The 235,648-nt window shown below is 47.4% G+C and overlaps 4 protein-coding genes, 1 long non-coding RNA gene and 1 pseudogene across 10 annotated transcripts; 1 reads left to right on the forward strand and 5 right to left on the reverse strand.

Annotated features, from left to right (window-relative positions):
* Positions 1 to 7,953: 7,953 nt before the first annotated feature.
* On the reverse strand, positions 7,954 to 65,914 carry MLXIP (MLX interacting protein). 2 transcript variants are annotated; one of them, XM_055404413.2, is made up of 17 exons: positions 65,391 to 65,914; positions 24,248 to 24,354; positions 23,635 to 23,720; positions 22,171 to 22,260; positions 21,605 to 21,646; positions 21,128 to 21,299; positions 20,378 to 20,467; positions 19,732 to 19,823; positions 18,068 to 18,734; positions 17,509 to 17,630; positions 17,191 to 17,407; positions 15,581 to 15,708; positions 15,013 to 15,114; positions 14,776 to 14,903; positions 14,480 to 14,603; positions 13,310 to 13,439; positions 7,954 to 12,733 (listed from the first exon to the last, which is right to left on the reverse strand). In XM_055404413.2, the coding sequence occupies exons 1-17, from the start codon at positions 65,801 to 65,803 to the stop codon at positions 12,612 to 12,614; spliced, it is 2,832 nt and encodes a 943-aa protein (XP_055260388.1). In that variant the 5' UTR covers positions 65,804 to 65,914; the 3' UTR covers positions 7,954 to 12,611. The 2 variants fall into 2 exon arrangements, with proteins under 2 accessions (XP_055260388.1, XP_055260387.1); XM_055404412.2 differs by having other exon boundaries at positions 15,013 to 15,117.
* A 16,466-nt stretch (positions 65,915 to 82,380) lies between these two features.
* On the reverse strand, positions 82,381 to 112,720 carry BCL7A (BAF chromatin remodeling complex subunit BCL7A). Of its 4 annotated transcripts, none has more exons than XM_055404821.2 (6): positions 112,440 to 112,720; positions 104,816 to 104,897; positions 100,578 to 100,749; positions 94,329 to 94,496; positions 87,585 to 87,769; positions 82,381 to 84,514 (listed from the first exon to the last, which is right to left on the reverse strand). In XM_055404821.2, exons 1-6 carry the CDS (start codon positions 112,529 to 112,531, stop codon positions 84,443 to 84,445), a joined length of 771 nt encoding a protein of 256 aa, XP_055260796.1. In that variant the 5' UTR covers positions 112,532 to 112,720; the 3' UTR covers positions 82,381 to 84,442. The 4 variants fall into 4 exon arrangements, with proteins under 4 accessions (XP_055260796.1, XP_055260797.1, XP_055260798.1 ...); XM_055404822.2 differs by having other exon boundaries at positions 87,648 to 87,769; positions 112,440 to 112,719; XM_055404823.2 differs by having other exon boundaries at positions 100,653 to 100,749; positions 112,440 to 112,715.
* LOC129542919 (U2 spliceosomal RNA) lies at positions 96,041 to 96,221 on the reverse strand (annotated as a pseudogene).
* Positions 112,721 to 122,777: 10,057 nt separating the features above from the next.
* On the forward strand, positions 122,778 to 164,839 carry LOC148774876 (uncharacterized). Its single transcript, XR_016035340.1, has 3 exons — positions 122,778 to 122,904; positions 164,277 to 164,417; positions 164,505 to 164,839. It is a non-coding gene; the product is annotated as an uncharacterized LOC148774876 (long non-coding RNA).
* On the reverse strand, positions 127,650 to 204,950 carry CFAP251 (cilia and flagella associated protein 251). Of its 2 annotated transcripts, XM_055404820.2 has the most exons (22): positions 204,865 to 204,950; positions 203,409 to 203,992; positions 201,965 to 202,363; positions 194,156 to 194,293; positions 191,618 to 191,727; positions 185,036 to 185,147; positions 184,711 to 184,791; positions 178,599 to 178,676; positions 177,170 to 177,220; positions 173,595 to 173,809; positions 170,820 to 171,014; positions 169,444 to 169,694; positions 168,746 to 168,897; positions 167,479 to 167,652; positions 165,880 to 166,064; positions 156,479 to 156,593; positions 155,295 to 155,458; positions 149,972 to 150,062; positions 149,615 to 149,758; positions 130,251 to 130,479; positions 129,114 to 129,215; positions 127,650 to 127,908 (listed from the first exon to the last, which is right to left on the reverse strand). In XM_055404820.2, exons 2-22 carry the CDS (start codon positions 203,970 to 203,972, stop codon positions 127,772 to 127,774), a joined length of 3,687 nt encoding a protein of 1,228 aa, XP_055260795.2. In that variant the 5' UTR covers positions 203,973 to 203,992; positions 204,865 to 204,950; the 3' UTR covers positions 127,650 to 127,771. The 2 variants fall into 2 exon arrangements, 1 of the variants encoding a protein (XP_055260795.2); XR_016035339.1 differs by lacking the exons at positions 127,650 to 127,908; positions 129,114 to 129,215 and adding an exon at positions 135,280 to 135,543 and having other exon boundaries at positions 130,355 to 130,479.
* A 963-nt stretch (positions 204,951 to 205,913) lies between these two features.
* PSMD9 (proteasome 26S subunit, non-ATPase 9) lies at positions 205,914 to 225,592 on the reverse strand. Its single transcript, XM_055405232.2, has 6 exons — positions 225,369 to 225,592; positions 217,870 to 217,972; positions 214,743 to 214,948; positions 212,647 to 212,748; positions 207,590 to 207,678; positions 205,914 to 207,263 (listed from the first exon to the last, which is right to left on the reverse strand). The coding sequence occupies exons 1-6, from the start codon at positions 225,507 to 225,509 to the stop codon at positions 207,236 to 207,238; spliced, it is 669 nt and encodes a 222-aa protein (XP_055261207.2). The 5' UTR covers positions 225,510 to 225,592; the 3' UTR covers positions 205,914 to 207,235.
* Between the last annotated feature and the right edge of the window lie 10,056 nt (positions 225,593 to 235,648).

Here is a 235,648-nt window from a genome sequence, read left to right on the forward strand (position 1 = left end):
TGAGCTTCAAGCCAACCTTTTCACTCTCCTCTTTCACTTTCATCAAGAGGCTTTTGAGTTCCTCTTCACTTTCTGCCATAAGGGTAGTGTCATCTGCATATCTGAGATTATTGATATTTCTCCCAGCAATCTTGATTCCAGCTTGTGCTTCTTCCAGCCCAGCGTTCCTCATGATGTACTCTGCATATAAGTTAAATAAGCAAGGTGACAATATACAGCCTTGACACACTCCTTTTCCTATTTGGAACCAGTCTGTTGTTCCATGTACAGTTCTGACTGTTGCTTCCTGACCTGCATACAGGTTTCTCAAGAGGCAGGTCAGGTGGTCTCGTATTCCCATCTCTTTCAGAATGTTCCACAGTTTATTGTGATCCACACAGTCAAAGGCTTTGGCATAGTCAATGAAGCAGAAATAGATGGTTTTCTGGAACTCTCTTGCTTTCTCCATGATCCAGCGGATGTTGGAAATTTGATCTCTGGTGCCTCTGCCTTTTCTAAAACCTGCTTGAACATCTGGGAGTTCATGGTTCACATATTGCTGAAGCCTGGCTTGGAGAATTTTGAGCATGACTTTACTAGCGTGTGAGATGAGTGCAATTGTGCAGTAGTTTGAGCATTCTTTGGCATTCCCTTTCTTTGGGATTGGAATGAAGACTGACCTTTTCCAGTCTTGTGGCCACTGCTGAGTTTTCCAAATTTGCTGGCATATTGAGTGCAGCACTTTCACAGCATCATCTTTCGAGATTTGAAATAGTTCAACTGGAATTCCATCACCTCCACTAGCTTTGTTCGTAGTGATGCTAAGGCCCTCTTGACTTCACATTCCAAGATGTCTGGCTCTAGGTCAGTGATCACGTTATCGTGACTATCTTGGTCGTGAAGATCTTTTTTGTACAGTTCTTCTGTGTATTCTTGCCACCTCTTCTTAATATGATTTGCAAATATTGTTTTCCCCATTTTGTGGGTTGTCTTATCACTCTCTTGATAGCATCCTTTACCCACACCATTTTTATTTTTGATAAAGTGGACTCTGTTTTTCCTTTGGTTGCTTGTGCTTTTGATATCAGTCTAAGAAACCGTTGCCCTGTCCACAGTGATGAAGATTTACATCTATCTTTTTCTGTCACTAAGTCCCAACACCATCTGCTGAACAGATTATTCTTTCCCCACAAGAGTCTTGGCATCCCTATCAAAAACCAATTGACAGTGGATTTATAGGTTTATTTCTGGACTCTCAGCAGAATAAAATTCCATTGATCTACATATCTGTTTTTGTAAATTTATCCTTTTAAAGATTTTTTTTTGATGTGGACAATTTTTAAAAAGTCTTTATTGAATTGGTAACAATACTATTTCTGTTTTATGTTTTGGTTTATTGGCCTTGAAGCATGTGGGATTTTAGCTTCCTGCCCAGGTACTGAACTATTCCCCACCCCCCGCCCCCGCCCACTGCATTGGAAGGCAAAGTCTTAACCACCAGACCACCAGGAAGTCCCTCCATGTCTGTTTTAATGCTGGTACCACACTGTCTTGACGACTGTAGCTTTGCAGTAAGTTTTTGAATTGAGAAGTGTGAGTACTCCCACTTTGTATTTCTTTTCCAAGATCATTTTGACTGTTCTGGGCCCCTTGCATTTCCATATGAATTTCAGGATCAACTTGTTCATTTCTGCAAAAACATAGTTGTGATTCTGATAGGGATTGCACTGAATCCATAGGTCACTTTAGGGAGTGTTATCATCTTGGTAATATTGTCTTCTAATCCATGAACACAGGATGTCTTTTCATTTATTTAAGTCTTCTCTACATTTTTTTCAACATTAAAAAAATTGAGGTGAAATTTACATGAGATGAACCATCTAGACATGTAAATTCAGTGGCATTTAATATAGTCACAATGTCATGTAACCACCATGTATATTAAGTCCCCAAACAGTGTCATTACCCAAAAAAAATACCCCGTACCCATTAAGTACACTCCTATTCTTCTCCCCCTGCCAACACCAATCTACTTTCTGTCTCTAAGGATTTGCCTATTCTGGATAATCCGTTGCTATGGGCTCATACAATATGTGGCCTTTTGTGTCTAGTTCCCTTCACACAGCATCATATTTTTGAGGTTCATCTACATTGTAGCCTCTGTCACTACTTCACTCCTTTTAACGGCTGAATAATATTCTTCAACAATGCTTTACAATTTTCAGTGTCAGAGTCTTGCTCTTCTCTGATGAAATTTATTCCTAGGTATTTTATTCTCTTTGACATTATCCTACAGGGATTTGTTTCCTTCATTTCATTTTTGGAGTGTTCATTGTTAGTGTCCAGAAATACAGCTGATTTTTGTGCATTAATTTTGTGTCCTGGGACCTTGCTAAACTCATTGACTAGCTCTTAGAGGTACGTGTGTGTGTCCCTCAGGGTTTTCTATACAAAGCATCTTGTTATCTGCACAAAGGGAGTGTTTTCTCCTCCTTCCTCATAAGAACGCCTTGGGTTTCTATGTCTTGCTGCTCTGCTCTGACTGCAGCCTTCAGGACAGTTTTACCCAGTCCTGGAGGCAGCGGACATCTCTGTCTTCCTAGATGGAAAGTGTTCAGGCTTTCATCATCCCATATGTTCACTGGGGGCTTTTCGCAGATGCCTTTATCAGGTGGAGGAACTCCCCTTCCACTGCCAGTTCCTGGATGCTCTCATCACGGCAGGGAAGCCTTTGTTCTCTCCAGTGTAGGATGAGGATCATGATCCCCACCTTATGGGGTCTTTTGAGGACAACAGTGGGCACCATAATGATGTCGAGCACGGGGCCTGGCACCCGTTGGCTGTTGTCACTGGCAGGAAGCCCCAGAGTCAGACTCACTTGGGGCTGCAGCCCCACTTTGCAGGCATCAATCAGTGATGCTGTGGGCAAGTTCTGTGACTCTCTAAGCCTCAATTTCCTTATCTCTACAGCAGGGATAATCGGAGGACCGGTTTGGTGGGGTTGTTGCATTGTCTCTGGCAGGTCGTGGTAGATGTAAATTAGATCATAAGCTCAGGACACTAAATCTCTGTGCTCGGGGAGATGAGTGATAAAACGAGATGCAGCTCCTGTCCTTAGGAAGAGGTGATGTTGTGAATGCGGTCTTGACATTCACAGTACCAGGTGGAAGGGGGCATGTGATGCCAGCGACAGAAATGGAGCACTGGTGGTAGTTCAGGGTCCCAAGTGGGGTGGCCCAGGCCAGGGCAGGCTACAGACATGGGGAAGCACTGGGCCTTCCGGGGTGGGGGTGAGGGGAGGAAGACACAGAGCAAAGAAGCTGCAACCACAGCGGGTGCAGTGTGCCTGGGACCTGTCGTGGGAGGCGGTGACAACGCTGAGCAGAAGGCCAGGCTAAGCGTGGGGCTTTGTTCTTGAAGAATACGTTCTCGAGGGCCGGGAGGGGCCCTCAAGATTTTTGAAAAAGGGATGGTGGTGGAAATCTCCCTGCTATTTTGAGGTCAGGGCTGGGGAGTTTGGTTGGGAAGTAGTGAAACTCTGACCCATACCAGCTGTGCCTGCAGTGTGGCCTGGGGCCACAGTCAGCAACTTTGTGGAGAAAGAATTCACAGCACGAGGACGTGACAGATGAAAAGCAGGCAGGCAGGATGATGTGGGGAAAGAAGGACCAGAAGGATTCCAGGGCATTAAAAAGGAGGATGGTCTCAGTGATGCGTTGATAAAAACAGGGAATGTGGGAAGAGGGGCTGGGGGAGAAGGCAAGACAGAAGGAAGGAGAGAAGAGTAAAAAGAGCTGACATTGGAGGTGCTGCCTATAAACTGGCACGTTGAACCCTTACAACGATCCGGTGTCCACATTTTATAGTTGAAGTGTCCACATTTTATAGTTGTAATTAGTGTCCACCTTTTATAGTCGAAATTTTGGGGGGCCCCGAGGGGCTGTCACTTGCCCAAGGCAAGTGGGGAGCCAGAGGGTGAAGAGTCTGGATTTTTCTCTAAATGCGACAGGAAGCCACTGGATGGTTGAGCACGGGAAGACCAGTGTTGGTCTTAAAAGGATCCTGTGAGCCGTGTGGGGAACTGCGGCAGGGGCAGCGAGGAGGGCCTGGGGAACGTCACACTGTCGGGGTGGGGGCTGAGGGTGGGGAGAGGTCGTTGGATTCTTGATCGTTTGGGGGAACCCACTGACAGGACTCCCTGGTAGATCGGAGGTGGGAAGCGAGGCAAAAGCACAGAATGAGGGGGCCGTGTGAATTTCCAGCGTGAGCGACTGGGCAGGCGGTGGCATCAAGTGAGGAGGTGCTGAGTGTCTGGGGGTGCACGTGTTCAGGCTGGGGACGGTGGGAGGTAAAAGGCAGGCTGGTTACAAGGGGAGAGGCTTGAGATGCTCATGGGGAAAGAGGAAGGAGTCAGCTGGACAAAGAGAAAACTGCTCCAGACAGAAGAGGCAAGAGCTGAGTAAAAGCCCCAGGGGAGAGGGAGGGCAGGGGTGGCCCGACGGGAGGTGTCACATCTGGTCAGTGTCTCTTCCCAGCAAACATGCTCTTCCCTGTGGGTCTTGCCCCCTCTGCTTGGCTGACTCTTGTCCTGCTGGGTCCTGGTTCGCGGGGCGGGGGGCAGCCACTCCCTGACCCCCTCCTTCAACCCTGGGGGTGGTTCCTGCTGCTCCTCTGGGGCACCCTGTGCTTCTCCCCATCCCTACATATCAAGACGGGTTTTGTTGTGTCTCCAGTAAACTCACTGTGTGACCTCTGAGCTGAGTCCAAATTCAGCCTTCAGCACATGTGTCTTGATCAAAGTCTGGAGGAAAGAGAGCAACTTGGGTGAGCCTCTGGCAACTTTGGGGGTGGGAGGAGGTGCAACATCGATGCTTTGTCTATCCCAGGGTGTGTGTGTGGGGTGCTCAATTAGGCTGGGGACTCAGAAGACACCAACGGGTTGGAATCCAGGCTGTGAGACAGGTGACAGGTGAGGGGGCAGGTGGAAATGGCCCCATCTCCTCCACCAACCTGTTGGTACCAACCTGCCCTGCTTAGTCACACCAGCCAGAGAGACAATCAGACAGGCTAGATCAAGAGATTAGACTGTTTGCTGTACAAACCCATTAAGGCAGGAAAGTAGACAAAGCTTCCCTCGCTCCTCCAGACTCCCTAAACACCAAGAGTTTTCTAGCTAATGATTCAGTGAAACAGAAAATCAGATCAATCAGGTCTCCCCATTCCCCAGGGTTCTCATTAACTCTGACTGCAGTCTTACACAAAGCCTTTGGGAGTTTTCAAACGATGGACACTGCAGGCGTACGTAGATGCAGTTCTAGGAAATGGTACTCAAAAGCACATTTACTATTAACAGATGAAATCCATATGGTGTCTGGGATGTGCTTCAAAATAACGGGGGCGGGCTGAGGTAGATACCAAAGAAAACCGGCCCTGAATCGGTCATCTTTTAAAGTGAATGGTTGGGTATATGGGGGTTCATTGTACTATTCTACTTCTGTGTTTGCTGGAGATTTTCCAAAATGAAAAGGTAAAACCACATTGAGTGTAACCGCACCAGCCTACACAAGGCTAAATTCAGAATCCAACATTCAGAAAAGAGCGACCAAGAAGGCAAACTGTGTTCTATAGAATCGAGTCCAAATCCAAGATGAAGTGCTCTCAAATGCCACTTGGAAACTATTCTTATCACATTTACAATCCAAATGACTAAAGTTGATGCTTCATATTAAGTACGGACTTGTAGTAGCCAACCTCTAAACCCTGCCAGACACCTACACGTCTGCACCTGCTGGTTGCACCCACCCCCACCCCCAGCTCATCGGGCTCCCCACACCCTCCGCCTGTCTGACACAGAGCTGGGGAAGGGGTAGCTGGGTTGGTGGAAGGGCAAGGGGCTGAGGGTCTCTGGGCAGGTTCCCTGGGTACCTGCTGTGCTGGTTCTGAGCTGGGCACAGTGGCAGCTGTGGGCCCCTTGTCCTGATGGGTCTCAAAACCTGGCGGGGAACATGCACGGTAATGACCAGCATCCTGAGGAAATGCAGTTGTCTGAGGACTGGCTTGGCGTGTGCACGTGTGTGTGTACATGTGTGTGAGAGCCCACGTGTGTTCACATGTATGAGAGCGCACATGCACCTATGTGTTGGGGGTGGGGCTGGGACATTAGGGCTGGTTTCTGAGGAACTGACATTTAAGGATTATACTGGGAAGGAAGAGGGACTTCCCTGGTGGTCCAGGGGTTAAGGCTCTGAGCTCCCAATGCAGGAAGCCTGGGTTTGAGCCCTGGTCGGGGAACTAAGATCCCACATGCCCCAACCAAGCCGGCATGCTACAACTAGAAAAGGCTGTATGCCACAGCGAAGACTTAGCACAGCCAAAATAAAATAAATAAGCAAACCGGAAGAAAGAACAGGAGCTATTCAAGAAGAGGGGTGGAGATAGGGAGTCTTGGGCAGAGGGAGGAGGCTTTGGGAAAACCTCCCCAAAAGAGAGAAACCAAACCAAACCAAACCAAGCAGGCCTGCTCAAGGCACGGAAAAGAGCAAAAACGAGACTGGAAAGGCAAGTACAGGAAGGACGGGCGCCACGGAGAGGGGTGGACTGACCTTTCCCTGGAGGCCCTTGGAGGAGTCAGTGCCGTGACTGGACTTGGACCGCCTCAAGCTCCCATAAGGTCGAGACAGAGAAGGGAGAGAGGACATCATCGTGTGAACTTGAGGCACCATGGCAACGTGGCCTTGGGTGGTGATGACAGTGGGGCTGGAGAGAAGTAGCTGGTGTGTTTGGAAGACTTCCAGAGGACACGTGAGACAGAACTCAGTGTGGGAGAGGGGAAGGCACAGACAAGCCTCTGGATTCGGGGGATGGAGGATAAAATACAGACATTTTGAGAGGATGAAAAATGAAAACCCACGTGGCCTCGTCATGTCAGAAACGACTGACGTCTTCCTCTATGAAATGAGGAAAACCACGCCACTGACTCGAGAACTGTCCAGAGGTGGCGCAGTACCCGACGCCGAGGCAAGCAGGCTCCAGCACCCTGCCTCTTCCCTCGAGAGACTCTATTCCCCCTTTCCCCACACCCAAACCCTCCCTTCTTCCCCTCATTAATGCCCCGAGTATCTTTTCATATTCCAGACCTAACATGCGGCTAGACTCAAAAAGCTAGAAGAACCCACTGATTATCTCAGTAGAAACCAAGTTCCTTCTCGCCCCAAGGAGTCCATGAACCACTCACTGATTTGTCAGGGGCCCCTGATTCTGAAGGCCCCAGATCTTGCTTTGTGTCATGAAGATGTTTTTCCTCGGGGAAGGCGTGGGGGTTTGATCAGACAAGAGCCTGCGTATCAACCCACTGCATTTTAGTCAAGAGATACGGATCTGAACAGTTGTTCAGTGAAACAAGACAGCGGCTCTGGAGAGGGGCCGGCAGCCCGAGAGGCCAGCACGGCTCATCTTAAAAGTCATGCTGCCCAGGCACAAGGAACTGGGGGGTGGGCGTGGGCAGAGGAAGATGGGAGGACAAAAAGAAGGGCTTTCAGATTAAGCAGAAATCATCAAAGTTCTCAGCACAACAAAGGGACGTCTCTGCTGGTCAACTTTCCAGCATCTTCCGTGTATGGTACTGGGTTGACAGTCAGCAGGGAGGCCCCTGCCCCCTGGGGCATCATCATGGTGTAGACCCCACTGGGTGCTGGCCTAGGGCTGGCCATGCTGGTGGCAATCTGTGCTTTCTGGGAGCTAGACATTCACCATTTCACATGACCCTGATGACCACCCTGTAACGACTCCAGGGTGGCTGCTGTTTGCCCAAGCGCCATGTGAGGAAATGGGCACTTTGTTCAAGTACCTCTGGACTCTGTCCACCTGGGAAAGCCAGCCCGAGCGAGCCAGGCGCGGGTTCCCCTCTGCCCCCATCTCATTTTATCGCCTCCTCCACTGCCCCAACCGGGTTAGCAAAGACCACATGCCACAGGCTTTTCCAAAAATACGGCTTTTTATTGTCTTGGATGCAAATATAGTTTTGGAACTGCATTGTAGTGTTGGATACAGCTGGTGGAACCGTGCTTCTCAACAGTGGAGCATGAAGGACTGAGCTCAGGGTGGCACAGGCCTGAGGGAGCCTGCGATGAACAACACTCTTCTTGGGTTTCCTTTTTCTGCCCACGAGGGGTGACTTATCTCCTGGGTGGGGAGCCCTGACACAGTCACCAGAGAGCACAACAGGGAGAAAAAAAAAAATGAACCATTTACACCGTGAACTGAAACCTGAGAAAGGAAAAGAACATGCTGTTTCAGCCGTGGCGTTAAAACAACCAGCGAAACAAGTAGTGTGAACAGATTCAGATAAAGCAGCCCCAGGCGCCGCGGTCCGCCTCCCTCGCAAGAAACACAGCCTGGGCTTCGCAGGTCCCTGGTGGAGCTCTTCCTACTTGTAGCTTCAGGATGTCGACTCAATGGAGACACCATCAGACTTCAGTTTCTCCCAACCCTTTCCCCCACCTCGGCCCTTGAGAGAGGCCCATCTCTATCTTAGAAACCCAGGAGAGAATTCTTCAAAAGAGCGATGCCCAGGGTTGATACTGGAATCACAAGTTTGACTGGGGGGTAGAGGTGAATTTTGCTACATAATCGTAAAGAAATTTCACAAAAATAGAATCCCATTGAGTACACACACACACACACACACAGGCTTGTGCAAGCACACATGCATACACACACACACACACAAAGCCAACAATCAACAGGAAAAAGTTCCCTTTTCTTTCTCAAAGGCTGGTTTTTCATAAGCCTCAACAGAAAATAGCACACCCCACCCACCCACCACGTGGTGAGCAGGTAGGGCCAAGTCCCTTAGAAGGAAAAGAAAATCAGGCAGGTGATCTGTGTGGAGGCACCTGGGGGGTCGTAAGGCTTCTCTCTGTTCCTGGAGCCCCTCCTATCCCCAAACCTGTCTGTTAGGTGGGTTAAGGCCTTGGCAACCACTGACATGTATGACATGTTGAAGGTTCAAGCTCCTCCACACTCCACCCTTGCGCTCCTCTCCTGTCGCTTCATGTTCAGACGAGGCGAAAATCCTCTTTTAAGAAACGAGGCTTTGGAGCACAGAGCCCAAACCCACAGCCCACTGCTGCTCCTGCACCCACATCGGGGTTCCTCGGCTCCTTCTCAGCAAGCTTACCACCTGGGAGGCACTCTGCAAAGCTGCTCCAGCGAGCAGTGTTCCAAGCCTGCCCACCGGACAAGGTCAAAGAACCCAAGTGGGGCAGGTTAGCCAGTGCTTGGCCAGGTCCACACTGCACAAGCGTGCAGGAGGCCCCGTGCAGACGGGGTCCCCCTGGAACCCCCCATCACCCCAGCTCCACCCTGACAAGCCCTCGTTTAGCTGCACCGTGAAAACCGGTGACCACCTTGACAGTAACAGCGAGCCTGCCACTCGGGATTCTTCCAGGCGTGCAAAGAAGGGAGGCCCAGGCTGAGAGGATGCAGGGGCGCTGTCTGGGACCTCACCCTCCTGGTGGTGGTGGGGGTGTCCTGTAAGATCACCACACTCCTTCACCTGGGGAGAGACAAGGGGGTTGGCCCCAGCCTGCGATGCCACATCCCCCTGGAATCAAAGTTTCTCTTTCTACTAGACGGAGCACAAGAACCTAGAGAGCGGACCTCTATCTGGTCGGGAAGGCAGGGTCGGGTCACCAGAACAGACTAGAGGGAGCTGAGTGTATGGGGTCACCCATGGCACCCTGCCACTCCCTCCCAACGAGACCCGGTGCTCACATCAGCACCGACTCCAAATGACAGGACTACTTCCCTTGTGCCCTGAAGACCCCGGAAAGAGCCCGCCTGCCAGTTCGGGGACCTCCTGGATGTGTGGGGGGTGACCGGTTGATGTGTAACCTGCCTGAGACGGAGGCAGGGACAGGCCGGCCGACCTCAGAAAGCCCCGCTCTTTCCCTGCATTTCCCACTTGTCAAAGGGCAACCAGCGGTAGGAAGGGAGCTGATGGCACAGAAAGATTTCACAGAAACACTTCAGAGACTATGTGCCAGGCAGGCTTTTTTTTTTCTTTCAGACTGATTTTTGTATCCTCCAAAATCAGCGTTTTTAAGTCTCTTTTACAGGAGAAGAGATAGGAGGTGGGGTGAAAGGGAGTGTAAACAAACCAGAGCATTCACTGAAGGCAGCTGGCAGAGCAGCCCTGGGGTCCCCGCACCCCGGCTGGGGACCCCAGGACAAGGGTCAAAGCTAGGGCCACCCCCCTGTCCGGCCAGACTCAGTGGGCAAGACTCCGAAACAAGAAAACTTCCAGGGCAAGAAACAATTGTGTCTGTGTTAAGAGATACAGCTTTGTGGCCCTATAGCCGTGATACTGGTGAGCACCAAGAAAAATGGATTTAAGTAAATATCTCCAAACAAAACATGCATCGAGTTAACCGTCCGCTGGGACACACCGCATACACACACCCGCATGTGCGCGCCCACACAGACACACAGACACACACGCGCACACCCTTCAATGCCTCATACAACCTAACAGCTTTAAATATTTAAAAAAACAGAATCGTGAACATTAAATCAGCCAAAGGGCAGGAGAGGTAGGCCAAAGAAGCAAGAGGCCAATTTTATATCCCATGGAGCTAAAAAAAAATTTTTTAAAAAGACTCCCAACATGGGGTGGGGAGAAAGCTATTGATCTCAGAGAGGTCGTGGCTGCGCCGAGCTCCACGGCCGCCCACGCGGTTGACGAAGGCACAGGAACAGGGGCGAGGCTGAGCGCAGGTCCCTCTGCAAACCCTCGTGGATGGGAACGTCTCTGATTTTCCTTTTTTTTCCTTTCGAGCCTCGCGGTGCTCTTCCCCCTTGGAGGGAGACCTCGTGTCCACCAGGGGGGAGGCTGCGCTCTCATCCCGCCTCCCAGTGGACACGCAGGGCTGGCCCAGCCTGTCCTGTGCCCGCCCCTCAGGAGAGCCATCCAAAGGCCTGTAAACACGTGTTCTGGGGAGGCAGAGGGGGCCACCGGCGCGCTCCTGACGGGGCTGGCACACAGATGAGGGAGCGGGTGACCGGTCATGACCTGGGGCGGAGGCAGTGGCACGGCCAGCTACCCGGGGAGGATCCCCCTCTGTCCTCCATCAGCGGAGGCTGAGGTGGGGCTGCCCCCAGGGCACCTTCCACAGGCCTCCAGGAGCCAGTGGGAGCCTCTGAAAGGATCCAACTTCAGCGGGCAGCCCAAAGCAGCCCCCACCACAGCTCTGCCGAGCCCAGCAAGACTCCTGGCCTGCCCCTTGCTCGGGCAGGTCTCCATCTCGGGCAGGGAGGACAGAGGTTGAAGGGGAAGCCTGCCCGCCTCTGAACTTCACAGCAGGACGTGAAAAGCACATTCTTTCAATGAGGAGGTAGCCCTGGCTGGGCTTCCTGAGTGTTAAGAGAGCATCCTTCTGCCTGGAACTGCTCCTGCAGACGCGGCGAGAAGAGGACTGGCCTGGGCCCCCTCCTCCAAACCCTTCCAGGTGTAACTCCCATCTTCGGAAACAGCCTACCGCCCCCAGTCCTCCGCCTGGACCAAGGCTGAGTTCAACTCCTGACTGTCTGATCCAGAGCCGCCTGGAGACATCTCCGAGGCAGACACCTCGGAGCTCTGTGTCGACCAGTCAATTTCTGCCTCCAAACGCAATCAGGGCAGATGCCGGGCGTGCTGGCGTCTTTGGTCCAGGAACTGGGATGGATGGGCTGGGGCTGCTGGCCGGACAATCCAGGTGAGGGAACCTGGTCGATGGCAGCACCGCGGAGCCTGGCGTTTCACATGCCGCACCCACAGGGCTAGCGGTGTCCATCAGCACGGCTGTTCCTGGCTTGGAAGCAGGCGGGGCACGAGAGGGCAGGGCCTGACCGAGCCCCTGCCACGTGATTCCCGGGTTGGTGCCATCGTGGCTGCCGCAACACCACGTGGAACCAAATCCACATGTGAAACAGACCATAGCACTGCCCGGGGACCTCCAGGACTGAGACAGCTCCGCGACACTGGTGCTTCCATTACCCTCTGGGGCACACATACCCACTGCTTTGCACACATGTGCTGTAGGGTTTCCCGGCCCTGCAAAGCTTGAGTCGACATCTGCTCTATTAGGTCAGAGTTGGGGGAGGAAGGAGGAGGCCTTCCAACAGCCCAGGGGTGCCCAAGACGTGACAGGAGGGCACGTCCCAGACAGCAGCTGGGAAGGACCCTCACACATCCTAATTTGGGGGAGTGGGCGAGGCCGCCTCCTGCCCCGTCGGCTCCCTGCACTGGTGCCACGCCCCCTCTCCCCACCCCCCAACACCCCATCAGCAAGACAGGACAGGGAGGGGCGGCGTGCCCTCGTTTCCTTCATCCAGGCTTCTCTGAGGTGAGGGGAGGTTGGTGACTGAGGTTGCTGAGTCAGAGTGCACAGCAAGGGGTTCCCAGAACTGGGGTATTGCTGTTGGCAGGACCCAAACCTGCTTCAGACCTGAGCGCGGCATTCGGAGCGGCCAGGGCCAGTTGCTGGGAGGCTAGGAGGCCCTGAAGCAGAAGAGGTGAGGGGCACGGCCTCCTCTCTACGGGCAGGGAAGGGTCTCCTCGGCATCCCACGCAGCCATGTGCTCGCTAAGCGCTGCTAGGACTCCCCGGCTCTCTGGCTGATTCTGGTCACGGCCTCTGCTGCCTGCTCGGGCAGCTGGGACGGGTCTGTCAGGATGGATGTGGTGGTGCTCAGGTGCCGGAGGGTGTTCAGCACAGCTACAAGATAGAAGGGGGAGCCTGCAGATGTGGCCCGGGGGAGCCAGCTCTGAGCCCCTGAGAGACAGAACACGTGGCTACATGTGTACACCCCGACGGGCGATCCTCAAGGCCCCCCCAAAGCAGGAGAGGCACAAACCCCAGGGGAGCCTCTCTGCTGAGGTCTGGACACTCACACTCCTGCCTTTAAGATGACACCCCAATCCTATCTGCCACCCTGCAGGAGAGTGGGGAACAGCCTGAGCTGTTCCTGCTTGTCCCTGTGACCTGAATACACACAGCTTTGATCCTTATTAGAAGAACTGCACATTAAAGTGTATCTGAAAACACCTGATACGAGGCCAGGTGAAGAGTAGGTGCTCAACAAACACAAGCCAGATCCGATCATCAGAGAGACACAAGGAGACGGCAGAAAGCCGAGGCGAGGCGCTGGGAGGCACCCCCACCCTGCAGGGCCTCACCGTCCTGCCCCAGGTGTGTGCAGACCAACTGTGGCAGAGCCTGGGCTTTCTGCAGCCTCTTCCATGGCTAAGCCCCCCACAGCTCCACGACTGCCCCCATGCAGCCCCTACTCACTTGGCCTGAGGATGGGCAGGGAGCAGTGCTCGTCCAACCAGGACAGCGCCGTCCGGTGCAGCTCGTCCAGGCTGCTGGTGGACACCACGCCCTTGAAGGACTCGAACAGCGGCTTGATGATGACACTGAACTGCACGGCGCTCGGGTTAAAGAAACCGTAAGCAAGCACAGAGCGCGCAGAGTCCAGTCCCAGGCATGCCCATGGCTGCCACCGCTCGGCACCGGCCGGGTGCTGTGCACAGCTGGGGAGGGGGATGCAGGGGTGGGGAGAGAGGGCCCTAACCAATCCTGCGCGCAGGCTGTGACCTCGGTCCCCACTCTCAGCCTGATGCCGAGGAATCTGCCACTGACGAGAGGTTCCGACTTGCCCCAGCTCCACTCAGGAACCAGAGCAAAGCGGGGACTGGAGTGCTGTCTGTTGTTTCTTCCTGTAGAACCTGTCCAGGAGCGCACACATGGACACCCCCCGCCCTCACAACCCTCCTCCCCTGTGAACCCCTCCTCAGGCTGTCAGACCCATGGCCGGGGGTGCGGCGGCCAGCCCCGCATGTGTGCCCACTGTGCACTCAGGGGCACAGCGGAGGCTGGGTGGAGACTGACAGGGCCAGAGCCGTCCCCCGTAAGGGCCCTGCTGCCATCTGGAAGGCCAAGTGCTGGGAGGCCTGGGGCCCAGGGACAGAGCCCAGCACTCCGGCATCCGTGCCTCATTACCAGCTGTCAAGGGCATGCGGTACAAACCCAGAGAACAGCCTGGAGGGAACCAGCTTCAAATCCAGGCTCTGCCACACAGTCGTTCTGTGAGCCCTGGTTTTAGGTGGCAGGACAGAGCTGATGCCGGGACGTGTCAGAGCAGATCCCACCTCCTGGCTCCCACCAGTGGCTCCAGCCTCCTCTTCCCTTCTCAAGGACTCGGCAGTGCAAAGCAGGCCTGTTCTGTGTCCCCGGGAAGCCCTCAGCCAGTACACTCACCGAGGACAGCCCCCTCCAACACTGCAGGCCTGGCTGGGCCCCTGTCTCTCTTGAAACAGAAACTAGCATTACCTCTTTTGACAAACTCAATGACAACCATTTAGAGAGCCTCTTTCTAAAGGAACTGAAGGGTCAGTGTTTGCTGTTTCAGGTCATGGGTTGCGGGGATGAGGGGAATGAGCAAAGAAAACTCAAAGATACAATCCAGAACTTCCAATTCTGCAGGGTCCGATTTTTCACATATTCGTCAAACATGTCTCGCATGTGATCAAACTGGCGTCGGGTGACGGGGACGCCTGTGGCAGGGAGCAGCTGCTGGCAGGAGCTGAAATGACAGGAAGAGTCAGGGGAGCTCGGGGGTGCTGGTGGTCCAGCGGGCAGGTCCAAGAGAGTGAGGGGAAGAGATGAGGTGGAGGAGGACACAAGCTGCAGCGCTGAGTAATGGGGCCTCTACCAGTCCCCCCACCCCCCACCCCCGACCCCAGGCCCAGCCTCACAGGATGGTGGCGTTGAGCTCCTCGATCTCCTCTCGCAGCCGCCGGGCCTCCTCCTGCATCTGACTGCGCTCCTGCTGCAGCTTGGTGATGTACTCCACGGTCTTCTGCAGTGTGATGGCGTGGCTGGTCTGCGAGGGGGCCGGGTCAGGGTGCGCGGCACACCAGGCGCCCCCACGTGCCCATCCTGTCAGTCCCCGCCCTGCCCCACCCTCTCCCCTGACCCCCGCAGCCACTCACCAACTTGGTGTTGTTGGAGATCAAGCTGTTCAGGGTGTCGAAGCCCATCTTGATGTTGAAGCGCCTCTTCTGCTCGGCTGAGATGTGCTTCATCTGCCGGTTCTGCTGGGGAATCGGCCCGTCACTGCACCACAGGGCCCCCCTCCCCATTCCCACCTGCTGCTCAGATTCTCTACAGAGAGCTATGTGGAAGGAGGGGGCAACAGGAAGCCAAGAGGCTCCAGGAGGAGCCAGGAGGGGACAAGATGGGGCTAGAGAACCATCCCTACAGAGCAGAGCAGAGCGAGGGCCCAGCACTGTAGACTCGGCCCTTCCTGGCCACCCCCACCCCCTGCTCCACAAAGTTCGGGGCCACTGTCACCACAGGGCTGAGGACAGGTGGGGAGGGGAGGAGCCAACATGCTCAAGGGCAAAGCGGTGAATGTCCCCATTTCAGGTGTGGGACACCTGTCAAGCCCATGGGTCTTCCCAGTATGTCTCCAGTAGGGATGTAGCTGTCCCCATGGCCCCTGGATACGCTTCTCCCTGCCTCCGTAGCCTTCCAAGGGAATCAAGACCCGAGAGGTACCTTTAAAACAGCCATGTTTTTGGGGTCTGCAGGCGATTTCCCTGAGCAGTTGTTCTGAGGGGACTGAGGACTAGGGCTCTGCTCAGACGCGCATGGAGACGCCTGCCCTGAGTTTGGGCAGTCTCGACCTGGGAAGAGCAGAGACTCCCCTTAGGAACCAGGCTATGCCAGCCGTGTGGGGACTCACCCACAAAGGGAAACCCACCCTCAACCTCTCATGGCAGCCCAGAGCAAAAACTAGGCGAACCCTTGCCAGCATCTCGGGGTGGGGGGCAGAGGGGCAGTCCTGGCTAGGCCTGCTGGATGCAGCGGTCACAGGTCTGGGAGAGGAGAGAGGCCCGCCTCCCAGGGCGAGGCTCTGGTAATTACCCTGTGTGGCAAGTACTTAAGCTATCTGCTCTTCGAACTCTACATGTGTGTTTTCTTATAGTTCTTTCAGTTTTACCCACCCCAGAAATCTTTTAATTAGGAAAACAAATGCGCTCTTTTACCCACAAATAACTCGGTGGAGGAAACCTGTGGCCCCAGCTCAGGAGCTTCGCCCAAGAAGCCCCTCCCAGCCCCACATCCCAGCACTGACGGGCGGATGCCTGAGGCTCTGTCCCCGTGACACTGCTCTCCTCCCTACCCTGCTCTCAAGCCTCCCAGCACGGCTCTAACTTCCTCTGGGGATCCGCCTCAGTGGACAAGGCGACGTTTTCCTGAGCCCCGACATGGCATTTCAGGGCCCAACCCATAGCCAGTCCGTGTCTGTATTTTCCCAGAGAGGGTACTTATTCTTCAAAATCTGTCCTCGGACAAGTCCCTGTCTGACTCCTGTAAGCAGAGAGCTAGCTCCCTACTCATCATGTTCTCCTCTCCACTTCAGAAAGATATTTCTGCAGACGGCTCTGGAAGCAGCCACCCTGGTTTCATCTAAGACAGGAAGACACTCTGGTCTCCCTCCCCAAGGTGGCATCTGGCTCCACCCCTCCCCAATGCCCCCTGCCCACCCCCACCAGCAGCAGAGTCTTGGGAACATCATTTCCCATACCTCTCAGACCTCACTGGGCAACATCAGTCTACCCTGGCCGTCTCACCAACTGAAGTCCAAGCCGGGGAGGAAGGAAGGGGGCTCCTGAAGTATGCTGCCAGCACATGGGCCAGGGACGACCAGCCAAACCCAGACAGGCTGGGGGCTCCCGCGGCCACAGCAACCGCAGGCTTGCGGTTTCTGAAAACCGTCAATGAGGACTGCTCAGTCCCTTTTGTGGATCAGGACTGGCAGCTCACAGCCAGGTCTTTCTTATATTTAAAAATCTTTTTTGGCATGGCATGTGGGATCTTAGTTCCCCGACCAGGGATCGAACCTGCACTCTGCAGTGGCAGCACAGAGTCTCAACCCCTGGACCAACAGACCAGGCCCTTCTGGAGGAGGCTGAGCAGTGTCCCCATGAGCATACGAGCTGCTGGCACCACGAGGTGCTGGCGGCTGTCCCTCGTTGATCCTGCGCTTAGCCTAGGCCACCGACAGCTTCAGATCCCTCACTGCCCAGCCTGGCAGCCCAGGCTCCACCCGCATACCCTCAGCAGCCTCCCTGGTCCAGCAGCTGGCCCCCTACTCCACTCACGTGGTCCCAAGCGGTCCAAGCGGAGAGTTGAGTCACTGGTGCCCGCGGCAGGGACCTGGGCAATGCCCCCGTGCAGCGGGCCCTGCTCGCCCTTCACCAGGCAGTCGGGTACCGTGCTGGAAGGGAAGAGCCGGGACACGGGGGCGTGCTGGCTGCCCGGGCCAGGGCCAAGGTCCGTCACCAGGATGCCGCTGGGGAACTCTGTGACTCCAGGAGCCTAAGGGGACACGGAGGAGGGAGGTCACCCCCGAGCACAGCTAGGCTGGGTGAGGGCCACCTGGGGTCATAAGACGTTGAAGGCCTGTCCTGGTCACTCACCCTGGTGAGGGCGGCAGGTGTGAGGACCACACTGGACTGGGACACGGTGGAAGCCAGCATCCCTTCTCTCTTCAGAGGGCCTGATGTCATGATCACTGCCTGCGGCTGGCCTGGGAAGGCAGCTGCCAGAACAAGGGGAGGTGAGGGCGGAGGCCCAGCTGTGTGCCTGCTCCTGACACGGGTACTGACCCTGGGCCAGCCAGGCTGCATGGGGGCTGGGCGGGGTGGGAGCCTTAGGAGCAGCACACGACCCCTCTGCTGCCACTGAGACATCGCCCCCTCTCTGTAGCGCATGGACAGACAATGCTAGATTTTTGCAACTTCTCCTTGGTGGGAACAGATTACAGACCCAGGCAAAAGATGACCAGGGCCATGTTTTTCTCCACAATAGGTTGAGACTGGAAGAACACCACAGAATAGAAAACAGACTCGATCGACACACATCGTCTTTCACAACCCTTCTGCTTCCAAGATCATGATGTGTGTGTGTCACGAGTTTGCCAGCCTCGGGGACAGGGGTTGGGGGGGGTCACACTTGCCTTCCCCCGACCTGACTCACCTGGGGTGAGGCAAGCGTTCTTCAATACCACGGACACCGGCTCTGGTTTGGGAGCAGGCACTATTTTGGGGGGCTGCTTGTGCCTCCCCCCAGGCAAGGAGATGGGCTTGGGATGCACAAAAGTCATACGGGGTTGGGGAGGCCCGACGGTCGGCGGCCGAGTGACGGGAGACAGCGCCAGGCCGTAGGGGGACCCGGAGGGGGGCGGATAGCGCGTGGTGATAATGAGGCCCTGGCTCTGGCTGAAGGTGGTGGCAGAGGCGTCGTGAGTGAGGGTGGCGGAGGCCGTGTGGGTGATGACAGAAGGTGACTTGCCGACTTCGGCAAACTTCTGGGGCTGCAGGAAGGCAGGGGGACTTGTGGGGTTCAGGGCAGTGGCGGGAGGGGGGCCTAATGGCAAGACAGGGGAAGGAGGCGGCGGGGCGGGGCTGGGCGAGAGCAAGGGCATGGTGAACACGGGCAGGAAGGGCTGGGGGACGCTCAGGGGTGGTGCCGAGGGGCCCAGGTCTGCTGGCTGGAGGAAGGGGTCCCCAGGCTGCGGCGGGTGTTCACAGCCCTGCCCACTCGTGGGGTCCAGGGCAGTGGCTGCGGGGGGCGTGATGAAGCTGTCAGGGAGGCTTGCAGTGGGGAGAGCGGTAGGGAGAGCAGTGGTTGGCAGGATGCTCTCCTGAGGAAGGAAGAGAAGAAGTGAGCAACGAATGCTAAAGTCACACAGCTCGCCACCACTCTCCAGCGCTACACGCCACGGAGCCCAGCACATACACCGTGTGTCTGGGACGCAGCCCTGGGCAGAAGGGACAGAGGCGACATCTCCCAGCCCTGGGACTCCTAATCTGGGGGAGGTGGAGCTGGGTGTCCCTAGGTGCCGGCAGGGGTCTTGTTTCCTTTGGGGACTCAGTGATAACACAGGGCTCAGACACAGTGACTGTCTGCACACACTTGGCTCACAGCCTGGCAGTATCCTGTTTCTGGAGTCCGGCGGGGTCCCCCCAAAGTCCCTGCCATCTTCTGTTACAGAGCAGGGGCAGCCTGGCTCGCAGCTGCTCAGGAGGCTCCCCCAGGACACTGTCTCATATCAACTTCTAGGGAGATCACCTCTTCCTAAAAGGGAAATGCTATAAGGAATCAATTGTTTGGGTCTCGGTCACTATGGAAGCAGCTCTTCCCCAAGCCAGATGGAAGAAGCAGGGGCCAGGGCACACTATGTGGACGCTAACTGAGAGTCTCTCAAGGGCACCAAGTCATGCCTCCCTCAGCTCAGCGGCCCCAGCACCTGGCAGCCAACTGTGCTGAGTACGCAGCAAAAAGGAAAAGAAATACAAGGAATTTCTGAGCAACCACATTTTTCTTTGTTATCTCACTGGTCCTTCCTTTTTTTAAAAAAAATTATTTTTAATTGAAAGATAATTTCACTGGTCCTTTCTTAACTGGTCAAGATGGAACTCGACACACACAGGTTATCTTGGGCCTTAGCGGGGAGCATACATTTACTGAGAGTCTCCCACCTCGTGGACACCTACGGATGCTCTCCAGAAGGGCTAGAATAACGTCTCTACACATTATATCTGAGTCCAGCACCGGATTGAGCAACCCTGAGCACTTTGCTGCAGAGGTCTGATGACTGGAAGCCCGGTGCCCTTTCCTTTTCCCCAAGTTCCCTCTACCTGAGCAGGTGGGCTGTTGGGATCTGGTGCAGGCGTTGAGGCGGGTGCAGGCAGCATGGAGCCAAAAATGGAGCGGCTGGAAGAGAAAAGGTCTGAAAGACAACATCGGGGGCCTGTGAGCTCTCTGCCTGTCATCTCACTGAATTAAGATCCAAACAAACTGGGCACTGAACCCCACCTTACCCAGAGGAATGCCATGGCCAGAGGGCACCCCTCCACCCCCACTGAGGTAACTCTGCTGAAACAGGCCAGCTGATTGTACATGCTGGCAACTAGTGTGGGCTCTCAAACACCTCCAGGCCTCGGTGGCACCTGCGTTTAACGATGGCGGGAGCTCAAGGATCATTTCTAACTGCAGGAAACTGCAAGGCGGCAGCTGTGTCGCCTGCGCCCTCTGCTGCCTAGAGGGAGAACTGCTTGCAGTCAAGGCCAAACCTGAGGCTCTGGGACGTGGAGGATGAGAAACACTGTCCAGGCCTTGTAGCTACTACCAAAAAAAAAAAAGAAATTAAGTTTTGGACGAATTCTAAGTCCTCTCCCAGACCATTCTAACAGCTCCCCTCTATGAAAGGGAAGCCCGGTCCCCTCTGTCCTGGGCAAAGGGAGACGCAGGTAGCCGAGCTCTCTCTCTGCCCCAACTCCTCACCCTGGAAGGGCTCAAAGGTGTCCATGAAGTCCAGGTTGGGCTGCAAAGGAATCAGCCCAGGTTGAATCATGTCTGCATTCCCCAGGTGCGCTGTTAGAATAAAACAGGAGACAGAGGGATTGTCTGGCCTTCTCAGTCCATGGTGTGAGAATGTATCAGGGGCCCAGACTGGATCTTCCTGGCCCTACTTGCATTCTCCTGAGAACAGGAGAAACGTAGGCCACTGGCTAGGATTTCTCGGGGGAGTTCATGGGCATTCTCCACCCTCAGAGGGTGGGAAAGAGTGAGTTTTCAGGGGAAAGGTAAACTGAGTATCTGGGAGCAGACACTCTGTTGTGAACAGCTCTGCAGAGACCCGTCAGTGCTGACTTTAGTCTGTGGGCTCCTCCCGGAGGGTTAACTGGATGGCTGCATGCTCCCAGGTGAGAGACCAAATGCTTGGCGTGCAAATGATTTTCTCGAGAGTGAGTCTCAAGACCTATCACTGGCCCAGGCCAATGTCCTCAGGTGAGGGGACAGGATCAGAAATGTGAAGCTTGTTCAGACCAAACCCCCAACTGTTCCCTGGCAGCGGCACCATAGATCCGATGGGGCCCCCACATAGCAAGGTCGGCCATGCCTTCTCCTCAGCGCTCCCCCCAAACAGGAGACAGAGGTTCAGGGATGGCCCCGAGGAGAAGCCTGCCCTGGGGACTCCTCCTGGGGTGGAGACAGCACCCTTTTCAGTCAAGGGTCTGGGGGCGGGGTTACCTATTTCACGTGGGTTGGGCCAGGCCACGGGCGGGTGGGAGGAGAGTGTGGAGAAGAGGGTGTCGCTGAACTCCGACATGAGCATGTCCGTGTCCAGCAGCGTGTCCTCCTCCATGGGGACTGGCGTCTTCCAGCCATCCCGGTGCTTGTGCCAGTAAAGCATGTCATCGTCCTACCACCAATGCGGGAAGGAAAAGCCAAACGGGCACCGGTGACTCGCGAGTTCTCAGTCAAGTCACGTTGGGGAGATACATGGCCCAGTTTCTCAGAGCAGCAAGGGCTGCCAGGTAAGAGACGAGGCCAGGGGACAGGGACCTGCAGAGAACTGGCTTCTTTCCTTTATGTCCCTCTTCTGGCCCCAGGGAGAGTCCATGTCCCCACCACCTTCTGCTGCGGTGCTGGGCCACCCACGTCACTGCTGTTTCTTGTGAAGGGGGAGGTCCCGTGAGGATCCTCACAACCCCCACACTCGCTCACCTGGGCCAGGCTGGAAAGGTCCTCATCCTTGTGCTGCTGGAGCTGTGGAGAAAGGAGAGCGGGACAAGGTGGTCCCCCAAGGCCCGGAGAGGGAACAAGGCCCTCAGCCTTTCCTCCCCGGAAGAGGAAGCATCTAGGCCTTCTCTCTCTCGGAGGAAGGTGGCTGGAAGGATGCTGCCCCTGCCATCCCCAGGCTGAAGCTGGGCTCAGAGATTCCTGACCAGCGTTTGTGGAATAAACAGCCCCAGCTCCAAGCTGGACAGACTGAGAACAAAGGTCACACAACCAAAGCAGGTCACCACTTGGGCTGGGTTACAACAAGGGGCTGCGGGGGCAATGGTGGGGGGCGGTGGGCAATGGGTTGACAGCTCTGAGCCAGAGCCTCAGGGGTCAGTGTACTGAGTAAATATGGGCTGGAAGTCCTTTTCAAATGTATTTGGCTGCACCGAGTCTCAGTTGTGGCATGTAGGATCTATATAGTTCCCTGACCAGGGATCGAACCCGGGTCCTCTGCCTGGGGAGCACTGCGTCCTAGCCACTGGACCACCAGGGAATTCTCCAGATACCCTTTTCTTGAAGTAGGTTCTCCACTTGTGATACTCCCGGATCACGATCTCTATGCGGCTTTTCCAGTACTTTCCTTCTGTGGTGATGGCCTGTGGGAGAGACGTGGGGCAAAGGGAAGAGGCGGTGTTGGGTTTTATTCACAGAGCTCACCCTACAAGCATCTGGCTCCAGACGTCAGGCCCGGGAAATCCAACTCTGAGTCGCCGGCTGCTTGCCTACAGCTTCATTCACAGAGTGTGTTGGCCTCTGCTGGGCCATGCCTGACCTCCAAGTGAAGGTGAGCTTTCACTAGATTATCTTACCCCCTCCAAGATAACCTAGGGGACTTTGGGAGCCAGGGGTCTGGAGGTTGGACTGGAGTAGGGCTCAGACAAAGTGCTTGGCAGGGGAGAAGAACAGAGATCCCAGAGCTGGAGGAATCGCCAGAGACTCAGGCTGGCTCTCAAATGCCCTGAAGCTCCGCCACATTTCCAAAGGGTGAAAACGAACAGCCAGTCACAGAAGGTTTGGGCAGAAAGTGACCTCCAAGGTCCAGCTCAACCTCCCCACCATACAGGGAGGGAGCCCCTCCCACAGTTATCTCTGAATTCTGGTGACCAGGAATCATGACAGCCTCAGAGGGACCACCTCACTTTCACATTCCTTTCTTTTGATGGCTGCAGAATATTAAAGCAAGTCCCAGACATCCTATCATAAATGTCATACAATTTCACCTAAAATACTTCACTATGTGTCTTAGACAGTGGAGAATCTCCACAGTGAATAATACAATACTGTTACCAGACCTAAAAAGTGATGAGATTCTTTACTACTGTCTGATACCGGATAGTGTCCCTTGGCTCCAAGCTGTCTTGTGTTAGGTAACTTTCAAGTTTTCCTTTTTCATCATAACAATAAGACAAGCTTGGATGGAACTAAAACAATACAGAAGAGTAGAAAGTGAAAGTGGAGTCTTCTCTCCTCCTCACACTAATCCCACAAGTAAGGGTTCTGTATATCCTTTGAGACATTTCCTATGCATGTATAATCACACAGATACACGCTTCAGAAAATTAACACTGTTGGGCAACTTGCTTCTTTTCATTTACTATGTCTTCACCATCTTTCCCTCTCAGTATATAAAGGTCATTCTTCAGTGGTTAAAGATGTCTGCCCTGCCCCCCCACCGCCTCCCCAGCTGACTTCCAGAGAAGCACCGACATTAAAGGAAAGCAGAGGGTAAGTCTTATTTGGAGGAAGCCCCAGGTCCTTGGATCAGCCTGGCCTGAGAAGGGGAGCCTCTGCGGAATATCAGGGCCCAGGTGCCCCCACATCGCCGTTGCATCTCACGGTATAACAGCCGCCAGGAGGGAGCACCCCGAGTGCTCTGCCCCACAGCCTTCCTCTGTGGGGATCCGGCCCTCGGCCCTGCCCTCGTGAGTCACCTCCTTCTCCCGAGTGAGGGCCCGTCACCTGCCAAGTACCTCTGGACGGCGGTGCTCGTCCACTTCCACAGAGCCGTCCAGTGGAGTGACAAAGTGGCACACGGGGTTCTTGCGCTTCTCCAAATCTGGCGGGGAGAGAGCGGGACACTGTCGCTGAGGAGCCCCGCCCCAGGGGGACCCTGAAGTGTTCTCCTTCTCTTGGAAAATGAGATTTGGGGAAATAAAGGGTCCAGGCCAAAGGAAAAGAATCTCTCGGTGATGTGGGGGCAAGAAAGGGAGTCTGCCGATCAAGAGGAAACACCAGCCTGAGCCTAGGGGACCCCCGGCACGCTGGTCTCCTGCAGGAATCACCAGACCCCCCAGCACCCATGCCAGCCGGACACAGGCCATGGCCCGGGCCTGCACCTTCTCAGAGCCGCTGAAAACAGGGACGAATGCACCCCTCAGCTGCACACCTGTCCCTCTCCCCTGCCTTCAACACTGAGCCTCCTGCGGACACTTGGGTTTGGCTTGGTCCTCCTCCCCCCGCATACTGCCTGAGGGAGACTTTTGTTTGACACAAGGGCGCCAAGACCCAGCTCTGGGCTCCAAGGTGCGCAGGCCTCCGGGGGCAGAACCCGCAGGGCCACGGCTCCAGTCGCGCAGCACTTACACTGCATGTACCAGGCCCGCCAGATGGCGTTGTTGAGCCGGATCTTGTCTCTCCACTGGAGCTTCAGGCCCTTGAAATTCTTCCACTTCGGAGACACCAACTTCCCACTGAAAGGTAAAATGAGAAGGGGGACACTCAGTGGTTTCTCTGACAATGAAACGTGCCACCCCATCATTCCAGGCCTCAAAATTCTGGATTAAGTCATACAAGCCACAGGCTAGGCTCAATAGGATATACAGTCACTTTCACTATGCCATTTTGTCGACTTCCACATATCTTCAAATTTTTCCATAATTAAAAGCTAAAAATCTGTGGATTTTGCCTTATACGTGTACCAAATCACCATGCTGTACACCTTAAACTTAATGTTACATGTCAATTTTATTTCAACGAAGTTGGGAGGAGGAAAAAAGAAATCTGCTGACCACTGAAGGAAAGCCAGGCTCCTTGAACCTGGTCTCGGCCACCAGTCCCCAGGAGGCACTGATGATTCAGGCACACAAATGTCCCACTGGCCCTAGAACCCGCAGGGCCCTCTCCTGCCTCTAGGGCCCTACACTGGCGGTCCCCATTCTTCATGGAGCTCCCTCTGCCCCTGGCCAGCTGCTCATCCTTCCAAATGATGCTCAAACACCATCTCCTCCGAGCCGGCACTGGCCTCTCCCAGCCTGCTGCCAGTCCCTTCAGGATCTCTGAGCACTGTTCACACCTCAAGGACACACTCATCCACCTCCCCATACGGCAATGTGTCTCCACACCTCCAGCCACCAGACTGCAGCTTCTCAGGGAAGGTCCCTACCAGTATTCCCACACTAACCACCCAGCACCGAACTTGGCATAGAGCAGGGGCTTGTGTAATAATTCTTCACTGAATGAGTTAAAGGGCCTTTGCCGACAAAGCTAATGGCAGGCAAGGAACACTCCCTGGTGGTACAGCCTGCTCAGATGGTTTAGTTTTCCACGGGCTGTGCCAGGAGCCACCTCTGAGCTGCTGGCATAGGGCTTCCCCTCTCCAGATGGCTGAGATGGGCAAGGCACTCTTTCTGGTCCATACTAAAGGGAGTTCTGTGAGTTCTACATCACTGCAGGCCACAGCCTTGCCCCTTTCTCCAAAGCCACTCAGAGAAGCCATTGTGCCAAGCAGAGAGGTGCCAGCAGTCACAACAGCTGGGGTCTTCAAAGAGAGCGCCTAAGTAATAAACGCTCCCCAAACCTCAACACCTGGTTTCTTCATCAGAAGCCCCTGGCGAATCTCATGCCCCATCCTCCAACCCAGCACCGGGCCAGGCTGTGGATTGTAGGAGAGAAGCCTGAGACCCCCACAGAGAAATCATCACAGCAAGTCCTCTGAGAACTGGAGGGACAGACAGACAGCAGCAGCCTCAGCTCAAAGGGTCAGGGGCTTCAAGCCAGTCACATGCTTTTCTGCCCCTGCTCCCCCAGTCCAAAGGCACTTCGACCTCAGCTGTCACCCACATTCAACAGCCAGCAGCCTGGTGTTTCTGAGTCTCTGTGGTGCAATTGCATACTAGAAGTGAACTATTATAGCCACGTAACTCCTCTGACATGCCAGTTTCCTGGGTAAAATCACAGTAATACCATTGCCTCCAGAGTGTTTTAAGAAGGATTAAATGTACACACATGCAGCCACATTCTTAAGACACACTGCAGAGGTAACCCCTAAAGCATATTTAAAAAAAAACCCACAAAACTAACCAGCAGGCTTAAATATAAACCCACTCTTACTCCTGCTTTGTTATGTAAGACGTAGTGGCTGATGCGAACATAAGAGTGTCTTAGAGAAGTCAGATGATACCAACATCTTCAATTACTTACCATGAAACAGGTGGGAAGATTCAGAGAGAGAGGTCAGACCCTGGAGGCCAGAAACCCGCTCTGATTAAGTAACTTTCGGGTTCTCATCTTCTCCCCCCCAAACTGCTGGAATATCTGCTCCTTCCTGCGTTAGGGATGTTCACTCCTTATGTCCAAACGCTATCACCCATCACCCCAGGCTTCTGTAATACCTCAACAGCCGACAGGCGGCGCTCAACTGACACGAACAAGCAAACCTGAAACCAAAACTAAAACCTAGACCTCCCAGAGAGGTGGAGAGGGTGAAAGCAGAGGCTATGGTTGATGGACACTCACCCACACATGGCAACTTGACTGCACACGCAAAGTGTTGGAAAAATGCGGGACACACATCTAGATGTTTCCTTACCGAAAGGGCTTCTCCTGCCTTTGATGTGATGTCACTGTTCACCTTCGATGAGGACAGGAGACATTCCCCACACAGACACCCACAGACAAGGATGGGGACCCTTTCTGTGGAGGCACCCCAAGTCTAGTTTCCCACGCAATGTACAAGAGAGGCTGCTCTAAGGAGTTCTAACAGGCAGCTCCTTGGCAGGGATCCCTAGAGCAGGAGTCCCACAAAGCACCCATGATCAGAGTTCTGCTCCCCACAACCCCACCCCAGCTTAACTCGGCTTCCAGACACGGTTGGGTGGGATGCTTCTTCGCCTAACTCAGGGTTCTGCCATATTCCTTCTTTAAAGTGTAACCAGGGACACATTATTAAAATTTCTGAGGTCTTCTCTGGTAGTCCTGTGGCTAAGACTTTGTTCTTCCAATACAGGGGGCCCAGGTTCGATCCCTGGTCAGGGAACTAGATCCCACATGCCCACAATGAAGATCAAAGATCCCACGTGCCACAACTAATACCTGGCGCAAACAAATAAAATTTTAAAATGTAAAAAAGAAAAAAAAAATTTCCGAGACTGCTGGCTTCGTCCTCAATAAACAAAAGACCTCCTCTGGCCTTACCTCCCAACCCTGCCTTCTTAAACATCACCCCCCCACACCAACACCAGGGGTTCCTGGTTAGAACAGGGACCCTGGATTCACCCCTTACTCTCCCAATCTGACTCTGGGAAGGCCAGGGTCTGAGTCTGACTCATCTGAGCACAGTGCCTGGCATGTGGGAGGTGTGATTAAATATGGAATGACTAAGTGAAAGCTAAACTTTTCCATAAAGAAAAGTCTTCAACACCCCCCACCACGGCGGTCCTTCCTAGAAGACAGGTTCATGACACGGGGCAGGAAGTCTACAGCACAACCAGCTCTCTCTCGAAACTGCTGCTGAGTGGAATGGCAAACTGAATTCTCTGGCAGTCTGGCAAGAGACTGCTTTGGAATGAAAATTAAAATGCAAGCCTTGCACAGATAGGAGCTGGCATTAAGAACGGGTAAGGATGAAACTGAGGTGGGTATTTGGGGTTCTGTAGGTTCCAGGGAAGATGAGCTCTGAACTCCTGGTCAGAGCATTCTCTGCAAAAAAAAAGCTGGCACGGCCTCCGAGGTCTACTGCTGTGGGGCCAGACAGTGGTAGAGTCCATTCATCTGGTCATGCAACCATATTTGCTTGTAAAGGTATTATTTCTTCGCCATTCCTCACGCTTCCTGGAATCCCAACGGCAAAACGTTCCCAGGCCTATACCACTCAAAGTAATCTACAGACTTAAAGCAATACTTATCAAAGTACCCATGACATTTTTCACAGAACTAGAATAATCTTAAAAATTTAAATGGAACCATAAAAGACCCAGTTCTGCCAAAGCAACCTTGAGGAATAAGAACAAAGCAGGAAGCATAACCCTCCCAGACTTCAGATAATACTTCAAAGCTACAGTAATCAAAACAGCATGGTATTGGCACAAAAAGAGACACATGGATCAATGGAACAGAACAGAGCCCAGAAATAAACCCACACACCCATGGGCAATTAATCATCAACAAAGGAGGCAAGAGTACACAAGGGGGAAAAGACAGCCTCTTCAGCAAGTGGTGCTGGGAAAGTCAGTCGCATATAAATCAATGAAAATATAACATTCCCTCACACCACACACAAAAATTAACTCAAAAATGGCTTAAAGACTTATAAGACATAATAAGATTCCTAAAAGAGCACATAGGCAGAACATTCTCTGACAAAAATCGTACCAATGTTTTCTGAGGTCAGTCTCTCAAGGCAATAGAAATAAAAGCAAAAACAAATAAATGGGACCTAATCAAACTTACAAGCTTTTGCACAGTAAAGGAAATCATAAACAAAACAAAAAGACAACTTAAGGACTGGGAGAAAATATCTGCAAATGATGTAACTGATAAGGGCTTAACTTCCAAAATATACAAACAGCTCCTGCAATAACAAAAAACCCCCAAACAACCTAGTCAAAAAAAGGGCAGAAGATCTAAATAGACATTGCTCAAAAAAAGACACAGATGGCCACTGGCACATGAAAAGATGTTCATCATCATTAATTATTAGAGAAATGCAAATCAAAACTACGATAAGGTATCACCCCACACCAGTCAGAATGGCCATCATTAAAAAGTCTGCAAATAATAAATGCTGGAGAGGATGTGGAGAAAAGGGAACCTGCGTACACTGTTGGTGGGAATGTAAATTGGCACAGTCACTGTGTAAAACAGTATGGAGGTTCCTCAAAAAACAAACTAAAAACAGAGTTGCCACATAATGTGGCAATCCCACTCCTGGGCACACACTGATAGAAAACTATCATTTGAAAAGATACATTCATGCCAATGTTCATAGCAGCACTATTTATAATAGCCAAGACATAGAAACAACCTAAATGTCCATCAACAGATAAACAGATAAAGGAGATGAGGTGTATACACACAATGGAATATTACTCAGCTATTAGTGTCATTTTCAGCAACATGGATGCAAACAGAGATCATACTAAGTGAAGTAAGTCAGAAAGACGAATACCGTATGATATCACTTATATGTGGAATCTAAAGTACAATACAAATGAACATATCCATGAAAGAAGAGCAGACTCACAGAGAACAGATGTGTGGTTGCCATGGGGGAAGCAGCGTGGAGGAGAGATGGACTGGGAGGCTGGGATCAACAGACGCAAACTAGTATCTACAGGATGGACAAACAAGGTCCTACTGTAGAGCACAGGGAACTATTCAATATCCCGTGAGAAACCATAATGGAAAAGAATATGAGAAAGAATACATATATGTGTGTATGTATAACTGAGTCGCTTTGCTATACAGCAGAAATTAAATGTAACATTGTAAGTCAACTGTACTTCAATAATTTTTTATTAAACACACACACACACATTCCTACATCTGTCTGCTTCTCAGGGAGGTTGAGTTGATGTGCTAAAGATTGTAGAAGGGACTGGCATGGGAGTTGCAGGCCCTTCTTTTCTCTTGGAGACAAGTTGTCTACTGAGGGCCCATGCCCCTCTTGTTCCATGCCCAGAGAGCGAGCCTGGGGTGGGGGAGGCCTCCCCTAGTTCTCGGCTGCCTGGGGCTGCTTAGAAAGACAGTCTGGGGTTCCCTTACAAGTCACATCCGCAGCTTGATCAACGATACAGGGAATAATTTGGCCGACATCTGCTGAACCTTTTTTTGTGGTGGTCATTGGAAGGACTGATGCTAAAGCTGAAACTCCAATACTTTGGCTACCTCATGCAACAAGTTGACTCACTGGAAAAGACCCTGATGCTGGGAGGGATTGGGGGCGGGAGGAGAAGGGGACAACAGAGGATGAGATGGCTGGATGGCATCACCGACTCGATGGACATGAGTTTGAGTGAACTCCGGGAGTCGGTGATGGACATGGAGGCCTGGTGTGCTGCGATTCATGGGATCACAAAGAGTCAGACAGGACTGAGCGACTGAACTGAACTGAAAATATATGTAACGTAAAAGTTACCACTTTGACCATTTAAAAATGCACAGTTCATGGGCAGGAAGTCTGTTCATGATGCCATGTAACCATCACTGCTGTTAAGTTTCAGGGCTGGCTTTTTTCATCACCCCTAAAGGAAGCCCTGCACCCAGCAGCAGTCACTCCCTGTTACTTCCTCCCCTGGCCTCTGGCAACTATAATCTACTTTCTGTTTCTATGGATTTGTTTCTTCTGGACACTTCACATAAACGAAATGATAAAATGTGTGGCCTTGTATATCTGGCTTCTTCACCCTGCACAATAGTCTCAAGGTTCACCCACACTGCAGCGTGTCAGTACTTCCTTCCTTCTCGTGGCTGAATCATATCCCATTGGATGGAGAGACCACATTTCGTTTACTCCTTCATCTGCTGAGGGACGTTTGGGTTGTTTCATGTTCTGGCCATTGTGAACAGTGCTGTTGTGAACTGACTCCACTTTGATTTCCCAGTCAGCTCAGAATTCTGGTAAGCGAGAGTGATCACTACACTGGCACCAGGGACGGGTGTGACCTTTGTTGAAGGGCAAGTGGGCAACTGTATTAGCATTTCAAATGCACATCCCCCAACTCCCAACCCCACTGTTAGGAGTAGACTCCACTCCAGACCCATTTGCACACGGGCACAAAGACATCAATAGAAGACATTCAACTACAGCCCTGTTGGTGGGAGGAAAAGGCTGGGAACAACATACATTTACATGTGCTGGTGGCTCAGACAGTAAAGAATCTGCCTGCACTGCAGGAGACCCAGGTTTGATCCCTGGGTCAGGAAGATCCCCTGGAGGAGGAAATGGGAACCCACTCCAGTCTTCTCAACTGGAGAATTCCATGGACAGAGGAGCCTGGCAGGCTGCAGACCGTGGGGTCGCAAAGAGTCAGACACGACTGAGTGACTAACACTAAGTACCTAGCTGACAGCAAGATCTGCAAGACGTATTAAGTGGGAAAGAAAACACCGGTGCGAGATACACAGCATGGCCACAGACAGACACACAGGAAAGGAGGGGAGAGAATGAGCAGTCAGTCTCAGGGAAGACGCACAAGAAAACAGGTAACAGGAAACAGTGGTTTCCCTTTGGAGAGCTGAATCGAGAATTAAGGAGCTTCAGTCAGTGAGTTAGTTTTCACTGTTTACTGTTGTTTTCTACTGCTCAAATATAACATAGAAATGTATTTTATATATTTATATACATATTTTTTTCCTTCAAAATAACCAAGGGAACAAGACCAGGTACAGTCCAGGGCTTCCAGTTAATTAGGGAAGGCAATTCATCACATGAGCAGATATGAAACTTACGCACAAGTCGGTTTCGTGCCGCAGATTCAAATATGAGGATAATGGTGAATAAGTGGTTTCTTACATGAGCGAATGAGTGAATAATTCTAGACTGGTCTCTCTTCCAGGACTTCAACTCTTTTTCTTCAAAAGAGCGGCCTCCATTGGCTTTTCCTGGGATCTGGGCCTGGTTCCATGCTGCCAGGAGCCAAAACTAACAGGCTCCAGACGGACAAAGGTTCATTGAGGAGCCGAGGCGTGGGGAGTGGCCCCGCGTGAGGCACGGCAGAGGGCGCCGTGTTCAGGGGAATCGCCCTTGAGCCATGGGCCCTCCGCCCTGGGCCACCTGCCCAAGCAGAGCCACCGCCCAGGGAGTGCCTGCGAGGTTTTCAGGGCCTGCTCCCAAGGCCAAGCGTGGGTCCTATCTCCTGCACCCCAAACTCATCCCCCTCCTGGGGCACTTGGCATCTTTTTTTAACACTCAAAGAAAGTCCTATTGGAGAAGCAGGCTCAGCAAGGCAGGTTTATGTGCTTCTGAAGGCTTCATTCCAGGTCTGTCCTACTGACAAAGTGAGTGTGTGTGTGTGTGTGTGTCTTTCTTGTGGTGTGTGGTGTGTGTGGTGTATGTGTGTGTGTGTGTGGTGTACACATGAGTGTGTGGGACGTGGGTCTGGGTGTGGTGTGCGTGTTGTGTATGGTATGTGTGAGTGTACCTGCGTGTGCGGGTGTGCCACTGTGGCCAGGTGTTGGGTCTGCTCACGTGTATGAGCATGTTTGTGAGGACTGTGGTTGTCCGTTTTGTGTACTCAGCCGGGAGTGATCATTTCCATGATGACTGAAACCTACAACATCTTGACGGAGCTCAAACGGGTTAAGATCAGGCTGGCTGCAGCACTGACTCCCCCGGCCCTAAAAGTGAAGGACAGTGGCTTGTGTCCTTGCTGAGCGCTCCCTCCGTGTCCCGGCCGCCCACCTGGGCAGACACCACCATGCTTACACCATTCCCAAGCAAATGAGGAAAGAGTGGTTTCCCTTTCTGGACTGCTGGCATGAGCTGTCAGAGTCCCGCCTTTGGTAAATGGATGCCGATGTCCCCTCCTCTTTGGGGGAGCCTGGGACCACAGGGGGCGTGAAAGGACCCGGCTGGCGTGAAGTAAGTGATGCCCAAGTCTGGGGCATGTTGCTGAACACTGAACTTCAGTCTTAGGTGCATTTCTGGGTGTCAAAGCCTTGTGTTTCCTGTCTGCCTCGAGCCACAATTGGCCTTGTAGGCAGGAGCAGTGATGCTAGGCAGGGCACCAGTTAAAGCCATAACCATATGTCTATTTGCCAGGGGTGTAAACTTGAACCCAGGGTACTCCTGATTCCTCTGGACTGAGGATGGGACTGGACTTAACAACAGGAAAAAGTGGTGTCTGACTTCAACTGTATCACCTGTTAGTAAAACACTTTTAAAAATCTGTGTACTAGCTATGCGTCTCTTTGACGAGCTATCTGTGCCTTTTAAAAAACTTATTATTTTGAAATAATTACATAGACTCACAGAAAGTTTAAAAAAAAAAAGCTATAAAGCATCCCATGTACTCTTTGCCCACCTTCCCCAGTGGTGGTATCTTCTGTAGCTGGAGCATGACCTCAAAACCAGGAAGCCAGCTTTGCGACACTGTTGTTACCTAGATGACAAATCTTAACTCACTTTTCAACATCTGTTGAAATGTTAGTTGTTTTTTTCTTGCTATTTTATATTGGTAATACTGTAATATTAATGATATTAACACTCTGTGATACTTCTCTGCAAATGTTTCCCCTAGGTTTTTTATAGCATGTCTGTGAATAAGTGGCGCAGCTGTAAAGAATCTGCCTGCCAATGCAGGAGAAACAGGTTCAGTCCCTGGGTCGGGAAGATCCCGTGGAGAAGCAAATGGCCACCCACTCCGGTATTCTTGCTGGGAAAATCCCATGGACAGAGAAGCCTGGTGAGCTACAGTCCATGGAGTCACAAAGAGTGGGACACGACTAAGCACACGTGCATGCCTGTCCACTCCCACCTTATCCAGAGACTTACTTTTCATTTTAATCTCTTTTTGAGCTTTTTTAGTCTTATTTAACTTTTAAATAAATTATATACTCATACTGAAAGAAAATTCAAACAATACAGAACAGTACCAAGAATGAAAGCCAAGTCAACTGCAATTCCACCACCTAGAAATCACCCTTGTTTAAATTTTGGTGATAACATTGTGTACTGAGAAATAACCTTATCCAAAGAGAAGTCTAGCCCTTGCCCTCAGCTCGTGGGGGTTGGGGGTGACCTCCAGGCCTGTTGTATCTGACTTTGCCTGGGGCTCAGGACAATCTCGCTATGTGATGAGGATGGGGGCCGGCCGTGGAGCAGGGAGCAGTGGTATCGGGTCCAATCTCCAGAGGAAGTGATGACTAAGAAGTATCGGCAGTCTCTGGGAGGGGCTGGAGACTAGAGGTCAGTCATACAGGCCAGCCCAGGAGAAACTCTGGAGACCAAAGACTCAGGTGAGAGTCCCTGGTGGGCAGTGTCACACACTGTGGTGGGAGGGAGGTAACGCAGTCCAGTGGGAGAGGATGAACAGAAGCACCACACTTGGACCCTCTTAGACCCTGCCCTATGCATGGCTTCCCTTGGCTGATTTAACCTGAGTCTTGTCCCTGTGATCTTTCTAGCAATTACAGGACCTGAGGATGGTTTTGGGAACTTGCAGTTGGTGTCAGAAGTGGGGGAAGTCTTGTGGACTGTTCTCTCTCACTTTGCAGTTGGCCTGAAATCCTTGTAATGTATATTTTTTTGATTATGTATATGTATGCATACATTCAGATAAAACCTATGAAAAATATTTAAATGTATGGGATTATCTTGTTTTATAGTCTATTTTTCACTTACAGGTCATGAACACCTTATTATAGTTGGATATAGCTTTCATTGGTTACAGAATATTCCATTGTGTACATTTATCAAAATCTACCTAACCACTTTTCCATAACTAGGCGTTCGTTTATATTAATGGACATACATTACTTCTGTTTTTCACTATTATAATAGTGCTGAGATTACCATATTGCTACTTACATTTCTGTGCAATGGCATGACTGTTTCTGTGAGATAAATTTCTAGAAAACCTGAAGGTATATGTACATTTATAACTTTGTTTTAGTCAAAGACTTTCAAGGCTTATACTAATTTACACTCTTAATAGCAGTGAACACTGCCTACTTCCCAAACCCTTGCTCATATTAGTTATTATTAATGTTTGCTAATCTTACAAACAAAAAAAATTCAGATCACTAATTTTTTAGTTCCCACTTTTCAGTATCTTTTCATGTTTATTGGTCTTTGGGTTTTTCATGTTAACTGTCTGCATGTCTTCTGTTCCTTTCCTGTTGTATGAGAGCTCTGAATTTGGTAGAAACGTCCGCAGCTTCCACGGCAGAGTTAGTATGTCTGTCTTGACTATCTTTGTCTTGACTATTTTCAGTGTGCTTTCTTTTGCTTTTTCATTCTACTTAACTTTTTCATACATGATGAGTTTTGGGTTGTTACGGTTTTCAGTTGAAATTGTTCATTAATACAATCAAAATTTTAAAGTACTGTCTTTTATGTCATAATGTTTCCATCTTTTGTGTCATAATTAAAAGGGCTTTTCTATCCCAAGACTGTGAAAACACTTATCTATCTATGTCTTCTTTCACAGCTTCACATTTTCTATCAGTTATTTCCTCCATCTGGAAGTTGTTTTGGTGTCATGAAGATACTGGGATCCTGCTTCAGTCCAATGGTTCCTACCTGTTCACTCAATTATCCACGTTTCCCCTTGGAGTAAAATACTGTCATCATCATATACCACGTTCTCATATATAATATACCTGGGACCACTTCTGAGCACCCCAGTTCTTTTGGTGTTTTGTGCCTATGTTCTAAATGGTTTCCATTTTTATATTTAACTCATTTCGCTCTTTACACAGCTCACCAAAATAAACTGACTGGTTATCTGATTATCTCATCTTCCCTCACTAGTTGATGATGACACTTCCATTAACATATATTAAATTATAATATACACTAAGGTCTGTTCTGGGACGGCCTCCTATCACTGATTCGTGTCCACCTGTCTTAGTACTACAATGATTTAATAATTAGAAGTTTGTGATACACTTTACTAAGTAGAGTTAGACCCCATCTTTTTTTTTTTTAATCCTTGCCTGTTTATTCCTCCATGCTCCAACTTTACAGTCGTGGTGTCAAATCTCAAAAGAAAACTATTCTGGCATTTTGATTGGAGTTGCCCTTAACAAAGACACTACTGTGGACAGCACTAACCGTTTCAGCTGGGTCATCTCCACCTTAGAATGGAGTATGTTTCTCTACTTATTCGAACAACTTAACCTATTTAAAAAAGAGAAATCTGAAGCTGCCTTCTTTAATTTTCTTCGCACATGTCCCTTTCATTTCTAACCATAACACTTAACGTCAAAAGGAAGTTTAGAAGGTGAAGCCAGCAAAACAAAACAAAGTCACATAGTTACACACCCAAACACAAGCGCTATTCACATTTTATTGTCTCCGGCACAGCCCCACCTTGCTGATACGGTAACTGCCACCCTCACCCTGATCAAAGCGGCCAACTCACAGGCATAAGTAAGGGGTTTCTATTACATTCAGTACCAGGAATAACTAACCACCCTCAAAGAACACGGTATTTCCCTAGCACTTTCATTCACCTACGGGAAAAGTTAATTAGCAGGTTCAAGTATTCACCAAGGTTAAGATTTTTGTGTAAAGAATGGAAAAACTCCACTGCACTGCAAACACCTGGCACACAGAGGACATAAATTAGCACAGGTCTCCAGCCAGAGTACACACCTGGAGTCAAGAAACTGGTTGGCAGAGATGGAATGGGAACAGGTCATACTTGCAAATGTTTCTGAGTTCCTATGAAGGCTGGCAAAAAACGAATTTGTTATTATCACCATCATTAGCCATCTTTGAGGTACCGCCAGCTACGTAACCTACTTAACAGGCACAGAAATCTGAAGCTGTCTGATGCATTTCAAAGGATAAGGTGACACGCTTCAGGTAGCCAAGACCTATAAATAGGCTTTAAAAAGCATTGGCTACGTTTTTAAAAGTCAACGTTGACTATTAAGAAAAAAAAGATGGACTCTGTTCTCTATTGCATTCAAAACTCCAAACCTTTGGCAATGTGACTAGGGTCACAGTGACACTACAGTAAGTTAACTAAAGTTGCTCTGGGTACATCTATCAAGTTCTAACCTTTCTGGGGCTCGAAGCTGGAGCCAGTAGTTAATTCTATGTTGCACCTATCACAGCATAACGCCCTGTGTAAAATGGTGCTTAACACCAGCAACGGGTTGATGGCAAGAGACGGAATCTCTTTGGGTTACATGTGGGCTATATACAGCGCTCCTACTGTGGGCAGATTAATCCAGCTGAAACATTACTTTCTTCAGGACGCAATCCTGATTCACTCACCCAGATCTGTTATTTAGGGCGGTTCTAGATGCAAGGACAGAGGAGCAGACAGACAGAACCAAGTCCCTAGCCTCGTGGAGCTGACAGAGGCCACATGTGTGCTGTGCAGGGGGCCCTCAGTGGTGCAGGGCAAAGGCTAGGGGAGGGGGAGCAGGGAGGCAGGGTTGACACAGGGCCCCCACCAAGGTCCCCCAGGCTTCCTCTCCAGGCTCCTCCCCACCTGCCTCCCTTCCACCCAGGAGGCCAGAACAACCTGGACCAGGACAACAGTATCTGTTCACATTTCTCCCCTGGTACGACTCCTTCAGGGGTTGCCCTGCTTGCTAGAGAGAATCCCTACATATTCACCCAGGTCCAGGTTCCTGCAGCTACACATCTGGGTTAAACAACAACCTTATTCACCTTCCTTGTCTCCCTCCTGGAGTAAACGACTTCTCAGTGTAAATGACTTCGTTGGCTACCCCTGTACTGACCATAACCTGCGACAGCCTGTGTGTCTGTGTGTGTGTGGACTGACAGTGTGTCTTCACAACCAACTGCATTTTCCACGAGGGGGCTAGTGGTCTGTTTTGCTTACTAGTACCTCCCCCACCAGAGGGAAAACGGCCTTCCCTCTAACCCCACCTCCCAGCTCAGTTCAGTTCAGTCACTCAGTCGAGTCCGACTCTTTGCGATCCCATGGACTGCGCCAGGCCTCCCTGTCCAGCACCAGCTCCCAGGGCTTATTCAAACTCATGTCCATTGAGTCGCTGATGCCATCCACCCATCTCATTCTCTGTCATCCCATTCTCCTCCCATCTTCAATCTTTTCCAGCATCAGGGTCCTTTCCAATGAGTCGGCTCTTTGCATCAGGTGGCCAAAGTATTAGAGTTTAAGCTTAAGCATAAGTCCTTCCAATGCTATTCAGGACTGATTTCCTTTAGGATGAACTGGTTGGATCTCCTTGCAGTCCAAAGGACTTTCAAGAGTTTTCCCCAATACTACAGTTCAAAAGCATCAATTCTTTGGCGCTCAGCTTTCTTTATGGTCCAACTCTTACATCCATACATGACTACTGGGAAGACCATAGCTTTGACCAGACAGACCTTTGTTGGCCAAGTAATGTCTCTGCCTTTTAATATGCTGTCTAGGTGGGTCATAACTTTTCTTCCATGGAGCAGGCGTCTTTTAATTTCATGGCTGCAGTCACCACCTGCAGTGATTTTGGAGCCTAAGAAAATAAAGTCTGTCACTGTTTCCATTGTTTCCCCATCTATTTGCCATGAAGAGATGGGACCGGATGCCATGATCTTTGTTTTCTGAATGTTGAGTTTTAAGCCAACTTTTTCACCCTCCTCTTTCACTTTCATCAAGAGGCTCTTTAGTTCCTCTTCGCTTTCTGCCATAAGGGTGGTGTCATCTGCATATCTGAGGTTATTGATATTTCTCCTAGCAATCTTGATTCCAGTTTGTGCTTCATCCAGCCTGGCATTTCGCATGATACACTCTGCGTATAAGTTAAATAAGCAGGGTGACAACATACAGCCTTGACATAATCCTTTTCCAATATGGAACCAGTCCATTGTCATGTTCAGTTCTAATTGTTGCTTCTTGACCTGGATACAGACTTCTCAGGAGGCAGGTCAGGTGGTCTGGTATTTCCATCTCTTTAAGAATTTTCCAGTTTGTTGTGACCCACACAGTCAAAGGCTTTAGCGTAGACAATGAAGCAGAAGTTTTCCTGGAACTCTCTTGTTTTTTCTATGATCCAACAGATGTTGGCAATTTGATCTCTAGTTCCTCTGCCTTTTCTGAATTAAGCCTGAACATCTGAAAGTTCTTGGCTCACATACTGTTGAAGCCTAGCCTGGAGAATTTTGAGCATTACTTTGCTAGCATGTGAGGTGGGTGCAATTGTGTGGTAGTCTGAACATTCTCTGGCATTGCCTCTCTTTGGGATTGCAATGAAAACTGACTTTTTCTAGTCCTGTGGCCACTGCTGAGTTTTCCAAATTTGCTGGCATGTTCAGTGCAGCACCTTAACAGCATCATCTTTTAGGATTTGGAATAGCTCAACTGGAATTCCATCACCTTCACTAGCTTTGTTCACAGTGATGCTTCCTAAGGCCCACTTGACTTCACATTCCAGGATGTCTGGCTCTAGGTAAGTGATCACATCATCATGGTTATCAGGGTCATCAAGATCTTTTTTGTATAGTTCTTCTGTGTATTCTTGCCACCTCTTCTTAATATTTTCTGCTTCTGTTAGGTCCATACCATTTTTGTCCTTTATTGTGCCCATCTTTGCATGAAATGTTCCTTTGGTATCTCTAATTTTCTCCAATTTCCCCCACCTCCCGCTGGCCCCATTGCTGCCTTCACCCAACCCACACCTCCCCACCCTTCCAGCAACGCTCCCCCTCTCAATACCTGCCCCCTCCCACACTGAAGTCCTCCTTGGCCTCAAGTCCAGGCTCTTACAGGATGTGTTACTGTCCGTTTGTTCTTGGTCTATGTCCCCCTCTCCCCAATCCACCTCCCATCTCCTCCCCTCACCATTTAAAGTCAGGCCACAGGGCTTTTTTCCAGGCTTGGAAAAAAGCTACTTTTTCCAGACTTGCTTCACTTTGGAGAAGACGCCTAGATGAAAGGGAAGGGTTTACTGCAAACTGCAGAAGACGAAACCAGGAGGCCCGCTCCAGCCTCCTGGTCCCAGTTCTGATGCTAAATGGCAAAGGGATACCATCTCTGCCCCATGAGTCGTTCCTTTACCCTGGCCTCAGTTTCCCTTTTCGAGATGAGGGAGAACTGAATTAGCTTCTCCCAACTTCCTTTCCAGTTCATAGGGTCTGAACTGTACCCCTCCCCAGAGGCTGGCCCTAAGAATACAACTGAGAGGCACCCACAGTAGGAGGTAATGGGGTAACACCAGCAACCATTAAGCAAAAGAGGGATGAGAAAGGTCTACAGCACCCCCACCACAGCCACAGACCTCTTGTCGAGGAGACGGACTATAAAAAGCATGAAAACTGAAAGTGTTGGTCGGTCAGTTGTGTCCGACTCTTTGACCCATGGACTGTAATCTGCCAGGCTCCTCTGTTCACGGGATTTCCCAGGCAAGAAAACTGGAGTGGGTAGCCATTCCCTTCTCCGGGGGATCTTCCCAACCCAGGGATTGAACCTGGGCCTCCTGCATTGCAGGCAGACTCTTTACTGTCTGAGCCACCGGGGATGGCCCCTTTAAAAAGCATCCAAACAGATGAAGAACTCTGCACAGCCCTCTTCCCATAAGAGACATTTCAAAATAAAATCTGTTTTACTTTTGCCTATACAGAGACTATCCCTTTTGTCTGCTGCTGAGAGTTGGTTGTCACTCTACGTCTCTCCCTCTTTTCATCCTCCTCCCAGGCATGCTTTTTAATCAACTCATTAACCTTCTAAGTGGCGGAGGCTTTGGGGATGAGCAGGAGAGGTGGAGACTAACACCCTAAATCGAAGGCAAGCTGGATAATCTCTGCTTGGTCTCTGCTTCAGAAACGCCGTCCGTCCCCACCCTGGCCAGCTGAGACGACACTGACACCTGCTGACGCTGTCTCCCGACATACTTTCTCGCCTTCAGAATACCTACATTTTCCCTTTCTCATATACTCATTTGCACCACGCCCTCTCGGTCAGAAGCAACAATTTGTTACTCATAAAACCAAACTTAAAAACAGGGGTCAAAGATGAAAAGAGGTTTTGATTTATTACCATATCCCAATTTTAACCTCCGATCTTTATGTGTTATAAACCCAGCTGCAGAGCTACTTGCCATCTTAACTGCTGTTGCAAATGCTTAAAAAGAAAAGTGTTTTTTTTATGGCTCCCTGAGAGGGTAAGCACACCTTTAGCTACTAAAGTGCTATAAAAATCAAGGTCAGGGTGACTTATCTCTTTCATTTCCCCCTGCTTCAAGGCCTCCTGGGAGAGCAGAGGAAAGTAAAATGGGAATATCTAAGGCACAAATAATCCAACAAACGGCAGGGCCGGGGGTAAAGTCCACCCAAAAAGTGATGAACATTTTATTTTCTCAAAATTGAAGTCCCCGTTATGCTGAGGACTATGCTCCACAATCACACACAAAAGCAACAAATGGGCCCAGCAGGAGTTTGTGGGGCAATGACAGACAACCAAATGGCAAGATTTTGTGCTATCTATCCCACAGATCTTTGGGGACCAGCGTGCATTTGCAGGGAAGAGGAGTTGGGGGAGAGGTACTTGTGAACAAAACCTGAAGCCAGCAATGCACAGGGATTTTAAAAATAATAATAATTTTATTTATTTTTGGCTGTGCTGGGTCTTCGTTGCTGCACACAGGGCGGGCTTTCTCTAGCTGCAGCGAGCGGGGGCTACTCTTCAATGCAGTGGCTTCTCCTGTTGCAGAGTGCAGGTTCTAGTCATGTGGGCTTCAGTAGTTGCGGCATGTAAGTTCAGTAGTTATGGCACCCGGGCTTAGCTGCTCTGCGGCACGTGGGATCTTCTCGTACCAGGGATTGAACCCATGTCCCCTCCATTGGCAGGCAGATGCTTTACCACTGAGCTGCCAAGAAAGCCCTATAGGGACTTTTTAACTGTTAAGTTTCGGAGTCTTTCTATTACTGCAAGGGCTGGCTACGCTTTCTTGGCATAAGAAAGAAGGATAACATCTGAATCCTTTCATGTTGAAATTCCAGGTTTTACTGAGGAAATCTGATCCTGTCCACTGTGCTGTCCCGAAGACAGAAAAATCCATCAACAGAATCTCAGGCCGGGCCACCTTCACTGATGGAAACACCACGTGCCTCCCAGCTAGGGCTGACTCTGAAGTACAGCAGAAGCTTTTACTCAGAAGGACGCTTTCCCAACCACCTGAGACTCGGCCATCTGTGTCCCCGCCTGCCGGCCATGCGGCCTCAGGCAGAAAGCTGGCTTTCCGTAATTTCGCTTTCTTTGGGGAAAAGACAGTCTGTTTCACAGAGCTGTGGCAAGAATGAAGTGAAGAAGGTATTCAGAATGGACTAACAGGGTGTGGAACACAGGAGGTTCTTGATAAAATGGATAAACGCATCCGGCTGACATTTCCCACGACGTTCGGAACAGTTCTGACCCTAGGCTGTGAGAAAGCACAGTTGAAGGACTCTTGGCCGCCTCAGCCAAGCCTCCCGGCGACGCGACTCAGGGGACAAGGAGAGAATAGCTGTTAGGGGTGGGTGACGAGCAAAGGTCCTTGAAAGCCAAAGAGAACTACCACTTAAGAGATTAGATACGCGGCTCTTCAGTGAGAAGGCAAACTGAATCCCACCAGTATCAGCGGCACAAACACAACTGTCTCTCTTTTTTTATTAGCACCATTTCACTCTCCCAGCCCAGACAAGTATCTACACAGGAGAAAAGCCTAAGAGCTCTTCAACAGGAACTGAAGCCTGCCATTCCCCGCGCTCCCAGCCTCCTGAGCAAGAAAATGCCACCAGGGACCCATCACTCACCCCTCACCTCAGCTCTCAGGCACCCTTCACAGCAAGGCCCTGTATCAAGCACCACTCAGGTAGGCCAGCGAGGGCAAACCTGGGAGACAGGGGGAGGGAGAGAGGGAAAACACAGGCAGGAAAGCTGAGGGTGCAGTTCTAAAGGCTGCAGGTACTCCAGGAGAAAGTGGACAGGCCAGCTGGGTTCATGTTTTAAGTTGTGTTGTTGCTGTTGTTTAGTCACTCAGTTGTGTCCAACTCTTTTGCGACCCCATGGACTGTAGCCTGCCAGGCTCCTCTGTCCATGGGGTTTTCCTGGCAAGAATACTGGAGTGGGTTGCCATTTCCCTCTCTGGGGAATCTTCCCGACCCAGAGATCGAACTCACATCTCTTGCATTGGCAGGTGGATTCTTTACCACTGAGTCACCTGGAAGCCCTTTAGGTTGTACAGCTGATGGCTAAGTCTCTTTCGGTTCAAAGCCCATAATTCTAAGAATCTAGAAGAATAAAGAATAATGAAAGGTACCAAGTGAGAAACGACTGCCCTAAAATGATGAGAAGCCAGCTGCTGGAACAAATAAAAAGGGAAAGGCCACAGTTTTTATTCCTCAGCTTTTTATAAGGCTCAGAGAAATACGTGTTTTGATAAAGAAGAGCCTGCGAGTCCACCGTGCTTTCACAACCAGGGAAGCAAACGAAGTCATAACTGTAGGGAGAAATCGTCTGCCGGCCAGGAAGTGAAGCCTCCCAGCAACACTTGCCAAGAGCCTGCGTGTGATGCATCAGACTCTGCATGGAGAACTGGGCGCAAAAGCCAGGCTCCGGCCCTCGGACTTCACAAGCTAATGGGAAAGTCAGAAATGTCTTGATTCAAGGGAGCGAGGGCATGTGTGCAGGGCATGGAAACAGCAGGGCGCCCAGTGGTGGTTTCAGAATGGCTTCCTCAAGCAGGATGCCTGAGCCGAGTCTCCAAGACGGGCAGAAGTTAACCCGGGAGAGGGAGTGTAGAAAAAAGGGTTTCCGGCAGGAGGAATAAAGAGGTCTTTCTCAAAATATCGGCAGTAATGGCTTCTGGTGCCCTGCCTCCTCCCTTCTTAGCTTTGATGATGGGAGTTAACAGCGTTGACTATTTGGAGCCTTAAGTTCTCCACCTCACTGCTGCCTCCCCTTTTCTGGTGGGCTGGCGTCCGCTACAGTGGTTGGTTATATTCTTGGGAAAAGAAGAGAGCCGTGAAAGTCAGCGCGTCTCTGTCTCACACTAAGGTTCAGTATAATTTTCTGAATCCATAGTCCAGAAAGACGACAGAGCAGGAGGAAGAGCTAGCTTCTCATACCAGTTATTTAAATAAAGCAGAATGACGGTACTTCCCTGGGGGTCCAAAGGTTAGGACTTTGCCTTCCAATGCAGGGGGCGTGGGTTCATCCCTGGTCGGGGAACTAGATCTCACATGCCTCGGAGCCAAAACACCAAAACGTAAAACAGAAGCAATGTTGTAACAAGTTCATTAAAGACTTTAAACATGGTCCACAGTCAAAAAAAAAAACTTAAAAAAAATTTTAAAAAGCAGAATGAGGAGGGGAAAGAGAGAGAGGAAAGAAAGAAGAGAGGGTAGGGTTTAGGAAAGGGAAGTTTTAGAAAGAAATCTCTTGTACTATTGGGGGTTTTGAAAGTAAGAGATACAGACACAGTAAGCAAGTATAGCAAAAGTTAACAAATGTGAATTGTATGGGAAGTGATTATAAACATGATGGCTGCACCATTATTTCAACTTTTCTGTTATCATTTTTTATAACAGAAAGTTGACAAAAAAAACTGGAGAGGGAAAGACCCACATCCCAACTAAAAAAAGAAAGAACAAATCCAAAGAATTAAAAGAAAACTCACAAATATAAAATAAATGGTCAAATTCAGGGAACAAATGATACACTACAGATCAAAGAGATGCAAATTAAAACACCAGAGATGCCATTTTTTGGCTATCAGATTAACAGAATTTTGAGTGCACAGTAATAATGGTACATGATACTTTTGTAAAGGTACAGCCATTTTTGGAAATTGACAGTTTTTTATGAAGTTAAACATACACTTTACACATCACCAAACATTTCCCCAAGAGAAATAAAAATATACATCCACACCAAGGCTTGTATATAAACATTTGTAGCAGTCTTATTCATGATAAAGCTGAAAATAATGAAAGGAAGACAAGCCACCAACAGGTGAGTGGATAAGACAGGTTGTGGTCTATCCAGCTGATAATACTGATGCATGGAGCAACACACATGACAGATGAGTTAAATATATGCTGAGCAAAAGAAGTCAGGCCGGAGAGCATATCTATCTGCATGATTCCATTTATACCAAACACTGGACAAACTTAAGCTATAGTGAGAGAGACAGGGATGGCCGCAGTGATAATATACGTGTACACGTGTGTGTGTGTTTGTCTAAATTACACAGTTGCACATCTAAAAGCATGTGTGTGTGTGTTTGTCTAAATTACACAGTTGCACATCTAAAAGCATGTATTTTATTGTTTACATACTAAACCTCAACAGAGCTGATTTAGAATTTAAAATTACAGTAATGAACAACCCAGAGCTGGGGAGGATATAGGCAAACGGGCTCAACACACTGCTAGTGGGAATACTAGTCAGGACAACCTTTTCTTTTTGGGGGGTAACAGCTTTACTGGGACATAATTCTCATACAATTCACTTATCTGAAGTATGTGATTCAATGGCTTTAGTGCGCTCACAGAGTTGTGCAACTATCACCACAATCGAATGTAGAACATCTCCACGACCTCAAAACAACACTCTGTACCCCTTAGTCATCACTTCCCAATCCTAAACAACTATGAATCCACTTTCTCCTTCTCTCCGTGTGCTCATCCTCAGGGTTCACATAACTGGAATCATACAGTGTGTGGGTTTTTGTGACTGGCTTCTTCCACTTAGCATATCTGCAAGGCTTACCCATGCTGGAGCAAGTATATCATTCCACTTCGTGGCTAATATTCCACTGAACGGATAGATAACATTTTATTTATTTATTCATTAGCTGATGGGCATTTGAACTGTTTCTACCTTTTGGCTACCAGGAACACTGCTGCTAAGAACGTCTGTGTGCAGTGCTTTCCCTTCTCTCAGCACAGACCTATGGTGCAATTGCTGGGGCAAATGTCACCTCTATGTTTAAGTTTTTTTAGGAACTACTACGCTGCTTCCTACAACAGCTACACTATTTTACATTTCCACCAGCACTATAGGAAGGTCCCAATCTGTCTACATGCTTGCCAACATTTATCACAATCTAGTGGGTGTAAAGCAGTATTGCAACGTGGGTTTGACTGTCATTTCTCTAATTAATGATTAGCAGTGTTGAACATCTTCTCACATGCTTATTGTGAAAGTGCTAGCTGCTCAGTTGTGTCTGACTCTTTGCAACCCCACGGACTACAGTCCACCAGGCTCCTCTGTCCATGGAATTTTCCAGGCAAGAATACTGGAGTGGATTGCTATTTTCTTCTCCAGGGGATCTTTCCAACCCAGGGATCAAACCTGGTTCTCCTGCATTGCAGGCAGATTTTTTTTACCGTCTACACCAGGGAAGCCCATATATCTGTAATACCTTTGGAAAAATAACTATTCAACTCCTTTGCCTGTTTTTAACTGGGCTCTTTGTCTTTTTATTTTTGAGTTGCAGAGTTCTTTATATACTCCAGATGCATATCCCTTATTGGATATATGATTTGCAAATGCTGTCTCCCATTATGGGCTTCCCTGGTGGCTCAGATGGTAAAGAATCTGCCTGCTGTGCAGGAGACCCAGGTTCGATTCCCAGGTCAGGATGATCCCCTGGAGAGGGGAATGGCTACCCACTCCAGTATTCTTACCTGGAGAATCACATGGACAGAGGAGCCTGGTGGGCTACATATAGTCCATGAGATTGCAAAGAGTCAGACACAACTGAGTGACTAACACTTTCTTTCTCCCATTATAGAGGCTGTCTGTTTTTTTTTTAATGTATTATTTTTAATTGGAGGATAACTGCTTTACAATACTGTGTTGGTTTCTGCCATACATCAACATGAATCAGCCATAGGTATACGGCTCCTCCCTCTTGACCCTCCCTCCCATCCCACCCACCCCTCTTGGTTGTCCCGGAGCACAGGTTTGAGCTCCCTGTGGGTTGTCTTTTCTAATTGATACAACTTCTGAAAACCAGTCTGGCAACATATATCAAAGACTTCAGTGTGAATCTTTGATCTTACAGTTTTACTTTTAGGAGTGTATATTACGAAAACAACTAAAGAAGCAGAATGAGAAGAGGTATAAATAAGAACACTCATCAAAGTACTTCTTAAACTGAATCTTAACCCTTACCTCACACCATATATAAAAACTGACTCAAAATGGAGCATAATCCTAAACCTAAGAGCCAAAACTACAAAACTTCCAGAAGAAAACTTAGGAAAAAGTCTTAAGAGGTCCTGGGTTTGGCAAGATTTATTAAACAGAACACAAAAAAGCATGAACCATTTAAAAACAACATGCATTGGCCTTTATCAAAAGTAAAAACTTTGGGTCTTCAATGATGGTACAGGTCTATTTTTACCTACGCAGGCATAGAGAAAAGTAAAAAGGGCACCGTGACAAAATAAATAAACCCAAGAAGAATGTTTCAGAGGATTCTGTTCTTCTAATTCTGTCTTCCTGAAATGCCTGAATACTCCATTTGACAATGAGTATGCATTTCTATATAACAAGGAGGAGAGTTGGAAAGGAAACTTCATAAAACTATTTCCTTCTCATAATCATTAGAAAGGAGTCATTTAGCCAGGGGACTTGGTTTATCATGTTGATTTGGAGTTGGTTTTTTTTTTTTTTGCCACATTTCAGAAATGAGAACACAGTGGCATTTTCTTAAGAGCTTAATATTCTTAAGATCTGCAGATAATTTCTTTCATACATACAAGTTAACCTATCCAACAAATTTCAGTGATGTAACTGGATAATAATGGCTTAAAATTACTCTGTAAAAGAAGTCTAGAAGTATAGCATTATCTCACAACTAGCTGGAGCTTAATGTAGTTACACTGAAGAAAGTGAAAATAATTCAAGACAGATAGTGAAGGTCTGTGCGCTTGACTCAGAGGAGAGTCTCTAAGCCCTCACTAAGTTAATTACTCTCATTTTACACTCAATTTAACGAGTTACGCAAACCAATGGAAAATGGGAGGCCCCGGACAAAAAGGGAGCGGAAATGGCAAACTCACTGCAGAACGGTGGCAGCCAACAGCCGGAGGAGACGGGTCATTGAAGATTTGAAAACTCGGCTCACAAGAGAGACTGAGATGGTTGAGTGGAGAAGTGAACATGCCGCCTCAGTGCAGCTTCATCAAGAAGCCACTGTGGTGCTAGGACCACACAGGAAAGAGCATTCAGAAATAGGGTTCTAAATAATCAAACAGTACATTAGACTCAGCACACTCAAGGAAGCAGTGAAGGGACCTCCGTGGTGGTCCAGTGGCTAAGACTCTATGCTCCCAATGCAGGGGGCGTGGGTTCGATCCCTGGTCTGGGAACCAGATCCCACATCACAATTAAGAGTTCGCATGTGGCAACTAAAAACCCCGCACACTGCAATGAAGATTGAAGATCCTGTGTGCCAAAACTAAGATCCAGTGCAGCCAAATAAATATATATTTTTTTAAGAAGAAAGCATTGAAGATTATTACCCATTTGAGAGGGATTTCCACTTCCCATTAAGAATGGCTGATTTTATAAAAGAGATGATTAATGATGATTAATGAAATAACGGTGATCTGGAAAACTGGCTTGTATCAAAGGAAGCTCTAATCCTTAAAAGAAGGGCAAACAAATGAGTCATTTTTGCAAACATATTTTAATAGCTACCCACCCAACTTTAATACCACAAAATTCAAAGGACTGAACTAAAGAAGCAATTCAGCTCCACTGATAGGTTCTTCTGTTCTCCCCAAGCCCCCCATGGAGGTGGTTCCCAAGACTGTATCTAAGGAAGAACTAACAATGTGGACAAGGGCATTTTACATAACCCTCTCCCGTCCACCCAGCTTTGTCCACCTCATAGAATCTCTGGCCTTTGCAGCTCCATCTTTGAGAAAACAAGCACTTGAACTTGTCGGTCTGGGGTCAGGGTCATTAAAAAAAAAAGTTTCTCATACTCCACGTTTCTCCTAAGCTCTTCAAACGTCATTTCGTGACCACACTGGACTTGGAGAGCTATCAATTCAGATGCAGGGAAATGAAATTCCTGGCCCTGGAAGCAAACGGAGGCTCAGGTTTTCCTGTGTGAGCTCCCTCACTCCCTCAGGAGTCCCTGGCGGCCTCACCCCAGCTGCTGGGATTTCCACAAAGACAGCCGGATTGGACTAATCCGACCACACAAACGTGGAAATGAATGAGGGGCAGAGGTACCAGGAAGGACCGAAACTCTGGGTGTCTGTCCCAGGCTCGAGGGACAGCTTCTGGGAGTCCAGCCAGCCAGAGCAAAGATTCGCTCTCCAGATTAACCCCGCAGCTTGAGGCATCACACACATTGGGGAGAGACGGTAAACTAAAAGGTCAGAGGGGAGGTCAGCTCGGCAACAAGGCTGCGGGTAGGGCACCTGGCCGGGACAGGCGAGTGCCACGGGAGGTTGAGGCCACGGGCAGCAGCCTGGCTCCTGACAGCTACCTTCCTCCAAAAGGCCAAGACTGCCAAATTCCAGCCAGGGTCCGGCAGCAGCCTGGGACGCCGGCTGACCAGGAGCAGACTGTCTGCACTGGATGCTTAACTGATCACCCGAGATGCTGCTGCGCAGACAGGGCAAGGGAGAGCAGTTTCTCCCCTCTGGATCAGGCAGTCCATCTTTCACCTCCCCCCAGGAACACTGCTGAGGTGGAAAAAAAACAGCCATTACTGAGCACTGGAGCGATGGAGCAATTCAAAGTGAACCAACTGGTGCTTTATCCCAGACAAGGATGGCTTTGTCGGAAGACTGCAACAGCCCAGCAAACCCTGCACGCCCCTCCTCATTTCTATCTCTGGTCCCCAGGACTTGGAGACACCAGGCTAAAAAGAGGGAAGAAAGTTACACTCAGAAACTAACAGCGTGTGACGCAACAGAGGCAGGCCAGCTGCCATTCAGCGATGACACATCACCCAGGCTGGCCGTTCTGCAGTCGTGAGGCTCCTACTGCTCCCGGGACATATCTGAGTCTCACATACTGATGTGCTTCCAGGGATCCTGGCCAACAGAGAACACAGGGCTGAAGCGTCAAGCTTGTTTACAGTGCTGCTGGGTCACTGTTCCAGTCCATCAGTGGGGCAGCTTGCTCGGGATAGCTCTTGCGTTCAGTCCGGACTACGCTGTTATTTCTCTCTTGGTTTGCCTTAGCCAAGGAAACTCACTTGCCCTTAGATGGACACTGCTGTAAGGACTCTGGCTTCCCAGGTGGCACTAGCGGTAAAGAACCCGCCTGCCAGTGCAGCAGATGTAAGAGACACAAGTTCGATCTCTGGGTGGGGAAGATCCCCTGGAGAAGGAGATGGCAACCCACTCCAGTATTCTTGCCTGGAGAACCCCATGGACAGAAGAGCCTGGCGGGCTACAGTCCATGGGGTCGCAGAGAGTCGGACACAACTGAAGTGACTTGGCACTCAGAGCATTAGCACACTCAAGACCTCAGCTACAGCCACCCAGCCGAAGTGGCTGCTCCCAGCTTTCCAGAAGCCTAAAAGCTGTCACCCTCTAGGGCGGGAACCAGAGAAAATTCTCTCTGCAGGTAAAAGCCAGGGAGTGAGAGAGACCAGAAGATGACAGTATTTCTCACACACCGCCGCACCCTGCTCACTTCATCCATACTTTACCAACCCGTGGCAATCACCTCAAACGACCACAAACACACCCATGGCTCCAGGGAGCCAGCAATTGGCAGGAAAAGAGAGATAAGCAAACAAACTTATCGGGCAAAAAAGCAGCTGGCTACATACAGGCTGTGCCACCTTGACTATAATCAGTAGGTCTCTGGTTGGCTGCTGTGGGAAGCCTCCGAAGGCTGTGCCCACCAGGTAAGTTTCCTCAGCACCACCTGCCTGCCGGCTCGCAGGTACTGTGCTGGGACATCGTCAAGGACAAGCCAGGGGCTGAGCTGATAGCTGGGTTCTCTGCTTTTCTGAGAGCTTTTTTCCCAGGGAACAAAGTCTTCTGCCAAGGTTTCTTGTGGCGGAAAAAAATCATGAAATTCAAAACTAAGAGGAATTGAAAACTGGTCCAGTCACTAGGGAGCCAGGCCGGGAGAGAGCCAGGAGGCTAGGGCAGGCTCTGCTGGGCTAGGAGACGGGGGTCACAGTGAGGAGCTCTGGGCTAGGATGCAGCCAGTGAACCTGGATGCCCCAAGGGCAGCCGAGCCTTGCCACTGGGTCTAGGGAGTTGCAACAACCTCATCCAGCATTTAAAACATCACTCAAGTCCTCTGCCTTATATCAGACCCCCCGCCACACACTCTTGCCATCAGTGTGGGTGGGCAGACAGACAGAACCACAGAAACCCCACAACGGATCAGGCTGACGAGTAAGGCTGCCAGAGAGCCAGAGATCAGCATCTCTGGACCTGATGGGATGGAAAGTACTTAAACTTTTCCAGAGAGTGAGTGAGCTCTTCTTTCCATGTACCAAGTCATACCGGCATCCCTTCTGTGACTCGCAGGGACATGCATCCACGTGGCTCCCGGTCTCAGGTGAGCGTGCCCCAGCTGGGCAGGCTCACAGCTGGAACCACCAGCTTTCCTGAAGCCCAGTGCTCTCTCGCTACCTCTGGAACAACAGAAGGCCGAGGGCCAGCATCCACCTGCTGGCAGGAGTGAGGAGCCCTGCCTCGGGGTGGGGACGTGCGAGCTCAGCCTGGGTCCAGGCACGCGGGCAGGCATGCTGCTGCGGGGTGTGTCAGACACCCTCCCCTGCGTCCCCTGCCCCTCTGCAGGCTGGCAGTGCAGCCAGCCTTCCTCTCTCCTCCTCGAGGCGCAGAGCAAAGGCTGCTCCTGGGCTGCAACCTGCTCACCTCCACCCTCCACGCACACACACACACCTCAGCCAAGCAGGCGGGGGTGGGGGACAGGCCGGGCCAGGGAACCCTGACCCTTTTCTTCAAGGGTCCTGTTGAAAGGTTCTCAGGGAGAGAGTTCTTCCTGTGAGGAAGGAGGAGGAGGCAGAAGGATGTTTTCAGAGAAAGTAGGGATAAGAGAAATGGAACAGGGGCTCAGGAACACAAAGATCACGTGAAATTGTCTCAAGGTCCACCAGAGAGGGATTCCATAAGTGATAGTATATCCACACAATGAAATACTACTCAGCCACTAAAAAATACTGCAGATGAGTATTTGGGAAAGCCATTCATGATCTAATAAATACAAAAACAAAACACACTCCGCCCGAAAAAATAAAAACCCCACAAGGTCTGAGAGAATAAACACCAGGGAAATGATGGTGGCTATCTGTGGGTATTGAGTTTTGGGGTTTTTTTTTCCTAGAAGGGGGCCCAGAAATATAGTCAAAATCCAAAAAATAAGGTCTTAAGCTTAGAAGAGTAAAACCCCCAACTTCTTAGTGAGCATGCTCGCTGTCGCTCTGAGAAGTACAAACTCTATTTCAATTTGGCTCAGGAGCAAAGTCTTGGCCTTTAAGAACCATAAAGCTACTTGCCAACACCTCTGTAGATCAGATCAAATATGGACAAAAACTTCCATCCCAAGAGGTGGAAAGCCTCAGATCGTGTGGAAGGTGGCTGTGCGAGAATGTGTGTGTGTGTGTGTGCGCTGGGGGAAGGGTTCAAAGCAAGTACGTCCCTTCCTTTCCACACACACACACACACACACACACGTAGTTAACTGCAAAGCAGAGTCAGAGGCCTGTAACACAATGTTCAATGTGCAGGTTAGAAACTTGAAACAAGAGCCAAGTGACAGGCCTCTTCTAACTTCAAGCTATAATTTTGTTTCAGCAACAACCAAATCAACTGTCTGGAGTTTAAGTCAAATGATTATCCCTTTCCTCCAACCTGGAATCATCCTATGAAAACAGTCCTGCCCCAGGCAGGTCTGGTGGTGAAGTTAAGGGATAACAGTTAGAAATGGAATGTAAAATGATGAATAACCCACTGTCCAAGAACTTCATGTGGAGAGGTGAAGTGAAGTCAACTCTCCACCCCCAAATCATGATCATTTAAAATAACTGCCCTGGTTCCTCATAACTCTACGAGTAACTGTCTACCAGGAGCACACACACCTCTGTGGTTTACCAGGAGGACAGTCTTGGATTTTGTTTTCAGAAGATGATGGTCCTGTGACTATATGAACACAAACATGACGTGAAGGTACCCCTAAGAGAGAGAACACCTCACACAATATCCCCTGTACCAGGGCTGCCCTTGTGGCAAAGAGCACCACACACTCCTTCATCTCTTAGGCCAAGACTCAGTTCTAAACGAGATGCAACCATGGGACTTCCCTGGCGGTCCAGTGGTTAAGACTCTGCACTTCCGATGCAAAGGGGGTGGGTTCGATCCCTGGTTGGAGAACTAAGATCCCACATACTGTGGGGCACAGCCAAAACAGATTTTGAAAATAAATTAAAAAATAAAAAGAAATGCCAATAGATAAACAGATGCAACCGAGATTAAACCCATTTTCCTAGAATTTCTAATACTTGAACTCAGACCCAAGGTAGAAATGGAAATGCAGAGTTCACATACAAATTCAGATTTCTTCCAATTTTCAAATATGCCAGACTTTGTAACACTGAGCTCACGTTCCCAAACAGCTAGAGTCACCTGGAGCTGGGTGATGGCTGCCCCTCGTAGAGTCGGCAGGTACCCACCAATTCACCAAAGACCCCCTCCCCCCGCCACTTCCTGCTGCCCTTCCATCAGGCAGTTTATAGTTGCAGGGTTTTCATAATAAGTAAGTGCTTGTCTGTAACCATGACTCCATCAGAAGCCAAAAAATAAAAGACAGCAAACGTCCTCTTTGCCTGACCAATGACCCACACTTTTACCTCCTGACCCTTGTGGGCATTTGACTTTGTGACACCGTGACCCAGACAACGTTAAAAGGAAAAAAGGCCTTAACAGGATAACCTCAGGGTGATTTGGGAGCTTTGAGGTAACCTGGAGAGCCGAATTCCTGAGTTGATTTTAATCTAGGCGTAATGCTCAGGGTAGGTCACCTTCCCAAGTCTCTCATTTACTGTACACAGAAGAGATGGAAGACAGAGGCTCTTGGAACTCCTAGACAGTGACATATTTAGCATTTAAGATCTCAAATAAGACTGCCTAAAGATAATGCTGAAAACCTAAATGGTTTGGGTTTTCTGTTGGCGTTGTTTTTTACTGGAGGATAACTGCTTTACAATATTGTGTTGGCCTCTGCCATACATCAACATGAGTCAGGCTCAAGTACACATAAGTCCCCTCCCTCCTGAACCCCCCCACCTCCCTCCCCATCCCACCCCTCTAGGTGGGCATGGAGCATGGGTTGAGCCCCCTGTGTCACACAGCCAATTCCCCCTTGCTGTAACGTGCGCGCTTCCATGCTAGTCTTGCAGTTCGTGCCACCCCCTCCTTCCCCGTGGCGCCCACAAGTCTGTGCTCTGTCTGCCTCTCCACTGCTGCCCCACAAACAGGTTCATCAGCGCCATCCTTCTAGGTTCCATATTCATGCGTTAACATCCGATATCTGTCCTTCTCTTTCTGACTTACTTCACTCTGTATAATAGGCTCTCAATGGAATACTATTCAGCTACCAAAAAAAAAAAAAGAAGACTGCATCCGGGTCAGTCCTAATGAGGTGGGTTTTTTTTTTTAATAACAGCTTTAATGAGACAAGATTTACACAAAAAATTCTTTTAAAAGTGTTCACTGGTTTCTAGTATAGTCACAATACTATAAAACATGACCATCATCCTAGAAGATTCCTGCTTTTCCCCAGTATTCCCCTCTTCAACCTCCCTCACAGGCAAGTACTGATCTGATTTTTTTCCACCGCAGATTAGCTCTGCCTTTTCTCGAACTTCACATAAATGGAATCGGTATCTAATCTCTTGAGTAAGACTTGCGTCACTCGACGTAATGTTTCTGACACATACCAGAAGCTTGTTCCTTTTTATTGCTCAACACAATTTACTCCTAAGGCTGTATCTCTCAAATACACAAGGTCCATGGAAGAAAAATAAGACTGGTAAATAAGAATAAGATTGGTCATCCCAGTCTAACCCCACGTCCCCTCACTTTTTTTCTTCCTTTACAATTAAAGACATCCCGACTTGCAGGGCTAAGCGACATGCCAGCGGCACCACTGTCCAGTGGTATCTGATCCATCATCTTTTCACCATATTCACTGTAGTCCCTAGTTTCACCTTGTAAGGAAGTCCCTAGTTTCACCTTCTAAGGAAGTCCCTAGCTGAATCTGTAAGAGAACTTTACTACAGAAAATGGAATATCAACATCCAAATAATGAAGCTACTAGGCTTAACCAAAAAACATGCCTGTCAATGAATGGATAAACAAAATGTGATACAATGACACAATGGAACACTGTCCAGGAATCCAAAGGAACAAAATATGAACGCACACTGTAAATACAGATGAACCTCGCCAACCTCATGCCAAGTGAAAAAAGCCAGACACAAAAGGCCACATACAGTATTCCATTTATATGAAACGTCCAGAAAAGGCACAGACAAGCAGATTACAGACACAGAAAGCAGATTAATGGTTGTCTGGGGCGAAGGCAGGATCTAGGATTAAACATAAAAGAGCATGAGGGATCTTAGTGGGGTGACGGAATGTTCTAAAACTGGATTCCGATTATGGCTACACAACAAAAAGGAAATCAATGACCGGCACACGTACAATGAGCGCATCTTAAGGTACATGAATCCCATCTTGATAAAGTTGTTAACACTAATGATAACATAAACTCGTCTGCACAAGGGGAAGAAAGTCCTGCTCCAAGGCAGAAAAAGATCCGTTTAATAATGTGAAGAACAACAACAACAAAATAATAATTATTTAAAGAACAGAGGAGCCTGGGTAAAAGGCCCCGCTACTCAGCTGGAAAATCGCGGTTTCAGACAGCAAGCTAATATAATCATGCTCTGTTTTAAGAACTCGTTGAAAGGGTTTCATTCTAATAAATAAGAGGGATTTATAAATTCACTTTCCCTAGAAAGCCTAGTGTCTAGCTCTCTGGGCTGGTCCCAGAAGATGAGGCCGTCTGTTTGCAAACGGGCCAGTGACCATCTGAGCACAAGAAGGGGTTCTTTAGGTTGTTTTTTAAAAAGTCAGAATATTGGGGCAATATCTGGGCTTCCCTGGTGGCTCAGAGGTTAAAGCGTCTGCCTCCAATGCAGGAGACCCGGGTTCGATCCCTGGGTCGGGAAGATCCCCTGGAGAAGGAAACGGTAACCCACTCCAGTATTCTTGCCTGGAGAATCCCATGGACGGAGAAGCCTGGTAGGCTACAGTCCACGGAGTCGCATAGAGTCGGACACGACTGAGCGACGGAACGGAACAAACGGATCTGCAAACTAGTTTAATTCTCCTGCTTTCTACCGAAGCAGCTGTTTTTGTTTGATGACTGTCTGCCCCATGGTGGCGGAGCACAAGAGGCCATGGTCTTCCCTGACGGCCTGTGCCCACAAGCCACCAAGGGAGGGAGTGCTAACCAGCTTCCAGAACAGACCCTCCCACGCACACAGAGTCCTCGACAGCACAGCAGTGGGAACCAAGTCCCCGCGGGTCCCCTCTCCAGTGCCGTCCCCACCAGCAGCCTGGCTCTCCCTGACATCCCTTTCTGAGCTCTTCACTTCCTGGCCTCACTCTTCACTGTTCTTCAACTGGATTCTTTTTTTTCTTTTCAATTTTTACACTATCACTTCTGAGACTCAAAAGCTATCGACAAAGAATTCTCTTTCTGGAATTATTCCTCCAGATCTTGGACGTCCTTCTGGAGCTACTAAATAACCCCTTCCACCCTGCCTCCTTCTAGAAGGCTTTTCTGATGGTGCAGTCCAACCCCAAACACACTAGGGATGCTCGATTTGGAGATGTTTCCTCGTAGGGCATTCAAGACCAGCTAGTACTCTTCCACCACAACCAAACCCAAGGGAGTAAAAATATTGTTTGGGATATGAGAGTATCTATTTCACAGAAAACAAAACCACTGCCATCCCAAATACACGCTCAAAACGCCAAAACCTCCCATGGCCAACTGGTCTCTTAGGAGGCACAAGGGAGGTTAGGGAGATGAGATGGAGCAGCCAGGACAGAAGAAAGAATCCCGGTACTCTGGTGACAGTGAGGACCTCCCTGGACTGCAGAGCCCCCAACACTGACAGCCCCTCGCAGTCCCATCTTAGGGAGCTACCCCACCCATAGCACATGCAGCCAAGTCAAGTGCACAGCGCGGGTCCTTGACACAGCTCACATTAGTCACAGAGCTGACGGGGCTCCCTGGCTTCCTCGTTTCAGTCACAGCCCCCACGGCTCAGACCAAAACCCTCAGGGTCACTGCTGATCCTTTGCTTACACCCTCGCATCCTTTCCACCGGCAAGCCCAGACCCGCCTGCATCCACGCATGTCTCACCACCTCCCCGGCCACCATTCTGGTTTCAGCACTTCCCCTGGCCCTCCTGTCCCCTGGTCCCCACTGTGCAGACTCAACAAGCCGGCTCCCCAAAGCAATGAACGGAATATCCTAACCTCCCACCTCCCAACCAAACCCATCTCCCCCTCTCCTTCCCTACACTCGCCCTGCCCTCAACCTGCTGGCCACCCTGGCCTTCTTCCCAGCCCCGGAATGTGCCTGATTCCTTCCACGTTGGGCCTCTGCCTTGGGCCCGTCCACCGCCTGGAATGACTGCCCTCGGCTGGCTCCCTCTCACCACTCAGGTTTCAGTTCAACCTGAAATGTCAGCCCCTCGAAGACTTCTCCGACCCGCCGAGATACAGTGTCTGCCTACCCTCCCCCACACGCTATCACTTTCCATCTTCTGGTGTGGCTGATGTTCTTTGCGGCAGGAACGATATAAATCTGATTTGCTTACTGAGTCCCTCAACTGACTATAGACTCCATGACTTTACAATACCTGTAAGTCAGGTCATTGTGCCGGACACCTTAAACACTCACACAGCTGTACGCCACCTACATCTCAATAAAACTCAAAGAACAAAAAGAATGCACATGCCATGTCTTATTTACTGCTGCATCCCCAAGGGCGAGAACAGGGCCTGGCACCCATCAGAGGCCTGATTAATACTTTTGAAAGGAAAGGGCATCCAGTGCAAGACACACTAGATGCTCTGGGGCTAAACGCATGCTCTGGGGTCCCTGAGATTCTGATCAGAGAAGGCGGGGCCTGCTGGTCTCCCTCTCCAACACTTAAGCTGGAGACTACGGGCTAATTCAATTAGACAACTGGCACAGAGCACTGATGGTAACAGGAAGCTCTGAGCAGGTCTGTGTGCGAAACTCAGGCCACCCGCGAGCTTCTGTCAGGCAGATGCAGAAACCCCCATAGGCAGGAGCTTTGAAGCAAAGGAGAGCAGAGCCAGGTGAGAGCGCCAGCTGGCAGCAGCAGAAGTAAGATCCCAAAGCAAAGCAGGGTCTGAGAGAGGACCTGAGTCACTTGATGGGGGTGAGCCTTAAGGAAAGGGCAAACTCCCCCTGCTGAGGACCCACCACAGCCGGGGACCCCTCTGCCAGTCCTGGGAATCCTGGAGGTTTATGAACACACTTCCTGATCCCGGCAGTAAACCCCCACTGCAAGGGCCAGCTTGAAAGGGGCCCTGATTCCCGCAGCCAAAAGGGCTCTGCCTAAAACTCAAGCCCTGTGGCCCAGAATTCTAATCACAGAGAGAGTTCCAACAAGATAGAAAATATCACCTAAGATATCTGCTGTCTGAACTGCACATATTAGATCCAAGAAGGAACTCAATTATGGGCAATAGGTGCTCACACTGTGAATTTTTCATCAGCCGTATATGAATCCTTAAAGATATGTGCTGTTAACTTCCTCCAATACCCTTATTCTAGGAACTGTGCTGGGGCAACAGGATAAGACCACTTTACAGACTTCCTTTTATAATGAGGGCCCTCCTATCATTAGATCGCCTGAAGCAGTCACTTTGCTAATACACTTTGCACAGTTTGACAACAACTGCAGAGTAAACTGCTCAGCTCTTCTGTGGGGGAAGCAGCCTGAAGAAAGACTTTTAGACCTGGATTTGGTGCTTAAAAACATCACCTGGAGAAACTGTTGAGGACGTCCCGGGGTGGCAGAGTGGTTAGGAACTCACTTGCCAGTGCAGGGGACATGGGTTCAATCCCTGCTCCGGGAAGATTCCACATGCTGCAGAGCAACGAAGTCTGTGGGCAACAACTACTGAAGCCCGCTCGCCTAGAGCCCGAGCCCCGCAACGAGAGAAGCCTCTGCAATGAGAAGCCCATGAAGACTAGAGAAGGCCCACGCAAAGTAATGAAGACCCAGTGCAGCCAAAATAAAATTAATTAAAAGCAAAAAATGATTGAAACCAGCCTGTATTAGTTTCCAACTGCTGCTGTAACAAATGGCCACAAAATTAGTGGCTTAGAACAATGCAAAGTTACTGTCTCACAGTTCTGGAAGAGGTCTCCAGAACTGGGACTAAAAGCAAGATGTCTGCAGCGCTGGCTTCCAGAACTCCAGGGAAGAATCTGGTTCCTTGCCTTTTCTCGCTCCTAGAGGCTGCCCGTGTTTCTTGGCTACCGGCCCCTTCCTCCATCTTCAAAGTCAGCGACTTCAGGCCAACTCCTTCTCCAGCTAGTTCTCTCTTCTGGTTTCCTCTTCTTCTTTTAAGGACCCTTGTGACTACACTGGTCCCACCCAGGCAATCCAAAATAATCTCCCCGTTTTAGAGGCAGCTGATTAGCAACCTGACTTCCTCTCTGCCATGTGACCTACCGTATTCGCAGGTCCCGGGAATGAGCACGTGGACATCCTGGGGCACCACTCACCTGCCTCTCATCTCAGGTTGCGTAGGCTCCCCCATACAAACACCACCCCGTCTTCCCACTCCACACCAGCACCCCCAGACAAGGGTTCCACAGAGGGGGTTTCCCTTCGCTCAGCTGAAGAGAAACAAGGTCCGCCAGAGGAGAGTTTATGATGTTGGCCACTAGGCCCCTGAGTTTCCCTGTTCAATTCCATATATTTATCTTAACCGTCTAGTATATTCCAGACACTGTGAGGCTCCATAGGAAAGTCAAAGGTGAAGAGAGCAGGAAAGTCATGTCTATGTAAATAAAGATACGAGGCACAATCAATAAGGTCGTGGATTTGCCGGGTATCGAGCAGTTCACTCCCTTTGAGAGGGACCACCAGGCTACGGGCACTTGAGCTGAGGCCTGAGGGAAGGACAGGATTTCACCAGTGGGGAAGGGCGGCACGAGGAAGGGCATGCGGTGGCCTAAAGGCACTTGCTTTCCCCATCCTGGTCCCCCTCTTCCAATCCCACAGGAACTAGCACTTCTACCCTCTCTCTTACAGAGCTGCATGCTTCTGTGAGCAGATGAGGAGGAGACTTTTCAGCTCCAGAGATACCACCTTGGATACGCTGCCTCACCTCCCAGCAACAAGGCAGATAAACTTTGTGCCTTTTTTTTTTTGGCTTTGAAAAATACAAATTCCCTCAGCACCTGCCTGAGAGGGCTCCTGCGACTTAGGATAATGTAGAGACTCTAGGACACAGCAGTTGCTCAGTTAGTGTGAATTTCCTTCCCTCTAGAGAGTGACTTCCCTCCACTCTCTCTTCCATCCCCTTTGCCCAGGCTCTTTCCAATCTGATCACCCTCTTTGCCCTTCCATCAGGATGGCAATCAGCCAGCTAGCCTCTACATAAACAGGAAATTTGTTCTGGACTACCAATGAGAAGAAGACAGGTAAAAGGAATTCTTGGACTTCCTGGGAAGGTGAACCATAACTTCTGACAGGTAACACAGGGAAGGGGAGATATGTATGCAGCCCCGATGACACGGGAAACTGTCCACATTGATCCCGACTATGCAAACACACACACAGACACACAGTCTTCTGGCTTCGGGACCGTCCTCACTGCTGCTGTTAGACCTTCTGGTCCATGCTGTTTATCACAGCCCTTGCTATCTGTTCTACAACTGCCTGTTTATCTGTCCCCCACTCCAAGTCCTAGAGGACAGAGACTATTCTTTCTCATCTCTGCAGCCCTCACTCCATCCCAGCACGGCCCTTTAATAGACACTATATAATGATTCAAGACCAAAGAAACCCAAGAGGAGAGAAACTGCTTCTCTTCTTCGGCATGGCTGCAGCAGAGTAAAACCAGTTTAGTCATCTGTGTGAATGGTCCTCATTTACAACTAGTTACCATGCCCAGGACTACAAAGTTCTTCCTTGGAAAACTTAACATTTAGAGGACACGTTGCTTTAAACCTTGAATCCTTGGCTGTCAGGAACAGCGGGTAACTATTCGTATGTATAGTAAATCCTAAAGGAAATTAGTACTGAATATTCATTGGAAGGACTGATGCTGAAGCTGAAGCTCCAACACTCTGGCCACCTGATGTGAAGAACTGACTCATTAGAAAAGACCCTGATGCTGGGAAAGACTGAAGGCACAAGGAGAAGGGGAAGACAGAGGATGAGATGGTTGGATGGACTGGTGAGTCACACCAACTCTATGGACATGAGTGTGAGCAAACTCCGGGAGTTGGTGATGGCCTGGTGTACTGCAGTCCATGGAGTCGCAAAGAGTTGGACACAACTGAGCGACTGACCTGAACTGATACATACATATACAGGGCTACAGTTTAGAAACTTGTATCTTACAGATCCAAATTTAAAGGTTTTCTCGATTATCCACTGGAGCAGAGATCCACTGTCCAGGGACTTCCCTGGGGATCCAGCGGCTAATACACCACACTCCCAATGCAGGGGGCCCAGGTTCAATCCCTGGTGAGGGAACTAGATCCCACATGATCTAGCAACTAGGAGTTCATATGCTGCAACTAAGAGCTGGTGTAGCCAAAATATATTTTAAAAAAGAAAGAAAGAAAAATAATTTAAAAAAAATCTACTGTCCAGAAAGCTACTGTTTATCTCTAAATACATAAAAGAATCGTCTCTCCTCTCACCTCACAGATACTCACACCAAAGGTCCCTAATAAAATCACATAAAAAGGTAGAAAAGCGAAACCAAAACCAAGCCCAGAAAGCTATCTACTAGACGTGTTTAGAATCTGTGTGCGTGATTTACACATGTGACATTCCTCACAATGCTAAGAGGGAAAGAACCGTGAACTGTGTTCTAGAGGACACAGCTCCACTGTGGGGCTTCAGAGAGTATGGACAAGCCATGAACGCATCCATTCAGCATCTGTCAAGCAGGCATTTAAAAGCCACGTTAAAGGCCTCAGGCAGATACATTATTTCCCTTAGTTCATGGATGAGAAACTTGTGTTCCTAAAAAATGTCAGCTCAATGATGATGCAGAAGGAATTCAGCCCATTAAACCTCCTGTTGCTTCTTATTTGCCAGGTACTAGACCCATTCGTGGGGTTTCCCCCTGGTTCAGCGGTAAGAATCAGCCTGCAATGCAGGCGACATAGGAGACGCGGGTTCAGTCCCTGGGCTAGGAAGATCCCATGGAGGAGGAAATGGCAACCCACTCCATTATTCTTGCCTGGAAAATCCCATAGGCAGAGGACCCTGGCAGGCTACAGTCCATGGGGCTGCAAAGAATTGGACACGACTGAGAAGGCAGGCAGACCCATTTATAGACATTATCTCAGTTAATCCTCACTTCCATCCTTCAGGGACACCGTACACTCCCCACATTCCCAGTGGTGGACAGGAAGCTTTAGAGAAGGCAAGCCATGAATTTCTAAGCTCTGCCTTGGGGAGAGGCAACTTCTTCCTCTTCCAAACATCCCAACAATTGACCTCACACTGTAGGACCAAATCAAGACGCTTCACTACAGGGGGCTTATCTTAGCATCATGGTGTGGGAAGGACCTGGATTTTAAAGCCAGCTACAGGAAGCTGGAAGCCATCCACACTGTTACCTGTCCAGGTGGACGACGGGGCACCCCACACTTTCTCCAGCTGAAGTCAGTCTTGCCAAAGACCCTTCAGCAGTTCACGACTTTGCAAGCTCAGGGACAGATCATATCAGAGTCCCTAGTCCACTTCACACGACTGGGGAAAAAACAACCACAACTTCCCCTGCCCTTAGTTCCTCCCCGCAAAGAGCTGCTGAATCTCATCTGGAAACAGCTGGGAGGCAGCAGTGAACAGGAAACCAAACCCAAAAAAAAAAGCACAGAGTGTACCAGGGAGAGTTAGGCGGCTAGAACGAAGAGGCCGGGGGACCGACAGGAAGCTTAAGTCAGAAAGAGCCCAGGCCAGAAACAGACAGAAGAGGAGGAGGCCCAGCTGGCCAGGAGAGGGAGAAAACCTGGAAAATGGGGGTGAAGGCTCAACATGGCCCTGAAAGGGAAGTGAGGCCACCTCTGGGGTTGTTCTCTTTCCTCCCTGCCCCCCATATTGCAACCCTCCCTCTCTGAAAGCCACTGAGCAGTCTTCATAGGATAGCTGAGGTCAGAAACATTTCTGTTCTCATACTGCTTTCTGGGCCAGAGGCTGCGGCCCAGATAACTGGTTTTGAGTCCTTCTCCTGTCAATCTGTACCCACGTTCCACGCTGCCAACTAAATTCTGGGGCCACCCAGATTAGCCTCACACAGAGAGGGACACGAAGAGCATCTTCATGAGAAATTACTAGGCGGATGCCCACTGGGGGACCCACAGTGGCAGGAGACTTGGCACGGGGAATGACAGCAAAGCCGGACGGAGAACCAGCAGGGCTGGAGGTCTCGAAGAACAAGGTAAGCCTCAAATCAAACTAAGGGTGCATTTTGCAACCAAGAAAGTTAAATGAGCAACGGCAACGGCTGGCTGCCAAAATATTTTTGAAAGAAGTGGAAAAAAAAATACCATTACTAAAATTCTTTGGTGTCATTTAATAATACGCCTTCAGGTTATCCAAACTGAGGGCAGAGGGCAGACTGGTTTATTTACCCTTTAGCAGAGCTTAGGTGAGCACTTCGGCCCATGCCTCCTGCCACTCCATCGCCCATTCTCTCTTTGTATGTGGAGAAGTTTATATTAAAATAAAGGCAAGGATTAAGTTCGCTTAATAGAACACATTCCTATCTTTCACCAGGTTTGTTTGAAAGCCCTCTCTCACTGCACCATATGCTACAGTCGAGTTGAGTTTGATTCCAACGAAGCGCTCAAAATTTGAGACCGAGTAAGCAGGGCTAACCCTGGAGGAGGAAATGGCAACCCACTCCCGTAATCTTGCCTGGAAAATCCCACGGACAGAGAGGATCCTGGAGGGTTACAGTCCATGGGGTCGGCAAGAGTCAGACACGAGCGAGCATGCACGCACGCACCAAGCAGGGCTAAAAGCGGGCAGAGGGCTGAGACCTCAATACCATTTGGGTTTAAAAAACAAAAAAACATCTTCACAGGCTCGGTGCCAGCTCAAACTGGCAAGACCAGAGAATCAGAGCGGAGCCTAACCAATGTGCCACGCAAAGGGGGTGGGAGGAGAACTCTGGGTAACGAACTGCAGCCATGTGGCAAACAAACCATCAGGGAAGCCTTCAAGAGAGGAAATGGGGGCGGGCAGAGTGGGGGTGCATTTCAGGAACATAACAAAGGAACAAGTTGACTAATCATTTATTCCAGAGGGGGAAAATGCCACCGGGAGCTATGTATATCTAGCGTTTCAGCTTCAGGTAAATGTATAACTTGGGTATATTCGGGGCTCACTGCTTTCCAAAAGAGTGGGGGAGGTGGAAGGAAACGTTCCTACTCCTCTTGATACTGTTTCTGGAATCTCCAAGGAAACTCTGTCTGCGCTGCCTGCAGCAGACACCTAAGACAGCCCCAGCCAGTCCAGTTACTAATGCAGTAATCTCCACTCTGCTGAGATCCTATCGTGAGCTCTGTGCGGGGCTGGGCTGCTCCGCACTGCAGCTCCTCCAAAGAAGTTCTGTTCCCGAGGCAGAAGTTATCTGAAGCAAATACCTGACAAACACCGAGAAAGGGAGAGTGGAAGGGCATTTTAAGCCATGAGGTTAAACCCAGGCATTTCTGTGACTTGGGGAAAAAAAGAGATCTCCGCCTAGAGCCAGAGCCATAAGTGAGGATGGTGTCTGGGATGTCCGCCCTAAACATCTCCAAATAATGTTTCAGGGCCAGCCCAAGGAGCCTCCAACTTGCCAGGGGGACAGCCTCCACCACAATGGGCTAGGGCTTCAAGTCTTCCTAGGAAGTACTCAGGGCCCCTCCCAAGTGTGGGTCGGGGGAGAGCTTCCCAATCAAGAGGTTGTGAGGGAACCCAGCCTCCGTCACGATAAGAAAACTAGCTCACACTTAGGGAGCAACTAAATATGTGCCAGGCACTGAAATAAGCACTTTACCTATCTCATTTCATCCCCACAGCAGCCAACGGAGGCAGGTAATACTGTCACCCTCTCTTTATGAAGGAGGAAACGGGCTCGCAGATTTTACACAATCAGTAAACCAGCGCTTAACCACCCTGGACAGGTGGTCCCAACCACTACTCCCTATTGTCGGAAACACACAAAGCTTTGGGGGGAAGGGTGGATAAAGTCGAGTAACACGAGGTACAGCCTGTATTTACACCTTTTTCCAGTCTGAAATCAGTGGCCTCGGGACATTGGGGTGGGGGGGGTGCCTAGCTGGGGAACGTGAAGCCGGAAGAACTTAAGCCCTTGCAGACAGGGAAGAGGCCAGGACCTCCACCCCTCTCGTTTCCACTCGGGACCCCAGACCCATAAACCCGCCAGATGGGGGAAGACCCAAAGGGAATGCATGAAGCTAAGAGGTTCCCCCGGCGGCAGCCCTCCACGCTTGTTTTGTCAAAGGAGCCCCGCTCGAGAGGTGGGGCCGGCCGGGTTCCTACCTGTAGGCCAGGGTCATGCACTCGAAGAGCTTGGTGAGCGAGGCGTCGATGGACAGGTGGCAGGAGCTGGTCTTGCCGAAGCTGTAGGTCTGGCACGTCTGTTTGTTGACCGTGTCGAAATCGTAGCCCTTCTTGGGCGGGTGCTCCCGGTGAGGCGACGACACCATGAAGTGGCCGCTGTGGATGATCTGCTGGCGGCGCGGAGGCTCATCGCGGCCCGACCCTGCCTTGGGCGGCGGTAGCGCGGCGCTAGCCTGGCCCCTGGCCGGGGCGGCTGCGCCGGAGGCGGGCGGCGGGGACGGTTCATCCGTGTCAGAGTCGTCGTCGTCCTCCGGCACCTGGGGCTTCAGCAGCACGGCGCGGCCCCGACTGCGGGGCCGGCTCTGAGAGCACATGAAGACGTCGGCGGCCATGGGGGGGACCCGGCCGGGGGCATCCCCCGGGGCGTGGGGGGACGGAGGGCAGCGAGCGAGACGGGGCGCCGGCCCGGGCCGGCCCGCGCGCCGACTGTCCGCGAGCGCGCGGCGGGGCGGGAGGGGGAGGGCGCGGGCCGACAGGGCCGCCTCGGCGCCGGCCCCGGCGTGACGTCACTGGCGCGTCTCGGCCAATCGGGCGCCCGCGTCGGCCTCTTAAAGGCGCAGGGGTCCTTTCCGTAGCTGGGCGGACAAAAAAAGTGGGGGAGGGGGAGCCGGAGGCCACGCCTCCCGGCCACGCCCCTCGCCATCCCTTTCCCTTCGGGGTGCTGCCGGACGTGGTGGCCAGGTGGTGTCACTCGCCAGTGTCTTGGCCTAGGAGAGGCGTTGGCCAAGCAGGTCGTGCAGATCCCGCCTCGCACTCCGGGGAATGGCTCTGCCGCCTCGCCGCGGCCGGACGGGCGCTCCACGTGGTGGGTTGGGGTGGCGCTCCTTCCCCTTCCCAGGCCCCGCTTTCTCCTGCAGAGCCCGGAACTGTGTCCTAAAGGCTCTTCTGAGATATTGCTGGGCCCTGAGGGTTTCGTCCCCATTTTATTGATGAGACGACAGAGTCGCTGAATACCAAAGGGATTTTCTAACGCGAAAGCAAGATAAGTAACACTTCTCACCTCCGCAGAGGTAAAAACTAGCTTTTTAGTTAAGGCACTTTCCCAGGACATCGCAATCTGTCAATGGCAGAGCCAGCCACCAGCTCCCTTAACTACAACTCAAAATACTGTCATTATTGTTAAGATCTTAAACTTGGAGGGCGAACCAGTCCCTAAACCCTTCCAAAAAGGGAAATTCTGAGCCATAATTTTCTCCTCTGTCAAATGGGGATTCCTATGCCTCAGAAAGTTGTGACAATTAAAAAAAAATGACTATAAAGTGCTTTGCACAGTGCCAAGCAAAGAATGAGCACTAAATAAACAGACTACAGACTGAACGGACTGAACTAGCCTGTCCAAAGGCATCTAGAAATTGCCAATACTCAACCACTTTTGACTATAGAAACAGTGATTTCATATGGCCCAACATAACAGTTGACATGTATAGAAAGCTGTCAATGGGCTCAAAGCCAGCTGGCAGCGGCATGTAGGGAGGGCAGGGCAACTAGAGGGCCAGTGGGGCCCCTGGGGTAGGCGCTCCCATCCTAGTCTCTGTAGGGCCTCCAGGGTCCTCTACAGCTGCTCCTGTGCCCTGTTTTGAAGCCAGTTTCAGTTCCAGATTTGGGTGGGATCTCAACTAGCTACCACACCTTCCCCCTGAGGGAGCATGTTGGGAGTGAAAGGGACAAATGGCTCTTATCAAAGCAACTGTGCAAACTCCATCCCTGGATGTCTTCAAGGAGGGAAAGGCCAGACGGAGAGGCAGCTGGTGTGAGTTTGAAGTCTCCTCCCTTGCCCAAACTACCACTCCCAACTCTGGTTGCAATCATCTGAAGGGCAACTCTTTGAGTTGCCTTCCTTTATCTGAAGACTTTTCTCCCTGATAAACACTTAAATGCCCAGCCTCTTTTGATATGGCTATTCCACTTCTATAATTTTATCCTAAATCTGTGTGTGCATCATTTGTAAGATTGGACGTTATAAACAACGTGATGACTAACAAGAGGGCATACATTGAATATACTATAGTCCCTAATATAATGAAAGACTACATTTTAAATGATGCAAATGTATATTTATTGACATTGGAAGATATCATATGTTGTTGGGTGGAAAGACAATTTTTAAAAAGTTATCAAGGTGTGGGAGGTGGGAGGGAAGTTCAAGAGGGAGGGGACATATACCTATGGATGATTCATGTTGATGTGTGGCAGAAACCAACACAATATTGTAAAGCAATTATCCTCCAATTAAAAATAAATAAATTTTTAAAAAGTTATTAGCAGAATTCTCTGGTGGTTCAGTGGTGGGGAGGACTCCAAACTTTCACTCCAAGGGGCAGGGGTTCAATCCCTGGTTGGGGAACTAGGATCCTACAAACCACATCGGCACAGCCAAAAAAAAAGTTATCAGTAGTTTGATGCCAATTTTAAAAAATTCATATATTTATGTGTGTATGTCAGAAGTGCTCCATAATGTTAATGCTGGTTATCTCTGGGTGGGGCAACTATTTTCCAATTCCCAAAAGAGAAAATTATTACTTTTATACTTTTTTCTTTGCAGTATACTCTTCATTTCTCTTTGGTTTCTTAACACAAAAGGTATCTATGTGAAAGGATATATATAGATTTTTTTTATATTGACCATTTTTTAAAAGTCTTGATCGAATGTGTTATAACATTGCTTCTGTTGTTTATGTTCTGATTTTTTGGCCATGAGGCATGTGAGATCTTAGCTCCCCAACCAGGGTTTAAACCCTACACCCCTGGCATTGGAAAGTGAAGTCTTAACCACTGGACTGCCAGGGAAGTCTCTACTTTAAAAAAAAAAAAAAAATGTTTTTTAAGGCCCTGCCATGTAGTGTGCAGGACCTTATTAATTGTTCCCTGACCAGGGACTGAACGGAAGTGCAGAGTCTTAACCACTGGATCGCCAGGGAGATCCCTAGGATATATACTTTAAAAAACAAAAGCAAACAAGCAAAAGCAAACCCCATCAATTTCCTAGGAGGAGATACACTCTTAAGGCTGAAGTTGAAAACTGGCAACTTATAGGCCTTACTCAGTACACAAACATGCTTTATTTAATCCTCCCCATAATTTCCTAAAGATCACATTAGAAAAGAAGCCAGCCTTGAGGAAAAGCAGTTTAAAATGCAGTTAAAAGCAGAGGAGCACCAAAGAGTGAGAGCTGCAGGTTGCTCCAAGCTCCCAAGCATTGGCTGGAAAAAAGTCTCAAGGGCAGTTTTTGGGAAAATGTGGAAATATTTGCCAAGGATCTAGGCTGACGACTGCCCCCTCCCTCCTACTGAGTAGTGGACAGCAACAGCAAGTGCACAGGGGGACAAGCAGGGCAGTGTCCCAGGGGAGCCAACAACTCCAGGAAGGACAAAGAGCTTCCACACCCAGCAAACCCCAAGAACACACAGTCTCATAGGATAACCATCTTCGACCAGAACCTCATAGGATAACCATCTTCAACCAAAAATAAGAAGCAGCATTCCATGGTAATCAAATCAGCAAACAGGCAGATAAGAATTCCCAAATACAGGGAATTCCCTGGCAGTCAGTGGTTAGGTCTCTACACTTTCACTGCCGAGGTCTCGGATTCAATCCCCAGTCAGGGAAACAAGATCCCACAAGCCTTGCAGCACAGTCAAAAAAAAAAAACAAAAAACAAATACAAAATGTTACAGACCAGCAAAGCTCAGCAAACAATTAAGGAAAGTCAGCAGTCTGGAAGAAGGCTACCTGAGAACTAAAAAGTGAAAGGGAAAAGTTAACAGAACAAACAGAAGACTTTAAAAAATGAATAGCCCTGGAAAGAATACAGAAGATTCTGAACACATTGAGCAACAACTGATATGCAAAAGAAGCAAACAGAGGTCCTGGGAAAAAAATATGAATATAAAATTATGATTTTGTAGAAAAGTCAAGTTGAATAGTAAAATGACTGTCTGGAAAACACAGTGGTAAACTGAAAGACTAATCTGAGAATTTATTCCCAAAGACTGCCAAAAGGACAAAGGAAAATTAAGTGACATGGAGGATTCTTCCAACAAAAGTTCCAGCACCAGCCTAATAGTTCCAGAAAGGAAGAAGAAAGTAAAAGAGGAAAAATTGGATAGAGGAAATAAATAAAGCAGCAGTAAAAGAAAATTTCCCAGTGTTAAAGAAGCAAACATTCCATATGGGTCAAACACAGGCTGATGGTGCTGTGATAAACCACACCCAAAATCGCAAAGGCTTAAAACCACAAAGGTGTGTTTCTACTGAAAGCTACCTGTCTATTGACTACACATCCATTATAGGCTGACAGTGTGCTCTGCTGGTCAGAGTTGCTCCCAGACTCAAGCCACAGAGCAGCCACTATGGCAAATGCTGCCCAGAAGGGATATGTACTTGCAACTCACCGGCCAGAACTAATCACATGGCCCCACTCAAGCACAAGGGAATTAGGAAGTACAACAGGATCATAAGACCAGAAACCAGCCAGCCAGAAATATTTGGTGAACAGCACTGGTGACCAAATGAGCACAAACACACACACACACACACACACACACACACCCCAACTGAAAACATATACACACACTGGTGACCACTGATGACTATAGCTCTGGATTTCAAAGGTTTCCAAAAATGCAATGCCATAGATGACTTTTAGAAGCATTATGCTGAGTCAGAGAAGTTGGACTTTAAAAGCCATATATGTTTGATTTGATTTATATGACATCTGGGAAAAGGCAAGATGATAGGAACAGAAACCAGATTAGAGCTTGCCAAGAGTTAGAGGGTCAGAGAGTTGGTGATGGACAGGGAGACCTGGCGTGCTGTGATTCATGGGGTCGCAGAGAGTCAGACACGACTGAGCGACTGAACTGAACTGAACTAACTACAAAGAGGAACAGGGGAACTATCTGGAGTGATGAAAATATCTCTTGATTATGGGTGGTGGTTACATGACTGTGTAAGTTTCTCAAAATCCATAGAAGGCTTCCCTGGTGGTCCAGTGGTAAGAATCTGCCTTTGCTGAGCAGGGGACACTGGTTTGATCCCTGGCTTGGGAAGATTCCATATGCCATGGGGCAATTAAGCCCGTGTATGGCAACCCACTCCAGTACTCTTGCCTGGAAAATCCCATGGACAGAAGAGCCTGGTAGGTTATGGTCCATGGGGTCACAAAGAGTCAGACACGACTGAGCGACTTCACTTTCACTTTCACCCCAAGTACAGATGACACCACCCTTATGGCAGAAAGCGAAGAACTAAAGAGCCTCTTGATGAAAGTGAAAGAGGAGTGAAAAAGCTGGCTTAAAACGCAACATTCAGAAAACTAAGATCATGGCATCCAGTCCCATCACTTCATGGCAAATAGAGAGGAAACAATGGAAACAGGGACAGATTTTATTTTGGGGGGCTCCAAAATCACCACTCATGGTGACTGCAGCCATGAAATTAAAAGATGCTTGCTCCTTGGAAGAAAAGCTATGACCAACCTAGACAGCATATTAAAAAGCAGAGACATTACTTTGCCAACAAAGGTCCATCTGGTCAAAGCTATGGTCTTTCTAGTAGTCATGTATGGATGTAAGAGTTGGACCATAAAGAAAGCTGAGTGCCGAAGAATTGATGCTTTTGAACTGTGGTGTTGGAGAAGACTCTTGAGAATCCCTTGGACTGCAAGAAGATCCAATCCGTCAATCCTAAAGGAAATCAGTCCTGAATATATTCATTGGAAGAACTGATGCTGAAGCTGAAACTCCAATACTTTGGCCACCTGATTCGAAGAACTGACTCACTGGAAAAGACCCTGATGCTGGGAAAGACTGAAGGTGGGAGGAGAAGGGGACAACAGAGGATGAGATGGTTGGATGGCATCACCAACTCAATGGACATGAGTTTGAGCAAGCTCCGGGAGTTGGTGATGGACAGGGAACCCTGGTATGCTGCAGTCCATGGGGTCGCAAAGAATTGGAAATGACTAAGCAACTCAACCAAACTGAACCACAACTACTGAAGTCCTCACGCCCGAGAGCCCATGCTCTGCAATAAGACAAGCCACTGCAATGAGAAGCCTGGGCACCAAAACTGGAGAAAGACCAAAAAGCAACCAAGACCCAGCACAGCCAAAAATAAATAAATATTTATTTTTAAAAAATCAATATAGATGTACAGAGTTGGACACGACTGAAGTGACTTAGCAGCAGCATAGATATACACCTAAAAAGGTTGAATTTCACTTTATGTAAATTATACCTCAAATCTTGGAGGGTACAGGTTAAATGTCCTTTTCCTGCATAGGCTATGTTTGAAAGAATTACTAGAGGTTATTCTCCAGCAAAAGAAAAATTAAATTCAAGTAAGAGAAAGATGGGCTTCCCAGGTGGTGCCAGTGGTAAAGAACCCACCTGCCAATGCAAGAGACATAAGAGATGCCGGTTCGATCCCTGGGTCAGGAAGTTCCCCTGGAGGAGGGTGTGGCAACCCACTCCAGTATTCATGCCTAGAGAATCCCATAGACAGAGGAGCCTGGTGGGTTGTACAGTCCATAGGGTCCCAAAGAGTCGGACATGACTGAAGCAACTTAGCACAGTGCAGAAAAGAAAGATATGAGACACAAGAAACAGCTTAAACAAACGAAATCAAACTTAAAATCGAATTTTTAAATTATGATTTTTAAAGATTTTTATAAACATAAAATATAAAGTTTTGAAAGTTAAACCATGTTAGATAGCTTATTAAAAACTCTCTGCCAGCCTCTCACTCCCTGCATGCCTCCATGCCAACTGCCTCTGATTCTGGAGCTTCTCTGGTCCAATTTCTGATTTAACTTCTCCAACTGCTAAATCTCCTGTCTGCAGAAGAAGGGAGAGAGGGGCAGTCAGCAGAGATTATGCAGGAAGGGGGTGTGTGCAGAATTCAGGGGTATAGAGGTCCGACTATCTCACATACAGACATTTTAAACCAAACCCCATTTTCTTTTCTTATTAAAATACCTACCTACGGGTCTGATCATACTTGATTCTTGTTTTTTTTTTAATTAAAAAAATGGATTTATTTTATTTTTGTTTGTACTGGGTCTTCAAAGCTGTGTGCAGACTTTCTCTAGTTGTGGGGCATGGACTTCTAGTTGCAGCGGCTTCTCTTGTGGTGCACCAGCTTAGTTGATCCATGGCATGTGGGATCTTCCTGGACCAGGGATCAAACCTGTGTCGCCTGCACTGGCAGGCGGATTCTTCCTGCCCGGCCCCTACCTCGGCGCCCCTCCCCCCTCAAGGAATTCTTAATCACTGGGCCACCAGGGAAGACCTCTCCTGTCTACTTTGTATATGGTGGTTTGAGGCTTCAGATGTTGCCTTATTTCACTAAATACAGCTTTTCTGCTTCTGTGTCTTGTACTTGGGGTGAAAAGAAAAGGATGAACATGCCTTTACCACAGTAAAAACTAATATCTAAACAAGTTTTTTTTAATTTGACTTACTTGTTAACATTGCAAAAATCATGACATTTCATATAAACGTGAGGGTGTTAGAATCTTCCTGAACTATCAGAAGATCTGGCAATACTGGGCTCTTACTAGTTCCATATGGTAGACGCTGGAGCTGAGGAGGGACAATGCCCTTTAGACCCAGCCTGGCTCTCCAGTTTTCCCCAGTCCCCACCACTCCCTATTGTTCCCAGTGTGCTTTGCTATTTCCATGACCTGCCTGGTTCCTATAGGCATTCAAGTCTGAAGTCTCTGCTCTGCTAAACCTTGTTAGTGGCTGTGTGTCTCTAAGTGGAACTGGTGAGGTGGAATCTTTCCTTTATAAATATGTGAGAAAGACAGCCACAGGATAAAGTGAAGGTTACAGAAGGAGGAAGGCCCTAGGGATCTGACTGAGAAAGGGGAGAAAATTAAGAAGGGGAGAGATCTGCAGCTACAAAACTTTCACAACCTGGGGATAACTAATACTTGTTTCTCTGGATTGTCGTGAGGACTGCCTGAGTTACTATATGGAAAGTGCTTTAAGAGTGTGTCGCACATAGTGTGTGATGCTTGGTTGGCTATTATTATTATTTTTGCTTTGTTGTGTTGGGGAATAACTTACCTAAAGTTCTCTCTTTTTAGTGTATTGCTTCATGACTGGACAAACATACTCCATCATGTAATCACCACCACAAGCAAATGTGGTGGGACTTCCCTGGCAGTCCAGGGGTTAAGATTCCATGCTTCCAATGCAGGGGGCACAAGTTCAATCCCTGGTTGGGGAACTAAGATCCCACATGCTGCTCGGCCAAATTAAAAAAAATAAAAGATGTGGAATAGTCCCAGCACTCTCTCACGACACAGATTCCTTCTCAACCCCTTGCAATCAATCCCTCTTTCTGCCCCAGCCCCTGGCAACCACTGATCTGCTTCATGTTCCTGTTGTTTTGCCCTTTTCAGAATGTCGCATATTAATAAATGGAATCATTCAGTGAACAGCCTTGGGTCTGGCTTCTTTCACTTAGCATGACGCATCTGAGAGGCTTCCTTATTGCCGAGGGTGTCTGTAGTTCAAGCCTCTTTTATTGCTGCATTCATCTTATGACGGTACCACAATTTAGGGCCAATTTAGTTGTTCCCAGCTTTTGGTGATTACAAATAAGGCCACTATAAACATTCACAATAGACTTTTGTACATTTTCTCTTAGGTAAGTACCTAGGAGTGGGATGACCAGATTGTAGGGTAAGTTCAGGCTTAACCATATAAAGATCTGACAAACTATTTTCCAAATGACTGTATTTGTTTTACCTTCCCACCCGCAGTGGAGGAGCACTCTTTTTGCTCTGCATCTTCACGAGCACTTGGTATTCTGGCCTTTTCATCTATTCTAGTGGGAGTGTCATGGTGTCTTACTGTGGTTTTAATTTGCATTTCCCTAGTAATTAACGATATGCAGCATCTTTCATTTGCTCATTTGCCCTCCATATATTTTCTTTGATGAAACGTCTATGCAAATATTTGGCTAGTTCTTTTTTGGCGGGGGTGGGGGTGGGATTGTTTTCTTATCACTGAGTTTTGAGAGTTCTTCATATATTCTAGATAGAAGTCCTTTATCAGGTATCCTTTTTTTCCCCATTCTTTTAACAGTGTCTTTAGCAGAGCCTGATTTTTAAATATTGATGAAATCTAATTTACCAATTCTTTTTTCTATAGTGCTGTGATGTCACGTTTAAAAAATCATTGCCTAACCCAAGGTCACAAAGATCTTCTCCTGTGTTTTCCTAGAATCTTTAGAGTGACATTTTGGTCTGTGAGCCATTTGGAGTGAATTTTGTGATAAGATGTGAGGTATGGGCTGAGGGTCATTCCTTTTTGCACACGGATGTCTAACTATTCCAATGTCCACTTTGAATATTTGCAGTGATTATTATTTTTGTTCTTTTCTTTCTTCTTCTTGAATATTTCCAATGATTATTATTTTTTTCTTTTCTTTCTTCGTTTTTTTTTTTTTAATGGCTGCATGGCATGCGGGATCTTAGTTCCTTGACCAGGGATCGAACCCATGCCCACTGCCGTGGAAATGCAGAGCTCTAATCCCTGGACTGCCAGAAAATCCCCTGAAATGATTATTAACACTCTCAGGATTCCTGTTCTTGGGGTGGTGGGGTAGCAAAGGGGCATCTCGGCCTCACACACATCCCTCAAACCTTACAGCTGGGGCCTGTTGCTGTTCTTTGCCAGCACAGTAACTGGTTTCAGGTCGTTTTACCTCCTCTTTCTTCCTGAAATCTCTTGCATAAAACAAACCATGAAAGGGCAGGGGTGGCCTAGCGGTCTGGCAACGTCCCTTTGAAAATAAACAAGTGCAGAAACTGAAAGGCAGCGACCATCTCTGGGGACTACTTGGAGAAACAGTTTGGGGCCGGTGCATCCGCTGCGCGTGGCTCTCTGGCCCCCGGCAGGCAGCAGGTCGGATATAGTAAAGCCAAACAGGATCATGATTGCTTCAGATGTCACCTCTGGCCAAGGAGACCCCTGTGTCTTTGCAGGGAGAGGCAGGCTGGTGGGGAGCTGCCAGAGTTCCATGGCTCAACAGCTCTGGGCAGTTTACACAGCCAGCTTCACACCTCTAAGGGAAATTCAGGCACAGGGGGAGGCGGAGTGGGGATGGGGGTGTGTGTGGGCAGAGGGTGGAGAAATAGACGCCTGTGGGTTTGGGTTTTTTTATTTTTAAGCTTTATTGAGGTGTAATCTACTTCCCATAAAATTCACCAATTTTAAGTTTACAATTCAATGAACTTCAGTAAGTTCACCGTTGTTCTTGTTTAGTTGCTCAGTCGTGTCCGTCTCTTTGCGACCCCATGGACTGCAGCCCACCAGGCTCCTCTGTCCATGCAATTTCCCAGGCAAGAATACTGGATGGATTGCCATTTCCTTCTCCAGGGGATCTTCCGGACCCAGGGATGGAACCCACATCTCCTGATTTGTAGGTGAATTCTTTACCACCGAGCCTCCAAGTGCCTGGGAAATCCCATGGACAGAGGAGCCTGGTGGGCTACAGTTCATAGGATTGCGAAAGAGTTGGACATGACTGAAGTGACTTTGCAACTTTAGCAACTAAACAACTAGTCAAATAAGTTCACACACAGTTGTATAATTATCCCCACAATCCAGTTGCCTCAAATCATTCCCTCCAACCTCCTTATGGCCAATCTTTTGCTCCCAGCCCTAGACAACCCAGTATCTACCTTGTCTCCATACTTTTGCTTTTTCTAGAAATTTCTTCGTATAAATGGGGCCTTAACAGTCGTTAGTCACAGTGGTATGTCAAGCCGGAAACTAATGAGGAAGTCAGAGAGCCAGGATGGCAGGGACACCTGCGCTCATGGCTCTTCCTACCTGCTGTGCCACCTCATGGGCACCACAGTATCTAACCTCAGTCTTTACATCTGTACAGCAGGGCTAATTGGTCCCCCTCTCACACTGAAGCTGGGGTGAGATGAGGTCCAATATCTTGCATATTCATAATACTCCATGGAGACTGGAAACAGACCAAACGCCCACCAGCAGAAGCGTGTTGTGACGCCAATGACATGCAGTATGGATGAATCTCACAAACATCTTACTGAGTGAAAGAAGCCAGACACAAAAGAGCACATTCTGTATGGCTCCATGAATAGAAAGTTCAGAAAATGTTACAAACATTTAGAAAACATCTGTGCAGAGAGATGTCAGGAGAGTAGTCACCCTTCAGAGGGTAGTGGCTGCAGGGGGTGGGCGGGGGCATCCAGAAAATAAATAACATTCTGTTTCTTGATTCAGGTGCTGGTTTTGCAGCTGTACTCAGTGCAAATTCACTGAGCAACACCCTTTCATAGCAATAAAAAATTCAGGGAAGTCTTGCATGGTATCTGGCACATTAAGCGTGTGTGCAAAGTCGCTTCAGTAATGTCTGACTCTTTGCGACCCTGAGGAATGTACCCCACCAGGCTCCTCTGTCCATGGGATTCTCCAGACAAGAATACTGGAGTGGGTTGCCGTGCCCTCCTGCAGGGGATCCCCCCATCTCTTACATCTACCTGCATTCCATAGTCAAGTTCTTTAAAACTAGTGCCACCTGGGAAGCCCCTGGCACATAGTAGGTAATTATTATTATTATTGTTATTACCATTAATGTCACTATTTTTTATCATATTCTTTCAGCCACACAGTTTCAGCAGGGAAGTGTGGTCAAGTGAAGCAGTTGGCCAGGTGGTAAATAGTTTCGACTTTGCAGGTCAGTCTCTATAGCAACTGCTCAATTCTGCTGTTGTATTGTGAAAGCGGCTGCTGCTGCTGCTGCTTAGTCGCTTCAGTCGTGTCTGACTCTGTGCGATCCCATAGACGGAAGCCCACCAGGCTCCCCCGTCCCTGGGATTCTTCAGGCAAGAGCACTGGAGTGGGTTGCCATTTCCTTCTCCAATGCATGAAAGTGAAAAGTGAAAGTGAAGTCGCTCAGTCGTGTCCAACTCTTCGTGACCCCATGGACTGCAGCCTAACAGGCTCCTCCGTCCATGGGATATTCCAGGCAAGAGTACTGGAGTGGGGTGCCATTGCCTTCTCCCAACTGTGAAAGCAGTCAGGGACAATATGTAAGTGAATGAGCATGGCTGTGTGCCAATAAAACTTTAGTTACAAGAACAGCTGGAAGGCTGGATCTGCTGACCCTGGGTCTAGTGGGAAACAGGCTGGGTTTCACAGCCTTCTTCACTGAGTACTTGCGGGACCCTGTTCAGTCACTTCCCTGGCCTCAGTTTTCTCATCTGTATGATAGGGAGGCTGATCCCTGCTCTACCTACCATCTAGGGTGACAAAGAGGTCAAATGAGCTCATACTTTGAGAGAGCCCTGAGGGAGAAAAGCGGAATTTAAGTCTCTTGAGATTCTTTGATGCAAAGCAGATTGTTATCTCTGGTCAAGTCTAAAGAGAGAAAGCCATTGACTCTAAGTCACCCAGGGCATCCATGGGCACAAGTGTCTGTCCCAGGGGTACCCTAGAGGGAGATAGGAACAACAGGCCTGGTACCACATCCTGGTGCTTGCCTCCTAGAGGCCTTTTCCCCCAGGGCCTGTAGAGGTACAGCAATGATGAAGGAGAGATGCTGGAAAAATGAGCCTCCAGTTAGCTGTTCCTCTGCCTGAAGGTCCCTCTTGGGCTTGACATACAGGGCTGCCAATGACCACAGCGGGGATGCATCGTCATACTTCCAGCCCTTTACTCAAGCCCTTGCCTTGGCCAGGAATGTCTGCCCTTTGCCTGTTTCCTGGTGGGGTTCTAGTCATTCCACAAGGCACCACTCAGGCTCTAGATCATCTGTGGCGAGCCGGGTGGATAACTCCAGTGTCAGTCTCGTTTGGGGGAGAGGCGAGTCTTCAAGGAGCAAAGTGTAACTCAGAGGGCAAGCCAAAAGCAGCTGGGGCTGGCAATTCTGCCTTTCCTGGTGCTTCATGGTCTAGCAGCTGGAGCTCTGGTGTCTAGACGTGATGGAGAATAATAACTACAATAATAATAGCAGGAACAACAGCAGTCAACATTTATTGAGATTTACTATGTGCCATAGGCTTCCCTGGTGGCTCAGACGGTAAAGAATCTGCCTTCAACACGGGAGACCTGGGTTTGATCTCCTGGTCAGGAAGATACCCTGGAGAAGGGACTAGCAACACTCTAGTATTCTGGCCTGGAGAATTCCATGGACAGAGGAGCCTGGCAGGCTATAGTTCATGAGGTCACAGAGTCGGACACCACTGAGCAACTAACACGTTCACTTTCAGGGCTTGTCTGCAGCACTTTACATGTATTTTGTAATTTACATGTATTAATCCTCACAACAACCTGAGGAAGCGCCATTATTCTTTCCATTTTGCAGATGAGGATGCTGGGGCCCAGAGAGGTTAAGATACTTACTTGAGGTCACACAGCTCTGAAGTGCTGGAGCTCTGAGGATTCTAGAAGAGCCTTCTTCCAAAGTCCAAATCAGGGCTATGTTAGCCTCTATTTCCTTGTGCTCAGCTGTGAAACTTCCAAGTTCCTGTCACATGGGAGCACTGAAAAAACAACATCTGGAGGAAAGAGACAGTCTTTCCAAGAGAAAAACAGTCAGGGTCAGAGCTACCGTCTCAACAACCATCCCTCCTTCTGGATTTGTCCAGGAGACCCTCCAAGCCCTTGGGTGGAGGGGTGGGGGCTCAGGTGGGGAAAGACCAAGGGAAAGCTAACCTATCACAGGCATTTACTGGCTCAAGAACTTGAAAAGTTCAGGAGGGCTGGTTTCAGGGCCGGCTGTTGACTTCTCTGGAAGTCCAGTCAGTAAAGAGTCTGCCTGCAAAAAAAAAAAAAAGAGTCTGCCTGCAATGTGGGAGACCTGGGTTCAAGCCCTGGGTTGGGAAGATACCCTGGAGAAGGAAATGGCAACCCTCACCAGTCTTCTGGCCTGGAGAATTCCATGGACAGAGGAGCCTGATGGGCGACAGCCCATGAGGTTACAAAGGGTTGGACACGACTGAGGGACAAACACTTTGAGTCCAAGTGGTGCTCTCAGGAAGCTCCCCATCTTTCAACTCTCTCCTGTCTCTCCAGCGTTGGCTTCATTCTCAGGCAGGCTTCTCCCCGCCTTGGAGTGAAGGTGGCCCCAGCAGCTCCACTTAATGACTCCAGCCAACACTCTAGGGGAATTGTTTCCCAACAGGTCCCACAAAAATTCCAGGGCTGACTCTCACTGGGCCACATGATCATCCTTGAGCCAATTGCTGTTGCCAGGGAGAGGGACTCATATCGCCCAGCCACCCTTGGGGCTGAGTGGGTGAGGGGGACCCCTACTGGAAGAAGAGAGGAATGCAACTGGTAAAGGCAGCCAGTGTCTACTATGAGCCTCTGGAGGAAAATATGCATTCCTCAAGGGGCAGGTGAGGGATAAACTTGGGCGTTAGGAATTCAGATCCCTCCTCAGTCCAACCGCGGACTTCTGTGACATTTGTTGTGGTCCAGAATTGGACCTGGACCAGAGCTTTATCTGCCTGCCTTCCCTTCCTCAAACTTGTTCCCACCTCACCTGGCTGCAGTGCTTGTTGCCTTCACATCACCTGGGGGCACACCAGCCTTCTTGCCAACTCCTCGCCTCCTGCTTCACCTACAGTCTAGTTCCATAGTTGCCCTGCCCCCACCTCCTGTCTGGCTTTTTCCAGTCCAGGCCATTCACTAGCAACACCGCCCCCAGTCCAGCAGAGCCCTGGCTCAGAAACCTCCAGCCACTTCTTAGCATCCACAAGGCAAAATGAACTCTTTAGGCCCATGCCTGGGCTTCCTCCACCATCTTAGGAGCCTCCCTAACCCCTGCCATCAAAATGTACCTCTCCCCCATTCCAAACTCTCCCCAGCATCCTAATGTACCAGCTTATCTGCTTAGAGAGAAAGGGTCAAGTTGGAGTCAATGCTGCCCAGGACTCAGTACACAGATGGTGCTCAAGTGATGCCTGTAAAGTCCAAATTTCCAGCCCTTGGGCATGACTGCTCCTTGATGAAGGGAGATGAGAGGAAGTCAGAAAGCTCCAGAGAGACAGGGAAGTTGAGAGAGACAGGGAAGATAAAGCAGAATGCCTGAGACAAGAGACCCAGGGGCCTGGAGACAATGGCAGAGGGAAAGGGAGAGATCCAGAGATGAGGATGGGTCTGGAAGGAAGGGACCTTCATCCAGAGTTGGAGACCCAGGGAACAGACCTCAGGGACACCAGAGAGAGCCAAAGTGTGCCTGCTAAGGCACTTTTTTTTTTTTTTTGGTTAAGCAAACAAGGTCCCTATGATTTATGTTTTGTCAGGATGAACTTTCCATATCAGGAGTTTATTTCACTGAGCAACCAATCCTGGTAAAAACACTGGAACATGTTAAAAAGGAACAGGGAGGGGGGGGAGGAAAGTCAGACAAAACAAAAAGGAGAACGTTTGCCTCCAGGTCGGTCAACATGGGTGACTTAGCACAGGACTGCTAGAACAATCGTCCCACCCCTTCCGCCCCTAGCTGGTGGTTCACCGAGGGCCAGGTTTCAGGTGCGAGAGGAGAGAGAGAGACTGGACAGAGAAGAAAGGAAAAAGTCCACTGGTGGAAGGAGGCCGAGCTGGGGACTGAGAAATAGCCTGAGTTTTGGGGGCAAAGGCCCTGGGGCAGTTCTGGATCCAGCCTGACTACGAGTCACTAGCTGTTAAGGCAAGTCAAGACAGAGTTGCAAGTCACCAAAGAATCGACCCCTGAGCTCCTGCCATGGGCCAGAGCCTCCTGAAACCAGGGACACTGCCAGGACGCAAGATGGGGGGCAGATGGCCTGGCTGTAATTTATACCAGGGTTCTAATTGGCTACCAACTCAGCCTCCCAACAAGGTGGTCGACAACACCTGCCCACAGCACGTGGGAGGCCACAGTCCCCGCGTTCAAGTTGCGTACAAAGTGAGGGCCACGCTGGACACCAGAGCAGCCCACTCTGTGAGTAAAAGCTCACAGGATTTTACTCTTTATCATAACGCTCCAAAATCACATGGTGTTCATGATTTGAATTTTTCTTTTATTTTCTGAAATGGAACCATTGTACATTGTACAAACCATATCTACTGATGGAATAAATAAGTGAAAAATTATACTGCTGTACAACACACCAAAAAAAAAATCGTAAGAAAAAAAACCAATTAGGTAATGGTGAATAAAAAGGTCTTTATATCTCTAACCAGGTCCTTGGCTGATAATGGAACATTCCAAACCATGACATCGTTGGTAATGGGAGGTCACCACCTGTGAGTCAGTCTTCCGCCTTCGGGTTATGGGTGTAAGTGCCAGCACTTTGTGGAATGTGTAACCGCAGCATCCCCAACTTCAAGTTTTGCGGGGAGTTAAGTTTGCCCTGGGAGCCCTTTAGGCTGCGGGGCCTGGTGTTGGCGGAAGGCATTCGCTTAGGACCCCCGCCTCTGGCTCGGCCGGCTGAAAGGTCTTAGATTCCTTGGTGGGAGAGGGGGCGAGGGGCGCAGGATGGCGTGGGGAAGGGCGGCAGCCCCGAGGAGCGGGCCGCACCGGGGAAGGAAGCTCATGTGGGTTTTTGCAGTCTCGTCATCCCGCGTGGAAGGCCTTCCTGGCCGGCGTGGATGGGGGCGCAGGGCCGCTGGCCGCTCTGCCTGGCGTGGCCGTGGTGGGGCCCAGTCGGTCCGGACCCCTGGCCCGTTTCCTACCTTCAGGCACTTCAGAGAAAAACTAACGACAGCCTCGTATCCTGGGCGTCCTCTTTCGTTCACCCTCAACCGTGTCCGCTCCCCTTGCCTGTCGAGGGGACCCTGCTGTTTCCACGGATGCCTGTGTTGTGATTCGTCTTCGGCTGTCTTGCTTGTCACCTCTCGTTTCCCAAAAAAATAAAGAGGAGGAAATAGATATCCAGATTCATCTTTCATCCAAATGGAGTTTTGCTGCAAAGAAAGGAAGTTAATTCTAACTCTATAGGATCTGGAGGTAAAGCCGCCTTGAGATATGCTGAGAGGTAACACAGAACACAGTTCTCCGCAGAACTGACTGCCTGAGGGGCAAAATTGATAAGGATTTTTTAAGACAGAAACCTTTCGGCATCGCTAACTTCAACATGACCATTTTCAAAGTTTGTGTGTGTGTGTTTTTTCCCTTCCCTTGCTTCAGGAGACATGTTTGCATGAGGTATTTGAAATTCAGGAATATTTTGATTCTTCTTGAAGTGCAGGAAATAGATTGGCTCCCTTCAAAAACAAAGAAGAGCCTCACCCTCAGAAACGCTTAGAAAATGGAGTCTGGCAGACACTCCCTGTGGTGGTCAGGAGAGAGATCCACACGTGAAAGGTGGTACTTGAATATATGCACCAATTAGCCGAAACAGAAACAAAAACGAACCAACAGAAAAAAACAAAAAAATAACCAACAAAACCCGGAACCCGCCCCCCTCCCTCACACAACTCAAAGGGAGTTGGAACTCCAGTGCAGTAAAGAAAGCTCAGGAGAAGGGTTAAGGGTCTGAGGAGTCCGTATAGGAATTAAGAGCAAACCAGGCCTCAGAACCAAAGAGTGAGGCAGTTCATCCAAGGTGGGGGGCGTGGGGAGAAGAGGCGCTTCTCCGTTTTAGTGACAGGAAGCTGTCCCAGTGCAGGCAGGGGATGCAGGCGGGGGAGGGGCCCCAGGGCCCCCTTTCTGGAGGAGTGCAAAGCTCTCCAGTTTCTCAGGGGCCTCATTTCTGGCCTTCAAGTTCCAACCCTTAAGGCCTGCTCCCCCATGGGAACCCTCGGAACATCCCGGGAAAGAGATGCAATCCAACTGTTGGCTCCAGGAGTCAGAACAGTGTGCAGAAAGCCGGTGGACTCTGGATTTCGGCCGACTGCAACCTCACCACCCCCGCGGGTGGGGCCGGGTGGGGCCAGGTGGAGCTGGGGAGGTAGACTAGGGCAGCAGGTGACTGTGGATTTGAAATCCAAGCGACGTCCTGTGAGAGAAAGTTCAGCACCAGCTATTCCTGCCGTCTGCTCCCAGCCTCCTCCGACCCTTTATCGTCTTGAGGAGACCATCCTGCCATCAGCCGCAGAAGCCAGTCTATCCGTCTTGTCTTCGGAGGTGTGGGAGGTTGCCATATGGGGGAGGGGGAGGGGCTGAGGGGGGAAGTGCCAGAACAATCCAAGGGCTCTGTATGTCCCTCTGGGCAGCTGTGGGCTTGGAAACACCAGTTCAGATGCCTCAGGCAAGCCCTGGGGACAATGCCCAGACATCTGAGACTCCTCGGACCCTGGAGGCTAGCACTGTCCCCAACCAGGGCTCAGGGTGTATCCTGCAGCCTCCCAGCTGCACCTAGAAACCAGGTGGCCAGGGAGGTCCTGCTCTTCTGCAGCCTCAAGCTCTCCTTCTCCCTGCCTGGTCCACTCCAGCTGAAGTCCTGGGGCAGGGAGGAGAAAGACTCGAGGACCAGAGCAATGGCTGCCTGAACTGAACCAAGAGGGCACTTGTAAGGGGAGATGCAAAACAACCAGGAAAACATGCCAGAGGTCACCTCAAGGGCACAAGGCACAAAAAAAGAAAGCGGAAGGAATATCGGTTGAACAGTGAAAAGCCCCGATGAAAAAGTGAATTCCTGATCAGTACCACCCTCAAATAGCTTATATCATTAAATAGAGGAGTGGGGAGGAAAAAAAAAAAAACAATACAGCAGCAACACAAATGTAATCTTGGCTTCAGAGACAGTGTCCAGACGCTCCTGAGCTGTTGACCCCGCCTTCCCCAGGACAGTCACTTCAAGATTCGAGTGTTTTGCTTCACAGCAGAAAGTTCTTCAGTGTCTGAGAAGTTACGCCGTTCTAGGTTTTCTTGGATTTGCACTTGGTAAACTTGTTAAGTTAGTAGTTCCCTTTGCACCCGACAGGGATCTGCTCGGGTGAGGTTGTTCAACAACAAAGCCTGCTGATGGATCCCCCGTGAGACGTGGATCAGAGGACTGAGCTCGGCGTCTACATCTCCTCGGAGTTCTGTTGCGAAGCCTCCAGTTTCATCTTTTTGGAGGGTGGCACTCCTTCCAGATCCTTGGGGTTGGGGGGTGGGGGAAGAGGAAGAAAAGAGAAAAGCAGGTTGACATCCCGGGAGAGCAAATCGGGTCAGCTGGGAGGTTACAAGTCGAGGGTGGGCGTCTGAGGTTCTGACCCCGTGGCCCAGGCATGGACTCGAAAGGGTTCACGGACCCACTGGGAGCCTCACACCCGAGCTACTCCTATGTCCACCAAGTTACCTGTGTCTTCCAGTTGCTCACTAACTGCAGGGTAATCATACACGCAGTTTTATGGTTACTCTCCAAGACAAAAGGTTAGACCAAACTGGCCGTGTTGACAATGGCTCACCCAGGGCTCAGCACAGGTGCCTGGCCTGGGGCAGACACCCAGCGTTTATGGAATACAAACACGTTGGTTATTCTTGGGGAAGGGTCTGTAGTGCCACCAAATTCCCAAGAAGTCCCAGCACTCACACACATACACAAAAAATGTTTGACACACTCACCTACTTCTCCCTAGACTTCCTTGCTCTATCATCTCAGCCAGCTCCAAACTACCCATCCCCCGAGTCCACCTCCTAACATCACCCATCCTAACCAGTGCTCCCACGGCTGGCGACGGCCCTGCCATCTGCCTGGGATACAGCTGGACAGCACCCCGGAGTCCTCCCTTCTCGCCAGGCTTAACCCCATCTCCAGAGACCCTCGGCCCACCCACTGCTGCCCTTGCCAGCCACCCCATGCACACCTGAGCCTCCGTCCCTTGTCTGGCTGGAGCAGCCTGCTCCATGGCCGCCCCACCCAGCCTTCAGCAGAGCTCAAGAGATAGTTTCAAAACAGAGATCATACAGAGCACAACACTGATCTCGGAACAAAACCCCAACTCCTCATCAGGCTGAGAAGGCCTCTCTCCCGCCCCTTCTTCCTCCCCTCCTCCTTGTCCGCCTGGCTCCAGCCTCCCTGGCCTTCCCTTCTGTTCCTCAGGCTGGCTTCTGTCTCCTGGCCTGCGCACCCTTTTCTCTCAGAAAGCCTGCCCTCGCTGCCCTCATTTCTCACCCTTCCAAGTCCCGCTCTCATCTCACTCTTCCCCGCCCACACCACCTAGGAGGGTTTCTTTGCATCACCCTGCTCCCCTTCTCCTATGGCTCGAACTGCAATCCACTTGTGTCTGCTGGCTCCTGGCTGTGTTTGCGCCTCCCTGAACCCATGCTCCCTCTCCCCATGAAGACAGGGACCGTGTCAGTTGGCTCACACTGTCTCCCTAGGACCCAGCTTACTGCCCAGTACACAGTGGAGGCCCAACAGGTGCTAAACAGAGACCCCCAGGCCTTGATGGATGATGTGAGTGAGTTTCCTGAGAGTTGATATGACAGGAAGGCAGGAAGAACTGCCCCTGTCTTTCCCCTGCCTTTTCCTCGTGAAAGTGATAAAAGCTCGGTCTCAACGTAACAGGACCACGTGGGTCGCTGTGCCTTCTGAGGAAGGGGGATGCCATTCAGGCCAAGCGTCCACAGAGCATTTGCATGGGGGGGGGGGGACAGTATGTGAGCTTGGCAGCGGACTCTGGAAAGAGGACAGCTGTCCTGTGAAGGAGAGGGAGCGAGAGGGAGTGGCTGAAAAAGGGGATGGGGAACCTTTTTTCTTTTTTAAATCGGCAAGGCTGAACGTCAATGTCAAGCTCTCTGCTTCAGGGCAACGCATGCTCTGTCTTGCTCACAAACTGAGTGGCTCTGGAGACAAGCGGCATGTCTATGTGAGTGCGAAAACTGTGGAAGGGTACCCATTTTAGGTCTGGGTCCCTGGACATGGGAGTGGAGGTGGGGGCGTGTCAGAACGGAAGACCCCTGGACTTTCCAGATGCCGGCAGGGAGCACCAGATACCCCAGGGTGTGGATCAGCATCTCAAGCTGATCTTTCCTCCTCTGAGTTCAAGAGGCCAGGAGACGCCAGCTGCCATCCTGGCTTTTACCAATTCTATCTGAGGGTTGGATTTGTATTGTAATCAAATGGGCTCATGCTCCATTGGAGGCCCAGCCTTGTGTCTCACGCTGTGAGAACGTTTCTTTATTCTCTATGTGGATCTGGTCAACGTACTTCAACAGCTGTGCGTTTAACATACCAGGCTGTGCATCTGCCACTCCGCATTTATTAAACCCTTTCAAGACACTCAAGTTTTGGCCGGTTTTCTGCCATGGCAAACACGTCTTTCGTTGACACTGTCCTGTCTTTGGGTCCCTGGAGGAGTCTTGGGTAGGACAAGGGGTTGCGGAGCCAAGGGTGCCAGGATGTGAGGGTCTGAGAGTCTCTCCCCCTTGAGGAAGGCCTGGTTGAAGGCTCCCTAGAGTACAGATCAAGCTGTTCCCCCTTCTCTGCTGCTACTTGTTTTCGGTTTCTCCCCAGGTGTGAAAATACTCAAGTGGAAATAGTCTTAGCTGCAGTTTTGATACCCCAGAGTCCCCAGACCTCTTTGATGAGCACAGAGGATGTGCAGTAAAAATCACAACGGAAGCCAAGGCAACGCTGAGGCCTCTCCTGTGTCCAGCTCTGTGTTAAGTGCTACCCATATTCTCTCTTCGTGTCCGTGTTTTGGCCCCAAGACAGTCCTGTGATCTCACTGTGGCAGCAAGAGACACTGAGGCTCGTGTGTGTGTCAAGCGGAGGATCTGGGATTCGAACCAGGGACATCTGCTCCCATCAGCAAGGCCACCTACATCTGCACTGTCTGATTCGGACTAGATTCTGGCAAACAGTGATAACCTGGAAAGTGGACCAAATAGTGGGGAGCGTGGTCAGGTGCAAAATTCCAAAGGATGGTTTGTCCAGCATTTAGGAGTCTGAAGACCTAACTTCCCAGCTCTAAGGGAAGTTGACTTTGGGTCACTGAGACTGGGCAGTGCTTTTGTGGACCCGAATAAACAAAGTGATGAAGCTAAGGCTGGGATAAAGGACTGACCCCAAGGGGGAACCTGTGTGTCTCCTCCACCACAGGCCCAGTGACCAGACCAGCTACAGAACACTCAAGGATCCTGCTCAATGAATACCAGACAGTTCCAATCATCTAGAGAGCAAACGAGAAGACAAAAACAAGAAGACACCTTTCAACGTACCCCCGACACCCCAGCAGGCTCCTGGCTGAGCTGGCTGCCCCTCTGAGACCTCGATCGAGGTACCTGAGAGATTGTGGATGTCTCTGCAGCCAGGCCCGCATCTCCAGACGGCTGCCGTTCGACTTGCTCTGAACTGTTCATCGAGTTTTCCATTGAAGACTGTGAATTCTGCTCGTCGGAAGCATCTGAGGGAAAAGCAAGACGACAGAAGCTGTTTTCAGACACGGGCGATACGGAGCCAGATGAACCACTTACTAAAAATACCTGGAACTGGGTAAGTTGGGAGGCCAGGAGGTCTGTCAGGACTGCAAAGAGCTGGGGGGCTTGGGAAGCCTCCTGCTTATTTTTTAAGGATGTCATTTTAAGCAGCCAGGCCACACTCTGGCACTGGGGACTCTGACCCTTTCCCTTGCACACCTATTACCTGCTGAGTGCCAGGAGAAGCCATGTAAAGGCTTTATGCTGCGTGCATCTGGTGCCCTCTAGTGGACACAGCATGCTCCAACCATCATGGCTGCAGGCCCCTCCCTCCTTCCATTAGGGAATGCGGGGGGAATTCACAGAGGGAACTGCCCCTTTGTAAACATTTCTCTTAGTAATATGGATATTTTTCTGATTGCCACTGCAAGAACCAAAAAATACAGGGGGGAGGGGAATGAAATCAGCAACTACCTCATGTCACCCACGGCTGCCACGCCACTAACATTTTAGGGGATCTAGCCCTATTTTTCCAGATGTTTCTCCCTACATGCACTTATAGTTCTGCATTCTCCCCAAATAGGGATCTCACAATATTTGGGAAGAATTCTGCACGTCTTTAAAAATTCTATAAATATGAGAGCTTACAAGATGGCTGCACAGCATTCTATCAGGCTGTCACTTACATTTAATGAATCCCTGTTTTGCTGGTCATTTGGGCTCTGTCTCATGCACCGGTCTCCCTGTTCCCCCTACCACGTTCCATTAGCAGAAGGAAGGTGCAGATCTTAGCAGGCTGTGTGAGGTGGTGCTGCTTTGGAAAGAGGGAGCAGCCGTTGCACCTGAAACTTATTTTAGGCACAGAGCACACGGAAGGAGCAGCCACATCCCGCCCAGGGCCCTGCTCTGCTTGCATTCAAGATACCAACAACATATGTCACCCTGATTTGAAAAAAAAAAAAAAAAAAGAAACACACTAAAATATTCAAGAATGTTTTACATTCTGGGGTTTCTGAGACAGAAGCACAACAGAGGGAAAAAATTTCCCAGGTTTAAGTTTTCTCTTTCTATCTTTTTTTTTGGCCATGCTGTGCAGCCTGCTGGATCTTAGCTCCCCAACCGGGGATCGAACCTGCACACCTTGCGTTGGAAACGCAGTCTTAACCACTGAACCACCAGCAAAGTCCCCAGGCTTAATTTTTAAAGCAAGCAAGCAATTAAGAAGAAGGGGCAGGGAGAAGCAGGCAATATTCCAGAACGTGAGCCTGGCAGGGCACAGAAGGATGGGGAGCAGGGTGGCAGGAAGGAGTTGCAGCCTTCCTTCCACAGAGGCTGAGCCCTAATATATCCCTCTCAGCAAAGATGCTCACAGACTCTGCTCCCCCAAACCAGCTGCTCCCCCCAAACCAGCAGCCCTGAGTGCTCAGGGCAGTACCAGGTGACCCGACACCCTGCCACGGTCTGAGCTGGGTTCTCCTGATGCCATCAGGAGGGTCAAGGGGTCCACCACACTGGGACCCCTGGGCTCTTCCTACAAGCTGGTGTCTGGGCGAGGGGGACACAGGGTCTAGAAACAGACTGGGTTTTTTTAATTATTCAATATTTATATATTTTATTTGGCTGCACCAGGTCACAGTTGCAGTGCACAGAATCTTTAGTTGCAGCATGTGGGGTCTAGTTCCCTGACCAGGGATCGAACCCGGGGTACCCAGCATTGGGAGCGTGGAGTCTTAGCCACTGGACCCGCAGGGACGTCCCAGACCTGGTTTCTAATGCTGCCTCTGCTGCTTGTTCCTATGAAGCCGGGTTCCCTGTGTCAGAACCCCCACCCTCCATAAAGTTGAGGTTAACAGCTGTCCTGCTGAGTTGCTGTGAAGATTAAATGGAAAGATGGAAAAAGGACCCAAGCTGCAAAATAATCCCATGTGGGAGTAAGTGAGGGATCATCGAGGGCAGGGAGCCAAACTCCCCACAAACTTGACATTTCTTTGGTATTTCTAGTTTTACCTTTAAAAACCACGTTAATAGCAGTTCCTCAAAAACACACAATTCCTATATGACCCAGCGATTCTACTTCAAGGTGTATCCCCACAAGAACTGAAAACAGGTTCTCAAACTGATGTGTGCAAACAAATATTCACAGGAGCATCACCCACGATGGCCCATATGTCCATTAACAGATACGCAGATAAACACAATGTGGTCCACCCACACAACGGAGTATTATTCAGCCATGAAAAGGAATGAAGCACCGACACAGGCTATTATGCGGATGAACCTTGAAACCGTGATGCTGAGTGACAGCTGTCAGTCAACAAAAGACACCGGTTACATGACTCCATTTCTATGGAAGGACCAGGAAAGACACATCCAGAGAGACATAAAACACAGATTGGTGGAGGCCAGGGATAGAGGAATGGGAAATGACAGCTGAAGGGCACAGGGTTTCCTGTTAAGAGTGATGAGAACAGTTTGGAACTAGACAGAGGTGGTGACTGCACAACATTATGAATGTGCTAAATGGTACTGAATTGCTCACTTTAAAATGGTGCCTTGCATGCTATGGGAATTTCATCTCAATTTAAATAAAAGAAAAATAAATCCATGTTAACTTTATATTCTAGTTCATAAGTTTGCTTTAACAAACCTTTGCAGTTGCTATTGTCCTCCTTCTCTCCTGACTACAGACCTCTTTTTTTTTTTTAAAAAAAGAAGCACTTATTTTTTTGGCTGGTGTAGGTCTTAGCTGTGGCATGTGGGATCTAGTTACCTGAGCAGGGATCAAACCCCAGCCCCCTGCAGTGGGAGCACAGAGTTTTAGCCACTGGACCAGGAGGGAAGTCCCGACAGAGCCCTTTCTGCCCTACATGGTGAGCTTTGCAGAGAGAATAGGGAGGTGGGAGCCCAGATGCAGGCTTAGAAATCATGAAGATGGCAAGTCACCCCCAGAGTGGGTCCAGAGTCACGCTGACCCCTTGTTTGGCCCAAGAGCACAGCGGGAAATGGCCTTGGAGCTGGCCAAGCGTTCCAGGCGGGCCCCGCTGCTGCAGCCTGGTTCTTTCAGCCCAAGGCACTGGAACTCACCCAGGGGAAATTATTTTCCAAGGGCCTAAATTTAGTCCAGGGACTTTGGACATTATGTCATTCCCTGAACTCACTTAGCAGTAAACAAGTTCAAAGCAAGGTCAACAGCTGGCGACCAACCTGCCCTGTCCTGCAGGAAGTGGACCCCCACCTGGGGAAGGCCCCTGACAGTGTGCAGGTGGGCCTGGCCCCCGGGGGTGTCTCCCCTGGGCGAAGCTTGGCAACTGTGCCAGCCCAGAGGCCTGGCCTGGCCGGGAAGGGACGCTGGTGTGGTTCCCATGGACCTGTGGCAGTGGGTAGGAGTGACAGGGTCCAAACACAGCAGCCATGAAAGCGCGGACCCCAGACAGAATTCCTGCAGCCGAGCTTCAACCGACTCTTCAGGGCAAAGGAGATGCAGACCCCAAACACGAAGGCAGGCCCAGAAAGCCGGGATATGGCCACACTGGCCCGGCCCCTCAGTGCTCCGCCCTCCCTCTGTCCCGCCCCACCCCACAAGCTCCGCCTCCTTTCCCAGTGACCCGACGCGACAGGCAACTTCTATTCGCAACTTCTATTCGTCTCGAGGAAACAGGAAGGTGCACAGGAGGTCATGCTGCCGGCCTGAGGCCACAAGGCCAGCACGGGTCGGCCCAGATGTGACCAGCCCGTCCTGCGTTCATGGCCCCGTCCCAGCACCTCTCCTCAGGCCCGGGCAGGGGCTCCGTGGGGAGGAGAGGGGATGCCCACGTGCTGTACACGGGAGAAGGCTGCTCCAAAGTCGCTGGGACGGGGTTCTCAATGGGTGGTGGTGTTTTTCCCTGTTCCCCCAGGGGGCATCTGCCCCACCTGGAAACATTATTGGTGTCACTAAAATGGGGGTGGATGCTACTGGCATTTAGCAACAGGGATGTTTCTCAGTACTCCACCATGCACGGGACACCCCCACAGCAAAGAATCACCCGGCCCCACAAACCTACAGAGCCCAGGCAGAAAGGCCCTGCTCCAGGGGAAGCCATTCTGCCCACGGCATGGGCGGAAACGGGGGAGGCCAGTACAGACACTGTAAATGCCCACTGCCCTTTGTCTCCAGAGCCCCCCTCCAGGGCCGCATCCTTCAGACTCATTCACATCGGAGCAAAGATGCAAAGAGACGTGAGTACAAGACGCCTTTCAGCACCATCCATGCAGGAAAAAGAAACAACTCAAATGACCCACCAACACGGGGACTATTTAAATACATCATGGTACAGTCACGGCTCTGAATGATAAGCTGGTAAAGAGAATAAGAAAGACCCGTATGTCTTAATGTGGAACTATCTCCATGGTGACTGTTAAGTGAGAGTGTTCTAAAACGGGAGGTAATCATCTCACATAGATGCTTCTAGGTACAGACTACCTCTAGAAGGCCACACAACAGACCCAGCAGTGGTGGTCTGTTAGGGCACCTTAACCTGCATCCTAATTCAGATCCTCCTGGCACATGGGCACATTCCCCTGACCTCCCCAGGTACTGCCCTGTGGTCCCTTCTGCCTGGATTGCTTGGTTCCCTCCTATCTCTTCTCATCCTTTAAGCCCAAGTCAGACAGCACCTCCTCCAGGAAGGCGTCCCAGAGGCCCCCAGGTTCCATTTCCCTATTGCATCTGACCACAAAGTCAAGACCCCTTATGTTCCAGGCAGTGCCAGAATGAGTCAGGTGGGCTGTTTAATTCAGACTCAGATAAACTTTGCATAGAAAATCTAAAGGAATATTCTCTTCTTCCTCAAAGACATGTGCATTTCCCCCCAGGCTCTCTACTCTTAGTAGAAAAAAAGGTTTAAGAAACACATTAACTTTCTTTTTAAACCAGTAACAAGGAAAACAGCAGCGATCACAGGGTAAAACATGATCGCCTTTGGCCTTGGTGGTGGGGAGATGATAGGGAGTGGTGGGGAGTATGGTAACTGGAGTATGCAGGTCCCCTGGGCCCTCCCTGGAGAGGCAGCCACATCTCTGCTCTAACTGGTTGCAGCTCTATGGAAATGCAGGCTTCTCCTTTCAAGAGAAGCTGGAGATCGATCTTATTTTAAGTGAGACTGCTCAATTTTTAAATTCTGCCATCAAGTTCCAATTAAAAATAAAAACAGCACGGGGCTTTGGGGCCACACCCGCACGCCACACGCTGGATCTAGTCTGTCTGCAGCCTCTGTGGACTGTAATTCTCAGCTTCAACGCCTGTCTTGCCCACGAGCTCTTGGGAGTCTGGAGTGGGACTGGGCCCTGCCTGTCACCCGGGATGGGCAGGGAGCTTCTCACAGGGCTAACGAGTGAAGTGTGTGGCAGAGACCGGAACCAGATGTGAAGAAGCTCTCCAGCAAAGGACGGCCTTCTCCCCAGGAGACGTACGCCCTCCCCAAGCACCGAGAAGCCAACAGCCTTGCCCCACCGGTAAGAGCACATCACCCCGAGCCTCTTCCTGGAACCCCAGACTGCACTCGGGCATCTGCCGGCACCCCAACCAGCTGGCCCTGCCCCTCCACCTCTCTCCCATCACAGATGACGGTAAGGTCAATCCTCCAGGAACCGGGAGTCATTCTCAAGTCCCCTCTCTCACAGCCCACGCACCATCCATCAACACACTCCAAAACACACCTCAGTATTAGACAATCGGGAACCAATGCGCATTTTCTGAGGTGCAATAATGCTCACTGTGATTATGTAAGGGAATGTCCTTGTTTTTAAAAGATGCACAGTGAAGTGTTTAGAGATAAGACGTCACAAAGTCTACAACTTAACGTCAAATGGCCCCAGAAAAAAATATTTTTAGGCAAAGCAAAAACAAAACTAAAAAAACCCCCAACAAAAAAACAAAAGACTCCAAACATTAAATATCAACAATTGACGAATTCGACTGGTGGGTATACAGGAAAGTATTACACTATTCTTTTAATTTTTCTGCATATTGGAAATTTTTCATTTAAAGAGAACCTAGGGACTTCCCTGGCGGTCCAGTGGTTAAGACTCCATGTTTCTGATGCAGGGGGTGTGGGTTTGATCCCTGATCGGGGAACTAAGGTCCCACAAGCCATGCAGCATGGCCCCCAAAATAAAGAAATAAACATAGAGAACCCAGAAATCTCAAAATAAACAAACCTATACATATGTATAGGGCTTCCCTGGTGGCTCAGTGGTAAAGAATCTACCTGCCAGATTCAAGAGTTGGGAAGATCCCTTGGAGAAGGAAATGGCAACCCACTGCAGTATTCTTGACTGGGAAATCCCACGCACAGAGGAGCCTAGCGGACTACCCATGGGGTTGAAAAGAGTCAGACAAGACAGTTTCTAAACAACAAGAATAGGAGCTCTAGACATTACCTTTCTCTACCGTTATCTTCTAGGGGCCAGCACTTGGCAGGACGTCCTTAAAGTCCCTTCCAGCTGCCTGGCTGAAAGCTGGCTATAGAGAGGTCTCTCTTGAGCCCTACCCTTGAGGGCACATACCTTCGGCCCCGGGGAGCTCCTTCCCATCGGCCTGGGCCTCATCCACCTTGGCGTCGGTGCCATCGCCGGGTGCAGCTGAATTGGGTTCGGGAGCAGGGCTGGAGTTGCTGCTGTTCTCCTGTTTGATGGGGGAAGCGTCTGCGATGGAGCTCTGGTTGCTGTTATCATCTGCATGGGGAGGGAACAGAATCACAGCGGGAAATGCTGTGGCTGCTGAGAACAGAGGGGTGGGGGGCTCAGTCCCCCAGGCCTTGTTGCCCACAATCCCTCAGGATGCTCTCCCTGGAAAGATGACTCTGCTTCCTCCCGAGACCTCTGAGCTGCCCACCAAGGGCTGGCCCCAAGTGTCCTGCGCAGGCTGGAGACTCGCTTGACCTCCCCCTGCAATGCCGGCTCCTTGAAGGGGCTCCTGTGTAAGAGTCAGCCAGCCACGGACGGTGGCCCAGCACACTGAAGATCTCTGGGGGTCATGAGAGTTTCATTCTGGGTGAAGAAACCAGGTATCTCGTGGGCCTGGTTCTGAAGCAATGCAGAGGCTGGAGCCTGGTCCCACCAGGCAGCATTGCCAAACTGTTTCATGGGATCTGATTCAGCCCTGGACCAATTGCACTTGATACAAAATTAAAGGGAGAGACAGAGAAACAAGTTCACAACAGAGAGTGGATATTTTACAGGACAATGGTCCCAGGCTTGCCAACAAGTCAATGCCATTAAAAAAAAAGAAGAAGAAAAAGGGTACTTCCCTGGTGGTCCAGTGGTTAAGAATTTGCCTTGCAATGTAGGGGATCAGGTTCAATCCCTGGTTGGAGAAGACCCCACATGCCTCGGAGCAACTAAGCCCCCCTACTGTATTGAGAGATCCTGAATGCTGCAACTGACACAGCCAAATCAATCAATCAATATTTTTTAAAAAAGAGAAATGGGAAAGATCATTGTCATATTACAGATTAAAGAAATTTTAAAGACCTAACAACTAAACATGACGTGTGGGATTTATCTGGGTGCTGTTTTGAATGCACCAGCTCTGAGAGACATTTGGGAACAACTGGGGAATTGAATACAGTCTGGAGTTTCAAAGTAAGGAATTAATTTTGTTAGGAGTGATAATGGTGCAGTGGGTAGATAGAAATGTCATTTATCACTGACACATGCTGAAGTGTTTAGGTACAGACTTAAGTATCATGGTGTGGGGGAAATGTACTTTAAAATCTAGCACGGGCTGCATCCAATTGTCACAATTCCCTAAATTTTATACTCAAAAGCTGTGCAATTTTGAATTTGTAAACTGTATTTCAATTAAAAAAAACTTAACACATTTAAAAAATAGGTGAGGCAAATGTGGCATCATCATATGAAAATCTAGGTGGGCAGGCATATGGATTTCATCAAACTATTCTCTCTACTGTTCTCTGACATTTTTTTTCATACTAAAAAGGAAAAAGGGAAGAGAGTTCATTGGGCAAAAAGGGCACTAGGGGTGGAGCTGGGGGTCCTAGGGGTATACACCTGCCTGCCCTGGACACCTTTCTTGGGCACAAAGAGTCATCTTCTTTTCTTTTCTTTCTTTATTTTGCTGCACCACATGGCTTGTGGGATCTTAGTTCCCTGACCAGGGATTGAACCTGGGCTGTCAGTAGTGAAAGCTCAGAGTCCTAGTCACTGGTCTGCTGAGGAATTCCCCACAATCTGTCTTTTCATACTGTTATTCCTTGAGGGGGAGCACCGTTCCTGGAGTTACTGCAACACCAGGCTGATGTGTGGAGCGGACAGAGCAAGTTGCTAGCCCAGCACCTTTCTCCAAAGATGCATGGACTACACTGTCCTCGGATAGAGATATTAAACTGAGAAGAACAGATACCACACTTCGTTTCAGCCAACAGGCCGAGAAGCGATCAGAGAGTCATTTTAACCTACAGATACCCACGTGATCATTTCAAAAATATTACTACAGCTTTACCCTGCTTTTCTGGGCCATGCTGTGCTCCTGGGACCAAAGCCATTTTTGTAAAAATGAGAGAGAGAGAAACAGAGACACACACAGAGAGAGGGAGAGGACAGAGGAGAAGCAAGCACATCAACACGTCCGGGGCACCGACTACATGCTGGGCATCAGGCCAGGACATCTACAGTCATCTTGTTTAATCTCAGAAACCTCCCAGGTGGGGAAACTGAGTCTCAGCAGCAGAGCCCATGTTGGTCTGCCCAGCCCTCAACCCCGAGCCTTTCCTCTGCTTCCACCTGGTGAGGCGGCACCAGGCAGCCCCGCAGCCCTGACTTGGTAAATTGCACCTTATTTTAAGTGTACTCTGGGGCACTCATTACACAAAAGCACCCTCTTGTGAATTCTGGGACTTAAAAAAAAAAGATGTAAACTCCCCCTGGTTTACCTTTCGAGAAAAATCTAAAGTTCCTCTCTATGCCAAGATATATATACGGGAGTGTGTGTGAAAAGCACAGAACGCAAAGGCACAACCTGTGGGTGCTTGCACGGGATCATGCTGATTAAGGACAGTAAGCACTAATGTTTCACGAGTCAGCTGCCCTGAACCTAGCCTGGTAACCTGGTAACGGCATGACCCTGATGCTTGGGTTGACCCCAGTTGGATCCTGGAGACTCAGAAACAGCTGGATGCAGAAGCTCTGTCCCCTCACTTCCTCCTGGGTCCATCCACCTGCCTGGAGCATTCCAGATAATTCTAACCAGGCCCACAACTTTCCATGAGCTTTCAGGCTTCCAGGCTTCCACGACCTGTGGTCAGACTTGGGTCTTTCTTGACTCTTTGCAACCCCACGGACTATACAGTCCATGGAATTCTCCAGGCCAGAATACTGGAGTGGGTAGCCTTTCCCTTCACCAGGGGATCTTCCCAACCCAGGGATTGAACCCAGGTCTCCCGAATTACAGGCGGATTCTTTACCCGCTGAACCACAAGGGAAGCCCTTCTTGGCTGCACAGATACTAAAATGGAAAGTGAGCATGGTTCCTGAGTCAGGGACCTGGGTTGCTCGGCATTCTGGATTTTTCTGGGGAGTTAAGTCTGGGCTAGTGGACATAAACTTGAATTCTCCAAAGAACCCCAGATGCCAGCACTGACACGGATGAACTTCCTAACTCTAGGCAAGTTACTTCACCTTCTTGAGCCTTGATTTCTGTACAAAAGGGGCTCATTAACAGGACTGAATGAGGTAATGCCTCAAATGCAAGATGCTTGCTTGGCACACTGTGATGGCTTCTGAAATGTTAGCTACTGACACACCCAGGCCTTTAAGGGACTATCTTATTCAATACTCATAACGACCTTGTGAAGTAGGTATTACCATCCCTGTGTGACAGGTTAAAAACAAACAAACCCAAGGCTACATGTTCAATAACTAGCTCATGATCATCTAGGGGCAATCCTAGAAGAGTCACATTAGAATCCAGGTGGGATCTTGCTCTCTGCTCTAAAGGTTCTCACCTCTAATTCTATGAATAAACTGAAACCAAGCCAGGCCAGGGCTCTCCTTGGTACGCAGAGAGTAGGGATGCTGACCAGCCCCAGGGAGACAGGGTATGCCCCAACTCAAATACCTATTTCTTTGTTTTTTTTTTTTTGTAAATTAAGTTTTAATGGAACACAGCAAACCGCCCCCCCCCAATCTGTTGACTGTTATCTACGGCTGCTTTCCACACCACCATAGCACAGTCTAGTAGTTATGACAGAAACTCTATGGTCTACAAAACCTAAAATGTTTACATCAGCCAGCACTTTACAGAAAAGGTTTGACGACCTTTGTTCTAACCCTCTGAAACAATGTTAATATATTAACTACATTTTCAAAGGTATGTTCTAGACATATTTCTAAAGTGAGAATCAGACTATAAATACAACTATATATTTTGCTGAGCTCCCTTACCACTATACCATCAGCATTTGTGCATGTAATTAACATTCATTATGAAAGATAGCCAGAGGCCAACATTTTTTAAGCTAGTATATATTGTACCTTTTAAATATGTCATCATCTATGTAAAGAATCCTTATTTATTCTACTTTCTGACATTTAGTTTTAATTTTTATTCCTAGATAATGCTGTGGTGAAAATCTTTGTTAATACAAATTAAAAAAAAGTATTATTTCCTTCGACTAGGTTCCTTAAGGAAAAATTATTGAATCAAAGGGTATCAACATTTTTATGACCCCTGATAAATATACTGAGATTTTAAATCATTGTTTGCCAAAACTCTGGGCCTCTACCAAGACTGTATAACAACATATGGATAAACCTCTAATTCTATGAATAAACTGAAACCAAGCCAGGCTAGGGCTCTCCTTGGTACGCAGAGAGTAGGGATGCTGACCAGCCCCAGGGAGACAGGGTATGCCCCAACTCAAATACCTATTTCTTTGTTTTTTCATATTTATTTGGCTGTGCCGGGTCTTACTTGTGTCTTATGAGATCTACTTCCCTGACCAGGGATCGAACCCAGGCCTCCTGCTTTGGGAGTACACAGTCTTAGCCACTGGACCACCACGGACTGTTTTTGAAAATGAAATGCATCTTGATTATAACTGTATAGCCAGTTGAGGTACACGTGTGTGTTGTGTGTCACCTTCTTGACATGTTAACCGTCAGCAAACACCCCCTGTGCTTTTTTCTGAAGTCAGTCTGGCAACCAGCAAGAATCCTTGCCCTCGGAGCTTGTAACTGTTTTCCAGACTAGTCAGTTTGTGCAGACAGGGAAGTCTGCCGGCCTCCCTTCCCCCAGTTAAGACAGTCCTGGGCCTGGAGGGTTAGGAACTAGATCCAGCCAATGTTCCCTTTTGATTTATTTGTTGATTTATCTAATACCACTATGTTGTGCAAAAACAAAACTCGGGTGGTCAGAAGGACAAAAGACACAGAAACTGGGATCGAGATGGAGAATGGCAAGCATTGGGAGCTCTGAGACCAGTAGGGCAGGCACGGGCACAAAACAGGAGGGGAGCCTGGTGGGCCTTGTGGGGCTGGCTCTCCCCGCAGGGACAGCTGCTTCTGCTCCAATGGGCTGTGGCCGCAAGGATGCACACGCCCAAGGACTGGCAGATCCGATTCCTCAGAGGAAGGGAGAAAAGCAGATCTCTGATGGTTTATAAATATCAGAAACTCAATTTTTCAGCCACTTCCAGTTCAAATCTCTGCGGTTAGAGGTCAGGTGGTGGTTCTCCTTGATGGGGTGGGGACGGCCAGGAAGGAACACCCTGTGGATTGCCAGGAACCTTTTTTTAAAAAATATATATATTCATTTTTATTTATTTGGCTGTGCTTGGTTTTTGCTGTGGCACTCAGCTCTCCGTAGATCTTATAGTTGTAGCATGTGGGATCTAGTTCCCTGACTGGGGATCAAACCTGGGTCCCTTATACTGGGAGCACAAAGTCTTAGCCACTGGGTCACCAGGGAAGTCCCAACCTCCTGTCTTGATTTGGGCCAGTTACAAAAGGGTGTGTAGTTTGTGAACATTTCATGGAGCCATACACTTATGATTTGTGCCTTTACTCTCAGATAAAAAGGTTAAAAGAAAAAAAAAAAATACCAGCAGTGTCAAAACACTTGCAGACTGGTTAAAGCATGGGTCACCAACCCCCGGGCCATGAACCGGTACCTGTCCGTGGCCGCACAGCAGGGGAGGAGTGGCAGACGAATGAGCAAAACTTCATTCTATATTTACAACCACTCCCCATCGCTTGAACTCCCCCTGGTCCGTGGAAAAACTGTCTTCCACAAAACCAGTCCCAGGTGCCAAAAACGTTGGGGACCGCTGGGCTAAAGCATGTCTCCAGCCTGGATCTGATCAATGGGACACTGGTTACAACTTTTGAAATATGACAGCAAGGGAAATTAGGCCATCAATGTATAAGGGCAGGTCCCAGGGTCCCAGAATGATTCACGTGAAGTCAGAAATCCAGTTAGAGCTTCCCAGTAGCCCAAGCAAAATAGGAAATGGGAAACAAGAGTCATTTATATGATACGTCAGGCCCAGGAGAAAAAGAGATAGTTACTCCAAAAAACTTCCTGGGCACATGGGACTCACAGAACATCTTCTGTGAGGTTTGTGTCACTGGGTGAGAAGGAGGTCTTATTTAATATTTCTGGCTCAGTTTTCTGGCTCGTTGCTCTGGGAAAAGAAGCTCCTTCTCCTCTGATGAGCCTCTTCCTTGGCACAGAGGCCTCCCGGTCCTGCCTAGCCTGCCCAGCCCTCCTACCCCTGGCCTGGAATGTGAACAAACCTGCTGGTAAAACAAAAACACAGCCGAGCGCTCCGGGCAGGAGACGGGCCCAGCCGGCGGCCACGGGAAGCTCACCATGCATGTCCATCATTCCCGGGGAGGAGCTGTTCTCCGGGGTGGTCACCTCCGAGCCACACTTCTCATCTTTGCCCTTCTTCTTGTTCTTGTTTTTCTGGAGGAGAAAAGTGATGCAGAAACCGAGTCACTGAATTGTGCGTGTGTGCACGCACGAGTGAGACCCTGGGCAACGGGATGAGTATTTTATTCCGAGGACTCATCTTGGAGCCCTCAAGTTTCTGGAGGGCTCCACTGGCCTGCCTTTGAACATGTCCCATGAGGGGGTCCCCTTGCTTTGGGATCAAGAGGCCCTGTGGAGGGGAAGTTTCTGTGGGTGGGCTGTCGATGCTGGGGGTAATGCCACCTTGCTTGTAGGGGCTACCCCACAGGCCTGCAAACACCCTGGCTGCTGGGAATTTCCCCTGGTCAAAAGGCTGTGGTCACTCAGCCCAAAGCTGGTACAGGAATGCCAGGTGAGGGATGGAAAAGCTAGCTCATGCATTTCTACTATCTTCAGGCCCCAGACACTGCCTTCCTTAAAGACAGTCAGCTGACTTCCAACTGACTCTGGAGACCAGGCGAGGAGGGAAAGCCCAGGGAGGAAGCAGGGGTGAAGCAGATGCTCTTTACATGTGGTTCCATTTTTTTTTTTAAACTTATCTATTTGGCTGCACCAGGTCTTAGTTATGGCATGCGGGATCTTTAGTTGGAGCATGTGGGATCTAGTTCCCTGACCAGGGATTGAACTTGGGTCCCTTGCATTGGGAGCATGGAGTGTTAGCCACTGGACCACCAGGGAAGCTCCACGTAGGACTATTGTGGAAACAACCTAACTGCATCCACTGGAAAAAGTCCTGTTAAACAAAGTATAGTACATTCATTCAATGCAACGGTATGCACCAATTACAGACACCAGGGAAGCTCCTCCTGTCCAAATGCAGAAAGACCTGCAGAAATATCCACATATTAAAACACTTTGGTATCCCCGAGAGGTATAAAAGATGCAGAACACGTGAACAGGGTGCTGCCACTGGCGGTAAAGGAAGAGCATAAAGGAATGTGTGTGTGTGTGTGCATGCACACGCTCCCTGGAAGGATAAATGAACACTGGTTGTCTCCAAGGAAGAGAGCTGGGTGGGGTCAGAGGTACTCATGAGGATGGGATGCAGATTTACAAAAAGATAATACTGGGGACTTCCCTGGTGGTTCAGTGGCTGGGATTCTGAGCTCCCAAGTCGGCGGGCCAGGGTTCGATCCCTGGTCAAGGAACTAGATCTGACATGCTGCAACTAAGACCCAGTACAGCGAAATAAAAAATATATATATTTTTTAAAAAGATAAGGCTATTAAAAAAAATAAAGGAACATTTTTAAATATGCAAATGTACAGAGACAGATAGTTGACTCCAGGATCTTCAGGAGAGTATGAGTTTTCTTTATTCTTTATGGGGTAATGAAAACATTCTGGAATTACAGTGATGATGGTTGCAGCACTGTGAACGTACCAACATTGGCTGGCACAATTTAAAAGTGTGAATTTTATGCAGGTAAATTGTTATAGGTTTTTTTTTTAAAAGGGTTTATAAGTAACATTTGAATTTTGTAACATGGTTTACCTATTTGAGAATAAAAATTTCAAGAAAATTCTGAAGAAAAAAAATGATGTAACCATGCCATTAATGGGCGTTTAAAAACATGAAAAGCTGTCCTTTTCCAATGCAGATTCCCAGCCACCACCATCAGAGATGCAGATTCAGCTGTTCGGGGTGGCACCCGGGAACCTGCATTTTGTCAAGACTCCCAGGGGATCAAGTGCTCAGCCAGGCGTGGGACCCATCGCCCGAGAGGGAGCGGGCAGGAATATTGTACATCTCAGCTCAGAGATGACAGCGAATTAGCATCTAAGCGCTGTCTGCACAGCCACGCTAAGTTCTTCCAATATGATATACTACCTTTGCTCTGTTGCAGAAAACCCCAGGAGCCAGACAGTAATGCTCCAGTGCACAACAGAGGGGACTAAGACCCAGCAAGGTGGGGTCACCTGTCTGGAGTCACAGGTTAATTGAGGCTAGCCTGTCCAACTCCACAGCTAGAGGCCTCTGTCCAGCCCTGGGCTGGCCTGTCCTTCCCGACACCCCATCGATTACGCTTTCTCCTTGATCACAATCCATTTGGTGCTTCCCTGATGTCTGTTTCATGCTATTCTATAATTATCTTCCCCCAACGAGATTATAAATTCCTTGAGAGCGGGGACCACATCTTCTCAAATGCAACCGGCGTTTATACAACACCTAATGATGTGCAAGGCGCAGACATGGGCAGGAGCCAGAAGCTGCCTTCCAGGAGGCTGGCCGCACTCTGCTCTCCCTCCAGAATGGCCCACACTGAAGGCTGTGATGGTCTGTGTTGGTGCCTCTGGGGTAAAGCAGCCCTGGTGGCTCCATGAGCCAGGCCGGGACCAGAGGGGACGACATGCCACCACCATCTCAGCCCAGTGTCGACTCACCTAGGGGCTAACACGTGATCAAAGGGTCAAGAACAGCACCTCAGCCTTGCCTGGAGACCCCAGACTTGTGGGGCAGGTCACTGGAAATGGCAGAGGGAGGCTTTGCCCTGCCTAGTTTTTTTTTTTTTTGGCCAAGCCACGTGGCATGTGGGATCTTAGTTTCCCGACCAAAGGATCGAAACTGTGTCCTCAGTAGTGGAAAGCACTGAGTCCTAACCACTGGACTGCCAGGGAATTCCCTGCCCCTCCTTACGGCCCCTAGTAACCTACCAATCATGCATACTGTTATGACTGGAAGCACGTAGGTCAGTGTGAGCCACCCTTGCATGAGTAGGGATGGCACTCCAGGCAGAAGGAACAGCCCACGGGGAGGCTTGGTGGTGGAACCATTCTGGATTTTGACTGGAAATGATAGTAGCTGACCCAGGGTTTTTGAGGGTAACTGGCCTGGGAGCCACAGAGCTGCAGAACTGTCTGTGACATGGGGCAGCTGCCAGCCATCAATCCCTCTCCAAGATTAGGACAGCATATTAAAAAGCAGAAACATTACTTTGCCAACAAAGGTCTGTCTAGTCAGAGCTATGGTTTTTCCAGCAGTCACGTATGGATGTGAGAGTTGGACTATAAAGAAAGCTGAGCGCCAAAGAATTGATGCTTTTGAACTGCAGTGTTGGAGAAGATTCTTGAGAGTCCCTTGGACTGCAAGGAGATCCAAGCAGTCAATCCTAAAGGAAATCAGCCCTGAATATTCATTGGAAGGACTGGTGCTGAAGCTGAAACTGTAATACTTTGGCTACCTGATGCGAAGAACCGACTCATTGGAAAAGACCCTGATGCTGGGAAAGAATGAAGGTGGGAAAAGGGGATGACAGAGGATGAGATGATTGGATGGCATCACCGACGCGATGGACATGAATTTGAGTAGGCTTCGGGAGTTAGTGATGGACAGGGAAGCCTGGCATGCTGCAGTACATGGGGTCGCCAAGAGTCAGACACGACTGAGCAATTGGACTGAATTGAAGCTTAGGCATAGACACCAGGGCTCCCCCTAGTGGTCATAGTCACCACTCCGCCTGGAACCCTCCCCTTAACAACCGCCCAGGCTTCTCTGCGCCACTCTCTGGGGTCACCCTTCAACAGCAGCTCCAACCCCCAGAAGGCTCTCCAAGAGTAGAGAATATGTGACAGTTGCTGTGTGACTCTGGGGAAATGGCTTTGCCTCTCTGAGCTCATGTCTTCCCTTGTACAGAGTGGATACAGAGCTCAACTCCACAAGGTAATGTCTGACAGATGGTCAGGGGCCAGGAATGGCCCTATGATGATGGGGGAGGACCTGCCTGTCTGCAGGTACCACCATGCCCACCCCAAAACCATGGTGCTTAGTCTAAGAGAGGGGACATTTTGGCGCTAAAGTGTGGGGCAAATCGTGGGGCTCTTAGTCAGAAGAGGCGACTTGCAGGGGACACTCCCCACCTCTCTGAGGGCCAAACTCGGGCTGGACTATGGGGGAGGGGTAGACACAGCAGCCTCTTCAGCCCCAAGCTGGATCCTTCTGCTTTCCAAGTGCTCTGGCCCCCGGTCCCACATGGAGGGTGCAGTGGACAGCCAGACCCTGTCGCCACAGTGGGGAGCGTGGATGGGCAGCCCCACTTCAGGGAACCAGCCCCCATACTCACATCGTCAACTTTTGGCTCCGTCACGGGGACCCACTTGTAGATTCGCAGGGATGTGTCGCCCACAGTCACCCACTTCTTCTCCCTGCAGAGGATGAGGAAGAACCCGTTACCAGGGGGCTTCTGGGGTGGACCCCTGCTCACACTGGAGGGGGGCATGGGCCACACACCCTTGGAGCAGCTGTGACACAGCGACTGCCCCAGGTGGGGCTGAGAGAACATCTCTGGATCACACAGATGCGGATTTGAATCCCGGCACTGGCTGGGATCCCCTCCACCCCACCCCACCCTGCCGCCCTGGGTAAATCACTTCACTAGCCAGAGCCTCAGTTTCCCCATCTTTTCGACTACATGGGGTTGTCAACCTCTCCAGGTGGCCACAAGGATTACGGGAGACAAAGCTCGTGGACAGCTTTCTTGTATTTGGGTAGAAGTGCTTGGTAAGATGGGAGTGGGGCGGGTCACTGCCACTGGGATGATTCCTGTGGATGAAGGGAAACGGGCCCCAGGTTCCTCTAGCTTTCAGCACCATGGAACCAGCGAACTGGGCTACCTGAGCCCCTCTGGGCAGCAGAGAGATTGTCAGACCAACAGGGCATTTCCTCCAGTGGGGGTAGGGTAGGGATGGGAGGGTCTTCACCAAGGGCATCCAGGGGCGAGCCCCGCCCTCTTGGCAAGTCCTCTGAGGTCCCTGGGAAGGGAGGCAGGAGCAGACAGCATGAGTAACTACCCCAGGCTCTTCCAGGCGAGCTCCAGTTAGATCAGACAAGGGGAACAGAGCACGGGGGCAAACCTGGATGCCCAGTGGCCTCGGCCCCCAGACGCTGATACTCAGGGGTGGTGACAGGAAGCACAGCCCGGGCGGAGGGCAGCAGCCAGGTGGGAGGTTGCTCTGAGACCCTGCACTCAGAGATGGGCTTGAGTTCAGGGTCTCAGCTTCTAATGTCTGCACCGCTTCCCCTGACCCACCCTCAGCTGCATCCTGAACGCCTGGGGCACGGTTGTCAAAGGCAGCTTGACAGCGAGAAGCAAACCACAAGCCGTGGGAAGGAAAGCAGGTGACTAGTTTTCACCAAAGGTAATGATGATAATGACCACTCTCTCCTCCCACCTCTCTGCTCCGAGTATCATCTTCCTCCTCTAGTTATCACCCCAGCCTCCCAAGTTTGGTCCCAACCTCTCGCAGCCTATATGTCAGGTCCTGTAGCTTCCTGCCCCTAGCACTAGGGGTGACAACCAGAGACCATATATGCTTGAGGAAACAGAGGCTCACGGAAAGCTCCCCCAGAAGAAAGGCTGGGATTAAAACCAGGTCGCTGGGGCTCTGGAGTCCACATTCCCAGCACCAGACTCTGCCATCTCAGAGACGTGGGAGATCACGCTAAGGAAATCAGCTGATTCAAGGGCCCCATGAGATGATGTCGGGGCCAGACACACACCTGCTGCAGGTGGCATGGCAGCCAGGAGACCTCAGCAATTTTAGCAACAGGGGTTGCACCAGAGCCGAGAATTACGGGTGGCTGTGGGCACCTTGTCCAACCTCCCCGCCAAGACCTTGGCCTTGGGCCCTCCCCTCCATGGGAAAGTAGCCCTCACAAGCTAAAGGAACACATTCCCACCAGCTGGCACCAACCCACCATTGGGACTTCTGGGGACCCAGCTAACCAAAACCACAGACACTTTCACGCCCCAAACTCTGCCTGCATGGCTCCCGGAGTCCTCTGCTGGCAGAAGCTAAGGCCTGGCTTTGTTTTTAGTTCCCCAACCAGGAATCGAATCCTAACCCCCTGCAGTGGAAGCACTGAGTCCTAACCAGTGGACTGCCTGGGAAATCCCTAGGGCCTGGCTTTTATCAACATTTATTCTACTATGCAGAAGACTTCTGAAAGTCCCTTGGACTGCAAGAAGATCAAACCAGTCAATCTTAAGGGAGATCAACTCTGAATACTCATTGGAAGGACTGACTCTGAAGCTGAAGCTCAAGTTCCAGTATTCTGGTTTGGTCATCTGATGCAAACAGCCGACTCACTGGAAACAGCCCTGAAGCTGGGAAAGACTGAGGGCAGAGGGAGAAGAGGGCGTCAAAGGATGAGATGGCCGGATGACATCACCGATGCAATGGACATGAACTTGGGCAAACTTTGGGAGATGGTGAGGGATGGGGAGGCCTGGCCTGCTGCAGTCCATGAAGTCTCAAAGAGTCGGACACAACTGGGCGACTAAACAACAACAATAATTCTACTGTGACCGTTTCTAGTGCCTTCTGTGTGATAAGCACTATACACACTTGCTTTAATTTTCCCATAATCTCTGGTGACAGTAAATAGTCACCTTTCCTGTTTGATAAAGAAACTGAGGTAGGGGGAGGTGGAGTCATTCTCACCAGCGTTCACACCTCCCTGCCACGCTGCTTTTTGGAGTAGCTCCCCCTGCCCCCATCCCTGTCCCTCTTAGCCTTGAGAGAATTAAATAAAGGCAAGTACCTAAGTCACCATCCACCTGTCCCCCACCTCCTGGAGGCAGGATGGATGACCCACAACCCCAGTCTTTCCCCATCTCCATTCTGAATAATCAGAAGGTGCCTGGAAGGGACAGAGACATTCCAAGAAACAACCTCAGTGACAAAGCAGCCATCACAATAGCCATTGTGTGCTGAGGGCTTACTTCATACCAAACGCTTTATTTACACAGGCCTCTGAGAGGGGCACTGTTGTCATCCTGCTTTACAGATGAGGAAACGGGAAGCCCAGAGAAGTTATACCACTAGTTCATGGTCACGCAGCTAGTGCAACAGCAGAACCATGGCTGGACATGGGCTGTGACTCCTGGTATTCTGTCTCCCATGAAAAAAGCTAAGAAATGACTCCATAGAGCTCATCAGCCACAGAAGCTGGACAAAGAGGCACAAACTGCTCCAATCCCACCCAAAGGGCCACGCACTCACTCCTCACAAGCTGGTTTCCTCTGCCCAGGCCCCGGTAGGTCAGCAGATACAAGGCTTGATTGTGTTTAAAACAGAAAAAAAAAGTAACTGACTTGTAATACACAGGACAGCTCTTAGGGTATAAAGGGTGTTGGACCTGGGCTTCGCAGGCCACACGTGAGCCGAGATGAACGTGGCAAGTCGCAGGTGTTTTCCAGGGAGGTTACGGGCCCCGCAGGTTCTGAGCAGAACACGGCCGGGTTCTGGTGCCTCCCTTGGCCCCAGTTCCCAACTCCAGGCATTAGAAACTGTTCTTCAGTTCCATTTCTAGGTGTAGGCACTGAGGGGCCAGGAGTCAGAGGGAAGAGCGCTGAGACTCTGATCACAGCCTGTAGTCCAGCCAGCAGCCACCCAGGGAGAGACAGGCCCTGCAGTTCAGGGGTGAGATGCTGAGTGAGAACCCGGTACGTCGCAGACACGTCCACGGAGTGGTGGGTGTGTCATCAAGCCAGCGGCTCGGCAGTGCCTTAGGAAACAACACATGGACTTAGAGGAGCAGCAAAGAGTTCCTACCACCACCTCCAAACCCATCACCCTGGAACTTGCAGCCCCCTCAACCCCCAAGGAGTGTATTAGGTTGTACTTATCACCTTACATTTGTGGTGGCAGACAAGCAGCCAAGAGGCACGTTTTGTGTGGCCTATATGGTACTTTAAAAAATCAGAATCCATTGTCAGACTTGGAAAAATAAAACCAACAAACAAGTCAAACTCCACATTCAAATCCAGATTGCTGGCCATTCTCAAAAACACAATATGGCCATGAGGGACCCACACGCCCCGAGGAGCAGCGCCTCTCTCAAGATGGGCCCGTTGGCTCTCTCAGACCCCTGAGTCTCACCACCGCTAGGCACAGGTCTGGATTCACCACAACCTCCAGGCTGCAGCCTAACCTGGCCTTGATGGGCATGCCTGGAGCCCTCCTGTAACCAGCCAGGCTGAAGTGCCTGTCTCTTCCCCACCAGGCTGGGTTCCTGAACAAAAGGAGTCAGCTGGAAGAATAGAGCCCCAAACTCCCCATCCCACCACAAGCTCCTGTGTAAACTACGAGCACCCCTCTCCCTAGATCCTCCAGGCCGAGGCCAATTTTTAATGTTCCCTCAGGGTCAGCTCCGAGCGCTGGCCAACCAAGGAGACCCGACTCCTGCAAAGACAGCTCTGAAGCCGTCACTTCCTGTCCACTTCCCAGGGCTAGTCCTTGATGCTAGAGAAGGTCTAGCTATGGCTGGCTTCATCCTAACTAGGCCCAGGCCCGCCTGACCTGCCCTGTGCCTGGCAGGAGGGTCCCCTGAAGGTACTGAGGTGAGAGTCTAGGCACAGTCAAACCTGCCCTCCCCCAGGGACCCGTGGGAGCTCTCGGGGAACAGGCCTCTCTCCGTCTTCACAAGTCACTGAGGGACCCTTCTGACCACGGTCCCAGGAGTCCCTGGGCCTAAGCCTATTCCAAGGCTCCAGCCTTTTACCACCTGCCCAATGACTCCCACTTCCCTCTCTTCTCCACCCACATCGGGCCTCCTAACCCTGCCCCAGTTTCCCCCCAAAGGAGCCCACCATTTTGTTCTTCCTTCAACCATGTTCTGGCTGCCTTGCACTCCACCAGCTGGCCTTACTGGGGTATCAGACAGAAAGGAGAGGAGAAATAGCCAGTAGCTATGGACAAGGCGGCCACAGCTGGCTGCTGGCTTTTTCCAGAGGAGGGGAAGGGTAGGGCTTGGCAGAAGGGGGGATTTTTAGGGGTCACTGGGACTGAGGAGAAACACCACCCTAGGCTTACAGGCTGAGTGGTATGCTAGGCACCTCCATTCTGAATTAAAAAAAAAAAAAGAGATATGGGTCGTTGGGTTAATTTCAGATAAACAATGAATAATATATTTTAGTATAAGTATGTCCCAAACAGTGCGTGGGACATACTTACACTAAAAAAAAAAAAAAACTATTAAAAAATATTATTTTGTTGTTTATCTGAAATTCAAATTTAACTGGGTATCCTGTAATTTTATTTGCTAAATCTGACAACCCAGTGTCCCAGCCAGTAGGACGTCCCAGACACGGTTGGTGGCCACAGAGTTAATAAACAACCCCAAACCACAAGGGCTGACTGGAAGACACATTCTAAAGGCAGAGCGAGGGTAGGATTCGGCTTCTTGGTTCTGGGGAAACCTATGAAATAAGGTAAAGTCTCTTTTGCTTAGAACAGGCAAGAGGGGAAAAAAAATAAGCAAAACCAAGCTTCTACCTTACAGTAAAGGCAGCATTTAATGACCAGGGAAATGGCTCCCCACTCTAGTATTCTTGCCTGGAGAATTCCATGGACCGAGGAGCCTGGCGGGCTATAGTCCATGGGGTTGCAAAGAGTCGGACACGACTGAGAGATTCTCACACACACACACAGACACACACACATCCCTCCCCGTGTGAAGGATTAAGTGCTTTTGGCGACATGGTATTATTCCAGGAGGAGAGAAGGTACACAGGGACCCTTTGCTGTCATGGTTAGAGAAGTTATGTGGTTAGCCCAAGGTCACAGCAAGGAAGTGAACTGGAAGTCCAGTCATAAGATCCCAAAGCCTGAGGTCTTTAATGTACTTGACTCCTAGTTTCCCAAAACACAGAAAGGGAGAGAGGCATGTTCTCCTCCCCTCCCCCCCAAACCAGAGCCTGCTCAGCAGCACTGAGGGCTTCCAGGCTGGCTGCTCTGGGGCCCCCAGGGTAGAAAACCCCACAGCTCCATCTGCCCTCCCAGCAGAGCAGTTGGCGGGTGGGCCCTCCAGGAGCAGCTGTCAGGGTGCACGGGCCTCTGCCAAGCTGGGAACCTGGGGCAGAAGGCCCCATCAGGCCTCCTGAAGCACAGAAAGGCAGCGTGCCCCCACCCCTTTCTCACCTCTAGGCTGGTAACAGAAGGAACTCGGGCCCAGACAACAGCTCTTTCTTTGCCTAGGCGCTCAGGCAGGGGACAACTCCAGCCTTGCCTCTGAGAATCCCGCTGGAGAGGGGGTGGTGGGCTTGTTTTCCTGTGTGTGTTTTGGCCTGCAGCTGTTTCTGCCATTTTTAAATGGCTCCAGTCCCGGCACTCGGCGCCCTGCGCGTCAGGGGAGCTCCCACGGCAGGGAAGACTTGGATCTCAACTTTGGAAGGCCTCCCCTTCTCACGGTTCTGAAAATTCTTTGTCCCATTGGAGCCAAACCCAGCCCTCGGCTGGGCATCCGGCCATCTGCAGACAGCCCTTTCCATAGGAGGCCCGGGAGCACGTGGACTTTATTGATTTTCCTCTTGCCTTTTTTGTTGGGTTTGACTCAGAAAGGACAGCTAACTTGTGACACGGCTAGACTAGAGGCTCGCCCCCAGTGGTTTTGAGAGACCCAGGCGTTACTTGAGAAATGACACCCCTAAACATAAACAGAGCCCTCCACGGGGCCTTGCCGGGTTTTCGGGCTTTAAATAAAGGGGCAGAATGAGCCCGCGGGCACTGACACTCGAACGTCGCGGCGGCTCTTCTCCCTCCCTGACCCTGGTGAGGCCGTGGGAAAAAAATAATAAAGTTGAAATCCGGGAGCCGGGAGTTTTCAACAAGTCTGCCCCAACCTGGCGATCGGCTGGCGTCTCGGGCCTGGCCCTCGGGCCGATTCCGAAACAGACCCGGACGAGGCCGGGGAAACGTTCAGTCGTATTAATTACAACCAGGCCACGCCGGACGGAATCTAACGTGAACCGGAGAAACCCGCACGGCCCGACACCCAAGTCCCCCTCTTCCCCCGCGCAGAGAACAAAAACAACAGCTCTCTCCGCAAAACAAACACGAACCGCCGGGTTTGGAGCAGCACACGCGGCCCAGGACCGGGGTCTGGCCCCAAACGTTCGCTCACCCGAGCCCCCGAGCCCGGGTCCCGGCAGAGCTGGGCGGGAAGGCGGGGGGGCGCCAGGAGCCCCGGGCCCCGCGGCCGCAGCCAGCGTTTCCTCCTCGCGCTCGCCCCCATCTTTCTTCGTCGCCAAGAGCCTTCGCTCCAGGCAGCCCAAAGCGCTAAATTTAAACGGCTCGCGCTCTACAAACTCCGCAGACTCGAGGGCGCCGAGCCTGGGAGGCGGGGAGCGAGCGAGCGAGCCAGCCAGCCGGGGAGGGAGGGAGAGAGGGAGGCCCGGCGCGGGCAAGGGCGCGGGGGCCGGCGCTGCGCCGCCCGGGGCGCGCGGGGAGGAGACGGAGACGGCGGCGGCCCGCTCGGTGCCTGCACAATGGAGCTCGCGCTCTCCCCTCCGCCGCCGGCATCGCGGCCCCGGCGCGCGGGAAGCCGCTTTCATGTGACTTGCACAAAACGAAATGGCTTCTGGGGCCGGCCCCGAGCCCCCCTCCCGGGAGCCAAGCGCCGCGCCGGGGACTGCCCGCTGCTCCACCGCCCGGCCCGGGGCGCCTGTCGCCTCCAGGCTGCCGCCGCCGCGCCAGGTGGGCGACAGGCGCGAGCGCACCTGGGCAGCGGCCGCGGCCCCCGCCGCGCACAGGTGACCCGGCTCGCGCACCGCCCGCCCTCTCCAACTCCCGGGCCCGCGGGCGGCCCGGGGCGCTGCGCCCCGCCGGCTTTTTGTATCTGGTTTCGGGGTTCGGGGCGGCCGCGGCGCCGAGCCGGAGAGCGAACGAGCCGGCGCCTCCGCTTACCATTTGCGCACTTTCTCGATAGCCGCCATGACCCTCTTGATATCATCTTTGGCCCGGCTCCTGGTCTCGGCTCGAACCGACCTGCCCGACATGGTTCTGGCGGGGAGAGAGAGGCTGGGGGAGCGCGCCCGCCGGGTCCTGCTCGCGCTCCGCGGCGGCCACACTCGCGCCCGCCCGCCCGCTCACTCACTCACACACGGACACACACACACACTCGCACACATACACACACACACAAAGCCTGGTGCCGCCGCGCGCCCAGGGCCCAGTGCGCAAGCGCCGGGCGGCAGCTGCACCAAGCAGGGGGAGCAGCGCCGCCGCGGCCGCCGCCAGTGCGGCCTCCGGGCGCCGCCGCCGCGGAGCAGCGCCGGCAGCCTCTCCGCCCACCCGGGGGAGGCGCCCGCGACCCCCGCTCCCCAGGGAGGTGGCGAGGGGCACCTGGCTACCCCTGGCTCCGGGCACGCGGGATGGTGGAGGAGGCGGGCTGGAGGGCGGAGGTGCGCGCGGACACTTACTCGGAGGCCGCAGGTGCCGAGGGGTCCCCCGGGGAAGGCGGGCCGGCTGGCCGGCCGGCCGTGGAGGGGACGCATTCCTGGGGAGCCGGCGCGGCCGCCCGTCCGCGGGCACGGGTGTGTGGCAGCGGCTGCAATAATGCAAGTTTCCTGTGGGGCTCCGGACTTCTCAGAGTTGAAGGCGCCGATTCGGGGCGCGAGGTGCTCTTGGAAAGAGTTGAGAAACGCGGACCTCTGCTGGCCTTATGCTCGGTTTAAAGCGAGCTAGGACGTCGCTTCCCTGTCTTTCGTCCTTTTGGAAAACTAGGGTGGGAGGAAAGGAGTTGGGGGTGACCACGAGAGACATTCGACCTTGCTTCTTAAATAGCTTTCGGCGCAGGAAATGCTCGAAGATTATTTATCAGCATTTCAAGAGGGGCTCTTAGACATTGCCTCTAGTGATAAGTTGCCCTCGCCATAAATAAGGGAAGCGAACCCACGCTGGGGTTTCTGTCCTAGAACCAGATTTGAGCTTAAGCCACACCTGATGTAAGTTCAGGGCTCAGCTCAGCTGCTGCTACCGCACAAATGACCCTGGCAGGTAAAGGAGACTGGCCGGCTACTAGGAGGACTTCTGGGCTGGTGTCTTCCCCGCGGTGCCTCAAGACAGCTCTGCACCAACCTACAATTACCAGGATAAGCCATCCTTGTGTTCAGCTGCAGCTAAACTGGTATTGAACAGAGCCGCTTTGTGCCCAGATGGATGTTCCGGAAAAAGAATGACCCCTGTCAGTAAACCCAGTGCCTTGGAGATCAACTAGCCCAACAAGTTGTGAGCTAGGTGTGTGACTACCACTCATTCTTAAACCAAGCCCTTTGCCTCAAGGTTTTGGTGGGGGAGAAAATTTTCTGGTGCTATGGAGTGGAAGCTCCACTGAAGGCCTTTTCCTAGGCATGTCCTTTTACCATCCTGAACCCCAAGTTCCTAATGTGAGGACTACTTGGGAAAGCATGTCACAGCAGGTCATAAAACACAGGTCCATATCACTGGTGCTCTGACTTACCTGACCAGCAGATACATGCTTAAAGTTACACATAACATTTAAAAACATACATTTGAGTCAAAAGTAGAAGATATAATTTAAAATCCAAATACTGAATGATGAATGGACAAATGTGCATATTTAGTACAGTGGAATATTATTCAGTCATTAAAAAGGAATGAAGTACTGATACATGCCACAGCATGGATGAACTTTGAAAACATCCTAAGTGAAAGAGGCCAGTCACAAAAGGACAAATATCGTATGATTCCACTTACATGAGTTATCTAAGCTAGGCAAATCCATAGAGACAGAAACCAGATTTGGTGGTTGCCAGAGACTCTGGGGAGTGGGGAATGGGAAGTGACTTCACATGTGTATGGAGTTTCCTTTCTGGGGGTGGAGGGGTGATGAAAAAAAGTTCTGAAAGAAGATAATGGTGACTGTGAATGTGCTCTATGCCACTGAATTGTGTACCTTTAAATTGTTACAGTGTTTGGTGGGGTTTTTTTGGCTGTGCCACTCAGCTTACAGGATCTTAATTCCCCAACCAAGGATCAAACCTAGGCCCTTGGCAGTGAAAGCACTGGGTCGTAACCACTGGACTGCCAAGGAGGTCCCACAGTGGTCCATTTTATGTTATGTGTATTTGACCACAATAAAAAGAAATTCAAATATCCAGCTTCTATAGACATGTCAGATCTGCAAACTGGGCACCGTGTGCCACATGGCAACAATCAGCTGGAGCTGAGGAGCCCTGTACCCTGTGGATACAGCTCCCCAGGTCACCACTGTGTCACCTAGTCACTGTACTCATTTGTGTTACCACATGGCCCTGAAGGCATGTATGTTTTTCATCTCCGATTAAACTACAAAGCTCTCTACAAATGTTCTTTATAAATCTAGTGTGGCACTTTTTATAGTTTCCTGTCTCCTGCAGATATTTTTACACTTCTTCCTTTCAACAAAGCACAGTTGTTTTATAGTCTGTGTCTAATCATTGATATTTGAAGTTTCTGAGAGTCTGTTTCTCCTCGTTCTTACTCATGGTGTCCTATTTCCTTGTGATCTGCATGATTTTCTCTGACCTTGCTGGACCCTGTATTTCCAAATTTATTTATAGGGATAATGGGAGGCCTAGAATGAAGCTATCTTCGTCTCCAGATACTTTACATTTGCTTCTGCCAGGCTCCTGAGGGCACTGCTAGTGCAAAATGACCAACATCCATGTTCAGGGGGCTTCCCTGCTGGTCCAGTGGCTAAGACTCCGAAGGAGCTAGATCCCACATGCCGCAAGTAAGAGTTAGCATGCTGCAACTAACAAAAAAGATCCCCCATGCTGCAACAAAGATTGAAGATTGCATGTGTCTCAACTAAGACCAAATAAATAAATATTTGACACCCAGGTTCAGGGCTGGCGGGTCCCTGGACCCCCAAGTGATACCAATACAGGTTACCTAAGTGATGAGACTGATTTGCTTATTGTACCCAGAGTGGGGTCAGTGAGTGCTGATAGGCCTACACATCCCAAATTTCTGTTCAGTGACCTCATGTTAATAGTTTGAAATCATGTTTACACTACAGAAATTGGCAAATGCTCAGACAGCATTGACAATGATGGCATCATAGTCAACAAAATAGTCCGAAATGCAGTACTTGGATGCAATCTCAAAAACGACAGAATGATCTCTGTTCATTTCCAAAGCAAATCATTCAGTATCACGGTAATCCAAGTCTATACCCCAACCAGTAATGCTGAAGAAACCAAAGTTGAATGGTTCTATGAAGACCTACAAGACCTTCTAGAACTAACACCCAAAAAACATGTCCTTTTCATTATAGGGGACTGGAATGCAAAAGTACTACGTCAAGAAATACCTGACAAATTTTTTGACAATAACAGACAAATTTGGCGTTGGAGTACAGAATGAAGCAGGGCGAAGGCTAATAGAGTTCTGCCAAGAGGACGCACTGGTCATAGCCAACACCCTCTTCCAACAACACAAGAGAAGACTACACATGGACATCACCAGATGGTCAACATCGAAATCAGATTGATTATATTCTTTGCAGCCAAAGATGGAGAAGCTCTGTACAGTCAGCAAAAACAAGACCAGGAGCTGACTGCTGCTCAGATTATGAACTCCTTATTGCCAAATTCAGACTTAAATTGAAGAAAGTAGGGAAAACCACTAGACCATTCAGGTATGACCTAAATCAAATCCCTTACAATTATACAATGGAAGTGAGAAATAGATTCACGGGGTTAGGTTTTATAGACTGCCTGAAGAACTATGGACGGAGGTTTGTGACACTGTACAGGAGACAGGGATCAAGACCATCCCCAAGAAAAAGAAATGCAAAAAGGCAAAATGGTTGTCTGAGGAGGCCTCACAAATAGCTGTGAAAAGAAGAGAAGTGAAAGGCAAAGGAGAAAAGGAAATATATACCCATTTGAATGCAGAGTTCCAAAGAATAGCAAGGAGAGATAAGAAAGTCTTCCTCAGTGATCAATGCAAAGAAATAGAGGAAAACAGTAGAATGGGGAAGACCAGAGATCTCTTCAAGAAAATTAGAGATACCAAGGGAACATTTCATGCAAAGTGGGCTCAAAGGACAGAAATGGTATGGACCTAAAAGCAGTAGAAGATATTAAGAAAAGGTGGCAAGAATACACAGAGGAACTGTACAAAAAAGATCTTTATGACCCAGATAATCACAATGGTGTGATCACTCACCTAGAGCCAGACATCCTGGAATGTCAAGTGGGCCTTAGGAAGCATCACTATGAACAAAGCTAGTGGAGGTGATGGAAGTCCAGCTGAGCTATTTCAAATCCTGAACGATGATGCTGTGGAAGTGCTGCACTCAATATGCCAGCAAATTTTGAAAACTCAGCAGTGGCCACAGGACTGGAAAAGGTCAGTTTTCATTCCAATCCCAATGAAAGGCAATGCCAAAGAATGTTCAAACTACCACACAATTGCATTCATCTCACATGCTAGCAAAGTAATGCTGAAAATTCTCCAAGTTAGGCTTCAACAGTATGTGAACTGTGAACTTCCAGATGTTCAAGCTTGATTTAGAAAAGGCAGAGGAATCAGAGATCAAATTGCCAACATCTGCTGGATCATCAAAAAAGCGAGAGAGTTCCAGAAAAACATCTACTTCTGCTTTATTGACTATGCCAAAGCCTTTGACTGCGTGGATCACAACAAACTGTTGAAAATTCTTCAGGAGATAGGAATACCAGACCACCTGACCTGCCTCCTGAGAAATCTGTATGCAGATCAAGAAGCAACAGAACCAGACATGGAACAATGGACTGGTTCCAAATTGGGAAAGGATTATGTCAAGGTTGTATGTTGTCACCCTGCTTATTTAACTTATATGCAGAGTACATCTTGAGAAATGCTGGGCTGGATGAAGCACAAGCTGGAATCAAGATTGCTATGAGAAATATCAATAACCTCAGATATGCAGATGGCACCACCCTTATGGCAGAAAGTGAAGAGGAACTGAAGAGTCTCAATGAAAGTGAAAGAGGAGAGTGAAAAAGCTGGCTTAAAACTCAACATTCAAAAAATGAAGATCTTGGCATCTGGTCCCATCACTTCATGGCAAATAGATGGGGAAAGAATGGAAACAGTGACAGACTTTATTTTCTTGGGCTCCAAAATCACTGCAGATGGTGACTGCAGCCATGAAATTAAAAGCCACTTGCTCCTTGGAAGAAAAGTTATGACCCACCTAGATAGCATATTAAAAAGCAGAGACATTACTTTGAAACAAAGGTCCATCTAGTCAAAGCTATGATTTTTCCAGTAGTCATGTATGGATATGAGAGTTGGACCATAAAGAAAGCTGAGCGCCAAAGAATTGATGCTTTTGAACTGTGGTGTTGGAGAAGACTCTTGAGAGTCCCTTGGACTGCAAGGAGATCAAACCAGTCAATCCTAAAGGAAATCAACCCTGAATATACACTGGAAGGACTGAGGCTGAAGCTGAAGCTCCAATACTTTGTTTCGCCTGATGCGAAGAGCCGACTCACTGGAAAAAACTCTGAAGCTGGGAAAGATTGAGGGCAGGAGCAGAAGGCAGAGACAGAAGATGAGATGGTTGGATGGTGTCACTGACTCAATGGACATGATTTGCGTGAACTCCAGGAGACAGTGAAGGACAGGGAGGCCTTGCGTGCTGCAGTCCATTGGGTTGCAAAGTGTCCGACACGACTGAACAACAAAATAATATATCAGGACCCTTCCCCAGCAAGCCAAGAGCTGGTGATAAACATCTGCCAGCACACCAGTGGTGAAGCCCATTATTGTGGTCATTCTAATAAGCCTGCATTATTGTGGGCAAGGTCTAATCTTCCCCCATGTGGATCCTGGACTTCGATTTCTGATCTCTTGCCTCAAAAAACCATTCACACTAAAGTTCAAATATGCTACGCTTGGCGAATATCTATAGGCTTCAAGTGGGCTCCTTGCTGGATTAGTTTTCAGGATTCTTTTTTTCCTTGAGTTTTGCCTAGTCCTTACTATCTTGTCAGCATGTGGTGGCTTTTAGGATGTTTTAAAATGTGTTTTCTAGCATTTTTAGTTGCTTTCAGCTTGAGTGTGAGTCTCAATAACTAAGTACCCAGGCTGGAAGTCAAGCTCTCACTGAATGTTTGTGATTATTTCAGACACATTGAAAGAGTGACTGTGAGGTTCCAGAAGTGAGTTATTTAGCCATGACTTGTATTTTGACCTTTCTGTGCCTCATCTGTAAAATGGGGATGAAAATAAGACTTGCCTCATAGAGTTATGTGAATTAAAAACAGTATTTGTCAAGGAAGGAGGGTGGGATAAATTAGGAGTTTAGGATTAACATATACACATGCGTTCATGCCTGCTCACTTGTGTCCAACCCTTTGTGACCCCATGGACTGTAACCTGCCAGGCTCCTCTGTCTATGAAATTTTCCAGGCAAGAATACTGAGGTGGGTTGCCATCTCCTACTACAGGGGATCTTCCTGAACCAGGGATCGAACCTGTGTCACCTGAACTGGCAGGTGGATTCTTTACCACTGCATCACCTGGGAAGCCCAACATAAACACACTGCTAAGTATATAAAATAGATAACCAATGAGTACCTACTGTATAGCACGGAGAATTATACTCAATATTTTGTAATAATCTATAAGGAAAAAGAATCTGAAAAAGAATATACACACACACATACACATACACACATATAACTGAATCATTTTGTGTGCACACCTGAAACTAACATGACACTGTTAGTAAACTATACTTCAATTGAAAAACATTAAAAAAAACCAACCCAGTATTTGTCAAGAATTTAGAACAGTGCTTGGCACATTGTAAGTGCTAGATACCAAAATGCATGCTAAGTCACTTTGGTCTTGTCCGACTCTTTGCAACCCTATGGACGGTAGCCTGCCAGGCTCCTCTGTCCATGGGATTCTCCAGGCAAGAATACTGGAGTGAGTTGCTGTGCCCTCCTCCAGGGGATCTTCCCCAAATACCAAAAAATATTTGTTAAATACCACCCTCTATGATCTTCGCATCAGTATGCCCCATGGTGGGGACTGAAGTCAAACTACTCTTCCTAGAACTGGTAAATTCAACTCTTACTTCACTCCCCCCCCCCGAGATGAAGGCTCATTCATCAAGGGGTGGGAGTTTGGTGTGGGGGAAGGATAAGAACACAGATGGAGGCATGTGACTGTGAGGAAGATGCAGACCCAGCCCTGGCGTTTCTGGGTAGACTTGGTCTTCGCCTAGCAACTTGCAACCGAGTACTGTTTTCATAAACAGAGGAGCTTTAGTGTTTGGGGAACATCATTAGCAAGGCCCAGCCAAGGGGGGAACTTTGAAGGGAACACTCTAACCACAGGATGAAATACAGCCCCTTCCTCAGAGACAGAGACAGAAAGGATGAGCTGCAGAGTTGGAAGCGTCCCTCCTTGTGCAGAAAAGGATGCTACCATCCCACAGTCACAGTCTGCAGAGTTCCAGCCAGAGCCCCTCTCCCCTGTGCCTCTGGACTGTGCTCCCCACTCTATAGTCATCAGAATGTGGACAGCTGTAAATCAGCCCCCTGTGAGGGCTCTTGGGACACTCTTGTCCCTCCCCACCCAGAGAGGATTGGCAAACATTCACCAGCATCCCATTGGTGGAGCCCTATGTGGTCCCAGTTCATTGTAGGGAAGGTCCCCCCACATTGTGGGCCTGATGATAAATTTCAGAGACTGGGCCAGTCTCTGAAGGGGAGGGGCACTTCCCTGATGGTCCAGTGGCTCAGACTCTGCACTTCCAGCAGGGGGCCTGGATTTGATCGCTGGTCAGGGAACTAGATCCCACATGCCACAACTAAGAATTTACAAGCCGCAGCTAAATATCCCGCGTGCCACAACTAAGACCTGGAGCAGCCGAATAAATATTAAAAAAATTTTTTTTTTGATAAACCAAATATTCCAAATTGCTTCTATGCCTACTTTTTCTTGCCTATAACTACAACTCTAAAAATGGTTCCCAGCTCAAATACTAATAGATTGGCAAGCCGCCAGACTAAAAGTTAGGCCACTTGAGGCCATATTCAAACAGAGAGATAGTAGATATAAAGTGCTTCAGAAGACGGATGTGTTCAAAGGTGAGATGGTGTAACACAGCCGCTCTTCTAACAATGAATGATTAAACACGGAACGTCTGGTCATGACCCAGTGACCCGGAGCAGAGTTGGAATCCGTCTACCGATGCGCTTGGTGAGCTCTTAGGTCAGGAATCCAGATGGCTGCCCAAATGTCTTCTCTCTTGCTCCCACACATGCGTCATTTTGGCTGCCTCTGAAAACCTTTCCTAGTTCTGGGTGAACCTTTAGGGATGGAGGCTGCCCTCTACTACAGAAGCTGGGGGATGGGGGCCGTTTCACTCTGCCTCCTGGGAGCTCCAGGCCCTGGGCGTGGGGCCTAACCTTGATCTAGTAGGTGGATGGTCTAGTCAGTTGATTTTTTTTTTTTTTACTGATGTATAGCTGATTTATTACAGTGTTATGTAAGTTTCAGGGGTACAGTTAGGCATTGGTTCCCTTTTCTCCCACCTTCACCAACATGTGCTACTTGTGGTCTTTTTGATGACAGCCGTTCTGACAGGTGTGAGGTGACACGGCTCTTTGTGGCTTTGATTTGCATTTCCCTGATGACCGGTGATGTCGAGCATCTTTTTATGTGCTGGTTGGCCATCTGTATGTCTTTAGAAAAATATCTATTCAGGTCTTCCGCCCATTTTTCAAGTGGGTTACCTGTTGATTTTTTTAAATAATAGCTTTATTGAGACATAATTAACATACCATAAGATTCACCCTTTAAAGTTTTTTTTAGTATGGTCACAGAGTTGTGCAACCATCACCACAGTAAATTTTAGAACATTCTTGTCATCCAAAAAGAAACCCTCTACCCATTTGCTGTCATTCTTTCTACCCCCAGCCTTAGGCGACTGAGAGTTTATTTCCTATTTCTATGGACTTGCTACCACTGGACATTTCATGTAAGTGGAATCATTTAATCTGTGTCATTCTGGGTCTGACTTATTTTTCTCAGCATATTTTACATCCATGTGATAGCATGTATTAATACTTCATTCTTTTTATGGCTGAGTAATATTCCATTATGTGGATTTACCACATTCATTGATGGACATTGGGTTGTTTCCACTTCTTGGCTATTATGAATAATGCTGTGATGATGGTTAGTATACAAGTTTTTGTGCAGATGTGTATTTCTCCCGGCTACATACCAGTTCACCAGAGGGGAATTGCTGGGTCACATGGTAACTCTATGTTTAACATGTTGAGAAACTGCCAGCCTGTTTTCCAAAGCACCATTTTACATTCCCACCAGCATTATAGGAGGGTTCCAGTTTACCCACATCCTCGCCAACACTTGTTATTGTGTTTTCATTTCTTTTTCATTTCAGTCTTGTGGAGGTAAAAGGGTATCTCATTGTGGTTTTGATTTGGAATTTGGAGGGCATATGGGGCAGTGGAGAAATGACTTACAGCAGAAATGACTATTGGAAAGTCTGAGGTATTGGAGGCACTGAGCTCCCAGTGATGCCATTGGCATCCTGGCTGTGGTTGCTTCCTGGTCATTTACTGAGCTGGCTTCTCCAGTCTCTCCACTGAGCCTATGGTCCTCAAATAACATCACTTTCCACTGAAGATAACCAGAGCCAGTTTCTATTGCTGCAAACCAAGGGACATGATTGATGCCATCTTTGATAACATTTAACTTAGTCTTTACACTTACCTCTCCTTCCTGAGTGCCTTTTCTCTCGTTCCAGTCCTTCACTTCTTCCCAGAGTACTGTAATAGTCTCCTTGCTGTGGTCCCTCTCCCCAGACAACCCCTCTTGCCCATCACCTGACCGTGGGCCCCTGAGATGCAAGTTTGATCTACTTCTCTCCCTTCCCTTTAACATCAAGTTTAACCTCCTTGCTTTAGCACACAAGGCCATCCATAATGTGACCACTGTCTTCCCTGAGTTGCTCTCCTGCCGCTTCCCCCAGGCACCACTCAGATAGGCTTAGAGTGATGCCACATTTATGTAACTTCTTAACCTATCCCTGGTCGCTTCCTCCTGCTCCTCCTCCTTCCCACCCTATCTGCTCCAGATGCCCCTGTGTCATATCACAAAACACTGTAATTATTATTGACATATCTGTTTCCCTCACTACACTGTAACCTTCCAAAGGGGAAGAGCCAGTGCTTCCTGCCACATTTTATCTCTGGGCTTAGCATGCTGCAGGGCACACACAGCTCAACTGAGGTCGCTGTTAGAGGATCTGGCACCAGTGACTGCTATTTTGTCCTCTCTCCTAGAACAGTGAAAAGGTAGAGGGGACCCACAGCACACTGAGGGAGAGGTAAGTGGCGAGTGTCTGGTGAAGCTTCACTGTATGCTGGGCTGCCTTTGGGATACCACCAGTGACTCAGGGGAACGTGACTCGGGGGAACGTGTAGTTAGATGTGACTGCAAGAACGGACAGCTAGATCATGGAGAACATTGTGTCTTTTTAAAATGTTGAAGTTCCTGGGGGAAAGCTACGAAGGCTGAATTGATGCCGACTGAGGGCTTAAGACTCTGATGCTGGGAGGGATTGGGGCGGGAGGAGAAGGGGACGACAGAGAATCAGATGGCTGGATGGCATCACCGACTCGATGGACGTGAGTGTCAGTGAACTCCGGGAGTTGGTGATGGAGAGGGAGGCCTGGCGTGCTGTGATTCATGGGGTCACAAAGAGTCGTACACGACTGAGCGACTGAAATGAACTGAACTGAACTGAGGGCTTAAGGTTTATGGGGCTGAAACCCACTGTGATCTTTTCCACATGTCTGTTGTCACGTGAGATAACACACCAGCTTTAGGGTGGCTCCACCTGTGACTTCTCTACGGTCTTTCCTGGGATCCTCTGAGGGGCAGCCTATCCTATATCAAGACTCTTTGAAAGTAATGGAGTGAGAATGGTCAGATTATCCTCTTGAATATGTGGCCTCCCTCCCTCCTGCCCTTCGCCCACAGGAAAACATCCCTATTCGGACTTGGGAGGAAGGATCACGCCAGAGTGGTACTGAAGGAACGGGAGAGATGGTTCTAAACTTCTGTGTACCTCGCCTTGAGTCTATGTCCCTTTCCAGGGTCTGACCATACAAACCTTTGGTTCACTGAATGCGTCTGGCCTTGGTGTGTCAGAGGGTCCCATGAGACTGCTGGCCCAGCTTCCCTTGTGTGTACATTTAAGGCAACCAAGATACGTTTATCGAAACTAAGAAATTAAGTTTGGAGCAAACAACATCAACTAAACCACAGACTTCCTCTGGGCTTCACCGGTTCTTCCTAACGTCCTTTATTTCTGCTCCAGAAAACCAGGATCCTGCTTCACATTTCGTCATCGTCTCCCCTTAGTCTCCTTTGACCTGTGACGGTTTCTGAGTCTTTTCATGTTTGTCATGACCTTTCTTTTTCTTTCTTTGGCTGTGCTGGGTCTTTATTGCAGCACGTAGACGCTCTAGTTGTGGCGTGCAGGCTTAGCTGCCCCACGGCACAAGGCATTTTAGTACCCCAACCAGGGATCAAACCCACATCCCCTGTGTCAGAAGGCAGATTCTTAACTACTGGACTACCATGGGAAGTGTCATGACCTGGGCATTTTGGATGAGTACTAGTCAGGTGTTTTGTACAGATTCGTCATATCTGTAAAAATCTGTTGGATTCATCCTGGCCAATGAGGTGTAGCAAACTCCAGACTGTGGGATGGATCTGGGCTGCCGTGTCTGTGTGGTCTGCAAGCTAAGAATAGTTTTCACAGTTATTTATTTTGTTTGTTTGTTTGTTTGGGTCACCAGGCAAGTGGGATCTTAGTGCCCCAATCAGGGGTGAAACCGCAACCCTACTGCAGTGGAAGCGCAGAGTCTTAACCACTGGACCACCAAGGAAGTCCCAGTTTTCACATTTTTAAGTGGTTGAAAAAAATATCAAAAGAAGATGATTTCATGATATGTGGAAGTTCTCATGAAATTCACATTAATTTCAGCGTCCATAAGTAAAGTTCGATTGGAACAGGGCTGCGCTCATTCTTCTCTGGACCAAAGTTCTGTGTGGCTGCGTTTGTGTTCCAGCGACCGAGCTGAGGTGTCCGACAGCCCACTGGGTCCACAGATCCCCACTGTTTACTCTCTGGCCCTTTCCAGAAAGTCTGCTGACCCTGATGCGGATGGCCTGTGGGGGCCGGATTCACTTTGTCAGAAACTGAGTCAGCTATTATAAGAGCACTGAAGCTTCATGCTCAGTCACTCAATCGTTCTGCACATATTTATTGAGGGCCCGTTGTCAAAGCTTGCAGAGACCCTTATTTGAGCAAGTGTTAACTGGTGCTAAAACCCTGGAGTTGGAAGAGATTAATTCTCATCAGACATCTTCCCTAGTCTCAGGCACAGTTTCTGCCGGCAGTAATAATAGCTGCCGTCCTATTTTGAGCACTACCTTATGCCAGGAACACTTTATTTGCAATATCTCTTTTAATCCTCACCACCACCCCAGGAATTGTTCCAGGAGGAAACCGAGGTTTAAGAGATTAGCCACACCCGAGGGCACACAGGGTGCTACTCAGTGGCAGAGGCAGGACTCAGCCCAGCCTGGCCTGCGTGGCCAGTGCTGTGTAAACAGGACGCTCACCCTACACCGGAGGGGCCGGGGGTTCTGGAGGAGAGACTGAGGGGTGGGGGAGGCTCTGAGTGGTTCCTGGACGACTATGCCTTTTCCACCTCCAGAACTCTGGAATCAACAGGCCAGGAAGCAGAGGCCAGTAGCCAGAGGCCCATGTGATCTGGTATTATCTTTTCAAAAGAGCATCACATGGTGCTTCTCTGGTGTCCAGCGCTGTGTCCCCATGTCTTGAGGTACAAGCCCAGTGATACTGTTTGCCACCTCTCCTTCCACCTTTTCTGGTGTCCCTGCTCTGCCAGCCACCCGGCTGGGAGAGTCTGGGTTCTCTGCTCACTTGGCAGGAAGGTGGCCCCCGCTTCCTCCCCTGGTCTGGGGCACTGGGGCCCGGCTTCTCCATTGCCTGTGTGGCCAGCTGGTGGGCCTGAGGAGGATGGAAGTGCAGATGCCCTCTGGGGACCAGAAGTTACACGTGAGCTGCTCTTCTTCCTGGTCAGACAAGCTGAGAGACACCCCAAGAAAAACACCAGCAGGAGCTCCTCTGGCCAGGCTGTTGACACGGATCCTGCTGCCCCTGGCTACTTGGGCCTTCCTGGCTAAACAGCCGCCCTGACCCTAACCCTAACCCTAACCCTATGTGTGTGTGTGCTCAGTTGTGTCTGACTCTGTGACCCCATGGACTGTAGCCCAGCAGGCTCCTCTGTCCATGGGATTTCCCAGGAAAGAATATCGGAGCCCGTTTCCGTTTCCTACTCCAGGAGATCTTCCTGATGCAGGGATTGAACCCATGTCTTTTGCACTGGCAAGCAGATTCTTTACCACTAGTGTCACCTGGGATGCCCAACCCTCCCCCTAACCCCTCCTGGCCGTCACCAGGACCTCCCCCTCCACATACCGACTCAGCACAGAGGGACTGAGTGGCTCAGCCTGGGCCTGAAGGTGGTTACTGCTACTGGCCCAGTCACAGCAGGTCCAACTGGTCACAGGCCTATTCTGCTCCATACAATGACTCTAATATATATGTCATTAATAAGAACCAAAAAATAGGAGCCAGATCCAATGAGAGAAGCTCCCTGTGGGTGTCCAGAGGACATCCAACTCTGAGTTATCTTTTTTGGAAGGAAACAAGTCATTGGAGAGTTTTCTGTTCCCTAAAGCGTCCCCAGGAACCTTTTAACCGGCTTGATAATCTATCTCTCCTAAGCCCTCAGCAGCTGCAAAGTTGATTCATAAAGCTTGTTTTCCTTTTTGGGTTTTTCAAAAGGAATGCAATGTAAACCAGCTTGCAAAGCCCTGGAGGTAAAATCTGACCAGCGGGGCGCCTGCTGGACCATGGCCCACGCCGGCTGTCCCAAGGTCATGGTGACACGGCCTGGCTGGGGAGCCGGCTTTGTCCTGTGTTCTGGGGTGTTCCGAGGACTCACCAGGAGCCAGGTTTCTGAGTGGCGGCCACACAGGGGGCTCTGTGCCAGGAGAAGGATGCTGAGGCCATCCTGTTTCTCTGACATGGAATTCTGCCCCTGGGGAGGAAGGACCTTTACCGAGGTCAGTGACGTCATCTCAAAGGCTGGTTTCTCTGGGAAAGGCACTGGTTCGGGTGGGTGGGGGTGTCAGACTGAACACATGTGAAGAATAACCTTTGGCCCACTGGCCTGAGAGAGGCTTCATAACCGAGGATGAAATCGGACCATAACTTTCATCTGTTTATAGGCGAAGGATACTGGCTTTTCAAGGTCAAAACAGTGCTGCAGCCTCAGTCACGTTCCTGAAACAACCCCTGAGCTGGGGATCTGTTTTTGCCTGCTAGGTGTTTTGCAGCCCAGCGGAGTTCAAGGCTATGGGCCAACCAGATGGGCCTGTGCAGTGCGTGTGTCACGGGACAGGGTGGCTGACATGGGCCAAGCTCTGCCCCAGGGAGGCTGGCTGTGTGGTTTCTAGTCCAGGTGCACACCCACAGGGCTCCGGGGGGGAGGGGGGCTTTTTCTGCATTCTCTCTGGCAGTTGCCACCGGGGTTAAGCTTAGCCAATGATGCTCTTCGTAACGGCCGCGCACAACTGCTCGGGGGGGTTTACTGATAAGAAGCCACAAGCCAGGGCTCTCAGCAGCACCGAGCGCCCGACACCTCCCGCCCTAGTCTAACAGCCGACTGGGATGATCTGTATCTGGCCATGTTAGGCTAAGGGTCCAGGTGCCACTCGAGACGATGGGAATAAGGCCACACGTGTCACGAGGAAGGACAGCTGCTGGCTGAGGCCCCCGGGGACCAGGCCACCTCCTCGTCCTGGCAACCCTGCTCCAGGCAGCACTGCCATGAATCAGGCATGGGGATGGCAGTCGGGGTTTCCAGCCACCATGTCCATCCAACCCCCAGTGTTTTTCTTGCTTCCACCCACTTTTCTATTTCGGACAGAGTGGAATGTCCAACTCTTGTGAAATCTGTTGCTTAACAGAAATATGCTTTTAATGTCTAAACATTCTGAAGATTAGAGCAGGGGTAGGGAAATGCCAGAATAGCGGTACCTCTTGGGGAGAGAAAAACCACACATGCACACACAAAGTCCTTTGTGCTTCAGAAACTCTGCTCGACTTCACTGATCCTAGGATCTTGTCTAGAATCTTGGGAAATGGTTAAGCCAAGAATTTCAGTCGTGAATATTTCGGCAGTGATTTCGTCTGGAAGTTCTTCTTCTAAGCAAATTTCAGAACCTAACCAAACAAGAGAAGAAAGCAAATGCTTTCATAATGATTAGGTTTCTAACTCAGAAGCATTTTCCAAAAAATATGAGGAACTGATAGGAAAGAGAAGTGAGAGGCGCTCTGTGCAGGGATTTGGCTCTGGCTCCCTGAGAAGTGCTGGGGTGGATGGAAATCGGTCAAAATCCCTCCTTTGTGGTTTGGGTTTGGAGCACTCTTACCCAAATCTCTGCACACCTTATTGGAAAACCCCAACTATATGGCATCATTGATTTTACTGTTTTGAGACACTTAGGAACACTGTATCCATGAATGTGCGCCCTTGTGTGTATATGTGTAAAAATTACATTCTGAGATACCAAGTACACAAGGAATGGGGTGGGGGAGCTTGCAGGTTGGAAATGACAGATCAGACACTGGAGTCTAGAACTGTCTGAGTTAGGAACCCTGTTCAATTTGAAATTGGGAACAGACAACAAAAGGAGAAGAAGAAGGAAGCCCGGTGAGGGGTCTTTGCTTCTGTCTTCTTGGCGGGGGGCAATGGGGCAGCCCTGGGGGGTTGTCCACGGACATGTTCCAGCACACTCGGGCCAACGGACTAAAAGAAGGAGGTGGAAAATCCTCAGATAGGAAAGAAGAGGATGATCTTTTTTTTGGCCACACCGCACTGCATGTGGGATCTTAGTTCCCAGACCAGGGATTGAACATGTGAGCCCTGCACTGGAAATGCCAAGTTCTAACCACTGGTTGACTAGGGAAGTCCCCAGGAGGATCTCTAAAGACGTTCAAGTTCTGGCAACGTGGGTTCGGGTTCCTGCCTGACCCTGAGTCACTGACCCTCTTGTCCTCCAAGGCTCTCCTGACTATACCTCCCCTGAAATGACTTCAAAACCATATTTTCTATTAGTGGCCAGTGTTCTCCTCCCCCGGCCGGAAAGATGAGGACTGGGTTGGGGGAATAAAGGGAAAAACAAGGCCAGAAGACACAGGGGACGTCAGAGCCCGGGAACAAAGGCTTTCATCTCTTCAACATGACCACCGCTCCCTGGTCCTTTCATAACTTATTCATGTTGGGTTCCCCACAGACCTGCTCTGTCATGTGCGCGGAATGAAGGAGAGTGGCTGGCACCAGTCAGGAGACATAAATGCACTCAAGTCGACAACAAATTATCATGCCCTGGTTACGTGCCCAGACAGAGCCCACTCGCTGGTAGTACCTTTGACAGAGGCGGCTGCAGGCTCGGATTTCCAGCCCTCGGGATTCAGTCCAAACAGCGTGGCGAAGCAGTCCGTCATCTCTGCTTCTGTCATGTGCTCCCCTAGGCATCACACAGGGAAAAGGAGGCGGGTCGGCTGGTTTAGCATCATCTTTCTAAAGTCTTCAAGAGAATTACTCCACAGGTTTCTTTTTCTTGACATGCAAAAGCCATCTAGGAAGTCCCATGTTACCGTCACATAGACTTCCTTATATGGTGCTAAAAGTGGGGCTCCAACCTGGGGGACTGTGTCGGGGCTTGTGCAGATGGGGAAACAGCTTTCTGATAAAGACTGCACTTGGCTTCATTTCAGTTTCCCTCATGTTAGAAACACCAGTTTCGCTGAGATGAAATGATCACCCAGAGAAAAAGGAAAAAAAAAATTTTTTTTTTTGTCTTTTGGCTGTGCCACACAGCATGTGGCATCTTATTTCTCTGACCAGGAATTGAACTCGTGCCCTCGACATTGGAAGTTCTAAGTCTCAACCACTGGACTGCCCGGGAAGTCCCTAAAAATGATTTTTTTTTTACTTTGGTGTGGTTTTATCTCACAAATGCAAACCAGTCTCATGGTACCTTATCATGAGGTTGATGGCTGGCACTTGTATTCCTGCTTTATGAGTGCTGTGCTAAATTGCTTCAGTCGTGTCCAACTCTTTGAGATCCCAAGACAGTAGCCTACCAGGCTCCTCTGTCTATGAGATTCTCCAGGCAAGAATACTGGAGTCGGTTGCCATTCCCTTCTCCAGGGGATCTTCCCAACCCAGGGACTGAGCCCATGTCTCTTATGTCTTCTGCATTGGCAGGCAGGTTCTTTACCACTAGCACCACCTGGGAAACCCAAGGTAAGAGGAAGGCATCTAGGGCCCTGAACTGCACAGTCCCAGGAAGTTGGAACACACACTCCATCCTTCAGGTCTCCGCCATCCTTCCCTTTATCCCTCATTCACCAGCCACGTGGGTCAGTAAGCAGCATCCTCAGGGCTGAAGCTCTAATAAATCAAAGATGTGGGTGTCTGGGGGCTGCCTTCCCAGCTCAGTTCTCTCCAGTGGGATGGGTGCAAGGGTGTTACGAGGTCTACCTATTTGTGTATTTACCTTTAGTTTGAAGCAGATTCAGAAAATCCTCTCTTTGAATCACCTTCTCTCCCTTTGCATTGGTGAAACCAAGAATGTCAAAGCTCTGCTGGATGCCACTCATGGTGTTACCGAAGGGTGGCCTATGATTGAGGTAGAGTTTGAAGAAATCCGGTAAGTTGATTTTGTCAATGAGCTTTCCAGTGTCCACATACTCACTAAATCTGATTTCGTTAAACATATCTTCAATCTAGAAAAGAGATTTAGGGGGGGAAAAAGACCATAGTAAGCAGATAGAATTCTAAGAATTGGAGCGTAACAGACAAATGTTCGTAGTTAGCTTAAAATATGTCTGCTACGGGTTGACTGCATCCTCCCGCCACCCCCACCCAAGAAAGACAGGTTGAAGTCCTAACTCCCCGTCTCTCAGAATGTGACTTTATTTAGAAACAGGGTCATGGCAGATGTAACTAGTATGATGAGGTCAATACTGGAATAAAGTGGGCTTTTAATCCAATATGACTGGAGCTCGAATTGGGACTGAGGGGAGATGATTTTTTGAGATGCTAGTCTGCCATCTTCTAGGTCTGCTAGCTTTCTGATTAAAATCGTTATTCCATGTTCCCAAAACTCATCTCCCAATGTACTGGCCTGTCATATGGCAAGCAGAATAAGCTTGGCTCAATCACATCCTCATTAAAAGAAGAGAGAGACACTCAGGGCCAAGACAGACATATGATGGTGGAGGCAGAGGTTGGAGTAATACAGCTTAAGCCAAGGAAAGACCAGGACTGCTGGTAACCACAGAAACTAGAAGAGGCAGGGATGGTTTATCCCCTACATGTTTCACAGAGAGCCTGACCCTGTTGACACCCTGATTTTGGATTTCCACGAGAGAATAAATTCCCATTGTGTAAAGCCACCCAGTTTTTGGTACTTTTTACAGCAGCTCTGATTCACTGTCCAACTGGCCAATACTATTAGCATTGGCATGAACAGTGTTTCATTTTATCACTTTTCACCTAAGTATCAAAGTTCTGTATAGTCAAAGCTATGATTCTTCTAGTAGTCATGTACCGATGTGAGAGCTGGACAATAAAAAAAGGTCGAGCATCAAAGAATTGATGCCTTCAAACTGTGGTATTGGAGAAGACTCTTGAGAGTCCCTTGGACTGCAAGGAGATCAAACCAGGCCATCCTAAAGGAAATCAACCCTGAAAATTCACTGGAAGGACTGATGTTGAAGCTGAAGCTTTAATATTTTGGCCAACTGATATGAAGAACCGACTCATTGGAAAAGATCCTGATTCTTGGAAAGGCAGGAGGAGAAGGGGAAGACCGAGGATGAGATGATTAGATGGCATCCCTGACTGGCCCCAGGAAATAGTGAAGAACAGAGATACATGGCGTGTTGCAGTCCTTGGGGCTGCAAAGAGTCAGACATGACTGAGCGACTGAACAACAACAAATTTTGCACTGTATTTGCTATATCCCTGCTTTGTGAAGAAGCTATTCTGTGCCTTGTGCTCAGTCATGTCCCACTCTTTGTGACCCCATGGACTGTAGCCTGCCAGGTTCCTCTGTCCATGGAATTTTCCAAGCAAGGATACTGGAGTGGGTTTCCATTTCCTCTTCAAGGGGATCTTCCTGACCCAGGGATCAAACCCATGTCTCATATGTGTCTCCTGCATTGCAGGTGGATTCTTTACCTGCTGAGCCATCAGGGAAGCTCACAGAATCCTAAAGAATTTAGAAATTAGTTTATATAAATAAGCAAATAATTCAGTGTGAAACTCAAATACAGGACCGATCGCTATGGTAAGTTTCTTATGACAACTGCATTGTAGTTCTTTTTTCCTTTCAATCTTTTCCATGTTTATCCTGCAGTGTTTTATACACACAAAGATATTTTGTAACACACACATGACTTATGTGATATAATTTTTAAAATGAAGACCTAAGAAGCCATCATTCATTGAAAATATCAACACAGTTGACAAATACTAAGTGAGACTAACCATGAAAAAAAAGACCCAAATTTTAAAAATCATGAAAGAGGGAATGCAAGTATTGACACCAATCTTACAGAAATTAAAAGGAATATGAGCAACTATATGCCAATAAATCAGATAACTTAGGAAAAATGAACAAATTCCTAGGAAGATACAAATGACCAAAACTGACTCAAGAAAAAATAGAAAATCTGAACAGACCTATAACAAGTAAATAGATGGAATAACTTTACAACTTCCATGAAGAAAAGCCAAGGACCAAATGACTTCATTGGTGAATATGTCTTCCTCCAAATTGAGGGGTTTTGAATTTGAGAAAGACAAGGAGAGAGAGGGAATAAGAGCCATAGAAAAGTGGGAAATAATGTTTTCCCCCAGAACATAACTCTAACTTGGTCCATAGGAATGAATTTGGAAGATAATCTGTATTTGTACACAATATTTGCTGGTAGATAACCAATTTCTTGGGCTTCCCTGGTGGCTCAGAGGTTAAAGCGTCTGCCTCCAATGCGGGAGACCCAGGTTTGATCCCTGGGTCAGGAAGATCCCCTGGAGAAGGAAACGGTAACCCACTCCAGTATTCTTGCCTGGAGAATCCCATGGACGGAGAAGCCTGGTAGGTTACAGTCCATGAGGTCGCAAAGAGTCGGACACGACTGAGTGACGGAACGGAACGAACGGAACCAATTTCTTCCTGTCCACTAAATAAATGTAGAGCAAAAACTGAAAGAAACACCAGTTTGAAGCATCCCAGAGTCTTAGTCTTGTCCCAAGTATCAAGAAGAAAATACAAACCTCTTGCAGTCCAACCGTCTGATCATAATTACTGTGAAAGATCTGGGGCACTTTCTTTTCACTTTTTCCCATGCATATAAAATACATGTGTCTATTTTTTGCAAATCTGGTTTGTGTATATATTCTTTTTGTATCCTGCTTTTTATACTGTATCTTAGTAATCACCTAGTATTTTCAAAGAAGCCACATATTCTCAATGCAACTCTCCAGGAATGGTCTTTAGACATAATATCATTGGTTATGGATACAAATGAACCTTAATCATTACTATGTCAGCAGTTCTAACTGGTAACATTTTCATGTATAGCATTCATTGAGTTATATTATGTGTAACTGATGAAAGCTGATCCCCGAAGAATTGATGCTTTTGAACTGTGGTGCTGGAGAAGACTCTTGAGAGACTGCAAGGAGATCCAACCAGTCCATTCTAAAGGAGATCAATCCAGGGTGTTCATTGGAAGGACTGATGCTAAAGCTGAAACTCCAATACTTTGGCCACCTCACGCGTCGAGTTGACTCACTGGAAAAGAGTCTGACGCTAGGAAGGATTGGGGGTGGGAGGAGACGGGGACGACAGAGAATGAGATGGCTGGATGGCATCACCGACTTGATGGACATGAGTTTGGGTGAACTCCGGGAGTTGGTGATGGACAGGGAGGCCTGGCATGCTGTGATTCATGGGGTTGCAAAGAGTCGGACACGACTGAGCGATTGAACTGAATTGAACTGAACTATACAGAATTTTTTTTACTATTTATTTGGCTACCTTGGGTGTTAGTTGCAGCATGTGGGATCTGATCTTTCATTTCAGTGTGTGGGGTTCTCTCTAGCTGTGCCCCAGGATCTCCAGAGTGAGCACGGGCTTCAGTAATTTAGGCATGTGGGCTCTCTAGTTGTGGCACATGGGCTCCAGAGCATGCAGGCTCAGTAGTTGCAGAGCACAGGCTTACTTGCCTCACAGGCCATTGGATCTTAGTTCCCTGACCAGGGATCAATAAGGGATCCCCTGCATGGCAAGGTGACTTTTTAACCACTGGACCACCAGGGAATTCCCTGCACCATATGATTTTAATAGTATGAGTATATGCATGTGCTACCACTTACTATGAACCAGAGGAGACTGGGGCTAAAACTACAATCTTCGATGACAGATCTCTATTCAAACCCTGGCTCTGCCATTTTCCATGTGACTTTGGGTGAGTAATGTGATGTTCCTTATCCTCAGTTTCCCTTTGAAAAGGCGGGTAATATGGGTGAACGATTTGCAGTAGAGCTGATCTGCAGCTTACTATGACAGTGTATTTAAGTATGGACATACTGCTTAAAACACAGTCAGCACTCAACAGGCATTAAGAGTTCTTGTGATTATGATACTTTCTACGCCCTCACTGATTACAATGCACGCAATTATAATATGTCATTTATAAACATAGAAACTATAATGTAAATGATATGTGTACATTATAAACACAACATACGATTTAAACTCAATTCAGAAATAGGACAGTAACTCAAAGATGACAGAAAGAAATCCCAAAGTGCCTGGAGTTACTCATACCCAGAGTGTTCCAAAGATCTCGGCGAACATGCCTGGCACAAATCACACTGTAGGTGATTCACCTCTTACTCTCTTTCCTTAAATGACTGATCAAAACTCACTGCTCAACAAGCAGAGAGCTGGCAGCTTTGGCATCAAGACTTTCTTTCCCAAGCCTAGTTTGCAAGTGTTAGTTGAAGAGGCAGGTTCTGGTACGTGTCTGAACAAGGTTCACGCTTGGGAGAGGAACCCTGGAGCCAGAATGAAACACCACAGCCTTCCCAGGGCCCCTGGGGGGGGCGGGGGGGAAGGAGCAGGAGCCCCCAAGGCCACCCAAAATGCTCTGGCTGGCTTCAACCTGGTCTTTTATTGGCATTCTCGTGCTGGCCCGTCATCTGCTTAGGCAGCGGTTCATTTGATTCATCTGGGGAGTTTTAAACGTTCTGAGGCCCAGGCCCCATTCCCAGAGATCCTGATTTAATTGGTCAGGGGTGGAGTATAAGCAGTCATAGCTTAACAAAGCTCCCCAGGGGATATGAATGTGTGACCAAGGTTGAGAAGTTACGGCTTTAGGGCAGGGGATCTCAAACTATATCAGGCATCAAGATGACTAGGAGGCCCTGTTAAAACACGGACTGTTGGTCACATCCCCTGGGTTTCTGATTCTGCAGGTCTGGGATGGGGGCCAAGAATCTGCTTTGCTTACAAATCCGACTGTGCTGCTGGTGTTGGGGGCCACAGCTTTGAGAATCAATTCTTATACCGCGGTGCTTGGTGGAGGTGATACTTGTGCCGAAAAGAAGCAGCACCAGCTCTTGTGATTTTCACTGAGGGTAATGATGGGTGGCAGCTGTGATGCATGGTCTAATTCTTCGGGCCTACATCTGTCTCCTCCATTAAGCTGCAGCAGTGGTGTTCATCTCTATTTCCACAGCAGCTTCCTCATTCAGAAGGCCCAGAGGAACGTTCACTGCATGAATGAATGAAACACCGTGGGCACAATGTAAAAAGTTCTGTTAAAACTTACAAAAGGACTGCAACTTCCCTGGTGGTCCAGTGGTTAAGACTCCGAGCTTCCACTGCAGGGGATGCAGGTTCGATCCCTGGTCAGGGAACTAAAATCCCACATGCCACGTGGTGCGACCAAAAAAATAAAAATAATAAAAAAAACACCTCACAAAAGGCATATTTAGAATAACCGCTTACTGCCCTAGTTAATTTAGTTCAATTTACTATAAGTTACTGAGCATTTGGATTGGCACGGGCAAATGGAAGACTAGTCATTTAATTATTACTAGGCAGCCCTGCATTCTAGGAGTGTACAGTTAGCCAATCAGTCAGCAAAGATTAAGAACCCATGAAGTGCCAGGCACTGGTCTGGGTCCTGTGAAGAGACACTTTGGAGACTATACACACACACACACACACACACACACACACACTTACTCCTGCTAGAGTGAACTAACAGGAAGGCTCCATCACTGGCTGCTCGGCCCTGTGCCCATACCTGGGGGCTTTTCGAAACTATCCAGGCCCAGGCTCCACCCCAAGGTTCAACAGATTGGAGGCTGAGCCCAGGTATCAGTACTTTTTAAGTGCCCCCAAGTGATTTTAACATGGTTGGACTCCGTGCCTCTAAAAGATTTCAGTGCCTGAATGCAAGAGGTTGACATCCAGGGCTGGAGGAGTGTTCAGTAAGGGGGACTTGGGAAGACTGCCTCAGAAGAGGTGGTCCACTGAGGATCCAGGCAGTGGGAGGGGAGGGGAAGGCACTCGAGGCTGGGAAACAAGTGTGAGGAGCGGGGAAGCAAGGGAGGGGTGCCCACGAAACACTTCCAAAGCACCCTCTGTGTGTGTCCCATCTCTGCTATAATAAATGATTACATACCTAGCAGCTTGAAGCACACAGACTGACCTCACAATTCTCAAGGCCACAAGTCTGAAATGGGCTTGAAGGGCCAGAACCAAGGTATTGTTGGTAGGACAGCATCCTTTCTGCCTTCTTTCCTTTTCCAGCTTCTGAAGACAGCCTGCATTTCTTAGCTTGTGGCCCGCTCCCAACTTAAAGCCTGCAAGCCCATCACCCTTTTGAACCTCTTCTTCTGTCTCATGGCTTCTCCTTAAACTCTGGCCCTCCTGTTTCCCTGTTATTTATTTGGCTGCTTTGGACCTTAGCTATATCATGCAAGATCTAATTCCCCCACCAGGGATCAAACACTGGCCCCCTGCATTGGGCGTGTGGAGTCTTAGCCACTGGACCCCCAGAAAAGTCCCCTGCCTCCCTCTTTAAAGACCCTTGTAGTTACATTGGGCCCACTGGGTGATCCAGGATAATCTCATCTCCAGACCCTTGATACAATCATACGAGTGAAATCCCTTTTGCTGGGTAAGGTAGCATGTTCACGGGGAGCTACCCACCTATATTCTATGCCCCTCCATTCTAGGCAACACTCTGGGAATGCTGAACCACAGGATCCCCTCCCTGGATAACCCAGGCCCATTCCTAGGGCCTGTGGGGGTCTTGTCCTGAAGTCACCCGCCTGAGAGGAACCTAAAGTGGTGATGGTTGCATGACTCTGTGAACATAATAAAAGTCATTGACCTGCATACTTTAAAAGGGTGAATTATGTGATCTGTGATATAACTCAATAAAGTTGTTTAAAAGGAAGAAAAATACAGAGTTCCCTGGTGGTCTAGCTGTTAGGAGTCTGTGTTTTCACTGCATGGTCAGAGGAGGTCACGCAAGCCACACAGCATGGCGAAAAATAGTAATAATGAAAAAAGGAGGGACCTCCCTGGTGGTCCAGTAAGAATCCACCTTCCAAGGTAGGGGATGTGAGTTCAATCCCTGCATTGGATGTGGGTTGGGGAACTAAGATCCCACATGCCTCAGGACAACTAAGCCCGCGCTGCAACTACGGAGCACACAGGCCATAACTAAGACCTGATGTGACCAAATAAATAAATAAACATTTTTTAAGGAAGAAAAATAATACAGAGGTGAAGCAACGGCAAAGACAAGTAACAGGGCAAATAATATCAGTATTTTTGAAAATATATTTTTCACTATGACTATGATCTATTCTTTTATCATCATTAAACCAGTCAAGATGACAACATGCTTGTAAAAAAAATTCAAACACTGAAGATGCAAAGGATGGAAGTGCGCTATCATTCCTCATCCCGCAGCAATAACCGGTGTTCGATGTCCTGACTTACAGGATTTCTTCCTCGTTTGCAATAAGATGCACATGTCCAAACAGAATGTGGGGTCCGAGGCCAACCTGCTGGGATGCAGACCCTGGCCCTGCCCTCAGTAGCTCAGTGGCTGCGCGCTGCGCACGTTTCCTCCTCCCCTGAGGCCTTACTTTCCCTGTTGGTGAATGGAGATGATGAAAGCATTCCTTGCTGTGAGGACTGGACGCCGCCAGGGAGGCTGGCGCGGTGCTTGGCGCCCAGCGAGCGCTCAAGCGAGGAGAGCTGGCCGGCTGCTGCCACTGTCGGTGTTATTCCTCTATGACCGGCTGCGTTCTTTTTCAGTGGCCGCACAGCACTTCAGGATTTCTTTCTTTAGATGCTGTGAATGCGGCAGACAGAAGTCCTGTCCTGATCTCTGTGGGGAGGCACAGCGCTCCCTGGTGTGGGGTTCTCAGTGGACCAGGAAGACCTCCCCACAACACTGGTTATTGCTGCGGGATGAGGAGTGATAGTGCATCGTTCCTCTCGCCTTCAGGATGGAAAAAAACACCTCCTCGTATTTATGTCTCAGAGCAAATCCAGCACACCGAGGACTCTCTTCAAAGGGCGCGTTTCCAAACTCCCCTGGGGTCTTCATCAGAGCAGAAACTGCCCATGACCCCTCGCTCGGGTTTCTCCTCCCTGTAGAGGGGCTGCTGTACCACTTGGCTACGCTCCCTCCATCCCAGCTGGGACCATGGTTTAGCCACAAAGATTAGCGCACAAGGCTTTGGGAGGATTTGTTCGTTTATCTTTCTGGGTTTTGTTCTAAATACAAAAGCAATACAAGCTACTGCCTGTAGTTAAGAAAAATTAAATTCTTCAGAAATGTATGTAAGATGCTCCCCTCTCCCTGGCAATTTACAACCAAACTATCTATTAAGGAGGGTTCTGCTGCTGCTGCTGCTAAGTCGCTTCAGTCGTGTCCAACTCTGTGTGACCCCATAGACGGCAGCCCACCAGGCTCCCCCGTCCCTGGGATTCTCCAGGCAAGAACACTGGAGTGGGTTGCCATTTCCTTCTCCAATGCATGAAAGTGAAAAGTGAAAGTGAAGTCGCTCAGTCGTGTCCGACTCTAAGCGACCCCATGGACTGCAGCCCACCAGGCTCCTCCATCCATGGGATTTTCCAGGCAAGAGTACTGGAGTGGGGTGCCATTGCCTTCTCCAATTAAGGAGGGTGGATGCAACTAAATGGGAAGTTTTGTCATTTGTAGACCCTGGATATGGGTTTATGCTGCAAATTTGGAGATACAAGCTAAGAGCTGAGTTGGCATGGCCAGTAGAGGGAGAGGAGGGGTGCTGCTGGGGGAGCGAAGAGGGGGAGCTAGGAAGCCCCCCCGGGGGTGGTCATCAGGACTGGGAAGAAGGTCTAATTAGCAGGGGTTTTGGAGGGGGCATGGTTTGTTTTTTTACTTTTTGTCTGCTCCATTCAGCATGTGGGGTCTTAGCTCCCTGACCAAGGATTGAACCCTTGCCCCCACCCCACCCCATCCCCTCCCCCTGCATTGGAAGGGCAGAGTCTTAACCACTGGAGTGCCAAGGAAGTACTAATAAGCAGTTTTAGGGAAACTGCTGTGAAATGTGGTTACACTTGAAACTTTCTGCTGATTCCCAGTTTTTCAGGAAAGTTGTCCTGTATGGATTGGGCTTTCTGCTTTTGTGGAAACGGAGGAAGGAGCTGAGTGTCGGATCTGGAATGACCTGGAGTCTGCACACGCACATGGGGGAGGGGCTGCGAGCCCAGGAGAGCAAGAGTCCCCAGGGCAGCCCCAAACTCTGAAGGACCAGGGCCAGGTTCCAGCTGGTACTGGAGGTCCCAGCTGACAGGAAGTGATGCACAGAAATTAGGGTTTAGAAGCTCTCATGAGTTCCATGCCTCAGAAGTCACTGTCGCTAACCGTCTGGAACAAGTTCTTTCAGTTTTTCTAGGTGTATATGAGATCTACATATTATTGTTAATGAAGGGAGGCCATGCTTCATATATTGTTTTGCAACTTGCCTTTTGTCCTTCAGTAACAAAACCAGCACATTCTTTCTGAGTTAAGAATCACAGGCCAGCTTCCCTGGTGGTCCAGTGGTTAAGAATCCACCTGCCAATGCAGGGGACCTGGGTTCCATCCTTGCTCTGGGAAGATCCCATGCACCACAACTACTGAGCCTGTGCTCTGCAAAAAGAGAAGCCACTAAAGGGAGAAGCCTGCTCATCGCAACTAGAGAGCAGCCCCTGCTCACCTCAATGAGAGAAAGCCCGCATGCAGCAATGAAGATCCAGCACAGCCAAAAAAAAAAAAAAGTCACTGTTCAGTAATTACTAAGTGTAGCTGTGTCTGGACTTGATTTATCCCATCTCCTGACAATGGACGTTAAGGTTGTTTTAATTTTTCATTATTATAAACTATCCTGCAGTAGTCCTAAGATCTTCCCTATAGCTCAGATGGTAAAGAATCTGCCTGCAATGCAGGAGACCTGGGTTTGATCCCTGGGTCAGGATCCCCTCTGGAGAGGGAAATGGCTACCCACTCTAGTATTCCTGCCTCAGAATCCCATGGATAGAGGAGCCTGACAGGCTACAATTTGTGGGGTCGCAAAGAGTCGGACAAGACTGAGTGACTAACCCATTGCAGTAGTTGTATGTCACTGTTACCCTTGCCTGAGTTTTTCTGTAGGATATATTCCTCAAAGTAGAATTGCTGGATCCAAAATGAGCATATTTAAAAGGTAAGTGATTATTTATTTCGTCTCCAAACTCTCCTAAACAAGGCTAAAGTTGCAGAATATACCAAATACTTATTAATTACTCTGAGATCAAATCATGAAGTCAGGGAGTCAATCTTCCTCACTGTCTTTGTGGTCAAACATGACTCGTGAGCATCATTCAATTATTCATTTATTCATTCGACCAAGATTTCCTGAGCATCCACTATGTGAGCTCTTGTTGGGCCCATACGTCTCTGCCAGGATTGGCCTTAATGGGCCTAAGAGGTCACACTGCTGTGAATTCACTGTGAAAACATCAAGGATGTATAACGCTCGGAAAGCTAAATAGGAACATAGCCACAAGGGACCAGGGAACACACGTGGCATGAAGCACGGGCCAAGCCCAAGAAGATATTCCAAAGACCCGGAAGAGGAAAGAATACACCTATAAAGATGGAAGACAAAACTTTCTCATGGGACTTCCCTGGTAGTCCTCGGGGAAAACTAAGCCTGCATGCCACGACCACTGAGCCCACGTGCCTCAACTAGAGAGAAACCGATGCAGCCAAAAAAACACTTTCTTGTATGTGAAATCAGCTATACAGACTTGTGAAGGAACCCTAACTTAGGAACCCAAATCTAAGTTTGAGCTCCTTATACAACATCACAAACACTGCAGATTTTTCTTTTGAAAAATGAATATTTGTAGGAGAAACCCACTCCTACCTCTTTGGCTGTGTTCTGCAGAAGATGGGTGGGGTTAGGGATCCTTTGCTGCTGCTGCTGCTGCTGCTAAGTCACTTCAGTCATGTCTGACTCTGTGTGACCCCACAGACGGCAGCCCATGAGGTTCCGCCGTCCCTAGGATTCTCCAGGCAAGAACACTGGAGTGGGTTGCCATTTCCTTCTCCAATGCATGAAAGTGAAAAGTGAAAGTGAAGTCACTCAGTCGTGTCCGACTCTTAGCGACCCCATGGACTATAGCCCAGCAGGCTCCTCCACCCATGGGATTTCCCAGGCAAGAGTACTGGAGTAGGGTTATATTCTTGTATAATTTGGCTTCAGTTTGCCACACTGACTGGATACAAATTCCCAAGGCAGTTTAAATGACATAAAGAAAAATATAAATAATGTCTAGCCTTGGGCGGGGTCGGGGGTGGTTGGTTTGAATCTCTAAGTCTTTCATGTAACCAAGGGCTAAAATACTCTATGAGCTGAGCCTACTTCTTCATGGAACTTCTCGGGGAAGGGGGAGCAGCTGCATCTCAGTAGGAAATGTTTCATGAACCACGCCAAAGCCTGGGTCTGAAAGTTTCAAAGCCCCAAAAACATTTTTTATTAAAATCGCTATAAATCTGATGAGAACAAGAGATCAAAAAGTTCTCCCCGAGGAGCTTCAGCAATAAACGCGCTCCTCAATGAACACAGCTGGATCGGGGGCCTTCAGAGAACATCTCCAAAGAGTAAACGTGTTTTTTAAGTGGATGAAAAACCCTGGAGTCCAGGGGATTTATGAAGACACTGGGGCACCGGAACCCCTTTTGTAGCAGCTGGGGTGGGGAACTCATGCAAGAGCCAGTGACAACCCGGCAGTGACCATTTTCATTTATTTTTGTTTCTGTGTGGATAAATAATATTCAGTATCACTTTATAGCATTTGTGGCAGGCTAACCTTTTTTTCCAGATATTTTTTTTTGCGGGGGGGCACACCATGAGGCTTGTGGGAACTTAGTTCCTTGACCACGGATAGAAGCCCGGGCTCTCAGCAGCGAAAGCTCAGAGTCCTAACCTAACTGGGCCACTGGGGAATTCCCTCTGGGTACTTTTTACTCATCAGCAAAAATTTCGATAGGTGATTAAACTTTATTATTTTCGCCCAAAGATAGGACAATGGAGTGAGCCTTCAGTGATTACACCTCTTACTTCCAGAGAAAGCAGAAAAACCACAGTCACTCTGTGCTACTCTTGAGCACTTTGCGTGGCAGATGGGTGACAGTCATAAACATTAAACACCCAGGATTCACTTCTTGACAAAACAGTACTGCAGAGGACACATTTACTTGAGCACAGGGTTTAAATCAAGAATCCCGAGTGACAGGGACTTCCCTGGTGGTCCAGTAGTTAAAAGAGTCCATCTGCCAACACAGGGGACATGGGTTTGATCCCTGATCCAGCAGGATCCCACAGGCCGTGGAGAAACTGAGCCCATGCATGTCACAAGTACTGCACCAGTGCTCTAGAACCTGAGAGCTGCAAATACTGAGCCCACGTCGGGTAACTACTGAAGGCCATGTACCCTAGGGCCCATGCTCCTCAATAATAGAAGTCACCGCAACGAGAAGTGTACACACTGCAACTAGAAAAAAGCCTGCACACAGCCACAAAGACCCAGCACAGTCAAAACTAAGTAAATAAATTAAATTTTATACATATATAAAAAGAATCCGCCTTGCAGATTTGATCCCTGGTCAGGGAACTAGATCCCACATGCCGCAAATAATTCTCATGAAGTAAATAAAGATTCCTTGTGCCACAACTAAGACCCTATGCAGTCAAATACATAAGTAAATGTTTTTCAAAAAACAATAATAAGCAAACAGACGAAGGAGGAGAAAAAAAAATTTTTTTTAAACGAAAATGCAGACCCCTAGGTTCCATGGAGATTCTGACTGGCTAGATAGGGGATGGGGCCAGGGACTCTGATTTTTTAGTAAATGCTCCAGGTGATTCTACTGAACTTGCCAGCTTGAGAAATAGGGTTCTAGGCAATACGCTTTAGAAACACAGCTCTTAAAGAACACTTTTATGTGGGTTGCACAAACTTTCTGGATAGTTGCTTCCATTTTTTTTTTGTTTCCATTGTTTTTAAGGTGCTCATTCAAGACCCAACTTGGGTTTACGGGCTCTGAAAGTTCATTTCTCCAGACTCTATGTGGAGAATAAAAGTCACCTTCTAGTCACACTTGGAGAATTAAAAAAAGAGGTGACTCTGAAGGCCACTGAGGCCAAGGGAAATGACCAGGGTCACAGCTCACATCACTAAACTGTGCTCAGACACCTAAGGTGAACATCGAGTCTCAGCTGGGTTTCAGGAGTTATGTGTGCTTGAGGGTGAGCCGTAAAAGGCTACATTTCTGGCAAACAATTTGGCAACTGGGCCTTAAAGTTCTGATCTGGTAATTCTGGTAATATTATCTGATCTGATAATTCTATTTCTAGGACATTGACCGAGGAAAACAACCAGAGAAGTACAGAAACCATATGCAGAGATGCTCATCATAGCCATGTCTCTGACAGCCTAAATACTTCACACAACTGATGTGTCATCAACTGAGGAATGGATCAACTGAATATATGGACTTGAGAAAGCATGTTGTCTATAGCAGACCAAAAAGCTTATTATGCACAGGAGAAGAGATGATTGACAAAGTGAAAAAGCAACCTATGGAATGGGAGAGAACGTTTCCAAACCACACATCTGATAAGGGGTTGACACCTAAAATATATAAGGAACTCACAACCAATAGCAAAAAAAACAAATAACCCATTTTAAAAATAGGCAGAAGACCCGAGGGGACATCTTTCTAAAGAAGATATTCAAATGATCAACAAGTACATGAAAAGATGCTCACATCACTAACCATTAGGAAAATGCAAATCAGAAGCACAATGAATTATCACCTTGTATCTGTCAGAACGGCTTTTATCAAAAAAAGAGAAAACCAGTGCTCACAGGATGTGAAGCTAAATGGGAATTCGTGTGCATTGTTGGTGGGAATGCATAAAGAAAATATGGGCTATGTCTGTGTGCATGATGGAACATTGCTGTAATATTATCCAGCCATAAAGAAGAGGGAATTCTTGCCATTTATGACAATGTGGATGGACCTTGAGAGCATTATGCTGAGTGAAATGTCAAACAGAGGAAGACAAACATCGTATGATCTCAAATTGCATGTAAAATCTGAAAAAAAAAAAACCAAAGTCAAACTCATAGAAACAGAAGACAGATTGGCAGTTGCCAGGGGAAGAAGGTGGAGAGCAGGAGAAATGGGTGAAAAGTGGTTAAAGGATATACACTCCCAGGTATAAACAAGCCCTGGGGTTAGAATGTACAACATAAGGACTCCAGTTAACAATACAAAGGACTTCCCTGGTGGTCCAGTGGTTAAGAATCCACCTTCAATGCAGAGGACATGGTTTCAACCCTGGACAGGGAGCCAGATCCCACATGCTGCAACTAAAGATCCCACATGCCATTAAGACCCAGAGAAGCCAAATAAATAGATAAATAAATTAAAAAAAAATAACACAGTACTGTATATGTGAAAGCTGCTAAAACAGTAGATTTTAAAGTTCTTACCATACGCAAAAAATTGTAACTCTGCAAGGTGATGGATGTGATATGTTAATTAACTGAGTGGTGGTGATCATTTTATAATATATATGGATATAAAGTCACTATACTGAATACTTTAAATGAACACAATGTTATGTCAATCAGATCTTCATAAAGCAGGGGTAAAAAAACACATTATCAAGTAATTTTCACCGCATGCTCACAAAACAAGAGTTACTGAGAATGCTGCTGCACACATACACGCACACACATACTCTGTAAACTGTTGAGATAGATGGCTTCTCTGGTGGCTCAGACGGTAAAGAATCCGCCTGCAATGCAGGAGACCTGGGTTCAATCCCTGGGTTGGGAAGATCCCCTGGAGGAGGACATGGCAACCCACTCCAGTATTCTTGCCTGGAGAATCCCCATGGACAGAGGAGCCTGGTGGGCTGCAGTCCACGTGGTTGAAAAGAGTCGGACATGACTGAGTGACTAAGCATGTATGCATTTGCTGATATATACCTATATACACCATATAACAACAATTCTTTGTTTAAAAATTTATATATCTATATCTAAACAGAAAACAAAGATGGAAGTCCACCAAAATGTTAATAATGACTACCTCTGAGTCATTTTTTTCTGCTTTCCAGTTCTATTTTCTGAATCAAAGTTATAAAATTAAGCTATATCCTTTAAAAATCAAGTTTTCAGAGAACTGCTAATGAAATGGGAAATGTGTATGACAATACCAAGTGAAAATATAGGATGAAAGTATATATCCAATATGGTACCCATTCAGTTCAGTTCAGTTCAGTTCAGTCGCTCAGTCGTGTCCGACTCTCCGCGACCCCATGAATCACAGCACGCCAGGCCTCCCTGTCCATCACCAACTCCCGGAGTTCACCCAAACTCATGTCCATCAAGTCGGTGATGCCATCCAGCCATCTCATTCTCTGTCGTCCCCTTCTCCTCCTGCCCCCAATCCTTCCCAGCATCAGAGTCTTTTCCAGTGAGTCAACTCGTCGCATGAGGTGGCCAAAGTATTGGAGTTTCAGCTTTAGCATCAGTCCTTCCAATGAACACCCAGGATTGATCTCCTTTAGAATGGACTGGTTGGATCTCCTTGCAGTCTAAGGGACTCTCAAGAGTCTTCTCCAGCACCACATTTCAAAAGCATCAATTCTTCGGCGGTCACCTTTCTTCACAGTCCAACTCTCACATCCATACATGACCATTGGAAAAACCATAGCCTTGACTAGACGGACCTTGGTTGGCTTTTTAATATACTATCTAGGTTGGTCATAACTTTCCTTCCAAGGAGTAAGCGTCTTTTAATTTCATGGCTGCAATCAGCATCTGCAGTGATTTTGGAGCCAAAAAAAATAAAGTCTGACACTGTTTCCACTGTTTTCCCATCTATTTCCCATGAAGTGATGGGACCAGATGCCATGATCTTTGTTTTCTGAATGTTGAGCTTCAAGCCAACCTTTTCACTCTCCTCTTTCACTTTCATCAAGAGGCTTTTGAGTTCCTCTTCACTTTCTTCCATAAGGGTGGTGTCATCTGCATATCTGAGGTTATTGATATTTCTCCCAGCAATCTTGATTCCAGCTTGTGCTTCTTCCAGCCTAGTGTTCCTCATGATGTACTCTGCATATAAGTTAAATAAGCAGGGTGACAATATACAACCTTGACATACTCCTTTTCCTATTTGGAACCAGTCTGTTGTTCCATGTCCAGTTCTGACTGTTGCTTCCTGACCTGCATACAGGTTTCTCAAGAGGCAGGTCAGGTGGTCTGGTATTCCCATTTCTTTCAGAATTTTCCACAGTCAAAGGCTTTGGCATAGTCAATGAAGCAGAAATAGATGGTTTTCTGGAACTCTCTTGCTTTTTTGATGATCCAGTGGATGTTGGCAATTTGATCTCTGGTGCCTCTGCCTTTTCTAAAACCTGCTTGAACATCTGGAAGTTCACAGTTCATGTATTGCTGAAGCCTGGCTTGGAGAATTTTGAGCATGACTTTACTAGCGTGTGAGATGAGTGCAATTGTGCGGTAGTTTGAGCATTCTTTGGCATTGCCTTTCTTTGGGATTGGAATGAAGACTGACCTTTTCCAGTCCTGTGGCCACTGCTGAGTTTTCCAAATTTGCTGGCATATTAAGTGCAGCACTTTCACAACATCATCTTTCAAGATTTGAAATAGCTCAACTGGAATTCCATCACCTCCATAGCTTTGTTCATAGTGATGCTTTCTAAGGCCCACTTGACTTCACATTCCAAGATGTCTGGCTCTAGGTCAGTGATCATGTTATCGTGATTATCTTGGTCGTGAAGATCTTTTTTGTACAGTTCTTCTGTGCATGGTACCTATTAGTTCTTAAAAATTATAATACATGCATTATATATAAATCAGTCCAAGAAGATACCAATAACTGAAGTCTCCGTGTAGTGGAATTACAAGTAATTACGTTCTTCATTTCACTTGTGTATTTTTTCCAAACTTTCTACAAATGAGAATGTGCTAGCATTTTAAGTAAGAAAGAAAACCCAGTCAGTTGCTTTTTTTTTTTGGCTGTTCCTTGTGGCATGCAGGATCTTAGTTCCCTGGGCCATGGAACTCAAGCCCCCTGCAGTGGCAGTGTGGAGTCTTAACCACTGGACTGCCAGGGATATTCCAATCAGTTGCATTTTAAGCCATAGTTTCCATGAGGACCACTTCTTCTGGTCCTTGTTGGGAGCCCCTTGCATTTGGGGGTGAGCTGAGGTCAGTCTTCATTCCAATCCCAAAGAAAGGCAATGCCAAAGAATGCTCAAACTACCGGACAATTGCACTCATCTCACACGCTAGTAAAGTCATGCTCAAAATTCTCCAAGCCAGGCTTCAGCAGTATGTAAACCGTGAACTCCCAGATGTTCAAGCAGGTTTTAGAAAAGGCAGAGGCACCAGAGATCAAATTGCCAACATCCGCTGGATCATGGAGAAAGCAAGAGAGTTCCAGAAAAACATCTATTTCTGCTTCATTGACTATGCCAAAGCCTTTGACTGTGTGGATCACAATAAACTGTGGAACATTCTGAAAGAGATGGGAATCCCAGACCACCTAACCTGCCTCTTGAGAAACCTGTATGTAGGTCAGGAAGCAACAGTTAGAACCGGACATGGAACAACAGACTGGTTCCAAATAGGAAAAGGTGTACGTCAAGGCTGTATATTGTCACCTTGCTTATTTAACTTATATGCAGAGTACATCATGAGGAACGCTGGGCTGGAAGAAGCACAAGCTGGAATCAAGATTGCTGGGAGAAATATCAATAACCTCAGATATGCAGATGACACTACCCTTATGGCAGAAAGTGAAGAGGAACTCAAAAGCCTCTTGATGAAAGTGAAAGAGGAGAGTGAAAAGGTTGGCTTGAAGCTCAACATTCAGAAAACAAAGATCATGGCATCTGGTCCCATCACTTCATGGGAAATAGATGGAAAAACAGTGGAAACAGTGTCAGACTTTATTTTTTTGGGCTCCAAAATCACTGCGGATGCTGATTGCAGCCATGAAATTAAAAGATGCTTGCTCCTTGGAAGGAAAGTTATGACCAACCTTGATAGTATATTAAAAAGCAGAGACATTACTTTGCCAACCAAGGTCCGTCTAGTCAAGGCAATGGTTTTTCCCGTGGTCATGTATGGATGTGAGAGTTGGACTGTGAAGAAAGCTGATCGCCGAAGAATCGATGCTTTTGAACTGTGGTGTTGGAGAAGACTCTTGAGAGTCCCTTATACTGCAAGGAGATCCAACCAGTCCATTCTAAAGGAGATCAATCCTGGATGTTCATTGGAGGGACTGATGCTAAAGCTGAAACTCCAATACTTTGGCCACCTCATGCGACGAGTTGACTCACTGGAAAAGACTCTGATGCTGGGAAAGGTTGGGGACGGGAGGAGAAGGGGACGACGGAGAATGAGATGGCTGGATGGCATCACCGACTCTGTGGACATGAGTTTGAATGTACTCCGGGAGTTGGTGATGGACAGGGAGGCCTGGCGTGCTGTGATTCATGGGGTCGCGGAGAGTCGGACACGACTGAGCGACTGAACTGAACTGAACTGAACTGTGAGGTGCCAAGGAAGGGCTATATCGCCTGAGCTCCATCCCCAGCCCAGGATGAGCAGCCACCTCAAGGGCAGCCCATTCACACAGGCCAGGTGAACCGCAGCTATACAGGGAAATGATCACAACAGTGAGCATCTACTGAGATCTTTCCATGCAGCCTACTCTGTGCCAAGCACTGTGCAGGCATCACCTCCCTGAACCCCATGAGGCTGGGCCTCACCCACTGAGGGGCCTTCTAATTCTGGAAAGGTGGCATTAGTGGCTGGATCCCTGGATCAGTAAGATCCACTGCAGGAGGGCATGGCAACCCACTCCAGTATTCTTGCCTGGTGAATCCCCATGGACAGAGAAGCCTTGTGGGCTATAGTCCATGGGGTTGCAGAGAGTCGGACACGACTGGAGCGACTTAGCAGGCACGCATGCTCTTACCAAACACATCAAACTCTGGCAAGGAATCCGCCTGACAGGGGTATCTGTACGATAAGTTTGTTTCTAAGCAATGCCTCAGCTATGCCCAGAACCTCCTTTCTGATCCATTTATGTAAGAATGGTGTTAGATTTTTACTTTGGCCTATGACGACGGCTCCCTGAGGTCGTTTTTTTATAAATAACACGTACTGCCTGTGCTTGTTTTCCTTCTACCTACCTTCCCTTCCGATGGGTAAAAGCCAATTGCTCTCATGACAAAAGGAAGCTCCGACAGGCAGATGTGTTCCGACACCTTTCTGGTCTCCATTGTATCGATACCTTGACTCCGGAGCTGAGAATAGTAAAAATAGTCTTCCAGCTCCTACGTGGAAATAAAGTGGAAACACAACATGCATTTTTGGCTTCAGTCTGAAGCAGCCATTAAGACTTCAAGGGCATTTTCTAGAAAGTACATTTTCAGCTCAGTGGGGAAAAGAGCTTTGGGAAAAAAAAACAAGAAGGTTAACCCCGGGCACATTTGTTTTACAAACTTAACTAGATGTTATGGGGAAGTGTTTATTCTGAGGACAATTACCCTGTAGAATTTTCCTTCCCTGCCACCAGACACCAGACCGTAGAACGGGGTCAGGTCTTTGCCCCCGAGAGAAACCGCTGCCTCCAGGGCACTAGAACAATAAGAGAAACATCGCTATTAGAGAGCACTCAGGCGGGAACGCGATGGCCCACAAGTCCTGCAGGCTGCAGACCTCTGAAGGGTATTACAGTGCGGATACAACTAGGATCTCTGTAAACTTGCTAAGCAAATTCCCTCCAAAATAAAGCTGCAAATGGAAAATTCAGTTTCAAGTGTGGAACCCGGTGGCTTGGGCCCCCGTCTTAAAGATGGTGATACTCTCTTTTGGATGACAGGGCAGGCGCCTGGCAATCTGTCTGCAATCTTTGGGGAAATCCTCTGGAGGGAGAGGAGGGTCCCCATGTGCTGAGCCCATGGACCCCCCTGCCCCCGCCAAGCAGAGCAGCCGTGCTGTAACCTTAGATCTGCGTGTGACCAGACCCAGGGGAATGGGACGTGGCACAGGTGGACGGCCAGCGCTAATTGCTTCCATAAAAATTCAGGAAGCCACAAGGGACCCACGTTGGTCAGATAAAAATAACCCTCTGCTCTCTAACACAGGATCAGATTTTTCCAGAAATAGGCCCTTTAAGTGGTAAGAAAACCTACTTTTTATGTGAGGCTGACTCTGTCTCATACAAATAATATAAAATCATTTTAATAATCCACTGACTGGATTTCTGCTCATCAGACCTCTAGCTTCTTTGGAGGATGATTAAGACACACTTTGTAGAGACTATGGTGGGGAAGTGGTTAAGTATACCGAAACTGGAGTGAAACGGACATGCCTGTGAGCCCTGGCTCTGCCTCCAGAGAGCAGGGTGATCATGGGCAAGTGACTTTACCACTCAGGGCCTCAGTTTCCTATTCTGAAAAGTGGGAATAATTGCAGGGTCTGCCTCAAGAGACAGTTGTGAAAATTAAAGTGAATGCACATAAAGGATTGGACACAAAGCCCTTTGTTTTTCTCCTGTGATGAATCTTTGTTGAGGTGTGGAATTGAATCAGGAAGATAGCATGTGAATCCACAGCCTCACCACCTCACTCCATGGCTGGGGCAGCCCTTGGAGCGAGTTTCCAGACCTGTACAACGGGGTTGTCAACAGTCCCTATGTCGCAGGATAGCTGTGAGGATAAATCAGGCAATGCATGGAAAGCACAGGGCCCAGGGCCTGGCCCAGAGTTATTAGTACCCCTGACCTGGGTCAACATCTCCACCGTTCCTGCAGGAGTCAGCCACGAAACAGTCCTCAGTCAGGACCCCGCAGAAGCCCCGCCCAAGCAGGCTGCTGGTGGTCTGTGGAGCTGGTGTACTCTCCAGATGGGCCTGGGCTCCAGTTGGGTCTGAGGCCCGTCTCCAGCTGGGCCCAGCCTTCACCCAACCCTTGGCTCTGACATTAGTCATCGAGGCAGGAGTCTGGCTAAGAAGGTGCCTGTTCTGAGGCTCCCAGGCCAGACTCAGGCCCCAAACCTGACAGGCACTGTGGGCAGAGAGGCCACGGTTAGCCCCATGGTTCTGAAGCAGGGCCAGTTTAAAGGCCCGATGTGACATGGAAGAGCCTGTCACTACCAGGAAAGCCCCAGGAAACAGGCTCATGGAGCTCTGGATCCTATGGGAACAGCCCTCCGCTGGTCAGAGCTGCAATACGCCCCTGGCTCCCTAGCCACCGTCAGCTGACAGGAGAGCCAGAGAGACTGACTGGGCTTGTTCCACCAGAGCTGGGGGATGAGCCTTCCCTTAGCTCTGGTGTGAAATCTAGGAACCGTCAGAGGCTATGTTTCCACTGAGTGATGAAACCCACCTCTGCAGAGTGACTGCGGGATACAGCAGAGGTGAGCAGAGAGCAAATGCTGAGGGTGGGCAGTCCTGGCTGCCTCCCGCATCACGGTGACTTGAGATCCCAGGACAGGACTGGTCCTAACTTCCCCTTTCTCCCTAAGTTGGGTTCTAACACTTGCCACAAAACAAGAGGTCACTGGGGAACAAGGGGGAGGCGCATTTACTGAGAATGCTGTTCCTACTGTGTGCCCAGGAATATAGTCAGTACTTTGGGGAATGATCCAAAGCCGGAGAAGCTGTGAGATGGCAACCAACATAGAGCAGGTGCTCAGTAAAGGTTCCCTAGGGGAGGGGAAGGGGAGGGGAAGGGGAGGAGAGGGGAGGGGAAGGAGAAGGGGAAGGAAAGGGAGTGGGGATCCCAATGGTAGACATCACTATCCTCAAAACAGCTCTGGGGTCTTCCCCAGCTGTCCGGTGTTTAAGACTTCCGGCTTCCACCACAGGGAGCTTGGGTTCAATCCCTAGTAGGGGAACTAAGATCCTACATGCCTTGAGGTGCAGCCAAATAAATATACTGCCAAGTGCAAAATGCAGGTGCAGATGGGTGCATATAGCATGCAATATGAATATATATATTTATATTTGTATAAAGATATTGTGGAGGGAGAATTCCCTGGCCATCCAGTGATTAGGGCTTGGCTTCCACTGCATCGTTTGATCTCTGATAGGGGAACTAAGATCCTGCATGTCCCATACTGAAAAAAAAAAGAGAGAGAGATATCAAAAACAAACAAATAAAACAGCTCTGAACACAGTGGTAATATTCCCAGTTTAACAGATGGAGAAACTGAGGCTCAAGGAAAGGAAGGGACTTGCCTCAGGTCAGCAAGTAGCAGGGGAGGTGGGATTTGAATCTGGGTCTTTCTGGCACTTGTCTGAGCAAGACAACAGGATGCCAGGTGGGCGTGAAGTTGAGCACAAAAATGGGGGATTTAAAAACATGCCAGACAAGGAGAGAAAAAGGGTGGCCTGCCACCCAAAATAGGGGAAGGGAAAGTACAAGTGGGGGACTCTGGGGGAAAGATGAAGAGAAGGGGTCTCCCAGGGGAAGTCTGAGATGCTGCAATGATAATTCGGGGGCCTAGGAGTTTGCTGATTAAGATGATGTGAACGTGACAGGATTTATCACCTTCATTTTACCCTACAACTCGCCATCAATAGACCCGGTAGGAAATTTCACTTGTTTACTTGTTTCAGGTTTTTACATTTCTTCCCATTAGTGAAGCATTGAACATATTAAAACACCAGAAGCAGTGATGAAGTGCTAATTAGTTTATAATGATCCTTTGTCCCCACAACAGATTAAATTGAAATTCTCACAAGCCTGGATTCTGGCCATGTTCAGGAAAGCTACTGGAAAGCGAGTGTCCTTTTTTTTTTTTTTTTAATCTCTGCCATTTCAGATCTCAAGATGATTGAGAAAAGGACAAAAATGAAAAAAAAAAAAAAAAGGAAGATTCTGTCTTCCCACCAAGATGTCGCTTGACCCCACCTGTCCGGGTAACAGGCTATAGGTGTCAAAGGATTAAACACCTTATGCTGGAGACGTGATGAGAAAATTCTTTTCAAGGGGAGAGTTCACCTTCAGCTTCTAAATCCGCAAAATCTGCCCTCCTGGGTGAGAACAGAGGTGAAGGTCAGAGTTGCAACTGTGATCTGAAACCCCCTCGAGGTTCCAAAGTGGATTTACCTGGCTGGTCTTGCTTCTATTCACGTGAAGGGGAGAAGCTTCGATGCCTGCCACCGAAGAGAGATGGGCACTTGGCAGACGGTGGAGGGTATACTTTTAGTTTATGTTTTATTTAGTTTTGGCTGCGGTGGGTCTTTGTTGCTATTGCGTGGGCTTTCTTTAGTTGCGGCAAGTTGGCTTCTCTTCTTGTGGAGCACTGGCTCTACGGCTTCAGTAGTTGCAGCACACAGGCTCAGCAGTTGTGGCACATGGGGCTTAGTTGCTCTATGGCATATGGAATCTTCCTGGACCAGGGATCAAAACTGTGTCCCCTGCATTGGCGAGTGGATTCTTATCCACTGCGCCACCAGGGAAGCCTAGTGGGTATTCTTTTACTGGGGGTATTCTTATACCCAACAAACAAATTGGGTTTGTTCTTTTAGGAAGGTACCTTTCTCTGGGCTGTTTTTATCCAGCTCCTCATGGGACCCTGCCAGGAAGAGGGGCATGGAGAAGGTGGTCAGGAAAGGAACTAGCTCCTCCCTGTGGCTATTCAATGAATTTGGAGAGATGAGAAGATTACTATAGAGGTAAACCCTCTTTAAAAAAAAAAATTATTTTTTGGCTGCACTGTTCAGCATGTAGAATCTTTGCTCCCTAGCCAGGAATCAAACCTGTGGCCCCTGCGATGGAAGCGTGCAGTCCTAACCACTGGTACACCAGGGAGTCCCTAACCTTCTTTTTTAATAAGAAAGATCCTGCACTCCTAAGCAAATGCCTTTATAAGGAAGAAGAGATGAAAGGAAATCATTCATTGATTTACTGAGTCTTTAGCTCAGCGCTGTGTGCTTTCCATATGTTTGCCTACCTGATGCTTATAAGGATCCTATAAAAATCCCTAATGTTACCCCCTTCCCCACCCCCACCCCCATTTCACGGACAAGGAATCTAAAGATCAGAGATGCTAATCTCTGGGACCTAGGGCAGCCTAGGTCGCACAGCCAGCAGACAGTAGTCTTCGGACTCAAACCCATGTCCCTCTGACCTCAAAGTCTATGTCTCTCCTGTGCCCAATCATGGAACTCTCCAGCCTCACCCTAGGCAGAAATTCACAGCTCAGGGCAGGGTGGCGAAAGAGAAGACTGAAAATACACATTTCAGATAATACTCTTACTATTTCCATAACACACATTTTGGAGATTCGGGCTCAATCTCTCTAGCTGGTGTGGATTTTCAGGCGACACAGTGAGAAGTACTTGGGGGGAAAGGGGTGTGGGTTCATGAGGTAGGATCACACGGCCTCACCTGCAAATACCATGGGTCCCTGGCAGAGAAGAGTAACCTTCTGTCTGCCGGTTAATATGAACAAGTGTCTCAGGGAGCACCCTGAAGGCCATGCCTGAGTATTGGCTGTCTTTATACCTGCAGGCCTAGCACAGTGCCCAGGATGTTGTAGGGTGTTTTTGTTTTTATTTTTTCTAATATTTATTTATTTGTCTGCACCGGCATGTGGGATCTTTTATTTTGTTTACTTGCAGCATTTGGGATCTTCAGTTGCAGCATACGAACTCTTAGCTGTAACATGTGGGATCTAGTTCCCTGACCAGGGATAGAACCCGGGCCCCCTGAATTGGGAGTGTGGAGTCTCAGCCACTGGACCACCAGGGAAGTCCCGTCATAGGGGTTTAATACCTGTCTGCTGTTGCTGAGTGAAAAGAAGGGGTGTACACGTGACACCCTCCTTAGGGGGCCAAAGTTCTCGCCACAGCACGCACCTTAAGTTGATTTCCCACTGCACCACTGACCGATCCTGCCCTCCTGCTGTGAAGGCATAGCAGCCGTCATAGGAAAGGGCCATGCCGGCCACCCCGTTTGGGTGGCATATGAGGGCAGAGGTCTTATGTGGGTTGCCATCAACTGGTAAGATCTGAAGTCCAACCTAGAAAGGAAGAAAAGTGAAGTCACTCAGTCGTGTTCAACTTTTTGTGACCCCATGGACTGTAGCCCACCAGGCTCCTCTGTCCATGGGATTTCCCAGGCAAGAATACTGGAGTGGGTTGCCATTTCCTTCTCCAGGGATCTTCGCAACCCAGGGATCGAACCTGGGTCTCCTGCATTGCAGGCAGACACTTTAACCTCTGAGCCACCAGGAAAGACTAGTAAGGAAGAAGTAACTAGATATTCAGACTAAGATACCCAGGCCCCAGGCCGGACTTGGCACAGTCACTGTCAGCTCCAGATCTGTTTATGCAAAGTAACTGTGGGTCTAGAACTGCCTTCTCAGTGTGTGAGGGCTGCATTTCAAGCATTTCACCTGGCTGGGGCTTCACATACACTGTGCCCTGCAGGGTAGCCCCTTGGAAGAGAGATGTCTGGTTCTACCAGGGACACAGAAAGGAAACTTCCCTCCTACCTTAATGGTCAGATGTCCAGGCTTTTCCAGGACAATTATGGCATTTTATGATCTTATACTTTTCCATATGGATTTATAGATTTTTTTTTTTAATTACTTAATTATTTGGCTGTGCCAGGTCTTAGTTTCAGCATGCAGGATCTTTAGTTGCGGCATGTGAACTCTTAATCACTGCAAGTGGGATCTAGTTTCCTGACCAGGGATCGAACCTAGGGCCCCTGTGTTGGGAGCTCACAGTCTTAGTCACTGGACCACTAGGGAGGTCCCTAGATTAGTCATTAAATGTACAACTAAGTGGAACTAACTTGTCTTCATAAGAAAAGGAAAGGAAAGGAAAAATCCTTTGGTGTACTTTGGAGAGTAGAGAAAACAAGGGCAGTCTCCTAAGAGTCGTCCTCACTCAATTATGGCAATTTGCAGTGTGGAGCAGGATGAGAGTCTCGGGCTTGGGGAAAGCCAGTGTTCTTAAGTCTGGTAACACCTGTGACTATTTCCCACTCCAGACATGCGGTCACCTTAGTGGGGCGGAGAGCAAGCCGCTGGTACCTTGTCTCTGTTAATAAACACCGCGTAGCGCTTCTGCAGTTCCAGAGTGGATTTCACTGGGAGGATTTGTATCTGCTCGATGGGAGATCCGTAAACTGGCCCGAGGAGTGTCTTCCTGCAAAAGAAAGAAAAAAAAACGCTTTCTAAATTCCACAAATCTGAACGCAGGTTTTATGACTTGTTCCCTTTCACGATGCCTCATATGTTTTAAAGATCTTTTTTTTTTTTTTGATGTGGATCATTTTAAAAGTCTTTATTGAATTTGTTACACTATTGCTTCTGCTTTATGTTTTGGTGTTTTGTCAGCGAGACATGTGTGATTTTCACTCCCTGACTAGGGATTGAACCCGCATCCTCTGCAATGGAAGGCAAAGTCTTAACCACTGTACCATCAGGGAAGTCCACCCTATACATTTTAAATTTTGAGTTTCTTGTCGCTTAGCTAAGCCCATTGTAAAGACCTCTCTCTCAACTGCTAATGGTGGCCGCAAATCAGGGGCAACAGCTCCAGATGTTCCAGGGAAATTTCGCTTGTGAAGGATGATTTTCTTGGCTGAGGCTCTGACTTTCCCCTTGACAGCTGAATGAAGGGAACATCATGCCTAGAGAACATGTACACGAACAAGGGATGCAGAAAATGCTGCAAGGACGAGAGAGCATGGACAGGATGTGGGGAAACAGCCCCATCCTCCCAGGGTTGCCCAGGATCTTAGAGGGAGACCCCGTCTGGTGTCCAGACATCTGACAGCAGGTCTGAGAGCAACTCAAGTGTCCCCAAAAAACTCTGTGCATCACACTCTAATGAATTGCACCCCCATCATGGTCAGATTTCTGAATTCAGATTCTTTTACGGTATTTAGGAACCTGATCCGAGGTGAGGCTGCCAGAAGTGACCTCAAGTCTTGGAGCTGGGTTTGCCCTGAAGCTGGCAAAACCTGAGCTGCAGGACTCCTCCCTAATACACACACCTTCCGAAACCTGGGAGGGGCCCTCACCATTTTTAATTTATTCCTAATTATATATCTTTTTAATTTAAAAAATTATATATATTTGTTTATAATTAATATTAACCAATTAATTTATTTGGTTGCATCAGGTCCCAACTCATGGGATCTTTGTTGCAGCGCACAGACTCTCAAATTGTGGTATGCAGACTCAGTAGTTTCAATGAGTATTTAGTCGCTCCCAAGCATGTGGAAGTGAAAGAGGAGAGTGAAAAAGTTGGCTTAAAGCTCAACATTCAGAAAACTAAGATCATGGCATCCGGTCCCATCACTTCATGGCAAATAGGTGGGAAAACAGTGGAAAAAGTGGCTGACTTTATTTTTTGGGGCTCCAAAATCACTGCAGATGGTGACTGCAGCCATGAAATTAAAAGACACTTACTCTTTGGAAGGAAAGTTATGACCAACCTGGACAGCATATTAAAAAGCAGAGACATTCCTTTGCCAACAAAGGTCCGTCCAGTCAAGGCTATGGTTTTTCCAGTGGTCATGTATGGATGTGAGAGTTGGACTATAAAGAAAGCTGAGTGCAGAAGAATTGATGCTTTTGAACTGTGGTGTTGGAGAAGATTCTTGAGAGTCCCTTGGACTGCAAGGAGATCCAACCAGTCCATCCTAAAGGAGATCAGTCCCAGGTGTTCATTGGAAGGACTTATGTTGAAGCTGAAACCCTAATACTTTGGCCACCTGATGCGAAGAGCTGACTCATTTGAAAAGACCCTGATGCTGGGTAAGATTGAGGGCAGGAGGAGAAGGGGACAACAGAGGATGAGATGGTTGGATGGCATTACTGACTCAATGGACATGAGTTTGGGTAAACTCTGGGAGTTGGTGATGGACAGGGAAGCCTGGCGTGCTGCGGTTCATGGGGTCGCAAAGAGTCGGACACAACTGAACGACTGAACTGAACTGAACTGAAGCACGTGGGATCTTAGTTTCCCAAGCAGGGATCTGACCTGTATCCCTGCATTGGAAGGCAGATTCTTAACCACTGGACTACCAGGGAATTCTCTACATCTCTTTTTTAATTAAAAAAAAAAAAAAGAGGCCCCACAAATTCAAATACACTTCATATTCCACAAAACCTGAGTCTGCCCCTGAATAAGGCCAGTAGCTTTTTCATCTTATATTTTAAGCCCCTTGTGGTTTGGATGTGTTTTCTCCATGTATCTCCTGTACCCAGCCCGTATCTGGCGGGGACAGGAGACACTCCTTGCACGACTTTCTCGAGCACCTCTCTGTTCCAGGCACTGTGACAGGGGCTCGGGACACAGAAACGAGTGAGAGGGAGTTACTGCCATTGGGCTCACAGTCTTGCAGGGACAACAGCTGTGGAGGCAAGCACCACAAGGGGAGAAGTGGGGTGACAAGCAAACACCTGGCATGGGGCCTGCGCTGGGGAAGGGGTGATGAGACATCTATCAGAAGACAGCTGAGTTTTCAAAGGCAGAAGATAATAGGGCAGGGACAGAAAAACCGGCAGTGGGAACAGGAGATCAAACATATGGGACGTGGACTATTGCTTGAGACCTGCAGAAACGGTAAAGGGGAAAGGAGTTGGGGGAGGAGGGTGAAGGAAGGTAAAACCAAGATGGTGAGCATGGGCCAACTATGAAGGCAGACTTGACTGTGACCGCTGGGCTGCAGGACGCAGGAGGGGTCAGGCTGGGTGATCCACGATCAGGCTTATATACAGAGAATTAGGTGCAGTGTTAAAAATACTAAAATAACCAGATGATAGACAATGCATCAGCTAATATTACGTCATCTTTATCTAATCATTTGAGAAGAAATGTTTAAAGACCTTCCTCAAATATCATTGAACAGGACTTCCCTGGTGGTCCAGTAGTAAGGACTCCATGCTCCTGATGCAGGGGGCCCGGTTCAATCCCTGGTCAGGAAATTAGGATCCTGCATGCCAAATGGTGTGGCCAAACAAAATAAAATAATTATTCAACAGGTAGATGTAGGGAAGAGGATGGCTAAGAGCACAGACTCTGATGAGAATCCCACGTCTGACCCTTAAAAATTAGGGGCAAGTTGTAGAGAAACTAGAACCTTCATATATTGCTGGCAGGAATGTAAAGTGGTGCAGCTACTGTGGAAAACAGTCGCACAGTTCCTCAAATGGTTCATTACAGTTACCATATGATTCAGCAATTCCACTGCTAAGTCTGTATCCAAGAGAAATGAAACAGATGTCTACACAGAAACCTGTATACAAATGTTTGTAAGAGCCGAAGAGTAGGGACAACCCAATTGACAACTTATGGATGGATAGATAAAATGTGGTGTGTCTATACAATGGAATATTACTTTGCCGTTAGAAGGAATAAAGAACTGACAGAGGCTACAACATGGTTGAACTTTGAAAACATGATGCTAAGAAGTCAGACACCAAAAGTCACATATCATATGATTCTATTTACATGAAATAGCCAGAACAGAAAAATCCATAGAGACAGAAAGTAGACTAGTAGCTGCCAGGGATGGATAGTTGTGGTGGTGGAGGGGCGCGGTCGGAGGGAAAGAAAGGGAATGGGGTATGACTGCCAGTGGGTTTGGGATATCTCCTTAGCGGGTAATGACAATGTTCTTGAATGGAATAGTGATGATGGTTACACAACCTTGTGAATATAGTAAAAAGCCATTGAAAATGGTAGATGTCACAGTGTATGAATTCCAGCTTAAATTATAAATAAGCAAGAGGAAAAAAGTTAAGCTCTTCAGCCCCTCTGGGCCTCAGGTTCCTCACTGGTAAAAAAGGGATCCATGACAGTATTTACTCCATAAGACTATAGTCAGCATTAAATAAGTTAATATATATATAAAGCACTCAGTACAGTTCAGGAGATAGTCGGATACTCAGCACATAGTAGGAGCTATGTAACTGCTACATAGTACTGCTGAATTTCTAACAATTTCATAAAATTAATGTCTTTTTTTTTCTGATTGAAAACATTTTACATATTCATTGTGAAAATTTTCAAATATTTAGACAGAAAGTAGAAAAATCTACCCGTAACTCTCTACATGGCTATACCCTTTATCCCAAGATAATTATGGGTAATAATTTGCTGTATACAACTTTATATATATTCTAGCCCACCTAATTACAATTTTAGATGAAAATATATGTTATATAAATATAATTTTATATGAAAATATATTCATGCTTCTTTGGCAATTTACTTTATCTCATTTATGTCTTAGAGATATTTCCATGTTACTATGCAGAGAGCTATCTTCTCTTTTTTCTTTTTTTTTTTCCTTTTTCTAAAAGCAGCATCATGTTTCAGTGTACTGACAAGCCATCATTTAACTAATCCCCTATTAATGGACATTTGGAGTGTTTCCATTTTTAAAAATATTTCCAAACAAGACATCCTTTTACTTATGTCTTGGCATCCTGTGCGAGTACTTCTATGGGCTACATTCCTAGAAGTCAGAAGACAGGCTGTAATTTAATAGAGGGTAACAAATTGCTCTCCCAAAAGGTTGTCCCCATTTACACTACACCCCCCCAACCCGGGCACTAGCAGCCCATTACAGCGTCTTACGACTTTGCCAACACTTGACGCTATCGATCATTTTTATCTTTGCTAATCTGATTTGTGAAAAATGATGTCTTCTTTTCATTTGCATCTTTGATGTACCGGTAAGCATCTGCTCATAGGTTTATTGGCCTTTTTCTCCGAACTGCCTCTTCGTGTTCTTTCAAATATTTTTAAATGCATTTTAAAATTCTTTTGGATTTATCATCAAAAGGCAATTCCTTCCCAATTAAGTTGTGGTTACGAGGCTTTATTATTCCTACAGCTTAAAAGATGCTTTATGCCAGGGGTTTTACTTTGGAATGATGAGAATGTTTTAGAATTAGATGGACGTAGGTGGTGAAAGGACTAAATACCACTGAATTGTTCACTTTACAATGGTTGGTTTTACATCGTGAATTTTACTTTAATAAACTATTTTTTAAGAAAGATGCTTTATACTAATTTCCAGTTGCTCTTCAATGGCAGAAACAAGTGATTTCATGGCTCTAAATGAAAACATTAATTTGAAAAGATATACACACCCCTATATTCACTGCAGCATTATTTACAATAGCTAAGATGAGGAGGAAACCTACATGTCTGTCAATAGATGAATGGATAAAGAAGATGTAGTGCATATATCTGATGGAATATAAATCTTGTCATTTGTGATAACATGGGTGGACCTGAAGGGTATTATGCTTAGTGAAATAAGTCAGAGAAAGGTAAAAACTGTATGAGTTCAGTTATATATGGAAGCTAAGAAAAACAAAACAAGTGAACAAATATAACGAAATAGGAACAGAGTCATGGATACAGAGGACAAACAGGAGGTTGCCAGAGGGGAGGAGGGTCGTGGGGGAGGAAAGAAATAGGAGAGGGAAATAAAGCGGTCCAAACTTCCAGTTACAAAATAAATGAGTCCCATTTATGAAACGTACAATGCAGAGAATATAGTCAATAACTATGTAATATCCTTGTATGATAACAGATTGTTGTGATCATCTTGAAATATACAGAAATAGGAATAAATGCATAGAATCACTACGTTGTGTAACAAGAAATAATATAGTGTCACAGGTCAATTATGCTTCGAAAACAAACAAGGAAACTCATAGAAAAAGGGACCAGATTTGTGGTTATCAGAAGGCAGGGGTTGGGGGGAGGGGTAGTTGGATGAAGGCAGGCAAAAGCCACGAGCTTCCAGTTGTAAGAAAAATAAGCACCAGGGGTGTACTGTATAACATGATAAATACAGTTAACACTACTGCATGTTACAGATGAGAGTTGTTAAGAGAATAAATCCTAAGAGTTCTCATAACAAGGAGTTTTTCTCTTTCTTTAATTATGTAGCTATAGGAGAGGACGGATGTTCACTAAACTTCCTGTAATAGCACTTCATGATGTATGTAAGTCAAATCATTATGCTGTACACCTTAAACTTATATAGTGCTATATGTCAATTATATCTCAATTAAACTGGAATAAAAAAACAGCAACAATAAAGGCATTAGGTGGAAACATTTTTTAAAACAAGAAAGATGCTCTACACCAATTTCCCATTGATCTTCAATGGCAGAACCTGCTAACCGCTCAGCTTTGAGTTCCCATTACTAACTGTGAGGAAGAACTCCAAGTCTGGGCAGCTCCCGCCCCCAGCCACCTGCTCAGCCAACTCAGAGCTTCTCAGAACTGGGCACATCTATGGGATATTCTTTTTTTTAATGTTTATTTATTTGGCTGTGCTGGTGCTTAATTGTGGCATGGGGGAATCTTCAGTTACAGCACGCAAGCTCTTCGTTGTAGCATGTGGGATCCAGTTCCCTGACTAAGGATCAAACTTGTGCCACTGCATTGGGAGCACGGAGTCTTAGCCACTGGACCGCCAGGGAAGTCCCTATGAGATAGTTTTGGTCCAAAAACCTTGTGTCCATTAAAGATGATGTACAAAGATTCTGAAACCTTCCTAAAACTCCTTTTTACATATTTCTTTCAAATGTCTCCTTCCCAGTGTTTTAATCAGTTCAGTTCAGTCACTCAGTCGTGTCCAACTCTTTGCGACCCCATGAATCGCAGCATGCCAGGCCTCCCTGTCCATCACCAACTCCCAGAGCTCACCCAAACTCAGGTGCATCGAGTTGGTGATGCCATCCAGCCATCTCATCCTCTGTCATCCCCTTCTCCTCCTGCCCCCAATCCCTCCCAGCATCAGGGTCTTTTCAAAGGAGTTAGCTCTTCGCATCAGGTGGCCAAAGTATTGGAGTTTCAGCTTTAGCATCAGTCCTTCCAATGAACACCCAGGACTGATCTCCTTTAGGATGGACTGGCTGGATCTCCTTGCAGTCCAAGGGACTCTCAAGAGTCTTCTCCAACACCACAGCTCAAAAGCATCAATTCTTCGGCTATCAGCTTTCTTTATAGTCCAACTCTCACATCCATACATGACCACTGGAAAAACCATAGCCTTGACTAGATGGACCTTTGTTGGCAAAGGAATGTCTCGGCTTTTTAATAGGCTGTCTAGGTTGGTCATAACTTTCCTTCCAAGGAGTAAGCGTCTTTTAATTTCATGGCTGCAATCACCATCTGCAGTGATTTTGGAGCCCAAGAAAATAAAGTCTGACATTGTTTCCACTGCTTCCCCATCTATTTCCATGAAGTGATGGGACCAGATGCCATGATCTTAGTTTTCTGAATGTTGAGCTTCAAGTCAACTTTTTCACCCTCCTCTTTCACTTTCATCAAGAGGCTTTTTAGTTCCTCTTCACTTTCTGCCATAAGGGTGGTGTTATCTGCATATCTGAGGTTATTGATATTTCTCCCGGCAGTCTTGATTCCAGCTTGTGCTTCTTCCAGCCCAGCATTCCTCATGATGTACTCTGCATATAAGTTAAATAAGCAGGAGACAATACACAGCCTTGACGCACTCCTTTTCCTATTTGGAACCAGTGTTTTATTTCTTTTTAGGAGACATGGGTTTGATCCCTGGGTTGGGAAGATCCCCGACTCGCGCGGCCACGAGACGCCCAGCCCTCTGACCACATGCCCTGGCCCACTCCAGTCGCCCCAGGAACCAGTGTTTTAATAGCTTAAAAAAAAATTGTGCTGTATTTCTCTCCTGTCCCTGCCACACAACATGGCATGTCTCAGTCATTTTCCCATGGGCCCTTCTAAAAAGGGCAATTAAAAAAAAAAAAAAAAAGACCCTGAGTGATCTTGGCCTTTTGAAGACCTATCTAATCTGAGATACATTTCCAGAGGAAGGTCTTCTTCAAGCATGCGGCCAGCTGCTGTGGTGTTTGCCGATTTCCTCCTCCCAGGTGGGGTCGCCACAGCATCCTCACCTCTGTGAGGGCTGCACCGGAGACCAGCGATGCCAAAGAGGGGACAGAGTCACAGGTGGGTTCAAGGGGCAAGTTCTGCCCTGACCAGGACCTTGGGCAAGTTTTGTTCCTGTCTGATCCACAGTGGCACGATCTTTTGCAGGGCTGTTGCAGATGAAATGGGATGATGAATGCAGGGCTCCAACGAAGGGGCCATGCACTGATCAGGAGGAGCAAACCCTGGACTCACAAGCCTAGCAGCGCATGAGGGCAACCACAGGTGTAGATGTATTTCGGGGTGGAGGCACCACTGCTCTAAGATGCTAAGCTTTGGATACCCCGGGCTTGATCCTTCAACCTCTTCTCTATCCACCCTTCCCCTCCTGAATCTTCTCTTGTCTCATGCTTTAAAGCACCAAGTGTGCTGACCTCAAATATGGGTCTTCAGCCCAACCTCTAACTTGAACGCCACTTCCCCCAATAAAATGCAAATCTCATGGTGACAGCAACATTGTTTTGTCTTCATTCCCATCTTCAGCACCTAAAACAGCACCTGGCTCAGGTAGGGGCTCAGTAAACACTTACTGAGAGAACAAAAGGGGCTTCCCAGGTAGCGCGAGTGGTAAAGAACCCACCTGCCAATGCGGGAGATCCCTGGGTCAGGAAGATCCCCTAGAGGAGGAAATGCAACCCATTCCAGTCTTCTTGCCTGGAAAATCCCTTGGACAGAGGAGTCTGGAGGGCTCCAGTCCACAGAGTGGTCTATAGTCCATATGGTGGGCTCGAGAGAAGAAAGAATGCTATCAAGTTGAACTTATAACTTCTTTAAGAACCAAGAACAAGAAAAATCAATCAGCTGGTAGTATGCAGGTAAAACCGCTTTTTTCCAGGAAAGAAGAATAGGAGATTCCACTGCACATGAGCTGCTTTTCTGGGGCCGCGGGGTCTGATTCCTTTGTTGAATCTCTATCTCCGAGCTCTGAGTACCTTATCCCTGTGAAGTTCTGGGCTCAGAAACAACGTTTCTGGGTTTGCATCCTGCCTCTGGCACTTCCTTTTAAAAATTTTTTTAGATGTTACCAATGCAGTTTATTATTTACCTATTAAAATTATTTTCGGCTACACTGGCTCTTCATTGCTGCACACGGACTGCTCGCTGTGGCATGTGCGCTTCTCCAGTCGCGGCACACAGGCTCTAGAGTGTTTGGGCTCAGTAGTTGCGGTGCACGGGCTTAGTTGCCCCACAGCATGTAGGATCTTAGTCCCCCGAACAGGGGTTGAACCTGCACCCCCTGCACTGGAAGGAGGATTCTTAACCAATGGACTGCCAGTGAAGTCCCTGCCTCTGGCACTTTCTAACCATGTGAACTTGGGTAAGGACAACTAACCTTATCTATGCCTCAGTTTCCTACTCTGCAAAGTAAGAAGGGTTGTAATGGTAGGCAAGTTGTTTGCAGGTCCTTAAGGTGGGACTTGAAATAACCTGGCAACTGAGAAATTGATTTATGTACCATTTTGCGGGAGGCTCCCTGGCTTACCTGCACATTTTTGTAGTAGAATTAAAAAGCTTCACTTTGTAGCCACTGTTGCAAATGAGCAGGAAGAGCTCCTTGGTGAGTGGCGGGTACCAGACCATACAGGTGGGATAGTTGCCCTGGTCGGTTTGGTGAATGTCCAGGACTGCCAGGTGGTCTTTGTAGCTCTTGAGTAGGTTATACTCAATCTACAGGGAAGCCCAGATGAACACACATGAGGACTGAGGTGAATGAAGTCAGTCAACAATCCTCTTCCGGGGGGAGACAGTATCAGGCCCTTTAAGAGAATTGCCTGAACTTCTACACCTAATAAACCACCAATATGGAGTATCCATTACGAGCAAGATGATGTCATTTAATACAACTCCCCAGAGGTGCAGTCCTGCTATGCCCATTTTGCAGATGAGAAAACAGATGTTCAGAGAGATTCTGTGGTTTTCCCAAGGTCACACAGCCAAGGAGTGGTAGAGTAGGAATTCAAATCTAGGTCCAACTAACTCCAGAACCTGAACTCTTACGACTTTGTTGTCCTACTTCACTTAGCATTATCTTGGGAACTTTCTGTGAGTAGGAACTAATTCATAGCTAAACCTCAGCTCTTGAAAGTCATACATTAGTAGCCTGTTGAATTTCACCCAGAGGTAGGTTTTGGTGGCCAGACGAGGATGGATTGAAGGAAGGAAGGATGGATAGATGATGGGTGGATGGAAGAATGGACAGAATAGGGACGTCGCTGGTGGTCCTCTGGCTAAGACTCTGAAGTCCTAATGAAGGGGTCCCGGGTTTCATCTCTGGTTGTGGGACTAGATCCCACATGCCACAATGAAGACTGAAGATCTCACGTGCTGCAATTAAGACCTGGCGCAGTCAAATACATAAATAAAATTTCAAATATATTTGTTACAAAGAATGGATAGAATAAAGGAAGGGGAGGAAAGGAAGGAAGTTAAGATGGATGCACAGAAAAATCAATTGATTTTGAACCCTTTGGGCTCAATCACGTCTGCCACTGTCACTGCCTTTCCTTCTTGATCCTCTCTGCGTTGTCACATGGAGGTAACAGCCTGGTCCTGACCCTGAGACACAGGAATTGTGAGTGTTGGCTTCCAAATGCCCACTGAGAGGCAAAGGTGGCTGAGCTGTCCATGCTGTGGGGAGGACCACCTCCGCTCCACCAACACGCCATTTCCCAGGGCCCTCCTCACTCAGGACACGAGTCCCTGTGTGGTGTCAGAGCTGCATGAAAGCCAAGTGCCAGCTCAGAATGGTTTTTGCTACTTCGTCATACATTCATTTTCTTTTTAAAAAGACATTTATTTATTTAATTTATTCATTTGGCTGTGCCGGGTCTCAATTGCCGCACACAAGATCTTCACCTGCCAACTCAAACTCTGAGTTGCGGCATGTGGGATCCAGTTCCCTGACCATGGATCAAACCTGGGCATTAGGAACGTGGAGTCTTAGCCACTGGACCAGCAGGGAAGTCCCATATATTCATCTTCTCCAACACACACACATACTGGTTCTGTGCCAGACTCCAGGGAAATAACAAGAATGAGACACGGCCCTGAGCACCAGGCAAAGGAAAGCAAAGGAGCTCACCAGGAGTCTGTCTGTGCCGAGGCTCAGCAGTCGGGGCTCGTTGCTGTCCAGATGAACCCCGAACAGGACACTTCGAATGCTCTTGCGGTGAGAGCGCAGCCTTGCCAAGTATTCCCAGACCCTTCGTCTGTGTCTGACTCTCACCACATAAACAGCCACAGTGAAACTGACATCCTGAGTATGAGGGAAAGAGCCGGACTTACTCCGTTTTCGATTTTGTCAGTTAAGAGTTATCACTGTGTTTTTCAAGCTAACTTTCCTTTTAGAGTATTTTATCCAAAAAGAAAACCTCTGTCTATTGGAACAAGTGGTAAAATAATACCCATTTTTGTAGATGAGAAAAATCAGAGTTCAAAGTAGGTAGTGGCAGGCAGTGGGGCGGGGAGGGGGGTGGTGAGGTGGGCAGAGATGGTATTTGTCTAACATTATGGTCTCACTGTCCTTGCTGGTCCCCGTGTCATTCTCTGTTGGAAACTGAAATCCCTACCCTTTCTGCCTTTGTCCTCCCTTCTCTTTATCCAGCTACACAGAATTTTAAAAGGTATGATTAAAAAATACATACATGATGGCTGAGAGCTAAACGGAGAGCAGGCGGGAACAGCCTGAAGGGACACGGGACACCTGAGTCGCTGTGCTGATGGGAAGCGAGTGGGAGTCAAGGGTGTCAGCAGCTACTTCCCTGCATCCCCACTCCCTCTCCCAGGAGAAGTGGGGGGAAGGGAGAGGTCGGGAATCCCAAAAAAACTTTACTGAGATTAACAGCCCTATTCACAGAGGGAAGGAACAGAATCCAAAATGCTCGGTGGAAGACTTTGCCTTGAGATAAATGAGAATGTCATCTTGTCAGAAATCAAAGGGAAAGATGAAAGCCAGGGTGCAGAGAGAGGGTTCCAAAAAACTAACAAACCAACACGAGCTGTCGGAGTGGCAGAGTCCCGAGCAGGGAGTTCTGACGCCCCGGCTTGTCCTGTTCGCAGGCAGAAGTGCCCCCACCCACCACTGCCCCACTTCCCCCATCCCCTTCTCTTTTTATAACAGCTTTATTGAGATATAATTCACACCACACACAATTCACCCACCAGAAATGTACAATCCAATGGACTTTAGTATATTCACAGAGCTGTGCGTCCATCATCACAGTTTTAGAGCATTTTCATCGCCCCCGCTCCCCATCCCTCCCCTCCCCCCTGCACGTCCCAGCTCCTCCCTCGTGCGGCTTTAAAGGAGGTTGCGGAGCCACTGGACCGCACTCAGTCACCATACTCACAGCGGTAGCCATGTACTGGGAGTCATGGGAGAAGCTGATGTGAGTCACGCTGCTTCTGGAGTATCTGAAAGGCTCTGAGATTGCACTTTCTAAGGACATTGCATCAAGAATGTAAACTGTCCCCTCTGTGAAGCCAGCTCCAAGCAGAGCTCCTGAAATCACAAGTTGGAGAACAAGGATAGAAAAACACTTTCACTGGTACTTTCCTGTGGGCCCAGGGGCTAAGACTCTGAGTTCCCAGTGCAGGGGGCCTGGGTTCAATCTCTGGTTAGGGAACTAGATACCATGTGCTGCAGCTAAGAGTTCACATGCCACAACTAAAGATTCTGCATGCTGAAACTAAGAACCACACAGCTAAATAAATAAATACAATTTTTTTTAAAAAGAAAGAAAGTAAAGGACTACATTGACTCAAGAAATATCAACTCTGTGCCGAGCCTTGTCCTAGGTGCCAAGGAAACAGCAATGAACAGGACAGACAAGGTCCTGAGAGAAAGAATTAAACTGGAAAACATGGCACCATGGGATGAGACCAGGTGGTACAGAGTTCTGCAGCATCCAGGGGGACCAGGCATCCCATCTGGCCTGGTGCCGGGAGTGGGTCAAGGTCACCTTCCTGGAGCTGTTACAGCTGAAGGCACAGCCATTTGGGTCTGTTTTGGTTTAGAACCTAAGACAGATGGATAAGATGAAAATACCTTCAGGGTTGTAGGTCAGACTCTGAACTCCAAGCCCCTTCTCAAAGACCCTGCTGAAGAGGTATTTTTTCTGTTCATAATCCCACACTTTGATCATCCCGCAGAAACTTCCGATGGCGATGAGGGGCAGGTATGGGTGGCAGGAGATGGCACAAATGGCATCCCTGGGCTCGACAAATAACTTCTCGAGTTTAGTCCCATCTACTGTCAAGTGGTACACTGACGCATCTGATGTTCCGATGATAAAATTCCTGTTTGCCAAGGAGAGACCAACCCGTAACAGCGCTTGCAGGGAACAGGGCACGCCAGCAATTCTGCTTCTAATTGCACACGAAACGCCTCTGTCGTCTGTAATTTAGTGACATTATTAACCCAGCATCTCCAAAAATACGCCACCAAAACCCAACAGCCTCCATTTGCAAGTGAAAAAGCCCACATTTCTACATGTAAATTGAGTCATTAAGTATGCAGATGGACAGTCAGTTGTACAATTAGCTAATCTGCACATGCAAATATTCATTTGTGTATGCAAATATGGTGCTGGGTGCACACATGCAGATGTGCCTGCAGATACGGCAAGGGTGATTAAGCAGGCTCCCAGATAATTCTGTCTCGAAATGTTATGGCTATTCACTATCAAATCCCTTTAACCACAGAGCCAGGACAAACTCAGCTCAGAGAAAGGAGACCAACCTACAACAAAGGACTCCAGAGTTAACTGAGATCAGAGCCATTTCCAGCTTCCTATCACTAAACCTTCTTAAAAGGAGAATGATGTTTCACTTAGGAAAAAAAAAAAAAAAGATTAAATAGTGTTCGTAATCAGCCAAGGAGATCCATCTCTGACCCAGGGAAAGGTCTAACTAGAAAGGCCAGGTTCCCTGTATTTCACATCCCAGGAACAGGAAGAAGATACCACGGTACACAAACTAAAAGAAGACACAGCTTTTTGACTGTTCCAATGATGAGGTTCATGATCAACTTCAACTGAGCGCTGAAGAAATGATGCTTTCGAACTGTGTGCTAGAGGAGACTCTTGAGAGTCCCAAGGAGATCAAACCAGTCAATCCTAAAATAAATCAACTCTGAATATTCATTGGAAAAACTGATACTGAAGCTGAAGCACCAATACTTTGGCCACCTGATGTGAAGAGCCGACTCACCAGAAAAGACCCTGATGCTGGGAAAGACTAAGGGCAGGAGGAGAAGGGGACGACACAGGATGAGATGGCTGGATGGCATCACCGACTCATGAGTCTGAGCAAACTCCAAAAGATAGTGAAGGACAGGGAAGCCTGGCACGCTGCCTGTGGTCCATGGGGTCGCAAAGAGTCGGACACTTAGTGACTGAACAACAACAACAGTTAACAACTCACCTTACAACAAAAGGGTCACCTTTTAGAGTGCAGTCTGGAGGATAGTTTGTATTTTCGGTCGGAGGGGCTGCTGGGGTCTTTGAAAAGGACAGGAATCTTATGGAGCTGAGTTTGAAGTGGCTGTACCAGTTCACAATGGAGAGGGTGTGATCATAGAACTTGATGTTGCCCCGAATGTCGCCTGTAACAATATAGCTGAAAACAGAGGATAAAGTCAGTTTGTTAAATAATGGTGGTGGTGGTGGTTTAGTCGCTAAGATGTGTCCACCTCTTTGTGATCCCATGGACTGTAGCCCGCCAGGCTCCTCTGTCCATGGGATTTCCCAGGCAAGAATACTGGAGTGGGTTGCCATTTCCTTCTCCAGGGGATCTTCCTGACCCAGGGATCGAAGCCAGGTCTCCTGCATTGTAGGTTAAATAATGATACTGAGTATCATCTATTGAACACATATGCCAGCCTCTGGACTCCGGGCATTGTAAGAACTTTCACTGAATATGGCTCCATGTGGCTGATTTTACTGTCATTCCCAGTTCACGTTTGGGAAACTAAAGTTTAAGGCCTTGGATTGCCAGAGTAATGAACCATGAGTAAATTTCTAGGATAAGTATGTCCCAAATAGTGTATGCTCCCAAATGCAATTGCCTCATGCAGTATTTGGGACATATATATATATATATATATATAATTTTTTTTTTTTCTGCATCAGGTCTTAGTTGCAGCATGAGGGATCTTGAATTCCACGTTCAAATCCTTCATTGTGCAATGTGGGATCTAGTTTCCTGATCAGGGACTGAACCCAGACCCCCCAGCATTGGGAGATCGGAGTCTTAGCCACTGGACCACCAGGGAAGTCCCGGGACAAACTTAAACCTGGCAACCCTATCAGGGCCACATGGCTAGACTATGCAGGGGTCCAGGTGTATGGAACACAAAGTCCATGCTCTCTGCTTTCCTCTGCCCTGCCCTCCAAGGTCAGTCCTGTGCAACAGCACTGGGCAGTGATTTCCATTCTCCACCACAGACTATAGATGACAACAAAGTCTGGCTACCATCCCTCTGAAGTCACTCAGGCTGGCAGTGGGACACAGGGAGACAACTGCTGTGAGAGGGATCGTAAAACCCTGTCCAGTCATCACAGCCAAAGGCAGTGCTGCGTGACAGAATGGTTTTTATTTCCTCAGAGCCATCCCAATGAGCTTGTTTTTTTAAGCCTCTGACATAATTATCATCACGGGGGGAGGTGGGGGATGAATTATCTCATATATATATATATATATATATATATATATATGAAAAGCGATTAAATGAGGTTTCTGATTAATAAGCAAGGCAAGTGGGCAGAGTAATTGGCTAGAACGGTGTTCACTGCCCTCTGCTGGACAGAAACAGCAAAACAAGGTGAATGTTTGTTTTTTTTTTCTCCAGTGTTTTTTAAGACTTTTTCCTGCAAGGGCTCCCAGGTCCTGGCTGGGGTTTTTTGTTTGTTTGTTTTGTTGTTTTGGCTTCACCACTCAGCATGCAGGATCTTACTTCCCCAACCAGGGACCGAACCCTCGCCCTCTCCCTTGGAAGTGTAGTCTTAACCACTGGACTGCAGGGGAAGTCCCCTGGCTGTGTTTTACTTAGCATGGAGAGAGGGGAACCCAGGCATGATCTTCCCTGGGTCCTATCCCCCAGTGATTAAAGTTGACGGCTTCATCAACTGTGATTCTACTGCTATCTTTTCCCACCAACTGGGTGAAGATGACGATTTGCATTTCTCTTTGTAATCCACACCAGGGCCTCACTGTTATTAAAGAAAAGGGAAGACCTTTAATATAGACCCTATATTAAAGAAAGGGGAAGGAGAGCAACAGGCCTTTGGAGAGCAGAGGGCACAGTGACTCCCATCATGTGGGCAGGGTCCTCATCATGAGGCAACTGTCTCCAGCACTTTGGGGAACTTCCCTAGCACCCTGACAAGGGCTGTTGTACCTAGAGCTCCCCTGTGCCAGAGAGCGTGCTAAGAGTTTTACAATCCTTGGGACGTTCCCTCGTAGCTCAGTGCTTCCACTGCAGGAGACACGGGTCCAGTCCCTGGTCAGGAAACTAAGATCCAGCAAGCCATCCTCACAAAATCACTCAGAGAGGGACAGTGTTATGGTACCCACTTTACAGATAGAAGAATGGAGGTTTGGCACATTTAAGTCCCTTGTCCCAGGTCACTCAACAAGGATGGAATGTATTTGGCATGTGAACCCCTTTATGTCTGAGGCTAAGGCATAAGGCTGAGATTAGTTGTGGATCCCCACAGCCCCTCAAAATCAAAGAGTTAAGGAACTCTATAAAGTTTTGTTGTATTTCATCTTTTCATGATTAGCAATTGTTATTCTGTCATCAGAAAAAAAAAAGCTCTTTATGCCATTTTCTTCCATTGAAAGAATGTAAAGTTTAGGGTGCAAAATAAATCTAATTAGGGCAGAAGAAAAAAAAACAGTTACTTTTTGTTTCACCAACTCAAAAGTGTTGGGTTTAAAAGTAATGCATGCCCATGCAGTTTTTTTTTTTTAATAAAAGCAACCCAATTAGTACAAATGAGACTATAAAAAGAAGTAAATCCGCCCCTGTCCTTAATCTTGGTTCTCAGTTCTTTTCCTCAGAGGCAGTCAATGTTCCCAGTTAAATTGGTTCTCCCCAGAAACAATCTTTGCATATACAAAATATGTATCTACCTCCAAAAGGGTTTTTAGATAAGTTTATAGTCATCTACAGCTACTTTTTCATTCACTAATTACCTGTCAACTGTAGTGAGCACAGTGATACCCTCCTTCTGCAAATGAACCAGTTTGCAAGGTTTGATATGGGGAAAGCCCATGGAGGAGGAGGCAGATGGCGGTGGGCAGTAAATGTCCCAGACAACCAGCTTCCCTTCCATCGTCGCGGACAGTATTTGGGTTAAATTCAAATGAAAGACAGACTGGCTAAATTTTCCCACGAGCTTGTTGAATGTCTGTATTTCAAAAGACAGGTTACAGGTTATATGTACAAGTTACAGTTGATGGTAAATATAAAACAAAACATTTATCAGCACAATGTTTTATAATGTTTCACCTAAATATAGTAGGAAAAAAATAAAGTAAAAAAAAAAAATCACTTAAAAAACACTTCCCTGAGGATTACCATGATCCAGGCAGTTCTGAACCTTTGAGGGTTTGCCAAGAGCAAGTGAAGGGTTACATACAGGCTTAATTAAATGGTTTGCTTAAAGCAAAAGAAAGAGTGGTTAATCATTGTTTATACCTGCACAACTTCTCTTTCAGAGTTTTCAGAGACTGATAAGGAAACTAATGTCTGTCATGAACAAAAGCATGCTCCAGCTGTAAAAAATCATGAAACAATTCTCCCGGTCTTCTTCTGATCATAAATCATCTTCCCATCAGTGGAAAGTAAGTGCTTTACACAGAAATGCCCCTAAGATTCCTTACTAAATGTATGCTACGTAGAATAAAGCACCAGGCCATCTTTCTCTGACAGTGTCCTAGAGATGAAGTATAGAAAGAACGCAGAGCAGTGAGTGAACCCTTGGTGAATGTTTACTGAATGAATACATGAAGGAAATCAGAGATCTGTCATATGACACAGTAAGCCTGCTGTCTGACTCTCTACTTAGGCACAGAAAATCCTAGGGTGGACCTCTTTGAGGTCAGTAGAAGTACAACTGGTTAAGCACGAACAGCTGCTGCTGCTGCTGCTAAGTCACTTCAGTCGTGTCCGACTCTGTGTGACCCCATAGACGGAAGCCCACCAGGCTCCCCTGTCCCTGGGATTCTCCAGGCAAGAACACTGGAGTGGGTTGTCATTTCCTTCTCCAATGTGTGAAAGTGGAAAGTGAAAAGTGAAAGTGAAGTCGCTCAGTCGTGTCCGACCCTCAGCGACCCCACGAACTGCAGCCTACCAGGCTCCTCCATCCATGGGATTTTCTAGGCAATAGTACTGGAGTGGCTTGCCATTGCCTTCTCCGAAGCACGAACAGCACATTCTGTCTAAAAGCAGCCCTGTTCAATACGAGGTGTTTTTATCATTTCAGACTGCAGCCGATTCTCATTCTTTGTGGATTCCATTTTTGTGAATTTACCTATGTGTTGAAATATATGTGTAACCTCCAAAGCAATCCTCGTGGCACTTCACAATCATTTGCAGATGTGTGTGTGTGCAAAAAACTTGACATTCCCAGATGAGGTCAAGCACAGCAATTCTCTATCTAGTTTCAGCTATCAGGAAGCAAATGTCCTTAGCCTGGTCTTTACTGCCATGATGCTTGCTCTTTTTTTTTTTGGGGGGGGGTACTTTTTATTGGTGATTTTGATATTTAAATTGGCTCCTGAACATGGTATTAAAATACCATATGGTGCTCTTGAGCACGAGAAGGCTGTGACAAGCCTTCCAGAGAATTCACTCGTGTTAGATAAGCCTCATTCAGGCATGAGTTCTACCTGGTGCTGTCAACCTTGAGTCCAACATTAAGGAACTAATGTTATAAATTAAATACGGTGTCTTTAAACAGAAACATACATAAAACAAGGTCATGGATCTGTCAGCTGACGAAAGTATGGTGACCCTAAGCTGGCAGGAACCTGTTCTTACAACTCTCCTAGGAGCAATGATTCAGCATCCACTAATTCAGGTCTGCAGAGACCTTACAGAACATAACTATGGCAAATAATGAGAATCGACTATATTTAGTTTTTGATACTTCGAGTTATAAAAAGCTGAGTTTGCAGTCAGAATCATCGTCTTGCCTTGTGTCCATTGTCTCTATTTTTTCTTTCTGCATGCTTGCTTGAAAAGTAAAGTTTTATAGACTGAATCAGAAAAGAAGAAAGGAAACAGAAAAATCATCACAAGGTGCACAGTGACAGCAGGTTACATGAGTATCAGAAACAGAAACTGATGCAGGAGACAGGGCTCAAGGTCTACCCCTGGTGCAATCGCTCAAGGAAAGCAGGCAGGATAAAATGTTTCTGCTAACACCTGGCTCACCACCTTCCTACTGGACCTTAAACAGCTGAACACCCAATATCAGTTTTTAAAATTTATCTTTGGCTGCATTGGGTCTTAGTTGTGACATGCAGGATCTTACGTTGCGGCTTGCGGGCTTCTCTAGTTATGGCACACGGGCTCACTTCAGTTGTGGTGCGTGGGCTTGGTTGTTCCAAGGCATGTGGGATCTTAATTCCGTGACCAGGGAACAAACCCACATCCCCTGCGTTGGAAGGTGGATTCTTAACCACTGGACCACCAGGTAAGTCCCTCCATATCATTTTTTAATTGTTCTGAAAACTAAGCAACTTAAAGGGATCCACTCATGTCCAATGACTTTACTTAGTTAGTTAGTTCAGTCACTCAGTCGTGTCCGACTCTTTGCGACCCCATGAATCACAGCACGCCAGGCCTCCCTGTCCATCAACTCCTGGAGTTCACTCAAACTCACGTCCATCGAGTCGGTGATGCTAACCAGCCATCTCATCCTCTGTCATCCCCTCCTCCTCCTGCCCCCAATCCCTCCCAGCATCAGACTCTTTTCCAGTGAGTCAACTCTTCGCATGAGGTGGCCAAAGTATTGGAGTTTCAGCTTTAGCATCAATCCTTCCAATGAACACCCAGGACTGATCTCCTTTAAAATGGACTGGTTGGATCTCCTTGCAGTCCAAGGGACTCTCAAGAGTCTTCTCCAGCACCACAGTTCAAAAGCATCAATTCTTCAGCGCTCAGCTTTCTTCACAGTCCAACTCTCACATCCATACATGATCACTGGAAAAACCATAGCCTTGACTAGACGGACCTTTGCTGGCAAAGTATGGCCAACACACAAACTTATTTCCTACAAAGTCAGGCATATAAAAGCACAACAGGCATACTTACATCATCCCAAATTAACTTTCATCCTTTGTCACAGGTACACATACATTATAAAAGCCACCACTTTCTTGGGTATTTGCTTGTGGTAATAAATTTCCTTTGCCATTTATTTTCAATATTGCAGGATAAATTTATAATTTTTTCAAACTTTTAATTTTGTATTGGGGTATAGTCAATTAACAATATTGTGGCCCTTTCAGGTGAACAGCTAAGGGACTAAGCCATACACATACATGTACCTCTTTGCCATTTATTTGTATTCTATATTATTTTGAAAAATCCTTCCATTATTTTAAACTGATCATTCAGTATGGCAAAGGACCTAAGTAAAAATTTCAAATTATTTCCCAATATCAAGACACACACAGAGCACCCCAAAGTGACTAGGCTGACACACACATACTTATTTCCTACAAAGTCAGGCATATAAAAGCACAACAGGCATACTCACTTTTTCTGTTAAAAGTGGGGCACTGTGAACAAGTATGCCTCCCTCTGGACACTGATAAGCACAGAAAAAAATAATCACTACTCACAAAAAAGACATTTCCAAAAGAAAAGCAACATAACAGCAAAATCAAAACAAATGCATCGAAACAGGGTCAGAGCTTTGCAATTTCTACAGGTAGGAGAACCTGCTGTCTCTAGGAACATCTAAAAACATTCTGAAAGAAAATAAATAAATAATGCCACAAATGACTGTGATTTTAAGTGGTTGTTAATGCAGATCTGACTTCTGCATTTATAAGGTTTTAAGCTATCATTAATACCTGAAGTAATGAGTTATCACTGTAAATCAGCAATTCAATTGTTTTGCATTTTTTATTGAGGGAAAATTCACATAACATAAAATTAACCATTAACCATTTTAAAGTGTGCAACTGAGTGGCATTTAGTACATAATCAATGCTTTGCAACTGTTCTTCTCTTTGGTTCCAGGACACTTCCATCACCCCAAAAGGAACGCCCCATCATCAAGCAGTCATCCCCCACCCACTACTCCTCCATTCGCTGACAACCACCATTCTTCTTTCCGTCTCTATGGATTCAGGTATTCTGAAAATTTCCTATGAATGGGGTCATATGGTATTTGGCTTTTCGTGTCTGGCTTCTTTCATTCACCATAATGTTCCCAAGGTTCATCCACAGTTGCAGTACGTGTCGGCACGTCATTGCTTTTAAAGACTAGGTTATATTCCACATATGGATAGACCACATTGGGTATCCATTCATTAGCTGATGGACATCTGCTCCTACCTTTTGGGTATTGTGTATAATGCTGTTGCTGTGAACAGCTGTATATAAGTATCTGTTTGAATGCCTGTTTTCAATTCTTTTGGGTATATATCTGGAAACTGGTGGGTCATATGGTAATTTTATGTTTACATTTTGATGTCTTTTTAATATCATGATTTTGCCCTGTGTCAGTATACATGATCACCAATCTGTTTGCTAATCAGGGGTTCAGGATGGGGGACACATGTACGTACACCCATGACTGATTCATGTCAATGTGTGGCAAAAACCACTACAATATTGTTAAGTAATTAGCCTCCAATTAAAATAAATAATTTTTTTTAAAAAAAGGGTAAAGGGCCCAAGATTTGAAAACTCCTATATCTTAGGCCTTAAATACATCAAAAAAAATGTTCATTTCATTAATTTAAAAAATTAAATAGAATTTAAACTATGTGCTTCTGAGTTAATATGCTAATTTCCAGTGGGACTAACATAAATGCTATAATTAAATCAAAACACTTTCATATGTTTATTGCTTTTTAAGTAGATACTATATTGTTACATTACCAAAACATCTGTACTCAAAGAATAAACAGATACTTGTCCTTATATTTAAAACAAATAAAAACAGTTCTACTTACCCATGTATAATATATTGCTTGTGTTTTACTATTGCTCACCAATTCTTTATTATTTGCTGGATTAAAAATTAGGTAGTTCTGAAATATAAAATATTAAAATATATTACATTATAATAAAAAATTTTCTGTTTCTCTCTGGTTAAGTTGAATGTTAAAATAAATAATATTTTGGGGACTTCCCTGGTGGTCCAATGGTTAGGTCTCCATACTTACACTGCAGGGGGCATGGGTTCAATACCTGATGGAGGAACTAAGATCCCACAAGCCAGGTGGTGTGGCCAAAAAATAGAATAAAATTAAATAATATTTTTAATTAAAATAAATAACTGAGTAGGAATATAAAACAGAAAAAACATAGCATGTTATAAGCAATAGGAATATAACTGAAATACTGAGTGTGAAAATTAATGAACTCAAATGAGTTTCCTTTCTTATTTAGTCTTATTTACTGTAATTCATCATCTATAAATCAGAACAAGCAAAAGTAAACCAGTATTCACCAATAACCTTTATTCTGTGTCCTTTTGGACAAAGGCTGCTGTGTACTGATTTCTAAATTTGACGGGGCCACAAGGGAACTTGGAATGAATGCAAAATATTGGAAAGATTTTCAATTCCTGCCAAGATGGTGAATAGCATGGGTTGCCTGGCTCCCTTCCCAAAAACCAACCCTGTGGATACTATAGAAGTGAAGGAAACCTGAAGTGCAGGACAACCACAACAAGTGAGGAATCCCTGGGGACACTTGAGTGCAAGTCTTGAAATGGTATGTGTGCAGGAGGCAGGTGGCTGCGATCTGACAGGAAGGGGTGCACAGGAGGCAGCTTTGAGAGATGGGTTCAAGAAATGCTTTTTAGGTTCCGTTCCTGCCCTTCCACCCCATTACCGACTCCTTGCCCCTTGCTTGGGGAATCACTTCAGGAATGTAAGCTACCACGGCTAATGTCTGAGGATCAATTTCAGGACAGCACAAAGGTCTGGGTGGGGTGAAGACCTGGTGAAAGGAAGTACATGGACGAGGCTTCACAAAGGCTGAAAATCAGCCTCAAGTCACCTCAACCTCTGATTAGATGGAGCTGATTGCTTTGCCAAAGGCCCAAAAGAAGCAAAACTAAGTCTTCGTTGAAGGAACTTATTATCATCCTGAGCCTCAAATTATTCCTATTCTTTTTAAAGTACATCAGGCAGTGAAAAATAACCAGGCATATGAAAGAGTCACATGACTGAAAAGGAGGGAAATGAGTGATCTGCAGAAAGAGAACACCAGGTAATTTTTATGGCTGAGTGTTCCACTGAATGCATTTACCACATCTTCTTTATCCATTCATCTGTTGATGGACACTTAGGTGGCTTCCACCTCTTGGTAACTGTAAATAATGCTACTTTGAACATTGGGGTGCGTGTATCTTTGTAAATCAGTAATTTTTTTCAGATATATGCCCAGGAGTGGAATTTCTGGGTCATATGGAAGATCTGTTATTAGCTTTTCGAAAAACCTCTATATTGTTTTCCAATGGCTGCACCAATTTACATTCCCAGGTGTACAAGGGTTCCCTTTGCTCCACACCCTCACCAATATTTGCTATATGTGGCCTTTTTGATGATAGCCATTCTGATATGTGTGAGGAAATAGCTCATTGTGATTTTGATTGGCATTTCCCTGATGATTAGCCACCAGATAACTCTATTTTCAAAAAGAATCAAATGTAACTTCTAGATCTGAAAAAAAAAAATAGCTTTAAAAACTCAAAATATGGTTTAACAGAAAATTAAATATAGCAATTCGTTAGTAGAAAAAGACCTACCAGGGAAGCCCAATTAACAGTAAAAAAAGGAAGATAAATTATAGGAGAAAAGATCCAGAATGAAGCATAGAGACACAGAAGAACAGAAAAGAGAATAAAAGACCTATGGGACAAGCTGAAAAGGTCTAACTTACTGGAATCCCAGAAGGAGAGGAAAGAAAGAATGTGGCAGAAATAATGTTTGAAGAGACAATGGCCAGAGTTTTCCAAAACTGAGGAAACAGGGCATCTCAAGTTCAAAAAACCCAAAGGATAAAGTTTTTTTTAAAAAAAAAACAAACCAACATGTCCATACACACATAGATAGACCATCCATCGAAAAACTGCTGAAAACCAAGAGAAAATCTTAAAAGCAGCCAGAGGTGGGAAAAGAGACACATAACTTTCAAAAAAATTTAGCAGTAAGACTGACAGTTATGGGACTTCCCTGATGGTCCAGTAGTTAAGAATCTACCTGTCAATGCAGGGGTCACGGGTTCAATCCCTGGTCCGGGAAGATTCCACATGCTAAGGAGCAACTAAGCCCTAGAGTCCGTGCTCTGCAATAAGAGAAGCCACCTCAAAGAGAAGCTCTCGCACCACAACTAGAGAGGAGTCCCTGCTCACAACCAGACAAAGCCCATAAGCAGCAACAAAGATCCAGTATAGCCAAAAAAAATTTTTGTCATTTTAAAAAATAAAATCTATAAAAATTAAAAACTAAAAATTGGGAGACTCACTGGGAAGCTATTTTTAAAAAGACAATGTCCATTTGACTGGGGATACCAGTGACCGTGAGCAGCACAGTTCTGTTAGAGCGGTGGGTGTGTGGAGGACAGATGGGAAGAGGGAAATGTCCATCCACAGAGGATGGATAAATAAGTCCTGCAACACTCAAAGAGCAAAAAGCAAAACAGCAGTGCAGGTGAATAGGAATTATAGCTCAAGGATCGACATGGGCGATTCTCAGAAACAATGCTGAGCAGATCAAACAATTACTCTGATTCCAAACACGTGCATGCTTGGTCATTTCCATCATGTCTGATTCTTTGCAGCCCCATGGACTGTAGCCTGCCAGGCTCCTCTATCCATGGGATTCTCCAGGCAAGAATATGGAGCAGGTTGCCATTTCCTACTCCAGGGGATCTTCCTGACCCCAGGTATTGAACCCATGGCTCCTGCAGCTCCTGCAATGGCAGGTGGATTCTTTACCACTGAGCCACCAGGGAAGACCCAATCACAAATATAGAAAGGTCAAAAACGGGTAAAATGAAAACAGATAGTATTGAGAGATACATAGGTCACTGAGAAAGATATAAAGCAAGCCACAGGCATGAATAATACAAAATTTGGGATAATGGTTAACTTCAGGGAGCAAGACTGAGGATGAGATCAGGAAGGGGAACACAGGGGGCCTCTAGGGTTAAGGTAATGTTCTATTCCATGATCCTGTGATGAGCACACAGGTACATTTTATTTTCTTCTCTAAAATGTACACATTTTGCATGTATGCCTTATTTAGCAACAAAACACAAAGAGGTCAAATATTTCCTGCAAAAAATAAAAAGGAAATGAGACGAGGAAGTAGAGAAAGCAAGTGTGGACGGCACTTCTGAGACGTTTCCCTGTAAAGAGGAGCAGGGGGCGCAGCTGGAAGGAGATGTGGGGTCAGAGCATTCTCTCAGGATCAGTGGTCCTAAAGCATACTTATGTGTAGCAGAGGGAGAGGTGAGAGCTGCAGAAGGTCCTCAGGCAGCCAGGAACCAGTGCACTGGCCCTTCTCTGCAGTCAGAGGGGAAAAGAGAAGATGATGAGGTTGAAGGTGTGTGGCAGATTTACAGGACTTCCCAAGTGACTCAGTGGGTAAAGGATCACCTACAATGCAGGAGACACTGGTTCGATCCCTGGGTCAGGAAGATCCCCTGGAGGAGGGCATGGCAACCCACTCCAGTATTCTTGCCTAGAGAATCCCATGGACAGAGGAGCCTGGCAGGCTACATCCCATGGGGCTGCAAAGAGTCGGACATGACTGAAGCAACTTAGCGCGCGAGCACACACACACACACACACACACACACACACACACGGCAGGTTTGGGAGGGAGAACAGGCTGGTGTTTGTATCCGATGGCTTCCACTTTTCTCAGTCAAACAGGAGGGGTAGGGGTCATCAGCTGAGTATGGGAGGCAGGGCAGTGGGAGATGGGAGGAGCAGGTATGAAACTGTTGTCTCTAGAAATGAAAATGACAGCCTACCAGAGCAGCCAGGCCAGGCTGAGAGCCCTCTTGAAAGTCGTGACTGAATTTTAAGTAAGATGAATCTGTTCAGTTGGGTGGTTCTCATCAGCCACATTCAGCCCTCTGGGGCCTAGATCCAGAGGAGGCTGACAGTGGGACGCACCCAGGACTTGGGGGGAGGGGATTGGGAGTTGTGCAGTACTGTCCACAGTACTTCCTGAGGGGGTGGAGATGTTCTATCACATGTGTTGTCAATAAGGGTAGCCACTGGCTCCATGTAGATGACGAGTGGTTGAAATGTGGCTAGTGAGACCAAGGAAATGAATGCGCACTTTTATTTTAACCAATTTCAATTGAAATAGCCATGTGTATTTAGCAAAGCTGCAGTATAGAAGTCAGTTGCATTTCTATACACTAGCGATGAACATCCTGAGAAAAAAAATTAAGAAAACAATTCCACGTAAAAAGTATAAAAACATAAGCATAAAAAATACTCAGGAATAAATTTAGCCAAGGAAGTGAAAGATGTGTACACTGAAAACTACAAAACACTGCTGAGACATAGACTTTTTGACACAGTAGGAGTGAGAGAAGGTGGGATGATTTGAGAAAGTACCATTGAAACATATATACTACCATATGTAAAACAGTTAGCCAGTGGGCATTTGCTGTATGACTCAGGAACCCGAAGCTGGTGCTCCGTGACAACGTAGAAGGGTGGGGTGGGGAGGGAGAGGGGGTTCACGAGTGGGGGCCATACATATACCTATAGGTGATTCAGGTTGATGTATGGCAGAAACCATCACGATACTGTAATTATCCAATTAAAAATAAAATACAACTAAGAACCTGGTGAGATTTAAAAAAAACCAAACACCGCTGAAAGAAATAAAAGATGATATAAATAAATAGAAAAGACATATTGTGCTCCTGGGTTGGAAGGCAATACTGTTAAGATGACAATTCTAGCCAAAGGGATCTACAGATTCAGTGCAATGTCTATCAAAATCCCCAAAATATTTTTGGTATCTCATCCTAAATATCCAAGTATGACTGGTAACTCTAAGAAATAAGGAAATTTGGGACTTCCCTGGTGGTCCAGTGGTTAAGACTCCAGCTCACAATGCAGGGAGTCTGGGTTCAATCTCTCATCAGGGAACTAGATCCTGCTTGCTGCAAGTAAGACCTGGCACAGCCAAATAAATTTATTTTTTTAAGTAAGAAATATTTTTTTTCTGGGAGCAGGAAGAATGTTGGCGGAGGGGGAGAAAGAGAGAAAATGGATATAAAACTGATAATGATGTGTGTCTGGCTGAGTCCAGTCACCCAGACCCCCTGCGTGGATTCTAGATCACACAAGCAACGTACGTCCTTACCACAGGGCCTGGCACACAGTGCAATAAGTGCAGTTGAGCAAAGGCTACGAGCTTGACTGAGATGATACAGAGAGCAGAGTCATCGCTCTTGGTGGCCTTGGCAAGTCGCCTCATGCAAATCAAGAATACTGATAATTGCCCTATATGAAGAGCAGTTCAGAGCATGCTTCTAGAATAAGAAAAACTGGGTGACTGTAGACCAATTATTTGATAATGAATAGCAGTAATATTCATTCCACAGTAAACTCTTTCTAGCATTTGCATAGATTATGTGAGATACTGCATGCAAAGAACTTAGCAAAACCTGCACATTAGAAGAGATTTAAAATATTAGCTATTATCACCAAAAATAAACTAAGGACATGGATGCATGTATAAGTTGCTCCAGTCAGAGTCCAGCTCTTTGCGACCCCCATGGACTATAGCCCACCAGGCTCCTCTGTCTATGGGATTCTCCAGGCAAGAATACTGGAGCGGGTTGGCACTTCTCCTCCAGGGGATCTTCCTGCCCTAGGGACTGAACCTGCATCTCCTGTGTCTCCTGCACTGCAGGCGAAATCTTTACCACTGAGCCACCAGGGAAGCCCAAGAATACGAACAGGAGTTTCTAAAAAGCTCTAGTGCACCATAACTAAGCTCCAGCAAAACAAAAAGGAGTTTTGACCTGGCTTCAGGTAACTTCAGGTGGATCTTTACAAGTTCTAATTGAACTCACCTGAAAACCATACTCCTTGGGGAGGTCAAGAGTGCACGCTGGCGTTTCCACCGCTAACGTCCACTTCCAGATGCAAACTTTCTATGAGCAAACAGAGGAGAGAGAGAAGGTTCCCGAAGGCTGCTGAAGTCACCTACATCTCTCATGGTAACCCAGCGACTTCCGCTAACTGAGCAAAGCATAGTGAGCTTGGCCTCAGGCAGGGAGCCCCTGACGGGAATCTGGTCACCTGTCCACCCAGAAAACCACAGATGCCACACGGCCTGAGCCAGAGCTGCTCACGGGGAAATGTTTGACAGGCTGGCTGCCCCAACGGGCCCCATACCTGGATTTCGGCATCTGAGATGGTTGCCAGATACTTAGCATCGTGGGTGATGGCCATGGCCCTGATGCCGATATCTTCTGGGCAGCTGTCGAATATCGTGTGCACAGGAATGCTGCAAAACACGATGGGGGACACCCACTTCAGGAACAGGACAACTGTGGTCTGTCCACATTATGGAATGTCACAAAAAGGAGTGAAGCACTGACCCGGGTGACAACATGGATGAACCTTGAAAACGTAGTGCTAAGGGAAAGGAGCCAGACACCAAAGGCTATGCATTGTATGATTCCATTTACATCAAATCCGGAATAGGCAAATTCATGGAGACCAATAGCAGATGTATGCTTGTTCCAGGGGATTGTGGATGGAGGGTGGGGGAGTGGGTTGTGACTGCTGATGGTTTCAGGGTTTCTTTTCGGGGAGAAGGAAATGTTTGGGAACTAGATAGAGGCAATGGCTGCCCCCCACTGGGATTACATGCAATGCCACTGAATTGTTCACCTTAAATGGTTACTCTTGAGACTTCCCTGGGGGTCTAGGGGTTAAAACTCTGCGCTTCCACTGCAGGGGGCCCAGGTTCAATCCCTAGTTGGGGAACTAAGATCTCACACGCTGCATGGGGCGGCAAAAAATAAATAAAAAATAAAGTGGTTACTTTTATGCTATGTGAATTTTGGTGGTAGTGGTTTAGTCACCAAGTTGTGTCCAACTCTTTGAAACCCCATGGACTTGGAGCCCGCCAGGCTCCTTCCTCTGCCCATGGAATTCTCCAGGCAAGAATACTGGAGTGGGTTGCCATGCCTTTCTCCAGCGGATCTTCTCAACTTAGGGATCAAACCCCCATCTCCTGCAATGCAGGCAGGTTCTTATACTCACTGAGCCATACATGAATTTTGCCTTAATTTAAAAAAAAAACCCTCTAATCTGGCCCTTAACATTCCTCAGCCATAAAAATGAATGCTTTTGAGTCAGCTCTAATGAGGTGTGAACCTAGAGCTTATTATACAGAGTGAAGTAAGTCAGGAAAAAGAAAAACAAATATCATATGTTAACACATATACATGGAATCTAGAAAGATGGTTCTGCTGAACCTATTTGCAGGGCAGCAATGGAGATGCAGACATAGAGAACAGACTTGTGGACACGGAGGGTGGGAAGGAGAAGGTGGGATGAATGGAGAGACTGACATGGAAACATATACACTACCATATGTAAAATAGATAGCTAGTGGGAATTTGATGTATGACTCAGGGAACTCAAACCAGGGCCCTGTGACAATCTAGAGGGGTGGGATGGGGTAGGAGGTGGGAGGGTTCAAGAGGAAGGGGGCATATGTATACTTATGGCTGATGCATATATTGATATACAGCAGAAACCAACACAATACTGTAAAGCAATCATCCTTCAATTTAAAATAAATTAATATTTTAAAAAAGCTTAGGGCAGCATGTAAATGTGCTATTTGTTCTCTGTCTGAGCTCAAGTCTCTCCTTTGTTATCAAGGGCCAATTCTGGGCCAGGAGTGAAGGATGAAAACATGAAACAAGCTGCCTCGGACTCCATCCCAGCTCACAGGAAAGCCTCTACCTCCTCCAGAAGGGGGAGAATAAACAAGCATAGGCTTTCTCCACAGCAGCTTAGCTGCATGTGTCAGTCTTCAATGTATAGATCCTAAGGGCCACCAGTTTCACTTCTACAACTTTTTCCCTAGAGAAATAATAGCAAAAGTAAACAGAGATAAATGTCAATTCATATTCATTGCGGCAGGGCTTTCACAGCAAAATTTTGGAAACAACACAGATATCCATTGATAGGGGATTTATTTAACAAATAGCATGGCAAAACCATATTAAGAAAAAATATGTCACCTTCAAAAAGAATGAAGCAGATTTGAGAAAATGACTAAAATTTTGTGAAAAAAGCAAACTGCAAAGCAGTATATGTAGCATCCTGTGTGTGTGTGTGTGTGTGTGTGCATGCGTGTGTGAGTCAGTGTATGTGTGTGTGTGTATTTATAAGAAAAAAAAACCTGAAGGAATGAACTGCAAACTACATGGTGACTCTGGATATAGGCTTGGGTGAAGAGGGACTTTCATTTTTTTTTTTTTTAATTTCTATATGTTTGTATTACGTCACTGACAACACTTTAGAACTGTATGAAGCAGACAAAGCCTTAACACATGCAGAATTTAATTAGACAATATATGAATATCTGAGAGAGTCAAAGTAACAAAAGAAATAGTTGAAGAAATGATGTAAGTAAGTTGTGATGTGGGGGAGGCCCTGACCTCCACTGGAAGAGCAGGTGGTAGGAAGACTTAATCCAGGTACATGGGCTGTGTGGATCCATGTTTTTTCTTTTTTATTACTTATTTGGCTGCACTGGGTCTTATCTGCAGCACATGGGATCTTTGATATTCGTTGTGGCATGTGGGATCTTTAGTTACAGCACATGAATTCTTAAGTCTCAGCATGCTAGATATAGTTTCCTGATCAGGAACTGAACTCAGGCCCCCGGCATTGGGAGTCTTAGCCACTGGACACTGGAGAAGTTCCCGCAGTTGGTTTTTCATAATGGAGACCTTAATGTAAACAGGCCTCAGTATGTCACATCGGTGTACCAACTGTTTGGAACCAAGTCCACGTGCTGGCTGAGGGCCTGTCTGGTTCTCTGTCACTTGAGAAATTTTATGCCACTGAGAAGCAGCCCCCAAAATTCCCCTGAAAAGGGAGTTCTAAAGTTGTTAGGAATGCCATACTGCTGTCCTTTGTGGGGAAATGTATCTCATCTCTGGAGACAGAATTAAATGTAGAGAAGATGAAGTCAGCTGGACCTGTGCTATTAATATTTGTGATAAGAGATTTTTTCTTTTTAAAGGACTGAGTCATGTTTAAGAGAATTGAACATATCAGAGTCTCTGATATGTTAACAAACAGATTAATTTGTGATTCTAATTTACAGTTTGTAGTTGATTTAGACTTGTGATTTTAAATTCAAATTGTATTACGTTTATAAACAATATTAGAACACTTAAGAGAACTTAAGACTTGCCACATTTATGTCTAGCTCATTGCCATATTTATGTCTACTTTATTAGATTTATGAGAATTACTTAAGTACTGATGAAGGATTTATTTGTTAATCAGATTACTAAAGAACTTAAAGATGAAACTGAATATATTCCAATTCTAAATGCAGTTTAAAATGCTTAAAAGGAGATAATAACAAAATTTGTGAGACCAAACATTAATCAGAGCCCCCTTATAGGCAATTGCAAAAACATGCTAGATTTGCAGAGTTAAGATTCAAGGTGAACTAATATCTCAAAGGAAGAAGTACAGTTTATCACTTTAATAAATGAATATTAATTCTAACACCAAATATCCTTTCTGGGTTCCCCAAGTCATCATTTGCAATATCATAAAACTCATTATCAATGAATTATTTGCATTGTTAACCAGAGACACGCTTTACTTTGCAGTTAAAGAAAAAAAATTACTGCAGAGTCACCCCAGTCTAATGGGGAAGACAGTTCTATTAAAAAAAGCAAAGGATAAACACAGTCTGAAAGGAGGCCAGCTCTGCCTGGGCCAGGGGAGCTGTCGGCAAAGGGTTGAGAGAAAAGACACAAGTGAGAGGCCCGCCCCTCCTGCCTCAGGACAGCTGTCAGGCAGCTGTGTCATTACTCGCAGCTGAAAAGCGTGTCATTGCTACAGATGACCGCTAGGCACACAGACGGGAATCTCACTTCTTGGCAGAAGTGTTTGCGTGGCTAGTGTGTGAGGTGAGAATCCCCTGCAACAGGGGCTGAATTGGCAATGAGCAGTCCCTGGAGGGTTCTCAGCAGGGGAGCAACACAATCAGATTTTGCATTTGGCTCAAAGATCAAGCTCAAAATGTTGTGGAGAGGGACTGCCTTGGTGATACAGTGGTTAAGACTCTGCACTTCCAAAGCAGGGAGTGTGGGTTGGATCCCTGGTCAGGGAACTTAAGATCCGACATATCACATGGCCAAAAAAATAAATAAGATCTTTAAAAAAAAAAGTTATGGAGGAAAACCATACGATGCTGTTGGCCACACATGTGTATTTAATACAACAGCAAATATTCTGGAACAAAATGCTCCAAATTGACTGGACGACTAGGATTGGAGATGGTGGCCAAAGAAGACTAGCTTCCAATTAAAGTGTATTAAAGTAATTTAAAAAATCAACAGATGAATGGATAAACAGAATGTATATTCATGCAATGGAATCTTAAACAGATATAAAAAGAATGGAATACTGATTCATGCTACAACATGGAAGAATTTGGAAAATATTATGCTAAGTGAAAGAAGCCAGACACAAAAGCCACATATTGTATGACTCCATTGACATGAGACGTCCAGGACAGGCAAATCTACAGAGATAGAAAGTAGATGCGAGGCTACCAGAGGTTGAGGGGAGGGAGAGTGAGGAATTCATTCCTTCAGGTTTTCTGGTTGGGTGATGCAAGTGTTCTGCAAATGGTGGTGATGATTGCTTAACACTGTGAATGTAATTAACGCCAGGGAATTGTATGTTTAAAAGTAGTTCAGGAGCTTCTCTGGTGGTCCAGTGGTTAAGACTCCATGCTTCCACTGCAGGGGGCGAGGATTCGATTCATGGTTGGAGAAGTTCCACATGCTGCACCATGTGGCCAAAAATAAATAACTAAAAGTAGTTCGGTGCCATGAAGGGTGGGTTGAAGAGCAAAACTGCAGGGGGAGCAGGAGAGATCCGTCAGGAGGCTGTTGCAGTGGCCCAGGCAGGAGAGGATGGGCAGAGGCAGAGGTTATTTGGAGGCGAAGGCACAGGACTTTTGGACATTTTGGCAGGGGAGGCCCATGGGACCGGCAGGTGGAACGCCCTCCAGCAGCGCCCCCCCAGCAAACACAGGAAACACTGAGAGTAAGATGGCCTGGTTTCAACCGCTGGGTGTGCTCCTGCCCGGCTGCAGCACCTCATCAACAGCACCCGCATCCCCTCCTGCCACAGCTAAGGAGTGGCCAGAGGAGGATAAGGCTGAGAAGAATCTGGGAGGGAACAGACAGCACTGGGCGGAGAAACAGGGGCACATGGTGTCAGAGGAGCCAAGGCAACTGAAGGGTGTTGAAAGCCACTGAGAGGTCAAGCGAGGTAAGGACTGCGGCTAGGTAACACAGCCCTATGGAAGCCATGGGTCACCCGGAGCAAGGAAGTTCCTGTGTCCAGAAATTCAAAGAAACTTCTTCCTAACCTTCCTCTCCACCTGGACTCGTCTAACCCACCTCACCTCTCCCACCCCACCCCCCACACCCAATCAAGCCCTTACAATCTTGTCAATGAAACTGACACTGCCCTCTGTCTCTAGAACCAGGAATTACGAAAGGACACACATCTGTGAGCATCTATTCTGGGCCAGGTACTGTGCTCTGGATCTTCATAACAATCCTGTAAGGTAAGTAGCGTAGGTCAGATGGTGCGACCCTCAAAATTCATCCCATCCAGAACCTCAGAATGTGACCTGACATGGAATCAGAGTCTTTGCAGATCTAATTAGTTAAGATGAGGTCATATTGGCTTAGGGAGGACCCTAAACCCAACGACTGGTGTCTTTAGAGGAGAAAAGACCTTACAGAGAGATAGGGGAAAACGCCACATGAAGCAGAGGATGGAGGGATATGTCTACAGGTTAAGGGCCACCAAGGATGCCAGTGACTACTTGAAGTCAGGAGGGGAGCATGGGAGAGATTCTCTCTCAGGGCCCTGAGGAGTTCCCTGCAGACACCCTGACTTCAGATGTCTGGCCTTGCGAACAATGAGAGAATAAATTTCTGTAATTTATGCCACCGAGTTTGGGCTAATTTTTTGTGTGTATGTATTTATTTATTTTACTGTGCCGGATCTTTTAGCTGAAGCATGTGGGATCTAGTTCCCTGACCAGGAATCAAATCCCAGGCCCCTGCATTGGGAGTGCAGAGTCTTAGCTACTGGATCACCAGGAAAGTCTCTGGAGGTAATTTCTTACAGCAGCCCAGGGAAACAAAGATGGTACGATTAGCCTTTTTTTTTTTTGCAGATGGTGAAAGTCACACAACTTCTCTGGGCCCCCCAGCTGGGTGAGTGTGAGTTGGCCTCCCCTCAGGCCAGTGTACCTGGTAGCGTCAGTTGCTCAGTAGTGTCTGACTCTTTGCGACCCCATGGCTGTAGCCCGCCAGCTTGTCTGTCCATGGAATTCTCCAGGCAAGAATACTGGAGTGGATAGCCATTCCCTTCTCCAGAGGATCTTTCCGACCGAGGGATCAAACCCATATCTCCTGCATTGCAGGCAGATTCTTTACAATCTGAGCGACAAGGTTTCTGGCTTAAAGAGGCAAGAATTGTCTATTGGAAATTCACCAAAGTAATGTCACTCCCATGGGCCTTAAGGCAGGAAGACAAACTTTCCTGGGACTCTTGTACCTTGCGGTGCATCCAGCACCGGCTTCTGTACCCCAGATCAGCATGCCTCATTTTTTGCGGGTTACAGCGGCCCGTTACTGTACATAAACGAGGAGGAGGTAGCTCTGGCATGCCTACCCTGTGAAAGAGTCCCATATGATGATCAGGCAGTTGGGCCCTTTGTCAGCCGTGGCGACCCAGCGCCTGTCTTCGCTGATGCAGAGGCAGGAAATGATGTTGGGGTGGCCCTGCGGACGTGGAGAGAAGATGCTCTGAGACATGGAGGGTGCAGCCCAGCCCCGGTGCCAGCAGGAAGGGCAGGACCCCAGAGAAAGACGTGAGCTCCCTGTCCAGTCTCCACCACTGAACATCCGACTCCTGCCCACTTTCCCGGTGTTACTCTATGGCCAGAGGTTTTCAAACTTTCCCTTGAAACGCTTATGGGAGGGACTTCCCTGATGGTCCAGGGGTTAAGACTTCACCTTCCAATTCAGGGGGTGTGGGTTCCATCCCTGGTGAAGGAGCTAAGATCCTACATGCCTCAGAGCCAAGAAACCAAGGCATAAAACAGAAGCAATATTGCAACAAATTCAACAAAGACTTTAAAAATGGCCCACATTAAAAGTAAAAAAAAGTATTGAAAAACACAAAACACTCACAGGATAAGCTACACTCTCCACAAGAACAGTGGCTTCCTAGGGGTCGAGGCACGTACCTGACTCTGAATCCTGGTTGAGAATAAATGTCTGGGTCCTCCCAGGTCCCACCTCCTTGGACCTCTCTGCTGGCCTCATCTCCCTTAAAACTGCTCACTCGGGTCCCTGAGCAGCTCTGGAGCCAAAGCCTCCTTGCTGGCCTCTGCTTTCACTTGTATTCTCCTACAATCCTCCCCATACAACAAGGAATCTTCTGGAAACACAAACAAGAGATGGCAGCCAGGAAACAACCCCTATAGCCCTCTTTCCATGTCACCCCCTCGCTCACTCTGGCCTCTTCTCTGGGCCCCACACAAAAGGCCTGAAAGTCTGGAGCTCTCTCTGTTGGGGATGCTCTTCCCCAAAAAACTGCCCCAGGTTGGCTCACGCTTAGCCTTCAGGTCTCAGCAAAAATAGCTACCTGCCTACCAGTTCAGAGGAAGTCTTCTCAGACCTTGATTTTTCTCTTTTAGAGCAATTTCACATACCTATTCCAGTGATTATTATAATCTTTATTTTTATGCAATTTTTAAGTATTTTTTATTTATTCATTTGCCTGTGCCAGGTCTTTAGTTACAGCTCGTGGGATCCTCAGTTTTCAGGGCGGCATGCTGGACCTTTTAGTTGTGGCATGGGAACTCTTAGTTGCAGCACACAGGATTGTCAGTTGTGGTATGTGGGAACTAATTCCCTGACCAGGGATCGAACCCAGGCCCCCTGCTTTGGGAGCACAGTCTTAGCCACCAGAGCACCAGGGGAAATCCCTAATCTTTAGTTATATATTTATGTATTCACTTGGTTAATGTCTGCCTCTCCATAGTGGGGGGAACTAGATCTGTTCTGTTCATGACGTCATCTGAAACATAGTGGTTATGACAAACACATATGGAAATGAATAAATGGCCAAGGCCCCGCCCAGCCATCCCCTCTGGGGAGCCTGGCCGCCTGCGTGGCTGCTCCCCGATTCTCAGCCCATCTGCCCCTCCTCCACATCCCTACCATCACACTGTCCCTTCTCCCCCTGCTGTGCTTGGCGCTGCACATTCAACTAAGCGCCGAGAAGGGCGTGCTGACTGTGTATATTTCAGGACTTCTAGGAAGCAAATTCCTGAAGTTACACCCACGTGTCTTGAATCCCTGGCAGGATGCTGAGTACTGGCTGACCTCTTGGAAAAACACTTGGTGAAGCTTCTGATCTAGGCACTGACTGAGGAAGGTCCTTATCAAAATATGGGTCAACTGAAAGGGGTGATGTGGAACTGTTTACCAGGTTAACCAGTAGAAATTCAGACACTGGAAAAACATTTGGACAGGTAAATGAAAACAAAAGGGGTCGGAAAACATCCGGAACAGAGGAAGCAGAGCAGTGTGGGGACGGAAGGTGTGTGGGGCATTTTGGGTGGCACTTAGGGGGTGTAAATAAAAACAGATGCAACTGACCTACTTAATACTTTCAAGTCAGGAGACCTGAGCCTAAGACCCGGCTTCACCACCTGCTAGAGCAGCCTTGGGCCAGTCAGCTAAATTGACCTGAGCCTCAGTTTCCTCTCCTGTGAAATAGGGATATTAACACCCACTTTTCAGCATCAGTAGGAGGATCAAAGCACTGAGAGCCCTGAAAAGGAGGCTAAGGGTTAATGAATCCCCACTGAAGAGCTTCCCTTCACATTCATCATTGTCCCGGGGAGACAACATGGTCTCTCCTGACCCCATTTTTACAGAAATGTAAAAAAAATACAGATGCTTTAGACTCTAGTTACTATAAAATTAAAGTCAACTGCTATTTGTAAATTGATTCTGATCAGAATCAGAAAGACAACAAACAGCAAAAGTTGTTTGGAAACAGAATTCGCTGTGGTTCAGAAGGGAGGAAGAACACGTGACTGAGATAGACTGAGGTTGGTCCTGAAAATAAAAAACAAAGTGCTGCATACAAGTTAACGACAACCTCCTTCACCAGAGGTAAGAGAAGCCTGCAAACCTGAAGATGGTGCTGGTTGTTCTTGAAGACGTTGTAGATGACCCCAGTGTGACCACTGGCGTAGAGAAGGACTCTCTGGTTTTCTCGAATGTAGTAAACAGGAAGGGAACTGTTCCACCCGAATGACCAGGTCATGGTCTGGAAGACAAAGGTAAAACCAGCAGGACACTATGGTGTGTGAGCCCAGAGCTGGGCCGCGGGGCGAGCCTAGCACGAGTTCCGGAGGAAAAGGGTTCACATCATCAGCCAATAAAGAGACACCACCTTGGGCCTTCCCTGGGAGTTCAGTGGCTAAGAATTCACCTTTCAGCACAGGCTATGTGGGTTCTATCCCTGGTCGAAGAACTAAGATCCCGTGTGCGTGGGGCAGCTAAGCCCTCAGGCTGCAACTCAGATCCAAAACTGCCAAAAATATAAAACTGCCAACAAATAATTTTTTTTTTAAAGAGAGGAACATCACCTTGAGAAGTCCTCAAGAACATGCTACTACGGTGGATGACCCCTAAGAATGGGACGCTAAGTGAAAGCAGTCAGATGCAAAGGACCACATAGTGTATGATCCCACGTATATGGAAATGTCCAGAATAGGCAAATCCATAGAGATGGAAAGTAAGTCAATGGTTTCCAGGGGCTGGGGGAGGAAGTGGAGAGTGATTGCTTACTGTGTATGGGTTCTTTTTGGGGTGACAGAAATGTTCTGAAATTAGACAGTGGCAAACATTGCATAACCTTGTGAATGGGCTAAGAAAACAAACAATTGTACTTTCTTATTTTTTTTTTTTTTGGCTGCGTCAGTTCTAAGTTGCGGCATGCAGGGATCTTCATTGGGTCATGAAGGATCACTCATTGCAGCACACAAACTGTCTAGTTGTAGCAATGAGGACCGAGCTGCTCTGAGGCATATGGGATCCTAGTTCCCCAATCAGGGATTAAAACCCGTGACTCCTGCATTGGCAGGTGGATTCTTAACTACTGGATCACCAGGGAAGACCCAATTGTACATTTTAAAAGGGTAAATCTTCATAGACATAGGAAACAAACTTATGGTTACACAAGGGGAAAGTGGGTTGGGAAGGAGGGATAAACTAGGAATTTGAGATTAAAATATACACACTACTATATAAAACAGATAACTAACAAGGACCTACTGTATAGCACAGGGAACTATGCTCAATATCTTATAATAATCTATAAGGGAAAAGAATCTGAAAAAGATATATATACACACATATATCAGTTCAGTATATACATATATACAAATATATATTATATATAACTGAATCACTTTGCTGTACACCTGAAACTAACATTGCAAATCAACTGCATTTCAACAAAAATAACTTTAAAAATTAAAAAAACTTAAAGGGTACACTTTACAGGGATGTGAAGAAACTGGGACCTTTATGCATTATGGGTGGGAGTGTAAAATGGTGAAGCTGCTGTGGAAAACAGCGTGGAGGTTCCTCAAAAAAACTGAACATACAATTACCATGTGATGCAGCCATTACACTTCTGGGTATATTCCCCAAAGAACATCAATCAGAATCTCAAAAAGATACATGTACACCCATGTTCAGAGTAGCCGTTTTGCAATAGTCAAAAGGCAGAAGCAACCCCAGGGTCCGTGGACAAATCAGGGTCCGTGGACAAATGAATGGATAAACAATGTGTGAATGTTATTCAGCCTCCAAAGGGACAGAGATTCTGACACATGCTCCAACATGGATGAGCCTTCAGGACATAATGTAGGTAAGATATGCCAGTCACAGGAAGACAAATATGAACTGAATGGTTCCACTTATATGAGGTATGGAGAATAGTCAAATTCATAGAGATAGAAAGTAATAGGGTGTTAGGCGGGACTGGGTGGGGGGTGGGGAGTTGGCAGCTGTAGGTATAGTGTGTTTCACAAGAGGAAGAGAGTTATGGGGATGGCGATGATGACAGCTGCACAACCCTATGAATGGATTTACTGGGTTGGCCAAAAAGTTCGGTTGGGTTTTTCCATAACAGCTTATGGGTTTTCCCTGGTGGCTCAGTTGGTAAACAATTCACCTGCAATGCAGGAGACCCACGTTCAATCCCTGAGTCGGGAAGATTCCCCTGGAGGAGGAAATGGCAACCCACTCCAGTATTCTAGCCTGGAAAATCCCATGGACAGAAGAACCTGTGGGCTATAGTCCATGGGGTCACAAAGAGTCAGACATGACTTAGTGACTAAACCACCACCACCTAACATGGTTTTTCCTTACAGAAAAACTAGAACAAACTTTTTGGCCAACCTAACAAAATCATTTTACATGTAAAAATGGTTATGAAGGTAAGTTTTATATTATGTACCTTTTAACACAATCTGATTAAAACTATTTATTTATTTATTTGGCTGCACCAGGTCTTAGCTGCAGCACATGTTATCTTTAGTCGCGGCATGAGAACTCAGTTGTGGCATGTGGGAACTAGTTCCCCGACTAGGAATAGAGCTCGGGCCCCCTGCATTGGGATTTTTAGCCACTGGCCCGCCAGGGAAGTCCCCTACCATAATCTTTTAAGAAACAGTTAAGAGGGTGGATTTTATGGTATGTGACTGATAACTCCATTTAGAAAGAAAAGCAAAGATGCAAGGTGCTTACACAGGTATGTTTACTGTGTAAGAATTCAGTGAGTTCTACACTTGTGTGTGCACTTTCTCTTTGTATATTTCAATAAAAATGTTTCCTTTAAAAATAAAGGAAAGCCTTCAACAGTAAATAGAAACAACTTCCTATTTACCTACTACCCAGAACCTAGAACCCAGTTCAGTAATCAGCCACACAGTGAGCACTGATTGTTGTCAAATTCAATTTACTGAATGAGAGTATGTAGAATGGATAAGTTATAATAAAGTCACTAAGTAACTTCTTAAGAAAGGCAATTATTTAGCCTGAGTATTTGTTCCTTATTCACCATTCTCCCTGGAAGGACAAAGTATTCAATATAAAGAGACAAAATTCCCTTAGGAGTATTAAAAATCCCATATTTCCAGAACAAGTAAAATAAAACAAAGTTAAAATTTCCTGAAATGAAAAATAACAAGTACTATAAATCTGACTATTGCTTTCAATTCAATAGCAGCTTGTTTATGTATATTTTTGTTTTTAATGTCTCTTACAAAAATTACAGATAAACTGTGGTACATTCACAGAATGGAGTATCAGTCAGTGATAAAAAATAAATGAGGGGGGATTTCCCTGGTGGTCCAGTGGTTAAGACTTCGCCTTCCAATGCAGTGGGTGTGGGTTTGATCCCTGATCCTGGAGCTTAGACCTCATGGTCAAAAAACCAAAATGTAAAAGAGAAACAATACTGTAACAAATTCAGTTAAGACTTTAAAACTGGTTCACGTCCAAAAAAAAAAAAGCAAGCAGTGAAGGAACTCTCTGGCAGTCCAATGGTTAGGACTTCACATTCTCGCTGCCAAGGCCCAGGTTTGATCCCTGGTCAGGGAACAAGGATCCCACAAGCCACAAGACATGGTCAAAAAATTAAGTAAAATTAAAATTTTTTAAATTAAAAAGAAATTAGCTAATAAGCCAGAAGAGACACAGAGGAAACTTAAAGGCATGCTAACTAAGTGAAAGAAGCCAATCTGAGAAGGCTATATACTGTATTGAGTCCAACTACATGACATTCTGGAAAAGGCAAAACTATGGAGACAATTTAAAGAAATTAATGGCTGCCAGTGGCTGGGGTGCTAAGGGAGAGAGGGAGATGAACAGGTGGGGCACAGGAGATTTTTAGGGCAGTGAAACTACTCTGTATGAAACAACAGTGGTAGATATGTATCCTTATGTATTTGTCAAAGCCCAGAGACTGTACAACACACAGCGAACCCAAAGGTAGACTATGGACTTCAGGTAATAATTATGCTTCCCTATTGGCTTATCCACTGTGACAAATGTACTGCACTGATGCAAGAAAAACAGAGGAGACCAGGGGTGGAAGAAGGCACAAGGGACTACATGGGGATTCTCTGTTTCTCACTCCATTTTTCTGTAACCTAAAACTGCCGCCTCCCCCTCCCCCTGATAAAGTCTATTTCAAAAATTAACCAAGGCTGACGTGGTAGAGTGTTTAAAATAATGGTTATGTAATTAGTTACCAAAAATCAGTGAATTATATTGGAGCATAGAGATGAAATCTGGTGCGTTTCCTTTCTGATATTTGAATGATACTTAAGGTTAAATGATGGACCGTGTATTTTTCCCAAGACAGAGTGGGCAACGTGGCCGATTTCTCTCCTAAACACTTCATTCTCCATTGTCTCTTCATTCCATCTGCTCATTTGCTGTAACTTATATTTATATTTAGACCTTTTATTGTGTGGGCGTGAGTGGTAGAATTATGGAATCATAATTGTCTCAAGCTGCACCTTCTAGGAATGGAAATATTTCATATCTAGCTGGATCTTTTTTTAAAATTAATTTATTTGGCTGTGCTGGGTCTTAGTTGCAGCACCCAGGATCTTCACTGTAGCCTGTAGGGTTTAGTTCCCTGACCAGGGATTAAACCAGTGCCCCCTGCATTGGGAGTGCAGAATCTTAACCACTGGACCATCAGGGAAGTCCACTCTAGCTGCTTCTTAAAAGCCAATTTCTTTATGTGAGAGAGTTCTTTTGGAAACCCAGTAATTCTAAAAGGCCTTATAGTCATCCTGGAAATTTATTTTCCAATTTAACAAATTAGTTATAAAAAGAACACCTTTTTAACTAGACTCCTGCCTCCAGGTAAAACAACTCTTCCAAGATCAAAACTAGATGGACCTCACTCAGTAGTCACAGAACTTCCTTGAGCAGCCCTAGCATTAACCAAAATCACACAGGACTCATACTCATTGCATTTTGCACTAGTTTCGACGTTTATAATGGATGATCGTGGGGACAGTCACCTCTCATATTAATCTTCTTCTAAAACATGGTGATCTGGAAAACAAAACTTGATTGTCAAAACCAGATTTCACTATATTTGATAGTCATATGATTCCTTCTCATAAACTCATGATACTTTGTTTTTTGGGTGGAGATGGTATCCACGGTTATGCCTATTTACCATGAGCACGTCAACTTATGACAGGCCTCTGGGATAAGGCAGGGGACCGCAAATGAAAAGGAGGGTGCTGTGGCACATAGATGGAGAAATATACACACTGAAGAATTAGGGGAAACACACTGACTGAAACCACCCACCCTGGCCAGGCAGCATAAGTAACCACTGCATGAGCTATTTCATAACAGCGGGTCCCAATAAGGAACACAACCCTCCTCGCTGGCATCCATCTTGGCTGAGCAATGCCTGTGCCACCGGGAAGGACCCTGATTGGCCAGACACAACCTGGACACTAATCCCATCACCATAAAACCTGAGAATGCCAGCCATGTGGCAGAGCAGTTGTCCTGGGTTCCCTCACCGTCCTGCTCTCCACCTGGGCACCCCTTCCCAATGAAGTCTCTTGCTTTGGCAGCACGTGCATCTCCTCGGACAATTCATTTCTGAGTGTTAGACAAGAGCCCACTTTCGGGCCCCGGAGGGGGTCCCCCTTCCTGCAACAGAAGCACCTTTGGTCAGAGCAAGAAATTAGAAACAGCGTAAATGGCCATCAATAGGGAAATAGCTGAATTTAAAATGAGGAAGTGGATACACATGCACTGATACAAAAAATCCTCTAAGAAATATTAAGCGCAAAAACATTTTACAGACACACAGGATATCTCACTGGTAAAAACAAAAACTGAAACACAAACTCTTGTGTGTGTGCCTGTGTGTGTGTATAGATACATATTTGTATACTTACCAGAAAAAGTCTGGAAAGATCCATGGTTATACCAAACTGCAACAGTAATCACCTCAGGAAAATGGTTTTGGGTGAGAATGTGTTAAAGAATAGGAATCTTTGCCATATATATATATATATGTATGTATGTGTGTGTGTATATATATATATACATATATACATGCTTTTCTTTTTTAAAGAAAAAAGAAATAAAGGGTGAATTTTTTTTAAGAAAAATAAATACAGACTATTTATTTATTTATTTGGCTGCACCAGGTCTTGGTTGTGGCAAACAAGATCTTTGAGCTTAGGATCTTCAGTTGCAGCATGTGGGATCTAGTTCCCTGACCAGGGATCGAACCCAGACCCCTTGAATTGGGAGCACAGAGTCTTAGCCACTGAACCTCCAGGCAACTCCCTGTGTATATATATATATATTTTTTTTTAATAAAGAGCACTTATTCATTTTAACAAAAAGAAGAAACAATAAAGGCAAAAGGAAAGGAAAAAGAAAGTGCCCTCAAAGAGCTAAGCAAACTTGCAAAGTGGGACAGCCTCTGCAAGTTTGGTTCTGCAGCAAGCCCAAGGCGAACAGGGACCCAGACCTGCGTGGTGGCTTTTGTCAAGTCCAGGGAGCGGGGGCCCTAGCACAAAGATCCCTTGCTCTCATCAGTGTTATCACCCGATTTCTGGTTAGTTGGCTAAATAAGACCAATGTCCTCATGGGCTCTAAAAAACTCAGTTATTCTTTCTTTCAGATCAAGCAACTGCAAGCTTGAAGCTTTACCTCCACTGCTCAAAGCCAGCCACATCTACAGAAAGGAGGCTGTCGGTTTCTCCGCACTTCCCCCTCGGCATCCTTCCACTACCACCACCACCACCACCCATTCATCATCTGGTTGTTAACACTTGTCAAGTGCTCACTCTGTGTTAGGAACTGCATTAAATATACACACTCCATCACTTATGAATCTTCCAAAGGCATGGATCTACAGTGGAGAGGCGGGGGGAAGATGAATCCCAGGAAACAATTTTCAGAAAGTAGCAGATGGAGGAAGAAGGGAGAAAGAAACCTCCTCTTCCTTCTCTTGGCAAATGATAATATTTTTATTCCTCGCAGATGACGCCTCCCGGCAATGCTGTCAGTGGCAGCAAAGGCAGACTCCATTGGACCGACCGACTGGTGCCTTTCCTGGTGGCTTTCACTTCTTCCAGACCTTTCGCTTATTGATACATCTTGGGGTGGCTAGTTTTTAGGAAACTGTCATGGTTTGGGGAGCTGCTAAAAGGATCAAGCCAGTTACAGGAGAAGAGGTAAGGAGAGGAGGAGAAAGAGAAGAATTGGTGGCTGGAAGAGAAGTATTAGAATATCAAAGAGAGAGAGTGGGAAAGGGAGAGAAGCAGATAGAGAGAGGGGAGACAGGAAAGGGGAGAGAGAGATTTTGAGTCTCCCACAAGAAAACGACACCCTGGGCTTCCCTGGTAGTCCAGTGGTTAAGACTGCATGCTTCTACTGCAGAGGGCATGGGTTCCATCCCTGGTTGAGGAACTCCCCACATGCCTTGAGGTGCGGCCAAAAAGAAAGAAAGAAAAAAAGAAAATAACACCCTATGCAACAGACAAACCACTTGCAGAATTTCTTGCCTGCAGAACAGCACCGCTATTGAACCCAGATGCAGCTCATTCTGTCACACACGTCCAGCCAGAGCTCTGAACTGAACTTTAAAAAGACCCAAGTCTATGATTAGCTTAAAATGGATCTTTCTGGTGGCATTTTTTCCATAGGCATAAAATTCCCCTACTTCAAAATACTCTCAAAGCACTTGGGGCCATTTGGCAGCTTGGATAGGAGGAGGGTTTGAGGGAGAATGGATACACGTATGTGTATGGCTGAGTCCCTTCGCTGTTCACCTGAAACTTTCACCACGTTGTTAATCAGCTATACCCCAATACAAAAATAAAAAGTTTTAAAAAGTAAACACATAAAAGGACGCCACACTTACCAAGGGATACACGTTGGCACTCTCCCTCCTCTGAAACAAAATGTCCTCGGTGGCGGTGGAGACCAGCGATGCCTTGGTGATCCTTGCTTTGGGCTGTGATTCTTTTTCGCTTTTCTCGCTGATACATGATACTCTCTTTTCTTTTCTCCTTTCCCTCTTTTCTTGCTCCAAGTCTCCCCTTTCTGGTTCCAAGTCTCTCCCTTCTTCTTCTTCCAATTCATCTTGGGGCCTCTGGTCGAGCTCGCCAGAAGGATGCCTTTCCGGGAAACTAATCAGTAGTTCCCCAGAAGTGGTTACATCCAAATCCAGAAACTCTAATTGTGAGCCAGGGCTTCCTGGAAGCTCGAACGTTTCCAAAAGCTCTGATTGTAATGAATGCTTTGACTCGCTACCACTTTTCTTTAAAAAAAAAGAAATAAAAAGGAGACTGTGATGCCAAATACAGTACACACTGCTACACGCCCTCATTTAGTTTCCTTTCTTTTCCTAATCAGCCAATCTTAGTGTTAGCCTCACATCAGAATTATGAACTGCTTTAAAAGAGAGCCTGGGACGTTTTGTACTCAAATAACAGGAATCGTGGGTGTGTCAAGTTTATTCTCAGCCTACTAGCAGACTCGCAACAGCAAAATGATTCTTCTAAGTGGCCTCCAAAACCACCACAGTCACAGAGAGTCACTTCTCCTTGGGGCTTCCCAGGTGGCTTAGTGGGTAAAGAATCCACCTGCAATGCAGGAGATGTAGGAGACTCAAGTTTGATCCCTAAGTTGGAAAGATCCCATGGAGGAAGGCATGGCAACCCACTCCAGTATTCTTGCCTGGGAAAGTCCATGGACAGAGGAGCCTGGAGAGCTACAGTCCACAGGGTCCCAGAGAGTCAGAAGCAACTGAGCACGCAGGCGCACACTTCTCCTTGGACCACAGCTGAGTTTTACAGGCTGACTCTGTTTAGATAAGCACACTCCAGCTAACCACTGTCCTTTAAGTCAGCTCTGGGACACACTTCCTCCAGGAAGATTTCCCTGATCATCCTCTGGGTGATCAGCTGGGTTGTCAACCTTAATATAGATAAATATCTCTTCTGCATCTCTCAATCACTCCACTCAGTTCAGCTGTTTGTTTGTTTGAATATTTATTTGACTGTGCCAGGTCTTAGTTGCCGCATGTGGGATCTAATTCCCTGACCAGGGATCCAACCCAGGCCCCCTGCCTTGGGAGCTCAGAATCCTAGCCACTGGACCACCAGGGAAGTCCCCTCACTCCACTTAGCTTTCTAACACTTGCTCTTTGGTTATGGGTCTGCCTCCCTACACACCCTAGAGCTCCTTAAGAGAATGGATTGTGTCTTATTTGGTTTTATATTCCCATAGCCGGGCAGGTAAGTGGGTAACAAGCATGCAATTAATGATTAGGAATGAATGAACGAATGATAATTCCTACTTACTAGGGATGTTTCTGACAAAACTGTCTGGGAATCAGTCTGTGTAAATCTCTCCAAACTGATCATGGACGTGGTGATTTCTTCGGGCTCCACTGTGGTTTCTGCCTGTGTTCCTGAGGCCTCCTCTTCTTCCTCCAGTGCTTCTGTAGTCTCTTCTCCCACTTCTTCGACAGCCTCCTTCCCAAATCCTTCCACCACTTCCTCTCCCTTCCCTCCCTCTGCCTCCTCATGCTCCTCCACTCTCTCCTCCCCTTCCCCTTCTTCCTCCTCTTCTTCCTCTCCCTCCTCCTCTTCCTCGTCCTCCTCTTCCTCTTCTGTTATCTCCACCTCTCCTTCCTCCCCATCCTCTGCGTCTGCCTCCTCCCTAAACTCCCTCCCTTCTTCTTCTCCCTCCTCCTCCTCCTCTGGAGACTCTATCCATGCTAATGTGTTAACTTCTTTTAATTCCTGTTGCATATTTTCTAGCCCTTCAAAATTTGGATATTCTTCTTCTTCATCTTCTTCTTGCATTTCTATTTCTCCGTATTCTTCTGTTTTTTCTACTGGGTTTTCCTCTGCATCTGACATTCTTCTCTTTGGAGTTTTCTCTAAAGAAATTTTGAACATAATAATCAGCAGGGCCCTCTCTGTCCCACTTTGATTTCCTGGTTCACAAACCTATCAATGAAATGGGCAATGATAGCTCTGTCCCTTTCCATGAGAATGAGAAGAATGCCATACTCCTGGGAAAGCTTATCCAAAATCTTTAAAAATACTGATTCCAAACACCCCCTCTCCCCCTGCCCCAGGGGATTCATTCCTTTCTAGGAATAATTTTAGAGCCCTCTAACTCACTTTAAATATACCCATATTCCCACAGGCAGCAAAATGATAACCCAGGCATTGGCAACAATTCTAATCATATGAATCAAGGAAGAAGCAGGTAGTGGTTAAAAGTGTTGTCTTTTCAGTCAGCCTGTGCTGAAACTGAATCCCAGTCCCACCACTCAGTAGCTCTGTGACCTCGGGCAAGTCACTTTACCCCTCAGAGTCTAAATTGGCTCACTGGCAAAATGAAAATGATAAACCTACATTCTGGGGTCTTGTGAAGATAAGATGACATACCTAAAATGCTCAACAGAGTTGCAGCACAGAATGCTTGAGAAATGGCAGCAGTCCTTTAGAAAGTTTAAAAGCCTTTTAACGTAGGCTCTGGTTTATTCCTCACAATAAACTTAAGAGTCTGAGGCTTTCAGAGGTGTAGTGACTTATTCAAGGTAAACAGCTAGTAAGAAGCAAGGTGGGGGCGCGGAGGGGTGGAGTGGGGGGAGCAGGTGTCTGCGCCCTTGGGGGCACAAAGCCCAGGCGCGGCTGAGGTCTCCCTGGAGCTACCTCAGGCCGGGCCCAGGTTGGGTGAGCGCCCCTCGCCCCCCGAGAGGCACCAGGCCCCGCCTTGCCGGGGACCCCGCTCCTGACTCACAGAGCGCACCCACGCTGGTCCTCAAAGGCCGGGGTCGTCCCGCTATGTGAAGCCCTCTTGCCACCTCCCGGCCTCCAGCTGCGGCCGCTTTCTCCACAGGCTCCCTAGTTACGGTTGCCAACCAAGCCCCGTCTCCATGGTAACCGCTGCCGCCGCAGGCGACGGGCCGTAAAGCGAGAAGGCTGGGCCGAGATCACGTGCCCAGAAGGAGACGGAAGCGGGCCGAGCACGCCCCCTGGCGGTCGGTGGGGAGAGGCGCCGCCGCGACTTAGCGCGCTGAAATTGGCTTTTCCTCCTCTTCCCCTGTCCCCAGCTTTTTCCCTTGGCGCCATCCACTAAGCTGCAGCGGCCAATCCTAGCAATTCTGACTTTCTGAAGGCTTGACAAAATTAAGTGAAGAAGTGCGAACTTTTTGATAAAATTCTCTTTGTCAAAAGCAAACTGAATTTTCCGGTCTCGTTGAGGCAACGTACAGCTGTCCCCCAAGGCTCCTCGCCCGGGGAGCCACGTTATGTAGATCATTTTAGCTGGCTGGGATTAAATATTACACAGGTTACATTATCTTGCGATTCTTATCACAAAATGTTTCTATCAAACCAGTGTGGTAAAATCCATTAGGATGATTCCACCTCAAAGCGACCCTCCACTGCTGCTGCTGCTGCTAAGTCACTTCAGTCGTGTCGGACTCTGTGTGACCCCGTAGACAGCAGCCCACTAGGCTCCCCCGTCCCTGGCCCCTCACAAAAGACAGCCCACCTGCATGTCCATCCTGAGGTTTCTGAAGGAAGACATGAAGGAAACCAGCCAAAGGCACTGAGGCAAAAAACTCTGTTTTAGGAGGACTGAATGCTTCTCCTGACCCCACCACACCCTCTTATCACAAGGCTGGTTGATAAGCATGTGGGTGCGTGCGTGTGCTCAGTCCTATCCAACTCTTTGCAACCCCGTGGACTCCATCCTCTGCCCGTGGAATTTTCCAGGCAAGAATACTGAAGTGGGTTGCCATTTCCTACTCCAGGGGATCTTCATATACACACATCTCAAAAAAATACAATGGATTGCTGGATGGGACAAACCGTGTTTATTATAGTCTAGGGTTTATAAAAAGAGATTGGAAAACACATGGAATTAGAAAAAAAAACAATTTAAACAGCAAACACTGGTAAACACAGCACATCTGTGGCTACAAGGGGGGCAATTCAAGTGAAAGCTTGGCTAGGGTACACGGTTTGGGGCAGGTACTCAACAAGAGGTCTTTCCAGTTGAGCATGAGAGCCCATGGATAGGAGTACGCCCAGTACTGACTCCTGTCAGGATGACCTGGTATCCGTATCCAAGCCATGCAAATCCAATCCTGAGGAACTGGACCATGTGTTCAGCAGAATGTGCCAATGCCCTCTGAAACAGAAGGTGGTCTGACAGTAACTGGAGATAAGCATTGTAATATGGTGACAAGAGAAGAAAGTAAAACAGGGAGTCACTAAGTATCGCTGAAACTCACCTTGCCATGTTCAAGAAAGAAAATAAAAGGCAGGCAGGAGGAATCAGCATTTTTAAGAAGCCAGGTTTGTACACCCTGCTGATTCTCATCAGTAATGTCAACACACCTTAGGAGGTTCAATTATGAAAAGTCATTAGAGGCTAATTTGCAGGGTCTTTTATTCCAGAAAAGGACCTTTCTGCTCTCAGGTGGGTTATGGAAAGGAAGCTGACACCATACTGAGCTACCAGGCGTGCTTCCTGGCTTCCCTTAGAGGGAGCTGTGGCCCTGGAGATTCAAATGCTGAGGATGCAATTTCTGTAGACAGAGCAGCAATGCTGCAATGCAAAGCAGATGGTGCAACCTGAGTGTTTGGAAACCCCATTCACTAAAGAATCATGTTCCAGAGATATTGTTAGTCAAACTCAGCACAACTGTCGATTTGTTCTGCCCAACTTTCTATGAGAAGGCTCTAACTCCTGTCTGAGCTTTGGTTTGAGAGGTTCATAGGAAATTCAACTGGGGTGATAACATGATCATATCAATACTGTAAAACTGGGTTTATTTGGAAAAAAAGATTTCCAGAAGAATAAAGTCACATCAGTACCTGCCAGAATAACTCCCACCCACTTCCTCACCATCCAGAGGAGTCTCATTTAGGGTCATGGCCTAACCTGCAAGAGATGCTAAACACAAATCAAGTTTTTAACAATGCCTTAATCCCGAGAGATTAAATTGAGAGGCCACAGCGTTTCCACCAGCTAGAAGTTCAGGTGTCCAGTCTCTTTGAGATCCTTGAGCTTCAGGCAGAGAAGAAGAGGAGGAAATGCCCACTAGACCCAGGTCTGGGGCAAAGGAAGATGCTTTCCTGTTTCCATTCCTCAGGGACAGTCATCTTTGCAATGGAATAATGTTGCAGCTGGAAGAAAAAAGAAAAGAAAACAGTATGTAAGTTTGGTGGCTCCGTTCAGGAAGATCAGAAGTGATCCCTTCTGAGCTCTTCACCTACGTGCTTTCGTTCATTCAACACAAACACCCAGTTAATTAAAGACCCAGAGTGATGACGGCTCCCTTCGTCTCCACACCTGCAATCTCAATCCTGCCAAAAAGATTCATCATGAGTTGCTACAGGTAATCTGGAAATTCCCTTCCTTCCCCAACGACCCCACCTCCTGCCTACAGCTTTATGTCTAACAAGCATGCAGCGGACACTGCAGTGTGAACGAATGGACAAAGATACTTTACCCCAGCAGTCCTTTTCCCGCCCAGCGTGTTGGCACGAGTCTAAGCTGGTGTTTCTCCCCTCTGCGCATCACTGTCACATTCAGGGGCTTCTGAAAGGAAAATAAGCTCATTTTATGTTCAGCCTCCTTAGCATTCAAAGAGATTCAGGCTAGAAGGCTGAGATACTGGGGTGGGGGGGGTTGTTTTTTGCCCACCAAATTGGTAAGGAGGCTTTAAAAAAATATTTTTTTCTTTATTTGGCTGTGCCAGGTCTTAGTTGCAAGATATGGGATCTAGTTCCCTGACCAGTGATCGAACCTGGGGCCCCTGAATTGGGAATACAGAGTCTTAGTCACTGGACCACCAGGGAAGTCCCAGGATGCTTATTCTAAACATAATTTCTGCAAATGGCGAGAATGCGGGGGACGTGGCACTCTGGAGGCAGCCAGTGGGGCTACAGATTTGGTACCATCCTCCTGGAGAAACATACCTCCTCAACAGCAACAACAAAATCTTTAAAAGGTGCATACGAGATATCTTTTGCAAAAGTACAAGATGATAAATAAACAAAGCATTCATTCCTGACTGTTCACAAATTTCAAAAACTGAAAACACCCGAAATACACCTCAATAAGGTACTGTCCAAATATAGTGCAGTGAGTAAATAGGCTTAGTAAAAATAAAACAAAACCAGTGAAGTATGAATCCATCTGAATATATGTCCTAAAAGGTCACATGTGTTATAAATCAACTATATACTTCAAGGACTTCCCTGGGGGTCCAGTGGTTAAGAATCTGCCTTACAATGCAGGGGACATGGGTTCAATCCCTGGCTGGGGAACCAAGTTCCCACATGCTGCATGGCAACTAAGGCTGCTCACTGCAACTACAGAGCCTGTGCTCCTCAACAAGGTCCCCGTGTGTCACAACTAAGACCCCAGGCAGCTAAATTAATTAACTAATTAAAAAAATAAATCAACTCTCCTTCAATTAAAATAATAGAAATGTTGAGACTTCCCTGGTGGTCCAATGGTTAAGACTCCTCGTTCCCAATGCAAAGATCCCAGGGGGCCACAACTAAGACCCAGTGCAGCCAAATAAATAAATACGTATTTTTAAAAATAAAGTATACAGTTCAGTGGGTTTTAGTATATTCAGAGATTTGTCCAACCATCACCACTATCTAATTTCAGAGTATTTCTGTCACCCAAAAAGAAGTCCTGTGCCCATTAGCAATCACTCTCCAGGCCCTTCTCCCCAGCCCCTGGAAACCACTTCTCTACTTTCTGTCTCTATGGGTTTGCCTCTTCTGAATATTTCATATAAATGGAATTCTAAAACATGTGGCCCTTTGTGTCTGGCTTCTTTCACTTAGCACAGATTCCTTTCAAGGACTGTTACTGTTACAGCCTATCAGTACATCATTCTTTTTTTTATGGTTGAATACACACTATTTTTATTATAAAGAAATATTGTTTTAAGATTTTTTCCTTTGAAAATACATGCATTTGATCCAGAAACTCACCTTTAAAAACTTATCTAAAGAAACAGAGATTTGTCTATAAGGGTGTTAATTTCCAAGTTTCCATAAAATTGGAAACTACCTAAATGTCTAACAATAGAATGCTATGGGGTTAAGAAAAATGTTTTTTTTTTTTCCATTTCACAGAGGAGACCATGGAAACCCAGATCCGTGATTCTCAAGCTGAGCTCTGGTTCTAGGAGGACCTAGGGCCCTGAGGGTATGAGACTGCCCCCACCCCACCTCCAGCCCATCCCAGCAGTTCAACTTATCTGTTTGATATATTAGAATTCCCCAGGAAGTTTCATTTTTAAAGAATGAAATTTCTTACAAAATGTTCAATAACTACCTTTGTAAAAAAGGACTCATGCAGTATTATTAACTAGAGTCACCATGCTGTGCAATACGGAATGTAATAATACTCTCTTGCATATTTGAAAGTTGCTAAGAGAGTAAATCTTAAAAGTGCACATCACACACACACAAAACAACTTGTAACTACTATGTATGGTGACAGATGTTAACTAGACTTATTGTGGCAATCATTTCCCAATATATACAAACATTGAATTACTATGTTTTACACCTGAAAATAGTATTCACATAATGTTATATATCAATTATACCTCAGTGTTAACAAAAACAGATTTTTTAGCTATAAATAGCCTAAGACTATATTTAACTAGAAGAGACAGATTAGAAACCAGTAGCTATTATGAGTAACCACCAAAAACTGGAAACAACCTAAATGTCCCACGCTAGGAAAATGGATGAAGACTCTGGGGGTCATTACACAATGGATTACCACTCAGTGGTGAAAACGAATGAACTACAGATGCACATGCCAGCTTGGAAGAACCGTAGATGCAGGACACTGGGTGAAAGTAGCCAGACTTACAGGACATTTGTTTCAGCCGTGCCACATGGCATGCAGGGTCTCAGTTCCCTGACCAGGGACTGAACCTGCACCCCGTGCAATGGAAGCACAGAGTCTTAACCACGAGACTGCCAGGGAAGTCCCTTAAAGGGCTTTATACTATGCATTTTCACTTATATAACATTTTGGAAAAGGTAAAGCCACAGGAGTGGAGCACAGATCCGTGGTTTCCTGAGGATGAGGCATGGGGAGAAGTTAACTACAAAAGGAAGAGGCCATTTTGGGTTGCGGAACCGTGATGTGTCTTCATTTGGTGATATTTACATAACTACATACAGTTGTCAAAATTCACAGTACTATACACTGAAAAGGGTGAATTCTGCTGTGGGTACATCAGGCCTTAACTTAATCAAAGCATCCAGTAGCTCTGTATGTTCATGCACAAAGAACCTGTCCCTGGAAGGACACACAGTTGGAAAGCCGGTGCCTTTGGAGGAAAGGAAATGAACTTGGAGGAGACGGAGGTTTTTCATTATATTTTTTCATTCTGTTTTTGCCATTATTAAGTATTATCTCTTCCAGGGGGCAATTAAAAAAGACACATTTACAACACAAACCAGTAACGATGAGCCCAGACAACTACAAAGTTTAAAAGTATTGTTAAGTGCAGCAAGGTACCCAAGAAACATAAGTAAACACACTAGCGAGCTGGGGAGGTGGGGTGGGGAAGAAGGAGTGAAAAACAGAGACTTTGGTAAAAATAACATAATGCATCATCTCTAGAAACCTCACTAAAATGATGATGGGACAGTAAAGAGATGACAAAGGTATAATGCCTCAGTGATAAGTTCGAAATTCTTTCCTTCTAGAGTTTAAGCCTAATTCCTTTCCCTTTGAGTGAGGACTGGACTTAGCTGCTTCTAACAAATAGAATACAGTGGAAATGATAGTGTGAATCTTCAGAGACTGCATCAGAGAAGGTGTTGCTGTCGGCTCTCTGCTCTCACTTGGACTGCCCACTCCGGGAGAAGCCAGCCACCATGCTGTGAGGGCACTCAAGCAGCACTGTGGAGAGGCCCATGCGCTGAGGAACTGAAGTCTCACGCCAACAGCCGTGTGAGTGAGGCACCTTGGACACAGATTTTCAAACCTCAGTCAAGCCTTCAGATAACTGCAACCTCTGCTTACATCTTGATCACAACCTCATGAGAGACCCTGAACCAAAACCACCCAGCTACACGAGTCCTGGACACTGCCTGACCCCCAAACTGCATGAGCTAATAAATGCTTGAAGCTTCAAGTTGCTAAAGTTTTGGGGTGATTTTTTTCACTCACCAACACATCTTTTCTGGCACAGGGTTAAAGGGAAGCAGAGCAGGACAAATGGATTTGTTCCAGGGAACCCCAGAAAGAACCCCAAAGAAACAAAGAATCCCACATATAAGAATTATATAACAGATGCAGCAATATAAAAGAGTGGGTAAAGTACTAACTTTTCAATAAACAATACTGGAACAACTACTATCCATTTGGGAGAAAAAAAATATGTCTGGGACCCTGGTTCACACCATTCACGAAAATTAATTTCAGATGAACTATGAATCAAGAGAAATGAAAACATATGTGCACATACACACTCATATAGAATGTTCAGGGAAGTATTACTCTATAATAAGACCCAAAAAGTGGAAATAACCTGAATATTCATGTGGAGCTAATGAATGGATAAATAAAATATGGCCTATCCATACAATGGGATACTATTTGGTCATAAAAAGGAATGAAGTATTGACATATTCTACAACAGGGATGAATCTTGAAAACACTACACTGGATGATATATATATATATATATACACACACCACTTAGTATATATACAGGATATATCACAGTATATATGTGTGAAAATATATATATACAGTATAAATCACATACTGTGTGATCCCATTTACATGAAATATCCAGAATAAGCAAGACTATAGAGACAAAGAGTAGTTTAGCGGCTGCCAGGGGTTGGTATGTACGGGGAAAATGGGGAGTGACTGCTGACCGGAATGAGGCTTCTTTCTGAGGTGATGAAAATGTTCTAAAATTGACTGTAAAAATAATAAATAAATAAAAATTGTAAAAATAAATAAAACTGATTGTGGTGATGGATGCCCAACTCTACGAACAGACTTCAAATGAGTGAATTATGCACCTTAAATGAGTGACCTGGAAGGTATGTAAATTGTAACTCAGTCAAACTGTTATAAAAAAAATGATAAAAGATACATGCCAGATAGATTAAAGAAAAGCTAAAAACAAACCAATAAAAGCACTAGAAGAATTTCTTTAAGCAAATACAAGCCATAAAGTACAAAACTAATGAGTCTGACAAAAATCAAAATTATAAACTTCCACCTAAGTACAGACTGGATGAAGGTGTCAGTGTGGAAATGAGGGGCTGACCTCTAGCAGGGCACCAACACCAGCCAACTGCTTCTTGGCCCGATGCCTGCCAGAAATCAGGGGGATAAGCACTCTAGGCAGAGGGAACAGCCAATGTAAAGGCCCTGTGCGGGAAGGACTGTGCTTGAGTACAGTCCCCTGAGGGCAGCTGGCCCACACCCTGGCCACAGTTCCTGCCCCGGCAGTTCCAGCATCACTGGCCAGACACCACACAGCCTCCAGCTCACCCCCTCACTGTGCTGGACCACACTGCCGATGTTCTGCAGTGACTGGAAGTTCTGGGTGTTCACAGAGCCAAACTCTAGAATCTCATCATCCACCTGCAGACCCTAAAGAGAGAAGAGAAAACAGGAAGTCAGGAGACAGCTTCAGTGTGCTTCTGGTGTTCTTCACCCTCTCAGACAGTCCTAACTTAATGCACGCATTTTCAGTGGGAATCTGCTATATAGCACAGGGAGCTCAGCTCGGTGGTCTGTGGTGACCAAGAGGGATGAAATGGGAGTTGGGGTGGGAGGGAGGCTTAAGAGGGAGGGGATACATGTATACGTAAGGCTGATTCACTTCATTGTACAACAGAAACACAACACTGTAAAGCAATTATACTCTCTGATTTTTTTTTTTTTTAATGAGCATGTTTTCGACAGAGAAGAATGGCAGGCACCAAGCAAAGAGGTTAGGATTTAGATACACCAGGCAGGGCGGGGCAGCGCATAACCAGGCCAGCTCCTCCAGGGGTTCCTCCAGGCACAGAGTGAGCAAAAGGTGGCCGGCCAGGTCTGCCCGGTGCCTGATGAAAGCTGGCAGTGGTGGAGGCCTTGAGGAACATGGGGCAAAGCTCTCTGGGGGTTCTGACCCAGGTGTGGGGGCAAGCAGTGGCAGGCCAATCTGGGTTATTTTGTTCAGGAGTCAGCATTTAGGCACATTTGCCTTAGAAGGCCCCATTTGAGCAGCCAGGGGCACAACGCTGACCCAGGACAAGAGTGACCCTGTGGTTCTAAGAACATGGATCACAATTCCTCCATCCCTTCTACAAACATCCATCATGGGCCGACAACTCTGTACCAGACGTTGAGTGCACAGCGGTGGATAGAACATGTAACTCGTAGTCTTACAATCACTAAAGATGACTGGCAGGACCCAATTCTGCCTTCTAGAAGCTATGTGTCCTGGCAAAAAGTACTTCAGGGGTTTGATGCTTTTCCCCATGGGTGAAATGGTACCTACTCCAGAGGGTGGCTGTGGGATTCAACATTAATTGCAGCTCTACCTAAAAATCTGTATGTCATGGTCACAGAGGCATTATTCATAATAGCCAGAAAATGCAAACAGATTGATGAATGCATAAACAGTGTGATCTATCCAGACTCCACACTATACTCAACAGTAAAAAGGAATGAAGGTGAGAGAGGGATAAACTGGGAGATTATACACAACTATATATAAAATAGATCACTAATAAGAACCTGCTGTACAGCACAGGGAACTCTACTCAGTACTCTATAACGGCCTATATGGGAAAAGAACCCAAAAAGGAGTGGATATGCGTGTATGTATAACTTACTCACTCTGCTATACACCTGAAACTAACACAACACTATAAATCAACTATTCTCCAACAAAAAATTTTAGAAAATGAAAAAGGAATGACGTTGACATACATGCTCCAACATGGACAGACGTTGAAAACATGATACTAAGAGGGAGAAGCCAGACACAGAGGACCACATATTGTATGATTCCATCTACTCATATATGAAATGTCCAAAACAGGCAAATTCACAGAAGCAGAAAGCAGACTGGTGGGTGCCAGGGGTTAAGGGAGATGGGGGTTGAGGTGTAATGCCTAACTGGTTTCTTTTTAGAATAATGAAAATACTCTAAAATCTGACTCCTGACTGTTAATACACCAAAAGCCACTCAATCATATATGTACCTTGAATGGACAGAAGTTACAGCATGTGAACTATGTCCCAATTAAAGCTGTTAAAACTTGTCAAAACACACCAGGCAAGCTCACTTGGCAGGACACATGTTGCAAAGCAAGGGATCAATCAGTGGCAGCTATTGTCACTCTCCTGTCTGTTACTCAACGCCCAGAGAAAATCAGGCCCAGGAAGAGACCCTCCTTCCCTCTCTTGAGACACCCATCACCTTCCACCTTGTGGCACCGGGTTGCTCTCGTGGCTACCTGAGTGGGCAGCACGGCCTAACTCCTGCTGGCCTTCCTTGCTCTGCTGCAAGAGAGTGTGGGTCTGCCTGTGCCCCACCCTCAAGTCCACCTCAAGGCACAGGGTGTGGACTCAGGGAGTCAGCCCTGGCTTACTGCGATGCTGGCGGGAGAGCTGGGGCTGACGCTGTTCACTTTGGCAAAGGCCTGAGGGGGACTGAGGCCCTGGCTCTGGCTGCGGCTCAGGGCCTCCCTGTGGGCTTCGGCCAGGTCCTGGGCCTGCTTCTCCTTGTCGCGAGCATGCAGCTGGTGCAGGGCGTCTTCTACCTGCTTCATCACCGCCTTGTGGTCGTTCTGCAGGCCTGAAGGACAGCATCGTATCAGGGGCCAAGAAAAGAGAGGACACAAGACACATTCCCCACATCCATTCACTAAATATTTAAGGAGTGCTTATTATATGCCAGAGACTGAGCCAGACGCTGAGGACTCATCTACAAACAAGACAGAGGGGCTGCCCTCATGAAGCTTTCAGTCCCTCAAGGAGATCAGCCAAGGGATGAGTAACTACAATGATACCTAATGACCACGATGTGGGCTGACCCGCCCATGGGCTGACCTGGCTCGTCTAGAAGATCAAGAAAGGCCTGCCAAAGGTAGCACCATTTCAGTGGAGGCCTGAGAGGTGGGCAGGAGGAGGGACTCGTCCAGCTGAATCCATGGCCACAAGCTCAAGCATACACAGGGGCAGCGCCGTGAGCAAGAGACCAAGTGAAGCAGGCTGGAGTCGAGGAGGACCTCACTTTTCTCTTAATGCTTCCAGAAGATGCCCCATCTAGCAACACATGACTGGTGGTGTTCAGCGTGGGAGAGGCAACAGTGAGAACAGCTGGAAACCAGGAGTTTGGGGATGAAGTCCTCTGATTTTTTTCAGTACTGCCAGTTAACTCAAAATGTGGGGAATAAACAGGACAGTCAAGTAAGTTGTCTCCACAGGCCAGTCCAGCAGAGTGGCTGGGATTTGGGTAACTTTTTTTTTTAACCTAAAGACAACTTATACCAAAGCATGCTGCAGAGAGAGTCAAGATTCACATAGGTAAAACAGAAGTCATCAAGAGGATAAAGTAGGACTTCCCTGGTGGGCCAGTGGTTAAGAATCCGCCTGCCAAGGCCGGGGACACGGGTTTGATCCCTGGTCTGGGAAGATTCCACATGATGTGGAGCAACTGAGCCCATCTGCCACAACTACTGAAGCCCACACCCCTAGAGCCCATTCTCGGCAACAAGAGAAGCCACTGCAGTGAGAAGCCAGCACACTGCGATGAAGAGTAGCCCTAGAGAAAGCCCGAGTGCAGCAACAAAGACACAGTGCAGCCAAAAGTTATTAATTAAACTTTTTTTAAAGTGGGAGGAGTAATGTAGATGATAAATACCCTTCGATTTGATATGCCCTTGTTGTAGAAATCATTGGTTGCCTAGCTATAGCAGCATGAAAAGTGGCCCCAAGGAAGGATGTTCACATCCTAATTCCAGACCCTGTGAATCTGCTACTTGACATGGCAAGGGAGGCTGTACAGGTGGGATTAAGTTAAGGGCCCTGAGATGGGAGACTATCCTGGATTATTCAAGTGGTAGCCCAATGTGATCACAGGGGTCTTTATCAGTGAAAGAGGGAGGCAGGAGAATGAGAGAAAGATGTGATGACAGAATCAGAAACTGGAGAGAAGTGACCAATGGCTTTGAAGGTAGAAGGGGCTACAAGTCAAGGAAGGTGGGCAGCTTTTAGAAGCTGGAAAAGACAAAGAAATGAATTCTCTGGAGGCAACACAGCTCTGTTGACACTTTGATTTTAGGACAGTGAGACCCACTTGGACATCTCACTTCCAGAAATGTAACACAATACATTTGCGACTTTTTTTTTAGATTTTTTTTTTTTTTTGATGTGGGCCATTTTTAAAGTCTTTACTGAATTTGTTACAATATTGCTTCTGTTTTAAGTTTTGGTTTTTTTGGCCACAAGGCATGTGAGATTTCAGTTCCCCATATCGTTTCTCAGCCTTTTGGCTAAGATCAAGTGTAGATTTCAGTTCCCTGACCAGGGATCAAACCCACACCCCCTGCAATGGAAGGCAAAGTCTTAACCACTGGACCACTAGGGAAGTCCCAATTTGTGAAATTTTAAACCACCAAGTCTGTGATGATGTTACAGTAGAAACACAAGTCAAATAAACTACCCAACCTCTATTCACTCTCTCTGTTCTTTGATAATACATACATACATACATACTACACTGTTGTTTAGGTGCTAAGTCATGCTCATCTCTTTGTAACCCCATGGACTGTAACCTGCCAGCCTCCTCTGTCCATGGGATCTCTCAGGCAAGAATACTGGAGTGGGTTGCTACTTCCTTCTCTAGGGACAGACTATATACACCTATATACATAAGATATTTAAGACAGCAACACGCCCACTGTGGTGTACATTTCTTGCAGGCAGGGGAGCCTATAAGAGGAAAGCAGAAACTGATGCAGGACGTGGGCATGGGACTTGCAGGACAGATCCTTAACAGGAGGTGTACTAGCTGGCATAGGAGCTTGTGTCCTTCCTACTTCTTCCTCCCCTTTCTTCCCGCCTGCCACATGGATATGGTGACCCTGAAGATGGACAAGATTCCCTAAGGATGGCAGAGCCTGGGTTTCTGAGGACCAGCCCTGCATGGCCTACCTCCAAACGTCTTTACTGAGGAACTGAGCTATTTTCTGCTTGAGTGTCCATAGTCAGGTCACTATCATTAATAGCGAAACATACTTCCTAACATGTAACTGATTTGATTGAGATTGTAAGCCATATCTGCCTTGGGTTTCTGTTGTTACTGAAATAAAAGTTTCCGCGATGAAGCAAGGTTCCTAAAAGCAAAATGAAAAATGAAACCACAGGACTTCCCTGGAGGTCCAGTGGTTAAGACTCCATGCTTCCAATGCAGGGAGCATGGGTTTGATCCCTGGTCAGCGAACTAAGATCCCACGTGCCACATGGTGAGACCAAAAAATAAAACAAATTTTTAAAAACAGGATTTAAAAAAAAAAAAGAAAAATGAGACCATAAATATAGACCCCTAGAGTCTGTCCCATTCTCATAGTTCTTAGTCCCTTCATGGGGACAAGGAGATGATCCCATCAAGGGAGAGGAGAGGGAAGCAGGTAATATGGAATACTGGTGACTTCTTTGTGCCCTAAACACCTCCTGCTGCAAGGTGGGGGAACATCCCCAGCCAGGATCACTCACAGACAATGTTGTGCCTTGCAGTTCGGACTTGGTACAGGTCCACATCGGCCCGGGGGTAGCCCTCGCAGTCCACCAGTGGCTCGTTCATCCCGATGCCTTTTTGCTGGAGGGAAGAAACAAGGTCAGAAAGACTTTACAGAAATGAAGTCCTCGAGCCCTCTTTCCCCTGACTCTGTTCCTTTGCAGTCGTGATAAAGGTGCCAGTGACCACAGCAGCCATGTATTGATCACTTTGCACAGACTGGGTCCTCTCCCACATCCTCTCACCACTGCCCTCGCAGGTGGGCACCATTTTTAAATTACTGACGTTTAACACCACCAGTAATGCGTGGGCCCACTCTCTTTTCTGACATTAGAGCAGTACAGATAAAACTAATGACTCCTTCGAGCATCACCCTCAAGGCCAGTTGCTACCTCAACTCCTCCAGACCCTCCTTCCTATGGGCAGCTGACACATGGCTGGTGACCTTGGAGATTAGAAGTGGGTAAAAACCCCCAAGAGCATCCAGCTGAGGCAGGACTTTGGTTCTTCTGGAAAAAAAAAAAGAGAGATCTGAAGGGACCTTCAAACAGGCCTTTCATCCCTGGAAGGATACACTGATATTACCAGTTGCCATCTGGAGGAGAGGAAAGGGGTGGCTGGGGACAGGGAAGGGAGAGAGACTTTCCATTTTATATCCTATTGGAAATGTTGAATTTTGACCATGGCAATGTATTCCCTACTGAAAACAATATATTTGTTATAATGTTTTGTTTCTTTCAGCTGTGCTGCATGGCTTGTGGGATCTTAGGCCCCGATCAGGGGCTAAACTCACGCCGTTGGCAGTGAAAGCAGAGTCCTAATCACTGCATCACCAAGGAATTCCCATTTTCATATTTTTAAAAGTCTTTTCCTACCTAAATCAGAGCATGGTGTACAACAGCAATGAATCATATGACATACAGCTGGGTTTATGCAGACTTTGATTTCAAGTTCAAATCTGCCACATACAAGCTGGGTGTCCTTGGTTAACATGTTTACCTCTCTGGGCCTCAGCTTCCTCGATTATAAAATGGGAAAAATGACACTCACCTCACTTCACACCTGTTCTGAGAATTAACAAATTGACCTATGTAGGGTGCTTAGCACAGTGCCAGACACATTCACAGAGTGGTGAATAGCGGTCCCCAAAAGATATGTCCCAGTCCTAAACCTGAGAACCTGTGAACATGACCTTATTTGGAAAATGATCTTTGCAGATATAATTAAGTGAAGGATCGCAAGAAGAGATCTTCCTGGATTTCAGGTGGCCCCTACATTCAATGATGGGTATCCTGATAAAAGAAAGGAGAGGGAGAGATGGGAGAGAGAGATGCAGAGAATAGGCCACGAAGACAGGCAGGGATTACAGTGACACTGCCACCAGCCAAGGATGGCCAGTAGCCACCAGAATTTAGGAAAGAGGCAGGGAATGGCTTCTCCCTCCGAGCTCCAGAAGGAACCAAACCTACCAAATCCTTGATTTCACACTGCTGGTTTCCACAACTGAGAGAGGATAAACTTCTGCTGTTTTAAGCCACCAAGTTTGTGATCGTTTGTTATGGTGACCCCAGGAAACTAATACACACAGAAAGTAATAAATGAGGGCTGTAATGATCAGCAGAGACCAACTGCTGAGTGTACACAGGTTCCAAGGGGAGGGATTCCATCACGTCTCTCCCTTTCTTTCTGAAAGCCTCTGGGTTACACTTACTGTTTTCTGTTCATGGGGAAGGGGGTCTCGTATACTCCCTTAATCCAGGACTCTCTATAGATACGGGATAAATGTGCCAGGTGCTAAATATCTTATCTGCCTCCTGTCTGCTCACAATGATTACGAGTTGACTGGCCTTCCTGATTGCAGTAAGGCAATACTGCATCAGAGACTGGTTTCCAAAGTTGGGACCTGGGCCACTGGCAACTCATATACAAAGCATTTAATAACCCTAAATCTAAAACACTTATTCCCTTTCCAATTATCGTCCACCCTCCAGTAGTCAAGGAAAAAGTCTCCAACTGGTGGTGGTCTTCATATTATTTCCAGATCACTTGTTATATCTGGGTCTCTCCATTTTTTTAAACAGCTTTATTCAGATATAATTCATATACCATTCAATCCACCCATTTAAAGTGTATAATTCTGAACTGCCCTGGCAGTCTAGTGGTTAAGAATTCTGTGCTTCCACTGCAGGGAGCAGTTTCCATCGTTGGTCACGGAACTAAGATCATGCTGCATGATGCAGCCAAATAAATAAATGTACCATTCAGTGGTTTTTAGAATATTCACAGAATTATGAAATCATCACCACAATCAATTTAAAACACTTCCACCACCCTCCAAAAAGAAACTCTGACCCACGAGCAGCCACTTCCATCTGCCCCTCCCTTCAGCCCCTGGCAACCACTAATCTATCTTCTGTCCATGAATTTGCCTACTCTAGATATTTCATATAAATGGAATCATAAAACGTGTGGTCTTTTGTGATGAATTTCTTTCACTTAGCTTTCAAGGTTCATGCCCTTTGGTAGCATATGTCAGCACTTCACTCTTTTTTATTTAAGTAATATCCCATTGTATGGACAGACCACATTTCATTATCCATTCATCAGGTGACAGATAAATGGACAGATCACCTTTTGGGGGGATCATTTAAATTATTTTATATTTAAGGAAAGAGATTCTTATGTTTTCATGTGCTGTGAAGTTACTAAATTTCCTTTAAAAATAAAATTAAGTTAAAAAAGTGGGTTAACTTAAAGGAAAATAACAAGCGAGTAACAGTCAAGATTGCCGGGAGAAATATCAATAACCTCAGATATGCAGATGACACCACCCTTATGGCAGAAAGTGAAGAGGAACTCAAAAGCCTCTTGATGAAAGTGAAAGAGGAGAGTGAAAAAATTGGCTTGAAGCTCAACATTCAGAAAACTAAGGTCATGGCATCTGGTCCCATCACTTCATGGGAAATAGATGGGGAAACAGTGGAAACAGTGTCAGACTTTATTTTTTTGGGCTCCAAAATCACTGTGGATGCCGACTGCAGCCATGAAATTAAAAGATGCTTACTCCTTGGAAGGAAAGTTATGACCAACCTCAGTTCAGTTCAGTTCAGTTCAGTTCAATTCAGTCGCTCAGTCGTGTCCGACTCTTCGCGACCCCATGAATCACAGCACGCCAGGCCTCCCTGTCCATCACCAACTCCCGGAGTTCACTCAAACTCATGTCCACAGAGTCGGTGATGCCATCCAGCCATCTCATTCTCGGTCGTCCCCTTCTCCTCCCGCCCCCAACCTTTCCCAGCATCACAGTCTTTTCCAGTGAGTCAACTCGTCGCATGAGGTGGCCAAAGTATTGCAGTTTCAGCTTTAGCATCAGTCCCTCCAATGAACACCCAGGACTGATCTCCTTTAGAATGGACTGGTTGGATCTCCTTGCAGTATAAGGGACTCTCAAGAGTCTTCTCCAACACCACAGTTCAAAAGCATCGATTCTTCGGCGATCAGCTTTCTTCACAGTCCAACTCTCACATCCATACATGACCACGGGAAAAACCATTGCCTTGACTAGACGGACCTTGGTTGGCAAAGTAATGGCTCTGCTTTTTAATATACTATCAAGGTTAGTCATAACTTTCCTTCCAAGGAGCAAGCGTCTTTTAATTTCATGGCTGCAATCAGCATCTGCAGTGATTTTGGAGCCCAAAAAAATAAAGTCTGACACTGTTTCCATTGTTTTCCCATCTATTTCCCATGAAGTGATGGGACCAGATGCCATGATCTTTGTTTTCTGAATGTTGAGCTTCAAGCCAACCTTTTCACTCTCCTCTTTCACTTTCATCAAGAGGCTTTTTAGTTCCTCTTCACTTTCTGCCATAAGGGTAGTGTCATCTGCATATCTGAGGTTATTGATATTTCTCCCAGCAATCTTGATTCCAGCTTGTGCTTCTTCCAGCCCAGCGTTCCTCATGATGTACTCTGCATATAAGTTAAATAAGCAAGGTGACAATATACAACCTTGACGGACACCTTTTCCTATTTGGAACCAGTCTGCTGTTCCATGTCCAGTTCTAACTGTTGCTTCCTGACCTGCATACAGGTTTCTCAAGAGGCAGGTCAAGTGGTCTGGGATTCCCATCTCTTTCAGAATGTTCCAGTTTATTGTGATCCACACAGTCAAAGGCTTTGGCATAGTCAATGAAGCAGAAATAGATGTTTTTCTGAAACTCTCTTGCTTTCTCCATGATCCAGCGGATGTTGGCAATTTGATCTCTGGTGCCTCTGCCTTTTCTAAAACCTGCTTGAACATCTGGGAGTTCACGGTTTACATACTGCTGAAGCCTGGCTTGGAGGATTTTGAGCATGACTTTACTAGCGTGTGAGATGAGTGCAATTGTGCAGTAGTTAGAGCATTCTTTGGCATTGCCTTTCTTTGGGATTGGAATGAAGACTGACCTCTTCCAGTCCTGTGGCCAGCGCTGAGTTTTCCAAATCTGCTGGCAATATTGCATAGGAACCTGGAATGTTAGGTCCATGAATCAGGGCAAATTGGAAATGGTCAAACAGGAGATGGCAAGAGTGAACGTCAACATTCTAGGAATCAGTGAATTAAAATGGACTGGAATGGGTGAATTTAACTCGGATGACCATTATATCTACTACTGTGGGCAGGAATCCCTTAGAAGAAATGGAGTAGCCATCATGGTCAACAAAAGAGTCCGAAATGCAGTACTTGGATGCAATCTTAAAAATGACAGGATGATTTCTGTTCGTTTTCAAGGCAAACCATTCAATATTACAGTAATCCAGGCCTATGCCCCAACCAGTAATGCTGAAGAAGCCGAAGTTAATCGGTTCTATGAAGACCTACAAGACCTTTTAGAACTAACACCCAAAAAAGATGTCCTTTTCATTATAGGGGACTGGAATGCAAAAGTAGGAAGTCAAGAAACACCTGGAGTAACTGGCAAATTTGGCCTTGGAGCACGGAATGAAGCAGGGCAAAGGCTAATAGAGTTTTGTCAAGAGAATGCACTGGTCATAGCAAACACCCTCTTTCAACAACACAAGAGAAGACTCTACACATGGACATCACCAGATGGTCAACACCGAAATCAGACTGATTATATTCTTTGCAACCAAAGATGGAGAAGCTGTATACAGTTAGCAAAAACAAGACCAGGAGCTGACTGTGGCTCAGATCATGAACTCCTTATTGTGAAATTCAGACTTAAATTGAAGAAAGTAGGGAAAACCACTAGACCATTCAGATATGACCTCAATCGAATCCCTTATGATTATACAGTGGAAGTGAGAAATAGATTTAAGGGACTAGATCTTATTGATAGAGTGCCTGATGAACTCTGGACGGAGGTTCGTGACATTGTACAGGAGACAGGGACCAAGACCATCCCCATGGAAAAGAAATGCCAAAGAGCGAAATGGCTGTCTGAGGAGGCCTTACAAATAGCTGTGAAAAGAAGAGAGGCGAAAAGCAAAGGAGAAAAGGAAAGATATAAGCATCTGAATGCAGAGTTCCAAAGAATAGCAAGGAGAGATAAGAAAGACTTCCTCAGTGATCAATGCAAAGAAATAGAGGAAAACAACAGAATAGGAAAAAACAAGAGACCTCTTCAAGAAAATCAGAGATTCCAAGGGAACATTTCATGCAAAGATGGGCTCAATAAAGGACAGAAATGGTATGGACCTAACAGAAGCAGAAGATATTAAGAAGAGGTGGCAGGAATACACAGAAGAACTGTACAAAAAAGATCTTCACGACCAAGATAGTCACGATAACGTGATCACTGACCTAGAGCCAGACATCTTGGAATGTGAAGTCAAGTGGGCCTTAGAAAGCATCACTATGAACAAAGCTAGTGGAGGTGATGGAATTCCAGCTGAGCTATTTCAAGTCTTGAAAGATGATGACCAACCTAGATAGCATATTAAAAAGCAGAGACATTACTTTGCCAACCAAGGTCTGTCTAGTCAAGGCTATGGTTTTTCCCGTGGTCATGTATGGATGTGAGAGTTGGACTGTGAAGAAAGCTGATCGCCAAAGAATTGATGCTTTTGAACTGTGGTGCTGGAGAAGACTCTTGAGAGTCCCTTGGACTGCAAGGAGATCCAACCAGTCCATTCTAAAGGAGATCAGTCCTGGGTGTTCATTGGAAGGACTGATGCTAAAGCTGAAGTTCCAATACTTTGGTCACCTCATGCGACGAGTTGACTCACTGGAAAAGACTCTGATGCTGGGAGGGATTGGGGGCAGAAGAAGGGGATGACAGAGAATGAGATGGCTGGATGGCATCACCGACTCGATGGAGGTAGGTCTGAATGAAATCCGGGAGTTGGTGATGGACAGGGAGGCCTGGTGTGCTGTGATCCATGGGGTTGCAAACAGTCGAACACGACTGAGCGACTGAACTGAACAGTACAGGAGGTATACAGACAGACACAGCATCCTGCCTGCAGTAGAAAAATAACTAAGGTGTGAGAAACAGCTGGCATAAACCACTTGAAAGCACAGATTCTGGATTCCCTAGGCATGAGATTTAAGTCTCACCTTGTGACTTCTCCTTTCTGAGCCCCAGGGTAACATACCAACTTCACAGAAGAGTTGAGAGGATTCCAGAATATAGCATACACATAAACCAGCTCCCTTCAGGCACACAGTCAGCACCCAGTAAAAGGGTACTCTGGCCTCCACTTGATACTTCATCTTATAACCATCACCTACACTGCACTTCATCCACCCTATATAGAACGTAATTCATTTACTCTTCCTCTGCAAATTGATTTGTGGTTTTACACTAGGTGGCTTAAGAAAAACTGTATCCGTTTCGGAGCCAAACAGACCTGAGAACCCCATCATAGCCACTTCCGATGCAAACCCTAGATAAGGGTTTGCCCCACTCTTGGCCCCAGTTTCCTCCTTATACAATAGGGATAATAAGCCTTTCCTGTTACGTTCTTACACAAGTGGCATCAGCATCGCTGGGAATTTGCAGAAATGCAGTAGCTGTTCCCACACACCCGTGCCTCATCTGAATCTGAATTTTAACAAGACCACCAGGTGATTCGCATACACATTAAAGTTTCAGAAGCTCTAAGGTAAAGTGGTTTAGGACATCTGGTAACTGTACAACGACTGACGACAGAGATGATTATCACCCTGCCTCTGCAAATTTATTAGCCCTGTGACTTCAGGCAGGTTTAAGTAATGTCTGTTTCTCCATCCCTAAAATGAGGGAAATAATAGAACTCACCTCAAAAGATTGTTGGGAGGATTAAATGCGTTCACCAATGTCAAGCGTTTAACACAGCTCCCCGTGAGGGCTCCATAAATCCTTGCTAGAACATCGATTCGAATCGTTCCTAGTTATACACGTTATTTGCCTCACTGCCAGGTCTGCGGGCCGGGTCAGGAATGCGTTGCGGCGCCTCCCAGCCCGCCCGAGTGCCCAGGTCCCACACTCACGCTCTCCAGCACTTCATAATTGGCTTTGATCTGAGCCTCGATCTCCTCCTTGCGCCGTATCAGCTCTTGAATGTCGCTGACAGTTACCCCACTGGCCTCCGGGGAGCCCCCGCTCTGACTCCCTGCTTTCTCCGACATCATCCACTTCTGCCCGGGACCGGGAACAGCTGGTTTCCCGGCCGCGGACGCCCGAGGAAACTGTAGCTACGGCTCCGTGCGCTGGCCAAAACACCTCGGTTGTTCGCGGGAGCCCGGAAAAGCGAAAGGCGTGGGTTTGTCTGTGAGGCGTGGTCACCAGAAGCCACACCCTGCTGGAACACGCGGTCCTGTGACGCCTCTTGGCAGGGAGGTATGAGGACAGGTGGATTCCCAGTCCCACCCATGCGCTGGCCCAGACCAGGGCATGATGAACTCTCCCTAGCTGACTCACTTTCTTTTCTCATTCATTCAGCTATGTATTGAGCGCCTTCTGTATGCATGCGGCAGCGCACTGTGCGTGGCGCTCCATTTCAGCTCTCCATCTACTCAGTCCTGGAGGGTTTACAGAATATTCAGATTCCTTATCCCTGGTTTTACAAAGCCTATAAGCTTGGGTTCAAATCCCGGCTCTTGCCTCTTACTGCCAGTGGTGACCTAGGTAAATCACTTCACTGAGCCTCCGTTTCCTCATCCGTGAGTTGGTTGGCTATTGACAGCAATCTATCTCATAGTGTTGACATTTTGCCAACAAATGTTTATTGAATGCCTCCTTTGTGTCATACACTGTCCTAGGTGCTGGAAGGGCAAAGAAGTGAGCTCTGGACTCAGTGCGTCTCATATTAAGGTCTCTATAAATTTCAGTAAAAATAGTATTGATGACAACAATAATATCAATACTAATAATTTATCAAATACAATGCATTGCACTGTTCTAAGGGCCCTATGTGTATTAATTCAACAAGTTTTGGACTCCCCTGCTGGTCCAGTGGCTAAGACCACGGGCTCCCAATGCAGGGGGCCAGGGTTCGATCCCTGGTCAGAGAATTAGATCCCACATGCCTCAACCAAGAGTTTACATGTGGCAACTGAAAGAAAGATCCTGCATGCCCCAACAAAGATTTGAAACCCAGCACAGCCAAATATTTTTTTTTAATTCAACAAACTCATAAACTAGGATTATTATTACCCTCATTTGACAGCTGAGAAAAGCATCTCAGTGACTCACTTGCCCAGCTAGGAAAATAAGCAACCCCAATTTGAACCCAGCTTAACCAAAAGGTGACACAACCTCTTAACATGTTCTTGCTGACATTTTGCACCGAAAAAGACAAACCATCACTACCTAGTAGTCAAACATGTTTGCTCTGAATCTAGTCATGAAAAACAAACAGACAAACCCAAATTGAGGGACATTCTTCAAAACAACTGGGCTGAACTCTTCAAAAATGTCATTATTGTGAAATATCCACACAGAAGCTAGGCAGTCACCTAGATTAAAGACTAAAGGGACTTCCCTGGGGGTCCAGTGGCTAAGACTCCACATTCCCAGTGCAGGGACCCCAGCTTCAATCCTTGATCAGGGAACTAGATGCCACATGCTGTAACTAAGAGTTCACATGCTGCAACTAAGACCTGGCAATGCCTAATAAATAAATATATTTAAAGACTAAAGAGACACAACAATTAAATGAAATATGTGAACCCTAATTAGATCCTGGTTCTCTAAAAAAAAGAAAACTATAAGACATCCTTGGCACAGTTGGAGAAATTTGAATATGGGTAATATAGTACCAAATTTAGTTATTATATTAGCATATATTAATATATATGCTAATATAATTAATTAGTATATGTTAATATAACTATATTAGTACCAAATATAGTTAAATTTCCTGATTTTGATACTTGCATTGGGCTAGTTAAGACAATGTCCTTAGAAAATACACCCTGTAGTATTTAGGGACAAGAGAAGCAACTTATTTTCAAATGGTTCAGAAAAAAATCTGTATATATATTTGTAGATAAGAGAATGAAAAGGTAAATGTGACAAAGAATAAATAATTGGTGACTCTGGAATAATTGGAAACATATAGGAACATTCTTTGTATTATTGTTGCAATGTTTTTGTAAGTTTGAAATTATTTCAAAATAAAAAGTTGCTAAAATAATCTCTACATAGAAAAAAGTAGAACCAATTACAGTAGGCCTCCTACATTTTGTTCAATTACCTAATCACCATTTTTCTTTTTTGCGCACCATGCAGCAATGAAAGTGCCAAATCCTAAAGCCCTCTTTCCACCAGGAAACTCTCACCCCAATTACCACTTTTAAATAAACATTTCTAACACTGAAGCAAAAAAAAAAAAAAAGGAAACAAAAGAAAAGACAAAAGAGACACAATAACTGCAACACGTAATCTTTGAATTTTTAAAAATAAAACACATCAGCTTTAGAAGACATTTCTGGGACAATTGGTGAAATTTGAATATGGACTTTACATTAAGCTGTATAGGGGCTTCCCTGATGGCTCAGAGGATAAAGAGTCTGCCTCTTTGATCCCTGGGTTGGGAAGACCCCCTGGAGAAGGAAATGGCAACCCACTCCAGAAAAAAAAAATAAAAAGATGTATATGCGTGTGTGTGTATGTGTGTGCTCAGACATGTCTGACTCTTTGCAACCCTATGGACTGTATGTTGCCCACCAGGCTCCTCTGTCTATGAGATGTCCGAGGCAAGAACACTGGAGTGGGTTTCCATTTCCTTCTCCATTACAGTATATGGATATTAAATTTCCTCAGGAAGTTAATGGTATTGTGAATATGTTAGAAAAATCTCCTTATTCAAAAAAGAAGAATGCTGAAGTGTTTAGAGGTACAGTATCATGGTTTCTGAAACAAATTTGCAAGTGGTTCAGGAAAAAAAGCTATGCATACAAACATGTATGTATACATCTCTGTATGTATAAAAACAGAGACACAGAAAAAGAGAGGCAAAATGTGACAGTAGGTAAATCTCAGTGAGGGTATATTGGGTGTTCACGGAAACTATCTTGCAACTTTTCTGAGGTTTGAAATTTTTCCCAAAAAAAAGGGAGGGGAAAAGATTCTCGCCTTTACAGTCAGAAACCAGAGCTATTGTTTAAGTCTCTATATTATGTTCTTATTGTCAATGTTATTATTATAATGACGGATATTCTGTCCTTTCTACTGCCTTCATAACTCTCAAAGCCATTCCATCGCTTCCACCTCTGCTCTCATGCCATCACCCCACATTTCTGAGGGCTCAGAATTTGTCTCAGCTTCTCGCTGTCCCTTTCATCCATTCTCTACACAGCAGCCAGAATAACCAACCCAAAGAACAACACTGTCACTCTGATGCTTAAAAGCTTTTAATGGCTTTCCAGCACCTTCTCTTATCTTTCAAGACCCTTCTGATCCCTGCTTGCCTTTTGACCCCTAGCCCACCTCCAACACACAGAGACAAACTTATTTCCAGCAACCCTAAATTGACAGCCATTTCTGGCCCATTTATTTATTGCTCAGTCTCTCTTAGCACTGGATCTTAGCACCTGCAGATTCTGTCTCTAAGACATTATCTCAGGTCAGGCTGGTTTCAGCTTCTCCTTCGAGATCCATCCAGCTCAAATATCACCTCTCCTGAAAATCACCCTCTGACCTACCTCAGAGCTGGACTGTTTAGTGCATTTCCATCTGCTATCTTTAATGCATGTTTACCTGTGTGTCCCACGTACTTAGGACTCAGAGGATGTGGACTGAGGCTTAGCCTCAGTTGTTTGACTGAGTGGGGTTTTTGTTCATTTGGGGGGGTTTGTTTGTTTTGGGGGGCTTTGGGGCCACCCGCACCGCATAGTACGTGGGATTTTAGTTTCCTGACCAGGGATCAAACCCGCACCCCTTTATTGGAAGCTTGGAACCTTAACCACTGGACTGGCAGGGAAGTCCAAGGGAGTGCTGAGTCAAGGATTCTAAGGGAACCAACAGGGAAAATAATCTGCTCCTTCCCCATTTTGATTGTTCTGCAGGTTCAGCTTACCTACGGTGGCCATAAGCAAGCAAGAGAGCCTTTGCTTTACAAAGCTGCCAAGATCTAAGGGAACTTAAATTGTTTGCCTCTTCCAGACATCCATGTCTTTTCTAATTTTCATTTCAGGAGGAGGCCAGGAGAGATGGAATTGAGATAAAGACCTAAGAGCTACCTATAATACCTGGGTGGCCACAATCATACTGCCAGCCTTCAGGACTCTGCAAATCTTCCATGTTCTCCATCTGCCCCGGCCTACTGGGAACCGGAAGTCAATTACCCTCAGTTCCTGCATCTGTAAGCCAACAGGCTGAACTCCAAGGTGTTTTAGTTTTTTCGTTTTTGTTTTTTGGCCATACTGCGAGGCTTAAGGAATCTTAGTTCCCAGACCAGGGATTGAACCCAGGCCCTTGGCAGTGAAAGCATGGAGTCCTAACCACTGGACTGCCAGGGAGTTCTCAAAAACAAAACAATTTTTAAATCAATGGATTTCACATGAACATTCACATTTTCAGCTTCTCTTGAACAAAATCTAGGCCCACATTCCCACCAGGGATAAAAGGCTGGAGGTGAATAATCATTGTCCTTGTTGCCAAGGTATGAGCCTATGACTCCACAATCCCACCCAGCTCTTCTCTTTTCTCTGTTATTCTCCTGTCTTCTAGGGCATTTGGGTTTCAAGTTTCAGAACTAATGATTTATCAGATTCCTATCACTATAAAAATCTTGGAGATCTCCAGATACAGGGAGACACACCAGAAAAAAAAATAAATGAGAAATTTAGACTTGGAGTAGACAGAATGAATCCTAACTCTACCACTTACTAGTATGAACCATTTAGCTTCTCTGAGCCTCAGTTTCCTTAACTGTAAAATGGGTGTAACAATAATACCTACCTCATAAGGCTGTTATATTAAATGCCAAGCACTGGACACACAGTCACTCCCATCCCTGTAGGTACCCGAGACTCACCACAGCTCTCCCTAATATTCAGATATAGAGAAAGGCGGTTCAGAGAGGTTAAGCAATATACTGAAGGCAACACAGCAAATCGAAGGCCAAACCTAACTCTTCTGTTATCCTTGTGAAGAATGAAAGTCAGTTTTCCAAAGTGAAGGACGGCAGATGTTCAAAAATTTAGGGACTCTGGATGATGGGGTCACAGGTTCAGTCTGGAAGGGATCGGTGGCTGATCTTGAGTAACTTACCCTCAGTTTATGCAAATAATGGAGCGACTGACGTCATAGTTGTTTGGCCAGAGAGGAAAGAGAAAACCTCTTTGCTGTGCCCTGGGCCTTGATGTTATAACAGCTTCTCCTCCTCCAGGGCCACTGATGGCCTCTGCCCTTTCCCTGGCCATGGGGGCCTCCTGCCTCCTACACTTCGCACAGCAGTTCCTACTGGCTAAGGAGAGCCCATTGTGAATTCTTCAGGAAGTTTGGGAGACTTGTTTTTAAGACACCAGATTACTTAAAATTAAATTACATATATTAAAAATTACATTAAAAAGCAGAAAAAAGTTTAATATACACTTACAACTAAACTCTCATGAAAACAAAGGTAAAAAATGTTCAAATCTCATCACTTCCTAATTACTTATTTTACTACGTCTTCTTCTTTTTTTTCTTGCCACACAGTTCATGGGATTTTAGTTCCCCAACCAGGGACTGAACCAGGGCCCTCAGCAGTAACATCAAAAAGCCTTAACCACTGAACCACCAGGGAATTCCTGATTTTATTACATTTTAGTACTACCTAGACTTTTGTCTATTTTTCTGTGTGATATATTATTGCATATATGGTTCTCAACTCCAAGTTCAAACTACCTTCGGTTAGCAGTTTGTAACTGGCCATGAAGAGTCCTTTTATCACAGAATTCAACACTGCTACAAACTAAAGCTTAATTATTTTATTGATTGTCTAGGGCTGCAGCAAGCAAACTATATTAACTCTCAGTCCAAATATGGATGCTTGTCTCTTTCTGCTCATTGCCTATTTTGGCAAATAGTTTTTGTAAATAAAGTTTTATTGGCACATGATGCCAATTCATTTACATACTGCCCCTGGCTGCTTTCCAGACACAATTGCAGAGTTGAATAGTTTCAGCAGAGGCCATGTGGCCCTCAAAGCCTAAAATATGTATTACCTAGCTCTTTATAGAAAATGCTGGCCAGAACCTGCTTTTGACTTTAAAAATGATTAAGTTCGGATCACAGCCTTCACAGACATCTTCCTCCAAAGGCTGCTAAACTTCTTGACACCTTGAAATAAAGGGATTGGTTTTGACAGTAGCAAACAGTGATATAAAGGTGATCTGGCTCTGCCTTCTGGTTCAGCATTTTCTAATCACAGTGGACAACTGACCACTTAGGCAAGTCTTCAACTTTCTAAGTCTCAGTTTCCTCATCTGTAAAATGGGAGAACAGTGAGCTGAGAGGATAAACAGGCCCAGTGCTTGGGAGCGGCACACCCAGTGGGGAGACGCAAGGAGTCCTGCCCACTCCAGGTGCAGGTAGTAAGGCTGGTTGCAAAAGAGGTTCTTCAGAAGCAGAGACTGAGACAGAGCTTGGGGTACAAGATGTTTTTAAGGATTCACACCAGTGAAATGAAAGCGGAGAAGCCAGACTGGGGAGAAGGAGAAGTCAGTGGTGGAGGCCCAACAGGACTTGATCAGTCCCAAACAGGGACTCTGGAGACAGACTTGCTGGTCAGAGTTGCCCCCACTGGGCTGAAATGGCCACCTTTACTCCTGCCGTGTTCAGCTACCACATGGAGGCTGCTCTGGGCAGAGGCAGCCTGGGGCAAAGTCTGTGCAATGGCAGGAGATCCCATAGGAGCTGACAGCCAGCCACTTCCCCCATCCCCCCAAGTCCTTCCTTGAAAGGACCTTCCATGCTCACCACAGAGGTACCTCATCCATACAGAATTTTGAAATAATAATCAAAACTGCCATAAGTCTGTTGAATTCATCATTTTGTGCCAGCAAATCTACATCTTTAATTTTTTTTTTTGGCTGTGCTGGGTCTTTGTTGCTATGTGTGCGTTTTCTCTAGTTGCCGGTGAACGAGGGCTACTTTCTAGTTGTGGGGTGCAGGCTTCTCATTGTGGTGGCTTCTCTTGTTGGGGAGCATGGGCTCTAGAGTGCAGGCTCAGTAGCTGTGGAACATGGGCTTAGATGCCCCGTGACATGTGGGATCGTCTCAGACCAGGGATCGGACCTCTGCATTTGGCAGGTGGATTCTTAACTACCAAACCACCAGGGGACTCCAATGCCAGCAAAGCTAATCAATGCCAACGCCAGTTGCTGAACAGTTAGCTGCCAACCAACTTTGGTGCTTGATATTGAATAAGTGCTCATAGACAGTTATTGTTGTTGCTATTATTCTCTTTGTGTCAGGATTAGTGGTTGTAAATGCCAGAAACCCAATTCAAAGGAGCTTAAGCAAAGGAGGAAAACTTCTTAACTTACCCAGAAGTATGTCTAGAACAGGGCACTCAGATATCAGGAATCTGTCTCCTTCTCTCATCACTGCTTTCTCTGTGCCAGCTCCACACACAAGCACGTTTTCCCTCCATGGAGTCAGATATGGGCACCGCAGTAGCGTTCCATTGGCTCAGCAAACTCAGACCCCAGAGAGAGCCTCTTTTTCAAGCAAAAGTCCCAGGGCAAACCCACACTGGCCAGCTCTGGTCGGGCACCCAAACCTGGACCAATCACGAGATTCTCATTAGCCAGTCCTGGCTCGTGCGTGCTCAGTTGCTTCAGTTGTGTCCAACTCTTCACGACCCTATGGACTATAGCCCACCAGGCTCCTCTGTCCATGGGGTTCTCCAGGCCAGAATACTGGAGTGGATTGCCATGCCTTCCTCCAAAGGGATCTTCCCCACCCAGGGATTGAACCTGTGTCTCTTACGTCTCCTGCATTGGCAGGCAGTGGCTTCTTTACCACTAGCACCACCTGGGAAGCCCCCCACATGTTTCCAAACCACATGCGCAGAGAGGGAGAAGGGATGGTTCCCCAAAGGAAGAGTGAGATGTTGTAGCTAGAGAAGGAATGGATGCGGGGCAGGCAAAACCAACAAAATCCAGGACAGCGCTCAACGCTCCAAAGCCGAGCACAGAGGACAGTCTTCTGGGCACCTCAGATCCTGGGCACCCATGGTTTGGGACACTGAGACTCAGGGAGGAGCTGGAAGTGGCCCAAGATCACAAAAGTCTCCAGGACTTCCCTGATGGTACAATGGATAAAAATCCACCTGCCAATACAGAGGACCTGGGTTCCATCCCTGGTCCGGGAAGATTCCACAAGCCTCGTAGCATGAGCCACAGCTACTGAGCCCATCTGCTGGAACTACTACTGAAGCCCAAGACCTGCAACAAGAGAAGCCACCACAATTGGAAGCCTGTGCACTGCAAGTGGAGAGAAGTCCCCACTCGGAACTCTCTGGACCCTCCAGGCCATCACTGATGCCTGGTGACACAGCTGCCTATCACCCCAAAGTTCAAGCATGTGGGCTCTGTGCCCCAAGAGATAGAGACCAGCCCCACCCAGCTGGCCCTGCCCAGCTGCACCAGCCCTGATAATAGCTGGGCACACTGGCCAGCCCACATGCCCTCTGTTCCCCAACCGTTATTTCAGCCCTTGTTGGGGAGTCTGTGGAGCCTGGCAGGGGATGGGGTGGTTCTATCCAAAGGCTTTTGCCCCTGAATCCTCACTGAATTCTGTTTGGAGGCCTACAGTTGTATATCCTAGAAAACAGAACACAGGACTGTTTGACTGTTTTGGCAGTCCAATTTTCAAATGAAACTAAAGTCTTTTAGTTTATTTACATTCCTCAGATATAATGTTGTTTTTTAGTCACAAAGTCATGTCCAACTCTTTCATGACCCCATGGACCATACATAGCCCACCAGGCTTCTCTGTCCAGGGGATTTCCCAGGCAAGAATACTGGAGTGGGTTGCCATTTCTTTCTCCAGGATATCTTCCCAACCCAGGGATCAAACCCAGGTCTCTTGCATCTCCTGCATTGGCAGGCAGAATCTTTACCACTGAGCCACCAGGGAAGCCCCCAGATACAATAAAGAATCCTAAATAGGCCACTCCAGTTCAAGCACAGCAGTTATTATCCACAGCTTTTCCCCACGTTGACCTTGAGCAGTGAAGCCTTTAAAATCCTGACGATGTTGCAACTCTGTTACAAAACCTTCAAAAGCTCCCCCATTGCCTCAAAGATAAAGCCCAAATCCCCTAACCTGACGTTTGCGACCCTCCCACATTCCTCATAGGCTTCCGAGGTAGAGCTAGTGGTAAAGAATCCACCCACCAACACAGGAGACACAAGAGACGCAGGTTCCACCCCTGGGTCAGGAAGATCCCCTGGAGAAGGACATGGCACCCCACTCCAGTATTCTTGCCTGAGAAATCCCACTACAGAGGAGCCTGGCGGGCTACAGTCCATGGGGTTACAAAGAGTCGGACATGACTAAGTGACTAAGCACACACATTTCTTATAAGCATCAGTTCAGTTCAGTTCAGTTCAGTCGCTCAGTCGTGTCCGACTTTTTGCGACCCCATGAATAACAGCACGCCAGGCCTCCCTGTCCATCACCAACTCCTGGAGTTCACTCAAACTCATGTGCATCGAGTCAGTGATGCCATCCAGCCATCTCATTCTCTGTCATCCCCTTCTCCTCCTGCCCCCAATCCCTCCCAGCATCATTGGTAACTATTAATTATCTATATCAGTAGCCATTAATTGTGGAGAAGGCAATGGCACCCCACTCCAGTACTCTTGCCTGGAGAATCCCAGGGACAGGGGAGCCTGGTGGGCTGCCATCTATGGGGTCACACAGAGTCAGACATGACTGAAGTGACTTACAGCAGCAGCAGCAGCCATTAATTGAGTCATGCCAGGCATCAAGCAAAGCACTTTACGTCCATTAGCTGAGATGATTCTCATAACAACCGTATGAGGGAGGTACTACTATAATTCCCATTTTACAGATGAGGCTCAGAGAGATGAAGTGACTTGCCCAAGGTTGCTCAGCAGGAGCCCCCACCTCTGCCTACACAAAGGCTTTGCTCCCCTCTAGCCTGTCCACAAAGGCCCCCTGCAGACTCGCGGTACTCCTACCTTCCCGCTCTTTCCCCCTCCTTCGCCCCTGCCAAGCCAGCCCTTCCCACTCAGCCACAGGCCAAAGGAAGAGGAAGCTGCTCCAGGGTCCAGGAGGCTGGTTTCCTCCTGCTGCTTGAAAATGG

Source organism: Moschus berezovskii, chromosome 19, assembly GCF_049115385.1.
Source record: "Moschus berezovskii isolate FMDL1 chromosome 19, NW_MosBer_1.0, whole genome shotgun sequence".
Lineage (NCBI taxonomy): Eukaryota > Metazoa > Chordata > Mammalia > Artiodactyla > Moschidae > Moschus > Moschus berezovskii.

Coding starts and splice junctions, on each gene's coding strand:
- PSMD9 (XM_055405232.2), bottom strand. CDS start 225,509: ATGATGTCGGAGAAAGCAGGGAGTCAGAGCGGGGGCTCCCCGGAGGCC. Junction 217,973..225,368: donor ATTATGAAGTGCTGGAGAGC/GTGAGTGTGGGA, acceptor TCTTCCCTCCAG/CAAAAAGGCATCGGGATGAA. Junction 207,264..207,589: donor GCGGGAAAAGGACTGCTGGG/GTAAAGTATCTT, acceptor TTTTTCTTCCAG/CTGCAACATTATTCCATTGC.
- CFAP251 (XM_055404820.2), bottom strand. CDS start 203,972: ATGTCAGATGCAGAGGAAAACCCAGTAGAAAAAACAGAAGAATACGGA. Junction 167,653..168,745: donor CCCAGTACATGGCTACCGCT/GTGAGTATGGTG, acceptor CCTCATACTCAG/GATGTCAGTTTCACTGTGGC. Junction 156,594..165,879: donor TCTACTACAAAAATGTGCAG/GTAAGCCAGGGA, acceptor TTTCTTTTGCAG/GAAGACACTCCTCGGGCCAG.
- MLXIP (XM_055404412.2), bottom strand. CDS start 65,803: ATGGCCGCCGACGTCTTCATGTGCTCTCAGAGCCGGCCCCGCAGTCGG. Junction 20,468..21,127: donor GCCCAACCCACGTGAAATAG/GTAACCCCGCCC, acceptor TTATTCTAACAG/CGCACCTGGGGAATGCAGAC. Junction 15,709..17,190: donor CTTGGACCGCTTGGGACCAC/GTGAGTGGAGTA, acceptor TGCTCTTCCCAG/GTCGAGACTGCCCAAACTCA.
- BCL7A (XM_055404821.2), bottom strand. CDS start 112,531: ATGTCGGGCAGGTCGGTTCGAGCCGAGACCAGGAGCCGGGCCAAAGAT. Junction 87,770..94,328: donor GGAGCTCCCCGGGGCCGAAG/GTATGTGCCCTC, acceptor CTTTTCCCTCAG/ATGCTTCCGACGAGCAGAAT. Junction 84,515..87,584: donor AGCCTGCTGGGGTGTCGGGG/GTACGTTGAAAG, acceptor CCCAACCCCAAG/GATCTGGAAGGAGTGCCACC.